The sequence below is a fragment of the Microcaecilia unicolor genome, chromosome 3, assembly GCF_901765095.1.
Source record: "Microcaecilia unicolor chromosome 3, aMicUni1.1, whole genome shotgun sequence".
Lineage (NCBI taxonomy): Eukaryota > Metazoa > Chordata > Amphibia > Gymnophiona > Siphonopidae > Microcaecilia > Microcaecilia unicolor.
In genome coordinates, this window is record NC_044033.1 from 409019511 (window position 1) to 409307868 (window position 288358).

At 43.9% G+C, this 288358-nt stretch overlaps 1 protein-coding gene across 2 annotated transcripts; it reads right to left on the minus strand.

Moving 5' to 3' along the window:
• Positions 1-10527: 10527 nt before the first annotated feature.
• On the minus strand, positions 10528-209888 carry TNFRSF21 (TNF receptor superfamily member 21). 2 transcript variants are annotated; one of them, XM_030198788.1, is made up of 7 exons: positions 209563-209888; positions 144665-145301; positions 119368-119877; positions 108962-109459; positions 70678-70940; positions 15316-15538; positions 10528-11870 (listed from the first exon to the last, which is right to left on the minus strand). In XM_030198788.1, exons 1-7 carry the CDS (start codon positions 209659-209661, stop codon positions 11641-11643), a joined length of 2460 nt encoding a protein of 819 aa, XP_030054648.1. In that variant the 5' UTR covers positions 209662-209888; the 3' UTR covers positions 10528-11640. The 2 variants fall into 2 exon arrangements, with proteins under 2 accessions (XP_030054648.1, XP_030054647.1); XM_030198787.1 differs by having other exon boundaries at positions 119368-119880.
• Positions 209889-288358: the final 78470 nt, after the last annotated feature.

Below are 288358 nucleotides of genomic sequence, written 5' to 3' on the forward strand. Positions count from 1 at the left end.
GACCTCAAACCAGTACTGAGGACAATGGCACCCCTGCTTCCAACAATACTGGAGCATGTGCACTAAAAACTGTTTGTGACAGTTACACCCCTGAAGACACATCGGGTGAAACACTAGCTGTCAGGTTTGACGCCAGACTTGAAATATATAAGACTAAGAACAGAAGCTGAAAAGGGAAAGTGATTGAGAAATCATTACAGTAATGGACATGAGTTTATCACTCTGACTGAAGGAATTGATGATTGCTGAATTACTATATGGATAAGCAAGTTGATATGAATAATTAACTAAAAGCCAGTTGAAAAACTCAATGCTGGTTGAGATCGGTTAAGGGAAATGGATTAAGCATGTAGTGCAGCAAATATGCTAAAAAAAAAATATAAGCCCTAGAGGTAAAGTTTGATCTTCCAGTTAATTTCAAAAGGTAAGATAACTAGAAGTTAAAAATGCAGCACTGTTAAAGATGGCAGCTGTACCGGTGTGTTGAGCTGTTTCCTTCCTTAAAAGTTTTGTTCCCTTGATATGGGTAAGAGGAAGGGGCAATCGTGTATTTCGGCAGAGCAAACTCCTACCTCCTCCATTTTGAGGCCCATAGATGATTTGTGTGTCAAGGATCAAAGCTGGCCTGAGCCCCTGCAGTGCAGCTGTCAGGAGGAACACTGAACAGAGGAGCCTCAGCGTCTCTCCACATTGCAAAGTCATGTTAAGTCCTGACTAGAGAATGACACAGGGACAAAGTTTGCCCCCGTCCCCCTGGGTTCTGTCTCCATCCCCCACCCCATCCCTCTAGGTTCTGTCTCCATTCCCGCAGGCCCTGTCTCCGTCCCGTCCCCATGGGCTCTGTCCTTATCTGCAGAAGCCTCAAACAATTCTGATTTTATATTTAAATCTTTTTATTGAAGTATAAAAAGGAACAATATGCTGTGCCACTATTGTGAATACATTACAATTAGAAAACAATAAAAACAGTGAGCACCTATAATAATAACCCTCCTCACCACCACCCTCTACCTTTTCAACCCTACTACCCCAAGGAATCCTAATCTACCCTGTTAAAATGTCCATGGGTACAAAATACAACCTGTTCTGTATGCCCTAAAGGGGAGAAATATGTGCTATGAAGCACTGTTATGATTGCTGATGACTTCTTATTCATCCACAGATTTAAAAAAAATCTCAGGATTCAGTCTAGCTCTCCTGTCTTCCACACTCCTTCCTGCAATAGAAGATGTCTTCTTAGAAGATGTGCTGGTAGCAGGATGTACAGGATCCCTCAAGCAAATTTTGCTAGTTGTGGCCAGCATGTTTGCTTGTTTTTCCAAAAAAAATCAAAATATCCTTGTCTGCATCACTCAAACACAAATAAACAGTTCATTAATAGGCTTCAAAGTAGAAAATGACACAGGGACGAAGTTTGTCCCCATCCTCTAGTCCTGACAAGCACAGGAGTAGAAAAGTGGATTACAGCTTGGAGGTGGCATGAGCACCCCAGAATGGATTAAAGATTTTATGGATACAACACCGTTTCAAGTGATGGAATATCACCTGAGCCTATGGTTGTGGGTCCAGCTGAACAATAAAGTGAATTTATGCCCAGTTCCCCAGGCTTGCAGCAATATCTTCTGATAAAACCACAAGTAAAATAACTCTTGAATGGATCTGGCATGTTAATGATAATCTGAGCAAGATGCTATTGGATTAATTTAAGTTTTTTGGCTCTCACATATCCAAGCTTTCTGTGGTAACTTCAGAGCATGTAAAAATGATCGCAAAAAATTAGGAAAATAAAGTTATTAAAATTAAGAATTGTTTGATTCTCATTTAAAGACAGCTTGGTGATTCAAAGAGAAATAAAAGAATGTAAAATTTTATAAACATTCCAAAATAAATGTCACCTAAGAAAACTGTTGGGAAAAAGAAAATTACAGATTTTGGGTTTTTCATTGAAGCCTGCTTATAATGACTCGTGGATACTATGTGCCTCCCCTTCAAATGAGAGGATAGTTAAAGAGCAATCTAAAGATTAACTGATATCATCTGTTAGTCTAAATGTGTCTGGGTGTTCTGAGATTAATGGAAAAAAGGATCAAGCAGCCACCATGAGTGTGCCATTTACTTTGGAATCAGACCAGATATTTTGTAATGTTAAACTTTGGATATTTCCTAATGTGGCTAAGGCCACTAAGGAGACAGATTTTAATTCAACCAATAGATTGAGGCATAGTTTCTTTTGAAATTTCCATATAAATGTGTGGTTAATTATGAGAATGTGAATTTTTTTTTATGGTCCTCCACCATTTTTTTTGAGTGATAAAAGTCCCTTGTCATAACCCATTAGGGAGGCCCAGACCTTCATAGCTTGAGATCCATTCTCTTGCTTATCTGCAATTGTAGTTGGATAGGTAACATCAGTGCAACCCTATTTTCCTTCATCTTGAGTTATATTACCTTGATTTTCTAATCAGAAAACATACATAAGGGGTAGCACACTTTCTAAATATCCCCCTTAACAGTTTGCTAACAAGATAGCTAACCCAGACTGTGGGAGGCTATATATATATATCAAAATCTAAATAAATGAGGCCTCAAAGCTCAAATAGCATTGGTGTGCTCATATGTGTCAGTCTTTCCCAAAGGGATTCCCAGGTATTATCATTGGCCTCATTAACCAGCTTATTTTCGAAAGAGAAGGCCGGCCATCTTCCGACACAAATCGGGAGATGGCCGGCCATCTCTCAAGGCCGGCGAAATCAGCATAATCGAAAGCCGATTTTGGCCAGCTTCAACTGCAGTCCGTTGCGGAGCTGGCCAAACTTCAAGGGGGCGTGTCGGCAGGGTACAGAAGGCAGGACGGGGCGGGTGGGGGCGTGGTACGAGATGGCTGGCTTTGCCCTGATAATGGAAAAAAGAAAGCTGGCCCTGATGAGCATTTGGCCGACTTCACTTGGTCCCTCAGGTCCAAGTCCCAAAAAAGTGCCCAAACTGACCAGATGACCACCGGAGGGAATCGGGAATCACCTCCCCTGACTCCCCCAGTGGTCACTAACCCCCTCCCACCCTCAAAAAAACAACTTTAAAAACTTTTTTTTGCCAGCCTCAAATGTCATACCCAGCTCCCTGACAGCAGTATGCAGGTCCCTGGAGCAGTTTTTAGTGGGTGCAGTGCACTTCAGGGCAGGTGGACCCAGGCCCATCCCTCCCCTATCTTTTACACTTGTGGTGGTAAATGGGAGCCCAACAACCCCCCCCCCAAACCCACTGTACCCATATGTAGGTGCCCCCCTTCACCCATAAGGGCTATGGTAATGGTGTAGAGTTGTGGGGAGTTGGATTTGGGGGGCTCAGCACCCAAGGTAAGGGAGCTATGCACCTGGGAGCTATTTTAATGTTTTTTTAATTTTTAGAAGTGCTCCCTAGGGTGCCTGGTTGGTGTCCTGGCATGTCAGGGGGACCAGTGCACTACAAATGCTGGCTCCTCCCACAACCAAATGCCTTGGATTTGGCCGGGTTTGAGATGGCCGGCCTCAGTTTCCATTATCAGCAAAAACCAAGGCCAGCCATCTCAAACCCGGCCATCTCTGACATTTGGCTGGCCCCAACCGTATTATCGAAACGAAAGATGGCCGGCCATCTCGTTCGAAAATACGGTTGGCCCCACCCCTTCATGGAGCCGTCCTCGCAGATGGGCGCCCTTAGAGATAACCGGCCCCATTCGAAAATGCTCCTCTAAATTATCTATCTACAGAAAAAAAAAGAGCAACCCCCCCCCCCTAAAAAAAAAACAAACCCTCCAAAAACAGAGAAAAAAAGTTGCTCATCAAAAAGCCAGAGAAAAATAGCCAAAACCCACCCAGTTTTAGTCTTTAAAAAAAAAAAAAAAAAAAAAACAACCACACACGCACAAAAATATCCATGTCAAATCCCCAAAGTTCCAACAAACACTGCTGGCAGTTCATGATTTATATCAAAATAAAGTCTCACAAGTACTTAACTGGAGAGGCATCCTTTCTTAATAGCAGATCATCAATTTGCTACTGTTCCAGTGCTGCAGTGCATGAACAAATTCCAGCTGTCCAAAATCCCAACAAGGGCCACTTGTTTCGCAAACCTGCTGCTTCAGGAGGTGGACCTAGAACTTGATTTATTTTGTCCATTGATGTCTTCACATTTATTTTTTGGACTTAAGTATGAGAAATAAGGTTCTGATTTGTTTTTACTTGGTATATACATTTTTCTTATTTTGTTTTGTTTATTCACCTGGGTAACTTTTCAAGTTTTTATGCTTGTATATTTGTTAAAATTCCATAAATAAATAAATTCAACACCAAAGACAACAGATCCTCCAAGTTCGGAACCTCTCAAAGATAGGATTCCCAATTTAGGAACCCACTGACTCAAGGCCTCTGTGTCCTCCCATAAATTACACCCACTCTATCAACTATTTCATCCACTAATTCACTTTTTGGCCTACCAAACTCCTACACATCTAGAATCCCACTCCCTCATCTTTCTACCTTAAGGGTGTTGGTGGATGGATTAGGGATTATTTTAGAATAGAATGTGAGAAACATTAAGTTAATAATGGTAAAGAAGTCATCCATCTAGTAAGGTGATTAATGTTGCAACTGCCATTCTAGGCAGATTATCCCATCTTCTTAGAAGCTCAGATTAATCGCTCTGCTGTTGATCTGAAGAACTGCTCCAGGCAGGTTAGATCAATGCTTCATTTCCATCCTCTTGGTATTTGTTTCATTTAATTATATGCCTAGTCAATACAGTATATAAAAAGTGTTAGACATTCAAAACAAAAATCATTTCTAACACACACTAAGTACCCCTAATCTAAATCCCTTCTGACCTAAACCACCCAGCATTCTTTAACACTGAAAGAAAACTTCCACAGAACAAAGCCCAACTGGATCCATCTCAATCTCTGTAACATGAAAGCCTTAACAAATAGCCATGCTTTAAACATTTTATGAAATTTGGCCCTACTAATGCAAACATGTGCTAATGTGTACATTGCAAGTGTTTACATGGTACATAAGTACATAAGTAATGCCATACTGGGAAAAGACCAGGGGCCATCGAGCCCAGCATCCTGTCCACGACAGCGGCCAATCCAGGCCAAGGGCACCTGGCAAGCTTCCCAACGTACAAACATTCTATACATGTTATTCCTGGAATTGTGGAATTTTCCCAAGTCCATTTAGTAGCGGTTTATGGACTTGTCCTTTAGGAAACTGTCCAACCCCTTTTTAAACTCTTCTAACCTAACCGCCTTCACCACTTTCTCCGGCAATGAATTCCAGAGTTTAATTATACGTTGGGTGAAGAAAGATTTTCTCCGATTTGTTTTAAATTTACTACACTGTAGTTTCATCGCATGCCCCCTAGTATTTTTGGAAAGCGTGAACAGATGCTTCACATCCACCTGTTCCACTCCACTCATTATTTTATATACCTCTATCATGTCTCCCCTCAGCCGTCTCTTCTCCAAGCTGAATAGCCCTAGCCTCCTTAATCTTTCTTCATAGGGAAGTCGTCCCATCCCCGCTATCATTTTAGTCGCCCTTCTCTGCACCTTTTCCAATTCTACTATATCTTTCTTGAGATGCGGCGACCAGAATTGAACACAATACTCAAGGTGCGGTCGCACCATAGAGCGATACAACGGCATTATAACATCCTCACACCTGTTTTCCATACCTTTCCTAATAATACCCAACATTCTATTCGCTTTCCTAGCCGCAGCAGCACACTGAGCAGAAGGTTTCAGTGTATTATCGACGACGACACCCAGATCCCTTTCTTGGTCCATAACTCCTAACGTGGAACCTTGCATGACGTAGCTATAATTCGGGTTCTTTTTTCCAACATGCATCACCTTGCACTTGCTCACATTAAACGTCATCTGCCCAGTCTCCCAGTCTCGTAAGGTCCTCTTGTAATTTTTCACAATCCTGTCGCGATTTAACAACAATTATTGTAATGAAGGCAAATGATGCATTAACATATGGCGCCAATGGCTCATCACAAAGAATTCTACATGACCAAACACAGTACTTGGAATGTGTTACTCTACAGAAGCCTGGAACAAGGGCATTACATGATTATACATCCCTTTCTGAAGGGGCAGGCATGCTGCAGTATTCTAAAGCAACTGTAAGCGCCTTAACTGTATCAGAAAACCCAAAGTAAACATTGTTACAACAATCAAATATGCAATTAACAAAAATATGTATCCCTTTGTTGCACAAAATACCATATAACCCTCAGGAAACAACCTAGCAAATGCAAACCATCACATCCACAATTTGGGCTTCAATACTGAATCCCCTCAACCAAAAGTCCTCCCAAGCTCTTCATACTGGTACTACTGACTGAATACCCTTAATTTGGGCCTGCAAACCCAATACCCTTCATAGTCTATTAATTCATAATAGTTCAGTCTCTGTAGGATTTAGTCTTATGTACCTGTATATAATATGTAAAACACTGATTGTAACCACAGAAAGGCGGTATTATCAGGTCCCATCCCCTTTTCTTTCTGAATCTATTGGCCTCAAAACCAGTCAGTCACTGAACCCAGACAAGCATTGACATTCTCAAAGGAATTAACCATATCAGCCTATACAAGCATCGCTATTTGGTCATCCAAAAAACAGTGGCATAATAATCCAAAATTCACTACCAGCACAAGCAGACTCAAATGCACTGTGCTGAGCCTTCAGGTAGCCTGCAACTCAGGGGGAGACCATAAGATTTAATTCCCTTCCATGCAACACATTGAATCTTCTCTGTCAGATAGACTTTATCTGCTCTACCACCCTCTACAGTCCCACCTGTTGCAAACATTCTAGAAATGAGCTATGATCTACACTCACTGTATCAAAGGCTGCAGAGAAGGAAACCCATTACCAACATGCCCAAACCTCCATCCAGAGTCATAGAAATGGCACTCAAACCCCACAGCAGTTTGTTCCATGACCCTTCCTAAATCAAATTGCAGGGGACATGGAAGAATTTCTTGCTCTCAAAGTATGTTGACAAATGATAGTATACTAACAAATGACAAGGGCTCGATAACTGCCTGTTTCTGAGCTGCTGGAACCATGCCTTGTCTCAAAGAACCTCAGTCCTACCTAATAGTACCAATACAAGACACTCGCAAGCCCTTTACCAAATGTAATGGAAGGATTCTGGATTCTGTGTTTATCCCATGCCTTTGTAAACATCATGGCCATTTTTGTCTCAACTACCTCCTTCAGGAGGGCATCCGAGGCATATTTCCTGGTGTTCCCGGATCTACCTTCTTGTTCTTTCATACGTTCCTTAGTTATATGTTTCCATTTCCTTGGGAAAGGGTATGTTTCTCATGTATTAAAGGGGTAGGCAGTCCACCTGAGTGGATGAACACCAAATCCCATGAAGTCAAAAGATAAAGATGCAGGAAGATATACTCAGCGCTTTACCGTGTTTTCAAATCGCAAAAGGTCTTTTTTAAGAACAGTTCATATCAGGACTGTATATCCGAAAAAAGCCCACCAAAGACTCCTGAGGCAGGCCTGTGGCCGAAACAAAGTACTGTGTCGAGTCTACATTAAAGTTTGTTCATTGTACACAACCACTGTCACAGTCTCCTGGAGTCATTGGTCCACTTCCCACTTCTCTGTTTATGTTATATCTCATGTATTAAAACCATTTAAATGGTTAAACATTGGTATCATATCTCTACTGCTCCTTTCCACTAGTGTAGATATATTTAAGTTCTCAAGTCTCATCTCCTATGTCTTGAGGTGCAGACCCCACACCATTTCAGTTTGTTTCTCAGGCCCATCTCTAGTATCTTTATATCCATATTGAGATACAGCCTCCAAAACATAGCAATACAGTAAACTGCAAGAGAAAGACCAGCATGGCCCAACCAATCTGTGACTCCATGTGGGTTACCCCCCTCCCCACCTTGTCTTTAGGGATTGCAACTGATGCCCAGTACAGTCTACCACCACGCCTTTTGTTTTTCTTTAAAAGGTGAAAGATATTTAAGTTTTACTGTAAGTGGAAATGCTCTATAATTTTATTCATCTTCATACCATATAGGGCACTTCGTGTTTTTCCCACACCTTTCTGAATTCCATTTTCAACCCCACCATTTCCCACGGAAGAGCATTTCATCGCATTGTTTTGTGCTATAAGATCAGACACTTAACCCCTCTGAGGCATCTTTCCCGGTATGTGCACATAAGTGTCTTCCCCATCCCTAGAACACACTGCACTTTGCATTAAAGTTTAACTCCCAAGAATTTGAGCAGTCTTCTACTGGTAGAATGTGTGAGGTTCTCTGGTGCCAAGACGGAGTCTTTGCATCTCAGGGGTCCCAGGTCATTTGGGACTGGATCAGAAGGCCTCCAGTTCAATGAGGTGTTAATTAAGTTTCATTTCTACCTCTCTCTCTCATCATGGTTAAAATGGAAGTTGACTTTACATGGATTTGGCATGTCAATTAAAGTATTGTGCTTTAAACTAAACTTTTAATGCAGATTTTTAAATGCATTTTTCCAGCACTCTTAATAGTATAAGTGCACCATTGTGCAGGTTACAATGCTACCTGGAATGCTATTGCACAAGGAAGAAACAAATAGAAAATAGTTGAAGCTACAGATGAGGACCACTTGATCCACATTCACTAAGTGTATTAACGCATGTCCTTTCCTTCAATAAAGGCATCAGCTTACATCATTAACAGGCAGGTTTACTAAGATGCGGTAAGTAGCTAGTGCCAGTTTTTAGCATGTGCTAACCGTAAGTGCTAGCCCACACAAACACCTAACTTGCATTAAAACAGAAGGCACAGTAAAAGTCTGCTGCTGTTTAGCATGGGATGAGGGCAGGGACTGGACAGGGATTACACATGGCTTGTATACTGCAGTTAGAGAATGGTAGGTAACTGCACATTTGGCAGGGTGCACTAACAGGGGTTCATCTAATGTCCATAGTGTTGGAATGTAAAGCATGCTAGATACCATGTCTGAACAGAAACCGCAGGGGAAATGCTGGACACATCCTCAACAGTTATTGCAGAGCCTTTGCATTTAAACTGTGTTATGTGCAAAATCCTAATGCTCTTTAGTAAAGATGCCCCTTACACAGAGGAAAAGCCCAAAGAATTGCTCTTATCACTTGCTATAATAGCGCATGTAATGGAAGAGATATTTTACACAAACATTGACAGACAGCTGGTGTGGCTTTATTTGCCAAATAACTTCTATACCAGTGCTGGTATTCTAAAAGTCAACTTACTGTTTATGTAGCACTTCATATTTACATAGAAATCAAAATACTTGTGATTTTAGTGAGCAGATTATTAGCTGCACTCAGCATGAGCTTTTTGGACAAACAGTGGTAAATGGAAACATAGCGAGTTGTGCTAGGTCATACGGGAGGTGGTATTGGATGGGGGTTTACACGCTGTGGTCCACGTGGAACAGCCTCCAGGTAGAGGCAGTAGAATCAAAGACTAACTGAATTCAAGAAAGCTTAGGACAGGTACACAGGATCGCTAAGAGGGAGGAAGGTATAGTAAATGTCATGAATGGGCAGACTGGCCAGGCCATATGTTCTTTATCTCTGTCCTAGTATTACCCATTTTTTTGGGAGGAATTGTGGATCCATCTGGTACAACTTTTGGGTCAATCCATTCTTAAGAGTGCAAAATTGTTTATTAGATTTGGAAGATGATTTAAAACTGGACTGGCTTAACAATAATTTTAAGGAAGGCCCATTTGATTGCCAAGCATTGTACTCTAATACAGTGGATACAGCCTGACCCCCATATACCATTATGGAGAAAAATCAGATGCGTTATTTGCTACATATGGACAAAATGTCAGTTCAGGGAAGTGGGGAGAAGCTTTAATAGATTTATAAAAGTTTGGTAGACAATTACCGCAAGGTTAACACACGAGGTCTTACCGCTAAGTCAATGGCTGGCGGTAAGGTCTCAGACCCAAAATGAACGCATACCAATTTTCATTTTGCCGCATGTCCATTTTCGGCAAAAATTTTAAAAAGGCATTTTTTTGCAGGCACGCTGAAAAATCAGCCTGTGCGCCCAAAACATGTGCCTACACTACTGCAGGCCATTTTTCAGCGCACCTTAGTAAAAGAACCCCTCAGGCTGTGAGCTCTCCATAGACAGAAAAATACCTACTGTACCTGAATGTATACCATTTTGATAGCTTTTGGGCGTGCAGGTCGTATATAAGAAATTAAAAAATGTAATTACCATAATACATGCACTAATAGCTAATAGCATGAGCTTTCAGGCTCCATTAAACCAGAGCAAACTGAGACTTCTCTTCTGCACTGTTGCAAATGCTAATCTTTTGCTACTGAATAGGTGAAGATGGTTAACGTTTAGTTTAAATTTTATTTGGGAAGAATGCTGAACTTCTATTCAAGCAGCAACATCACCGACACCTGAAAAACTGGAGCTTCCAAGGATGAACAAAAACAGCAGGCATATAGCGTAACAAACACAGTGTTTATTAATAAATTAGAAGACTGGAAGGCAATTCTGACAGTTTTTAGGCAGCTGAATGACGCCCCTTAAGCTCTTTCCACATGGCATGACAGGACCTGTAGGGGGAATGACAATTCCCACATTTTCTCTGAAGCGCAGCCTATTAATAAAAGGGAATTGTGGCCAAGAAAATTACTACGACAACATAAATATGTACCCACTGGCCACATCTGTATTCAGTAAGACATAAAAAAAATATGAGTTCTCCGAGCCTCATGCCCTGCAATGGTACCACTAGTGTTCCACTGTAACATTCAAGGTCCAGCACCTGATACAGTAGCACAATTAGTTTTGATCAAAAATGGCAAGGTCAAACTCAAAACACCTTTCCTATATCACTCCCTCCCCTCCCCCAACATCATGTGCACTTGGCAGCATTTGACAACACTTTTGCTTTAGCCGAAAACAGCACAAGTATGAAGCATTTCTATGCATTTCCCAGAGAGAAATCATACAATAAATTGTGCTAGTAATAAAAAAGGCTTTTTTTTAAATTTAATGTGAAATGATATATTAGTCTAAAGACAAGCTAATTGCATTAGATAGTAAGCTAGTAATACACGAGAACCAGATCTCACGGCTTCATTTCACTTGTCACAAAAAATAAAAAGTGGTGGTGAGAAAGAGATTATAGAGCAGCAAAGCAAAAAATAATTTCTTTTGAAACTGGATGAAATCAAAGCAATCCTGACTCGTGCTAAGAATTTTGCAATACCAAGGTCATTGAGCACCCTGGGATCCTGATCTTGGTTAATTAACAAGATTTAAAGTGCATAACTTGATTGGAATGGTAACAGTAACAGAAGTCAAGTGTAATATTAATAAAAATATGCATACAAAACCAAAAGTAGAACCATTTCCATTTTGCAAGAAAGGATAATGAAACTGGCTTGAAAAGTGCAAGAACTAACAACTGACCTTTCTTATTTGGAAAAAAAACAAAAAATTATACTGGCCATGTCTTTTACAAAAATCCTGCCTGCACGCTGTTGCCAATCTTTCAGCACCTGGCAAGCTGCAAATACAAGCAACATTCAGGGCATGCGGACCACTGTTTACAACAGATCAGGGAGATGACTGTAGACGGAATCCAAGAGTTTTTGGCTTGCGTCCTGGCTCTTTGCTCCAGCGATCTCGAAGAGCCGGTCCAGTTTGTCTTCAGCATGGGGAATCTCCTCGATCACATGGAGTTCGTCTGGGTTTAGAATATGTAGCATATCATCAAATATGGGCTGCAGGTCACAGGGGTCCAAGCGAACCTGACGCAGCACTGTGTCTTTCTTCTCTGTAAAGAGACAGAAGCATGCATCACTGCTCAGGTTTAACAGCGTGAAAGGCCGTTGAGGCATGGGATGAGGTTTGAGGTCTAAGTCACTGGCAAAGGAATATAACTACCTTTTTGGGTACAGAAAAACTCTGATTAGGACATGAAATATGTTGTGAGATTTCTGAAATTAGAAGTTTTTTCATTTTCTGACAAGCTTGTTCATACTACCTTCAACCAAGTTTGGGGATTTACAACCAAGAAAGGGATTTACAACCTCAGCAAGCCAACATTCCTGTGAATATCTACAACACCCCAAATGTCTCTCAATCCCATGGAGAAGCTACAGCCTTCACTACTACGAAATTGTGCATGCTGCACAACGTGATCTACAGCATGTGACAAAAGCAAGGTTCTTACTTAGCAAAATTACTCCAATAGTGGCTGCTCTAACATTCAGTCTTTCAATTTCTGAAAGAAGATAGAGCAGTATTTCCTTTCTGAACCAGCCCATTGTTTGGAATGTTACACGCCAAAACAGTGGTGAAACAGCAGACACGTGAATAAGTGCAATGAGATGCCAAGTTACAGAATAGTGCTTAAGTGTCTAGTGCATAACAAAGGGGGCATTTGCATGGGAGGGGCATGAGCAGGCCATGGGCATATCACCAAGAGATGCACGACACTTACAGAATACTGTCCAGTTGTGCGTGCAGGATGCCGCATTTTAGGCACGTGCATTTACACCTGCTATTGACATGGCATAGGAGTGTGCCTAAAAGTTGGTGCACAAATTTGCCATTATAGAATGCTTTCTTAGTGCTCAGATTTTTGGGCACTTAACTTTTAGTGCCCTTTACAAGAATGGCACTTTGGGCTCCTTTTACAAAGCGGAACGTTAAAATGTGAAGCAACCCATTCAATTCCCATAGGCTTCTTTTAATTCAACGCACACTAATTGGTAGTGCTGCTTTGTAAAAGGAGTCCTTTTGTTTGTACTTAAGGTACATTATAAATCTCAGAATCACGAAAAACTGCAGGGAAGATAAAACACATGGCATCCAACAGTCAAACCTGTTGGTCAAGCAAGGAGTAAAAACCACACTTGATTCCTGTGGTGGCCCAAAGTAGTTTTCTGTAAGAGCTCTTATATAGGGAACATGGTACCTATTTGATTCAGAAAACACTGAAAGGTTTTGCACCAAGACAATTCCAGTGAAATAGCATTTACTATGAAATAACTACAAGAAAATGTCCCTGCTACTGTGCTATGGTAGGCACATAAATTTTGCTCTTAGGATGTTATGTGTGAAGGTGGTAACATTGAGCAGTATTATGGATATACACTCTCAATACAGTTGAACCTTCGGGTCTTAACAAGGAATTACAGCGGATGACGTTAATCTAGCCTGGGCTGTGATTGGAGTGTTTAAAGTCAGGTGACTTGGCCCCAGTTCTTTTAAAAGAAATTAAAAGAGCCACGACCATTTTGATAGCTGAACAAGCAGGATGCACATGCACCGCATTACAAAATAAGGTACGTGATCACTGGAGGGTACAGATGGGAATATACAAAATTTGACACTACTACTACTACTTAGCATTTCTATAGCGCTGCTAGGGTTACGCAGCGCTGTACAATTTTAAACAAGGGGAAGGACAGTCCCTACTCAAGAGAGCTTACAATCTAAAGGTGCTGATGCCGACTGTGATTTTTTAGAGGGAAGCCTTGAAACAGCAAAGGCAAAACACGTATCGGTGCTTATCCCCAGTTACAGAGATATTCAAGATAAGTAATCTGAATTTTATGGATTATAAGAAGTTATTAAGATGATTATTGGAACCAGTTTCTATAAATTATGAGAAACTTATGATAAAGTTACAATAATTATATGAGCTATAAAAGTTGTAAAATTTAAGAAAGATATCGGACTGATGACAAAATAAGGTGTTCTACCTACTTTCACAATAGGGGTCACTCCCCAGTGGAAGATCACCTCTGACGGTCTGTTAAATTATAACATACAATTGCTACAATTTTATGCAGTGGAAATATATGGGTTGATTACATCAGAAATTCTGCATAATTTAAGATGAAGATAGTTGTGAGGCCTTGTGAGCACTTACGTTTATAAAGCTACCTCAAGGGCAGGCGCTCGACATTATCTTACCAATGACTCATGCTTACCACTATAAATGAACACAGTTAAGATAGTAATCTTGGGAAAGGAGATCTGTTTGAAAGCTATGGGGTAGATATTCAGTTGGTAGTACTCAGCATTTTGCTAACTGCTGCTGGATTTATCTCTGGAAATTCAATGCCATGTTACACCCAGCACTGAAATTCAAGATATATGGGGGCAGCAAAAACATAGTGTAACAAAGAGAGGGAACTAAGTACGAAAAAGGTCCAAGATTTTGTCTCACTGACACTCACACTGAAGGCGTGAGCTCTATATTGTTTGACATCGGGAGGAATATATTATAGACAACTTTGGAAATCACCAGTTGTTTGAATATTTGTCTGTATCAGCCTTCGCGTCATTGACCCATGATGCAGGTGCAGTAGCACCGAAACACGGCCCATGTCGGGTCTTTCTTCAATCAAGTTCACTATTGAAGGAATTTTTTAAATGAACAAACTGTGTCCCTTCTGTTTTTAAAGGCCCTTTGTGCTCTTTTTTTGCTTGGCAGCAAAAACACAACAAGTTTAAGTGAAATATTCAGCTGTGTCTATGGTGGACCACAAAAATAGGGCTGCATAAATCAATTACCTTAGCTGGTTAAGCGCTGAATATTGGGAACCAGCCAAGTGCCTACTCTACCGCTAAAATGCCCCCAAAATAGCCATCTTCAGCACTAACCAGACATTTCAAATGCCACTATTTCGTTAAGTGCTGTTGAATATGACCAGTTAGCCCCAAATAAGCCCCTCCTAGCCATTTAAATCATTTTAAATCTTGGGCCCCTAATTCTTAAATGAGATGTGGCAATATGCAAAAATGTGGCTTCTAATGTTGCTAACATTTACAGAGGATATGGCATCACTGTAATGCCATATACCAGAAGCCATTTCCAATGCTGCAGTATTATGTTAAATACGTTTGTTTAAACTCATTTTTGATTCAGGCATTTTCAAAATTTCAGAGGAGAGAGCAAGCTTTATATACAGAAGGCTGAATGAATGTCAGTACTATCCTAGTGGCTGCAACATTACATAAATGTTGGAACCGGAAATGCACAAAACTCCAAGGACCACCTGTAACAGATAAGTAAAAAGTTTACTAAAAATGGACACTGTTAGAATGGCTATTCTGAAAACCTTTATGAAACACAGTATTTAAAATCATTTCTTACATAGAAGTACTCCTTGTGCTCGACATAGCATCCTTGCTCTCCTGAAATACTTTACAACAACTATATTGTAGACAAAAAAGAAAAAGGTGTGGGGTCAATTCTCTCTCACCTTTGGTAATAAAGGAGCCTGTTCTGCTGAGAGCTGAGGAGCCACTGGAAGTAGAATCACAGCGGAGAAGAGGTTCTGACTCGTCCACAAAGAATCCTTTATTCTTCTCCAGGGGAGAACGTTCTACAGTCAGAAGACTTGAATCTGAAGGCTTAGGACTTGCAATACCATTGGAGTTGGGCTGCTTCCCATTCACAGGCAGGGACAACTTTTCCACTTCAAGCTAAAATGAGAACAAGATGAAAAGAAAATCTTAGATTTTGCTCAAATCCAACATTTTTAAAGTTTATCAAGCTGTTTTCAGGGCACTTTCTTGCAAGAAAAGCCCCAAATCAGAATTTGACTGAGGGTTACATACATGTAGGTAAACTGGCTTAGGAAGGGTATTTGCAATACATTCTCTTAGACTGCAAGGAAAAGTTCAGGATGATTTCCCTGGGCACCCTTCTTCCTGTAATTCAGGAAAACGATTGGCTATGCTCTCTGGACTTAAAGGACACGTCACAGGAAATATCTCAGATTTCATATGAGAAAACACCACTTCCAGTACCGTGGTCTGCCATTTGTCCTACCAACAAGAAGAGCGTCCTTAAGGATAGGGTGCAATGGCACAATGACCTCTTCCTTAGGAGGAGACTTATAGCCCAGGACAGATATTTCTGCCCTAGGCTCCTCCTCAGTCTCCCTCACAAACTGGTGAAGATTTCAGTCCCTTTTGAGAAGGAGAGGGATCAGATGATAAACCATACGACTCCTCCTACGAGAAATAATGTGGATTCTTATATGACTAGGACGATGACGAACCCATGCGCATTCTCAGTTTTGGGTCGGGTGGAGACCCCCTCAATGTCTGTGCACTCCTAGTGGATGCTGAAGTTTGAGCAGATTTCTGTGACATCGAAAAAAGAATTTCGCCCAAATTAAACTCCTCAATCTTGAACTCTCACAAAGGGGCATATTCAAACTGAGGTTGGGGCTGTGGCCTAAATTGGGCAGCCACACCCAAACATAGAGAAAACAAAGGGCTGAAAAACCCTTAAAAAAAATACAAGGGGTGGAGGAAAACAAAAAATATGAAAAATATTAAAAGAAACTCGCATAGGAAGGCACTTGGCAAAAAAGTAGCATGGAATGAGGTGAGAACATGTGAAGTTCTACTTCTTGCAAACAAGTCCAGAGAAATTACTATCTGAGTGATTTTCTGTCATTGCAAGGGAACCTACAAAACCCAGTTCTCCAGGCTGCAGCACCAACCATTAGGCTATACTCCTCTCTATCTAATTTCTCTAACTTATTTAATACTCGTAAATGTCAACCCTTTTAATATAAATTGCACAAAGTTTTTTTATGCCTACCTATCAAAGGTGACATTTTCTGAAGGGTCTCTCCTGAAGTACCAAAGCTGCAAAAGAACGCCCTCTATCTTGGAGACTGCTCTCCATATTATTTTAGGAAATGCAGTATATTAAACCAAACTGTACACCATATTTCTAAATAAGTCACCTTCCTAGGTAGCATCATGAGTAAAGAGCTCCCCAGCCCCATAGAGGCTGGGATGGCAAAAGTAGATCTTGAGGACAATATTAACTACTCCTCACCTTCTAAAGTCAAGAGTGATTTAGTTCTGGAGACAACTGATGATAAAGTCACAGAGGGAACCCACAAGGTGTTGGTTTCTAAGTTCCTTCTTCTCCTCAATGTTAAATAATGACCCTCCAAATCAGACAAACTGGTACTTTGGGGGGGTCTCATCTTTATTTATAGCTGGAAGTGGAGGTGATAAATGATAGACTGGACTGAACGATGGGACTTCAGGACTATATCAAGGCTTCCTGAAATCACAGTTTGGTCAGAAGTATCAGATATACAACAAAAGAGCCTGTTGGGCCTTTGACCTTTTCAACAGCTGTGGATTTAACATTAGGGCTTTTCACTTTCCTTTTGTCCACTCCAGCGTCCACAAAAAGCAACAACTGAATAGCATGCAGCATGGTATACAAAGGAATGTAATCTCTCCAATTACTTCTTTAATTTAGCATAAGAACAGCCATACTGGGTCAAGCCAATGGTCCATCTAGCCCAGTATCCTATTTGCAACAGTGGCCAAGCCAGGCCACAAGTACCTGGCAGAAATCCAAATAGTGGCAACATTCCATGCTACCAATCCCAGGGTAAGCAGTAGCTTCTCCATGTCTGTCTCAATAGCAGACTATGGACTGTTCCTTTAGGCACTTGTCCAAACCTTTTTAAATCCCGATACGCTAAGCACCATTACTACATTCCAGCAAACAGTTCCTGAGCTGAACTATTCATTGAGCGAAAAAAATATTTCCTCCTATTTGTTTTAAAAATATTTCCATGCAACTTCCTTGAGTGGTTCAAAAGGGGCAGCACATACCCCTGTGGTCACATCTTTTGGGCATGTGACTGCAGGCTGTGTACCATGGTACCAGCATCTTTGTTCAGTGCTATAAGTCACTTGAATACAATATGACAACTCCACCTCCACAGAAGCACATGTCAACAAGTAGCTCCTCCTCCAATTCCTCCTACTCAAATACAGGCTCCAATTTTCTCTGCTCCTCTAAATATACCATTTTTTTCTTAATTTATTAAATATTTAGAATTAAAAATTTAAGAGGGCTTTTTCATTTGTTACTCAAAATAAGCAACTGATCAATACACCTGAACCAACATATCTACAAGGAAAACCCCAGTAACAAACAACTTTTACAGCAAATTTCCTTACAAAGCAAACTTGCCTTCTAATGGCTTTTCATGGAACACTATTACAGTAAGAAAATCCTTGTCACAAACACTAAAGGCTGAGTCACTCAAGGTAATGTTCAACTAATTGAGCAGTTTTGGCAACCTAAGAGCCTGCATTGATTTTTATCGAAATCCGTAGCACATGTAGAAGGAACATTAAACAACCATAGCCAGTGCTGGTTTTCTTTAATGAAGGGATCAAGGACAGCAGTGGCCTCTATGTTTCACTCCAATTACAATGTGTCATTCAAGCAGGTTCCAGATCAACAACCTGGCATGACCAGCAGAAGACTAGCCAATTTACATTAAGCATATGTAAATGTGTTCTGTGTCCCTTGTGCTCCTGACAAAGCTCACCCTGATCAGCCTAGAATGGCTGTGTAGCTTAGTTTAATTGTTAGAGCCACTGATGATATAACAAGGGAGAAGAGGGAAAGAATCAAAGTTACAATTTGAAGGCAACTCAAGACAGAAGCAGCAGTGAGTAGTTAGGGAGGTAAAAGTGAAACTGCTATTGCAGGCCACAGTCCTACATAGAGGATCCAGGTGTTAAGCCATCCTGAAGGTCACACAGGTGCAAATTCACCTTTAATATAAAGGAATGGACTACAAAAAGAAGGGAACAAGATAATTGAATAGGTTTTTTTTTTCTCTCCAAGCCACTTCTCTGGAATTATCTTTCTTTGTTTAAGTAAAGATCCAAGATCCACACCTTGCAAATAAGGTTAATTCTGTATCATAAAGAGAAAGGGGAGGAAAAGACTTCAGATACCCGGTAAATCTCCACTTTTGTTTTCAATAGTGGATACCCCACCGCTCAGCCTTTACTTTCAAATTTAACGTTTTATCATTGTAAAATATCTGGCGGGTATCCTCATAAGTCAGAAAAACCTCGCCCTTGTGCCCCCCACCTTTTATATATTTTTGTAATTTTTTAGAATTTTTGTTCAAATAGAAGGGGACAAGCACTTATCTGTTAGTAAGCTTGCACTAGTGGGTTCGCTCGACAGCGAGCTCCTGTTTCACTCTTGCTTCATAAGGAGCAGGACCCATAGTTTCCTATGCACCCCACCTTTTTGAATCACAACCTAAGAATCGCATACACACAAAATCAAAATTTAAAAGAGATCCTACAAGACAAAACATTGGTGATCAATAACACTGTGTCTGATGGACATAAGAAGTGTGAGAAATGCAAATTTTGTACAATAATGATGACCGGAAAGGTCTTCTTCAATCCAATAGACAAAAGGAAATATCAATTAAAGTTCAATACGAACTGTGATACCACCCATGTGGTGTATATCTTAATGTGTACATGTCCAAAACTATATGTAGGAAAGGCCAAGCAACCTGTGAAACAAAGACTTAGCAATCATAAACACAATTTAAAGTGCCAACGCTGGGAAGCCCCCCTAGTTGTACATAGCATAGAAAAGTCACATAAATTTGAAGACTATAAATGTATAGTGATCAATCATGTCCCAGAATCACTACGGGGGTGGGGGGGAGAGATAGAGATAGAAAGTTAGTCCAGAGGGAACTACGCTGGATTTACAGACTAGGCTCTTTAACCCCAGTAGGTCTCAACAATATGGTCAAGTGAAAGGCTTTTCTATAGAGCTTTTAAAAGATTCAACATAGTTTGGATTAGGTTTAGTGCAAACTTACTAACAGATAAGTGCTTGTGGAATCTTGAAGAGAGTTTACCCCTTTAAATACTGAGCTGGAATCAGATTGGTGGTTGACCGTGGTGTCTATTTAAATCCTGAGCGCCATTTTAAAGCCAAGTAGGCAGACTACAACCAAGACAGAAGCTGACATGATAAGAGGTATAAGAGGTATGTGTTAAGATAAGCTAAATGCAAGTCCATGATGTTTTGTTATGTTTCTCTGTACTGTTTAAGTCTATATTTTTGTTATAGGTTTTACAAAACTATGGGTCCTGCTCCTTATGAATACATAATATTTTAATTGATAGTGAAGGGTAAAGTAAAGATGGAACATATAGATAGGTAAGAGAATAAGAAGAGTTAGAAAGTAAGTTGCACATGAAATGGTTAAATATTATCTCAGCTAGGGTAGGAGTGGATAAACAATTGAAGAACTTGAGAAGTTTTGACGTCCATTCACATATTATAAATTTATGATAAAATATTTTAATGCTGTCTAATTATGGTATAAGGTTAATTGAGCTAAAACTATAGTTGATAACAGATTTCTATTAGCACCAAGCAGACAGCTCACTAAGCACAAGCAGACCAGCACAGATATTCCTTATGATAAAAGATGGTAGCCCTCTTGAAGTATGTCTCTTTGAATACCAGGGTCCTCTCTTCATACCTTCAATACATATTGTTGTTTGGACCAAGCTTTCCTGCATGTAACATAGTAACATGTCGGTGCCTTTGGTCAGACGTTGCTGGCTAGTGTCCTTATGAACTAGAACCCTTGCACTTGACTGAATAGGCTGCTCAAAGATTTAGGGCTGATCAGTATTAGATGCCATCCACTTGTGTGCCCGACTCAATCCTGCTTGTCCAAGGGAAAAGCAATATTTCCCAGTTGTAACAGACATTTTCCATAGACAGCAGGATTGATGAGGCACACAATTCCTCCCAGCTCCCTTACAGTTATTTCAGTGTTTTGAGTTTCAAAACTGAGAAATTGAGAAGACTGCTGTACAAAAGAAGGGCAACACATGCTTAGAACTTTACAGTATGTTCTGAGCTCTGGCACTTGTATGCCTTTTCAATCCTGTCTATAGAAAATAACTCGTTACAAGCGAACCATATTGCTTAACTGGCTCATTACATAAAGAATTTCCATGTGTGTGTGTGTGTGTTTATTCAATATTGTTTCTTTCCAGAGTAATTGTTCCTTCATTAGGACAAAGCAAAAAAAAAAAAAAAACACAATATTTTCTACATTTAATAAGGACAGTATAGAACTAGAAAGTTAAGTCAATATATAAGTAACATCTATAACTGTTTGTTGACGTTTCCAAAGATTCCAAGAAACAGTGTTAAACATGCCATAAAGCAGCTGAGCATCATCAGCACTATAGAAACACAGAAAAAATGTAGGCAGTTAAAGACCATATGGCCTATCCAGTCTACCCATCCATCTACTGTCCCTGTCACTCCCTTAGAGATCCTATGTACTTTTCCCAAGCTTTCTTGAATTCAGGTACTGTTGTCATCTCCACCACTTCCACCAGGAGGCCATTCCATGAATTCATCACCCTTTCTGTGAAGTATTTCCTCAGGTTACTTCTGAGTCTATCCTCTTTCACCTTCATCCTATGCCCCCTTGCTCCAGACATTCCTTTCAACTGGAAGACTTGCCTCCTGTGAATTTATGCCACATAGGAATGTCTCTTATCATATCTCCCCTCTCCCGCCTTTCTTCCAAAGTATACACATTGAGATCTTTAAGTCTGTCCCCATACACTTTATGATGAAGACCACTGACCATTTTAGTAGACTCCCTCTGGACCAACTCCATCCTGTTTATATCTTTTTGAAGGTGCAGTCTCCAGAATTGTACACATTACTCTAAATGAGGTCTCACCAGAGTCTTTTACAGAGGCATCATCACCTTCTTTTTTCTACTGGTCATTCCTCTCCCTATGTACCCAAGCATCCTTCTAGCTTTCACTGTCGCCTTTTATCTGTTTGGCCATAAGACCATTACATACGATCACACCCAAGTCCCACTCCTCTTTCGTGCACAAAAGTTCTCCACCCCCTAAACTGTACTGTGCCCTCTGGTTTTTGCAGCCCAAATACATATCTGCATTTGAGAATCAAAATGGGTACTGTGTGGGATAAACGCAGCTGCCCCGTTTTCACACACACTGGAAAAAACAGATCACTTATCACACCCAGCTCAAGTACAGCAGCTGCAAGTCCCCTCTTGCTGAGTGCTTTACTTATTAGAAATAATGGTATCAAGTATTTGCTCACACTGATAGCTCTTGCAGACTCATATGCCATATCAGAATCCAAGATAAACAGCAATGATTTATGTCTGAATCAAAGAATTTACCACCCAGAAATTAAATGCACAATGAGCTGCCTATGCTATTATCCTTCGATAATTAGGACCTTCACCGCCTTGGTCACTAAATCGTCGTGATAAAGTGCAGTACTGCAAAACTAATTGCCAAAATGAATACACAGCAAGTGCAAAGCCTCTGCCTGTGTTTTTAGGGTATAGCCAGCATCTTCCCATACAGATAATGCAGACACAATACACTTAACATGGATGCAGTTACCACCACCTACTGGGGATGTTAACTGCTCCATACTATCTGTAGCATTAACGTGAGATAATCACCTCCACGTTAACTTTAAGATGAAGTATTTGCCCATTCTCTGCCCCACTCCACATTTGGCAGTTAACTTGGAAACTGGCATGCCTTGCCAAGCCACCATGCTAAGAATGCACTCTAATTCCCACTTTTATTGCTTAGTGTGCTTTAATAAAATATGCTGCTGAATTTATAAAGTTTGTTTACATCATAACAAGACTTTTTCCTAAAGGAGATGGCTAAACTTTGAATGGAAGGACTAAACTTTGGATAGAAGGGCTAAACACAGGAGGGGCATTACAGAAAAAGAAAATAGCGTGTCCAAAAACCTAACCGGAACGGAGGTGTGCCAGGGACATAATCTAGTCCCCATCATATTGATGCCATCCCCTCACCAACCCCACGGATTTCCGTTCCTGTGCTCACCTCAACATGGAACTAATGAAAAGACTGGATTTTTCTTTCTCGCTAAGCCATACTAAGCAAGGGGGCTCTTCATGTTTTTCTGAAACCAATGGAATGTTGGGAAGCTGTACAGCTTGTAAAAAGATTTAACTCTTGCACTTACAATCCGCTTAACCATCAAGTTCAAGGTGGCGAACAATCACACATTATAAGGAGGTACTTTCTATGTTCCTACAGCAGATGTTTTCACTCCGGCTGGCTGGGTGTGCCCTGAGGACTGTTGAAAACCTCTGCCCTAGAGGGTTTACAATCTTGGTTTTTGTACCTGAGGCAATTGAGGGTTAATCGACTTGCCCAGGGTCACAAGGAGCTGCAGCGGGAAACAAACCCAGGACGCCAGGATCAAAGCCTGCTGCACTAACCATTAGGCCACTCCTCCACTACAAGATATAGCTTCACAAGCTATATTTTTACTCTGAAAATATGGCGAAACGTGGTGTTTCTCAAAGACTAGGATGCTCAGAAAGCAAATGGAAGCTTCTGCGTAACAGTTTATTTTATGCAAGTATTGGCCAATATTTCACTTCTTACATCTTATATGTCCACTGTTAAGCTTGCTTAAAACCCCAGTGCCTGAAGAATCCCTGTACGAGCCTCACTGCTTTGTTATTAGTGGTGGAAGGGACGGGGAGATGCACCGGCACCATTGTCAGTTTCAGCCAAAACTGAGTGGCAACTCTTGGCTGCCGATTCAAATGTTGGTCATCCTCTAGCTCAAAGTAGCAAGCATGTAGCTCTGTAACAGACATATCAGATATCCAATAATCTACTTTCCAAAATGGATTTCAGCCCAAAAGCATAGTCAAAGTGCAAAAAAAAAAAAAAAAAAACCTCTGCATGCAGTGTCCTATTCCTGTCCTGATACATTGGGAGAGTAAGGGTTTGAGAAAGCAGCACACACAGATGACAGCATGTCTGTTGTGATTATTTTTTTTTAACATCTCTTCAATGCAGTTTTGTACCAGAAACAGCCTTCTATAGACACCTGCAAAAATGCATGTGTACTTAAGATGCACATCTATTTTTTTTTTTTGGGGGGGGGGGGGGGGGACTGTTTGTGCTGAACAGAAATGATTCTTGAAGGAAGCCCTGCCATCAGCAGAGCAGTCCCCCAAGGCCATGACCATTTTCAATACGGTGAGAGTGAAGCTAAGCAAAGGAAACAGTGGGCTTGACCAAAGAACCAGAATACAGCCAAATATGTCTTCAAAAGAGGGGCTCTTTAACACCAGCTCATATGGAATACATAAGAGCGTACATGACTGCTTGGAGGACTCAACACGGGCTGTGTTTTGGCTACACTGACTGTATCAGGATGTACATACGAGGTGTAAAGTTATACGCCTTTCTCAGCATAAAACCTATAGGGGAGTCAAACCATACCTTCCTCTAATGGTGAAAAACAAATCAACAATTGCTGTATTTAAGAATCCCTGTGTGGAGGAGAATTGCTGTTACCGCAACTATTGAATACAGTGATTGTTTGTGGAGGTTTGTCCCTCTTTTTTGTTTTTGTTTCCTTAGTTTTTAAGCTAAGACGACATGGACACCAATAAGTCTGGTTAAGGGTTGGCAAACTAAGTTAAACTTCCTAAAATGAATACATATCACATCCTTTCATGATTTCATATGGATATCCTGGGGAGGGGGAAAAACACACACACACACAAAATAGTTGGGTGTTCATGGTTCTAACAATCCACCAAAACTTAAACAGAATAAGGAAAGGTTTTATTGGTGACAGGAGGGCCCATTTTCAGACCAACCCATTTCATTTACCTTCTCATCAACAATTGCAAAAGGGGCAGAGGACTGTGGTAATCAACCCTGCCTACACATCTGGGAGCTGCAGTTTGTTGATTGAGTAGCCACAAGGTAGGCCGAGAGGTCTGTACATTTACCTCAAAATTTCATTTGCATTGTTAGTTAATGCAGACGGGGCACATAGTTATTTATCATGCCATTTATTCTCCTGCAGTGCAGTTTACAATATTATTGCAATGCATGTTTTATGAAATTGGGAGTGAGGGGATGAGAGAAAGAGGAAATACTGTAGATAATAGGAAAGGACCTTGAGCTAAAATAAGTAGACAGCTGGAAGGAGCCTCTCTCCTCCTCAATCCCCGATGTAATAAGGTGATGCACAGTGCATTTAAAGAGCATAAACAAATCAATGCAACTTGTTCTATAGATATTTATGGGAGATCAATAATAGAGTGCATCAAAATAGAATAACCCCCTGACCTGCAACTATTTTAAAATAACCCTGCATCATGCTTACTTCGTTGACAGATTTGTTATAATGGAAGGAATATTAGGGGCAGTATGTATTATATATTTATACAGAGAGTTTCAACCTTTTCAATCTCACGGCACACTTACACGGCGCCAAGATTGTCAAGGCACACCATTTTACCTTCTCTTCCTGCACCCCCTTGCCCCACAAATCATCCAGCATTTACCTTCTACTCTTCCCCCCCCCCCCCAGCCCCACAAATTGTCCAACATTTCTCCCTCCTGTCCCCTCTCCAGCCGGCGACCAGGCATCTCCCCTTGTCTCCCCTGACCCCTTCCCACCCCCCTGGTGTACTTTTTAAACGTTTTCTGGTCTCTAGTGGTCGGCAAGCAGACATTCATACAGCCTGCTTGTTCTAACCCCAGAGATTTCTCTCTAATGTAACTTTTTGCTTCTGCATAGGTGGGAAGCATCAGAGAGAAGGCTCCGGGGTTGGCACATGCAGGCTGTATGAATTGCTGCTTGCTGCCGCCAACCACTAGAGACAAGAAAACTTTAAAGGTTCAGTCCATTCCATATATTAAACTGACTCAAAGCTTGACTGGGCCATAATTCAGACGACATGGCCAGCAATGTTTTTTTTTTTAAGAAAGCCATGGCATTTAAATATAGTACATATATTTAACACTGCTATCTATATAGCAAGAGGTACTGAATATACATAGAGTCTGCTGACCAGCTTCAGGTCCACACACAGAGACTTAACGCTGCTATGCTTAGATTAGGACAGTTATTTGTAGAGACATAAAAAATGTCCACCCTGTCACTATCCAGATAGTACTAGAGCAGAATTTTCAGCAGCATTATATAGATAGTGCTACTGAAAACTCACAACTAGGGCACTTACCCTATAGTGGCAGCCACTATACAGATGCCTTATGAATATTGGCCATCGGGGGTAAATATTCAGCCGTGTGTAAGTGAGAGTGGGATGTTTGACCACGGAAATTCAAATCCTGGAGACAAGAATATTAAAAAGCTTGTTTATTGATGAAAAGACTCGACACAACTGTTGTGTTTCGGCCGTCAGGCCTGCATCAGGAGTCTATAAACACATACATATGCAAATAAAGAAAAATTAAGTAAAAATATAAACCACAGTAAAACATATGATAAAAAAATGTGTTCGCATATACAATGTTCTCATAAAGTGCTAAATATTGCAAGAACAATGCGTGCAATACAATACATATAAATAATGAATTTAAATAGGGACTAGACGTACAAAGCATATGAATAAAATATTATATTGGAAGGATATGCTATGATGTGTATAGTTACGGGCGGTAAGCTTATAATGAAAAGTAAGCTTATAATGAAAACTGAGAATTTTTTCATAATTACATATTCGCATGTACAATATTCCCATGGAATGCTAATGTTGCATAAAACATCTGTGCAGTAAAATCTATATAAACACATGAATAAATAAATAAAACTGATTGGAAAAAAGATGATCCAATCATGCACTTTATGAGAACATTGTATATGCAAACACATTTTTTGATGTTTAGCAAATGATGTTATTCCCATATTTTATCTTTTGATTTTGTTTTTTATCATATGTTATTGTTTTACTGTGGTTTATGTTTTTACTTAATTTTTCTTTATTTGCATAGGTATGTTTTTATAGACTCCTGATGCAGGCCTGACAGCCGAAACACAACAGTTGTGTCGAGTCTTTTCATCAATAAACAAGCTTTTTAAGATTCTTGTCTCCAGGATTTGAATTTCCGTGGTCAAACATCCCACTCTCACTTACACTTGTGTTTTCCCGTGGGGAGTTCGAGTTCTCCGCTTGGCTGCGGATTCTTCTGAACATATACCCCTGAACCCGACCAGGGGTAAATATTCAGCCGGCAGCAGTGAGCAGTTTGCTGATCACTGCCAGATCCTCCTCTTCAGCCTCTTTGCTGCTAAATGCTAAATTTTACATTCTGTACAAAGTTGCAGAAGAGGAGGATGTGGCCTGATGAGCAGCCGCTCTATTTCCCTTCTGCTTCTACTCTGTGCTTGCCAGGGACTAGCAGTGAAGGAAGGTTGCCAGCTTTTTGACAGAGAAAAACCCGACACCTACTCTGATTCATGTCCTTCCCGTCCCACCCCAAGTACCTTGCCACACCTTCCATCACCCTGTCCCTCTATAACCAACTGTCTGCACTAGGGTTACAATCTCAGAAGAAATACGTACAACCTTCATTAAACAGGGTTTGTGAAATAATGTTATGACAAACTAAAATTAAAATTTTGAAGTTGCCTCAGTAAGGCCAACATATACTCCCCTCCACTGCAAAATACTAAGAACAAACTCATGCAAAAACACACTCAGAAGTTTACTGTACCACAACAGCACTAACTCAAAGGACTCAAACAGCAACAACCTTACGTGTGAAAACGCAGCACTGAAAATATTACACCATGCCTAGAATACACCATCCAGTGAGAAAACTGAACAGGACTCCTAGAAATCTCTACACAAAAAGTGCAGAAAAGCTAGCAGAAAAGCACACTATGCTAACACATTGAAAACACAGGAAGACTAAACAAATATGAAACAAGGAATCACAAACCAATAATAGAGATATGAAGGCAAAAAAACTGAACTGGAATCTTCAAGGAGTCACTCTACATAAACAGCAATACTACAGAAAGAAATGGAACTGAAGATAAGAGATGCACATTTTCCCAAAGCAGACATGTTAAATTGATTAATTCAAAATAAAAAAAATGTTTTACTATCTTTGTAGTCTGAGCATTTTAGTTTTCCATTTGATTTGATCCAAGTCTTCTGCTTTTCTCCTTTCCAAGGTCTCCTATTTGGCATTTCTTCTTTCTCCATGTCTGTCATCCATCTTCCCTGTGTTCATGACCAGAACTTCTCTTCTGTTTTCCTGTTTACCCCCCCCCCCCCCCCCCATGTTCAGTATCTGCCCTTTCAGTGTCCCAGTCATCCTTAAGCTATGCAGCTGGGACAACTGTGCTTAAGGTTGAGCCCCCCTTGCTGCGTGGCAGGGAGTTCTTGTTTGCTGCTTGGTGAATAATCTGTCTGCTAATGGCGGTGGACTGGGATTGGCATGTTAAAGCTTGGGTATACTAATTTTAAATTCAGTTGGATTTAAATAAAGGTGTAGCCAAGTTGTTGCCATGTTTGCAAATACATGAGTCCTGTTATCATTCATGTGATTCAATGAGGTTTTAGGCAGGATTCAGAAGTCACAGCTGCCTATGTTATCAGAATTGCCTCTGTGTTTCTATCCCACCCCTTTTCCAACATTGCCCTGTGTCCTTGTCTATTTTTACTCCATGCCCAGCATCTCTTGTCTGTGCCCTGCCCCCCCCCCCACCAGGGTCCATCACATCTCCTTCCAGCCCCTCCCTCCCCCCAGGGTCCAGAACATTTCCTTCCAGCTCCTCCCTCCCCCAGGGTCCAAAACATCTCCTTCCAGCTCTCCCTCCCCCAGGATCCAGAACATCTCCCTCATCCACGCCCCTTTCTCTCAGGTCTAACCTCAACTTGATGGCCAGCAGCAGTGGCAGCAATTAAGGCACGCTGCTCTGACCGGCATCAGGGAATTCCCTCTGCCAGGTACCACCAGGTACTACCTTCACAGAAGCAGGAAATTACCTCACAGAAGGCAGACCCGGCACAGCAGCGTGTCTTAACTGCTTTCTACCATCGTGATAAGGTCAGAAGACCCGGGAAGGGGGGGGGGGGGTGTAGGTGAGGGAGAAGCACAGGATTCAAAAGCATGGAAGTGGGGAGAGGGATAGAGACGCTGGCTAAATCTGGAAAGGGTAGAGAGAAGCACTGCAGGCAGGGAACCTTCAAAGATGCAAATCCTATTGTAAGTGTCTTACAGGCGTATTTTCAAAGCACTTAGACTTACAAAGTTCCATAAGTTTCTGTGTAACTTTGTAAGTCTAACTGCTTTGAAAATGAGCCCCATGGTGACCTGGACCCTGGGGTTTGTCAAGCATTGCCATAAGCTAATTGCTTTTACCACATTCTCTGGCAATGAATTCCAGAGTTTAATTACACATTGAGTAAAAGAAATAATTTTCTCCAATTTATTCTAAATTTACTGTTTAGTAGCTTCATTGTGTGCTCCCTAGTCCTTGTATTTTTGGAAAGAGTAAACAAGTAATTCATGTCTACCTGTTCCACTCCACTTCACTCAGTATTTTATAGACCTCTAACATATCCCCCCCCCCCTCAGCCATCTCTTCTCCAAGCTAAAGGAGCCCCTAGCCTCTTTAGCCTTTCCTCATAGGGAAGTCATCCCATCTCCTTTATCATTTTTGACACCCTTCTCTGTATGTTTTCCAATTCAGCTATATATATATAGATGCGGTGACCAGAATTGCACACAGTATTTGAAGTGCGGCCGTACCACGGAGTGATACAAAGGTTTTACAACACACTGTTTTGTTCTCCATTCCTTTCCTAATAATTCCTAACATTCTATTTGCTTTCTTAGCCGCTGCTTTAGAGAGTTTCAGCGTGTCATCGCTGATGATACCTAGATTATTTCCTGTGTAGTGCTTCCTAACGTGGAACCTTGCATTACATAGCTATAGTTTGGGTTCCGCTTTCCTAAATGCATCACTTTGCACTTGCTCACATTAAATGCCATCTGCCATTTGGATGCCCAATCTCCCAGTCTCATAAGGTCCTCTTGCAATTTAACCACTTTGAATAACTGTCATCAGCAAATTTAGTTAGTTCCATCTCTAGATCATTTATAAGTAGTTAAAAAGCAGCACCCTCCATTGAGAATACTCTCATGAGTGCCAGGAGCAAGGACTGGCCAAAAGAATTCAGACTACAGCAGCAAGCAGTCTAGTGAACGATTTTCATCATTGCAAGAAGCAAGGCCTGATGACATCAGCACTGGATTATCTGCTTGTTTTTCATGCTCATGAAACATCCTCCAAGGGTCTCTGAAACGTTTGTAAAACCTGATCACAGGGCTTAAATGGATTATATGAGGATGTCCTGATGTATCTATTAACTTTTCCTTAACCTAAGCCGTTCAGAGACCAGTCTATTGCCAAAACAGCAGTGAACAAGTAAGGAGCCTGTGAACCAGATCTTGGTGTAATACAGAAACTAAAACCTTTTCAAAGAGAGACCAAAACAGCAAACACTTCAGAAGACGACAATCTTTACATTCTCATTTTAACCTAGGTATGCTGAATTTTTACAACAAAAAATAAATGGATCATAATTTAACTGCACATTTTTATATTAAAAGATGACAATCCTTCAAATGTTATTATTCGTATTTAACAGTCAAAATTAAAGTTTCCACTTGATGATGGTTTATTAGCACGCCACAACCAGGGCCAAAAGTACTATAATGGCAAATGAACCTGTTCATTTGTATCTTTGTCTAGACTAGAGGCAAAACAATGTCTAAAAATTCACTGACCTGAGAGGGACTAGGAGCTCCCCCTGTTTTAATAACAGTAAAGTCAGCTTCAATGGAGTCCAAGTTGAAAACTGCTTAAAACAAAATCATGTATATAAAAAAGGTTTTGCCTTCTCCCTTATTTTAATTTTAAGACTGGGTTTCTCCTCCCCCTCATGCAATGACAACTGCTTTTCACTGGGGGAGGGGGGGGGGGACTTCATATGTAGTGGCTCAAGTCAGCTCCAGCTTGACTCTAAATAACTCAACCCACTGTAATCCAAGTTTTTCTATACTAATAATATTAAACCGCTCTTTAAATACATTGTCAAGAAACCGTATTAAAGGCAGTTCCAGAGAACATAGTCACAAAAAAATAGGGCTGTACCTGAGGCTGGAAAAAAAAAATCAGCTAGGCTTCCAAGTACCACCTACCAGTAGGTAACCACTTAGAACATTCACTGTATGTCAGGAAACTGCCAAAGACCGTTACAGGAAGTCAGCTGTTTTAGCTACAGACAGTATGCAAACTGATCACTCTGCTTACAGAGGCCTTTAAGCACTATGATAAACATTGTCAAATCAACTTAGTCCAGTCCACAGCAAAAACAGCTCTGTGACGAACAAAGATTTATTCATGTCAAGTGAAATCGAATACTCAAACAAGCAAGTCACATCAACTTGACAACCCAAGAATGACAGTGAAATGCTTTCCTCCCTTCACCCTGAAAAAAAAATTGAACTCCCTTCTTAGGTTTTATGTTATGGCTGGCATTTGTTGTTAAAGGCTGTAGACCGTTTTATTACTCCACCATAGGAGAAACCAGAACCTTCAAATTTATATGTGGCTCTTGTGTGACAAACAGCAACTGATTGCCGAACTGGAAATAAGGGTCATGAAATTGTAGGCAATACCTTTTTATTTATTGGACCAAGTGCAGCTTTTTTTGAACATGGTGGTACAGATACACTGCATAAGATGAAGAAATTAGAACTAAAGCTTTTCTTGTCAGTAGTTTGAAGCAAAATCTGATCTCTTTCTTGGATGCTATAAATCTGCTACATTAGGACACCGCTTTCTCTATTTTATTTTATTTTTTAAAGGCACTAAAATTTTTGCTTGCGTAAACTGGCACACAACCTTTGTTAACTTGTATACATTAAACAATCTGCAGTCTTATCAAAAATGCAATGTTAGCATCCTCTGTTAGACTACGTAAGTACATAAGTATTGCCATACTGGGACAGACCGAAGGTCCATCGAGCCCAGAATCCTGTTTCCAACAGTGGCCAATCCAGGTCATAAGTACCTGGCAAGATCCCAAAATGGTACAATACATTTTATGCTGCTTATTCTAGAAATAAGCAGTGGATTTTACCCAAGTCCATTTTAATAACGGTCTATGGACTTTTCCTTTAGGAAGTCATCCAAACGTTTTTTTAAACCTCACTAAGTTGCTTTTACTACATTCTCTAGCAATGAATTCCAGAGCTTAATTACATGTTGAGTGAAGAAATATTTTCTCCGATTTGTTTTAAATTTACTACTTTGTAGCTTCATTGCGTGCCCCCTAGTCCTAGTACTTTTTAGAAAGAGTAAACAAGAGATTCACGTCTACCCGTTCCACTCATTATTTTATAGACCTCTATCATATCTCCCCTCAGCCGTCTTTTTGACAAGCTGAAGAGCCCTAAACATTTTAGCCTTTCCTCATTGGGAAGTTGTCCCAACCCCTTTATCATTTTCGTCACCCTTCTCTGTACCTTTTCTAACTCCACTATATCTTTCTTGAGATGCAGTGACCAGAATTGAACACAATATTCGAGGTGTGGTTGCACCATGGAGCGATACAAAGGCATTATTATACCCTCATTTTTGTTTTCCATTTCTTTCCTTATAATACCTACCATTCTATTTGTTTTCTTAGCCACTGCCACACACTGAGCAGAGGGTTTCAACGTGTCATCAATGATGATGCCTAGATCTCTTTCCCGGTCAGTGACTCCTAGTGTGGAACCTTAAATTATGTAGCTATAATTTGGGTTCCTCTTTTCTCACATGCATCACTTTGCAGTTGCTCACATTAAACATAATCTGCAATTTAGATGCCCAATCTCCCAGTCTCGTAAGGTCCTCTTGTAACTTTTCACAATCCTCTTTCAATTTAACAACTTTGAATAACTGTCATCAGCAAATTTAATTACCTTGTTAGTTACTCCCATCTCTAGATCATTTATAAATAAGTTAAAAAAACAGCGGTCCCAGCACAGACCCCTGGAGAACCCCACTATCCACCCTTCTCCATTGAGAATGCTGGCCATTTAACCCTACTTTCTGTTGTAAATATCCTGCTAGAGGAACTGTTCACTACTCATGTGGACTCGGGTAGCATGCCCTCCTCCACTGCTACTGTGGCCTGCATTCGGCTGCCCTCAGAAAGTAGCCTGGGACCTCCCAGCCACATGTACGCTGATGGCTCTGCAGTGTCCCACCCTGTAAGATGCAGACTTCCTGTTTTGGTGAGAACAGGACACTGCAGAGCCATCAGCACGCACATAGGTGGGAAGTCCTGCACTGCCTTCTGAGAATATCATCATTACTGCATCTTCGGGTGAACCAATGGCAAATCACTGGTAAGAGGTTAGTGGTGCTGCAGGGAAGGAAGTTGCCATAGGATTTGACGGAAAGGCAAGATAAAGGAGGTGCATGGGTGGAAAATAAGGACCCAGAGGAAAGATACTAGGGCAGACACGGAGGGACAAAACACAGGGCATGCTGAACATGAGGGAAGGAATGGGTGGAAAGTATAGACGCAGGGAAGGACTGGGCACAGAGGGGATGGACAGGAGGAGATTCTGGACACAGAGTAGATGCTGGGCATAAGGGAAGGAACTGGAGAGATTCTGGACACAGGAAAGAGGACACAAAGGTGAGATGCTGGATAGAGAGGATAAGAACAGAGACATAAAAGGGAGATGGATGGTAGGCATGGAGACAGAAGAAATTTCAAATGGACAGGAGATACTGGAAAAAAAAAGTTAAGAGAAGACAGAGACTGGGACAATGTGATTAGAAAAATAAATGACCATACAAAGGAAGACAGAAGGATTTTATTTTCTATTTAGTGATCGGAATATATCACTTGGGAATATACAATGCCGGTATTAGATAGGGCCCGGCTCAAGGCAGAAATATGGGACCCTAAAGCCTGTTAACAGGCTATGCCTCCTTCAGCTTCAGGCATGCTTGGGGCCCACAGCAACTGCCCTGATTCCAACTACCCTCCCCCCCACCTCTTAAGTGCTGGGCCTAATATCTACTATCTTTATAGCAGTACAAGGGGTATTTCTGGTATTGTCCTGCATGAAAGAGTGGTTGTTTGGGGGTTTCAGTTGAATTTTTGTTTCTTTCTATTAGTTTATGGTCACTTTGTATTTGGTGAGGGTCTCTGTGTTCTCTGTGAGTGATCAAGGCCAGATATCAGCATGGAGTTTCTATGCAAGGATCTCTAGTAATCTGGCTTATTCAGTTTTCACAATAGCCATACTCATACTCCAAGGCCATGGTGCATCATTTCCCTAGATATTATCCTTATTTATGTATTTAGATTTTGCTCACACCTTTTTCAGTAGTAGCTCAAGATGAGTTACATTCAAGTACTCTGGATATTTCTCTGTCCCAGGAGGGCTCGCAATCCAGGTTTGCACCTGAGGCAATGGAGGTTTAATTGACTTGCCCAAGATCACAAGGAGCAGCAATGGGATTTTAACCGGCTACCTCTGGATTGCAAGACCAGTGCTCTAACCACTAGGCCACTCCTCCAGATCCTTAAATGAATTTGGAAGTTATGCCAGAAGGGTAGATTTGCAATAGGTCCTGAGTGAATTTTTGTACATTTTTGAATTACTTCACAAAATGCTTACATGGTTTATGTTGCTGTTATTGAGATATTTGTTTCTATTACATTTTTTCTACAGCAGGTTTTACGAGTAAGTGTCCTAGCTGTTCTCTACAGCAATTTTTTGGGGAGAAGCCAGCCAAGTGCTTCTGTGAATGCAGAATATATGTTTGAATTTAGTACTGTATGCAGGAAATATATGTATGTTGAGAGACTGAGAAGGGAGCTGTAGCTTATTGGAGGGCTGAAGAGTATAAGCTGTTATTTTACCCTCTCCTAGCCCTCAATGTGACCTGCAGGTGCTGAATCCTCAGTACAGTTATTTGTTGGGGGGGGGGGGGGGAGAAGGATGGGATGCGACAAGGGACAGAAGAGTAGTGGAGCAGGGCAGGTGCCATTTTTATCTTTCAAAAGGTTGACAACCCTGGGCACACCATTCATGTAGCTGGCGGGGAGTTTCCAAGCCCTGCCAGCTGAAGATATCCACAGTCTGCCAAATCCTCACCCCAGAAAACCATAGCAATCGGTGGAGAGGGCAGACTGTGAGAACAGGAAGCGGCTTCCCGGCACCGGCCTGGGACCCCCATTGGAGGCAAACACAGAAGGGTAAGGGGTGGACGGACACGGCGGTGTGAGTTTGGGGGGGGGGGTGGCTTGTGGCAGTCCGGTTCTGTCCCAGGCCTGGCTATTTCTCTAAGCTGCCCTGTCCTGAAAACCAGGGCTGTGGAGTCCGAGTCATTGAGTCAGAAGCAATTTTGGGTGTTGGAGTCTGTGTCAGTAAGTGTACCAACTCCAACCAGCTTCAAAACTAATATTATAATATGGCAAATTTATCATTTTACACATATATTTTTTTGTTCATGTTCTTGGTTCAAACTTTAAATCTAAGAGAAATTTAATTATAGAAACATAGGATATTTCTTCATATACAAATTTAAGACTAATAGACCACAATATATATTTGGACGGGCACTTTCAATATGATGTCTAAATCCAATTTTGGACGTTTTGCTGAAAATGTCCCCCCCCCCCCCCCCCCCCCAAAAAAAAAAAAAAAAAAAAAAAAAAAAAAAAAAGAGGTGAACATAGTGATTTTTGAACCAAAAAAATGTATTTTTGTTTTGAAGATGGCCATTACTAGATGTTTTTGTGCTCAGTGCATCTATCATTTTGGACTATTTTTGAAAAAAAAAAAAAAAATACAAGGGAAGAATGTACAAAAACAAGACATTTGGATGTATGGAGGGGGGGGGGGTCAGCATTCTTAGTATTACTGGCCAGACATCCTGGCAGAGCAGTGGGACAACCTAGGGGGTACTGCAGTGGACTTCACATGAAAGCTCCCAGGTACATATCTCACCATTACCCCCTTATATTGTATGGAGAGCATCCAAAACCCACCAAAAACCTACTGTACACCACTACAACAGTCCTTGTAGCGCTCTAGAAATGTTAAATAGTAGTAGTAGTAGTAGTAGTAGAGTAGGATATGGACCTGGGTTCCCTTCTCTATAGGTAACTTCACCAACCGCTAGGCTACTCCAGGGACCTGCTTGCTGCTCTAATAGGACTGGCCATAACACCTGAAGCTGTCAGAGGCTGGTATGTACTGCTTCTTTCACATCTTTGGGGAGTGGGAGGGATCAGTGACAACTGGGGGAGTAAAGGGGATCATTTGGTCACTTAGGGCACTTTGTTACTTAGCCATGATTGAAACAGGTCTACACCAAAATATCTAACCTTTAGCCCAGGACTTTTTACTTTGTTCCATTATGGCAGAAAAAAGTCCAATTTTTGGGAACACCCAAATCCCACCCCCGACATGCCCCCTTGTGATTTTGATGCACTTCTTATAAACTGCATAGAAAAACATCAAAAATGGGTTTCGAAAATAGTGATTTGGACATTTTGGCAAAGAATCATCTGCCGCTTTTTGGACATCTTTCTATTTCGAAAAAGAGACCCTTACTATACATAGTCTGAGTCGGGGGTCAGACAGTAGAAAAATAAAGGAGTCAAAGATTTGGTGTACCGATTCCAAAGCCTTGCTGAAAACCTGTTGGCATCCCTAGAAGACTAGAGTAAATACTAAGCCTCTTCAGTACCTCTCATTTAGCTTTTATCTCAAAATGCATTTGAAATCTATCTGAAACTAGGGATGTGCAGCCAGACCACTGACACCACACAACATGTGTTTATCTGCTTGTTTTTGCCACTCACATTTCTTAAATCATTTCAAACAAATGCATATTCCTATTCAAAACTAGTTGAGACAACTAAAAACAACACCTTGTGCAGCTTCAAACTCATGTGGAAAAGGAACACGAAAGGGTTCAAATCCTACTGATTCCCCTTGGGCAAGTCACATCACCCTCCAGTGCCTTAAGTACAAACTTAAGACATGGTTAATACTCTGGGGAGAGTAAAATCTCATATACCTGAATGTAATTCACCTTGAACTATCAACAAAAGAGCATGAGCTAAAAGAAAAACAAATGGGTATACAGTCATCTTCCTAATAGCTTCACAGCTTTCCTGAAATCCAGGGCATGCTTAGAGAGGGAGTCTCCCTCTTTAATTTACACCAAGACCTTTTCATTTAAAGCTTCAATGTTTGTCACTGTGACTAAGTGCACAGACATCTGTCTGGTGTCTAGTTCCTTCTCATCAGGGGGGCTACAAGGCTGCACTGAGCTACAAACAACTTGCTTACAAAAAATGCAGGCACTTAAGGACACCATTGCTTTCCAGCTTTGCTTTCACAGTTTCCATTCAATGAAAAAAGAAAAACCAAGGCAAAATAAGTAAATAATTCATGTACTGGGAGCCTCATATGCGGCACAAATCCCTGGTAAAATAATACACCAGAAGACAGCTGCAAATGCTTTTTCATTCTGAGTTTTCCAGGCTACGAACATGCATTGTAACTAAGAAAGAAATACATTCCAGGAAGTGGATGTCCTCAGAAATTAGATAATTGCAAAAATGTTGTTTCTTGTAGCTATCAATCCTCTGAGGACTGTACAAGAGGCAATTAAAACTCCCAGACCTTAAAGTGACCAGACAGAAAGAGGCAAGACAGTCACCCAAGACTAATGTGCCTCACCTCCTGCACTTTACCAGGAGTCAAAACTAGTCAACCTTTGGGTAAAAAGTGCTGCAATCTTCATTTCCAAACACTGCACATTTCATAGGCTCAAGCCAAATACCTATTGTACCTGAATATACATCTGACAGCTTTTCAACTTGCAGGCAGTATATGCATGTTTAATTTTTTTACGTAAAAGGGCCACCATCATAGGTTTTCCAGGCAGTCCATGATTGAAGTCAGTGGTTCTCAACCGGGAGATAGTTTGCTATGGGTGGGTAGAAAGAAGAGGGCCCATCCCGGGAGCAGGGAAACGGAGCCAGGGAGAGCTCATCCCAGAACCAGGATGGACCAAAGGTGGAGTCACCGCTGGAAGAGGGTCAGATCGAGGGGGGGGGGGAGGTCTGAGCCTGCAAAAGCAAACCAAGGTAAAGAAGAGGAGTACTGCCTTTGGGGAAAATAACTCTCTGAGGGATAGGCACAGACAGGAGAAACTGTAAATACCTGTAAATATAACATTAAGTATCCTGTAAATATAATTTGGGGAAAAAGTGGAGAAGGGAGTTCCCCTTTGGGAATAACAAGGAATATGTTGGATTGACAATTTGCCAGTTTGAGTTCCAATAGTTTGCATTTGTTTGAGACTTTTTGAGTATTGCTTGGTTTCTAGAAGAGAGAACCAAGGGAACCGATCAGCTCTAGAGGACAGAGTATAGCCTCTTAAACCCCCGGATCGCTATTGCAGACCATAGACCCATTCCCAAACTCGACTAAATGTGTGCTGGAACCGATGAGTAAGGTGAGGAGTGGCTCTGAATGGAAAACTGATGATATTTTGCAGCCAGGAGCCAGAGCTAGCGCATGGGTGAGACCTGGGTTCCATGTGAATTAAGAACAAATTAATGTATATTAATGTGTTGTTAAGCACAGAGTTAGCCAACAGACCCACTGAGAATAGAGCTTACTTTATTTAATACTAGTAAAAATGGCCCGTTTCTGGCGGCGATGAAACGGGCGCTAGCGGGCAGGGGACTCCCTTCCCCTCCCCTTACGCGTGTCTCCCTGGTGGTCTAGAGGTACCTGTTCGGTGGGGGCAGGAAAGAAAGAGCCCCCTCTTTCCTGCCCGTAGCGGTGGTGGTAGCTTCCTTGCTGCATCGTGTGGGAGTCCGGCTCTTGGCGTTTCAAAATGGCCGCCGAGAGTTGAAGTCTCGCGATGCAGCTTGAACTCTCGGCGGCCATTTTGACATGCCGAGAGCCGAACTCCCACACGATGCAGCAAGGAAGCTACCACCACCGCTATGGGCAGGAAAGAGGGGGCTCTTTCTTTCCTGCCCCGACCGAACAGGTACCTCTAGACCACCAGGGAGACACGAGTAAGGGAAGGGAAGGGGAGCGGGGAGGTGACAGGGGGGGAGGGACGTTGCTGAGGGTGAGTGTGGTACCGTGGGCGGGGCGGGTAACTTCTAAGGGGCGGGGCTATGTGGCGAAAGGGGCCGGGTTGATGTGGACGTCGTGGGCGGCTGGGATTGTTTGGAAGGGGAGGAGTAGGGAAATACGCTCCGCGTGTTTCCCTACTGCTCCCCGTGCGTTAATTAGCCTTGTTTTCGTGTTCCGCCCTCGACGTCATCACGTGTGACGCGAGGGCGGGACATGAAGATGTTGTGGCTTCACCACCATGAAACCACGAACCGGTGTGTGAGTGACTTCAGTGACATCGTTTTATTATAGTAGATGTGTTAAATTGCACACAAACATGTTAATTTCTGAAATGAACCCCCCCCCCCCCCCCCCCCCAAAAGAAATCAGACAACTGGCCAGAAAACCCAAAACTGCTTAAAAAACAAAACAAAAAAACCCCTATTCACACCCCTCCAACTCATTTAACTCAGCAGCTGCAATGAAAGCCCCCAGCAGTGGGCCACACATCACCCTACATTAGTGGGCCCTAAATCCAGATACTACGTAAGTACATAAGAATAGCCATATTGGGTCAGACCAATGGTCCATGTAGCCCAGTATCCTGCTTCAAACAGTGATCAATCCAGGTCACAAGTACCTGGCAGAAACCCAATTAGTAGCAACATTCCACGTTACCAATCCCAGGGCAAGTAGTGGCTTCCCCCATGTCCATTTTAATAACAGACTATGGACTTTTCCTCCAGGAGCTTGTCCAAACCTTTTTTAAAACACTAACTGCCATTACTGCATATTCCGGCAATGAGTTCCAGAGCTTAACTATTGTTTGAGTGAAATAATATTTCCTCCTATTTTTTAAAAAGTATTTCCATGTAATTTCATTGTGTCCCCTAGTCTATGTACTCTCTCAAAGAGTTAAAAAAAAGAAAATTTGATTCATTTCTACCCATTATATAGCACTCAGGATTTTGTAGACCTCAATCATATCCCCCCCTCAGCCATCTCTTTTCAAAGCTGAAGAGGCCTAACCTCTTTAGCCTTTCCTCATATGGAAGCAGTTCCATCACCTTTATCATTTTGGTAGTTCTTCTTTAAACATTTTCTAATTCCACTACATTTATTTTGAAATACATCGACCAGAATTAAATACAATACTCAAAGTGAGGTTGCACCATGGAGTGATACAGAGGCATTATAATATTCTTGGGTCTTATTTTGTATCCCTTTCCTAATGATTCTTAGCATCCTTTTTGTTTTTTTGACCACCGCCGCACACTGGGCAGATTTCAGAGTATTGTCTATCATGACACCTAGATCTTCAATCCCCCCTCCCCCCCCAAAAAAAAAAAAACGTAGTTACAGATGGACATGTTGAGCATGACAACATCTAACTCAAAGCCATAATTGAACCAAAAATTTAGACATTTTTCTGGTTCCATTATGGTTGTAAGCTAGATGGGGTTTGTTTTTGTTTTGTTTTGTTTTTTTTTGGGGGGGGGGGGGGTGTTAGATGTTTTAGCAAACCTCAACTAGGTGTCGCTATTGTTGTTTATTTATGCTTACTATACCACCTTACCTAACTGGCGGTTCACAAACACAGCAAAAAAGAAAAAAATACAATACTGAAAGGAGAAATACAAACTGGCATACAACGCTAAGAAAGCAAAGGGGTAGAAGGAAGAGAGACAGAAGAAAACCTAAAATGGTTATTATACAGGGGCCCTTTTACTAAGGTGCGCTGAACATGGCCTGCGGTAGTGTAGACGCGTGTTTTGGGAGTGTGCAGAATCATTTTTCAACGCACCTGCAAAAAAAATGCCTTTTTAAAATTATTGCCGAAAATGGACATGCGGCAAAATGAAAATTGCCGCTTGTCCATTTTGGGTCTGAGACCTTACCACCAGCCATTGACCTAGCAGTAAAGTCTCATGCGGTAACTGGGCAGTAATGACCTACGCACACCAAATGCCACTTGGTACGTGTAGCTGACGCACACATAAGTACATAAGTAATGCCACACTGGGAAAAGACCAAAGGTCCATCGAGCCCAGCATCCTGTCCACGACAGCGGCCAATCCAGGTCAAGGGCACCTGGCGAGCTTCCAAAATGTACAAACATTCTATACATGTTATTCCTGGAATTGTGGATTTTTCCCAAGTCCATTTAGTAGTGGTTTATGGACTTGTTCTTTAGGAAACCGTCTAACCCCTTTTTAAACTCTGCTAAGCTAACCGCCTTCACCAGAAAATAAAAAATATTTTTCGGGCACGTGTAATGGATGCACAACAAAAATGAAACTACCACAATGGCCACGCGGTAGCTATGCGGCAACTCCATTTTGGTGTGCGTTGGACACGCATAGATGCTTACATGGCTTAGTAAAAGGGCCCAACAGTGACTTAACTCCTTTAAGACATGTAGCCCTTTTCCTTTGAACTTACTACTTCAATAGCTCTTTAATACATCAAATTCCATTTCCAGCCTTCTCTATCATTCTAACCCTGTGAATCACTTTTCTATTATATTAACCCAGTGGTTCTCAACCTTTCTTCTATTGTGATACACCTGACAATGTTCATGTATGTGACACACTGAACACAAATTCACAGCTGAACAAAAATAAAATCCTAAATGTATTTTTTACTATTAATAACGATGTAAAGGAAATATAAAATATTCTTAAACTTAATTTATTTTTTAATAAACTTAAAATGATCAATTTTTTGTTCTTCAAAAAATACAGGCTGTGTGCTAACTGGGACTAATGTGTTGCAATTACAGTAGCTTTCAATATGAGGCTGAATGGTAAACAAATCCATACTAACTTACTGTCAACATGAATAAACTTTTATCCATTCTAGAGTATAGAGCTAGAGAGGTTTCTCTTACAGCTTTGTCATACTTTCTGGTGTCACCTCAATAGCAGCAACATAAAATTTCTCCACTGCCAGATACTATAAAAACACAAAACCCTGCAAATATGCTACCTAGAACCTATGAACAGCAGACCTCAACATTTCTAGCTGGGGCCAGTGGCAGTAGTTATCATTGGAGGTTGTGGGGAAGTAGCAATAGGGACCAGTTAATGGGGATTTTAAGTACCTGACTCTCTGGGTCTCTGCTCTCCCCAGCTTACAAGGCAAGGGTAGTTAGGTAAAGCACAGACATGCTGTCTAATATGTGAAATTTTTGGTGACACACTGCATTAACCCAATATTATTAAGTCTCTTTCCTCGTCTCGCCTGAATTCCTCTTTTTGCCCTTCTAGATGAGTTTTTACACATCTTATGTCACACGGTCCTGTTTCTCATTTGTTGTTTTAGCAGTACCTGTTTGTAGCCAGTATGACTACAGTATACCCCTTTTGGAAAAAAAAACAACATTTCAAAGTAATCACTTAAAAATAATATACTCTGTTCCAGTATCAAATCTATACCCCTAGCAGCCATTCAGGAGGCATACAATAACGCTTTGTTGGCATTTTAACCATTCCAGTATATTCATTTCAGATGAACAGTAAGTTGTTGAATATTTTATGTCAAATAGTTAATGAAAATTTAATTTTCCTTCTCCTCACCACTCCAATCAAAAGAAACACAAGAGTTACTGTTCAAATAAAATGCCTTCAAAAGAAAAAATAATTAATATGCATGAACGCTAAATCTCGACTGGATATAATACAGCACTGTATTAGCACATGATGCATAATACAAGCCTCACATGGTGTCCCCTAGCAGGGAACAAAAAATTAAATCACTCCAGAGACCTCACTTGTAGTCCCAGCCAAGATGAAAACCAGCTTCACAGGGTGAATTAAAAAAAAATTATTAGTATTTATGGATTAAAAAAAATTTAACATACAGCAACAATGTCACAGAATGAAATACAGGAACTACCTGTTTGCCTGAACAAAATAGCCAAAGTAGTATCAAGATACACACTAATTGTTCATGGGAAGTTATTTCAACAGCAGCAAACACTTATGTATATAACAGTAGCAGGGACTACAGATTTCTCCAATAAGGTGCTGTCATAGATGGCTTAACTATTTAACAAAAGTAATTTGGTTCATTTTGAGCAGCCAGTAGCAACCCACACCAACCTCTTTGCAGTCTCTTAAACCTTTGGGGGGAAATGCACTTTTCGCTAGTATTTTGAAATCAAAAGTGATAGTGGGAGCCCTAATGCTAACCAGTGGGTATTTTTCCAGTGAAGAAGTACTCATCCTGGTTGTCTAGCAGCCCCCAGAACATCTAAGTTCCTTCCCCCAGCATATGACATGTCTATAGTTGTGGCAAAAGTTAAAACCATTCTGGGCTGGTACTGACTACACTGATGTGAAATACATCCTCCTCACCAACCACATGAGTTGATCACCATTTATACAAGGAGTAGTCAGCACTGCCCACTTATTTAAAAGTGAATGCTAACATCCCAACTGCAACGGGATTTCTTACAGACCCTTTGTTCTCCCCAGGCTTTTCATGATTGCAATAGGTGATTAAACCAACCATGTCGGCCTAGGCCAATAAGCCTGTGGCAAGCTTCTAAGCAGGGTCAGTGTTAGGGAAGTGCAAGCAGAGCAACTGCCGTGGAGCCCCAAGCTCCAGAGGGCCCCAAGCCTGCTCAAAACAGAGGAAGGGGCAGCCTACTCAGTAGGCCCTGAGCCCCAGCATTCTTGGGTGATGACTTACGAACCTAACATTTTGTAACTGTAGTTGAGATTTATTTCCTGTATGTGTTATATTGCACTAGATCATATTAAATGGATATCTGCCATTTAGACACACAGACTCCTTTCAAACATTAAAACAAGAGTATACTCCATGAAACTAATGGCCAGCGGATTAAGTGTTCTAACTCCAACACATCACATAATAAAAAGTAGAATTTGTTCCTGGAGAACATAGTTAAGGAGAGTAACATAGCAGGGTTATAAAGAGGTATGGACACGTTCCTGAAGGAAAAGTTGATTTACTGTTAGCCAGGAAGACCTGGGAAAGACATGACAACCCTAGGAATAAGCTATGAGAAAAGTGTATGTGTGCTGAAACGATTACTTTGCATCTTAAGAAAAAGACTTTTGGCCGTGAACCTAGCACTATTAGTCCAGTGACACATCTGGCTCAAACCAGAGGCAGGCAGTACCTTGGGCAACAACAACTGCTTAGTCAGCCAATACTGCTTAAAGACTAGAATTTAGGGAATACCCAGATGACATCGACATTCTTGTAGTTTACCATATCTAACACAATAGGGCACGGGCCAATCACTTATGAAGGTTTTGTATAACTGCAACAGACAGAGGAGCACTCATCTGGAACACCAAAAATATTAACACTACATTAAAAGGACCAAGATCATCAACAAAAACTTATCACCTGCCTATGTAAAGGTCACCCAATACCAACAGACAGTTTGTATACCTTTTATTCCAAAGTTTGTGAACAAACTGGCCCTTAGGTAATTTTTGCTGTAGGGTGTCTGTGTTGTATTCCATTTGACTTCTATACATTTTCATTCTACACATTTTTATCAGGAACTTTTACATTCAGTCTTACACTATGTATACTAGAGAATGATATAGGGAAGGGGACCTGCGGTAACCACGGGGATGGGGACGGGAACAGAGACAGAGCCCGTGGGGACAGATCCCACAGGGATGGGAACAAGCTTTGTCCTCATGTCATTTTCTGCCTGTTAATGAACTGGACTTATTTATGTTTGATTGATGCAGACAATGATATTTTGATTTTTTGGAAAAACAAGCAAACATGCTGGCCACAGCTAGCAAAATTTGCATGGAGGATCTTATACATCCTGCTACCAGCACATCTTCTAAGAAAACATCTTCTATTGCAGGAAAGATGATGACTTCTTATTCATCCACAGATTAAAAAATCATAATATTGCTTTGTAGGGCATATTTCTCCCCTCTAGGACACACAGAATGGGCTGTATTTTTTTACCCCTGGACATTTTAACAGGGTGGATTAGGATTTCTTGGGGTAGTAGAAGTCAGCTATTGTTGGGGTTGGAAGGGTAGAGGGTAGTAATGGGGAGGAGGGCTATTATAGTTGCTCGTTATTATTGTTTTCTATATGTTATTTATACACAACAGTTGCACAGCACATTGTTCATTTTTATACTTTAAAATGTTTAAATATAAAACCATAAGTATTTGAAGCTTTTGCAGATGAGGACAGAGCCCACAGGGATGGGGTGGGGACAGAACCTGTAGGGACGGGGTGGGGCGCGGAGACAGGGCCTGAAGGAATGCGGGCAAACTGTCCCTGTGTCATTCTCTAATGCAGTGTTTCCCAAGTCAAGTCTTGGAATACCCGCTTGCTAGTCAGGCTTTCTTGATATCCACAATGAATACGCATGAGGCAGCGTATGCAAATCTCTTTCATACATATTCATTGAGGATACCCTGAAAATCTGACTAGCAAGGGGGTACTCCAGGACCAACTTGGGGAAACTATTATATACTTTAACTTTGTAAATAAATCCTTTTCTATTTGTTGTGTGTGATCCTTGCGACATTTCTATAAATAAGAGGGATTTCTGCATTCTGGGACCTCACTACTAGATCAACCAGAATGTAAATTAACATCAGCGCTGTAACTCTCAACCAGAACGTAAATTGTAAGCCACTTTGAACCAAAACCTGTGTTTGGATAACAGTGGGATAAAAGAATGCATAAATAAATAAAATTAAATGTTCCACCTCTAGATTCAGTGCCATTATTTACATGGCAATGTTGTACACTGTCCACTAAGGGTCAGTGTCAACTGTGTTATCTTTACAAACAGATCTACTTTTTTGGTATCTGCCAGGTGCTTGCAACCTGGCCTGGCCACTGTCAGAATGTTGGGCTTAGAGGACCATGGCTTTTGTGTTCTTCTGAACAATTATGCTTACTATAGAGTCATTAGAGCAACCTGAAATAACAAGTTAAATAGATGCCTGAAAACAACTTACATGTTTATATTGGCAAGAAAAAGTTTTAGAACAAGATGTACTTGCTAGGTGAAAGGTCCTAAGGATGTAAAAAGACTAGAAGTGGTCCAGAGAAATGTGACAAAAAAAGATATAGGGTTTGCGCCAAAAGACATATTAAGAAGAGACAGGAAGATCTGAATATGTATAGACTAGAGCAGTGGTTCCCAAATTTTTTCGGTTCACAGCACTCTTCCTATGTTTGTGCAGCGCTGCGTACGCCTTGTAGCGCTATAGAAATGCTAAATAGTAGTAGTAGTACTGTCCAAGAAATTTTTCATGACATACCCCCCCTGCCACACAGGTCTCCCCCCACACCCCAGCCATACAGGTCTCCATCTTTTTTCTCTGCACAAATATAATAGTGCTAGGGTGTCCCTATAGCCAGCACCTCCAAATGACACACCAATTACGATTTATAGCAAATTACTACTCTACCAATGAAAAGTAATTCTGTTATTATACGTCCTCTGTGAAACAGCGGTTTTAAAGGTGTTTTTTTGTTCTAAGTTGTCTGTGCCCCCCCCCCCCCTCCTTCCACACACACACACACACACACACTTTTAAGGGAAAACACAGAACAAAAAAAAACCTTTCCCTTCCACAGCAAATTAACTAGCAGGTGACAGCATAATAAACAGCAGGGAATTGGTCTCCAAGTCTTGGCAGCCAGCTATGATAAAATGCTGAACTGAATCAGTACCATGGCTGCTGACATTACCGAGGAGAAAGAGCAACCGCTTGTCCATGATCCTCTCATTTGGAGCAGACAGGAATAGATGGAAAGAACTCAAAAAGTTGCATTACAGCATTTGTAGCCAAGAGAAAAAAAACCAAACACAGTTTTGGTGATTTTACAATTCATAAAATTAACAAGTCAGCCACAAGCAGCAGTTTTAGTGGATCTTTTCAAAACTCTCAGCTCAGAAAAGGTGCACAGTCCAACTCCACACACAAACTAAGGGGTCCTTGTACTAAGCTGCAGAAAAAAAGTGGCCTTAGTGTGCCCTTACAGGTATTTCCTGTGTGTTAAAGGCCATTTTTACTGCAGCCATAAAAATAATTTTTCTATTGCTTCTATTAATGGCCATGAGATAATGTTGCCCACTCTCCACCCCCGACGTGCTCCCTCAAAAAAAGTTTTTAGCGTGTAGTTAGAATGCATAAATGTGAAAGACACACAGGATGCCCGAGCGTGTCCCGACGGTAGTTCATTTTTTGTTGCGCAATTTTAGTAAAGGTGCCTTTAAGTTATATATACCAGTTAGTGTTACTAGGAAATTACTTTTCTTTTTTTCCTGCATGTAAAGATGCAACTTTTAATCCTTCAATGATCATTGTTTCAGGGTTTTTCTTTTCTCATGAAAAGCTAATTACTTGTATGGCTATATCTCAGTGACCCAGATAAACTATTGGACAATTCCAGTGTTTTTAATCAGTTGTCTTTCTGGAAACTATGCAACTCTGGTTTGGGAAGGGGGGGCACATCAATGTGTCCCCCCAAACCACAAGTGACTAGCTTGTGAGGCAGAGAACTTTTCCAGAGGCAAGCAGCAACTTAGCTGTCAAGTGGGGAGGTACCAGGTCAGAAGCACATGCCAGAATCTCAAGTAACCAGGGGCTTAACCTTCTTACAAGTGGTAGGGGTAGCATGAAAATACTGGCGTACAGGCCCTCATGATACACATACCATGACTAAGAGCCTGATTTATGAAGAGTTTTATCCTATGTTGTGCCAGGAGGGTGGGAGACCACACCTTCACAAAATTAGTCTCAGTAGATCTAAGTGTAAAAATACTTGACCTGAGACACACTGCTAGAATAAAACTTATAAGGTTAATTTTTTTTTTTTTTTTTTTACTTTGGAGCAAGCAGCTAAGACCTCCCCCTTCAACCCTCTACCCCTGCCCAGTGCACCTCCTCGTGGGAGGAAAGGCCATCCTTTCAAAGGTCTGCAGCAGCTTCTTTAGTGACCTGTTTACTAAAGGCTGTTTTCCCATTCTGTTTCTATGGGGAAAAGCAAGCTTAGTAAAATCAGACTGATATACCACTGCATAGTGTTGGTAGAAGCCGGTAGCTCCTCTTCCAAGCACATCAGCACCCCCTGTAGCAGTTGGGCAAGATGTACTTACCACATTGGCTCACTTACCAGCTGTCAGTATGATGTTTGGATAAGTGGTGATGTTATGCTGTTATTGTGAATGTTTTTATATTTTATCTGCCAAGAATTGTAGATTGTGCTGAATATACATTTTTTGAATAAATAAAAATTAATCTCTACCCTCTCTCTCATCACACCCTACTCTATCCTTCCATGTCCCTTCTCAGTGGTCCTGTTTCAAGTTCATACTTCCCTCTCATTCCCCATCCTCTCCAGAAGTTTCCTTCTCTCAGCCCCCCAGTCTACTTTGGTTCCCTCCCCCAAATGTGGGACCAATGAATGTACACCCTCCCCATCACCTTGTCTCCTCATGCTGCTGTTGAAGCTACAACAGCTGTTTTTCTCTCCGATTCTGCTCAAACTAGCCATATGGTGTGGAACTCCCAAGGTGGTCTTATAGTCTCGTATCTCAAAAATGCAGGAGAGCTCCTACACTGCCGAGTCAAAATGTGCAGACAAAAGGAGAACAGCAGTTTTAGTGAAGGCATATACTAACAACAAAACCACCCCAAAATGGCACAAAATCTCAGGCATCAGGGTGACACGATGCCTAGGTTCTGTCAAGACCTGTACTAAAATGAGTCTACAGACTGAACCCAACTGAAGGTTGTAACCCTTGGTTGTTAGGCTACTGAGCCATTTAAATTTTTCCCCCACTGGATTTTTATTTTTAAATTTGGTTCACAATGAGAAGCAAGATAGTGCTTAGAAAAGAGGATGTGGAAGACATTCTCCATGTTGGTATGAGGAAGCGAAAGGGGAAGTGTGGGATTCCCTTTCGAATCTCAGCTTCAAGCCCTCTTCCAGCAAGTAAAACACAGCTGAGCTGATCCTGCATTCTGCATCCATGAGCTTACCCAAAGCAGCCAGGGGGAGGGGTAGTTCACAAAGAGCAGCAGCCTACATGGAGAGGCACACTGACCTCACCTGCACTATCTATAGTGTTTTCAGAGGTGCAGACACTGTGTGCTTTGGAACTGAGCCTACCACCATCAGAGGGGAGCCCTCCTGTGTTGCTGAAGTCGCCAAAGATCATAAGAACATAATAGCCATATTGGGTCAGACCAATGGTCCATGTAGTCGAGTATCCTGTTTCTAACAGTGGCCAATCCATATCACAAGTACCTGGCAGAAACCTAAATAGTAGCAACATTCCATGCTACCAATCCGTGGCTTCACCATGCCTAGCAATAGCAGACTTTACACTTCTTCCAGGAACTTGTCCAAACCTTTTTGGACTGCTGTTACCACATCCTCCGGCAACAAGTTCCAGAGCTTAGCTATTCATTGAGTGAAAAATATTTCCTCCTATTTGTTTTAGAAGTATTTTCATGGGATATGAGTGTCCCCTAGTCTTTGTACTTTTTGTGAAAGAGCAAAATATATATATATATATATATATATATATATATATATTCACGCAATACTCAAGGTGAGGTTGCACTATGGAATGATACAGAGGCATTATAGTATTCTTGATCTTATTTGCCATCACTTTCCTAATAATTTCTAGCATCCTGTTTGCTTTTTTGACTGCAGCCGCACACTGGGCTGAAGATTTCAGTGTTTTCTACAATGACACCTAGATCTTTTTCTTGGTGCTGACTCCCAAAGTGAACCCTAGCATCAGGTAACTATGATTTGGATGATTCATCCCAATGTGCATCAGTTTGCATTTGCTCACATTAAATTTCATCTGCCATTTGGATGCAGACAGGGCCGCCGAGAGCCGGAGCCGGGCCCGGGACAAGGCCGCCCCGGGGCCCCCCCCACCCGAGATCGCCCCCCCCCCCCCGCCACCCACCCACCTGAGGTTGCCGGGCCCCCCTCCACCCGCTATTGGGCCGGGCCCTCGGAACTAACCTTAAGCCTCCTTTCACTTCGAAGCAAGCAGCGGCAGGGCAGACCTCTCCTCCTTCCTTCCGTGCCCCGCCCTCGCGGACGTTACGTCAGGCGAGGGCGGGACATGGAAGGAAGGAGTGGCTTGACCTGCTGCTGCTTGCTGCGAAGTGAAAGGAAAGGTTAGTTCTGGGAGTGACGGAGGGCGGGCCAGGCGGCGACAGAGGGCGGGCCAGGTGGCGGTGGCGCTGGGCCCCCCTGGAGGCCCGGGCCCCGGGACTTTTGTCCCCCCTGTCCCCCCCCCTCGGCAGCCCTGAGTGCAGATGACTGCACAGTCACTTATTCCTGATCCTAGTGAAGGTATTAGCATTAGTGAGCCTCCAAGTGGGGATAAAGGAGTCACTTGGAGACCAAGTCGTTATCTATTATTATGCAACTGTTTTGAGAGAGACTAATAATAATTCTCAACATTGTCCAAGAAGCTCTGACAGGATTGCAGAAGATAAGAGGTTAAGGTATGCTAGAACAGAACTGGAAAATTGGAGGAACACTGGTAAATTACACCAAGCCCAGCTTGCACTGTACTTTAAACAAGAACATGGTTTATCACAAATTGGAGAATGGAACATGATACCTAAATTTAAGGGTTGTACACTTATAAAATCTCCTTTATTTGCTCCTGGAAATTTGTTCAAGTAATATATGCTGGAAGTTCTTAAGATACCAGAATCTACTGTTCCCTCCCAAAAAAAAAATTGTATTATATTACTTCTAAGAGGAGAGGATTACAGAGGAATGCTGAAAATGAACATTCATCAGACAGTTTGGATTTGACTGCTATTCTAGAACATTCTGATATGAGGGAAACCAAGCAGAGAACTCTGCTTGTTACTTTCATCAATAGAGATTAGGCGTGTATTTCAGTCATAGAGCTTGAGTTTTTCATGGGGCTCAAACTGTGGATATTTCTTGATTTGTGCAGATTTCCAGAAGAGCAAAGTGTAAAATTCTATGGAGCAAGAAAGTTTTGTTTCTTCGAAGACAATTCCCACTGCATTTTCCTTGTACATTTATTATTTCTTCTACTAAGTATGTATATTTTTTGAGCCTAAAGTTGGAGCTTTGTTTCATTATCTTCTACTACATACGTTTTGCAGTGAGAAACTTTTCAGGGACCCATAACATTTTTAACTCCTCTTCTTGGTTTCCTTTTATTTTGTGCCCTGCTCCTGGGTTTTGCTTTTGGTTCTCTTTATACTGAGGCCTAATGGGTACTTAAAGTAGTTGTTGCAGAACAATTCTTTCCTTGTAAATGTATTATTTTATGCTACAGTACCTTGCCTTATCAATTTTTGGACTTGTTTGATTATAAATTGCATAAACAATCTTTTTTTAAAACACTTTCCACAATACACAGTGATTGAAAATAGACAGACATGAGCACACTTGCCTGCTGCTCCCCTGAAAACATGGAACATTGGTGTCAAAAAACTGGACATTAAACATGTTTGTGAACTGGTACCGGAAGATTGGAGGGTGGCCAATGTAACGCCCATTTTTAAAAAAGGCTCCAGGGGAGATCCGGGAAATTATAGACCGGTGAGTCTGACGTCGGTGCCGGGGAAAATGGTAGAGGCTATTAAAAACAAAATTACAGAGCACATCCGAGGACATGGATTACTGAGACCGAGTCAGCACGGCTTTTGTGTGGGGAAATCTTGCCTGACCAATTCTTTGAAGGAGTAAACAAACATGTGGACAAAGGGGAGCCGGTTGATATTGTGTATCTGGATTTTCAAAAGGCGTTTGACAAGGTACCTCATGAAAGGCTACAGAGGAAATGGGAGGGTCATGGGATAGGAGGAAATGTCCTATTGTGGATTAAAAACTGATTAAAGGATAGGAAACAGAGAGTGGGGTTAAATGGGCAGTATTCACAATGGAGAAGGGTAGTTAGTGGGGTTCCTCAGGGGTCTGTGCTAGGACCGCTGCTTTTTAATATATTTATAAATGATTTAGAGATGGGAGTAACTAGCGAGGTAATTAAATTTGCTGATGACACAAAGTTATTCAAAGTCGTTAACTCGCGACAGGATTGTGAAAAATTACAAGAGGACCTTACGAGACTGGGAGACTGGGCGGCTAAATGGCAGATGACGTTTAATGTGAGCAAGTGCAAGGTGATGCATGTGGGAAAAAAGAACCCGAATTATAGCTACGTCATGCAAGGTTCCACGTTAGGAGTTACGGACCAAGAAAGGGATCTGGGTGTCGTCGTCGATAACACACTGAAACCTTCTGCTCAGTGTGCTGCTGCGGCTAGGAAAGCGAATAGAATGTTGGGTATTATTAGGAAAGGTATGGAAAACAGGTGTGAGGATGTTATAATGCCTTTGTATCGCTCCATGGTGCGACCGCACCTTGAGTATTGTGTTCAATTCTGGTCGCCGCATTTCAAGACAGATATAGTAGAATTGGAAAAGGTGCAGCGAAGGGCGACTAAAATGATAGTGGGGATGGGACGACTTCCCTATGAAGAAAGACTAAGGAGGCTAGGGCTATTCAGCTTGGAGAAGAGACGGCTGAGGGGAGACATGATAGAGGTATATAAAATAATGAGTGGAGTGGAACAGGTGGATGTGAAGCGTCTGTTCACGCTTTCCAAAAATACTAGGACTAGGGGGCATGCGATGAAACTACAGTGTAGTAAATTTAAAACAAATCGGAGAAAATTTTTCTTCACCCAACGTGTAATTAAACTCTGGAATTCATTGCCGGAAAATGTGGTGAAGGAGGTTAGCTTAGCAGAGTTTAAAAAGGAGTTGGACGGTTTCCTAAAGGACAAGTCCATAAACCGCTACTAAAGGACTTGGAAAAATCCGAAATTCCAGGTATAACATGTATAGAATGTTTGTACGTTTGGGAAGCTTGCCAGGTGCCCTTGGCCTGGATTGGCCGCTGTCGTGGACAAGATGCTGGGCTCGATGGACCCTTGGTCTTTTCCCAGTATGGCATTACTTATGTACTTATGGATTATTCTGTACTCCATAATTTTTTCATTTTACTGTTTTTATCCTTGCTAAGTATTGTTATTTATATTCCGGCTTTACCAAAGCAGAGTACATAAAAACATTCACAACAGTTGTCAACACCCAGAGAAAATAGTTACAATAATCAAATCCTATATAATAATTCTCACCTCCAACAGGATGTGCTTGGGACCGTGCCTGCCGGAAGTGGTCTGCTAGGCAGGCACGTCAGTGACCTCAGTGACAGACAATTTGGCAAAGCAAAACAATCTGAGTGCTGGCCATTAGCACACAGGGTACATAGGAGAGTTTTAAAAGACTGAAGGAACCAAAAGTGTTCAGGGGGGGGGGGGGGGGGCAAGCTCTGAATGAATGAAAGAAATGAAAATTTACGAGAGGAACACAATCTGAATGCCGGACATTTGTACACAGGGTAGATAGGACACTTTTTTAAAAAAATGAAGGACGTGAAAGTATTACATCTTGGGGGAGGGGTGAGGAGGAAAGCGGTGGGGTATCCGGATATTGGGCGTTAGGGCCACAGAGGGGGGGGTACATAGACTTTTGAAAGCCTTAAGGAACCCAAAGTGTGGGAAGGAGGAGGAAAAGGAGGGGAGGGAACGGGGTGAGGGGCATTAGGAACAGGGGAGGCGGCCCTGTCACACACTCCCATTCTCACACACACACTGTCACACAGACAGTCTCACTCTGTCACACACCCGCACATTCACTCTGGCTCTCTCTCTCTCAAACATACACACTCCCAGGAAAACCTTGCTAGCGCCCGTTTCATTCATTCCAGAAACGGGCCTTTTTTACTAGTAAAATATAAAAATCACATAAAACATCCAATATATTTTTCATTTAACAGCAGTTCTCATCTTATTATTGGGGGGGGGGGGGGGGGCGTCAGCACTTGATATACAGCAAACGATCCTTGAGGCAACTATGCGGTTTACAATTTCTATTACAGGTACTTTGCACTGTCCCTAATGGGCTCACAATCTAACTTATATTGTACCAGGAGCAATGGAAGACTAAGTGACTTGCTCAACAAACTGCTGACCGTCAGGCTGACCTAACCATTAGGCCACTCCTCCACTTGTCTTTAAGTTTTCAAAAATAAAAATGCATTCAAATGTTTCTTAAAAGTACTAGTGTGTCAGCAATCTGAGATGAGTTGAAATTTGATTCCACTCTTTTGAGCCTGCAAAAGAAAAGGCACAAAGTCTAGTTGCTTCAAGTTACTCTGATTGATGAAATTGACAAATCTTGCACTCTTGGGGGGGAGGGGGACATCACCGACAAAGATGGCTGCTTCAGGCTAGAGCTCCGGTCCATCCAGTCTGCCCATTTTATAAAAATAAAATAAGATGAGTACTGCTGTTAAAAGAAAAATGTACTGGATGTTTTAAATGATTGTAGATTTTGATTATTGTAACATTTTTTTCTAGGTGTTGACAACTATTGTGAATGTTTCCCTTGTGTGGAGGACGTGAACCGCTGCTTTTTCATAATGTTTGGTAGCCTAAGTGATGGTCTCTAAGAAATAGTCCAATCCTCCTCCCTCTGCTGGTGGATCCCGCGAACCGCGACTGCGGAAAATTAGCCCTGAGGCACAGCTTAACAAAATGACAACTCGGGAGCCAGAAATGGAGGATGAGCCCAGCTCAGAGGAGGAGGTACGCAAAGGGTATTTAGTTAAGGCCTTCAATGGCTCTCCGATATTAAGAGTGAACGTCAATTAATCCAGCAGGATATAAGGGGAGAAGTGGATGATTTAAAAATGGGGATTAAAGCTTTGGGGGAGCAGCAGGCAGAATGTGAGACTCACGTGGCTCAATGTGAAGAGGATATTGCAAACCTCCATTCCTAGTCTCATAAATCAGATTCACAAACCTTATGGGATAAGACCTAGAAAATAGATCACACCGCCATAATTTAAGGCTCAGAGGGATTTCGGAGGCACTTCAGTATGAGGACTGTGCTAAAGTTGTAACAGAAATAGTGCTACAGAACCTCAAGCTGTCATCAGACTCTCCTGATCTGCCCCTTGAGATAAAGATTGACAGAGGTCATAGAGTGGTAGGTTCACTCAGAGATAACTTACCTAGAGACATTATAGTGTGTCTTGCAGACTTCAATCTAAAAGAGCAAATTCTTGCAACTGCGAGGAAGCAAGGAACTATCACTTGGAAAGATTTAAGGGTTGAAATTTATCAGGATACATCAGCCTTGACTCCCCAGAAATGCAGAGAATTCAGTGGGGTCACCACTTTTCTCCATGCAGAGAATAATAAAGTACAGGTGGGCTTATCCTTTTGCCTTAATCTTCACTGTGAATGGAGTCACGAGACACGCAGCAGATGAGGCATGGCGTCTACTCCAGCTGAATGTTCCAAATCTCCCTGAAGATGTATAACAATAACGGGGAAAACCATCACCACCGCCATCTCACTCACGTTGGCACGAGAAAGAGGGAGACTCCCATTTGGCTAGGCTATCTGATCGCAAAACTCAAACACTGGATTCAAACCTGATCTCTCAGAAATGAGCTGGCTGAATATGTCTAATTTTTTGCCTTGGTAAGATGCCTTCTGCTTGGACCTTAATATCTGCATTTGGTTTATTGGGCATTTTACAAATATACTTAGGGCCCATGGACCTACTATTTGGGTCTGTTATAACTGTAAGCTTAACTATATGTTTATAGTATTTGATTTATCGAAGCATTGTGTTTTGTTATTAATATGGGAGGAATGCCCCATATCCTGCTCATAGGTAATGCCTACAACAGGGCAAATATATTAATGGTTGTTTGGAGCTTTGTCAAGAAAGTAAGCCTATAGATCAGGTAGTCGTTCCTTTCTCTAGTGTATAATTTTCTCAATTCTGAGGGTGGGGGGTAAGGCACGAGGTAATTGCTTCGAAGTATATAATTTCTATCAATAGCTGTTTCCATTGTTAGCATTTTATTTATTGGTTCTGGACTGTGAACTTCTTGCTGAAAAATACTTTAACATTCACATGGAAAAAAAACCACAACTCACACTGACTACAATGATCTTACTGGCATGTAAAATTTCAAAACAGTGGACAAATAAAGTGTTAGAATGTAAAGTCCTTTGTATCGGTGATAAATTTTGTTGTTTAAAGTTATCTGTTGCTCTATGGGAAGAGAATGTAATTCCTTCAATACTGGAATTGTGTGTCAACAACCAAGTGTTCCCATCATAAGCTGGGCACAGCATTTTGAACAATTTGAAGTGGTTTTATACTGAATTGTGAAAGTGCTAACAATAAGGAATTACAGTAGTCTAATTTAGTAAAACAGTACATTTAACAACTGATCAAAAGTCTTCCACAGGTGTCATGGGTTTCAATTTACTTAAAACTAATTTAAACGACGCAGATTTTACCACTGCACAAATTTGTGGTTTAGAGGTCAATTATATATCAACAACAGTTCCCAACTCCTAATTAAATTGTCAACTTGCATATCCTGATTATGAAAGTTAATCTATTCTGGTACAAATCAGTAGTGGTGAGCCACACATTACCAAAAATTATTTTCTTCTCAATATTAATTGCCAATTTATTCCAATGTAACCATGTGGTCTTAGGCAAGTCACTTAACCCTCTTTTGCCTCGGGTACAAACTTGACACACGCTAAACTTTAATTAAAGGGCCCCTAATGGACATTAGTGTGCAATAAATCCATAGGTATAAAATAGGATATTCATTTCTGTTAGCATGTACTAAGCTTTAGTAAAAGGGCACTTACTGTAAGCCCTCTGGGGATAGGGAAATAACCTACTACACCTCAATATAACGCACCTTGAACTACCACTGAAAAGGCATGAGTTGAATACTAAAAGAAAATAAAAAGTTATTTTAACACATGTGAAAATGCATCCCGCCAACAAGTTTCCTGAATCTGGAACGCTGTATTTGGGATCACGAACCGGATCCAGCCAGAGCAATGCAGTACCCTTATACAAGGTTCTCATTTTTCCAAGATCGACATACCACTATCTTTATCCACTTAAGTCCCTAAGTTGTATAACTAGCCTTCAAATGATAGTGGCATAATTGATATTTCTCAAGAACTGGCAGTGGAAATTTATACTAGCTGCCTGGGGGAGGGAAAGGAGAAGAATCAGATTTTTGTTTAGAGTAAGAACATTAGACTGGATGCAGAACAGAATGCATGAGGGGGAAAAAAATCAGTCATTCACAACACAAAAGAAACTGAGAAAGCTGCTCCATATCCATATATGAGGAAAGTAAGCTTCCTCACAAAGGCCCGCAAGGAAAACAATGAGCCTCTTGTATCCACTTTAAGTAGAAGGGAAATACCATATGAAATAATTTTTAAGGGTTTGCTTCTATGAAAAAGTATTCGTTAAAATGTAAAATTTACTATACCTTTAGGAATGTATGATAGAGAAAATTACTATTGCAATTATTGATTGCAATTATTGACTGCACCTGGTAGTCTTTAATAACCGCTATAAATTACTTTAGAACTTCACTTGTGAACGGTCTTACTAGTTTACATACACTTTTAGGCAGGCTTCGCTCATTATGACAACACCCTTGTGCTGCACTTTTCTTTCATGCATATGCACCGGTTTTGGTAAGATCAGCTATTCACTAACCATTCACGTTCAGAGAAACTATCTGAAATGATTTACCCATTTAGACTTTACACAAATGCAGAGCAATTCTATAAAGTATGTGCTCACAGTTACACACCAATTACGCATGCAAGTCATTAGAATAAAGGTATATACACATGTGCACATACATAGGTGAATTTTGGTGTTTACAGAAGTGCTATTCTGTAAACAGGACCATCTTACATAAAAGTGTTCCGACTACACTGTGTGCAAGGGCGTGAACATACGGGTCAGAAAGAGCGCACAACATTTTTTTTGCTGGCTTTCTTTATTGTGAACATAGGCTATACCACATAAGTCGAGTATGAAAACTTGTGCACAAAGTGTTTTTCATGTGCATATGGGCCATCAAAAATTAAAACATTGCTTACATAGAACATATTTTACCAGTAAGTGTTCATATAGGCAGTGTCTGGGCAAGCACAAAGTTAAACATTGTCGTGTTCTCGAGGACCTTGGCATTCTGTCAGGCTTCTTCCCCGGGAACCCTGGGTACGTGAGTCCTTGGACCACGGCCGAGAAGCGGCAGTGGCAGGCAAGATCACCTTCGGAGCAGAGAAGAGACAAGGCTGGACTGGAACCCCGGACTGGAGACCTGCACTGGAACACTCGGGACTGGAACGCACCGGACCGGAACACACTAGAGTAGACTTCACCTACGCTTAGCTGCCTTTCCCCGAGGGTTGAGCCCTCAGGTTCGAGCAGCCGGTAGGGCATACAGGAAAACCAGACTGGAACCAGCAACAGGAACAGCCGGAGTCAGGATCCAGCCGTGCTCCCAGGTACCTAGGCTAACGTGAGACAGGCAGGCAGGGAATGTCCGGGTTCAGGCAATAGTCCGAGACAGGTGGCTGGCAGAGAAGATCTGAGTACAGGCAATAGGCAGAGAAAGGCGTGGTCAAGTTCAAAGCAGGAGTCTCTGGGCAGGCGGCTAGCAGAGCAGTAGATAGGTACAGGCAAGGGTCAGAACCAATAGCAAGACTAGGGCTGGAGCTCCGGTAACAAGGAGAACTGGCAAAGGATAAGACTAGGGCTGAAGCTCCAGAAACCAAGGAAACCCCACCGGGGAAAACCAGAGGCTAAACTCAGAAGACCTAGAAGCTGTACACAAGCTAACAAGCAGAGCAGTGCCCAAGCTAACTAGGCAAACACTAGGAACTCACACAGAGCAAACACAGAAGAACTAGTAAGCTGTACACAGGCTACCAAGCAAGGCTGTGCCCAAGCTAACTAGTCAAACACTAGGCAATCACACAGAACTGGACAATGTAGCAGTGCACAGAGCACTCTAGCATACCAGGGACCTTATACAATGCAAAGGCTGTAGTCTCTAAGTGCTTAATAAATCTCTAAGTAACTACGGAGGCTGTTCAGGCACAAACCACAGAGCAGACAGAAAGCACAGTGAAACACAGAGAGGCTTCCCACACCCAGGTGTAGTGGAGCAATTAGAGTCATGCTGGAAGCGGCCAGCACACACAGAGAGAGAAAGAGCTAACCCAGGCAACACCCACAGGTGCGGTATAGTGAAGCAATTAGTGTCATGCTGCTGGATGCAGCCAGCACAGAGAGCCAGAGCTAGCTCAAAGGACAGGCAGAAGAAACAGGAGCCAGCTAGGAAGCTGACCCCCAGGAACAAGGTAAGTCTGAGGGTGGTCACGGCCACAGACGTGACAAACATACACCTCTGGTACTTAAGCACACATATATGCCGGCTCTACAGCTGGCATAAGTGCTTGTATTTAAGTTATAGATGTGTATTTTCACTGTTACGCTAGTATTCTATAAAGGGAAACAGGTGCCTATGTTCCTTAATAGGACAGGCTCCTAGCCTGCACTGTTACAGAACTGTCAGCACAGAGCAGCAGATTTACTGATCATTGTAATTTTCACCATTACTCAAGGCTGCATGCACACTCAATCAGTGATCCCACCTGCACCAAATACATCTCTATTTGAAATTACTGGAGGATCAATTAAAACTATTTTTCAGTGGTGGTTCTAACACTTTGGAATGATTCGCAATGATGTTTACACTTGGAGATGTCATTCCACAAGTTTAAAAGGCAGGATTGAAATTTTTTTTAAACAAAGGCATATGGAGTGGTATCTGAGGCTTCTGACTGATTACTGTTTCAGGGTGTGGAGCCTGAGACAGAGCAAGAAAGTGTTTATTATGTTTATTTCTGTATTTTATTATATATTTTATAGTTTTTTTGAATCTATGTTATTGTATTTTGATATGTGATACTGCTTGTATTTCATTGTAATCTGTTTAGGTTTTAGATGGTTTTATCAAATTTTATTAAAACAAAAACATACATACTGTGCGTTCTACGCAGGATGCACTGACTTCAACTTGATTTCAGAGATCAGAGTTTAGTATAGCATGGTTATTTACATTTTTCTAAAATGCAGCAGAAATATCTGAAGCATGCAAATGAGAGATGTTTATATTTTTCAGCGTCGAACTTGTGCCAGGCCAGGTGAACGCAAATATTTGGATTTCATCAAATCTGTTGGTGAAATTAGTGATAAATCTAAAATAATATTCCACTTTCGTACAGAAGTAACAAGGAAGTAATGGTTTTAAGTACACCATTAACACATGGAAAAACCTCAGTACCATAATTTCAAACAAGCGTCATGCCATGTTGCAGATGTCACAAGACCATTTCAAATGGCTGGCATCAAGGAAAAATTTTCTGCAGTTCCATTTGGGTGTGTGTGTGTGTTAATTCTTGCAAAAAAAAAAATGCATGCAGAACTTGACAGTGTGAGCTGTTCCTAAAATTAATGATCAGTGCTGTTTATTTTCCCTCCCACCCCTTTCATATATTTTGATACATAGACATCCCAGTTAAGAGGTTATCAGGGAAACTTTTCAGAACAAGTCAATTCAGGATTTACACCACCAAGTGATCAACCTTGAGCTGAATACCAAGGCTGGTGAAGGGGTATTGACCAGGGACAGGCAACAACAGTCCTCGAGTGCCATAACCTAGGTGGCTATCAAGATTTCCACATTGAATATAGATGAGATATATTTGCAGACAATGGAAGCGGTATACGCAAATCAATCTGAATATTCATTGTGGAAATCTAGAAAACCCAACCACATTGTGGCCTTTGAGGACTGTGGTTGCCACCACTGCCCTAGACAAATCTCCAGCCTTATGCCCTCTCTCAATTAACTTTCAGACAATAAGCTCAGTACCCCCTCCTCCCCCCACCCAAAAAAAACATACTTTCAAATCTACATATAATAATTTGTCCATCTGCATCCCTGGATGGCCGGCTGTCTAGGTTCGTAATCGTATGTAAATGAGCTTACGTCAGCACGCCTCCAGCGTTCCCTTCCCTCTCAGTATCCCGCCCTCGCGGAAAGACGAAATGACATCAGAGTTGGGCGGGACACTGAGATGGAAGGCAAGAGAAAGCTGGAGGCGACTTGAGCCAAGCCTGCCACCGCTGCAACCTCAGGTATGGAAGGGAGGGGAGAATCGCTGAACATGGATGAGATGGGATGGGAGGGCAGAGGAGGGGAGGGGAGAATCGCCGGACATGGAGGGAAGGGGAGGAGAGAGCGATGAGAACACGCTTAGACGATACCCTTGCTAGCGCCCGTTTCATTTGTTCACAAAATAGGCTTTTTTCCTTGTATTAAATGTTTGTGGATATAGAGAGAGACCAAAAAAGTTCTGTCTGTCTGTTGGGTAGTACTGGAACCTTTAGCTCTAGAGCAAGCTTGTCCAAAGTTCAGGCCTCAAGGGCCATATTTGCAGGATGTCCTTAAATGAATATGAATGAGAGATATTTGCATGCCCACTACCTCCATGGTAGGCAAATCTCTCTCATGCATATTCAGTAGGCATATCCTGAAAATCTGTCCTTTGCACAGCCCTTGATAACTGAACCTTGGCAAGTCTGTTCTAGAGCAGTGTTTCCCTTATGAACCTCAACATGTGTACACTGGAAGAGAGGAGATATGATAGAGACGTTTTAAATATCTCAAGGGAATTAATGTACAGGAAGTGAGCCTTTTTCAACTTAAGAAAAACTCTGGAATGAGGGGGCATACGATGAAGTTAAGAGGGAATAGGCTTAGGAGTAATCTAAGAAAGTATTATTTCACAGAAAGGGTGGTGGAAGCGTGGAATGGCCTCCCGGTGGAGGTTGTGGAGTCAAGGACTGTGTCAGAATTTTAAAAGGCATGGGATAAGCACATGGGATCGCTTAGGAAAAGGAAGAGTTAGGGGTTACAGAAGATGGGCAGACTGGATAGGCCATTTGGCCTTTATCTGCCGTTATGTTTCTATGTTTCTAAGTCCAGTCCTGGAGTACCCCTTGCCAGTCAGGTTTTTAAATACCCATAATGAACATGCATGAAAAGAGATTTGCATATAATGGAGGCAGTATATGCAAATCAAGCTCATACATATTCATTGTGGATATCCTGAAAACATGACTGGCAAGGGGTACTCCAGGACTGGACTTGAGAAAAACACTTCTAGAGTAAACAAATCTGGACCTCTCTCACCCCACAATTTCCAGAACAGGGGCTTTGTCTTCCATTTCTGACTTCACAGGGTGGTACAATACATCCCTTGGAACGAAAAACTGGGATAATATCGAGCCTATGGGGGGCAGGGGAGGGGGCCCTGTCTTTGGTTCAGTCCCTGGCCAATGCACCTTCAAGAGAACCAGGGTTTTTCTAAGTCCCTGGGCAATTCTTTACTATCAATAGAAGGGAACATAATCTAACTTTTAACCTTCAGACTGTAATATCTACTTTGTTCTACTAAAAGAATAAGTCTTTTACTAGCACACTCTCTGACCCTAAAGTACCAGGAGTGGGAACCAGCCTCAGAGCAAGGAAAGCTACTAGACTGTTTTAAGCAAACACAAGTACAGGAAACCTGTCTACCACCAACACCTGCTGTGCAGCAGAAAGAGGAAATACTATATACATCCAGCCTGCAAAACAGAAAGCAGATATCGTGATCTCAGAAGTTCAACCAAGGTAAAAGCCTCAAATACCAGATACCCACTCTGGGGAGAACCAGTCTTACCTCTAAGCTTAGTAACTAAGAATAGAAAATTAGAGACTCTAGAGGACTATCTATTGCTATTTAACTTGCTTATACCTACTAATCTATTATGTTCCCTGTTACTCTGAGGCATTTGTCCCAGTTATCTAATATCAGAATTGAGTTAACTCCCTCATGGTTTGGAACTGAAATCCAGATGTGGACTGCTTTGACTGCAAGGGTGGATTAAAGTTCTGGCCGGGCCTCCTAGCTTTGCTATTGCCGGTTCTGTTCCCAAACCAGTGCAAAAACCTCAGATGGTAAATAAGGGTTACATGCGTATCACATACACACACACACAAATGAAACTATTATCCAAGTCATTTACCTCCAAGAAGTGTGAGCAGTACTCATATAGCCCAACTGGGTTAAAGTACACTTGATGAATCTTTTTGAGTTAGTATGGCTGGCAGAATCTATTGTTTTGCTTTGACTGCCGCTACTCTTTGGTGCTACCCAGAAGCTGCTGTCCAAGGAAACCGCCTAGTCTTGCCTAATGGTTGGGCCAACCTTGCTCAATACATTAACCGTAGTCCTTCTGCAGGTCTCCAACTATCAAAAAATGTATATGGGACTCAAAATAGTATTAAAGTATCTCTATTTTTTGAACAACAAAAAAAAAATAAAAAACAATAAAATGTGGTTATCAAGTCTTTGTAACAAAGTGCCACATGGATGATTGTCTTTCTGTTGGTGAGAGGCTGCATGCATCCACCCGGTGCAAAGAACTTCCAGCTCTCAGAGAGGGTCTTCTTTGGAAACTACAATGGCAAAGCTGGATGAGCTATGCAGTCAGGAGGGGGGAGGGGGAACATAAAGATGACCTTCCCGTGACAAAGTTCAACAATACCACTTTCATGCTTGCAAATCCTGTGCTGCTCTGGAAGATTAAGGTCACCTGAAAGAGGACTGCCTTGGTGTTGCAGGAAGTAATCCTATAGCTAGTGTAACTCACCTTAATAAGAGACCCAAAGATTATGCAGGATATGCTGCAAACCTGAGTGTGGCCTCTTTAAGAGTTTTAACATTGTAGGCTGAGCGTTCAGCATGTATAGGCGGCAGCAACTGAAACTGCTAGTCCAAGCCAGGAAATTTGTTCTGCACAATGCCTAAAGCTATCAACATCTGTTTGTAATGAAGATAAGAAAACCAGCCATATTTCCTGTTACTACAAAGACTGAGTTGGGAGTTAACTTTTCTTAAAGAAAACACACTTGAGTTATCAATATTTTGTTTGTGCATAAATGCATGCTAGAATATGTAGCTTGTAAGCTGTATGTTAATATATTAAAAAAATAATAATGCAAATTAATGCAGTTAACCTCAACTGTTCTTCTGCTTCAATGTGACCGTCCGACAGCTGAATATTAACACAAACTGAACTCTGTTGTCAATGTGGACATTCAGATGTATAAAATGATGCAGATATGAATCAAAAGCTACAGGCAACCAATTTTGAAAAGAAGTTTCCATAACAGAACACTGATCAACTCTTATTTAGCAATGTTTACACACTTACCACCACTTTACATTAAATGCAATCTTTGGAAAGAGATTCTTCTCCTGAAAGCAATTCTGAGGAATAATCAAGCAGAAACCGATATTGATTGCCCACTTTTTTTGAAAGGACTGAAAGAAAATCATCCGAGTGACAATAATCTGCTAGAACAGCTCTATATTTAAACCACATTTATTCAGGCCTTGTTTGCTGATTAACAAGAGAGGATATCTGGCTATCCTATGTCAAAACCATCTAAATTTCTAATCTAAACAAAAATTTGCCTTCAGAAATTGTGAAAAAAATTGTATTAGTGCTTTGTAAAAAAAAAAAAAGAAGAAGCAAAGATACTTACCAGTAGCAGGTATTCTCCGAGGACAGTAGGCTTCATATTTTCACAAGCAGGTGACTCTGATCCGCATTTTGCCAAAGTTAAAAACAGAGCTTTGTGGAGCATGAGCTGCACTTCATCTCGCATGCGCGAGGGCCTTCCCGCCTGCCGCGCAAACGTGTTCTCCTCAGTTTAGTACTAAAGAAAAAAGTAAAGTAAAAATAACAAAGGAGACAACTCCAAGGGAAGGTGGGAGGGATTATGAGAATATGAAACCCGCAGTCCTCGGAGAATATCTGCTACAGGTATTTTCGCTTTCTCCGGGGACAAGCAGGCTTCAATCTTCTCACAAGTGGGGAATCCCTAGCATCCAGGCTCACCCAAATAAAAAAAAACATAGGTCAATTGGGCCTTGCAATGGCGAGGACATAACACAGACTAACCTGAAACTATATTCAATCTTAATGAGCGTGCAGAATGGAAAGAGAATAAAACAGCCTAGGAGGGTGGAGTTGGATTCTAGACCCCAAACAAATTCTGCAACACTGACTGCCCAAACCAACTGTCGCGTCGGGTATCCTGCTCTAGGCAGTAGTGTGATGTGAATGTGTGGACTGAAGAACACGTTGCAGCCTTGCAAATCTCTTCAATGGAAGCTGACCTCAAGTGGGCTAATGACGCAGCAATGGCTCTGACATTATGAGCCGTGGCTTGACCCTCCAAGGCAAGCCCAGCCTGGGCATAAGTGAAGGAAATGCAATCTGCCAGACAAATTGAAATGGTGCATTTCCCGATGGCGACCCCCATTCTGTTGGGATCAAAAGAAACAAAAAGCTGGGTGGACTGTCTGTGGGGCCTTGTCCTCTCCATGTAGTAGGCCAATGTTCTCTTACAATCCAAGGTGTGCAAGCTGCTTTCGTCAGGATAGGCATGAGGTCAGGGAAAGTGTTGGCAAGATAATCGACTGGTTCAGATGGAACTCCAACACCACCTTCGGTACGAACCTGGGGTGCATACGGAGGACTAATCTGTTGAGATGAAATTTAGTATAAGGCACGTACACTACTAAGGCCTTAAGCTCACTGACCCTATGAGCTGAAGTAACAGCCACCAAGAAAATGACCTTCCAGGTCCAGAAGGCAGGAATTCAGTGGCCCAAAAGAAGCTTTTACCAGCTGGGTAAGAATGATGTTGAGATCCCATGACACTGGTGGAGGTTTGCCAGGCATAAAACAGTAGAGAAACAAAGAACCACCACTCTCAAATGGTACATAAGTATTGCCACACTGGGACAGACCAAAGGTCCATCAAGCCCAGCATCCAGTTTCCAACAGTGGCCAATCCAGGTCACAAATACCTGGCAAGATCCCAAAGAAAGCTCAATACATTTTATGCTGCTTATCCCAGAAATAAGCAGTGAATTTTCCCCAAGTCAATTATGAGCCTGCCATGAGTGGGAAAGCGCGGGGTACAAATGTAACAACAACAACAACAACAACAACAATAATGGTCTATGGAATTTTCCTTTAGGAAGCCGTCCACACCCCTTTTAAACTCCGCTAAGCTAACCGCCTTTACCAAATTCTCTGGAAACGAATTCCGGAGTTTAATTACACATTGAGTGAAGAAACATTTTCTCCAATTCGTATTAAATATACTACTTTGTAGCTTCATCGCATGCCCCCTAGTCCCAGTATTTTTGGAAAAAGTAAACCAATGATTCATGTCTACCCATTCTACTCCACTCATTTTATATACCGCTTATCTTACCTCCCCTCAGCCACCTCTTCTCCAAGCTGAAGAGCCCTAGACGCTTTAGCCTTTCCTCATAGGGAATTCGTCCCATCCCCTTTATCATTTTCGTCGCCCTTCTTTGTACCTTTTCTAATTCCACTACATCTTTTTTGAGATGAGGCGACCAGAAATGAATACATTATTCGAGGAGCGGTCGCACCATGGACCGATACAAAGCCATTATAACATCCTCACTTTTGTTTTCCATTAGTTTCCTAACAATACCTAACATTCTATTTCCTTTCTTAGTAGCACACTGAGCAGAGGATTTCAACGTATCATCAACGACGCCGAGATCTCTTTCTTGGTCGGTGACTCCTAACATGGAATCTTGCATTACGTAGCTATACTTCGGGTTCCTCTTTCCCACATGCCTCACTTTGCACTTGCTCACATTAAACATCATCTGCCATTTAGATACCCAGTCTCCCAGTCTAGTAAGGTCCTCTTGTAATTTTTCACAATCATCTCATGATTTAACAACTTTGAATAACTTTGTGTCATCAGCAAATTTAATTACCTCACTAGTTACTCCCATCTCTAGGTCATTTATAAATATGTTAAAAAGCAGCGGTCCCAGCAAAGACCCCTGAGGAACCCCACTATCTACCCTTCTCCATTGAGAATACTGACCATTTAACCCTACTCTCTGCTTTCTATCCTTTAATCAGTTTTTAATCCACAATAGGACACTACCTCCTATTCCCATGATGTCCAACATCTTATTTATTACAATAACCTTCAGAAACAATAAAGGAGAGGTTTGACAGAGGGATCTGACAAAAGCAAACCTCTCATGAAACTAAAGGCTGTCCAGTGATGGGTTTACCTTCTACATGTTGATGATAAGCACTAATTGCACTAAAGTGAACCCTTATGGAGTTGGTCTTGAGACCAAACTCTGATGTGTAGAAGGTATTCAAGCAGGGTCTGTGTAGGGCAAGTAAAGGTATCTAGGGCCTTGCTTTCACACCAGACAGCAAACCTCCACCATTTATAAGAGTAACACCTCTTAGTGGAATCTTTCCTGGAAGCCAGCAAGACTCGGGGGACACCCTCCGAAAGACCCACTAGTTTCAGCAAAGTCTTTCCCACTAGAGGTATCGAGGATACCCATACAGAAGACCTGTCCCCCCAATCGAGGAGGAAGGCATCCAATGCTAGTCTGCCATGGGCCTGAAGCCTGGAACAGAACTGAGGGACCTTGTGGTTGATCCGAGTGGCACAAAGATCTACCGAGGGGGTCCCCCGCACTCGGAAGATCTTGTGGGCTATGCCCATATTTAAAGACCACGCGTGCGTTTGCATTATCCTGCTCAGTCTGTGGTCAGGGTATTGTTTGTGCACGCCAGATTAGTGGCTGAAAGGTACACGCCATGATGGCAAGCCCAACGCCACCTCTGGATGGCCTCCTGATTCAGAGGGCATCATCCGGTGGCCCCCCTGCTTGTTGGTGTAATACATTGCAACCTGATTGTCTTTTTGGATGAGAACAATTTGGAGATACAGCCAATCTCAGAATACCTTTAGAGCATGCCAGATCGCCTGAAGCTCCCGGAGGTTGATCTGAATATTTGTTTCCTAGGAGAACCAAACTCCTTGAGTGTGAAGCACATCTACATGAGCTCCCCAGCCCAGTATCCATCATCAGCACTTTTTGTGGCTGAGGAATTTGTAATGAAAGTCCCAGAGTCAGATTGGATCGAACTGTCCACCACTGAAGACAGCATACAAGCTCTGGGGACATGTGATTGACATCTTCTGGACTCCCGTGGCTTGATACCACTGAGAAGCAAGGGTCCATTGAGCTGATCTCATGTGAAGACGTTTCATGGGTGTAGCATACACTGTGGAAGCCATGTGGCCAAGCAATCTCAACATCTGCAGAGCTGTGACCTGCTGAGAGACATGAACCTTGGATGCCAGCAAGACACGATTGCCTGCTCTGATCTCCACGAAGTAGGCTTGAACCCTCTGTGTGTCCAGCAGGGCTCCTATGAACTCCAATCGCTGGACTGGGTGCACATGGGACTTGGGGTAGTTTAAAACAAACCCTAGTAGCTCTAGCACCCGAATAGTCATCTGCATGGACTCCCAAGCACCATCCTCTGAGGTGCTCTTCACCAGCCAATCATCAAGATACGGGAAACACTTGGACTCCCAGTCTGCGTAGCATTCTGCAACTACCGCTAGACATTTTATGAAGACCCTGGGAGCTGATGCAAGGCCAAAAGGCAACATACAGCACCAATAATAATGTGTTCCCAGCCGAAATCAAAGATACTTCTGGTGGGCTGGATACGAGTATATGCGTCCTTTAAGTGCAGAGAGCATAGCCAATCATTTTTCTGTATCATTGAGAGAAGGGTGCCCAGGAAAACCATCCTGAACTTTTCTTGGACTAGAAATTTGTTCAGTGCCCTTAGGTCTAGGATGAGACGCATTCCCCCCCCCCCCCCCCCCCCACACACACACAAGGAAGTACCTGGAATAGAATCCCTGCCCTTCTTCCCCTGGTGAAATGGGTTCACCCCCAAGAGTCTTCAGAAGGGCAGAGAGTTTTTCTGCAAGTACCTGCCTGTGCTGAGAGCTCAATCAATGAGCTCTCGTGGGCAATTTGGAGGTTTGAGATGCCAACTGAGGGCATATCCAAGATGGACTACTTGAAGAACCTACCGGTTGGAGGTTATAAAAGGTCACCTTCGGTGAAAACATTTTGCCTCCCCCCCAATCGGCAAGTCGTCCGGGATGGACACTTTTACTGTGGCTATGCTCTGCTGGAGCCAGTTAAAAGCTCATCCCTTGCTTTGGCTGGGGAGCAGTAGGGGCCTTAGAAGCATGCTGTTGTCGTGAACCAGCAAGCTGGGGCTGAGCTTGAGTAGGCTGATGAACCAAAGGAATGTACTTATACCTAGAATAGTAGTAGGGACTGCTCCTTGGCTTGCCAAAAATCTTCCTAGATGAGGCAGCAGATACAGAAGGTGCTCGGTGGGAGAGAGAAGAGTTTGTATCAGTATGCTTCTTGATTTAGTCAGCAACCTCCTCAACCTTCTCTCCAAAAAGGCCATCCCCCCCCCCCCCCCCCCCCCGGCAAGGGGTATTCGCCAATCTCTGCTGAACAGAGTGTTCCAAGTCAGAAACACAGCCATGAGAGTCTGCACATTGCTACATTTTGAGCAGAGATCCTGGATGCTACATCGACAGTGCCCCTGGCCAAGAACTTTCAACACACCTTCTGCTGCTTGACCAACTGGTGAAAAAGGCTTGGCCTGCTCCGGAGGGAGCGTATCCACCAAGTCCCAACAGCTGGAAGCTACTAACAAGGGTTGGCCTAATCATGAGTGTCAACTTTACAACAATGGACTTGACAGTGTACCAAGAGATATTCAAACATATCAGAAATTTCTTATAGCCTTGCCCCAATCTGTACCGTTGACCAACTACCCTGGAATTCTTTTGGCAGCTCCATGTTTTTAAACCACTGAATCAAATTAAGGTCAAATAGGTTGACTTTATTCAAAAAAGTATTTGAGTCAGTTCATCTACTGGACCCAGATGGGCTCTATTTAATTTATTAAGGGCACTGTTAAGGCAATCTTTGGAAATGGAGTTACTTTGCATTTGCTGCAACAAAGTGTGTAGACTTGTGCAATGAATAAAAACTCTGGCTCCTTAAGTACTTTTGGTACTTCTAAAATTGTTCTCTCTCATTGAAAGAAGAGAGTAAGTTGTGTAACTCTGTGAAAAACGCCTACTTAATGCATTGTGAATTGTATTTTTAAGACAGTATGATGTGAAAAATATACAAAGATGTGAAGACTTCTAATACACTCTGGGAGCAAGTCTATAAATGGGCCCCTTTTAGGCACCCTGATGTTGCCTGAAGGCCTTTTCTACAAGAAAATCTGGGCATCCATTTATGTGCTACAGTTACACCAGCTATAGAGCCAACATAACTATGAGTGCCTACATGCAGCAGGTATAGAATAAGTTAATGGGGGGAAGTTGCACTTGTAAGTAGGAGAATATTTGTGTCCCGTCTATACATATACTCCCTTCACATTTATACTCTATACCATATACGCATGCCCTTATAGTGTATAGACATCTTGCTAGCACCTATATGCTTAAATATACACTTAACCAGAAACATACTAGTATTCTGTACATATATGCACGCAAGGGGGCACAAAGACTGGTGCACAGTTCTAGAGTTGCCCTTTATATACTCTTTCCACTTTAAAAGGTAAAGGAAGAGACAAAAGTTACAATACCTGGGGTGTATCCTCCATCAGACCTCTGATCTTCTCCACCACATCAATGCGTCGGTGCTGGCGTAGAGCACTAATAAGTTTAGCAAGACTGGCTTCAGGGCCGACGGTCCACTGCTGGAGAGCTGCATAGGCCCGTTCATGGTCTGCCGAGTACCCATTGGAGAATTCTGCAACCTCATGCTCATTTGCATTACACAACTGGAGATAGATATCCTGCCACTGGCTTCCAACTTGGGCAGCAACGAGTTTCAAAATGTCAATGCCTATTGAAAACAAGATGAGTCACAGACTAAATATCAGAGAGATAATCTGCCACAAGTAGTCATTTGAGATACTTAGAAATAATTTCTTCAAAACTTTTCCCTCATTCAATAACTGATGAAGCTGCGCTTGCACATCTGCAAATACATTTTCACAAGCATACGTCATATCGTGATTCTACATATTGGCACAGAAATCTTAACCGCTATAGAAAACTATGGGCTGCCTAAGCTAGAGAATGCTGAAACAAGTTTTTGACATTCTGTGGTAATTTTACAATGCATTTGTATGAAAAATGTACATTTAATATACAAATGTTTAAAAAAAAAAGTTGTACATTTTCTAATGTGTGAATAATTTGGGTTTTTTTTCTAAGAATGCTTGGGTGGGGGAAAGAAGAACTGGTTTAAGGAAGGTGATATTCAGCCTCCATAAGGGGTTCAGCACGGCCCAGAAGATGATTAAGTGTCTGGTATGAGAGTGAAGGGGATCACCATTCTTGCCTACTCAGCAGATATATGATGGGAACAAGATGTGTAGTACAGTCAGTTGGGATAATTTGAAGGTTAGCTAAAATCAAGACAAGTTCTTTGTATAGTTAAGCAAGAGATAAGGAACTGATCTAAGTTACAGCATTTGTAATAAGCTAGTCCAGGTGCAGAATGGATGTATAGCCAGTCTACTACTACTACTATTTAGCATTTCTATAGCGCTACAAGGCATACGCAGCGCAGCACAAACATAGAAGAAAAACAGTCCCTGCTCAAAGAGCTTACAATCTAATAGACAAAAAATAAATAAAGTAAGCAAATCAAATCAATTAATGTGAACAGGAAAGAAGAGAGGAGGGTAGGTGGAGGCGAGTGGTTACGAGTCAAAAGCAATGTTAAAGAGGTGGGCTTTCAGTCTAGATTTAAAGGTGGCCAAGGATGGGGCAAGACGTAGGGGCTCAGGAAGTTTATTCCAGGCGTAGGGTGCAGCGAGACAGAAGGCGCGAAGTCTGGAGTTGGCAGTAGTGGAGAAGGGAACAGATAAGAAGGATTTATCCATGGAGCGGAGTGCACGGGAAGGGGTGTAGTGAAGGACGAGTGTGGAGAGATACTGGGGAGCAGCAGAGTGAATACATTTATAGGTTAGTAGAAGAAGTTTGAACAGGATGCGAAAATGGATAGGGAGCCAGTGAAGGGTCTTGAGGAGAGAGGTAGTATGAGTAAAGCGACCCTGGCGGAAGATGAGACGGGCAGCAGAGTTTTGAACCGACTGGAGAGGGGAGAGGTGACTAAGTGGGAGGCCAGCAAGAAGCGGATTGCAGTAGTCTAAACGAGAGGTGACAAGGGTGTGGATGAGGGTTTTGGTAGAGTGCTCGGAAAGAAAGGGGCGGATTTTACGGATGTTGTAAAGAAAGAAACGACAGGTCTTGGCGGTCTGCTGGATATGAGCAGAGAAGGAGAGAGAAGAGTCAAAGATGACCCCAAGGTTTCGAGCTGAGGAGACAGGGAGAATGAGAGAGCCATCAACAGAAATAGAAAACGGGGGGAGCGGGGAGGTGGGTTTGGGGGGGAAAGTCACCCTACATATTAAAGGCTTGGAAGAAGAGCTAAGCTTTCACCTGCTTCCTGAAGTATATGTAGTCTCGAGTTACACGTAGCCCCTCTGGGAGTAAATTCCAGAGCGTGGGAGCTACTCCTGATAAGGCTTGCTGGCGGGTATTAAATCGTACAATTTCTTTTGTTAAGGGTACAGATAGTGATGATCCTTGAGTGGACCTTAGAGGTCTGAAAGGCATGTAAAGGTTTAAAATATTCTTTAAGTACTCTGGCCCATTCTATCTGAGGGCTTTGAAAATCAAATAGTTTTAAATTTAGCCCTGTAAGGTACTGGTAGCCAGTGTAGCTTTTGCAAGAAGGACGTGATGTGGTCACGACACTCACAGACTTCTATCAGTTGTGCTGCAACATTCTGAATTAGTTGGAGCGGATACAAACTCTTTTTGATTTGGCCAGTGTATAGGGCATTACATTAGTCTAGTCATGATGTCATCACAGCATGGGCCACTGTGGTCAGACTCATTTTTTCAATATATGGAGAGAAATTTCATAGCTGCCATAGGTGACAGACAGTTTTTGAAGGTTCTTTGAATTTGTGGGGTCAGAGTGATGAGTCTAGCAGTATCCCAAGATTTCTGACCTGTGATTTTAGAGGGAGTTTACTTCCCAAAAGATATTTTAAAGTTGGGTATGTGTCCACTTGTATTTTGTACCCAAGGAATCTTTGTTTTATTTGGGTTCAGGCAAAGTTTGTTGTTTGCCCATTTCTGAGTTGCAGTTAGGCAGGCAGTCAGTTTACTCAGAGCTGTGGGTAGATTTGATTCAGTGGGTATGAGTAGTTACACATCATCAGCATAGAAGTAGAATTTTGTTCATTGACCGAAGCAGCTCAGCCAGAGGCTTGATGTAGATATTAAATAAAATGTGAGAGAATATGGATCCCTGTGGCACCCCACAGTCCAGCGCCCAAGGTAATGATGTGCTGTTGCTGAACAGAACTGATTGTTGTCCGACAGAAAGAATTTGAACCAATACTGTGCCATTGATACCTATTTCTGTCAGTCTTGTAAGCATATTATGATCCACTGTGTCAAAAGCTGCCAAGAAATCGAGCAATACTAGTATCGAGGCAGATCTCCTGTCATAGTTTCTGTGCAGATCATCAAGAAGGGACACAAAGACTGTCTTTGTTCCGTATCCAGGTCTGACTGGTTAATTGAAAGTTAATTACTTTCAATTAACCAGTCATTGCGTTGACTGCAGACTGTCCTTTCTATAAGTTTTGCCAGGAAAGGATGTTAGGGACTGATTGGTAGTTTCAGCTTGTCCTGGTCCAGTGAGCTCTTTCAGTAGGGGGCGCACTACAGCTCTTTAGTGTTGTTGGCAGCTGACCTTCCATAAGAGGCGTTAATTTTAGTGCCCCTTCAATGAGGCCTGTGGTTGCTCGTTGTACAGTCTTTGCTAGGCAGAGATCAAGAGGGCAGGTTGTAGGCCGTAGACCTTTCAGGATATTTTCAAGAGCTTCCTCTGTGACCTGGTTGAATGAGTCCCAGATGGCTGTGCATAGTGGGGAAGAGGGTGTGTTCTCTTCATTAGCTGGTAGGAGCTCTGATGGGACTATCTGTAGGTCCTGATGGAGACCTTTAATTTTGTTGGCAAAGTACGTGGCAAAAGCATTGCTGGTTAGTTGTGACTGGGAAGACTAGTTCTGTTATGGGGTTCGTAGTAGGGTGTTTATTATTTTAACTAGCTCCTTGTTTCTTGTGTTGAGAAAAATATTGTTTTTTTGGTGTTACAGCCTGGCGGTACATTGTCATGTGTTTCTTACAGTTGAGCCCTTCTTCATCTAGATGAGATTTTCTCCATTTTCTTTCAAGTTGATGTCCTTGACACTTAAGGACCCGTAGTTCTGGGGAAAACCACGGGAACATTTGTTTGTGGAGCATAGGGACCTTCAGAGTAGCCTAATGGTTAATGCAGTGGACTTTGATCCTGGGGAACTGAGTTCTATTCCCACTGCAGCTCCTTGTGACCATTGCCCCTGGTACAAAATAAGTACCTGAATATATGTAAACTGCTTTGAATGTAGTTGCAAAAACCTCAGAAAGGCAGTATATCAAGTCCCATTTCCCCTTTCATTAGAGGGGCTGTTTTTTCTAATGCCATTGCTAAGAATGCATTCCAGATATCAACCTGTTCTGACACGGTCATCGTCTTTTCATCCACATGGGGATAGGAGAAGGCCTCTAGGAAGTTTTCAGCAGTCAGATTTCTCATGTCTCAGATTGCCTTCCAAACTTTGATTGGACCCATCTATTTTATGTAGTCCTTAATAGAAAATTTGATTAGGAAATGATCAGTCCATGATACAGGTGTCATCTCTATGCCACCAGCCTTGTGTTCCAAAATGTTAACCCCTTTACAGAACACCAAGTCTAGCATATGGCCCTTCTCATGGGTTGGAGAATTGATCACCTGAATGAATCCTACAACTACCATCATATCGAGGAAGGTAGCAGTACTGGTGTCTGGAGTTTTGATGTGCAGGTTAAAGTCTCTCACAATCAGTAACCTCGGGTACCTCAGTCACCAGATAAAGCAATTCTTACACATATGTGGTGTTGCGAGGTGCTCTGTAGACCACGAGCAGCCACACTGGTTCCTTGTCTCCCAGCTGGATTAGCAGGCATTCTGACTCAGACAGGTAGGGGAAGGAGATTCTGCATAGTTTGAATGTTTCTCGGATCAGGACTGCTACCCCTCCACCTCGCTTCCCTTGTCTTGGTTGTGCAGGATAGTGAATCCTATGGGGAATAGTTCAGCCAATGGTACTCCTCCGCTTTCATCCAGCCAGATCTCAGTTATTCCCAAGATGTCTAAGTGGTATTCATTGATGACATCATAGACCATATGAATTTTTTTATTGGCTGATCTGGCATTTACTAGGCCCAAGTTTCCCAAGTACTGGTCTGTCTGTGGTTGTAGTTGTAGGGGTCACTTGATGGTGGTAGGCAGGTATTAGTGTGGGTATAGCTAGATAAGAGATTTGCCTCTTGAGTTTGTCTCTTCTAGGGAGATGGGGGAGTCTATTGTTTCTTCTTCCCCAGATTACTGGGATGTTTGAATATTTTTGGTTTACTAGATCAAAGCACATTCTTGCTTAAAGAAAGATTAGAGAGCTCTCCAGCTATTCAAAATAACAAAAAGCGATTGGCTCAGAGACTTCCAGGTCTCTCAGCTGAGTGAAGCACTGCCAAAAAAGACGTTTTTATTATTAAGGGGGCCAAAATGGACGGTTTTTTAGATGGGTGCCCATTTTGGCCACCTTCCCCCCTTGCAATAATAAAAACGTCTTTTTTGGCAGTGCTTCACTCAGCTGAGAGACCTGGAAGTCTCTAAGCCAATTACAGTGCGTTTAGCTCAGCTAAACATGTTGTGATTGGCTCAGGGACTTCCAGGTCTCTCAGCTGAGTGAAGCACTGCTAAAAAAGACGTTTTTATTATTGCAGGGGGGGAATGACGGCCAAAATAGACGTTTTTATTATTGCACTCACGAGCACTTGACTTTTTTTCCCCGATTTTTTTTTTTACTTTTGTAGCAGTTTTTCAATCCCGCGCAGCCTCAATGAGAGGTACAGACCATTCATTAGATTTTCCAGCGTTAAGGCAATCGGAAAAAGTTAGTGCATCTCATTAAAATACGGTTTCCACACAATTTGCTCATCCGCATTCCGTTTTCATTAGCTGCTACCGTCGTCGGAAAAAAGTCTTTACTGCATGCCTGGGTTTACTACTTGCTCGTTAAGTTTAGTGCATCTGGCCCTGAGTACCTTTGAAATATCAGCTTCCTAGGAAGAAGAGCACTGTTTGCAAGGGAACAATATCAGAAGCAGTACAACATTGCTGCTGATAATGTAAGTTGGTGTTATCTGTTTCTCTTAAATTCTTGATTGTCAGCTTTTTATAGATGGTTGTTCACCGTGTTTCTGCCACTTTTGGGGTTTTGTGAGAACTATATGGTTTTCTCCTAGACCTGCTCCTCTATATTCTCATAGAAATTATTTTTTTAACTTCTGGTTCACCATTATAAAACAGGCACGTCCTTGGGCAATGCACAGAAATGCCCTATTAATAAAGTAACCCACTGAATCCTGCTGTGCATAAAAAGGCAACAGTAAAACATGCACCATGGAACATTAGATTTCAGTGAAATGGTTTAGGGGGTCGTTTACTAAGGTGCACTAGCATTTTTAGCTCACACTACAAATCAGCTGGTGCTAAATGCCAAGATACCCTTTATATTCCTATGGGTGTCTCAGCGTTTAGCACCAGCTGATTTCTAGCAGAAGCTAAAAACACTAGTGCACTTAGTAACATATAGTAAATGACGGCAGATAAAGACCTGAACGGTCTCCAGTCTGCCCAACAAGATAAACTCATTTTACAAGGTCTGTGATATTTTATATGTATACCCGAGTACAGACCTGCACAGGATCAGGGTTCACGGGATTCCCGCGGGGACGGAAGCAGTTCTATGGGGATCCTGTGGGGACGGAAGCAGTTCCTGTGGGGTTTTCATGGAAGTGTATGCTGCACCTGCGCCAGCCTCTTACCTACCGAGTACCAAGTTCTTTGACTGCAATCTCGTCCTCCTTGCTTTAAAAGCACAGATGTGGAAAGTCTCCATTAAGGAGGTGGTAGAGATAGAAATGGTGATGAAATTCAAAAAGGCATGGGATGAACACAAAGCATCTCTAATTAGAAAATGGACGTTATAAAAAACCTAAACTTAAATGGCTGCATGTGTGTGGATGTGTCACGTGACACTTAGATGGTGACTCTGGCTGTGATGAACTAGGGCCGATAGCGGGAGACCTTTACAGTCTGTCTCATATATGGCAATCTGGTTTAGGATGGGCTGCAAAGGGTTTAGACAGCAATTTTAGTGGCTGGAACATGAGGACAGAGCTGGACAGACTTTTACGGTCTGTGTCTCACAAATGAGACAGTTGGAACATAGGGCCACGCGGACTTCTATGGTCTATGTCCCAGAAATGCCACAGAAAGACCATAATCAAGTATATAATATCACATTCATTGTTGATTTAATCATGAATTTATAATGATTGTGACCAGGGGCGTAGCTATGTGGGGCCACGGGGGCATGGGCCCATGTAGATTTGGCCCTGACCCCCCTCCTGCCGTCGGGTACCTTTGCTGACGGGGGAGGGATGGCGGCGGGGCCAGGGCCAAATCTACAGGGGCCCATGCCCCCACATAGCTACGCCCCTGGTCACAATCATTATAAATTCATGATTAAATCAACAAGTTTATGGAAAAGGTGGGGAGTTGGGGGGGGGCAGAGAGTGACTGTGTACTGGGGAAAGAGTCAATGAAGGTCACCACTGGCCCCAGGCTTTGGCAATGAAGAACACTACTATAAGCAGACATTTGGTAATATTCCCATATGAAAATACAATAAAGACTCTTAGCATAATAAAGTTAGAAATTGGCCTAGTGTTTGTAAATGCTATATTGTACTTTTTCTTTCTGTGCCCTACCATTCCCAAAAGTCTCCAAGACTGCAACTTAGGAGCCCTATTAAAAGTACAATGAACAGTTACTTTTCTTATTTTTGCATGCTGTTAGCCCACAGGCTCAATAAATTACCATGCTGGTTTGAGCTATTCTGTGAAGAATAGCAAAAACTGTGCTCTCCTGCTGTGCAAAGTTGGTAAACACTGATCTTAAATGACTTTTTGCTGCATACCATGAAATGGGTATGGGCTGCATTTTGCCGTTAATGCACAAACTTATCACACACTGTTGCCACTGCAGATACCTTGAATTAAGTGGCCTCTGTCTGTAGTTCATGGGTTTTGTTTTATTTTTTTGTCTTTATCACCCCTCTTTCCCCTTTCCTTCAAGGTATACATGTTGAGGTCGGCAAGTCTCTCTTCGTACAAAAGACCCCTTTACTAAGTTGGCAGCTCTGTTTGCCTGACCACTTAATACTTTTTCATTTATGATGGCATGGGTGGATCTAACAGCCTGCAATTCTAAATCGCTTTAGAACCCTAACAGTGTTCAGCAGTATATTAAGTCAATAAATCAAAATCAAACTCATGTTAAGCCGTAGTTTTCTCCTTTGAACCATTTTTATAGCCCTATTGGACATATACAGCGCCATACAGATACATATAAGAGTCTCTTGTCTGCAAATCTTACAACCTAGCCAAGACAAAACCATGGGAAAAAAAATTGGCGCATTTCATTGGTTAAGAACCAGCCAGGCTGTGATCAGGAGAATCAGGGGTTAAGATCTGGAAATGGCCTCCAAAAAAGGCAGGATTTTAGATCCAAGTTACTTAAGACCAGAAAAGGAATGCAACACACTTGCTCATTAATGGTTTCACAACAAGAGCAAGATTTTTGGCACATGCATTGCCCTCTTTCCTATCCCTGTTAACAGAAAGCAAAATGCTCAGCTTTTTAGATTCTTTGCGTTCACCTATTTTAGTTGAAAAACCACCAATATGTACCCCCCCTCTGGTGATAAGCCAATAACCATTTGGAAATTAAAGAAAGGGCCAAAGGTCTCTTAAACTGTGGCAAAGTTTATAATCACTGTGCAGTAAGTACTCTAAATTACCGAATGGTAACTACAACAGAACTGCTGGGTCATTTCCTGCATCTTCCTATACAGTTATTGCACAGACAAAAAACAAAAACAAAAAAAAACCCCATCACTGAACTACAGACAGAGGCCACTGCATTCAAGGTATTTGCAGTGGCAACATTGTGTGATAAGTTTGTGCATTAACTGCAAAGTGCAGCCCATACCCATTTCATGGTATGCAGCAAAAAGTCATTTAAGATCAGTGTTTACCAACTTTGCACAGCAGGAGAGCACAGTTTTTGCTATTCTTCACAGAATAGCTCAAACCAGCATGGTAATTTATTGAGCCTGTGGGCTAACAGCATGCAAAAATAAGAAAAGTAACTGCTCATTGTACTTTTAATAGGGCTCCTAAGTTGCAGTCTTGGAGACTTTTGGGAATGGTAGGGCACAGAAAGAAAAAGTACAATGTAGCATTTACAAGCACTAGGCCAATTTCTAACTTCATTATGCTTAGAGTCTTTATTGTATTTTCATATGGGAATATTACCAAATGTCTGCTTATAGTAGTGTTCTTCATTGCCAAAGCCTGGGGCCAGTGGTGACCTTCAATGACTCTTTCCCCAGTACACAGTCACTCTCTGCCCCCCCCCCAACTCCCCACTTTTTCCACAAACTTGCTTCTAGCATACTTCCATAAAAGTTGCTCTGTTTACTATTTGTACCACACAGCTCTCAGCAAGTTTTGAGCTATGTGTTGCCCAAAATCCCACTATATTCTCACAAGACAGAACACCACGCAGTTCAAAATCACTATGAGCTACAGTGAAGTTTTACTGACAAACTGGCCCCACTATATATTTATATAAATCCAGATTCCTAGATCTAACTACAAATAAGTCAGATCTGCCTTTGGCTTTCCATGGCTGCTAAAATGAGCACCATATGCTGGTTTTCCTCTGCAATCTTTCACAAGGCGAAGTACAGTAGACCTGAATTGCATGTTTCAATCTGGAAGCAATAAATCAAATGCAATGCACTTCAGAACTGATGTTGCATGAAGACAAGCATATGTTCTATTTAGCAACTGCTAAGTGGTGTGAACTGTGCTCTCTAAACCAAAGCTTTAACATAATTTATGTTTACAGTAACACACACATACAATTTGAAGGCAAATACTGCATCAATATAAAGTTAATTCTGACCATTAAACAGCAACTAATGGTTGAGATTTTTGATTTATGTAGTTCCTTTACCTCTCCTGTTGAGGGCATTCATAGTCTAGTAATACAACAGGTCAGTTTTTATACTACATTAACACAGAAATGTTTACAAGCGGTAATGATGGTGTACAAGGAGACTATATGATTTATTTCATACTACATGGCAGGACAATAATCAATAACTTTTTAAATCTGTACTTTATAGACTGGATTTGTATCTGGTAGAATCTAGAATGTTCCATAAAAGTACAATAGGCCTGATTTTCAAAGCAAAATGCACTACTGGCTTATCTGCATATTTCAAATAGGAATTGAATAATAACGGCCAGATTTGGGGAGGGGCAGAGGCTGAACCATCAGCTGTTTAGCAGTGATATTCATACAGTCATTGATGCAGACACCACCTTTTCATACATTCAGTGGTGCTCCTTAAAAAAGTTTATTTATTGGGATTTATTAATCACCTTTATGAACAGATTAACCAAAGCCAGTATACAGCAGGTCCAGTTTAACATTTAAAAAAAATTATAATTTTTTAACAGAATAGTAAAATAGCCAAATATAAACGTAGTACAATAAATAAAGTAAACTTGGAAATATATCAGTACAGTACACAAAATCCCACAATAGAAAGCATGGAAGAATATTCAAATAGCAGACATAATACGATGTCAGCATAACACCAATGAAACACCTAATAGGAGTGGAGGAGTGGCCTAGTGGTTAGGGTGGTGGACTTTGGTCCTGGGGAACTGAGGAACTGAGTTCGATTCCCACCTCAGGCACAGGCAGCTCCTTGTGACTCTGGGCAAGTCACTTAACCCTCCATTGCCCCATGTAAGCCGCATTGAGCCTGCCATGAGTGGGAAAGCGCGGGGTACAAATGTAACAAAAAAAAAAAAAAGCAATAGAACATTCAAAGAACAGATATGATAATGCTTCTCTATTTATCTGAGTGGACAAGTGCATATATATAGATGGGGACAACATGGACAGTACAGGAGTCAACTGAGATAAAACAGGTGGGTGGTTAAACTCAATTCTTGTACAGTTAAACAAGATATAAGGAACTGGTGTAAGTTACAGGGTGTGCAGCAAGCTAATCCAGGTGCGGACTGGGCATATAGTCAGTCATCATGTGTATTAGAGGCTTGTGAGAAGAGCCAGGCTGTCACGTGCTTCCTGAAGTAGAGGTAGTCTCAAGTTAAATGTAATCCCTCCTGCGAAGGTTTGCTAGCAGGTATCGCATAGTACAATTTCTTTTGGTAAGGGTACAGAGAGTGATGCTCCTTGAGAGAACCTTAGAGGTCTAAGGTGTGTAAAGGGCTAACTTATTCTTTAAGTACTCTGGCCTATTTTGTCTGAGAGCCTTGAAAATCAAAACAGTTAAAATTTAGCCCTGTAAGATACTGGTAGCCAGTATAGCTTTTGCAGGAAGGGTGTGATGTGGTCACACCGCTTGCAGCCTTCTATCAGTCAGGCTGCAGCATTCTGAATTAGTTGGAGATACTCCTTTTGGTTTGGCCAGTGTACAAGGCATTACACTAGTCTAGTCATGACATTATCATAGCATGGACCACTGTGGTCGGACTTGTCTTTTCAATATACAGAGATAGAGAGATGTCTTAATAGCTGCAGGTAATAGACACAATGTTTAAAGGTTGTCTGAATATGTGGGATCAGAGTCAGTGATGAATCCAGCAGTATCCCAAGATTCCTGACTTATGATTTTAGGGGGTGTTTATATATCCCAAAAGGCAATTTGAAGTCGGGTATTTGTCCACTTGTATTTGGTATCCAAAGAATTTCTTTTGCTTGGGTTCAGGCAGTGTGTTGTTTTTTCACCCATTCCTGAGTTGCCGTTAGACAGGCAGTTAGTTTATTCAAAGCTGTGCGTGTTTCTGGTTCATCATCAGCATAGATACAGAATTTTGTGACAATTGACCGAAGCAGCTCATCCAAAAGCTCAAGTTATTAAATAAAATGCGAGACAGTATGGATCCCTGTGGCACCCCATAGTTCAGTGCCCAAGGTAATGATGTGCTGTCTGTCTGACAAACAGAATTTGAACCACGTACATACCGTGCCACGGATACCTGCTTCTTCCAGCCTCGTAAGCATATACAATATGATCCACAGTGCCGAAGGCTGCTGAGAAATCCAGCAACACTAGTTATCAAGGAATATTCCCTGTTGTGGTTTCTGTGCAGATCATCAAGAGACGAAACCCAAGAACAGTCTCCGTTCCATACCCAGGTCTGAAGACAGACTGACATGGATCTAGTCAATTACTTTCATTTAGCCAAACACTGAGTTGAACGTAGACTAACTGTTCTATAAGTTTTGCCATGAAAGGGATGTTAGAGATTGGTCAGTAGCTTTCAAGTTTGTACTAAATCAAGGGAGCACACCACAGATCTTTTTAGTATTGTTGGCAGCTGCCCTTCCACAAGAGGAGTTAATTTTTGTGGCCCCTTCAATAAGGCCTCTGTTTGCTCACTGTGATATCTTGGCCAGACAGGAGTCCAGAGGGCAGGTTGTTGGACATATTTTCAAAATGTTTTCAAAAGTTTCCTCTGTGACCTTGTTGAATGAGTCCCAGATGGCTGTGCATAGTGGGGAAGAAGGTGTGTTCTCTTCATTAGCTGGTAGGAGCTCTGATGGGACTGTCTGTAGGTCCTGATGGAGACCTTTAATTTTGTTGGCAAAGTATGTGGCAAAACTCATTGCTGGTTATTTGTGACTGGGAAGGCTGTTTCTGTTGAGGGGTTTGCAGTAGGCTGTTTACTATTTTAAATAGTTGCTTGGTTGAATGAACTAGCTGCAAAATGTGTTGGGGGAAACATTGTTTTTTTTGGCTGTCGAGGCCTGGTGGTACATTGCCATGTGTTTCTTACAGTTGAGCCCATCTTCATCTAGGTGAGATTTGCACCATTTTCTTTCAAGTTGGTGTCCTTGATGCTTAAGGACCCGTAGTTCTGGGGGGAACCAGAGAGAACATTTGAGTGCAGAGCATAGAACTTTCTTTAGAGGGGCCGTTTTTTCCAAAGCCATTGCTAAATGTGCATTCCAGATATTATCCTGTTCTGACACTGCTCACCAGCACTATCTGCTTATAGAAATTGAGCACTGGGGTTAGAATATAACTTTAAAAGGATGGCTGCTTCCCCAGCTGAAAAATCAGACCAATATATAAACACAACTAAGAACCGAAGCTGAAAACTTGCTACCTCTGAAAACATAACCACACATTGATAGATAACACAAGACACCTGTAAAACCTCTATTAATTGTTGGGAATGTTCCCAGTAGTTTTCACATTCACTTAATACAGAAGAATATTGCACATTAACTGCATTGCAAACATGATGTAGTTAGCTACAACTATTGAGGCGCTGTTAATTGTGCAGCATTACCTGCTGCATTAAACAGGTGACTGTACAGTAACATGTACTGAACAAACTAATATACATCTTCACCCATTCTCCACATCATTCTGCAACACAGCTTATTACATAGGCCCCTAAAGGGGGAGGAATTCTTTTTTTTTTTTTTTAATAATTTTAGTATTGGGATTGTATTAAGATATTGATTACACAACGACTAACAGGTCTGGCTAATGTGTATTCTCTGCTGAGCGCCCCTAGTGACTAAGCAGATTACAAAGTGCAATCCCTCAATGATCCTAGTTTAGCTAACCTACTGAAGAGGGCTTTAGTCTGCTGGCCAAGTCACACCACCTGAAACATTTTACACTGAGCAAGTAGGAGGTAGTGATCCTCTCAGCTACCTAGGCCTTCTTCCCAACATGTCTTACCACCAAGCTTTCAACTGATGAGCAAGGCTATTGCCCTAACATCTGGTTACCTATGTCCCTGTTGATGGTACCTGACCACCATCAATTTACAAGCAGACACTATGTAATCAAGTTAAGTATAGCTGGGTTTAAACAGTTTATATAGATTTGGAAGACCCAGATTAAAACATAATTGCCCTCCAGGAACTAAAGTTCTGGCAGCTGTTAAAATTACAAAGTTTGGTTTTAGAACATGGGGGAAAAGGTCCACGTTGTGGGACTAAGTCCAGTAACTTGTAATCTCATTGACCCAGAATAGTAAAGATCCAAAGACAATGAAGCCTAATTTCAGTAAGGTGTACTACACGTGGTCAAGCTTGTAGCCAGGATATATCCTCAACCACGAAGACTGAAATGTTTTATTAACAGTCCTACCACAGCACCAGTATTCACAGTACTACTATAATGCCCTGTATATTGTCAAAGCAATAAGAATTTGCATCGACTTCAGTTAATTCAGAATACTGCAGCACAACATCACACGACACCCTTCTTGCATAAAACTGAATTGACTACTAGTACCCTACAGGACCAAATTTAAAATTCTGGCTTATTGTGTACAAGAGCCTCAAAACTCAAAGTACCTAAACAATAAGTTGACCCTCTAGGGAGCATCTGCATCCTTGTTAGAGGAAATAGCAAAGTGTGGCACCCACCAGTAAGCCTTCCGAAGAATAGCTCCCACACAAGAGCTCACTCCCAGAGGGACTACCTCTACTTCAGGAAGCAGATGAAAGCCTGGGATCTACTTGCTACGCATTTGGACAAGTTTGCCACGTGCTTTGTGACTAATACCAGTTCCACATACCATATTCAACTATACATATAATTTGCCTTTAATTTACCCACCCATTTAAATTCATCCCAATACTTTTCCCACCCACCTTGTGTCTGTATTTCAAAAGCACTCACCCCATCTTGGATGCCTTTAAGATAGTTTCATTGTCTTGTAGTGAAATTGTGATCATCTTTGTCTTGTAGTGAAATTGTGATCATCTTATCAATGTTACTTGAATGTTCTAATGCATGATGTTTCATTTGTATTCTGCTGATATTCATCATACATATGATTGTTCTATTGTGCTGCTTGAGTATGTTCACATTTGATATACTGCCTATGTAGATTGTCTATATTACACCCCTTTTCCTTCATTCTAGAAGTACAAAATCTAAGTGGTTTACAAACACAAAGTATGGTGCAACATTAAGAGGAAAGGTGGGCCAGGAGGAACCACCTTCTTGGCTTCACTGGAAACAGACAATCCAGAAGACAGCCCAAAGTTCCTGTTAGACTGTGCTGAAGACAAAAGTTTCAGTACAAAAATCGGACAACCACAAGTGGTCTTGTTTTATGCCAACCATCATCTTTGCCAAGCATGTCTTTCTCTAATGCTCTCTTTGCATGATATGTCCAAGGTATGAAAGTCAAAGTCCTATCATTTGAGCTTCCAATGAATGCTTAGATTTGATCTTCTCCAGTACCAATTAAATTGTTCTCCAAGCAGTCCTCTGTATACACAGTATTCTTCTCCACCATAATTCAAAGGCATCAATTTTCTTATCTATGCTTCTTGGTTGTTCAAATTTCAGATCCATATAACATTGTTGAAAATATCATGGCTTGGGCAAGCTAGGCAAAAATCTTGCTCTGCACTTGAAAATTTTGTCTAGGTGCTTCATAGCCATTCTGCCAACAAGATTTCAAGAAGTCATCATTTCATTGATTATTGCTCTGAGCAGGTTGAAGTGGTCTACCATCTCTATTACATTTCAGTCAAAGATGAAATTAATCTTACCAGCTGACCGGATCTTTGACTTTTACATGTTAACATTTGGGCCCATTTTAAGATTGTTCCATATCTTGATAAATCGGATGTTTCAGATCATTTTCACTTTCAGCCAGCAATGTGGTATTAGCATAGCAAAAGTTCTGAGTCTTCCAACAATTTCCACACCTTGCGTTTCTTCATACAGTCCTGCTTCTGTTCTGTGAGGGTGTACATGCATCAGTGAGGCTGAAAGCTATGCCACTGGTAGGTTAACTATTGGCAATGTCTCCTCAAGGTGGACAGATCTCACCTGAGATGCCAAAATAAAGGTGGGGTGCTAAAGGGGGGAGAACTTAGTTCTGAGGTGTAAGACTCGCAGCTAACCTCAAAGCACTTTGTGGCAGCCAGAGAAATTATATACCTGGGATATATTGCAGAGAATGGCTGTGAAATTCAGAAAGCAGCCTATAATGACTACCATGAAAATACAAGTCATCCAAGTCATACTTGGACTGGCAGGTTAATTTAGGTTCACTCTTTCCTTTTTCCATGATGCAGCTCTTTCACTGGTGTAGTCAAATGAGATTCCCCAACGAAGTAATATAGACCCAAGTGCAAACTGAGCACTTTTTTAAAAGAGCCCTCTACCAAAATCCCATGCTTTACACCATGGACTTTGTAAAGGACTTCTGGCTACAACGAGATGCCATAAAAAAATAATAAATAAATTTTTAAAAAAAAACACCCTCAAAGCATCAACAGCCATCCTAAATCTCATAAATAAACAACCACTACCCAAATGTATAATAGAGCAGAAAACCATTCCACTAAAAGAAAAACCTTGCAGATTATAATCCCTGTTTAATACTCAAGCAGCATTAAAAAGCTAGTCTACTGCTTACCAGGACAAAATAATACCAATGTGGACTGTCTTGCTAGAGACTGAGAAAAGAATGCCACCTGGAATAGTGGCATTCCAGGGAAGAGAGAGGAGAGTATATCAGAGCCACCATTACTGACACATTAGCCTATCAAAACATGATTATATTGAAGTCATGTATAATATACATTTCATTTATTTTCACACAGCAAAAAGAACTCTGAAACCGGTCTAGTTCTAGCATCTGACCTACTTCTCAGAAATCACAAAAAGCTGACTGCTTTATTTTTTAATAAGGGTAGCATTATTGCATAAGGTTCAGCTCCTTATATGGAGATGAACGCTAGACTCTGTTACTCAATAAAGTGAGTAATTGTATACTGACTTACCACAACTTTCTTGTGGGCAGACCAGGTCAAACAAGGTCCTTTTATACAAAAGGACAAAAAAAAGCCTAGACAGCCCAACTACAGAGACAAATTCAGCACAATAAAACTGGAGTCAAACACTAAAATTAACAAAAAAAAACAAAACCCCCGAGACATTGTTTTTTTGTTTTCCCCCTTTAGTGCTTTACCCTGGAGAAAGTGGCATTAGGAGCTATAGCCATGGCTCCACCCACTTATTCCAACAGTAAAGTGCACTTTGGCACTGATGTTCAGATGTGATTAGCGCCAGAATAGCGCCAGAATAGCGCTGGTGTTAAGCCATGTACAATGCTCAGAGGGCTCTAGCACCAGAAACAACCTGCCTGTCAAAAACATCAGTGCTAATGATATTTAAATGCATACAAAGGGATGTTTAAGAAGGTCATCAAGTATTCTCTCTCATTGTCAGAACAGCACAGGAATAAATGCTGCCCCCAATGCTGGAAACCTAGGTGCTTGAATGGACTCAAAATGTCTGGAGGTTAATAAGTGTTTTCAATAGCAAGGACTTTCCTGTACTTTAAAAACAAAAGAAAAAAACTCTGAAGTTCAGCCTCCCAAAAAGAAGTGTTTTTTTTTTTTAAATGCCGAGTCAAAGCACTCTGGGGGAGGAGTTCCTGCACCGGCTCCCTAGTTTGAATAGGCATGTGCACAACTCTTATGTGCATGACCCAGGCACATTCCTCCCCTTAATTTCCCCAATGCTCAATGCTAAGAGCGCACATAAAATTTGCATACTATTAGCGTTGAGCATTGGGATTTTTTTTTTTTTGGCGCTGTACTTTTAAGCAACTCAGCCTTAGTAATGCATGCACTTAAGGAGCATGCAACCAGAAGTCTCCTGTGACTAGTCCTATGTTGTCATCCTCAAAGGCTGGTGTAAAAGCATGGGAAGCTTAGAGCAGAACATCTGTACACAAAAACCACACTATTGCAGCTACTCTGTTAAAAGGAGTTTAAGGTACGAGATGCACAAAGGATTATGGGGACATCAGCACACTGTTCATTGCTTTTAAGCCTTGATGCAAAGAAATATATATACCACTAGAAGGCTTAACACCTAGTCGTCCAACGCTGGGGATTTAGGTGGCAATACTATGAAAGCTACGTACTATTCACAGAGAAAAATCAACATCAGGCTGCCCAAAAGGCAGGAACACCAAGTGGTATTCTATAACACAAGCACAGGTGAGTACTATGTGCAGCATGTCACATATATACACACACATCCTAAAAGGGGCATGTTTGGAGCAGAGTGGGTATGTATCAGGTGGGACCAGGAACCAAGTGTGCAGGACTTGTTCTATCAAACCAGGCATCAGCATGGTATAAGACTCAACCAAAATGTACACCTCCTATAAATAGCAGAGATGTCTCTGTGCATGTCAAGCCTCACTCTTCCTCTAACCACCACTCTGCCCTCACCTAACTCTATAGGCCCATTAACTCCCCCTCTGCTCCATATTGTCCCTTTCTAATAAAGTACCCTCTCCAACTCGGTTTTCTTTTGTACTATTCTTTCTACTACTCTATTATCTTAATCATATTTCTTTCAATTTGTCTGGGAACATTTTAAATATGTTTAAAATGTGCAATTTATTTTTTTCATTTCAATTTAATATACTGCTTATAGTTAAACACCTTTACGATGTAAACTCCATTTAAGGTTCACTTCTGGGAGTGCAATGACAAAACTACATGCCCAGACGACTTATGGCACAACTTGGTTCTATCATGGGAGATAGTAAATTTATTTTGCTGTCAAAAAAAAGGGGGAGACTCTTTGTAGCCCATTACAGACCTCAAAGGGGTCAGTTCTATGCTTTGAGTCTCCCACTTTTGCATGGAGCTAAAGTCTGATCACAGCAGCCAAGAGCAGTCTCTCTCCTTCTTAGATTTGTCCAAGGCTTACTTCAACATATTTACCAGGAATCATCAGTAGTACTTTAGTTTCTGTGTACTTGGCAGACTGTCCATTCAAGGCCCTTTCCTTCATTTTTGTCAGGCTCCAAAGACCTTCTCAAACGATCATTCAGCACCTTCTATTCAGACAGAATCCTTGTGCCAATAGTTGATGAAAGCCTATGTTTACTTTTCAAGTTTTCTTAAGACATCAAGCTATTGTGTTCTTAATCCAGTAGATGTTAGATTGAAGTGTTTTTAGAAGATACAAGATGTTTTTAACGTATAAGTTGATTGTATTTTTAATGCAGTTATTGTGCTTTACTTTACATGTACACATTTATTGTGTTTTAGATATTGTACCATAGATACTGTTGGAAATTGCATGCAAATTCAAAATTACTAATACGGAAAAAAAATCACACATACTCTTAGGCTAAGAGCAATTTTAGAAGTCTAAATACAATCTGTTAACACAGCTATACAGCTTTGAAAATTACCCTCTTAGTGCTCCAAAGCACAACTAAACTGTTGGCTGCCAGCATTAACGTACAAAACCACCACTTGTGCTATTCTACTTTACTAATGACTAATAAGACTAAATATAACCATCAGATCAAATGGTATCACATCATTACAGAAGGACTGCTACATATGCAGAAATGTATAGGTAATAGATTCTAAGTACAGTTATTTTTCAACAGTGAAGTTCTCAAAGGCTTCACATTGAACATGTGGAATGATGCTGTGAACAGCTCCTTCAGCACCTTGGCCAGCACAAATATTCATTCTGTTTGACAATGGTAGTGTAGCAGCAGGTGCTACAGATACCAGTCAGAAGGAAAAAAAAAGAAAAAGTAGATTCTTCTTTGTTTTCCTGAGCAAGACAATGCAGTGCCTCTGTCCATCACATCCACATATTCTTCAGCTCAGATCATAAACATGTAGGATGACTACAATGTGCCACCTCAAAGAAACAGTGTAGACCTGGATTTTTATTCTTAGAGGAAGACAAACCACCCCCCCTCCCCCTCCCCCCCCCCAAAAAAACATTACAGCCCGATTCATCCTGGCAGGAAGAATTAAGAGTTGTGTGCAAGCTTCCTTGATTAAACATATTTTTTAACATCCTTAGCAAGATACCCAAAGTAAGAGACTAGAAACGGTCCAGAGGAAGGCGACAAAAATGGAATGGGGTTTGCGCCAAAAGACATATGAGAAGAGACTGGAAGACTTGAATACATATAGTCTAGAGGAAAGAAAGGACAGGGAAGATATGATATAGATATTTAAATACTTGAAAGGTATTAAGTAATATCAAGAAATTATTTTTCATAGAGGGATTGGTCAAAGCTTGGAATGCCCTCCCTAGGGAGATGGTAAAGAAAAACAGTGACAGAAATCAAAATGGCATGAAATGGACACAGAGTATGGCCAATTAGAAAACAGATGGTATAAAAAAAAAAGATCTAAAAAAAAAGTGGTTGTATGTATGTGGATGTGTCAAGTGATGCTTAGATGGCGACTCCAGCTGTGATGAACTAGGGCAGATGCCAGACTTGTACAGTCTGTGTTCCGTATATGGCAATCTGGTTTAAGATGGGCTGGCGCGGGCTTCAACAGCAACGTCAGTGGCTGAAACCCAAGGACAGTGCTGGGCAGACTTTCACGGTTTGTGTCCCGCAAATGACAAGACAAGATAGGCTGGAGTGGGCTTCGACAACAACTCCAGTAGTTGGAACATAAGGGCAGGGCTGGGTAGACTTCTATGGTCTATGTCCCAGAATGCCAAAGAAAAGACCATGATCAAGTATTTTACACCACATTCATTGTTGATTAAATCATGAATTGATAATGAGTGTAGCTGTGAAGATTGGATGGAATGTTCAAGTCTTATCTGCCCTCACTTACTATGTTAGGCCATGAACCATCTTTTTAGAGCAAGACTGTCATGGCTGCCTGAAAGTTCCTGTATATCTGCCAGTTAAAGGACACTGGCATTCCAGAGCATATCTACACTTCATCTTTGGGGGTAAAGCTGGTAACAAGACATATTTATATGGACCAAACATGTGATAAGGCTTGTAGGCCTCTTGGTCAATGCCAGCACTCGTAGGGAGTGTCTCTGAATAAACTATGGATATCGGTTATCCAGGCCTGCAATCTGCTGGACAGGAGGAATTCATGATCTGATTTGGACAAAACAGGCACCCGAGGACAATGGACAGAGGTTTGGTACTGGACTCTTGGAAGGCAAAAGGAGAAGAGTTTTGGTACTGAATGACAACAGAAGTACCTAGGATCACTCTGGAGAAAAACTGTCTTTGTGCCTAAGATCTGAGCCTCCCTGTACAATCACACTTAAAAAGAAGAACAAATATTATGGCTGCTAACCCTGTACTTCCATGAAAAATAAACAGTAACTGTATTAGTGTGCAGTGTGCTGTAGATATGCATTAACTGTTACTGCTACTAACAGCACGACAATTCACACAGTAACTGTTTAGCACATTTTAAAAAGGGTCCCTAAGTTTTGTAGCTTCAATCTTTAATTGGTTCACTTAGGACACCTTCAGGCTCATTTTCGAAAGAGAAGGATGCCCATCTTTCGACACAAATCGGAAGATAGGCACCCTTCTCACAGGGTCGCCCAAATCGGTATAATCAAAAGCAGATTTTGGACGTCCCCAACTGCTTTCCGTCACAGGGACGGCCAAAGTTCACAGGGGCGTGTCGGAGACATAGCAAAGGTGGGACTTGGGCGTGCCTAACACATGGACGTCCTCAACCCATAATGGAAAAAAAAAAGGGCGTCCCTGACGAGCACTTGGATGACTTTATCTGGTCCTGTTTTTCTTACGACCATGGCACAAAAAGGTGCACAAACTGACCAGATGACTACCGAAGAGAATCAGGGATGACCTCCCCTTACTCCCCCAGTGGTGACTAACCCCCTCCCACCCTCAAAAAAAATCTTTTAAAATACTTTGTGCCAGCCTCAAATGTCATACTCAGGTCCATCACAGCAGTATGCAGGTCCCTAGAGCAGTTTTAGTGGGTGCAGTGCACTTAAGGCAAGTGGACCCATTCCCCCCCCCCCAACCTGTTACACTTGTGGTGGTAAATGTGAGCCCTCCAAAACCCACCACAAACCCACGGTACCCACATCTAGGTGCCCCCCTTCACCCGTAAGGGCTATGGTAGTGGTGTACAGTTGTGGGTAGTGGGTTTTGGGGGGGGGCTGGGGGGCTCAGCACACAAGAGAGCTATGTACCTGGGAGCAATTTATTTAGTCCACTGCATGCAGTGCCCCCTAGGGTGCCCGGCTGGTGTCCTAGCATGTCAGGGGGACCAGTGAACTACGAATGCTGGCTCCTCCCATAACCAAAGGGCTTGTATTTGGTCGTTTCTGAGATGGGCGTCCTTGGTTTCCATTATCGCTGAAAATCAGAAACGACCAGGTCTAAGGACGACCTAAAATTTCAAGATTTGGGCGTCCCCGACCGTATTATCAAAACGAAAGATGGACGTCCATCTTGTTTCGATAATACAGGTTTCCCCACCCCCTCCATCAGGACATTTTGCAAGGACATCCTCAGCAAAACTTGGGCATTCCTTTCGATTATGCCCCTACTACTTTTCTAAAATCCAGTATAAGCAGTACTTACATGCATAGGTCACCAAAAAAAAGCCATTTACATATTCAAATGCCCATGTGATGCTGCTTTTTTTTTTTTAATATTAAACCCTATCCTATTTTTGAATAGCTGTCTTATGCTCTTCAGCCTCCCCAGCCTCAGATCATATACAACAGTGGAGTGCTCCCTTCAAGTCTACTCTAATCATATAGACCAACTACTGACTTTAGATTGTGCTACCCTAGCATATATATCAGGCCAAGGAGTGATTCAGGAGTACACGGGAGTCAGAAGTTGCTTAACCATCTGCCCTGTTGGGTACCCTGAGGAAACAACAAACCCTCTACATCCCTTCTAAGAGACTAAGGATAGACTAAGCTACATGCGCGTTTTTGAACAGGGCAATCTAGGCATTTCCAATCTACTGATCTGAAATAAGTTTAACACCTAAATCTAAAGGGTTCCTGAGGATCTAAGTACAGCCCAGCTGATCCTGAATTCAATCACTTACGTCAGAGTCTTAGAAATCCTGAGTCGTATTGCAGACAACAGAGCTATAAACAAAACTGGAAGACCTCTATATACTTCCTGGTAGAAAAACAGAGAAACAGAGTAGTTTGGACTCTATCTAGGATTTGGATTTGGACACGAGACACAATCCAGTCAATATTCAAAGTGAGTTAACCAGCTGAGAATGGCTGCTGATCAGTTAACGTGCTTGTAGGCAGCTATCTAGTCATTTTCAGCGGCACTTAATCAGTTAGTACCGTTGAAAATAACCAGTTAGCACCGAAGAGGAAGTCTGGTATGTTGGGGGCATCTCAGGGGTAGAGTCTGGTTAGCTCCCAATATTCAGAGATAACTGTCCATGTTTAGTGCATAAACAGGACTGCATAAATAGCTGTCCAATCTGTATGCACTAATTCATAGAAGATCAAGTCTGAATATTAACTTAACTGGGCATGTGCTAGACAGCTTTAAAAATAAATAAATAAATAAATAAATGCTAAAGCCCACACAGGAACTAGCACTGAATTTCCAGTTTTAAAAAAACAAAGAGCTGTCCTCCACTGGCTGATATCAAGGGGGAATGTAAATAATTCAATTGCTATTTGCTGCCTTTTGCCATGCATCTTCCTCTGTCACATTGTATTTTGTCACCCAAAGGCTTGATTGCAGTATACATTTGGTTCAGAATGTCAGTTTTGGAGTGGACTGGGTTAGAGTGAGACATGTGGAGAGAGTGTGGAAGCCAACATATGGCCTCCCGGAAGGGTCTGGTCCTGGACTCGACCAAATACAGTTCTGTAGGAGATTTAAACAGACAGACGGTATAACATGAGTAGAAGCCTAACACATCCCCAGTTCAGAAGACTGTATATGATGGCATCGTAAACACAAGACAATAGAGACAGACTGACTAAAGAAAAATGGATAATTTCCTTTCTGCAAATTTTTTTTTAAATCTGTAAACCAAACTGTCTTTTCTTTTTGTGTGTAAACACTGCTAGGCATGGATCCAGATCAGCGAATCCATGACTAAAAACTCAGCTACAGCAAGCAAAAAGGAGGTTTTAACCATTTGCTCATATGACGGGACAATCTCATCATGTGCCAGCATTTTTACATTTTTTTTTTAATTGGCACTTTATTTTAATATACTGGTCAGAACTAGCATGGATTCTGATGTAGGCTTTGTAACTGAAACACAGTGCCCATATCGGGTCCTTTCCAATAAAAGCTGAACTTTGCTTGCACATCTTTTAGTTTGGTGTTTTTATTCCAGTTTGTCTTTAAAAACTTAGCTACTAATTTTTGATTTCCAATTCAGAAACCACTCATAAGAACATAACAGTAGCCATACTGGGTCAGACCAAAGGTCCATCTAACCCAGTGTCCTATTTTCCAATCAGTGGCTGAGCCGTCACAAGTACCTGGCAGAAACCCAAATCGTGGCAACACTCCATACTACAAATCCAAGGGCAAGCGGTTGCCTCAATAGCATACTATGGACTTTTCCTGCAGGAATTTGGCCATACCTTTTTTAAACCCAGATACGCTAACCACTGTTACCAACTTGATCATCCATATCTAATTTCTCAGCTTACTATTGTATGGGGTTGATGGGTTGTAAAATCATTGATCCTGGCAGAACAATTCAGTTATTCCTGTAACAAACCAGTTCTAGTTTTAAAGCTTTCAGAACAAAAAAAAATGTTGAGCCTCAACTATAGCTCTTATGAATATTCACCTCATTTGCACCGAACCCTAAGCTCATCTCAATAGATGTTCCATAACATTTTTTTTAAATTTATGAATGAACAGTTACAGATAATGCCCAACAGAGAAATCCAACAAGTAGTTAATAAACTCCCTGCCTGTCTACCATCCCACCTCCCTCCCTAATGAGCAGGCAAACTTCTAGAAGAGAAGATCACAGATCTGATAAACACATATGCAAATCAAGGCAACACCACAAACTAAGAAGCTTGATTGGGATCTATCCCCATTTGGAAGCACTAGGCATAATAATAGTCTCACTGGTGATGAAATTGAACTAGCTGGCCAGTTCTAATAGCTGACAATTTTCACATCCGATATATGTAAGTCCATCATATAGAGAACTGTCGCAACCAGAGATGGCAGGGACTGCTTCCGAGCCACCACAAGTGCATTTGCTGGATACAAAGAAGCTGATAAGCCAGAACTCTATAGACTGACTAAGGCCCAAGGGCTTAAAACGGAGCAAGCATTATTTGGCCTGGGCTGAGTAATCTACACCACTCACTTGTTGAACAAGGTCAAAGATCTCTGTCCACAACATTTTTTGATACAGAGGGTTCCTATCAACTATTGAGAAATGCAAGCAAGCCCAGCTCGCAATACCCAACCTCTGTACTCTTGACATCCCATCCCCCCAAGAGATGAGCTGTGGATTTTAGTCAGTAGAACTCTGGAGTATGTGGGATTGTCAAATCACCCTCAGTCCCAGTAACTGACCTCCTAGGAGTTTCCTTTAAGTAGAATACCTAAGAGTTATTTCCACAACAGGAGATTTCCTCAGGCTGTAATCAGTGAGGCCCAGGACTTCAGTCATTTGACACGTGTCAGCACTATTTTGAGGAGCAAGTCTGGTACTTAATTTGTATTAACAGAAAAGGTGCTCATTCTCTGTAATTTTAGTTTCAATTGCTCTCTACTGGAGACCGCAGTAACAAGGAAGACATTTCTTTCAAGTCAAAATGCAGATAAGTTAGGGAAATGCTAAAGGGGGTTCAGCACAGGTGTACTGATTGTGAATCACTTACATATATTTCTTCCCAAACCAAATACAAAAATATTAAAATTCACACTCTTAAAAAAAAGAGTAATACACCAGTTATACTTGGCGTTTCTCTATAGATAAAATGGGAGGGGGGGGGGGGCTTAGTTCAAACCTAGGTAGACATTCCAAGCTACAAGCTAACACTCTCTCGCTAAGTCAGATAATTCTATTTTACATTTGACCAATTCAGACTTTATTATGAACACTTAATAAATGCCAGAGTTGAAGCTGGTCAAAATGTGCCCATTTTAGGCATTCACAAAAGCTATTAGGGTGAAAGAACTGAAATCACTGAACTGAAACGCAAATTTTAGTTTAATATAACTATCCCCAGGCACTTCTTTATGGAGGTCAACGCAGATGTTGTGCCTTTTCACATTCATAAATTATGGAAACAACTTGACAAATGCTGCAAGGCTCAATCAAGCCACTAAAGATATGCAGTGTAACAAGATTTTGCTCCCTCAGAGTTTAATTTTCAAACTAATGAGCCATTAGCATGTAAATTAGAGGCTGACTTTAAAGCACAAACAAATGATTAGGAGACCAGATTTCTGGCATTTGCTCACTACAAAGGAGTTTAAGCCAGTAAAAGCCAGACTATGAAAAACATGCCCAGTAGTCCAAGACTATGGTAAACATGTTGGCACCAGCTTAGTACCACAATTTCAAACAGATTTTCACTAGCAATCATCAGCCCAGTTTCGGGCTGTTGTTTCAAGGTGACTACCAAGAACCAGCAACATGCTCTAAACCAACTGCCAATAGGTGCAAAAGAGAAAACTGCATATCAAGTAGCACATCTATAAAACTTACATTTTAGATACAGTCTCAACTCATTTTTCAAGTAAAAAGTTGTTGAAATAATCTCCCATTGTCACGCAATACATTACTTGAATTGAAAATAATTTTGTATACCTCTTTCTATGGAGAAGTAGTCTAATGGTTAGTGCAGTGTTCTGCCCCCATTACATGGGGCAGTTGGTGTGTGCAACAGTTTACATGTCTGTATATTTATTATTAAGTTGTGTATGATGGACCAGGTCCCTGCATTTCTTTGGTACTCTGTGATTTAGCTTTTATGAACACCTGTGTTTTGCTCAGTGCCTTTTGGAGCTTTGTTGTTACTGCCTGCCTCTGGGCATGCAGGGAGGAACAGGATTCCCCCCCTCTCCGATTGCTCTTGTGAGGTAAAAAGAGAGATGGTAGCTGTATCTAGGACACGGATCCAGCATGTACAGGGCTTGAACTCTCCATGCTGAGGCAGTAAACTGCTTCTTGTCTTTTCCTCTCAGGGTAGTAATCCTTAGTGATTTTTCACCTGTTGCAGCTGCTGCTGCACTGTAGTGGCTGAAGAGGTTATTTTATATTTTCAAGCCACTGACAGTTCCTCCTTTCTGGGAAAGGGGCTAATCACAGATATGGACTCACTCTGTACTTACAAAATCCCTAATCCATCTCAGCACAACTAAGTGATTGATTTGTTTTATCCATCATCAACTGGATTAAATAATTGGATTTAAGGATTGGAGTCTATTCTTGGTAGCAAGCAGACACAGGCCCAGATACGCAAAACTTACCAGGGCAGCAATGTGCGATTTTGACCAGTTTAAGCCAGTTTAGCAAGCACAGTATTCAGAAATGAATGCACAAAAGGGGTTGTGTGTGGGGTTTTTTACCATTTGCGGCAACAGACAATGCAAATTGTATGCTAATGTATGTAAATGAGCTGATTACTATTTAAATGTGCATTCCGAGTGATGCACAGCCATTCCTGAATGATGCACACAAAGAAAACGCCTACCTTTTATGAGGGAATTTTAACAAGTTGTCAGGAGCCATCATAGCATGACGGTGGCTTCTAGATCTCACCTCTGCCTGCACCTGTTAACCCCTCCAGCCCCCTTTCATCATTTTCTCCTTTGTATGATTTTATTCTCTGGGAGCTTTGCAGCTATGTACGCTTCTGCTTGCAGTCCAGGGGGGTGCCTAGACTTCCTGTCCATGTTATAGTTCTGTTAGTGCTGATGCCTCCTCAAATAAACTTCCACCCCAGCACAGTAGAAAATAGAGTGCCCCCTCCCTCCTTGAGCTGAAGACCGGGGAAGTCTAGCCTGCTATGACCCTCATGAAAGAGCACCAGAGACCCCTTTCCCCCTCTGGGTTGAAACACTCCACCATGTCTGGCAGAATCAGCAATTGTGAGTGTGGGAATGTAATCTGGAGTGAAACCACTGAAGAAAATGTTGAAGCAATGGTTCTTCGTGAAGTTCCCATGGTGGTGACCCTTAGATGCATCTGGGATATGCTTCAATAGTAAGGAATCTACTATTGGAATCACATTTGATTGCAATTGCTCTTTCCCTTCTCCTTGGGATACCTACTTTGCCCTCAATCTTGCCGCCGACCGTGTCCCATAGTTTAAAAAAAAAAGCTTTCATACATGCACAATAAACCTATAAAAGCCATAGCAGTGACTTTGCTGTCGTGCTCTGGTGGATTGTGAATAGAACTTTCTTATCGTCCCAATGTGCGTATATCAACCCCCTGCATACCTTTAGGCTTTCTGATGATGTAACCACTTCTGTTCTGGGCACGCGCATAGCAGCCACACTTAGCAATTGGCTGCCCTGCACATGCGTTGGCTTTTTCCCTACAGAGCTGCTCGCTGTTTTTTGTGAGCAGCTCATTTGCATGCTATTTCCTTTGGGAATCGCTCACTGTTTCCACCTTAGTAACTTTTACAGAGGTGGAAATAGCAAGCAGTTGTTTCCAGGGACTTTTGTGCATCGGTGACTCAGTACATAACACTGGGTTAAGGTCAAACATTAAGAGTGCTAAGAACCTAGGAACTGGGTTCAATTCCCATTATAGCTCCTTGTGACCCTGGGCATGTCACTTGACTCTCCATAGTCCCAGTTACAAAACTCAGATTGTGAGCCCATTAGGGACAAAGTACCTGTATTTAAAATATATATAAACTGCTTTGGTTGTACCACAGAAAGCCAATATATCAAAACATATTACCCCTTACCCCTCCCCCCCCCCCCCCCCCCCCCACACACACACTTTACCCTTGCTCTGCTTTTATCCTATTTCGTTGTTCTTGTTTCTTCTGACTTACTTGCATCCTTCTCCCTCTCTCTCTCTGGTATCTAGTTCCTCTGTCATCTCTCCTCGCCATCATTCTCTCTCCATTCATGCCCCCCCCCCCCCCCCCCACACACACACACACTAAATGAACATCGGAGCAGGTTAAAAAATGGAGTAGTGTCAGCTCCTATGGTTAGCTACTGCATGGAATTTAGTCATGATTTTGCGGCCATGCAGTGGCTGGTAATTGAACAAGTGCCCCATTTTATTTTCAAGGTGATCAGGATGCCTATCTTGCTCTACGTGAGCAATACTGGATCTTCGAATTAGATTCAATAGTCCCTCAAGGACTTAATGACTACATTGAATGGAACACTACTATTTGATTGGATGGTACTGGTGATGTCAACACATAACAAACATTAGCTTCATTTCCCTTTAAGAAATGCTTGTTACCATGCTGTACTTTTTAACATGGAGGGCCTTTTGTGATACCAGCACTGGCGTCCCTGAGGAAGAAATCTTGAAACAGGAACTCCTGAAGGATGTTGGAAACTCTCAGTATATTAGCGACTAAGCTTAAAATACAGATAAGTCTGCTCCTGTTAGCTTTATATCTTCCAGTGCCTCAAATTCACAACAATTATTATTAATTTTCTGTATTCATTTTGGGCTATTTTTTCCATGGGACAAAAATTCTACCCTTGGATAAGAGGGTCCTTATATTAGTGAAATATTTATTGAAAAGATACACATTTTTGTGTAATTGGGTTTATTTCAAGTCACTGTAATGTAGTGTTTTTTTACACATATTTAGAGCCTAGTCATAGAAAGTATTACATGATGTATAGAGCATTGTAATGAGCCACATCTGCGGCAAGTCTCACTGATTTCAAATGCTCGGCTGTGGATACAGTCTATACTAAACTCTTTAGTTCTTCATAATAAGGTACTTTATCAATTTACATTGCATGCTTATATATGTGTGCCTTTCAGTAAATATTGGTCTTCATTAAAAAGGATTGACTTTTTGGCCCCCCCCCCCCCCAATGCTCCTCCATCTCCACCCCCCCCCTTTATGTAGCTTCCTAATCCCTTTGCCTTCCAACTCCTGTCCACTTCATTCTTCCTGTCTCACCCTTTCTGCAGCCCCTTTCTGCATACCTGCGTCACCCTCCCTTCTTCCAAAGGAACACAACAGAAGCAGCAATAAATAGCAGTAGTGTGTCAGCAATGCCCCCCTTCCTTTCATTCCCACCCCCGATTATTTTTATTCTCATACCCTTCCTTTCTGATGAACTCTGTGTCATTAACCTAGGATGGAGTTACTTTTCCTTAATATGAAGGAAATTGAACACCACCTTGGTTTATTTTTCCCTTGAAAGGCAGTATATCAAATTCAATACACATAGGGAAAGAAAATCTACCTCTAGGTGCCTTTGACTGCCTACATTCCCTGATGTGCTTCCTCTCCACAAGCAAAACACAAAAGCTGCAAGGAGGTGGAGGTAGCAGGGGTGCCTATTACAATAGTAGATCTCCACGATATCAACTTTGCACTGAAAGCTAAAAAGAGAATGTTCTGTGGGGATGGTGAGGGGACAGTAGCAATATGAGGATGGGGTGGGAATGGAAAAGAATTGACTGGGGACCTGTGAAAATGAAGATCAGATTTTAAAGGTGTGCCCAGTGATTTTTTTCTAGCGAAAAAGGTGCCGGTACTCAAATGCCAGGCCACCTTCAGGGGTGGGGTGATCACTGAGGGATCCACCCCACAATAGAGAGACCCCCTGTAACCAGTCACAGAATCTATGACAATGTAGAATTGATGTGTAGAGCCTGAGCTCTTTCATTAAAACCTGGGGACCATGGGTCAATTTTAGCAGACAATGGAAAAGGTGCCGGTACTCAGTACCCCCTCAAAAACAGCCCTGGGTGTGCCACAGGGATAAAACACAGCAGGATTAAGGTCTAGGGAAAAGTAGGCATACACCTAGGACCCAAATGTTTGGGAGCTGCCCTCTCAGCTGTATTGTCAACATGCTCCCAAGATAAAAAGTTTTGCCTTAGTTAAGTCATTGGCCACCAAGAAGGAGGAGGAGGAGGAGGGAGCGAGTCAGAAGTATGTTTATTCTCACCACCCCTGTTGTATTGTCCTCCAATCAGCAGGAGGAATCAGTGAGCATGCTTCTTGCCTGCGCATCATCCTCTGCAATGAGAACCATGCCAGGCTCTTATTAGTGAGAGTTTTAAAATTGTATTTATATTACAATGGGAGGGCCCCCATGTGCTTTTTTCGCCTAGGGCCTATCCAAAAGTATAATACTGCCCTGTTCAAACAGTTTATAATAAAGCAGCTGATTGCAGTCCCTAACACTGCTCATGCTTGCACAGAGGGCACCAGAAAAAAAAAAAGGCGGGTTCCCCCAAAACTATCACTCCTTGTCATCACTTAAGTCATTTAACCCTCCAGTGTTTTGAGTATAGAATGTATGTCTGCTGGGAACAGAAAACACCTACTGTGCCTTTGAATAACTCACCTTGACCTATTATTGAGAATGCTTTTCATGTTTCACTTATTTATTCATCTTTTGTTCATTCATGACCTGAATAAGGGGTTTCTGCCTTTGAAAGTTTGCTAAAACAAATGCATTAAATTAACGCAATATGAAAGACTGCATCTTATTTTTCTTTTTTGCTTTGTTTTTATGTGTATTTATTAGTGCAAAAAAAAGTGTGAATTAAAACCAAAATCTCAGAGAAATCTCTCAAAGATATTAGCATATGACAGAATAGATATTTTTCTTTTTGTGCAGAACTAAGGAAATACTAAGGAAATAGCCATTTTTGGCATTAAAATGGAATATCCTTCTAAATGCAAGATGTGTGGCCAAAGTGAACCAGATTGTGTCTATTTCCAATATCAACTCAAAGTGCTTGTAGGGATTCATCTCTTATCTCTATGAGGTTTTTTCACTACTAGCTAACCCTGACTATTACTTCATCATTTCGTTCCTACCTGAGGGTTTTCCAAAGGTGCCACTGCTTTTTGAAAAAGGGCAACTTTATTGGCACAAAGTATTGATTGGATTGTTCTCTCCAGATGCACCTTCATTGGCCCAGACCAGATGCAGTCCACGTATTTACAAAGGTGGAAAGAAGAGAAAAGGACAGCCAGAATGGTTAAAAGGTGAAGTGAAAGAGGTTATTACAGCCAAAAGAATGCCCTTCAAAGAACGGAAAAAGGACCCAAATGAAGGAAATAAGAAGCAACATAAGCACTGGCGAGATAGACGCAAAGCATTGATAAAGGGAGCTATAAGAGAATATAAAGAGAAACTTGCTGCAGAGGCAAAAAAAAAAAAAAAAAAAAACTCATAACAACAACTTTTCAGGTACATCAGAAACAGAAAGCCTGCAACGGAACCTGTGGGATCATTAGATCATGAAGTAGCAAAAGGGGCACTCAGGGAGGACAAGGTCATAGCAGAGAGACTGAACAAATTCTATACCTTGGTCTTTACAGAAGATGTAAGACATTTACCTGTACCAGAAATGGTTTTCAAGGGTGATGCAGAACAAAGAAATCTTGGTGAACCTGGAAGATGTACTGAGCCAAATCGATAAGTTAGAGTGATAAATCAACTGGACCGGATGGTATACACATTGGGGTACTGAAAGAAAATCATGAGATTGCTGATCTGTAGCTATCGTTAATACCTGAGGACTGGAGGTTGGTCAATGCCAATTTTTAAAAAGGGTTCCAGGGGTGATCTAGGAAATTACAGATCGGTAAGCCTAACATTAGTGCCGGAGTAAATAGTGGAAATTATTATAAAGAATAATATTATGGAACACATAACACATGGTTTAATGGGACAGAGTCAGCATGGATTCCGCCAAGGGAAGTCTTGCCTCACTAATTTGCTTCATTTCTTTGAAGGTGTGAATAAACATTTTGATAAAAGTGAGCTGGTTAATGTAGTGTATGTAGGTTTTCAGAAGCTTTTAACAAGTTCCTCATGAGAGACTCCTGAGAAAATTAAAAAGTCATGGGATAGGAGGCAATGTCCTTCTGTGGATTAGGAATTGGTTATTGGACAGAAAACAGAGGGTAGGGTTATTTATAAATGTTAAATAGCACCGGTCCCAGTACAGATCCCTGTGACACTCCACTATTCACAGTGGAGGAGGGTGAATAGTGGAGTGTCACAGGGATCTGTATTGGGACCGGTGCTATTTAATATTTATAAATAAATCTTGAAATTGGAACGATTAGTAAGGCGATTAAATTTGCACATGACACAAAACTTCATAACTGTCTAAACACATGTGGACTGTGAAAAACTGCAGGAAGACCAGGGGGCACTCGATGAAATTATATGGAAACACTTTTAAAACAAATAGGAAGACATATTTTTCCCTCAATGAACAGTTAAGCTATTGAACTCACTGCCAGATATGGCAACAGTGGTTAGCATATCCGAGTTTAACATCTTCAACATCTGGATCCTTAGTACAACTCGTACTACTGTAAATTTTGGCATTCCAGTAATCTCTGCCAGCTGGTGTTAACTGGTGTTTGGTGGGGGGGTTTTTTCCCAATTGTTCAAGCAATCCAATTTTGTCTCCAAGTGTTCTTTCCTACGCATTTTAAATGCGAATACCAAAGGCGGAACTCAACACACCCTGCAGTGGCACGTGTATGCAAATGCAGATGTCCATTAATACTTAATGGGAAAGTGATGCATCAATGATGTTGTGGACACTATTGGCACAAATAAACGGTGCACTGTCCCAATTAAATGAAACTTTTGCCCCTTATAATTGTGCTTTGTTTTTACGTTTGGGGAGCGTGCCAGGTGCCCTTGACCTGGATTGGCCACTGTCGGTGACAGGATGCTGGGCTAGATGGACCTTTGGTCTTTCCCAGTATGGCACTACTTATGTACTTATGTACTTATGTTCTCCTGGGTTTGGACCAAATAAAAGGCTGCCCCAATTAACCAGTGTCTGATTATCTGGAACCTACTGTATATCCATCTCAAATCAGCAACACCAATCTGGATGGCTTCCAGTTCTGAATTCTGCCTGGCAATAAGCTCTTTGTCAATATGAAGAGAAAAAAAGCTTCTTAGTTACACAACGTACAGTCTCTAGACTTGCTAATAAGCTCTGCCAGTAAAGCGAGTCTGCTGTCTGAGCTCATGTTTACTCCAAATCAGGTCTTCCCGTCACAAGGGATTTCAAAACATTTTTAGCTTCAGTCAAGCACATTTCTGTTTACTCATGTCAAGTATTCAACCTTACCATTAAGAGGAATAGTGAAGGTACATACCTGTAGCAGGTATTCACCGAGGACAGGTGGCTGAGTGTTCTCACATATGGGTCAGGAACCGGCATTTTGCAAGCAAAATATTTAAAAAAAAAGTCTTGCCAGAGTCTTCTGGCGCACGTGCAGCGCACACCGCACATGCACGGACCGATTTCCCGCCCATCGCATGAATGCGTTCCTCAGTTAAATCAAAGGCATAAAAACAAACAATAACTCCAAAGGGGAGGTGGGTGGGTTTGTGAGAACAATCAGCCTGCTGTCCTCAGAGAATACCTGCTACAGATATGTATCTTTGCTTTCTCCAAGGACAAGCAGGCTGCTTGTTCTCACATGTGGGGTATCCCTAGCAACCAGACTCACTCCAAACTATGAACATTGGTCAATTGGGCCTCGCAATGGCAAGGACATAACAGAGATTGACATGAAACCATAAACAACTAACTGAGAGTGCAGCCTGGAACAGAACAAAAATGGGTCTGGGGGGGTGGAGTTGGATTCTAAACCCCGAACAGATTCTGCATCACCGACTGACCAAACAGACTGTCGCGTCAGGTATCCTGCTGAAGGCAGTAGTGAGATGTGAATGTGTGGACTGATGACCACATTGCAGCCTTGCAAATCTCCTCAATGGAGGCTGACTTTAAGTGAGCCACTGACGCAGCCATGGCTCTAACATTATGAGCCTTGACATGGCCCTCTAAAAGACAGCCCAGCTTGGGCATAAGTGAAGGAAATGCAATCTGCTAGCTAATTAGAGATTGTGCGTTTTCTGATGGCGACGCACCTCCTGTTGGGATCAAAAGAAAGTCGACCTGGGTGGCAACTGACACTGATGACGCAGGTGTCACCGAGGTCGGAGACCTCACCACAGGCGAAGGGCCAGATACCGCTGCAGCAGACGGTACGGAAGGCGCAAGCACTCCCGACACAGAAGCAGACTGGCGCAGCAACCCTTCCAGAAGCAGAACCCTGATGTGCTCGTCGAGAGCCACCGTCGGACAAGGCAGCAGGGTCAGTAAAGGAGCCGGTGGCAGAATCTGACGAGGCTCGGGAGCAGGTACCAGGCTGCTAGACCAACGCATCGGCACCTCCTGAATAGAGGGAGAGCGATCCTCTTGGCGCTTCTCGGGTGTCGAATCCCTCGACGCCTCAGAGTTCCCGACACCGTGTGTCGAAGGAGAACGATGATGGTGCATCTTCACCTTTTTCTCAATGTCTGTCATCGAGACTCCTCAGTACCGATGAGGAAGACGTGGAATCCTCACGTCTCCTCGGGACCAGGTCCGACAAAGGTTGGTCCCGGAGGGCCAGCATAACAGGAGGCCTCGAGACAGGTGGAGACCCAGTGGATGCCTCACTGCTCCAAGCACGAGTTGGTTGTTCCGCAGCCATTACCTTCGCTCCCAACGTCGATGCATCCCTCGATGTCTATGCCAACGACCTCGGTACCTATGTCAATGTTGACGTCGAAGGACCGGACCAAGCCCCAAAAAGCTTCTCTCGCTGGGCTTCTCGAGATGCTCGAGTCCGTTTCTTCATGCGAAGACACAGACTACAAGCGGCTGGGCTATGGTCAGGCCCAAAGCACTGGATACACCAGGCGTGGGTATCGGTACCTGAGATGGTCTGGTTGCACCGAGTACAACGTTTGAAGCAGCTGAGTGTCTTCGATGACATGGAAGGAAAAACGGCTTTGGGGAAATTAAAAGAAATTTTAAAAAAAAGGGCATGAAAAGAAGGGAACAACCCGACCGCGTCGAAAAACAAAGGAAACTTTAAAAGGGCAAAAAATAAAGAAAACAACGGGAAGTTTGTTTTTGTTTTTTTAAGTGTAAATTTCTATTAAAAAAAGAAAAGAAAGAAGGCAAAAGCCACAAAACAGATGAGACTCTTTCCCGGGCCTGAGAGGAGCAGAGAAAAAAACTGGACCGCACCCTCAACCCAGAGAAAAAATAACTGAGGAACGCGTTCACGCAACGTGCGGGAAATCGGTCCATGCATGCTGCACGGGCGGCAGAAGACTCTGGCAAGACTTTTTTATATTTTGCTTGCAAAATGCTGGTTCCCGGACCGAAGCGAACATCGACCCACATTTGAGAACTAGCAGCCTGCTTGTCCTCAGAGAAAAGAAGTTTCCACAATTCATTTTTGTCTTTATAAGAGGCTCAAGAATACCAATGCAAAATGTGCAAATGGAGTAGTATTCTTGAACTGCAAGAGCAGCCATGATTGCCCTATCTCCCACTGTGCTTCCCAGCTAATCAGCATCTGGCAAACCTGTGGGACACTGCTCTCCTGAAAATAATTTCAGGGGGATACATCAAGTGCAGGACTAAGCCAGTGCAAAGCGCTCAAAACAGCCTCATTCCATACACCTGCAGGTTAAGTTCAAAAAGGATCAACTTGGTGAGAACAGAGTAGCTGAGACAGCAGGGGAGGGACAGAGAATTGAAGTGCAGTATGTAAGTCACTTTTCTTCTTAAGGACTGATTATAAGTATACAAATCCTATGCTATAGTAAAGGATAAATACTATGGAATCCATATTAAAAAAATATATAAGTCTGTAGAAATAAAATATGCAGATGTGTATTTTGGACTGAAATGCTGAGGTTCAAAGAGAAGAATGATGATCAACATGGAAGTTGAAATTACAGACAATGACCAGGTTTTCAAAACGAATGCCAATTTCAGCAAAAGCAAGCAGGAAAACATCCCATTCAGAACTAGTAATAGAAGGGGGCAGTAACAGACAACAATGTGTAAAGGAGGAAACAAAGCAATTCTCAGAATCAGAATCCAGAGTTCTGAGGTGGGGCGAGAAGCAGGAAGACAGATTGCTAGACCCTCACCCCTTTTACACTTCCAAGTGACATGAAACGCAGTAAAATCAGGAGGAAGACAGTGGTAAAGATAAGCTTCTTCACTGTCCCTTAACCAGGTTTCAGTGAGACAAAGAATATCTAGATGATTCAGTGAAAATAAGTCAAGAACAAGTGCTGTTTTTGACTTCAAAGAATGACTATTTAGGAAACAAAAGTTAAAAGAATCCCAACAGGTAACAGACACCTGCAAGAGCCAAGGAAGGAAGGAAGGAAGGAAGGGGGAGAGGGGGACAAAAAGAAGATAATGAAGGCTGCACAAGCCGGCAGAAATTAAGGCAAGGAGGAGGAGGAAATGACCGCAATGGACGGCAACCCCAATGTACCAGAATAAGCTGAGGAGAATAAACAGTAGAAGAGAAAGACATCGTATCAACATAAGGGGACAAAGATAAAAAGAAAGCCAATAGAGAAAAGAGAATAGGATAAACACACCAAAGACTGTGAAAGTCAGTAAAGATGCCAGAAAAATAGAAGCCGACATTATTCGAGTCCACCCCAAGGAGCAGAACCTGGCACGACACACCGCAAACAGACTACAGGATGATGGAGAGAGGCGTGAGAGAAAGGGGTGATGCTGGATGGCAGGGGAAGAGAAGGACAGATGTGGAAACGGGGGATGGAAGAAAAAAAGAAAGGAGAGAGATGGTGGACATGAAAAGAGGGTAGGAGAAGGGAAGAGGGGAAATGCACATAGATGGCAGGGAACGGAAGAGAAGAGAGAAAGGAGGAGATGCAGCCCATGGATGGAGGGAAAGGGAAGAGTGGAAAACTAGACAGATTTGAGAAGGAGGCAGAAAAATGGACGAATGTTGGAAGTGAAAGGACTAGAGCAGGGAGTGAAGGAGGAGAGAAAAGAAACAGTGAATGGACAGGAGGCCCTGGAAACAGAGTTCAGAGCACAGAGAGAGGGAAGCAGAATCAGAGACAGGGAAGAAGATGATTAGAAAAATACAAATCACCAGACAACAAAAATGAGAAAAATTATTGTATTTTCAGTTTAGTAACTGAAATATGTTACTAAACTGAATTTACTTCAGCTATATATTTTGCACTGAACAGGAGGATATGTGAATGGAGGAGGGACGCTTTATGCGATTAATCGTGAGGAGGAAATGTGAGGGGAGGAGGACGCTTTATGTGATTAATCGTGAGATTACAATCTTTAACCAATGTGCAGACCTAATAAAAACAATAAATAGAAACATTTGCTGAACTTTCCTAGTTGCTACTGTAGAGATTTCAATATTTATTCAAACCAGTAGTCCATAGCATGGTTCTCAACTCAGTCCTGAGGACATACCTAGCCAGTCAGGTTTGCTGGATCCCCACAATGAATATGCACAAAACAGATTTGCATACAATGAAGGTAGTGCATGCAAATTTCTCACACAAATTAATCATGGATATCCTGATAATATGACTGGCTGGGTGTGTCCCAGGGACAGAGTTGAGAATCCCTGCCTATAGTGAGGATACAAATTCTACCACATGCTACCCTTCTTGTGTGATACATGTTTCACTTACCATGCCCATTGCAGTAGTAAATCCATTTCTCCCTGTTCTGTGTTGGGGCAGTGGATTTCGTCATTGCAGCCTTTTCCACAATGGTATTAGGGTCCTGCCTTGGCCCTTTCTTTAAGACACGTGAGCTTCTTCTAATGCTGCACACCACGATCACCACAAGAACCAGCAGCAGAAATAATACAATCATCCAGGGTAAGTGCTCATTGATGTCGAAATGTTTATGGGTGTTCGGCCGTGGGGGGCCCCTTCTGGAGGCCTTGAAAGCTGCATTCTTTTCACCTTCAGCTCCTGTGACCCCGATGGCTGGTTGCATCTTTGCTACCGATACCTGGGGGGGCATTTTGTGATGGTGGTTTTCCTGGTGTTTCGTAGCCCTGGGACTTGAAGCTGTTATGTTTATTTTGCGAGTCTCATTCTGTGAGGTTTCACTTAAATGTCGGGTTGGGTTTGTTACACTTATCCTTGTAGAGGCAGCAAAGCGAAGCCCTGAAGAAACAGCTGCAAGGACAAAAAGACAATAGTTTCAGGGGTTATGAGCAAAAAATGAAATTAAAATATAACTTACGATCAACAGAGCTCACAAACAACAGTAAGAGACCAGGTCTTCCTGAAGACCCCGACAGAACCCTTCTAATCAACGCTAACTCTAAAGCCAAAATTTCACTTGGCGGTGCAAAAGTTAGGAAGCCCGGGGATGGGGGTGGGAAGGAAATATCTAAATATACTCATTCTTAAATTAAGAGAGTTATTAAGGTAGGCTACTGTTAAGACGGGAAAATTAGGTTCTTACCTTGGTAATTTTCTTTCCTTTAGTCATAGCAGATGAAGCCATTACGTATGGGTTGTGTCCAACAACCAGCAGGGGGAGATAGAGAGCACTCAAATTTCACAGTGCCACATGGTCAGCTAGCTCCACTGTCTCTTCAGTATTTGAAGCTTCCAAAGCAGTATAACAAACCGCAATGGGAATAACATGAACTTTCCTCACAGCGAACGATGGCCCCATAACAAGGGCATGAACTCAAAAGGAGGGCATGAACACATCCTCCTGGAGGGAATAAACTCGTCCTCCTCTTTGTATTTATGGAGGGAACACACAAATTCTCCTGGAGGGAATGAGCTCAACCTCCTACACATGAACTGGAGGGAATGAACTCATCCTCCTATAAGTGAACAAGAATCCTGAAGACTGTTTTCCAACTTTCTCCCAAGGAAGGATTAGAACTTCAGGAAACAAGAACAGAACCTGAAACAGATTCACATCATACAGACAATCATACAGGGAGGGCTCATGGTTTCATCTGCTATAACTAAAGGAAAGAAAATTACCAAGGTAAGAACCTAATTTTCCCTTCCTTGTCATCAAGCAGATGAAGCCATTATGTATGGGATGTATCAAAGCAATCCCTATATAGGGTGGGAACAAGTCACACCACGCGCTAGCACTTGTGCTCCAAAACGCGCATCCCTCCTAGCAGCCACATCCAGCCTGTAATGTCGGGCAAATGAGAGCTTCGAAGCCCATGTTGCTGCACTGCAAATCTCATGAACAGAGAGTGCTCCAGTTTCAGCCCAAGAGGAAGAAATCTCTCTTGTAGAATGTGCCTTAAAGGCTACAGGCGGAGGCCGGCCGGCAAGCAGATAAGCTGAAAAGATAGCTTCTTTGAGCCAGCGGGCAATAGTGGCTTTAGACGCTGGAGACCCTCTGCGAGAACCTGATAGTAAAACAAACAAATGATCAGAAGTCCTGAAAGAATTAGTAACTCGCAGATACTGCAACAGAATCCTGCGCACATCCAACAGGTGCAACTGCCCAAAGGATTCTGGAAACTCCTCCTTAACAAAAGAGGGTAGAAAAACAGGCTGGGTAAGGTGAAACGCTGAAACCACCTTAGGCATGAAGGAAGGCACAGTACGAACCGTGACCCCGGACTCTAAAAATTGCAGAAATGGGTCTCGACAAGACAGCGCCTGGAGTTCTGACACCCGTCTTGCTGAAGTAATGGCCACCAGAAAAACGGCCTTCAGTGTCAAATCTTTCTCTGAAGCTCGCCGTAGCGGCTCAAAAGGAGAACCCTGCAGAGCCTTCAAAACTAGCCCCAGGTTCCAAGCTGGACAAGGTGCCCGCACGGGAGGACGGAGCCAAAGCACCCCTCTAAGAAACCGTGCCACATCTGGATGAGCAGCCAAAGACACGCCTGCAACCTTACCATAAAGGGAGGCCAATGCTGCCACTTGCACCCGCAGGGAATTATAGGCCAAGCCTTTTTGTACACCATCCTGAAAAAAGTCCAGAATCAGCGAGACAGGAGCCCGCATGGGTGTGATCGCTTTTGAAACACACCAAGCCTCAAACTGGCGCCAGATCCTGGCATAAGCCATGGAAGTGGACCGCTTGCGGGCCTGCAGGAGAGTGGAAATAACATTATTGGAATAGCCTTTGCCTCTCAATTGCGCCCTCTCAATAGCCATGCCGTAAGACCAAAACGGTAGGCGTCCTCCATGGCCACCGGTCCCTGCGACAACAGGTTTGGTACCAGAGGTAAAGGAAGGGGAGCCTCCACTAGCATCTGTCGGAGGTCCGCATGCCAAGGCCCCCTGGGCCAATCCAGGGCGATGAGAACCACTTCTCCTGGGTGAAGCTGAATCCGCAGGAGTACAAGCCCTATCAAGGGCCACGGAAGGAACACATACCAGAGGCCAGGGTTGAGCCAAGGCATCCAACCCGGCTGAGCGAGGATCTCTCCGTCTGCTGAAAAGCACGGGACTTTGGCAGTTGAGCTTGTCGCCATAAGATCCATTACGGGCTTGCCCCATTTGGCACATATCTGCAGGAATACTTCGTCTGCCAGTTCCCATTCCGCTGGATCGATTTGATGCCTGCTTAGATAATCGGCTTGCACGTTGCTCTGACCTGCAATGTGAGCTGCCGACAGAAACTGTAGATGCAGCTCGGCCCAGTGGCAAATCTGTTCGGTCTGCGTGACCAGCACTCAGCACTGAGTGCCGCCTTGTCGGTTTATGTAGGCCACTGTTGTCGTGTTGACCAACATCACTCTGACAGCCAATCCTTCCAGGGTCACTTGAAAGGCCAGAAGCGCCTGAAACACCGCTTTCAACTCTAGGTGATTGATGGACCACTCCGACTCGTCGGGTGTTCAAAGACCCTGGGCATGCTTCCCCTTGCAATGTGCGCCCCAGCCCTTCAGGCTGGCTTCTGTCACCACTAGGCACCAATCAGGGAGTGCCAGCGGCATTCCTCGCCGCAGCATGCTGTCTGAGAGCCACCACTCCATGCTGAGTCGGGCCGCAGGGAGCCAAGAGAGTCTGCATTGATAATCCTGAGATACTGGAGACCATCGCTGAAGCAGGGAATGCTGCAGAGGTCTCAGGTGCGCTCTCGCCCAGGGCACCAAATCCAAGGTGGCCGTCATCGATCCCAACAGCTGGACAATGTCCCAAGCTCGCGGGCGGGGCATCCTCAGGAGCAGACGGACCTGATTCTGAAGCTTGCACCGCCTTTGCTCGGGTAGGAATACATATCCCGAGTCTGTGTCGAACCGTGCCCCCAAATATTCTAGAGATTGCGAGGGGGTCAGGTGACTTTTGGCTACATTGACGACCCAGCCCAGAGATTGAAGTACTGAGACCACTCTGGCTGTAGCTTGATGGCTCTCTGTTGAGGAGTCCGCTCTGATGAGCCAGTCGTCTAGGTACGGGTGAACCCGGATACCTTCTCGCCTGAGAAAAGCAGCTACTACCACCATTACCTTGGAAAAGGTTCAGGGAGCTGTGGCGAGGCCAAAAGGCAAGGCCCGAAACTGGAAATGTTTTCCTATCACCGCAAACCGCAGTAACTTCTGGTGCGGGGGCCAAATTGGAATGTGCAAGTAAGCTTCTTTCAGGTCCAGAGACGTGAGAAACTCTCCTGGCTGTACCGCCGCACTGACAGAGCGCAGGGTTTCCATGTGAAAATGCCGCACTCTTAGGGACTTGTTTATTTCTTTTAAGTCCAGAATAGGGCGAAAAGACCCACCTTTTCGCGGCAGCACAAAGTAAATGGAGTAGCGGCTGCAGCCAAAATCGGCGGGAGGCACCGGGGAAAACCGCCCCAATGTGAATCAAACCTTGTAAGGTCTCCTCTACCGCTGCCCGTTTGGTGGCAGAACCGCACCAGGACTCCACAAACACGTCTCTTATCGGGGCATCGAATTTTATTCGGTATCCTTCTCTGATCAGGTCCAAGACCCACTGATCTGAGGTAATCTTGGCCCACTCCTCGAGAAAGAGGGAAAGACGTCCTCCTATAACAGGAATCGAGGAGGGGGCCGGCGCACCCTCATTGAGAGGGTTGCCCTTGAACTCCAGGTCTTGAGCCTGCTGCTGCGGAACGTTTGTCCGAGTGAAAGAAGTTCCTCTGCTGAAAACCGGCCACGAGAAGTGGACCCAGCAGAATGCCCCAGGTGGTACCTTCTAGCTTCAAGGAAGAGAGGTCCATAAGAGGAGTGAACCGCCTGACCCTTGGAGAGAGGCCGCGGCCTATCCTCGGGTAAGCGCTGGGGTTTAGCATCTCCCAGGCCTTTCACAATTTTCTCCAACTCCTCACCCAACAGGAGAAGGCCTTGAAAGGGCAACTTCACCAACCTTTGCTTAGAGGCCATGTCCACCGCCCAATGCCGTAGCCACAGAAGACGGCGAGCCGCCACTGCTACAGCCATCTGTTTAGCCGAAGCTCTGACAATATCATAAAGGGCGTCAGCCAAAAAGGACAAGCCGACTCCATTCGCGGAGCCACTTCAGACAAGGGCTCCGCTCCATCACCGGTCTGTTCCACTGCCTGTTGCAACCATGCCAGGAAGGCTCCAGCAGCATAACAACTGCATGCAGACACCCGAATAGTAAGACCAGCAATTTCAAAGGACCGTTTAAGTGCTGATTCCAGTCTACGGTCTTGCATGTCCTTCAGCTGTGACTAGGGCATCCACCTTAGGCATTGCAAAGCGAGCCAAATGCTCCTCACTCAGAGGGAATAATTGCCCCATAGCCCTGGAAACTTTCAAAGGTCCTTCGGGGTTCAGCCCATTGAGCTGAAATAAGCTCTTGGATGGAGTCATGCAAAGGAAAGGCTCGAGCAGGCTTTTTGGTACTTGCCATCCTCTGATTTCCAGAGGAGGCCACGCCACTCCCTGGATCTTCAATAGACAGGACCTGTAAGACAATCTGAAATAAGCGCTGGCAGCTCCTCACGGTGGAAAATCCTCACTGCGGATGGATCATCTGGATCCAGTGGCCCTTCTGCACCTTCCTCTGTTTCCTCTGGCCACGAGGGCCTGCCAGACCCCTCAGAGTCACCACATCCCGACCACGGGGGGGGGAAAAGGGGGGTGCGCCACTCTCTGAAGGGGAATTTACCCTTCTGCGCTTCTCTTGCGGCCAGCTATCAGGGAAAAACGCCTCAGAGGGCAATCCCAGGCCTGCATCCACCAGAGGAGAAGTAAGGGGGGCCGCAGAAAACCCCTGTGGCTGAGCTATTTTAAGCATATATGCATTATGAAGCAATAATACAAAGTCAGGGGAGAAAAACTCGCCCTGGGCACCCGGTTCCAGTCTGGGGCTAGTAGCTCTTTGGCCAGCCTCAATTTGAGGGCCCCCTCCGGTCTCCAGACCCTCTGCCTCAGCGGGGGTCACGCCATGTGGTGCTTTGAAAATGGCGCCCGCTGCCAGCTCCACCGAGCGGGAAGAATCATCGCTCGCCATGCTCGGGCTGGCTCTTACGCCTGAACAGCACGTTTTACAGAGCCCTGCTGCTGATCTGCGCTTGCCACACTTGGAACAGTGCTTAACACTCTCTGCAGCCATCGCCGAAAAACGGCGGAAAATTCAAAATGGCAGCTTCGCGCCAAAAACATCTCGATCGCGGGCCCTCCCCGGAGGAGTCAGAAAACACTCTTACCTCAGTGGACCGAGTATACAAGCTCCGGTCACGCTGTAGAAACTGAAGAAAACCTGTTTTGTTTTGTTTTTTTAAACACTGTGAGGAAAGTAGAGAAAACAGCAAAAGAGGCAATCAAATCAACTCCGGAGGTACAGAACAGTGGGAAAGGCAGGGAAAGGCGAACCAATGTGCCTGCATCCACCAAGTATAGAGTGGGAAAGAGCAGGGAAAAGTGAAACTAATGTGCTCACATCCACTGGGGGGATGGGTAAGGCAGGAAAAGGGCAAACCTATGTGCCTTTAAAGTGAAGCTGCTATAGCCTCTAACACCCCGGCTAACAACTGGCAAGCCAGGAGCCACCCCCAGGCAGATATTTTAAGGAGCTTGATCAAGCTGCAACCACCCTGCTTGGGGAGATAGAGACTACTGAAGAGGCAGTGGAGCTAGCTGACCATGTGGCACTGTGAAATTTGAGTGCTCTCTAGCTCCCCCTGCTGGTTGATGGACACAACCCATATGCAATGGCTTCATCTGCTTGATGACAAGGAAATGTTATTTTAATGTTAACACCAGTTAATACTAATTAGGTAGGACTCACTGCTTTAAATGGGACCTGTTGTAAAACATCTCTTAACAGAAGGCCACATTGATAACTATGCCCCTAAATGACACAGTCTCTGGTCACTGCATCATGATTTATTTCACCTCGTATTAAATTACTTAATTATACCACCACCTTTTTTTCAATTTCTTTTTTTTTTATTTAAATCTACAAGCTCTTTTATTGATAAAAGCAGAGAGATACATACAGTTACAGCAGCACTTTAACTGGCTTGGCTAAAAAGAAGGGTGCAAAGGGCCTATGAAGTGTATAGCACATACAACCCAAGAATGAGAAAGTTCCAGCACATGAAGTCCTCTAGATAAACTGGACAGCTCGATTTAAGGTTTTCACCATGCTGTTCTATAACCTTCTCCCACCACTGTCTGAAATACACAGCCAGGACATGGAACACAATGTTCCCATTGTCTGCCAAGCCCTGAAATTCAGGAAACTATATAGCTTTTTATTTATAAAGTTTTTCTCCTTAGGGTTTATGATAACCTGCCAAAGCACTTACACAAAGAGCATTTCAACTTAATCTAAACCTTGATGCTCTCAAGGCTTAATTTCTGGTGCCGGTCAGGCGTTTCCTGGATAATTATGTCCACATATGAAAGGTGTATTGACAAAAACAATACCCAGGAAACAAATATGCTCATTTAATTGTAATTCACCATATTAAAACCACATCAAGTCCATAACCACTTTACAGGCCCACCCACAGCCTTGGTATTTAACAGGGGTAACAAATGGAACATTTGTATATTAAAATGATTGGTAAGATAAATTGTTTATGAAACATGCTTCTAGCTGGTTCTGTGCATTAAAAGAAATGCAATTGATATGTTTAATCACACAATTGATATGTTTAATCACACAATTGATATGTTTAATCACACTTGTTAAAATAGCACAATATAATTAACACTTGTATTACCTCATGCATTTTCTACTCTGATCCACTAGAAAAAGACTATCAAACATTCATCATACATTTTTGGTTGTTTAAAACTGCCCCTTCACATCAAAAAGCAGAGGAAAAATTAAAAACATATGACAAAGGAAGCAATGTTCTTGAGATCTGGAAATCTCATACAAAAGAAAAGTCCTTAAAATGTGTCCACAATCTTTTAACTTTATAGTAATGTAAAATTGGGTAATATACATTCAGGTATGTGAGTAGATTAAAAAATAAAAATAAATTAAAGGGTTTTAGCCATGGATTGTGCCATATTTCATTTTAACATTTAATTGTTATTACCCCGATTTCAAAGGATCTGTTATCATAGCAACATAACGGTATCCTGAACACTCTTCCAATATGGGGTATTAGAAATAGTAGTTTTCCACATTTTATGGTTACCAGATCAATGGGAGGATGTTTCTGGAAGCAGCTAGTATTATCTTGCTTATAATTCATCTCTTGTTGCAGGTATATCATAACATAATGTTGTATTCATTTTGGTTTTAACTCATGCCTTTTCAGTATGGTCGATTTAACATTTGTTTACTGTAGCTCAATGAATGTACGCAAGTACATCTAAATTGTGTATATTATACATATATTAAACATACAAATCAATTACTGAATAAAAATTATTAGGGGACCAGCACATGTAAAATGCTCAGAGAGAAACCACAGACTAAATAAGCCACATTTACATACTATAAAAATAATCCATTATCCCTGCTCAGCTGCTAGCTCTTCAAAATGCGCATGTGCTAGTCAGCATGCCCTGCTACTCAGCAGAAGCACGAAGACTTGCCCGACTGCCTTGGCCTCTGGCCACTCCACCTTCTCTGGCTCTCTTTGGCGCACCTAGAGAGAAATTCCTTACTTAGTTCTTTGCAAAAGCATTAGTCCCTGACAAAGGGCATAAAGCAAGTCAAGCCAATTCAATTTTGGGAACTGCAGGGGGAGCCGCACCCCTCTGGGCAAGGCCCCACAGGACCAAGCTAAAGCCTCACACTCGGTGGCACTAAGAAGTGTGACGGGGGGCTGTGGAGCCAAACTCCAAGCTCAACCAGGTACAGTCCCGAGACTGACCTGGAAGCAGCCATGGGCTCGGCTATGCTGTGTAGGGAGTTAGGCCAGGGACAGGAGCCCCGTCAGCACAACCTACCACCTGCTGAGAGTAGAGAAAAAATACTAGATTTCTGCCAGTGACAACACCAGCACCAGAGGTGCTTCCTGGAACATTCAGTTCTCTACCTCCAACTGCTGGTAGGAAGGGATGACACCCATTTGTGCAGAATGGTGGAGCCAACACTAAGAAAAAAAAAAAAAAAAAAAGATTAGGTATTTCTAATCCCATTTGTTCATTCAGAATCCATAGACTACCAGAGGTCATAATTCACATAAAAAAAATTGTAAGAAAACATCCTGGTTTAAGCTCCTCCCCCCCTCCCCTCAAGTGTAAATTAAAGTTTTCCCACAATTCCAGTGGAATTAAATTCTAGTCTTATTGTACATACTTACACACGTCTATACTGCCATGCAATCTTATAAAAGGCTTTTTCCACATGTAAAACAGAGGTTACACTGAAAACCTTTTATAAAAATACCTTCAACAATGGACAGTTTCTGCTCATTGAAGCCTACAATATGATCAAGCAGATATGATACAAAGCAGAAACAAATGAAAGGCTCAGAGCTAAAAATGTATCTTCACAAATTGCCAAAGAACAGTTACATATCAAGTTCAGCTTGTTCTTGAAAGCCATGTACACAAAGTAAATAGTGAAATGCATAAACTATGGATTAGACTTGAGAATCCATGGTCAATTCTTAGGGTAAGAAGAGAATAGGACCATTTTTCATAAATGTATAACTCTCCAAATTCACATAGAGGACACCATTACTTAGTCCACAGGTACATTTACCTGAAGGCTTTGTACCAATTTTCAGAGGTAAGAGCATACATTTGCCTTTGAAAATTACCCTGGGGAAATGCCACACACAGATGTTTGCAAGAAAATAAGCCACGTAGATCTGAAGAACCTAAAATGTACATGTTATTTCCTCCCCTACCTACCCATGACCCTGGGGAAATGCCACACACAGATATTTGCAAGAATATAAACCATGTAGATCTGAAGAACATAACATGTACATGTTATTTCCTCCCCAACCTAACTATGGCCCTGGGAAAGGCTGTCTTTCTAACCTGCCAGAAGAGCAAGTGTTAATCCTCACCCCTATTTTCAGGCAGATATGGGATGAACAATTTTCAGACAGCAAATTGCTTCTGAAAATTGCCTATCCATGTAAAAATCCAAAGCAGCAAGGCCAATGAAAATCAAAGAATTCACAAAAGAAGTTACTATAGGCCAATGTTTAACAACCCAGTCAGGTTTCAGTATATCCACAATGAATATGCATGAGATGGTATACAGATTTCATGTATACCATCGTAGATATCCTGAAACCCAACTGTCTGGGTGTACCCCAAGGACTGGGTTGAGAAGCACTGCTGTAGGCACAAAGGTTTCCAAGAACAAATGAACCTAATCCAAGCCCACAAGCATTGAGTGCCTGTAGCTTCCACAGCAATGAATAGCTGGATTAGCCAACACCAAGGAGGTTTCATTGATAGGAGATGGCATCACATAACAAAGCTGAAGCCATAGCCATTATCTTGATACACTCAAAACAAAGCAAACTATTGGTCCATGACAAGCAACATAGGCAGCCCTTATTTATAATAAATATTTGCTATTGTTCAGGACAACTCAATATGGTGGCAAGTTCTACGTACTGGCTTCAGACCAGATAATGGGCCAAGCACTCTCCCTCTGTGTCAATTAAACCTCCTTGGTCAACACTTTGTAAGCCATGCAGACTCCTGGAGAATGCTATGTATTACCTTTGGGAGAAGTGGTTAAAGCAGCACTGGCGCCAAGTGCTTCAGATGGTTCTGTTGAAACCGTGTCCGTACCAGAAAAAGATTGTGTGGCACCACATACATTGTCACTCTTTTTTGTTCCCGGCTTGATGATTACCAGGCCTTGTCCCAAGCAGTCCGTGTGACTCTTGCACCTCATCACACTAGAAGGCACATCAGAGAAAGTACCACGTGAGCATGGTTTACACCTGGTGTCCTCAGTCTCATTGCCTTTTTTCTTCACCCCCCATCCAGCTTGGCAGACAGAATGAGGGGTGCAGGTGTCATTGGATAGGAAAGTACCAGGCGGACAGATACACTCACGATCAGACAAGGTAGTACAAGGTGTTCTTTCAATCATCAGCTCTTGGCAGGGCTCCCTGCAGGCATGACAACTTTCTATCCCATTCTCATGTTTTGTGAAGGTCCCAGATGGACAAGGGCTGCATTCCCGTAGGGCACTCTCCATACAGTGCTTGGACACATGGGTTCCTGCTGGGTACGAAGAGAATAGGACCATTTTTCATACATTTATAACTCTCCAAATTCACAAAGAGGACACCATTACTTAGTCCACAGGTACACTTACCTGAAGGCTTTGCACCAATTTTCAGAGGTAAGAGCATGCGTTTGCCTTTGAAAATTACCCTGGGGAAATGCCACACACAGATGCTTGCAAGAAAATAAGCCACGTAGATCTGAAGAACCCAAAACGTACATGTTATTTCCTCCCCTACCTACCCATGACTCTGGGGAAATGCCACACACAGATATTTGCAAGAATATAAACCATGTAGATCTGAAGAACATAACATGTACATGTTATTTCCTCCCCTACCTAACTATGGCCCTGGGAAAGGCTGTCTTTCTAACCTGCCAGAAGAGCAAGTGTTAATCCTCAGCCCTATTTTCAGGCAGATATGGGATGAACAATTTTCAGACAGCAAATTGTATTTTTACATGGTTAGGCAATTTTTTTTTTTTTGTTACATTTGTACCCCGCACTTTCCCACTCATGGCAGGCTCAATGCGGCTTACATGGGGCAATGGAGGGTTAAGTGACTTGCCCAGAGTCACAAGGAGCTGCCTGTGCCGGGAATCGAACTCAGTTCCTCAGGACCAAAGTCCACCACCCTAACCACTAGGCCACTCCTCCAATTTTCAGAAGCAAAGCAAGGCCAATGAAATCAAAGAATCGGAGGAAGTGACGTCTCAGGCTCGAATGGCAGCGTGAAAACGGAGCTCCTGAGCCATTGCCAAAAAATAGCCTAAAAACTAGCAATTCCCCACGAAAAATTAAGTGAGATATGTTCTCAACTGGAGGGCAGGTGCGCTGCATTGACTATGCCTGCATCGGGGGCAAAAACGGTTAAATTATGTATCATACCTGATAATTTTCTTTCCCTTAATCATAGCCGATCAATCCATAGACTGGTGGGTTGTGTCCATCTACCAGCAGGTGGAGATAGAGAGCAATCTTTTGCCTCCCTATATGTGGTCATGTGCTGCCGGAAATTCCCCAGTATGTCGATATCAAAGCTCCATCCGCAGGACTCAGCACTTAGAAAATTACACCCACAAAGGAACACTCTGCCCAGCTCACCACCACCGAAGCGGGGGAGAGAAAATATTCCAGCGCACCACCGCCGGGGCGGTGGACGGGAAACCACACCCGCCAATGCAGGGGGAACTGGCTTATCCTGATACCGCAACCACGGGAGGAGCTGGCTTACCCTAATACCGCCGAAGCGGGAGGGATACAAAGCTACCCTACAGCCGCCCAAAGCGGGAGGGAGCGCAGGCATAATTTAGTTATCAATCCAGCCACCGCCGAAACGGAGGGGAGAGGAAGCAGCAGCTCACTGTAACACAAAATCGTCTCAACTCGAAGAGACTTCAATTGGAAGAACTTGAACACGAAGTCCTCATGAACAGGAAATGAAGACTGAACTTGAACCTGAAATATAACCAGAACACAAACAATACAGATATCTGGGAGGGGCTATGGATTGATCGGCTATGATTAAGGGAAAGAAAATTATCAGGTATGATACATAATTTTACCTTCCCTATCATCAAGCCGATCAATCCATAGACTGGTGGGATGTACCGAAGCAGTACTCACCCAGGGCGGGACATGGAAATCCCTGAACGTAACACTGAAGCCCCAAACTGAGCCTCGGCCTGAGCAGCCACATCCAAGCGGTAATGTCGTGAGAAGGTATGAACCGACGACCAAGTAGCCGCTCTGCAAATCTCTTCCAAGGAGACAGATCTGGACTCCGTCATCGAGGCTGCTTGTGCTCTAGTAGAGTGTGCCTTCAGCTGAATAGGTGGAATCTTCCCTGCCGCCACATAAGCTGCCGCGATCATCTCCTTGACCCAATGTGCCCCCGTAGGCTTAGATGCCTGCAGACCCTTACAAGGGCCTGCGAACAGCAAGAACAGGTGATCCGACTTCCGGAAATCATTGGTCACTTCCAAGTATCTGATGATGACTCGTCTAACATCCAGGTATTTGAGCGCAGGGTACTCCTCTGGGTAATCCTCCCTACGAAAGGAGGGTAGGTAAAGCTGCTGATTCACATGGAATCGAGAAACAATCTTGGGCAGGAAGGAAGGCACTGGGTGAATCGATACTCCTGCTTCAGTGAATCGCAGGAACGGCTCTCTACACGAGAGCGCCTGGAGCTCGGAAACTCTTCTGGCTGATGTGATAGCCACCAGGAAGACCACTTTCAATGTCAGATCCTTCAGCGATGCCCTTGGCAAGGGCTCGAAGGGCGGCTTCAGCAAGGTCCGTAGCACCAGATTGAGATTCCACGTAGGCACTATCGAGTGCAGAGGGGGGCGGTGAAGCAAGGGAAGCCCCCTTCAGGCGACTCCTGAAGCAAGCTAGAGCCGCCACCTGGACTTTCAGCGAACTGAGCAACAGGCCTTTCTCCAGCCCCTCTTGCAGGAACGCCAACACTGAAGATATTGGAGCAGTGAAGGGCGATACAGAGCCCGCCTCGTACCACGACGCAAAGGTATGCCAAACCCTGGTGTAAGTGGTAGAAGTAGAGCGCTTCCTCGCTCTCAGCATAGTGGCGATGACCTTGTCTGAGAAGCCCTTCTTCCTCAGCCGCTTCCGCTCAAGAGCCAGACCGTACGACCAAAGGGGGAATGGATCCTCCATCACCACAGGACCCTGATGTAAGAGGCCCTGCTCCGCTGGCAGCCGCAGAGGTCCATCCACTGAGAGCCTGATCAAGTCCGCATACCAGGGACGTCTGGGCCAATCCGGACCCACCAGGATCACCCGGCCCGGATGCTTTGCCACCCGGCCTAGCACCCTGCCCATCATGGGCCAGGGCGGGAACACGTAGAGAAGCTCCTGTGCCAGCAACTGCTGGAGAAGAGCATCGACTCCCAGAGATCGAGGGTCCCGTCCTCTGCTGAAAAAACGCAGCACTTGGCAATTGGCCGAGGACGCCATCAGATCCAGGCTCGGCCGGCCCCAGCGTTTCGGGATGTCCAAGAACGCCTGAGCAGACAGTTGCCACTCTCCAGGATCCAAGATATGGCGACTGAGAGTCTGCCTTGACGTTCATGACTCCCGCAATGTGGGCCGCCGACAGCTGTTCCAGATTCGCTTCCGCCCACAGGCATAGCTTCATGGCCTCCTTGGCTAGAAGGGCGCTCTTGGTACCTCCCTGGCGATTGACATAGGCCACAGCCGTGGCATTGTCCGACAGGACCCGTACAGGCCTCAGCACCAGTGCCGGGAGAAACTCTAGAAGCGCCAACCGAATGGCTCGGAGTTCCAGGAGGTTGATGGACCATTTTGTCTCTGCAGGGGACCAGAGCCCCTGCGCTGCCCGTCCCAGCCCATCAAGCAGGCGTCCGTCGTGACGACAACCCACTCCGGGGTCGTAAGAGGCATTCCTGCGGACAGCTTGCCTGGCCTCAGCCACCAGCTCAGCGCCTTTCGCACCGCTGGATGCAAAGGAAGGCGTACTGCGTAGTCCTCCGAGACTGGAGTCCACCGCCGCAGAACAGAGTGCTGTAGTGGTCTCATATGAGCCCTGGCCCAGGGCACTACCTCCATCGTGGCCGACATGGAGCCCAACAGCTGCACATAGTCCCAAGCCCGAAGAGTAGAGGAGGCTAGGAACTGGTCCACCTGGGCCCGAAGCTTGACGCTCCGGTTGTCCGGCAGGAACACTCTGCCTACTTGGGTGTCAAATCGAACTCCCAGATACTCCAGGGACTGAGTCAGGCGCAGCTGGCTTTTCTCCCAGTTGATGACCCATCCCAGGGAGCTCAGAAGAGCAATGACCCTGTCTGTAGCTCTCCCGCACTCCGCATAGGAAGGGGCTCGAATCAGCCAGTCGTCCAGATAGGGATGGACTTGCACTCCCTCCTTGCGGAGGTAGGCCGCGATGACCACCATTACTTTGGAGAAGGTCCGCGGAGCCATAGCCAACCCGAACAGGAGGACTCTGAACTGGAAGTGTCGGCCCAGCACTGCAAAGCGCAGAAAGCGATGATGAGGCGGCCAGATGGGAATATGTAGGTAAGCTTCCTTGATGTCCAGGGAGGCCAGGAAGTCTCCCTTTTTCACCGCAGCTATTACGGAGTGGAGGGTCTCCATCCGGAAGTGCCGAACTTTCAAGGCCCGATTGACTTCTTCTCCTGCTTCTCTCAATCTGTCTGTTCCGGCTTGCTCTGGTCCTGCTGCTCCGCTGTCTTCTGCTCCAACTCGTCCAGCTTATCTGTTCCAGCTTGTTCCAGTCCATCTGTCCAGCCAGTCCCAGTCTGTTCCAGCTCGTTTCGGCTTGTCCCAGCTTGTTCCAGTCCATCTGTTCCAGCTTGTTCCAGTCCATCTGTTCCAGCATGTCCCAACCCTACTGCTCCGCTGTCTTCTGCTTGTTCCAGCTTGTTCCAGTCCGCCCGCTCCAGCCTCCTTGCTTTCTGATCCAGCCTGATCCAGCTTCTCCCTGCTCGTTCCAGCTTCTCCAGCTGTTCCAGCCCGCCTAATCCAGCTTACTCCAGCCCACCTGTTCCAGCTCCCCCTGCTCGTCCCAGTCCATCTGCTCCAGCCTCCGTCAGATCCAGCTCTTCCTGCTCATCCCAGTTCATCTCCTCCAGCCTCCGTCGGATCCAGCTCTTCCTGCTCCTGCCGTTCCAGCTCACCTAATCCAGCTTCCTCCAGTCATCTGCTCCTGCTGTTCCAGCCATCTGCTCCTGCTGTTCCAGCCCGCCTAATCCTGCTCGCTCCAGTCAGCCTGATCCAGCTTCTCCAGCTTCCCCTTGCTCGTTCCAGTCCATCGGCACCAGCTTGCTCCAGCCCGCCTGATCCAGCTTCCAGTCCATCTGCACCAGCTTGCTCCACCCCACCTGATCCAGCTTATCTTGCTCGTTCCAGTCCATCTACAACCAGCTTGTTCCAGCCCACCTGATCAGCTTCTCCCTGCCTGCTGCCTGCCCCAGCTGTTCCTGCCCGTTTGATCGAACTTATCCCAGCCCACTTGATCCAGCTTGTCCAACTTGCCTGCTCACTCACTCCCTACCTCTCTCACTACCTATGGCCCCCATTCACATTCTATTCCTCGCCCTATCCCTCCCTAATCTCTTCCCCCTTCCTCCGCTGTATTACACACAAACCCACTACCCATCCCCCCCGTCCTGCTCACTACTTCAATACCCTACCTACCCCCATCTCCCACCACCTCACCATCCCTTCTGTCCTCCTCCTCCTTCTTAGCTCTCAACCTCCAACACCTCCTTCCTGCCATGAACCCTTCCCCATTCCTCCTCAGCGCATCCCGCCTTCGGCGCCCTACCTCCCCTACACCCTTCTCCGCTCACTCTTGCTCCTTCTCCTGCTTTCTGCGGGAGACATCAATCCCAACCCAGGTCCACCACACATGTCCTCGTCCTCGTCTCATCTATGCAAACGTTCCCGCGATATCTCCAATCTCATCTCCATTCCCCTCCTCCCTCCCCTTCTCGTGTGCCCTGTGGAATGCCCACTCAATCTGCAACAAACTTACCTTCACCCATGATCTCTTCATCTCCCATTCCCTCCATCTGCTCGCCCTAACCAAAACCTGGCTCACCCCCAACGACTCTGCCTCAGTCGCAGCCCTCTGCCACGGAGGCTACCTTTTCTCCCATTCGCCCCGCACAGCCAGCCGCGGTGGCGGCGTTGGCCTACTACTTTCGCCCTCCTGTAGTTTTCAACCCCTCATCTTACCACAGTCTCACTGCTTCTCATCCTTTGACGTCCATTCCATCCGTCTATTCTACCCGCTGCCACTCCGAGTTGCAGTCATCTACCGCCCCCCTGATAAGTCCCTCCCTTCCTTCTGACTGACTTCGATGCCTGGCTCTCCATTTTTCTTGAGCCCTCTTCCCCATCCCTCATTCTTGGTGACTTCAACATACACACTGATAACCCATCCGACTCATACACTTCTCAATTCCTCACCCTAACCTCCTCCTTCAACCTCCAACTGAGCTCCACCACCCCTACTCACAAATCTGGTCACTGTCTTGATCTCGTCCTCTCTTCTACCTGCTCGCCCTCTAATCACTGCGTCTCTGCTCTTCCCATCTCTGACCATCACCTGATCACATTCACACTTCATCACCCTCCTCCTAAGTCCCACCCATCACTAACTACTACCTCCAGGAATCTCCAGGCTGTTAACCGCCCCCCCCCACCTTATCCGCTACTATCTCTGCTCTCCTCCCATCCATCACGTCTTCTGAGTCTGTTGACAAGGCTGTTTCCAATTACAATGCCACTCTCTCCTCCGCCCTAGACACCCTTGCACCATCTGTTTCCCGTCCCACAAGGCGCACTAATCCCCAGCCCTGGCTTAACCCCTGCACCCGTTACCTTCGCTCCTGCTCCCGATCAGCTGAACGCCTATGGAGGAAGTCTCGCACCCATACTGACTTCATTCACTACAAATTCATGCTATCCTCCTTCCAGTCCTCCCTATTCCTCGCCAAACAGGATTACTACACTCATTTGACTAATTCCCTCAGCTCTAACCCTCGTCGTCTCTTCGCCACCCTCAACTCCCTCCTCAAAGTGCCCTCCGCTCCCACCCCCCCCCCCACTCTCTCCTCAATCACTGGCTGACTACTTCCACGACAAGGTCCAGAAGATCAACCTCTAATTCACCACTAAACCTTCTCCTCCTCCTATCACCCACTCCCTCAACCAATCAACCCAGGCCTCCTTCTCCTCTTTTCCTGATATCACCGAAGAGGAAACCGCCCATCTTCTCTCGTCCTCGAAATCTACCACCTGTTCCTCAGACCCCATCCCCACCAACCTACTTATCACCATCTCTCCTACTATCACCCCCCCCCCCCCATCTGTCATATCCTCAACCTCTCTCTCTCCACCGCAACTGTCCCTGACACTTTCAAGCATGCTGTTGTCACACCTCTCCTCAAAAAACCCTCACTTGACCCTACCAGTCCCTCCAACTACCGCCCCATCTCCCTCCTACCCTTCCTCTCCAAAATACTTGAACGCGCCGCACCGTTCACAGCCATTGCATTGATTTTCTCGCCTCTCATACCATCCTCGATCCGCTTCAATCTGGCTTTCACCCACTTCACTCGACAGAAACGGCACTATCCAAAGTCTGTAATGACCTGTTCCTCGCCAAATCCAAAGGTCATTACTTCCATCCTCATTCTCCTTGACCTATCCGCCGCTTTTGACACCGTCAATCACAACTTACTTCTTGACACACTGTCCTCTATTGGGTTCCAGGGCTCTGTCCTCTCCTGGTTCTCCTCTTCTCTCTCCCATCGTACCTTCAGAGTACACTCTCATGGTTCTTCCTCCACCCCTATCCCGCTCTCTGTTGGAGTCCCTCAGGGTTCCGTCCTTGGACCCCTTCTTTTCTCTATTTACACCTCTTCCCTGGGCTCCTTGATCTCGTCTCATGGCTTCCAGTATCATCTTTATGCTGACGACACCCAGCTCTATCTCTCCACACCCGACACCACTGCGGAAACCCAGGCCAAAGTATCGGCCTGCTTATCCGACATTGCTGCCTGGATGTCCAACCGCCACCTGAAACTGAACATGGCCAAGACCGAACTTCTTGTCTTCCCACCCACACCCACTTCTCCTCTATCTCCACTCTCTATTTCGGATGATAACACCCTCATCGTCCCCGTCTCATCTGCCCGCAACCTCGGTGTCATCTTCGACTCCTCCCTCTCCTTCTCTGCGCATATCCAGCAGATAGCCAAGACCTGTCGCTTCCTCCTCTATAACATTAGCAAAATCCGCCCTTTCCTCTCTGAGCACACCACCCATACTCTCATCTGTTGGATTATTTGTAGTAAATAATTAGCAGATTTTAGTACACACAGCTTCAGCTTTAGAAATGTTAATTTCTTTCTTCATCTCTCTCTCATTCACCCCTGAATAATTCTGGCTTAGAAGATAAGAACCATCATTTTGTTTCTCAATTTCTATACCAAGATAGTATGACACATTACCAAGTTCTTTTATCTCAACATTGAGGTTTAAACACTTTACAATGTCCTTGTACTCTTGCTCACTTTTGCTTGCAATGAGCAGATCATCAACAAAAGCTAAAATGTATGCATATTGTCCATTTCTGCACCTAGTGTACAAGCATTTATCTGCTTCACCTTGCTTAAATCCTAAATTTGTCAATATTTCATGCAATTTTCATTCCAACATTTTGCACTTTGCTTTAATCCATAAAGACCTTTGTTTAATCTACACACTAGCTGTCTTTGTTTTGTATTTATGAAACCTGTTGGTTGTTCCATGTACAAGTCTTCAGTTATTTCTCCGTGAAGAAACGCTGTTTTCACATCAATGTGTTTGACTTGCATGCCTTTTGAGACTGCAATGCTCAGAAGTGTTCTTATTGTCGTGTGTTTCACTACAGGTGCAAACACTTCATCAAAATCTTCTCCATATTTTTGAAGATATCCCTTTGCCACTAATCTGGCTTTATACCTTTCCACTTTTCCTTGTGCATTCCTTTTTAACTTGAATACCCATTTGCATCCTATAGCTTTCTTGCCAGGAGGTAATTTTGTAAGAATCCAAGTATTATTTTTATCCAATGCATCAATTTCTTCTTGTGCAGCTTTATGCCATTCAGCAGCTTCTTCTGCTGGCATTTTCTCAATCTCATCCCATGTTAAGGGCTCTTGAGCTTCTGCTGACTTTGTTAGGTAAGACAGTCTTGGGGGTGGAACACCTTTGTTTTCCCTGGATGAGCGTCTGACAACAGGTTGGTCTGACCTTTCCGCATCCTCTAAATCTGAGAGTCCTTCTCCAATTGATTCCCCTTCTCCAACTGTACTGTCTTCTTCAATGATCCTTTCTGTGTCTGCTTCCTCTGCCTGTTCCTCGTTAGATACAGGTGAGTTGCTTTCAGACATCTGCCTTGGTATGGCATTTATATACACTGGCATGTCTATTATGGTTCTAGTTTCATATTCTGGATGATAAGGCTCATCTGGGATAATCCAGCCTTTATCAACCCTTTTGTTTTCATCAAAATATGTAACATGTTTTATGCCAACAATGCCAGTTTTCAGATTCAAAATTCTATATCCTTTGTGTCCTGGAGCATAGCCAACTAAAATGCCCCTTTCTGTTGTGGAATCCAGCTTATGCCTTCTTTGCTTTGGTACATGAGCATATGCTGTACTTCCAAATGTTCTTATGTGTGACAGGTTTGGCTTCCTACCATGCCATGTCTCATGTGGTGTGCGCTCAGCGCCTTTAGTTGGCATTCTGTTTTGTAGGTACACTGCTGTGAGAATGGCTTCCCCCCATAGTCTTTTAGGGAGATTGCTATCTGACAGCATACATCTGGTCATTTCCACAAGTGACCTAAATTTTCTCTCTGCAACAGAATTTTGCTCTGGTGTATAAGCTACTGTTGTGATATGCTGAATGCCTTCTTGTTCTAGAAATGTGCACATGCTTTGTGAAATGAACTCACCACCATTGTCGGTCTGAAGAACCTTTGGTTTTCTTTCAAATTTATTGCTCACCATGGCTACGTATTTCTTCAGCATGTCTGTGACTTGACTTTTTTCTTTCAGCAAATAGGCCACACAATATCTAGAGAAATCATCCAAGAATATTAGCACAAATCTGTTATTTCCCAATGATGGGATATTAAACGGTCCACATAAGTCACTGTGTATTAAGTCCAGCACTTTATTACTCCTATTTCCTGTGTATGCAGGAAATGAGGGTCTCACACCTTTTTGAGTAACACAGTCTATGCATTTCTCCATTTTACCAGCATCTGCACTTATCTGAATGCCGGTGGCCAGTTGCTTACTGTAAAGATCCTGGATCACCTTAGAATCACGATGTCCCAGGCGGCGGTGCCAGATTTCCGGACTACATTTACCATCATTCTTCCTTACTTGCGCCATATGTGAGGCTTCACCTGAAATGTTCAGCTTATAAACATCATTATGCATAAAAGCTTCAGCATACACTTCATCATTTTTAGAGATTGTGCACTTACTGTTTTCAAAATGAATCACAAATCCCTTCTTATCTAATGTAGATACACTAAGCATATTGCAAACTGCTTGGGGAATATACAAGACATCACTTACAGGAATTTCTTTAACTTCATTAGACACTTTGCATTTTAAGAATCCAATACCTTTTGCTTGGATCTTAGCAGTCCCTGCGTTTGCAGTTTTAAGAATACCTTCTTCTGGACACATTTCCTGAAAGAAATCCTTACAATTGGTTAAATGGCATGTGCTCCCTGAATCCAAAATCCAAGTACTTTCATTTGAATTATTATTTACCATAGTCAAAGATTTTTCTGCCATTAGAAAGCCCTTGTGTTTATCTTTGTCCTTCATACATTTCCTGGTTTGAAAATTCTTTAGTTCCATTGGCTTAGGTGAGCTAGAGGGAGTGTTTTGTGTTTCCTTACACCATTTAGATACATGTCCCTCCTTTCCACATGAGTAGCAAATCAGCTTGCCCTTGGGTGGAGTTTTCCCATAGCTCCGCCTTCCTCTGTTCTTTGCCAAGAAATTTGTTTCATTTCTCTCTGACTGACTTTGAGAACACATCTCCTCAGAATCATTTATTATGCATTCCTGCCTTAGTTTTGATGTTGCCTGTTCAAAAGATTGCCCTTCAATGGCCTCATTTACAGACCTAAAAACATCAAACTTCTTTGATAGTGAGGTAAAAAGAAATGCTCTTTTCAATGCATCACACATGGGAATTCCAGAAAGTTCTAACTTTTGAAATGAAGACATAAGATGCATAATGTGATCATTACATTTACTTTTATCCCTTAATTTGGTTTCATTCAACTCTGCTAACCAAATTGGTTGCTGCTTTGCATATGTAGTTGCATACATAGTTCTCAGTTTATATAAAATGTCCTTTGGTGTATCTTTTCCCTCCACTAATATGGCTTGTTTCTCTGAGAGAGCTTCCAAAAGCATGCACTTCACATAATAGTTTGCATTGTCCCATTCAGCCATATTTTCAGCTGTTCTGTCTTGGTCTAAGCATATATTTAATCCTTTTGCTCGAAGGAGACATATAAATCTTAGTTCCCACTGCTGATAATTAAACTCAGTTAATCTAGGCACCTTGAGAGAATAGAACAATGGTGAATTTCCTCCCTCAGCCATTTTCTTAGCCTTCTGTCTGCTGTGTGGGGGGAGAGAGAGACAGACTGAATCTTTCCTTTAAAACTTAAGAGAAAAATGTGGCCTTTTTTTCTGCCTGGTAATATTTCTCTTCTTTTTCAATTCCTGAGCCCTGGGCCCATAACCCTTTTGTTGGATTATTTGTAGTAAATAATTAGCAGATTTTAGTACACACAGCTTCAGCTTTAGAAATGTTAATTTCTTTCTTCATCTCTCTCTCATTCACCCCTGAATAATTCACTGCTGAGTCACTTTAAAGTTGAAGTAACAAAACATCTGTTTACTCACAGTTTGTAGTTAGATTATAATCAGACAGGCTTATATATACATATTACTATACATTTGTATTATCAGCTCCTTCCATGTGCTTAGATGGTAATGGATGCTCACACCACCATAGATCCTCTCAGGTTAGGAGAGATCATGAGCTCCATGTGCTCCATGTGCTGCATGTGCTGCATCTATCCCCCACAGGAAGTTGCATAGCTGTGTGACCTCTCTAAGTAATTCACATCAGAGGTCACAGAGTAATCACAGAGAAATAATAGGTGACAGGCAATGCATGTAAAATACAATTACATTCCAATATCATCCACTCTCTCGTTACCTCTCGCCTTGACTACTGCAACCTACTCCTCACTGGTCTCCCACTTAGCCACCTATCCCCCCTTCAATCCGTTCAGAACTCTGCTGCACGTCTTATCTTCCGCCTGAACCGATACACTCATGTCACCCCTCTCCTCAGGTCGCTTCACTGGCTTCCGATCAGATTCCGCATTCAATTCAAGCTTCTGCTACTCACCTACAAATGTACTCGATCTGCAGCCCCTCCTTACCTCTCAACCCTCATCTCCCCTTACGTTCCTACCCGTAACCTCCGCTCTCAAGACAAATCCCTCCTTTCAGTACCCTTCTTCACCACCGCCAACTCCAGGCTCTGCCCTTTCTGCCTTACCTCACCCCACGCGTGGAACAAACTCCCCGTGCACATACGCCAAGCCCCCTCCCTGCCCATCTTCAAATCTCTGCTTAAAGCCCACCTCTTCAATGTCGCCTTGAACGGCACCTAACCTCTACACCTCTACCCAGGAAATCTAGACTGCCCCAGCTTGACATTTGTTCTTTAGATTGTAAGCTCCTTTGAGCAGGGACCGTTCTTCGTCGTTATTATGTACAGTGCTGCGTAACACTAGTAGCGCTCTATAAATGTCAAGTAGTAGTAGTAGTAGTAGACTCCCTTGAGGTCGAGAATAGGCCGAGTAGAACCTTCTTTCTTTGGCACCACAAAGTAAATGGAGTAGCGCCCCTTGCCAAGCTGATCTACTGGCACCGGGACCACCGCGCCCAGGCGGATCAGGTTGTTCAAGGTCTGCTGCACGGCAGTGCTTTGACCTGAGACTTGCAAGGAGAGTTTACAAACCCGTCTCTTAGGGGTCGGCAGAACTCTAGCTTGTAGCCGTCTCTGATGACTTCCAGAACCCAAGCATCTGAAGTTACCCTGGTCCACTTGCCCAGAAACGAGGACAACCTTCCTCCTATCTGCACTGGGCCATGGACCAGGTCCCCGTCATTGGGTACGCGACCCTGTGGGCGGGCCGGAGGATGAACCTCCTGGACGGCGGTCCCTATGAAAGGAATGCTGCTTGGGGGAGAAGTTCCGTTTGAAGGAAGCGGAGGCAGAGGAGGCCGACTTGCCCAGGTGATACAGACGGGCTTCCTGGAATTGGCCCTTAGAGGAACCAGGACGAGCACTGCCGGCCCGAGTCCTGACCTCCGGCAACCTCTTGCCCTTGGATATGCCCAGCTCCATCACGATCTTGTCCAGCTCGTCCCCAAAGAGCAGCTTGCCTTTAAAAGGCAGCTTGGCTAGGTGAGATTTAGAGGCATGGTCAGCAGACCAATGCTTAAGCCAGAGCCACTGCCGCACAGAGACTGTCTGAGCCATACCCTTGGCCGAGGCTCTCAAAACATCATACAGCAAAGTCTGCCAAGTGGCCAAACCCAACTCCAGGGTGGCCATTCCGCCCTCCAGGAAGGGTCCGAGGGGGAAGCCCGCTTCAAAACAGTCAGACACGCCCTAGCCACGTAGGAGCCGCAAACCGAGGCTTGCAAACTCAGAGCGGCCGCCTCAACGGACGACTTTAAGGCCGCCTCCATTCTCCTGTCCTGAGCGTCCTTCAGGGCAGTGCCACCTTCCACCGGCAGCGCCGTTTCCTTAGTCACGGCAGTGATTAAGGAGTCTACCGTGGGCCAGACAAAGGCTTCCCGTTCCCCCTCAGGTAAGGGGTACAGACGGGACATAGCCCTGGCTACTTTCAGGCTCGCCTCAGGGGCATCCCATTGCACTGAAATTAAAGGTCTGCATGGCTTCATAAACGTGAAAGGTTCTAGGCAGGCGCTTCGTTCCCAGCATAATGGCGGAGCCAGTAGAGGCTGAGAGAGAGAGCCTTCCTCCGGAGAGGCAATCTTCAAAATGCTCATGGCCTTCACAAGCAGGTTGGGCAAATCCTCTGAGCGAAAAAGCCGTGCTGCAGAGGGGTCGTCCGCTCCATCCGAGCGAGGATCAGTCTCCTCCACAGATTCCACTAAGGATCTCTGGGAGAACTCAGACACGCTGCCGTCATCCACATCAGAGGAGACCCCCGAGGGTGGAAGATCCACCCTAGGGCGCTTAAGCATAGAGGCCTCATCACCCCGATCAGAGACGTGAGCAGGGGCAGTGTTCTGCATAAGAAAGGCCTGATGCAGCAGCAAAATGAACTCAGAGGAGAAACCCCCCAGTCTGTGCATTTCTGCAGCCTGTGCCGCGGCCCTAGAGGCGCCCTCCATCTGCGCTCCCAGCAGCGGGGGAGAGGTGTGTTGCGCGTCCAAAATGGCCTCCGGCGCGAAACTCCGAGAAGGAGCCGTGCGGGAAGAAGGGCGTTTTAATTTCGCCGACTTCTTACTGTTGCCCGATTCAAGGGCAACCAAGCTGTTAACGTCTCCCATCTCGAGGACGGCCCAAGAAGAAGCCGACCGAGCCGCGTGGCCGGTCACGACCGGGAGGGCGGCCAGCCGCGCCGGAGGAAAAACCGGTGAACTCTCCCAGCTCCGAAAGGCCGCCCAAAAAGGGCAACTCTAACTTCGAGCCCCCCGCTTCCCCGCTAGGCGCGCGAACGCGTTCCAGGGAGCGTCTTTTCGCGCCCTTGCCATCCAAGGCCATAGCCACGTGGAGACCATTCGGGGAACCCCCTGCCCGCTAGTAAAAGGTAAAAATTACCTGTTTCTTGCTCCGAGCAGCGACGACTTGTTCCAGTGAGCAGCTGCACATGGACGTCCTTTTTGAACGTTTTAAAAACTTTTTTTTTTTTTCAACGGAGCCAGTGGGAGGGGGGAGAAAAGGAGGGACCTGGCACCACCAGGTTTGCACTTGCTCACGAAGAGCCCTCAACCCCAAGTACTCAACAAAACCTAAACAATTAGGCTTGGAGACCTAACCAGAGCTGCTGCTGTGTGACCACACACCTGCTGAGATAGAGAACATGCTGGGGAATTTCCGGCAGCACATGACCACATATAGGGAGGCAAAAGATTGCTCTCTATCTCCACCTGCTGGTAGATGGACACAACCCACCAGTCTATGGATTGATCGGCTTGATGATAGGGAAACTCGATTTACAAGCATATGCATTTCAACGGAAGGCAATGTCTCCTGTAACGCATCCTGAGGAACATGGCACCGAGAGGGGGAACACCTACAGCTCATGCAGGAGCTGGCGGGCCCTAATGTGAATGGAGAGACAATGGAATCACAACATGAAGCGTGGCCCACACTATGCAGTTGGCGCGAAGAAATAAGGTCAGATTTAAAGGCAATGCGCCACGAGTTGGTGACGCTAGGAACTGACCTTAGAGGAGAAATAGCTGAGCTGGGTAACCGTGTGGCTGAAACGGAAGTGGGCCTAGAAGATCATGCTGAGTCTCCAACTATGCTGGAATGGAAATTACAGGACCAAAAAAAAAATGAAACTAGATATCTTCTAGATAAAGTGGAAGACCTAGAAAATCGGAGCCATCGCTCCAACATACGGGTCCGTGGGCTGCCGGAGATACCCGAATATTCTGACTGTGAAGAAGTAATCCACAGCCTTGCGGCTCACTTGCTCTCCAATCCACCCAAGCCTTGTGCACCGGCCTCAGTTCAGATTGAGCGTGCCCATCGAGCCTTAGGTGCGAGGAAATCAAATGTGCCAAAAGATATTGTGGCCTGCTTTGCCGAACTTAAAATGAAAGAAGCAGTGATGCATAAAGCAAGGGCAGCTAGTCCTATCCAGTGGGATAGCTATCCTATTGTCGCGTCCCTCGCCTGGACAGCGCTGCTCCCACAGAGGCCCCGCTTCAGAGTTGGCCGCCTTTCCTCGCGCCATTGGCCGGCCTGTTCAGTTACCTCACCAGATCGCCGGCCATCCTGACCTCGCAGTTTCTGATCGCCGGCCATTAGGGCCGTGTCAAATAGCCCAAGAACATGGCGCCGCCGTTCGGGAGCCGGCGTCTCTTCCGGATGCGGAGCCCGGGAAACGAGGCAGCGCCTGGGGAGTTCCTGATTGGTAGGTTGGAGCGAGGGGCTCCGCCCCCAAGCTGACGCTGCGCCTATCAGGGGGAATCCTCTGAGGACATCGCCGGGGGTCCTGCACTTCCCAGCTGACTCTCGGCGCCCTGATGGGAAGGGCTATTTAAGGAGCAGCATTTTACATGACCCTTGCTTTGGTTTCTCGTCACAGAGGATTGAAGCTTCCGTGTGCTGTCGCCAGACGTCGTTTCTGCTTAGCCTGATTCATCTGACCACTGCTTGTTCCTGACTATCCTCATTTGCTGCCAGCCCTGACCACTGCTTGTTCCTGACTATCCTCGCTTGCTGCCAGTCCTGACCACTGCTTGTTCCTGACTACCCTCGCTTACTGGCCAGTCCGCCAACCCCTGCGGTTCCAGAAGTCCCATTGGCCGCCTGCAGCTGGGGGCTCAACTCCCGGTGAACTACACTCAAGCAATGGAGCGAATTGCGCCCTTTAACTGGCCGCTTAAGAGAGGAGGGGATCCAGTATAAATGGCAGCATCCTTTTGCTCTAGTGTTTTAGAAAGAGGGCAAACAACACAGAGTGGTCTCGCTGGATGAAGCACAAGATTTTTTATCAACTGGTGATCGGAATGACCCACCAGGGAAGCAATAGCAACCTGGTAGTAAGAAGCAAGATAGGCTGAAATGGCACCGAGTGTCCCAGGGGAAAGGCCGTCTTAGGAGGCAGATTTCGGGAAGACAAGCCATATTGCCACCGGGGCCCAGCTGAGGTTCATAGCACTTGAGAAAATGCCCTGCTACATGAATGGGCAGGATCCTCACAGGAGTGGAATGCTGGCAAGTGTGGAGGACTATTGATAATGGACTGGAAGATTGCTCGAGGACATACTTCCTTCTCGAGTAGCCATGTCACGATTGGGTAAAATGGCATGCTACGGTTGGTATTGGGGAAGGATTGGGGAGGGGAATGGAAGGGGGTGGGGGAAACAAAATGGCATCTGGTGGTGGCTGAATAGGATAGCTGAAAATGGGGGTCCAGTGAATATGCTTAAGTGTCCTTGGTCTCAAATCACCCATGAAACGTAAGCTAATGTTTAAAGAAATGTTGCGTTTAAAGGCAGAGGTGATGTTTATTCAGGAGACCCATTTGAAGCCACAGCATGAAAAATTAGTCAAATTAGTCAAATTAGCGTTATCCTATAGTATTTGCCTCTAATACAACTAATTGAAAAACAAAGGGTTGCTCATAGCTTTTTCGAGTAGCCACCTGTGGCACATACATAATACAGTGTCTGATAAAGAAGGCAGATAACTTGTAATTACGGCCTCCCTGTATAATGCACAATATACTATGATGTCAATCTATGCACCTAATGAAGGACAGGGGTCCTTTATAGCAGAAGTAGAGAGGGTGTTGCAATGTCACTCGCAGGGACAACTGATTATAGAGGGGGGGGGGGGGACTTCAATCTCGCAATAGATCCGTCATTAGACAACTCAAAGAGGCAGGTAGATTATGCCAAGCGAGAGTTTTATTTGAAAACTTTTTGGCGCGCTGGGGGTTGGTTGACCTATGGCGAGGGAGTCATGGGCAGGAAAGGGATTATACTTATTTCTCTCCTAAGTATAATACATACTCCAGGTTAAACCTATGGCTGGGAGATGGGGCTATAGTGCATAACCTGCATGCGACAACTATCGAGTCCTGGTCGTGGTTGGATCACTCCCCGGTGGTATTGATGTTGGGAGTAACAAGTATCCCCAAGGGCCCTAGATACTGGTGGCTCAATGAATCTATACTACAAGATCCCCAGAATGTGTCCACTGTGGAAAAATATATTATGGAAAGATTTTAATGATGTGGATGAGATACAGCCTACTATACTATGGGAGGGTCTGAAAGCAGTCCTTCGGGGAAATCTATAGCATTACAGGCACACCTTACTAAAACACAGGAGGCTCAAGAACAAGACATTAGAAGCAATATAGCTCAGTTGGAACCACTGCACAAAGCAGACCCCTCTGATCTCCAGAGAGCGGAAATATTGCATCAGCTTAGATTAAAGCTTAATGAGATTCAAATGGCGGAGATATCTTCTCAGCTGCAAAGGGTACAGCAAGAACACTTTGAATTTGGAGATAAAGCTAGTAGGTTGTTAGCGTGTAAATTAAAGAAGCAAGCCCAGCAAAATCATATTTTTACTATCAAAAATAACTCAGGGATACAGTGCACTCAGACAGAGCAAATATAGCAGGCTTTCTACTACACAGAGCTTTATACACCTGAGGTAGTACCATCGGTATCTGACAAAGAATCCTATCTTTATGAGGCTAGCCTCCCGCAGCTATCTGCTTCTTGCTGGCCTCCCACTTAGTCACCTCTCCCCTCTCCAATCGGTTCAAAACTCTGCTGCCCATCTCGTCTTCCGCCAGGGTCGCTTTACTCATACTACCCCTCTCCTCAAGTCGCTTCACTGGCTCCCTATCTGTTTTCGCATCCTGTTCAAACTTCTTCTACTAACCTATAAATGTACTCACTCTGCTGCTCCCCAGTATCTCTCCACACCCCTTCCCGTGCACTCCGCTCCATGGATAAATCCTTCTTATCTGTTCCCTTCTCCACTACTGCCAACTCCAGACTTTGCGCCTTCTGTCTCGCTGCACCCTACGCCTGGAATAAACTTCCTGAGCCCCATCCTTGGCCACCTTTAAATTTAGACTGAAAGCCCACCTCTTTAACATTGCTTTTGACTCGTAACCACTCGCCTCCACCTACCCTCCTCTCCTCCTTTCTGTACACATTAATTGATTTGATTTGCTTACTTTATTTTTTGTCTATTAGAATGTAAGCTCTTTGAGCAGGGGCTGTCTTTCTTCTATGTTTGTGCAGTGCTGCGTACGCCTTGTAGCGCTATAGAAATGCTAAATAGTAGTAGTAGTAGTAGTAGTAGTAGAAGAAACGGCTATGTTATCAACACCCATCACACTAGATGATGAGATGGGAAGGCGGTAGAACGAGAGGGCATGAAATGAGATTGAAGGGGGGCACACTCAAGAAGAATGTCAGGAAGTATTTTTTCACGGAGAGAGTGGTGGTTGCTTGGAATGCCCTCCCGCGGGAGGTGGTGGAGATGAAAACGGTAACAGAATTCAAACATGCGTAGGATAAACATAAAGGAATCCTGTGCAGAAGGAAGGGATCCTCAGGAGCTTAGCCTAGAATGGGTGGCAGAGCTGGTGGTTGGGAGGTGGGGCTAGTGCTGGGCAGACTTATACGCTCTGTGCCAGAGCTGGTGGTGGGAGGCGGGACTGGTAGTTGGGAGGCGAGGATAGTGCTGGGCAGACTTATACAGTCTGTGCCAGAGCTGGTGGTGGGAGGCGGGGTTGGTGGTTGGGAGGCGGGGATAGGGCTGGCCAGACTTATACAGTCTGTGCCCTGAAGAGGACAGTACAAATAAAAAAGTAGCACATATGAATGTATCTTCTTGGGCAGACTGGATGGACCGTGCAGGTCTTTTTCTGCCGTCATCTACTATGTTACTATGTTAGACGATGTTGAATGGGCAATTTCAGACCTCCCTCAGAATAAGGCTCCAGGTCCAGATGGTTTTCCCACTAGGTTTTACAAACTGTTTGCTAAGCGGGTGGCCCCTATACTGCTGAGTGTCACGTTTTCACAGCAGGAACCTGGGTTTGTGAGCCCTTGGGCCACTGCTGAGGAGCAGCAGTGGCAGGCAAAACCACCCCACACCAGAAGCAAGGCAGAACAGACATACCGGTAAATCCAAGCTAGGTCTCTGGCAGTCAGCCAGCAAGCAGAAGACAGGTCCAGGCAAAGGTTCAAAAGCAGGCGGCAAGCAAAACGAAGTCCAGGTCCAGGCAAAGGTTCAAAAGGCAGGCGGCAAGCAAAACAAAGTCCAGGTCCAGGCAAAGGTTCAAAAGGCAGGCGGCAAGCAAAAGAATAGTCCAGTAACACTCCGGGTCTAGGCAGGCGGCAAGCAGAAGAATAGTCCAGTAACACTCCGGGTCTAGGCAGGCGGCAAGCAGAAGAATAGTCCAGTAACAGGCAGGGTTCAAAAGGCAAGAAACCAGCAAACACAGAATCAGGAATCAGACAAAGTCTCTCAGGCAGAAGTGCACCAGCACCCACATACCAGGGCCTAAGATGCAATGCAAAAGCAACTGACTGCAGTCTCTAGGTGATTAATAAAGCCCATCCACACCTGAGGTGCAGCAACAATGGAGGCTGTTCCCACAGGAGATCTCTAAGGACCAAATAAGGGCTTCCTTCCTGTCCTCGTTACTCCAAGATGGCTTCCTATGATATGATCTATCCAAGATGGCTGTACCCCTTGAGCTATCCAAGATGGCTATGACTATTGAGCCATCCAAGATGGCTGCCGCCATTGATCCAACCCAGATGACGGCGGCCAGAAATAGGAAACCGAAACAGATCTTCCCAGAAAGGATAGGCAGAAGCCAGCTCAGAAGCTGATCCCCAGAAATCAGGTAGAGACTGTGGGGGGGTCACGACCACAGACGTGACACAGAGTGTTTACATCTTTTGACAATATACAGGAATTGCCACACTCTTGGAGACTGGCAGCAGTCACTTTGTTGTTGAAGCTGGGGAAGGATCTTCAGCAGTGTTTTTCCTACAGACCAATCTCCCTATTAAATACAGATTATAAAATCTTCGCAAAGATTTTAGCACGCAGACTCCAGATGGTGCTGCCTAGGCTGATACATGAGGACCAGACAGGCTTCATAGCAGGTTGGCAGACTCATGATAACATTAGAAGCCTGCTGCATATAATTCAACAAACCGAGATGATAAGGTTCCAGCGCTATTACTCTCGATCGACGCTGAAAAAGCTTTCGATAGGGTGAATTGGACTTTCTTATTTTCAGTCCTGAAACACGTAGGTATAGAGGGAAGATATATGGGCTGGCTTAGACTGCTGTATACAAATCCATTAGCAACTTTAAAGCTAAATGGTACATATACTAAATCCTTGATGCTCCATAGGGGAACCAGACAGGGGTGTGCGGTTTCACCTTTACTGTTTGCTCTGTCTATCGAACCGCTTGCTAATAGGATTAGGGGGAATCCTGGAATTAGGGGCTTGGTCAGGGAAAGAAAGGAACATAAAATAATGTTATTTGCCGATGATGTGCTCCTGACTTTGGCTCGTCCGAAGTCCTCTGTACAACAGGCCATAGAAACCATCACTCAATATGGTCAGCTATCAGGTTTCAAGATCAACATTACTAAATCGGAAATTCATAATCTGACGGTTCCCTCACGGGAAGTACCTCAGCTAAAAGCTGCCTTGCCATTTGTATGGGCTGCTAAATCTATTAAATATTTGGGGATACACAACACCTACAGTGGAGGGCCTATTCTTAGTCAATAATCCCCAGAAGGTAACAGAACTTTTTGCGGAATTAGATAGGTGGGAGGGATTGACCATATCATGGACAGGGCGTATTCATGCAATCAAAATGATGTTGCTCCCTAAATTAGTATATCTATCCTGGCGCTCCTGATACCAATTCCACACAGTTTCTTCTCTCAGCTCAACCGTAAGGTGTTTGCTTACATCTGGAAGAAGCGACCTCCTAGGGTACAGAGAGCCATGATGTATCAGACATATGACAGAGGAGGTATGGGAGTTCCTAATTTCTATCTGTACTATCAAGCAGCGCAGTTGAAAGTATTAGCAGATTGGACTCCCTTCACCACTAAGAAATGGCTACATTGGGAGTGAGCTTGGGCGGGAACCAGATCTTTGGGAGATATTATGTGGCTAACGGGGAGTGATTTGCTGGCCATAATTAGGAAAGTTTCGTTGGGGGTGGGCCACCTGCTCTCAACATGGTACCGTATACGAAAAAAAAATTTTCTGGAGATAAAATATTATTTACAGACAGCCATCCAGAGGGCCCCGGGTTTCCAGCTGGGATCCTCAGAACTGATATATGAGAGGTGGGCCAAAGCTGGTTTATATAATCTTGGGCAGGTGAAGGTCAATGGGAGATTTCTTAATTTTGAAGATCTTCAAGAGGAATATTGGTTGCAGGAAAGTGATCTCCTCTATTATAGCTGTTTAAGAAATTACATTTATAGATGGGCACGGGAGGAAATGGACCTAACAGAAACAACATTAGAGAAGGCATTAAGGATGGGGGAGGGAGCAAAGGAAGCGTATCTCGGCTATATTTAGCACTACTGCTCTATAATAATCCCCAATCATACTATGTTGAACGATGGGAGGTAGCATTACAATGTACATATTTAAGGGAAACCTGGTCAAGGGGATATAGGTTCTTGCTTAAGCCATCACTAGCTCAAAATATGGTCAAAAATGGTTTCAAGATGCTATATTGGTGGTATTACACCCCTGATAGACTGCAACAAATGTTTTCTGGGGTATCAGCAGACTGCTGGCGTAACTGTGGATCTCGTGGTACCTTCATACACATATAATGGGAGTGCCCGCTGGCCCAGACTTATTGGAAACAAGTGATCAGGCTGGTTCAGCAAACTTTGCAACAAAATTACCCATGTAAAGCAGAGAATTGTCTATTGCATTTTAAGCCTCCAGAGATTAGCATCTCTCACCATAGATTTGCAACCCAAAATTTTTTACTGCCGCAAAGCTGTCATTGGCAAGGGCGTGCAAACAGCGGATTCTACCTCCAATGCAACTTATATTGCACAAGGTGGACTATCTCTACCAAGTGACGAAACTTACTGCATTGAGAAGAGGCCATTTGGGGACTTTTAACAAGATTTGGCAACCATATGAACAGTCGAAAGCGCAGCTTTCAGCACCACCATGATGCCTAAGGGCGGGGAGGGGGGGATTTAGGTTATTCAGTGTATTAGCTCCAATATGATTGCATAAGTGTCTTTAGAGTTAAGTTGTATGGCATTATAAAAATTCCAATAAAAATAAAATAAATCAAAGAATCCACAAAAAAGTTTCTATAGGCCAATGTTTATCAGCCTAGTCAGGTTTTCAAAATATCCACAATGAATATGCATGAGATGCTATACAGATTTCATGTATATCATCGTAGATATCCTGAAACCCAACTGTCTGGGTGTACCCCAAGGACTGGGTTGAGAAGCACTGCTGTAGGCACAAAGGTTTCCAAGAACAAATGAACCTAATCCAAGCCCACAAGCATTGAGTGCCTGTAGCTTCCACAGCAATGAATAGCTGGATTAGCCAACACCAAGGAGGTTTCATTGATAGGAGATGGCATCACATAACAAGGCTGAAGCCATAGCCATTATCTTGATACACTCAAAACAAAGCAAACTATTGGTCCATGACAAGCAACTTAGGCAGCCCTGATCTCTCTATATAAAATGCACCTCCAACGTTCTAATGAAGCCTCACTTTCCCAACGTTCTAAAAGTGAGGCGGCTGAGATCAATTTTCCTCCATGAGTGTCTGCCCCGCCCACACGTCAAACGTGATGACCGAGGGCGGAGCAATGACACTCACCGACCGTGTCGCGCTGCTGATTGGCTGTGCCTCGGATGAAGCATCGGATGACATCGCCAGCACAGACGAACCAAACAAAACTCCTCCCCCTGCCTAGCAATCAGCTGTCAGTGCACTCCCCCCCCTCGGCGACAAAGCGCAAAAAACAAGCAGTCACTGAAGCTGTGAAAAGCCTCCCTGTCTACGAAACACCTCACAGAGCCACCCCCCCCCCCCCCCCCGGCGCAACACCCAAGCTCCTCCGCGTTGGAGCATCACACAATCCCCTACCCCCCCCCCCCCTCGGCGCAGCAACCAAACCCCTCCCCCTGGTGCATCACCCAAGCCCCTACCCCCGCCTCCGGCACATCAACCCCCTCGCCACCCGCAGACGCAGCGGCCGGTACAAAAACAAAAAAGCAAAAAACAAATTTTAAAACTGAAACACGGCTCCGGACAGCCATATGGCATTGGCTGTCGTCTCTGCAGCCGCTCCTCCTCTCCCCTGCACGTCACTGCCCCTGAAGGAAACACCGGAGGAGCACAGCAACGTCAGAGGGGAGAGGAGGAGCGGCTGCAGAGACAACAGCAAATGCCAGCTGCCTGACGGAGCCGTGTTACAGGTTTAATGCAATGTGTTGCTACTCTCCTCCCCCCCCCTTTCCTTGGCACTGGAGCTCGGATGACAGACAATAACCCTGGATCTCTCAACTCTCTCTCAACATTATTACCATAACTCCCAGTGAGGGCGCCTCCTACCCTCCCGCACCGATCAGCAGCCATACCCAACAAAGCAGCCCACGGGCGAAAACGAGGGTCTGCTTCCGCTGAATATGTGTCTAAGCGGCTGCCACGATTTCCATTAACTCTTTCTCAGCACAGCAGGGATGACTGCAGCACTGCAAAGCACAGGAGAGCCCAACATGGCAGGAAATGAGCAAGCTAGGAGGGAAAAATCATTTAGCTGCAAAATCTAATGAAGCCCTTCTGAAGTACAAGGATTAACTCTTCTTGCAACCTTTTTTTAAGTGATACACTGAAGTGCTCATTTACATCTACTCCCCTCTTTTTCGCTACAGCTTGCATTTTGGCACACACACACTCTCTCTCACACACAGTGTATCTGTGTGCAACACACTCTCACAGTCACTGTGTCTCACATACACAATCGCACACATTCTGTGCCTCACACACACACACACTCTGTCTCTCAGACACACTCTCTCTCTCTCTCTCTCACACACACACTCGCACACACACTCTCTCAAGCAAACACACTCCCAGGAAAACCTTGCTAGTGCCCGTTTCATTTGTCTCTGAAACGGGCCTTATTTACTAGTTTATAATAAATATTTGCTATTGTTCAAGTCAACTCAATATGGTGGCAAGCTCTACGTACTGGCTTCAGACCAGATAATGGGCCAAGCACTCTCCCTCTGTGTCAATTAAACCTCCTTGGTCAACACTTTGTAAGCCATGCAGACTCCTGGAGAATGCTATGTATTACCTTTGGGAGAAGTGGTTAAAGCAGCACTGGCGCCAAGTGCTTCAGATGGTTCTGTTGAAACCGTGTCTGTACCAGAAAAAGATTGTGTGGCACCACATACATTGTCACTCTTTTTTGTTCCCGGCTTGATGATTTCCAGTCCTTGTCCCAAGCAGTCCGTGTGACTCTTGCACCCAACCATACTAGAAGGCACATCAGAGAAAGTACCACGTGAGCATGGTTTACACCTGGTGTCCTCAGTCTCACTGCCTTTTTTCTTCACCCCCCATCCAGCTTGGCAGACAGAATGAGGGGTGCAGGTGTCATTGGATAGGAAAGTACCAGGCGGACACGTACACTCACGATCAGACAAGGCAGTACAAGGTGTTCTTTCAATCATCGGCTCTTGGCAGGGTTCCAAGCAGGTATGGCACCTTTCTATCCCATTCTCATGTTTTGTGAAGGTCCCAGATGGACAAGGGCTGCATTCCCGTAGGGCACTCTCCATACAGTGCTTGGACACATGGGTTCCTGCTGGGCATTTGTCACACAGCAGCTCTTTATTGGTGGCACGGTCAGTGTGATGATATTTGCCAGAGGGCAGATTTTGGGAAGCCTTCTCAGACTGAGCCCCAGCAGCAACAAGTAACAGAAGAAGCTACAACAAGAGGGAGACAAAATTAAATTTGTTAACATATATACACACAAAATTAATACATACATAGTCCTATTTTGAACAAAATTTCTGTATCTTGAAACAGACAGACATACATGGTATTTGCAAATGCTACAAAAAAAATAAATAAATAAAAATTTAAAAATGTTGCACTCTTCGCCCCCAATGTAAATCTAGTTTTTATTGGTGGTGGGCAATGCCTAAGTGAAAATAACACCACCAGCCACTGAAGTTATGTACACAGATATTTTCACCATGCTGTTTTTATGTCTAAAACTAGAAATTGCTTACTGATTTTACAAGAGGGTAAACTATAGAACAGAATAGAAGGAGAAATTAGGTCTTACCTGATAATTTTCTTTCCATTAGTTCTTCACACCATTCCAGGACAAGTGGGTAGTTATGTCCATTGACCAGCAAGTGGAGACAGAGAATACAAAACCGAGCACCACTACATAGCTCCCTGCTAGCAGCTCAGCTCCTCAGTATCCATCCTCAAGCAAGGAAGAAAACACACCCAATCAGGAGCATGGTCAGCAATCAACATATCCAGCCCCAAGAACCATTCAAAGATAAGGCCCCTGGAAAACAGGATACAAAGACAGTTCATAGAGCCACCAACAAAGGCATCGCACCAAGGGAGGGCTCCTGGTATAGTGTAAAGAACTAATGGAAAGAAAATTATCAGGTAAGACCTAATTTCTCCTTCCATTACGTTCATTCCCACTATTCCAGGACAAGTGGGATGTTCAAAAGCACAACCGACACCCCAAATGTAGCTGCTGCCTAAGCGGCACCAGCCATTCTACCATACTTAGTGAAGGCATGCAGCAAAACGTACGCCGCTGACCTACAGATAGCCATCAGAGAAGACAACGAAGCCTCCATCCAAGACGGAGCCACACGTCCAGGAGAGCCTTCAACCTGAAGCACCTTCCAGGATACAGGCTAAGACCACAGCCACCTTCACCCACTGGGCAAAGAAAGCCTTGGGCAACATGAGACCCCCCCTGCTGTTTACCAAATAGCCCAATAGGACCAAACGAATGATGAAAAACATCAGGAACCGTGAAATGCAAGAACGCCCTGCTAAGACCAAAAGTTTCCAAAAAACAGACCGCTGACTACGGAAAAAGAAAGACCAACAAACACTAAGGCAAGAAGCATGGTACTGCCCCAAGTGAGACCCCTGCCTCTGAAAAACGGATAAAGGGACCGTCCAAGAGAGAAAGAGACTGAAGTTGCGAGAAGCAACAGGCTGACAGAAACACCTCAAAGAACACCGTGGACAGAGAGAACTAGACAGTGCTTTAGCCAATTAAGCCATGGTGCCACAGAACGAGGGCCACCTAGCAACAGGCTCAAATGGGGAGTGCTGAAGCACCCGAATGACCAGAAAAAGAACTCAGTCCAGAAGGAGCAGCTAAGACTCCTGCAAGAAGCCCTAAAAGCAAGCCAGGACCCCCACTGGACCTTGCAGCACTAGCCCCATGAATTTCCCTCCTGCCAAAAAGCCAGAAAGTGGCCCAGAGAGGACACAACGGCGACCCAAAACCTCACAGCACGCCAGACTTAGAAACACACTCTGGCAGACTCCGATGAGGAAGAGTACTTCCTGGCCCGAAGCAGGGAAGCCACCACTGAAGGTGAATAACCTTTCTTCCTCAGCCGAGCCCTCTCCAGGGCCAGGCCGCAGGACCAAAGGAAAGGGGGGAGGGAACCTCCATGGCCACTAGGCCCCAACAGAAAGACCTCAACACTGAGGAAAATCACAATGGCTCCCTAACCAGGAGCCTCACGAGATCTGCATACCATGGAAACCATGGCCAGGCTGGAGACCAGGATCACCCTGCCCCAAAGGTTTGCCACTCTCCCCCACAGCCGGCCTAAAATTGGCACGGGTGAAGGCATACGGAGGTCTCTCACTCAGACACAACAGTCGCAGGGCGAATAGATCCCTAGAGTCCTATGCCCTGTGGTGGCTGAAGCACTGAGGAACCTAGACATAGGACTAGGCCACCAGCTGAAAACAGCTCGACCAACCGCTCCCTTTGCTGGAAACCAGAGCGTACTGACTGAGCAAGTCTGTCTCCATATTGAGGGACCCCGCAAACCAGCTAAAGGAACAACTGAAGTCTCACTGCCCCATCCATTAACAAGCTGGACTCCCCTGCCAGCAGACTGCTAGGAGTCCCCCCCCCCCCCCGCAAGGCGAAAAAAGGCAACCGCCGCAGGCAAGACCGAAAGGCCAAAACGGCGGCATTCCCAACAGTTGGGCAAAGGCCTCCAGAGCTCAGCTCACTGCACGCAGCTCCAGAGGATAGAAGGCCAATGCCCTCCTTGAAGACCAAGAGCCCTGCACCAAGGAACCCCAGCAAAGGGCACTCCCTAGCCCAAGAAGCTGGTATCCATAGACACCACCTCCCAAAGCAGGCTTGAGGAGGACCTTCCCAGGGTCAACGACTGGGGAAGCAGCAACCCCCTCATGCCCTGACTGACAGCCAGAGAGCAAAAGAGCCAGATGCCGCCGCCCTCTGAAACTTGAGACCAGCAGCTGAGCAGGACCCCCTAAAGCGGCCGCATGAGAGAAGGAACCCCTTCCATGGCCACTGCCATAGATCCAAAGACCTGCATGAAATGCCAGGCCTGTGGCTGGTGACAAAGCAGGAGCGAGAAACTTGGAAGCTAACATAAAGCGTTGTCCCTCTGAAGAAATACTCAAGCTCATCGGGAATAAAAGTTGGCGTGCTGGTGCCAGCCTGCTCCTGTTGAAATTAAACACCCGAACCAGACAAAAAACTGGGAGTGAACCAGCGCTGAAGGGGTCTCTACCCAGGCTAACCAAGAAGAGACCCGCAGTCATCCAGGTACAGGAGAACACAAAAACCTGTGTCTCTGCAGAAAGACCGCCACTATGAGCATGACCTCAAAAAGGGTCCTCCGGTCCAACGGAACCAACCGGCAGGATCCAGAACAGGAATGAACTGCCAAGACAGCCCGTAGCAGGAAAGAGAAGTATGCCTCCCTGAGATCGAGAGCGGAGAGAAACTTTCTCTCCCAAACAGAGGCGATCAGAGACCTCAGGGCCGCCATCTGAAAACAGATACCTGTGGGATCCCTTGAGATCCAGAATGGGTTGCACTGTTCCCGTCTTCCTGGGAATCCCAAAAAGGATGGAGTACCGACCCAAACAGCGCTCTGAACAGACAGAGGTCCCCTCTGACAAGGAGACTGCAAGAAGAGAGGGGCTACCAGAGGGGAGAACGCCAGCACCCCGAAAATCCAGCACCTAAGCCAAGAAGGTAGTCCACACATCCCGGAAATGCCCAAAAGCGGCTCCATCTCGGCGCAGACAGGCCAGCCAGCCAGGCCACCCAAGGATGGCCGGGAGACAGCAGTCATTCACCCCGAGTGCCCTGCTGGTTCCCCGTCCCCCGGAAGGGAGAATGCCAGGCTTTAAACCGAGCCCTCTGGCCAAAATTCCGAGGACCAGGCCTACCCTTAGTGCTGACACGAAACCGGCCACTTGCCGAGCCCACAGGGAAGTCCAAGAACGAGGAACGTCCCATGGCAAACGTAGGAGCCCAACTCACCGAGTTCCTGAACCAAAATCGCTAAGGGTGTACCCAAAGAGAAAGGTGCCCCAAAGTGGAAACCTGACCACGCAAGCCTTGGAGGTGGCAACCACCGCCTACGGCCGCAGGCAGAACTGACAGCTTGTGATGAATGCCAAACACATACCCTAGGCCGAAGCCCGAAGAATGTCATACACAGCGTCCACCAGACAGCCAAAACAATGTGCCTCCAACCAGGCAGCCCAGGGACTGCCCCGGGAAACAGACTGCTGCTGCCAGTGCAAACAGGTTCATGCCACAGCCCTCGACCCAAGACAGCCCACAGCAGGAAAGACAAAGGGCTACCAACAGAAGCCTGCAGCTCCTAATGCAAACACCTCCAAGAGGGGCTACAAGGTCTGATTCTGCTTCCCATCTAGCAGATTCTGCGAGGCAATGCCGCCAGCAACCAGGAAGGGAAGAGTCAAGGTGACTGCAGACACTGAATCCAATGTAGGGAACGGAGCTTCTCCTTCTCCCCGCACTAGAGAAAAGAAGTGGACCATGGTTCTCCCAACCTGCAGGCCTGAGTCAAGTGCACTGTACATTGTGGAAAACAGGACCCGAATGACCATTACATGGGGAACACCTTGGACAAGCCCCTGAGGCCCTACGCAAGGCTAGCCGCCAGACTCTCCTCCAGAGAACACCAAGGGTTTTGCTATGGAAAGCGCTGCTAGCGCCAACGCAAACAAGAAGCCGAACTCCCCCCGCTTTAACAGACTGAGCACCCGAGGGTCATCCCCTTCCCCCAAAGGGAGCTCACCCTCCACCAAGGGCTCTGACAGAGGAGACCCCATAGAGCAGCCCAACTGCAGCAAAACAACACGAAGACTCAAGTGTTTTCCACTGTGAACTCCTGGGAGCCGGCGGGGGAAAACCCCATCCCCTGTCCCCCAGGAGATGCTAGGGCCACTGGAAAAGGGACTACTTGCACCAACCCAAAGTCTGGCAGAGCAAGAGAACAAGCCCAGAAGGGCAGGCTCTGACTCAGGGCCCCCCCCCTCGAAGAGATCCCCACTGCTACAGCTGTCTGCACGGGCTCTCACCCCAGCAGAGAACAAAATGGCTGCCATTCACCAAGACGCTGCACTGGGGACCAGAGCTGCAAGAAACACATTGCTGCGACTGAGGGCGCTCTGTGTGCGTGAGCCCCGACTCAACCCCTCTACTCGGGAACCGGACTGCACACCTTGCAGCAGCCCGAGGAGGAACCCCGCCCACTGCGAGACAGGCAGCCCCTCGCACTCCCAGCAGGGGCTGCCAGGAACGAAGATTGTCGCAGCGTGGGAAAGCATGTGGCGCACCGTGCTACATATTCGCTTGTCTTTCGTGCACTTTTTTTTTTTTTAAGTGGAGCGCAGCACAACCATAAAGCTCTTTTTTTTTTTTTTGTGAGCACAGACACAAATCGCTCCCAAGGACGTCCTGAGGCCCAAAGCACAGCAGAGTACCCCGGGTCCATGTTCCCAGAGGACACAGCCACCACCCTGTCACAGCAGGGCACTGCACCACCGGCCCGCCAAACTCACTGCGCTGCCTGCACTGTTCCTTATCTTCTGAAGCAGACTGGTTGCTGAGCAGGCTCCCATAAGAACGCAGAACACTCCAGGGGAGAAAGCACGACAGGGACCAGGCACCACCAGGTATGTCTGCCCACTATGCTCAACCGAGAACCAGTTGACTAACTGGACCAGGAGCAAGACCTCAGAACCAGAGTCAGAAGAAGTCTGTCCATCCACCTCCTGGAAATAGAAGATACTGAGGAGCTCAGCTGCTAGCAGGGAGCTATGTAGTGGTGCTCAGTTCTGTATTCTCTATCTCCACCTGCTGGTCAATGGACATAACTACCCACTTGTCCCAGAGTAGTGGGAATGAACGTAATGGAATGACATTTTAAAAACTTCCAATCAATTTCACACACACTTTTCATACAGAAGCAGCCCTATTCTAATCTGACATACCCTCATAAGGAGTATTGTGAAAGTTTTTTCCAGTTTAAAATTAACTAGTTACAGGGACTGTTCTTAACAACTCATTAAGTGCAGCAGTTTTTAGTAAAAACAAGTCAGCTGCCCTCACTTGGTATGTTTTATATCAAAGAGACCAAACAAAAATACTACTGGCATTCATAAGAAAAGGAATAAATGGATAGAGAAACCAGTTCAGCTTCAGAATGATTTTTATCAACAACCCTGAGAATCCCACTCCCAGGCTCCCTAAACACATCTGTGAAAGTGAGAAGGAAGTTTGCATTGCTGCCAGGCCACAGTAAAAAGGGCCAATATAGCCCAACATTCCCCACTTTCTTCATATGGGATTGCAATAGTAACTGCCAACATCAATAGGGAGCAAAAGAAACACTCAATGGAAAGGGCAAGGGCAGAGATAGGAGAGGCCAAGAGAAGAAGGAAAGATGGGGAGTAAAAAACCTAAAGGGTCATGAATGGAAGACTCGAAGAACAAACAGAACAATAAAACAAGATGTGGAAGCATTGTGTGTTCTGCAGGGCTCAGAGGCAGTTTCAGGAGGAAGAGGGTAGGGTAAGGCATAACAGAATGTGTTACACTGTAGCCAGTGGTTTGCTGAAGCCGGCTTGCAAGAGCAGGTTGTTAAATTTTTTGGCATCTTGCCAGCCAGTTGTTTACCGAGCGCGAGCCAGCTTGCCTCTCCTCCCCCCACCCCGCAAGCTGCAGGCTCCCCAGCTCCCCAGGTCGTCCATCATCTCCTACCTGCCCTCAGCTCCCCGATAGCCCTCATTTCTTTCCTGCCGCCACCCTGTCTTTAAATATTGTATTTTTCCTCGAGTCACGACGCTGGCATTTAAAGCAGCAACCTCGGCTCACCTCCAGCCTTCCCTTCCTTCGCAGTATTCCGCCCTCGCGGAAACAGGAAATACATCAGAAGAGGGCGGAACCATGCGAGGGAAGGGAAGGCCGGAGGCGAGCCAAGCCTGCTGCTTTCAATACTGGCGCTGCGACTCGAGGAAAAATACAATATTTAAAGACAGGGCAGTGGCAGGAAGGAAACGAGGGCTATCGGGGAGCTGAGGGCAGGCAGGAAATGATGGACGACCTGGGGAGTGGGGGAGCGGGGGGGGGGGGGGGCTGGAAGAAGGCAGGAAATGTAGGCTACTGGGGTTGAGTGGGGGGAGGTGCTAGAAGTGAGATGGTTGACATGGGCTGCTGGGGGGGGGGAGGCTGGAAGGAGATGGTTAACAATGGGATGTTGAGGAGTGGGGTGAAAACGTAATAAATGTAGTTTGGTTAACGTGGGCTGCAGAGGGAAGGAGAGTGTTGACAGGCTGCTGGGGGGGGGGGGGAGATAGTTGATATGTGTTGGAGGGGAGAGGGGGTAGAAGAAAGTAGGAAATGTGGGAAGCTGGGGACGGGGTGGGGGAAGAAGGTGGGTAATGTGGGATGCTGGGGATGGGGGGGTGGAAGAAGGTGGCAAAGTGGAGGAGTGCCTGAATGGTTACTGCAGTGTGCTTTGATCCTGGCAACCTGGGTTCGATTCCCACTGCAGCTCCTTGTGACCTCGGGCAAGTCACTTAACCCTCCATTGCCCCAGGTACAAAAAAAAAAACCAAAAAAAAACTTAAGATTGTGAGCCCTCTAGGGACAGAGAAAGTACCTGTATATAATATGTACAGCACTGCGTACATCTAGTAGCGCTATATAAATTTAGTAGTAGTAGGTGAGCCGGCACTGGGAGGTTGGAACTGGAACTCAGGGGCTGAAAAAGGGGCAGGTAGAAGCTGGGACAAATCACTGCACATGGATGGGAAGGGAGGATAGGGGGCAGAGGAGAGAGGAGAGTTGCTGGACATGGATGGGAGAAGAGGGCAGAGGAGAGTTGCTGGACATGGATGGATGGATCATGGAGGGGATGGCAGGAGAAATGCTGAACCTGGATGGAGGAGAGAGAAGACAGGAAGGAGATGCACATGGATGGAAGGGAGGGGAGAGAGGAGAAATGCTGGACATGGATGGAGGGAAGGGGAGAGAGGAGAAATATTGGAGGGGAGAAAAGAGAGAGGAAGGAGATGCACACGAATGGAGGGGAAGGCAGAGAGGAGAAATGCTGGACATGGATGGAGGGGAGGGAGGGAAGACAGAGGAAGTAGAAAGGATGAACATGGAGGGGAGGGGAGGAGATGCACATGGATTTAGGGGAGAGAAGAGAAATTCTGGACATGGATGGAGGGGAGGGCAGACAGAGGAAGGAGATGCACATGGATGGAGGGGAGGGAAGAGAGAGGAAGTGAGATGAACATGGATGGAGGGGAGGAGAGAGGAGAAATGCTGGACATGGATGATGGAGGGGGAGAGGTAAAAAGCTGGACATGGATGGATGAGAGGGAAGAGAGAGGAAGGAGATGCATATGGATGGAGGGGAGGGAAGAAAGAGGAAGGAGTTGTCTTGCGAGGCCACCCTTGTAAGTCTCAGCAGCCATTTTAAAGAAGATGCAACAGGAGGAGGGTCAGCACCAGCAGCACGAGTGGGACCTTTCGGCTCTGGGGATCAGGGAGGAGGTCTGAAATAGGTAGGTGAGGTGAAGATACTATTAAAAAAAAATTTAAATTCTTAAAAATATGGCCTTCTTCTGCACAGGGATGTACACAGAGGAAGTATAATAAGGGAATAACTTTTCATAGGTAGAATAGTAATTTGTTATAAATCGTAATCAGTGTGTCATTTGGAGGGGCTGGTTACAGGGGCACCTAACCCTGTTATTGGTGCAGAGATTCTTTCTAAAACACACATCATGTTATGGGAATCAAGTGCTCAACGTTCAGACTTTCTATCTATTTATGGCATTTTATCCCACATGAATTAGATTGGAGCCTTGGAGCATTTAACAAAAAAAATTCCCGTAGAGAACAATGCATTACACCCCCCCTCCCCCAGGCTCTCTCCCCGGGTTTAGCCAGCTCTGAAATTTGGGAGGGGGGCCCCAGAGGTGGACAAGGGAGAGAGCCTGTTCAAAATTTACCAGCACACCACTGACTGTAGCCCTCATGCCTCATGTTTGTAAAAGCTCAAGTAAACTCTGGCAGGGCTCAAGTGGAATTCTTGAGTGTTCTTTATTTGACATACAGGGTAGATTTTTATCTGCTCATCACTCTTTCATAGGCCACTGTATGTTCACATTTTTCCTCCTTGCTTTCTGTCCTATTGTATCTTCTTTGTTTTATTTGGAATAAAAAGAGAGCAAGTTTTTCATCAGGATCCTGATTCTTATTTTTAAGAAGACAACTTCATGCTTGGAGTTATTAGCAAAAATCACCAGCTTGGAAGAATTATTTGTAAATACTTCTTTAGAAATTAAAAATGTAGAATAGGTCGATATAGACATCCAGATGAAATGCAAACAGAATCATTTTAAAGTGTTCCTAGCATTGTAAAAAACTACTTTTTACTGCACATTATAGAAAGGGAAGCATCTCATGGGCACTGTTACTGGACTTAGCGGCGAACTTTGGCTTAGACCATTGAAGACCTGTGGAGATTGCTTGAAGGAAGGAGAGGGAGGTCGGGCACCTATTTATTTGAATTTTGCTCACACCTTTTTTAGTAGTAACTCAAGGTGAGTTACATTTAGGTACACTGGATATTTCTCTGTCCCAGGAGGGCTCACAATCTAAGTTTGTACCTGAGGCAATGGAGGGTTAAGTGACTTGCCCAGGGAGCTCTGGGTAGAAAGTTGTAACGGATGGTTGAATTCAATGCTGTCCAGACTATGAAGACATATTCTGCCCTTTGTTACTGTATCATGTTTAATAAAGGAAAACGTAAATAAGGCAAACAATGAAAATTATTTTTTTAAGAAAAAAAAAAACAGTAACACTTCAGAATTTTCAATTTTCCAAAATACATGGTGGCTTTCCTGAAATTTGGGGAGCAACAGATACCCAAGAAAGGAAAATAGTTACTGGTTTGTTTGTTTGGTTGGTTGGTTGGTTTTTTATAGAAATGTGGCAATTATTTAACTACAATCAAGCCAGAAAACTGAATGCAGCAATCAATAGGCCAAAAAACAAATGACATGGGAAACACTTTCAAGATGAAATGGTAACAGTCATGTAGAAATGCCAAAAATACAGGAAAACACACACATACACTACACTGGAAAGCAGAAGGGTGGACTTCACTTGAACTGGAGTCAGTCAGTTGGCCCAAAAACTGTACAAAACATGATGCTAATATTAGCCTAGCCACCTGCCTGAGGTTATCCCGTGGCCACTCAAAGGGTTTATCCCCAGCACAGCTCAGGTTCACCTACATCTGCCGCTTGTGATCTACACTAGCACCCTTCTCCCACTGACTAGGTCAAAACCGCCTCTGGGCGAGTCTCCCGATCTCAACTTATCCTCACAGTTCCCAAAAAGCACTCACAAACCCAAAACACAAACCACCATGATTCTTTATCAGTCAGGCAGAATCAACAAACTAAATATTGTTTATTGTCCGAACTTGAACAGTGAAACTGAAAAAAGTGCAATCAACAAAACAATGACAGGTAACTGAAATATGGTTGAATTATAACACTAACTAAACATTTGTTTACTTCCTAAAAAGTACCTGGGGAGATCAGGAAATATGCTACTCAAAGATTATCAAATATATGTGATCACAGGGCCTCAGCAAGATATCTCTCTCTCTCTCTCTCTCTCGGAGAAAAGCCAGTAAAATACAAACAAAAATGAGCTCCTGGGCCAATCACAGGTCAGAGCAACAAGTTTTAAAAGTATACGACTCATAGTACTGTAGATCACTTCCTCACTGAGTGAAACTAAAGATGAAGCATTGGCTTTTCTATAACAGCTTTAAGCATAAACATGCACCACCTGCTGGCCAAACTACATAAATACACTTAAAGAATGAAGGCAGTTTTATAGGCTTTAAAACCCCACTGTTCTATCACACCGACCAATGTCCAGATGAAATCTTAAATATGTGTACTGCACATTCAAACTGTCAAAGGAAATATCAGATCTGAAAGCAAGTTTTGAGTTGCATCAGCAAGCCTGCTTTTAAGAACCACCACCAAATCCAACCTGCCAAATGGAAAGAAAATACCAGCTTAACTTCAGAAGATGCCACAGACTGTCAGGTCTCAGAGAGCAATCCAACATCTGGCAAAAAGGAAATCTGTGGACCAATACAATGCATAGAATTCAAATCTTCAGGGCATGGGCAGCGGAATGGGGTGAGCTGCTAGGGCAATGGACCCAACCAATATATTGCCCAAAACAGAACTAGCAAATACAGAGCTGGGGCCAGAACCAGAGATTTGTTTGGCTCCTCCAATCAAAATCGCATTCTGCTGTCCCTGCTTCAGAGATAGTGGCCATGGCGAGTCTCATGGGGGCAATTTATCCAAATGGGTTAGCTTTGCATATCAAAAAACAATTGGGAGAAACTAATCCATGGTATCGAACAAACTTGTTATTGTATATGTGTTGGAAGGGCATCAGAAAATCAGTCAAATAATTTTTTAGAATCTCATAGGAGACAACTTTTCAAAATTATTGGGGGTGCTAAACCCAACGGAAATGACTTCTCCCTGGACACAGTCAAGGAATTAATTTAATATTGAAAGTGCTGAAGAACCCACAGAGCTGGCTCCTATGATAGGACCTAGTCCTTTAAGAGGTCCTAATTCAGGTCCAGATGTTAGTTCACGTCTTAATCATCTGTTCTCCATTAAATTTTCTACCCAATATAGTATACCAGTTAGTTTCTCCCATTTCTTTTTGTTGCAGGATTTTGTGCTGTGTGTATACTATATCAGTGTTTATCCGTTTTGTTTTACAATTATTTTTCTGCACACCATGACAGGAATGAGCCTCACTCCTAAACCAGGGTATATGGAGTATGATCTCATTCTCTCAAATTTACTGGAGCATGCTCGCTGCAGTGGCCATGATGATCTGTTGAAGAGACTATGGGGCTCATTTTCAAAGCATATGGATGCCTCAAAATTGACAAAAAGAACAAAAACAAACAAAAAAACACTCAAATATTCATCACCAAAACATCCAAACTGTGGTTTTTGAAACACAAAATTTGGACAGTTCAATCAAATAGCAAGGGGTGCGTTTAGCTTGGGACTAGGGAGAGCCCAAATTTTGGACACCCAACAGCGTTAAATCAAACACCAAGAAACATCCAAGTCAAAAAAGAAGAGCATCGTAAGTTAGACCTGTTTCAATCGCGTCCTGTCAGTCACAACTATAAACCTAGGTCCCCTGGTTTACAATCCACTGCACAATAACCAATCCCCAGTGGTTACAGTCCCTCCCTCCTTAATCCCCCCAGTAGATACTGTCCCCCTCCCTCAAAGTAACACCGAAAAGGGAAACTAGGCTGCCTAACATCAGGTATTATAGGCATTCTGAACACAGCAGCAAGCAGGTCTGAAGGGTAGTCTATTGGTCAGTGCAGTGGACTGTAAACCAGAGGACCTAGGTTCAAATCCTACTTCAACTCCTTTTTACCTTTAAATTGTGAGCCCTCCATAAACAGATATATATCTACTGTACCTAAATATTAAAAAGACATCTGCAAGCCTGGGGGCTGAGGTGGTGCACATTCAGGTACAGTAAGTATTTCCATATCTCTGGAGGGCTCACCATTTAAAATAAGAGTTTGCAGTGAACCTGGATGCCCTGGATTAAAATTCACTGCACTGACTACTAGGCTGCCCCTCTGCTCTGCAGGAACATCTATGGATGGGAGGGGAGACATGAGGCATGCAGATCTGAAACATGCTAGTTAGTTTTATTGATAAATAATGCCCTTGACTGCACCTGACATAGTCTGCAGCAGTTATATCTGATGAGTGACAACTTCACATTTAAAAAAATTCAATTATTTAAAACTAGTGTGAAAGGCCCATTTCAGAGAGCAATGAAACGGGCACTAGCACCGCTTCCCCCCCCCCCCCCCCGATGTCAGCCGCTGCCCCCCCCCCCGGATGTCTGCGCAGCCACTGTCCCCCTCCCCAAGTCGCCGCCGCTGCTCCCCCCTCTCCGTGCGGCCAGCAACTCTCTCCATCCACAGAGGCGGCAGCAGGTCTGATGTGTGGCCGAAGCAGCAGTAGCAGCGGTACAAAAACAGCATCAGCTGTTTGTACGAAGCAGACAAGGCACCACAGGAGGCCATCAGGACTGGCAGTTGGCTGTGCAGCCGGTCCTCGCGCCTCGACGTAACTGCCCCTGGAGAAGGACCTGTAGGAGCGACGTGAGGCAAGAGGAGCGGCTGCAGAGCCAACAGGCAATCCTGATGGGCTGCCAGCGATGCCGTGCCTGCTTCGTGTAAACAGCTGATGTTTTTTTTGTTGGTCCGGTACTGCTGCTTCGGGCAGAGATTGGAGCGGCACGGCAGGTCTGTTGGGTGGGTGTGTGGGCAGGACTGGTGGGAAAGTTGCTGGGCGGAGGGAGAGGGGGGGAGCGGCGGCGACTTGGGAGAGGGAGTGTAGGGGGGACTGTCGTCTCTGGAGCCGCTCCTAGGGGGTTTGTTGATGTGGCAGAGGGAGGGGCTTCTGTGATGCTGCAAGGTGGGGTAGGGGCTTGGCTTCAGGGTGTTTTGTTTGGGGGAGGCAGTGAGGGTTGCTTTATAGGGTGGGGGAGGAGTAGGGAAACACGTTCCGCGTATTTCCCTACTCCTGCCCCTGTAGTGTGAATGTGGTTGTCATTCGTTGTTTTCCCCATGATGTCAGTGCTCCACCCTAGGGCGGGCCAGACACTCATGGGAAAACTGGATATCTACACCACCATGCAAACCAGAAGTGAGGCTTCATTAGAACGCTGGTGGTGCCTTTTATATATATAGATACCTACTGACGCTAATTTTTGTTGTCCTGTCCTATCCTGTCCAGTGGATTCCAATAGAGCCCTTCACAAACTTCTATTTTCTCTCAACAATTTAATGAGTCTGAACATCCTTTATACATGAAGAGGGGATGGAACGGGGTTTTCAGGATATTCACCACTGCTGTTTTAAAGAGAACATGTTGTACAAGTTTCATTTTTTTTTTTTTTTTTTGCTGTCACATGGTTTCCTTGAGAGAAAACTGCACTTGTGCTCTTTGCTGAGCTCATATTCAGATGAGGAGCTCGTTTGTTTTTCATTTTACTACTTATATTTTTAGAGGGAATTTCCCAGTTGACAAGGTTTAAATTTTATTTGTGACCACTGAGGCAGGCACTTCTCATGCTGAAACACAGACCGTGTCAGGTCCTTTGTGCAAGTTGATTTATTAAAACGTCTTCAACATCATCTCCTGAGTTGGTCTGTTCATCAGTCAGCCTCTACTCCTTGGTGATTTGTTTTGTTTCTGTAGAGGCTTCTCCTGCTTTTTTGGTGTTGTACAAGTTTTACCAACTAGAGACTTTCCAACTTTCTACTTAGCAGTGTGGCACAAAGCCTTGCCCCCTTTGACATCAGCATACTCAATGTGCTCTCATGGAAGAACCATATCAGGGTGCCTAGTCAGAGGACCTTCTACCATCCATACTGTCACCTCTGCTGTAAAGAGAACGTGTTGCTGTACAAGTTTTATCAACTAGAGACTTGTTCCAGTTCTCTTAGTGGTATGGCATGAAGCCCCAGCCCCTGTGACATCAACATCCTCAACACACTCTTAGAGGAACCATATCAGGGTGCCTAGTCTGGGGAGTGCCAATGAAGGGGCACGCTTAAGAGGCGTGTCACATACCTTAGTGTGCACTTTTATGGGCAACTTTGGAGGCGATTTTGGGGTTATTGAGGGTAAAGGTATTGTTTAAGGGGTTTTACTTTAGACACAGAGGCATAATGTCTTGGTTGCTTTTATTATTGTTGTATTATTTGAGGTAGAGACGGGTGGAAAATTGGAAGTCAGAAAACGTGGGGGATTTAGTAGGGTTACCAATACCAGTAACTCAATTAGGCTGCACGTGAATTTGCCATAATATAGGAAATAGAAATTTGGAGATGTTCGTAGATTCCAGAAATGGTATGGGATGTTAGAGAAAGAGAGAGAAGTAGGTGTATAACATATCCTCCCATTGTTTCTAAGATTTTTCGAGAATAGGATTATGGGTCCATTGAATGTTTGTATTTAAATGTGCAATCAGTCTATAATAAGACAATTTTGATCCATGATCTCATTAAACAAGTAGGCTTGATTTTAAATGTGCGATCCATCTGTAATAAGACAATTTTGATCCATGATCTGATTAAATAGGCTTGATTTTTATTACTGAAACCTGGCTGCCAAATTCCCTTTGTGTGTTAGCCTACAAGGCAAAGTTCTATCGGATTTTACATAACCCTAGACTAGATAGGAAGGGAGGGGGGTTGGCCTTTATTTATAAAGTTTTTTACCATTACAAAGGTAGATATCATTGAGATGGGCCTGGAAGTGTAGTTTGTCAACTTACTGATTTTATGAAGAGGAAGAAACTGGGGATAATCTTAATTTATAGGCCACTGGAATAGCATTAGCGAGCAGCTATTTGAAATTATATGCTTGTTTTTAAGGAATTAATTATTTTGGGAGATATGAATATCCATTTGGAAAATCATTGTGATGTCTCAGTAAAACAGTTATAGATTTCTTGTTACAATTAGCCTTTAGGATTGGCATGATCAAGCAACTCAAAGAAGGTCACACACAATTTTTTAGCTTTTACTACAAGGGAGGAATTAGAGGCACTTATAGGGCATCAGAAGTCGGAGGCAGTACCTTGCATTGAGCATTTTCTTTTGAATATCTTTTAAGGCCATTTTAGTTTTCAAAGTTTAAGATTAATACATGTCTTAGTTGGGGAAAAAATTGATGCAGAATCCTATTGGCAGAGAGTGGGGGGAAGAGTGGGGGGAGAATTAAAGCTAGAGTTACAACAACCAAACCAAGTGTTACAGATATGGAATGATGTAGTGATTTCATCTTTAGATAATTTAACACCTATGAAGAAAAGGAATAGTTGTTTAAAACAAAATCAACGGTATACATCAGAGTTGGCGATCTTAAAAGGAGTTGTAGGAGGTTAGAGAGGTCTTTGAGTAAAACATGGTAGGGAACCTGAGAATTTATAGACAATGGTAAGATATAAAAAGCTCTATTGCCGTGACAAAAAGGGAATATTATGGAAAATTGATAGCCAACTCGGAAAATTCATCAGCTTTTTCACATTTTTAATTCATTGACAACTGATGGGGTACAGATGATTTTACATGACACACAACCTACCGCAGATGAGTAGTTGAATTATTTTCATACTAAAATAAATATTAGGCAAAGTCTCATTGAGACTGAATGGGACTATCTGTGGTGAGGACAACTGGAGGAGAGGAGGGATAATTCTGCGAAGGAAGAAATGCTATGGAATGAGTTTCTGGAAGTCAATGAAAATACTAGAAATACTTAATCTAGCTACTCAGACATTTGTCCTTAAGACATCTGACAGTGGTCTGGCTGACAATGCTTGTTAATTCCATTCTAAGTACTGGGAGTTAACATAATGCATGCCAAATCAAATGGGGGCAAGATCTGTCTAAGGCAAGCACACCATGGCTTGAAAAATTTACTGAATTTGTTGTGAATAATCAACTCTGATTACTTGAGTAGATTTTATATTCACACCTCATAACATAGCTTTACACTGTTACCATTTCTAGGAGCAATCTTTCTGTACTGTGTAACAGAAATTAGGCTAGCCCTCAGAAAGGGAAAGCAAACGATTCTATAGCAATTTGATTTTTCAGATATTTTTGACGTGGAGAATCATGATCAGTTGTTGAGCAGGCTTAGCCAGATCGGAGTGAATGGGACTGTGTTAAAATGGTTTAAATAATTTTTACAGAGGATAATTTATAATGTAAGAAAGAATTCTAAGGAATCCTCAGAGTAGAATGCAGATTGTGGAGTTCCCCAAGGATCACCATCATCGCACTCTTTGTTTGTTCAATATCTATTTAAGAACAATGGGAATTATATAGTCTACTTTGGGAGTACTGGTCTATTTATATGCTGATATTTTTCATTTATGTTAAGCCCAGGAAAAGTTTGAAGATATACAGTGCACTCCATTTAAGTGCACGTCGGATAAGCACATGCTCTGTTTAATTGCATGCAGTACGTCGGTCCCGTTTTTGGCGCTATCAATTTCTATGGGGACAAACTTCGGTTTAGCGCACCACTGATAAAATGCAAGATTCGCTTATATGTATGGTTTAAAGACCGCTCATCTGCAGGAAAGACTCCGCATAAGCGCACGCATGGAATATGGAAGCAGATTGGCACATGACAAAGGGGTGATAAATTTGAAATCTCATTGGTTTACTGCCACAGGCAGAATAATCAAAAGAAAGTTGTTAGAGTGTACACTGGAGTCGGAGTCGTCATTGCACAACTGTAAGATTTTAAACACTGGCTGAACAAATAGAAGTTCTTAAAAAATTAGAAAACAAACAAAGTCAAGCATCTATTGCTAAAGAATATGGTGTCAATCCCAGTCAAATTTCACATATCATGAAGCAGAAAGATCAGCTTCTGGAAGGCTGGCAAAACAATACAAATCCACACAGGAAACGTAAACGGGCGGGAAAAGCTGAGGATGTAGAAGATGCTCTTCTTCAGTGGTTTTCTCAAGTCAGGAGGAGACAGTTTCCTGTCAGTGGTCCACTGGAGAAAGCTAATCAGCTAGCTGAAAGTCTTGGACTAACTGAATTCAAAGCCACTGTTGGATGGTTGGAAAGATGGAAGGAGAGGAACAACATAAAATTCAAGAAACAGAATGGTGAAAAACAAGACGCTGATGACTTTGGTGCTGAAAGTTGGGTTGTTTCAGCTCTTCCTACCATCTTGAATGAGTTTGCACCTTGTGACATTTTCAGTGCTGATGAAAACAGTCTCTACTGGCGAGCGATTCCTGATGGAACATTTGCATTCAAACAAGCCGAAACTACAGGAAGTAAAACGTTGAAGGACCAACTGACGATCCTCCTTTGCTGCAATATGGATGGGAGTGAGAAGTTGGAACCACTCATCACTGGAAAGAGCAAACAGGCTCATTGTTTCAAGAAAGTTAAGCAACTTCCTGTGTCATACGAGGCTAATGCAAATTCATGGATGACTGGGGAAATTTGGAAACACTGGCTAAAGAAGTTAGACACTAGAATGCGGGCACAAAAGCGTCAGATTTTGTTGCTTTGTGATAATTGTGCTGCACGCAGTGATGATGTCAGGCTGTCTAATGTCAAGGTGGTCTTCCTGCCACCAAACACTACCTCTCTGATCCAACCTATGGATCAGGGCATAATAGCCAATTTCAAACAACATTATCGGGCTATTGTGCTACGTTGTCTGATGAGCGGATGACCAGACTGGCAAGGATAAACGTGCTGTTGAACTGACTCGTAATCAATCACTGTTGGATTCCCTACATATGCAGAAAGCCTGGAATTATGTTACACAGGCAACCACTGTGAACTGCTACAAGCGGGCAAGCTTTGTTAGGGATGTGGAGAGGGACGAAACAGATGCAGCTGTTGCAAACGTGTCAGATGAACAGGCTATTGACATCCCAGCCAGTGTTACTGAAGAGGAGTTTCATCACTACGTAGCTGCTGATTACGATCTACAAACAGCTGACGACAGCACTGATGTCCAGATATGTGCCTACATGCAGGCAATGGCTGATGATGAAATGAGCAGCGAGGCACATGCTGACAAAATTCAACAACCTCCTGTCACTTTTGCAAGAGTGCTGGAGAATCTCAACACCGTGCGGGTCTATCTGGAGGCCACTGGATGTCAGTGCTATGACAGTTTTTACCGTCTGGCAGACGCAGTCTATGGAACTCATAGACAATAGTGTACAGAGGACTATGACCGATTACTTCAAGTAAGCCTAACATCAGTTAACAGAGACTGTATAACGTCAGTTAACGGAGACGGTATACTGTACATATAATAAACAGTACTGTACATATGTTATCAGATGTCAAGCTTCTTGGGGTCACAACAGTTAAGTGCACGCTCCGGTTAGCTGCATGTATTTCTTTGGTCCCAGACCCCTGCACTTAAGCGGATTGCAATGTAGTATTATTCTTGAAGGAGACTGTCATTAAAATTGATAATTGGCCTATGGTTAATTTTTTAAAAAACTGAATAGATTAAAGACTAAGACCATTTAGTTTGAAGCTTATGAAATGTTGCCAGTTAAATGAACAGGTGAGATATTAGTGATTGAAAGTCATTCAAAAGTATTAGGAGTTAATTGATTCAGGTCTAACTTAGATGTGAAGTTGTCTAAAACAAATTTTCTCCGGTTACAGCAACTAAGAGCAATTTGCTCTAAGCTCCATTCTGATAGTTTTAGAACAGTGACACAGGCAGTTTTACTTCCATATTTGGATTATTGCAACTCGCTATTTTTGGGGGGGGGGGGGGTCTTACTAAAAAGTTGCTACAAAAGGTTGCAGTTACTACAGAACACAGCTGCAAGATTGATTTATTGTTTGGGAAAATATGAAAAAGCATGCCCCTAAAAGGAATTACATTGGTTTCCTGTGTACCCAAGACTACAATATAAACTAGCTTGTATGATGTACAAATTGTTACATGGTGATGGCCCTGGTAATTTAATTATTTGGATTTTCCATCTTTTTCCTCAGCTAGATCAGAATGTAATTTGAAATTAAATTATCCATCTTTTAAGGGCAATCAAGAGAAATCCACTTTAGAGCTGTCCTTTTTATATCAGGAAGTGAAGCTCTAGAACGGATTACCTCTGAAAATTCTGAGAATACCACTATACCATGCTTTTCGAAGAGTGCTAAAGTAATTTTTGTTTGTTGAAAAACATGTCTTATAGTGATGAGAGATGTATTTCAGATTTAAGTTTTTAGTTGTTTCTACTGTAATACTCCTGAATAAAGGAACTCTTGTTTGTAATCCACATAGAATCTGCTCCGAACTTAGTAGAATGTAAGATTTAAATTTATTATTTATAACCCACCCTTATTCAGGGTGAGGTACAAAATATTACAAACTCAAACCTACTTCATAATAGAATCATGTACTATAGAATAGAAATAATTTGCATACAATGGAGGCAATGCATGCAAAATGTATCTCATGCACATCTCATTGTGGATACCCTGAAAACCTGGCTGGCTAGATGTGTCCTGAGGACTGGGTTGAGAGACACTGGGTTAGAGTAGAGTAAGGCTACCAGATTTTTATATGACTTCCCTCCGATGCCAACTGCTAGATACATTATGAAATACAAAATCTAGAGCAACCTACCACAGCATTGTCAGGACTCACATAGTCTCAACACTACCTGTGAAAAGGCAGCACCACACATATTATATTGGGCCCCAAGAACAGTAATATATCCCCTACTGTAAAAAACATAATAAGCAGGACTGCTACAGATCCCTACACTGCAACCAACACTAGAAGAATCCTATACTCCAGTCCACAGGCAAAAAATACACAGCCCCTCCCAAAACACAGAGCAAGGGACCACAAATTAGAAAGAGGAATACACAAAACCTAACTGAAAACCCCAAGTCAAGAGTGAAATTGGAGAGATAAAACCAAATGTATTTTCTTTGTATTTTGTACAGTATGAGTGGAAATGTCAGCTTTGGAAAAGGTGCATTTCTTAAGCAGCTGTACTGATATGTATGCATGAAAATGCATCCACACATGGAAATTCATGTGTGAGGGAGGGGGGTTGTGGATGAGGAATGAGTGGAGGCTGTGTATTGCAGTTAACATGGGGTTATTACCATACATTTATAATTTTTAAATCAAAATTAAAACACTTTCTGCTTTCGTTGTCTGGCTATTTCAACTTGTAATCCCACTCACATTTAGTCATTGACTTTTCTGCTTTCCTCATTCATTCAAGGTCTGCTGTCCATTTGCCATTTGTCTCCTCTCCTCCCTTACAACTCTTTCCTCTACTTCTTTCCCCCTCACCAAGTCCCTTCTCCATAGCGTCTCCACCAAAAGCACAGCCATTTTCCTGCTCCAATGTGGCAGAAGGCCTAGCTGCTCTAGACCTGACATTTTTCTCTCATTTGATTTGAGCTGCACTCCTTCACCAGATCACAGCAGCAAGTGTCGTTTCTGGTTTCCCTTCCACTACTATGGCTCAGTAAAGGAGCGCAGCTTGGATCAAATCAGACAAAAATGCCATGGCTAGTGCGGCTACCCCTCCTGATGCTGCTATCACCTCCTCAGGGATGCCACCAGTGGGTTGCACCAGCATTGGGCACTGAAGAGCCTTTGTCCCTCCCTCCCCCGCTTTCCTGGCTACAACCCTGCTGTGTGGGGAGTTAATACGCCACTAGTGGAAAAGCTACTTTGAGGCTTTTCCTTCCTTTTTTTCCATCGTAAGTTTGTTATATTTGAGTTTCATACTTTGACACTGTGTGGATTATTTTGGTGTTGTTGCTAATTGCATTTGTAATTCCGCATCATTTTTGTTACTAGTGGAGAAGTAGCCTAACAGTTAGTGCAGTGGCCTGAGAACCTGGGAAAACTGCCCCAGGAACATAAGCACCTGTATATAATATCTCAATCCTGATTGTAACCACAGAAAAGATGTATATCAAATCTCCTTTCCATTCCTTGAGGAATTCAAAGCAAGTCTTCAATGATAATATAACATAAGAACATAAAAGCAGCCATACTGGGTCATACCAATGGTCCATCTAGCCCAGTATCCTGTTTCCAACAGTGGCCAATCCAAGTCACAAGTACCTGGCAGAAACCCAAATCATGGCAACATTCCATGATGCAAATACCAGGGCAAGCAGTTGCTTCCCCATCTTTGTTTCAATAGTAGACTATGGACTTTTCCTCTAGGAACTTTTCCAAACCCAGATACACTAACTGCTGTTACCACATCCTCCGGCAAAAAGTTCCAGAGCTTAACTATTCTTTGAGTGAAAAAAAAAAATATTTCTTCCTAAGTGAAGAGATTCAAAATCTATGTAGAATAAAGAAAATATATATTTTTTAGAAGTCTTTACTGAAATTTAGGAAACCAAAGCAACAACAGAAATCGGAACAAAACAGAGCTCTTGTTGCAACAAAAAGAGCAAAAGGGGAGGTCCCCAAGAGCGATGAGTGGGATACAATTATTAACACTTCTTCACATTTTTAGGGTTTAAGAACAAAGTAAAAAGCTATAGCATTTCTTGACAAAATACCCAAGTAGAGTGGGAAGTGCAGGATTAGGATGTCCAAATTAGAATTAGTTTTTAACTGCATAAATACTATATCCAATAAACCCCAGCTCAGACTCTGGTAGCTAAAAAATAGATCTCCAATCTGATATATTAAATTACTGGTGTCTAACATTAAATCCCAACAGTAGGGGCCAATCACATGCAGCAGCCAACAAACTTCGAATGGAAGTACTAAAAGCTAGTCCCTGCTTTCTGTCTATGGTGGGCAGGCCTCGACATATCACTAGCTTTCAGTCACTAGCTAATGCTGGTCTAAAAACAGCATCATGCACTCTAAATGCAAAGATCAATGCTTAGGGATCCACGGTTAAAAAAGACATAAATAAAGCACTACGAACCAATTATAAAAATTCTTTTGCTAGGCACAAAAGGGTTAGCACAAGCAGCAGCAGTAATAATAACAAGAATAGTAACAGAACATCAGAAGCATCAGTTTTACTACCTACACTCTAAACATGATTCAAGCAGTCACAAAGTTTCAAAACTCTATGGAAATTGAGAAGGATTAGAGACTATTTTCTCAAACAATCATTTTGAATTATAGTACAATCATTGACACTGTCCCAACTAGACTATTGTAATGCAGCATTATGTAGGGTGCAAAGAAAAACATTACTAAAATGCTACAGACCGTTCAAAACACTGGCAGCAATAGTCAAAACGTCCAAAATATGAAAGAGTAACCCCATTACTGGTAATGCTACACTGGCTCCCAATCAAGGCCAGACTATTTTCAAACTAGCACTCATTTTCAAAATATTGTTGGCAGTCTCCCGATTACATGCTAGACCTGATTGAACTGTCACCTAGAAATGCAAGTCCCGGATCAGAGGTTTACTTAGTACTTCACCTACCCAATATAATTTACAAATTCACAACGTGGCTGGATTAGCTATCTGGGGTCAAACAGTGGAATCAATTCCCAGAGTCACACAAAGCATTACAAACTATGGCCCCTGTTTACTAAGCCACTACACAGTTAGTGCACGCTAATTTTGTGCATGTGCTCAAAATGATAGTGCAGCTTAATAAACAGGGCCCTATAGTCAGTTCAGAAAAGAACTAAAAAACCTACTTTTTCAAGAAATTTTATAGCTAATCCTACGTCTCTGGTGTTCCACATCACTATAATGAAATGCTTTGCTTGGAATTTCTCTAACTAACTGAAAGCCACATTGAACTGAAACTTGTTTTTGGATAATTGTGGGATATAAGAAAGAATAAATGAACAAATTCCTGCTGGGCTCCACCAGGCAGCAGCAGCACACGTTCTCCCCAGAAAATTATAGATGCAAGAGTGTCTCTAGAAATCTCTGCCTAGTTCATGTACTGAAAAGCAGCGTGCACAGATTGAACACCTGAGGCGAAACATGGCGAGGCAAACCTTCAGTTTTCCATGTCGCAGTGCTCATGATGGTAAAAATTCCCACCTTTATTTATTTCATCGATTACCAAAGATAAATTATGGGCTCTAAAGACACAGCATATTTCTGAAGCTATCTATCCACAGCATCTCTCTGAAGTTTATCCCTTTCTTCTACATATGTTTTAAACTCTATGATGCATCAGAGGTATATAACGTACCTGTTATGACTCGTGCTCCTCACTGTTTCTCTGCTCTGATGTATCTATATCCGATACAGTTCTGGGTACACTAAAAAACCGATACATTCTTTACAAATGAAATTGTTTCTGTAGTGTCTACGAGGGAAAATAAGGTCACTGTCTTGAACAAGGCAGCATTAAATGTTGACGTTTGTTCAATGTGTTCTTATCTTAGCCAGGGCTTAGATCTCCATTCTGGGAGATGTGCCAAACAAAAATGGGCCATATGAAGTGCTGCACAGCCCAAGAAGACACATGCATCATTTTCCTCCTACTTTCTGGAAAATGCTTTAGCCTTAAGAGAAACCATTAGTTCAACTGTTAACCAGGTTCAATATGCATTTCATGCTTAGGGAGCATATAAATCTAGATCACACATTAAACCAGCCAATTCTGCAACAAGAGATATTACCAGCAGGAGCTCTTGTGTTTAATTTAGTTTGTCCTAGTAGTTCAGCCCTTCAAATATCTGGGGATGCAGATTCCAAGGAACTTGGTCCTTATTACTGTCAGGACAGACTTGCAGGAGGGGAGGGAATTCAGTGGTGTCTCAACTGGGTTGCATTTTTCTCTGTATTTTATCCAAGCTGCGCCCCTTCACAGAGTCACAGTAGTGGAAGGGAAACCAGAAGCGACACTTACTGCTGTGACCTGGTGAAGGAGTACAGCTTAGATCAAATGAGAGTAAAATACCAGAGCTAGAGCAGCTAGGCCATCTGCCACATTGGAGCAGGAAGATGGCTGTACTTTTGGAGACACCAAGGGAAGGGGCCTTGGCAAGGGGGATGGAAAAAGCAAAAAAAGAAGAAGTCGAGGAAAGAGCTGTAAGGGAGGAATAGATTAACACAAGAAGAGAGGAGACAAATGGATTCAGTGGTGTCTTTAGGTCTTGCATCATTAAAATACTCTTCTCCAGCTCTTTTTTTTTTTTTTTGTTTGTTTGTTTCACACAACTCCTTATTCATATACTCTATTTAAGATGGTCAACTTCTCGCAGTTTATTTGGCAGAGCAAGCAATATAAGTACATAAGTATTGCCATACTCGGACAGACCAAAGGACCATCAAGCCCAGCATCCTGTTTCCAACAGTGGCCAATCCAGGTCACAAATACCTGGCAAGATCCCAAAAAAGTACAAAACATTTTATACTGTTTATCCCAGAAATAGTGGATTTTCCACAAGTCCAATTTAATAATGGTCTATGGACTTTTCCTTTAGGAAGCCATCCAAACCTTTTTTAAACTCTAAGCTAACCGCTTTTACCACATTCTCTGGCAACAAATTCCAACAATATAGGATTACTTATGTGTTACAGAACAGCCCAAGAAGCACGGTGGGGTAGGACTCCTGAATCATGAGACTACTGGTGTGTGAGCATTAGGGAGTGTTCTTCTGGACGACTGAGGAGTACACGCCAGCTTGATCAACTGAACAGCAGCGGATCCAGCCGCTCCTTCTTACCTGCACTTCTATTCTCACGAGGGGCAGAGAGGAAGCCTCCCCAGAAGACCACATTCAAGTTTGACTTCTCTAGAGTCAAAATCTGGCAAATGATTTATTAGAAGGAGGAGGCACTACTACATCTGTCACTGTACACACTGTCTGCTTGTCATTTTATTCAAGATATGGGGAAGTGGAAGTGTGAAGCAGAAAAGCTAGGCTTCCTTAGATTGTCCTCCTTTCCAGATAACCAATGTTTTGTGACCGTAAGCAAAGGAGCTTTGTGGGACTAGCTTTCTTCAGTACTTTTAAGTCTTGCCACTATGGGATAGACCAAAAGTGTAAGGCACATTTGGCACACAGTCTATGGCAATAGGAGCAAGTGTTATTCCACAAGGGTACAGGTCACAACCTGACCATGAGAGTACACAAAGCTCTGGCTGATAAAGAGTTGAAAAGTTTGAATGTACAAAAGTGGGAAGAAATCTTTGGGGGAAGAGGAGCCTGATTTTTGGAGTATACTTTTAAGCTGTCTCCTATACTGTCTAATTTCCACGCAGGTAAAAATCCTACTGAATATGTATACCACCCCCAGCTTCCTTCATGGTTGGGGTAAACAGACAAGTCCCTACTGTTGAGAGGTTATACTGAAAACAAGGAGATTTTATTCACATGTGGTGAACTTGCCTTCTGGTCTAGAATAAATTTTATTTTTGTTACATCTGTACCCTGCGCTTTCCCACTCATGGCAGGCTCAATGCGGCTTACATATTATATACAAGTACTTATTTGTACCTGGGGCAATGGAGGGTTAAGTGACTTGCCCCAAAGTCACAAGGAGCTGCCTGTGCCTGAAGTGGGAATCAAACTCAGTTCCTCAGGACCAAAGTCCACCACCCTAACCACTAGTCCACTCCTACATTTCTTTGAAGGAGTCAACAAATGTGGATAAAGGTGAGCCAGTCGATATTGTGTATCCGGATTTTCAAAAGGCATTTGTGACAAAGTACCTAATGAAAGACTCCAGAGGACATTGGAGAGTCATGGGATAAGAGGTAGTGTTCTATTGTGGATTAAAAACTGGTTAAAAGATGGGTGGGAGAGGGAGAGAGAGAGAGAGAGAGGAGAAGGGTTAAATGGTCAGTATTCTCAATGGAGAAGGGTAGAGAGTGGGGGTTCCTCAGGGGTCTGTGCTGGGACTGCTGCTTTTAACATATTATAAATTATCTATAGAAAGGGGTAAATAGTGAGGTAATTAAATTTGCTGATGTCATAAAGTTATTCAAAGTTGTAAAATCGCAAGAGTATTGTGAAAAATTACAAGAAGACCTTACGAGACTGGGAATCCAAATGGCGATGAGCTGCCAGGGAAGAACCAGATACATACCCCCTATAACAGGCCAGAGTCACAACTTGCACCCGGAGTTATAAGCCAGACCCTTCTGCAAACTGTCCTGCAGTAAGGCCAATAGCTGAGATTCAGACGCCAGCAACGGTGACCATGCGTGAACCGCACACCATACCTTAAAGGTGCACTACACCTGGGCATACGTCGTCAAAGTAGAAATAGTAGACCGTTTTATAGCCCGAAGCAAAGTGGCTATTACCGTGTCCAAATAGCCCTTTATCCTCAATCTCAACCTCTCAAGCGCCAAACTGTAAGACCAAAGAAGGACAAATCCTCCTTCTGAACCAGATTTTTTTTATTTTTGTTACATTTGTACCCCACGCTTTCCCACTCATGGCAGGCTCAATGCGGCTTACATGGGGCATTGGAGGGTTAAGTGACTTGCCCAGAGTCACAAGGAGCTGCCTGTGCCTGAAGTGGGAATCAAACTCAGTTCCTCAGTTCCCCAGGACCAAAGTCCACCACCCTAACCACTAGGCCACTCCTCCACTCCAGCTGCATGATGCAAAACGTCAGGCAGTACAGGAAGTCTAAATGGTGCTTCCACCAGAAGGTGGACCAAGTCCTCATACCAAGGTCGGAGCAGCCAAGCCGGAGCCACTGATCAACTGGCCCCCGGAGGTGGCCTGACCCTGTGGCAAACCCACCCAATTAAGGGCCACAGAGGGAAGACTTAGCGAGCCGACTCCTGCCAAGGCTGCAGCAGTGCATCCAATCCTGCAAACCAGAGTTCTTTTCTTCTGCTGAAGAACCCATTCACCTTGGAATTAGCCCTGATCAGGTCGACCTCCAGCTGGCAGATCTGACAAAACACCTCTGCAAAAAACTGTGCCCACCTGTACATATCACTGGCCCACAATGTGCGCCACCGGCAAGCACAGGACATATCTCTCTGCCCACTCCCAGGAGGTCACCCGCCTCTGTGGCCAACATCACATTTTGCGTACCGCCCTGCCGATTTGATGTATGCCAACACAGTCATGTTGTCCGAGACTGCCTGGCCCTGCAGCAAGTCCTGAAAGGAGTTTACCACTGCCCATAGCTCCAGCCTATTGGTGGACCATGCCACTTCCAACACAGTCCACTGTCCCTGTGCATAACAGTGGAGACGAGCCCCTACCCTGAAAGGCTAGTATCAGTCACTACCACGATCCACTGCAGAGAAGCCAACGGCATCCCTGATGCAGGTTGGAGTCGAAGCTACCAGCTCATGCTGATCCGATCGGGGCAACCATGAAAGCCGTCGCCAGAACTCCTTGGACACTGGCGACCAGCTGCTCAGTAGTGAGCACTGCAGAGGACGCACAGAAGCTCTGGCCCACTGCACCACCTCTAAAGTGGCCGCAATTGAACCCAACTCCTGACCATAGTCCCAGGCTTGGGAATTCGGCAACCTCAACAAACTACGCACCTAAGAAAGCAGCGTGACCATCCTGTCCTCTGGCAAGAATACATGGCCCAGCGCCATGTCAAATCAAACACCCAGATAGTCCAAAGTACCAAAGTACCAGGTGACCTTTTGGAAAGTTGATCATCCAGCCTAGAGATTGCAAGAGTACCAAGACAGTGTCTGTGGCCAGGCGACTTTCCTGCTCCAACGCTGCATGAATCAACCAGTTGTCAAGATATGGATGCACCAGACATCTTCCTTCAGCATCACCACCACAACCTTGGAGAAAGTGCGAGGAGCAGTAGTAAGGCCAAAAGAAAGGGCCCAAAACTGAAAATGTGGCCCCAGGACCACAAAACGAAGATACCGCTGATGTGGAGGCCAAATAGGGATATGCAAATAATCCTCCATGTCTAGCACAGTAAGAAAGTCTTCTGGCTGTATTACCACTACCATGGACCGAAAGGTTTCCATGCGGAAATGCCAAACCCTCTGGAACTGGTTCACCTTCCTGAGATCAAGAATGGGATGGAAGGCGCCCCCTTTTCAGGGCACCAGAAAATAAATGGAATGCCGACCCATGCAAACCTTGAGTGGGGAAACTGGCACCACCACTTCCGTTGCCAACAGAGACTGCAACATGGTGATCACCACCCGTTTGGACGCCATGATGCACTGAAACTCTAAAAACGAATCTTCAACAGGAGAGAAGAATTCTAGTCTGTAACCATCTCTGACAGGCTCTAGAACCCACTGGTCCAAAGTGATCTTGGTCTACTCTTCATAAATGAGTCAGCCGACCCTCAATCTGACACCAAAGAGCGGACTGGCGCCCCCATCTTTGGGTGAAGTGCCCTGCAGTTCCTTGTCTGGTGGGAGCATCCAAAGTCCTTTTCTCACTGCAAAAGGTAGAGCGCTGCTGGAATCTGGGACATTGAAACACCGAAGATGCTCGACCCGGATGGTACCTCCAAGCATCCTGAAGCAGAGGCCTCAATGTCCCAGACCTAGAAGCACACTTGGGCTTATCCTACAGAAGGCATATGGTTTTGGAGTCCCCCAAATCTTTCATAATCTTCTCCAGGTCCTCCCCGAACAGCAGTTTACCCCAAAGAAAAATGCTTAGATGCCACATCTGTTGCCCAATGGCGAAGCCACAATAAATAGCAGGACATGGCCGCCAGCACCATCTGCTTGGCTGAGGTACACACCAAATCATAAAGAGCATCTGCTAAATAAGCAAGGCCCAACTTCATGCGTGGCACCGCAGTCGCCAACAAGGAGGTTGAATCCTGGTCCTGCTCCAACGCTAGCTGAAGCCAGCTAAGGCACGCTCTGGCTGTGTTAAGAACTACAAATAGAGGACTGCAGAGCAAGAGCAGAAACCTCAAATGAATGCTTCAAAAAAGCCTCCAGTCCTGCATGTCCTTCAATGCCTCCCCTCCCTGCACCAGGAGTGTGGTCTTCTTGATGACCGCCATCACCAGAGCATCCACCTTAGGCAGCAAACAGTAAGCGTGATCAGCACCCACCAGATAAAGGCAAGACCCTGCCTTCACCACTCTTTTTGAGTTCCCCATCTGAATCAGACTACTGAGCTGTAATAAGCTCCTGGATGGCCTCATGTACTGAGAACACCTTAGACAGCTTCCTCATGCTTGAAAATCTTCAAATTCACTATAGAGAATGCTTGCGCCTCAGGATCCAAAATATTCAATGCCTCCAAAGCACTAGAAATGATGGCTGACAATTTGTCCCTATGAAAAATGCGGACGGCCATGGGGGTCACCCGGTTCCTCCTAGAGCAGCTCACCCTCCGCTAGTCAAAGACTGTAAGGACTCCTCCGAAAAAGCAGAAAGCGAGGGAAGAGGGGGAATGGGGGCCCAACGGCCCCACCTCAGACATGTAGGCCACCTGCCGCTGCTTCTGTGCAGGATCCTCTGCATAAGGATGTGAGAGCTGCCTAAAATTCCCAAAGGAAGCTCCCAGAGTCCCCAGTACTGTGACTGCAGCAGGGCCCACTTCAACAAATAGGCCTGATGTAACAGTAGGGCAAAGTCTGGGGAGAAAAATTCTCCAGAAAGCCCTGCCCCCGCAACCACAGTCAAAGCGACCTCTGAAGATGCAAGGGACATCCCCACCTAAGATACTGCCAGAATCTACCTTGGAGGTATATGCTGCATGCAAATATTAAAGAGAGGCAGGGATCGCTTCAGGGGGAATAGTAAAAATGACAAGCGCAGGGAAACCGCCATGTCAGGAGAGAGCGAGGCGCCATCCCAAACTAAAGTCTCCACGCATCCTGCGCTACACAGCCCCACTGCTGAACACCTCTTCCGGCAGTGGGAACAGCGTTTCACCATCTCTGCCGCCATACTCAAACCCCACTAAGCCCCGACTGAGCAGACAAATGACTGGAAAACGGTTGATACACTGCATGTGTGGTGTGTGTGTGTGTGAGGAAACCCCAAGGCAGAAAACACTGGGAGAAGAGGAACTGCAGGGTAAGACAGGGACCTGGACCACTAAGTATGCCCTCAAAGATTACTCCGTTGGCCACACACCCCCAGGCTCAACTGGCTAGGCCTAGCCCAGGAGCACCCCAAAGTACAGAATTCAGGACCTGGAGGGAATCAGTTTACCACCTGCTAGAGATAGAGATATACTGAATGACTGAGGGGGTTGCCACCCGGTATCACTGCCTTCACTTCAGTGTTCTCTATTTCCACCTGCTGGTAGACAGATGCAACCCACCAGTTTCTGGATTCATCTGCTGCAGAGGCTAAGGAAGGGACTAGGGTGCAAGAGGTTCACAATTCTTCACACAGGGTGAAATTAAATCTGCTGCATATCAAAAAGGTCCTCAAAAAGAACGTTTCATGAATGGTTTATTTCAAGGTTTCTTAACTCAGTCCTCAGAACTCCAACCCAGTCTGGTTTTCAAGATCGGATATCCATCTTGAAAACCAGACTGGTTTGGGGTTACCCGAGGACTGGGTTGAGAAACCCTAGTCTATTCTGATATTGTGACACATGATTGTCAGATGTTGGAAACGACTACTTTTGTGAAAGTGTGTGTTTGACCTCATATCTATATGTCGATTAGTATGAAAAGTGGTATTACTTTTGTATTGCAGTGAATCCCAATAAAGACAAACTAGTTTGTCCCATGTTTATGGCAAAGAGGGAGAATCGCAAATATTGTGAGAAAACAGAAACACTATTTGCCCTCTTGATAATGCAGGTTAATTTTTAACCTGTCCTTCATATTCTATATTATACATTAATTCCAAGAACAAACTTGCAAATGTAGTTGATGCAAAAAGAAGTTAATCAGGAATTTTAGATTTGTGCTCCGTAGTACTTCAGGAGACCTTTAACCCAAAGAGCTTACAACACACAGAAAGACAGAAAGTTACATTTATAGGCTAGCACACCACAACACAGGACACAGTTAAGTTCAGGGATTAAAGGCTATTGAAGGATCACCAAGTTACTTCACAGAGTTATAATAGCGTTTTCAAAAAGCAGAAATCCACAGAAATTTTACCTAAGCATTCAACAAACAGTTTAATGTGAGAACCAAGAAACAGAAAGCAATGAAATAAGAGGTTTCATGTACCAGTAGCCTTGGGCAAGGCACTTAACCCTCCATTGCCTCAGGTAGAAAACTTATTGTGAGCCCTCTAGGGACAAAGAAAGTACCTGCATATAATGTGTACAGCGCTGCATACATCTAGTAGCGCTATAGAAATGATTATTAGTAGTAGTACTTTCCAGGATGTGTGTATGTCCACAAGACATGGTCTTTCTGTTCTAAGAGGGCAACCAATCTTAAAATGCGAGGTCTTGAGTGCATAGTTTGGACGCAACAGGGGAGAGGCGCTTGATCTAGTATAGTGGCATTTATTATTCCAAGCAAGGAGCCAGTTCTGTGTGTGTCAGTAAGTGCTGAGCACTTCCAATATTCAGCAAGCTCCTTCATTGTAACTTTGTATTGAGCATCCCTAATCATTTTGAAAAACGTACGTGTGTCTACTGATATGCAAACCCATGGATAAAACACCACCATCACAGCAATTTCACAAGCCACCTTTCCCTTTGTAAAGGAGCCTAAGAATAAGGAAAGAAGTAAAAGCAAGAAGAAACATGTAGCGCTTGCCTCATTCTACTAAATGTGGGTTTTGACCTTGTTCTGAATGAAGGCTCACTGGACCAGACGAGTATTCCATATGGATTCAAGCAAAAGCTGCTTGGAAGACCTGCACCACAGCACTGGGAGTGACAAAACACAAGAAACAATGCACCAAGATACCGTGCAAGTCCCTGAGGAGCACACAAGGAAACCACGACATGACACAGCAAAGGAAAGGGTTACACATATCCCAGCAGAAACCACCAAAAAATTAGCAGGCTCCACACCATAGATTTAATTCTCAAAGTGTTAGTACTAAAAATGACAAGAATGAAAAACAAAAACCCATGGAGGAAAGGAGGCAATAGAAGAAACCGTTAAAAATAATCCTTATGAAGAGTGCTGGCCAAAACAAATCGCAAAGCTTTGAAGTTAGCTAGAAAAACCCTTAGGTCCATCATGTTCCTTGGTTTCTCTAATAATGTGAAGAAACAATTTTCAGATTCCTACAGTTAAACAACATGGATAAGAGAATCTGGCATGATCCTTTGGCAAAAAATAAAATAAAGAAAAAAAAGGTGGGAGTGTGTTCATGTTCCTAACACCACAACACGATAAGAACATAAGAGTAGTCATTCTGAGTCAGACCAATGGTCCATCTAGCCCAGTATCCTGTTTTCCAAACAGTGGCCAAGCCAGGTCACAAGTACATGGCAGAAACCCAAATCATGGCAACACTCCATACTACAAATCCCAGGTCAAGCAGTTGCTTCCCATGTCTGTCTCAATAGCAGACTATGGACTTTTCCTCCTGTAATTTGTCCAAACCTTTTTTAAATCCAGATATGCTAACTGCTGTTACCACCTCCTCTGGCAAAGATTTCCAGAGCTTAACTATTCGTTGAGTGAAAAAATATTTCCTCCTATTTGTTTTAAAAGTATTTCCATGATACATCCACTATTTTTTTTCAAGTTTGGAGACAATCCTGAAGAATTCACAACATGAAAGAAGGGAGGAAATGTTTAAATACTGCTCTGATATTAACAAAAAGAGGAATCTCAGCAACAGATTCAGGATTTGTAATATCCCAAGCCTGTAGACGCTATAAAATGAGGAGTTTCCCCTTTTTTCCTAAAACCTCTCCCCTTCACAACTGCAGGTTTCTTTGCATAAGAACCAACAAAGTTGCAATCAAAAATGTTAATTTATTCCTTAGAAGGCCCTCTTCACCCTTGGCATCCAAAAACTGTGCTCAATCCCCACATTTTAAGTGATTACTCTCACACAGCAGAAAAGAATACTCAGGATCATCCCCTCCAATCATTTGTAGGATGGAAACCTGAAGCTGCTACACAGGACAAATACCAGAAAAAGAACCTCTGCCCAAGCCCATCACCACTGCAGTCCCCTTTTTCCCATTTTATCAGGGGGAGGGGCAGGTCTTACTCAAGGCAGGGCTTCTAGATGTTGCATGTGTGCAAATTCTACAGGAGCTAGGAGGCCACACAAAAAGTTACATTTTCATTTTGAAATTCGCAACTTACAGACTCTTCTATTGAAGATGGTCTTTTTACTTTGTACTGCCTAAGGGACAGGGAAAGGCATATTTCCACATTAAAGGAGATAATTTAGTAACATTTCTCATGTATTATCTCTGCCTTTGGGCTACTGCATGGAGGGGATGTTACAGCAGATAATGTGGGGTTGCCATGCATTAACCACTAAACCTATAAAAGTTTCAGGTTTTCTTCATAAAGGACTTTTTTCAAGGTTAGGAAAGGAAAGAAGGAGATCCTTCATTTAAAAAAAAAAAAAAAAATTGACACTTCAACTTTACAAAACAAAGATTGCTGGTTCAGCCTTATTTTGGGAAATTTTCTTCCTGTTACATCAGTTTCAATAATCCAGCAATAAATATCCAACAGTAAATATAGAGCTGCTTCTACAACGAGTGCTGTGTTCATGAAAATATGATGCAACACAGCGCATGCAGAGACCAAGATACTGAAACTAAGTAAGCGTATGCTGGGTATGATTCAACAATATCCTTTTCAGTAAAAGCATGTTCACACTTCAATCAAACAAGGTAAGATAATTAGCTTCCCAGCTATGACTACCTCAGATCCTGTTGATCTGTCAACAATCCAGAAGCTACTTGGCAACGAAACTGGACTTTAGACAAAGAGAGATCTTTGAAGGCAGAATATTTTTCTATTCCAGGATTAGGATATCACTTTTTGTGGTTTTCTCAGGAAGAAGCAGCTTCACAGTTGCTGTGCTTGGTAATAGGTTTAAACATGAGAACTGAAAGTACATTGTTGTAACGAACTGCTCCAAAACAAACTCAGACAGAAAAATTAAAAAGGGCTTGGGTACTGTGCAGTGGGGGGATCCACAGAAGAGAAGCACCTCTTATTTGAGCTCAATCAAAGTGGGGGGGGGGGGGGGTTCTCTGGTGTACACAATTAACCAAGTTCTAAGTCACCATTATAAGCAAACGTCAGTAAAGAACCCCACAATTTTATAAATTATAATTTGTATAGTGCTACCAGGTGTACAAGTTGTATTACAGACATATAGGTAAATTAAGAAAACAATAGAAACATACACAAGACACAGCTTAAGCACACAATAGAGTCAACAGCACAAAGTGAGGCCTCAGAGGTCCTCCGGTGTAGCAGCAATAGAAGGAGGCCATGTGTAGAAGTGTCTCTTCAGATTAGATATGAACTTACAATGCGTTTAGAGAGGCTATTCCAGGCCACTGTTGGAGTAAGCCAGAAGGCATGGATTATCTGGCACTGGAGAAGGGTATGGATAAACAGCAGCTTTTCCAAATAGCCACTTGTCCCAAAAGGGCAATATAACTAGATGTGATTGCTGATGCCACTTCTGGAATACTCTTAGAGTGGAGGTGAAGCCTAGTTGTTAGTGCAGCTGACTTTGATCCTGGGGAACTGGGTTCAATTCCCACTGGCGCTCCTTGTGACTCTGGGCAAATCATTTAACCCTCCATTGCCCCAGGTACAAAATAAGCACCTGTATATAATATGTAAACCTAGGGTTACCATATGGCTCCAGAAAAAGGACACATTGATCCAGTCCGGGTTTTGCTTCCATTGAAAGCAATGGAAGTAAAACCCAGACTGGCTCAATCTGTCCTCCTTTTTCTGGAGCCATATGGTAACCCTATGTAAGCCGCTTTGAATGTAGTTGAAAAACCATAGAAAGGCAGTATATCAAGTTCCATTCCCCTTTACCCCTCTTGCCACAAACGAGATGCACACTGTCACCTGAAGGCCTAATAATGGCCTAAAGAGGCCATTTTAAGGCTTATTTCTGTGAACCTTCTAGCTTCCTATCCTGTAGGTCTTTTAGGGCAATGCCACCTTCCACCAGCAAGGTAGTATTCTTAGTCACCGTGGTAACCAGGGAATCCACCCTGGGAAGCTGCCATTTATCTATCTCCCCCCATCGGAACTAACGGGTGGAGGCGAGCCATGACTCTTCCCACTCTCAGCCCGCATCTGGCAAGACCCATACTGCTGTAATCAGGTCCTAAATGTCTGGATCTATCAGGAAGGCCTTAGAAGCACCTCTAAGTCCCCTCACGATCGGCAAAGATGGAACTCATGATGCCGAAGCAGAAGGCTCCTCAATGGAACGCACTGTTAGTGCCTCTGAAATAAGAGCTCCTCTTTATGAAACAACCTCAGTACTTTTGGATCATCATCTTCCTCTAACGGCTCCTTCAATGATGGCTCCTCTGAATAGACGGAGGACACATCAGATAAGGAGGGAAAACCACTACTGCCCACTACTGAAGGTGTGAACGAGATGGAATGGCAACAGGGTGAGAAACTGAAGCCCTTGCAGCAACTGACTGTCCCTGCTTCAGAAAAATGGCCTAGCATAAGAACAACATAAACTCCACAGAAAACAAAGATCCGGATGCAGCTGAAAGCTCTGTCAGGCCCCAAGGCTGTAAAATGACTGCTCTTCACTACCAGCTGGCCCCGAGAAATGGCACCTGCTCCTGCACTCTCCTGCATCAAACTGCACAACAGCCCTGCTAGAGAGCCCAACACGTTTATATGCTGCAACAAATTAAGAAATGTACTGCCGTCAACAGTTTCCTCTACATCTTGCGGGATTTCCAACTTGCACCCACTGCAATATGCTAACACAGCCAGCAGGTCCCACAGCAGGAACACTGCTTAACTGCCTCTGCAGGAGTCACCATTCACCTTAATTGTCACAAGGACAGCACCATGTGTCCCAAGCGGTGAATCAGGATCCCACCATGTGTCCCAAGTGGTGAATCAGGATCCCTCCCCAGCACCAAGCAGTACTTACAGCCCTCCAAGCAGTTCCGAGTCAAATTTCAGTCAGACTTACCACTACCAACTGCTCAACCAAGCTCAGTCTCCACAAGTCTTACCACAGATGAGAAAGGCTCAAGGCAGACACTGTGTCCCACGCTCTCCAGCAAAACTCTCCCTTTTTTTTAAGGTTGTTGTGCTGGAAAAGGAGAGTGCCACATGAAATAGGAGAGAGGTGAAGGAGGGAAGAAGTTCATTTATGGGGCACCAAAGCGGGATATGAAGACCTCCAGTTATGACTCTACAGACTCAAGCCACCCGCAGAACTCAACTGGAGACCAGTTGACCAATTGAACCTGGAGCAAAGCACTCTGAACCAGAGGCTGAAAAGAGTGTGTCCATCCACCTGCTGGAGATAGAAAACACTGAAGAGCTAACAAGAAAGAGATGTCTCAGCTCAGTTTTCTATCTCCACCTGATGGTTGATGGATAACTATTCCACAGGTTCTGGAATAGTGAGAAGCTACATAATGGAGCATTGGTTTAGTGTGATAGAAGGTGGGGGGAGTGGAAATGTTCTGTTCAGGCAATGATGGAACATCTAGGCAGCAACAATGCACAGGCAAGTAAAGATTTGAAGTTTTACAGAATTCCGGTACAGAAACGATGAATCAGAGTAATCAGCACCGAGATGGTGCTGGAAGCTATAAGAGAACACAGGCTACCAAGGAAGAGGGCCTAGAATAGAACCCTATGGCATGCCAACTGATAAAGGGATAGTAGTAAGTGAGGAGCTTTCTGAAGACACACTGACTGTGTTGGGACAGGAGGGAAAACAATCAAGAGAGAACTAAGTCTTGGAGGCTGCTATGGGGGAAATACTGGTCAACTGTCAAAAGTGGCAACTAGGCCAAGAAGAATAAGTATAGAATAAAATCCCTCAGCCATGAAGGTGCTCAAGACCATGGGAAGGACCGACTGTGGAACTAAGGAACAAAATCTAGGTTACCTAGAAACAAGTCGGCATTAGAGGCAGAATCATTGACAAAGTTCCTGAAATCCTGCATATTTTAGGTAAAAGCCTCTTCTCTGACCTTTGCATATCTAGGTAATTCGGAGTTCCTCCAGTCACTAGCTCACAGAGCAGAGAAACAAATGTCCAAACAAGATTAATAAATAAATACAACAACAATTCAAAAATTCCAATCTAAAACCAAATAAATCCTGATCTGGCCATGTTTTGGCTGCTGTCTGCATCAGTGGTATGTGTACCCATTCTGTCTTTGCTGGCATCAAACAGATTCAAACAGCAAGGTCCTATTCTGGAGACCTCCCCCTTTCTAGTATGGGCAATTCTAAGCAACTTGGGAATGGGTAAAGAGAATCTAGGATGGGGGCAGGGAGATAAAGAAAGAAGAAGGCAGATATTGAGAAACAGGGGGTGGAGTGGTTAGAGGATGGAGTTGGGATATAAGGAGGCTCCCTTCGTCTTGCTGCTGTCTTCTGTCCTTCCCCCATTCCCAACTCTATTCCCAATATTCTATGCAGATCCCTCTTCCTGCCCCAAAATCAAGAACTTCTTCACCACCACCACAAAAAAATTAAAAAAAAAAAATACAAACTTCCTGGCTCTTGTCACAGAATGAGATACCCGGGGTCCTGCCTATAAAATGCTTCCAATATATACAGGATTGCACAAGAACACAAAATGCACAATAACCTAAGACTTAAGGAAGAAGCTTTGTCTACATAAATTGTAAATATTCTGCTCTTCACCAGAAACTACAAACAAAAAGGGATTTTCCCCACTGGGCAGGGCTGTTTCTCAGGCTTCTCTCAGATTCACACCCATCTTTCTTCCTTCCCTGTACTGGTACACAGGCTTCTCTCAGATTCACACCCATTTTCCTTCCTTCCCTCTACTGGTACAAAGGTTTATCCACTACTTCTCTAGCTCCTATCCTCAACCCCACCTACCCCGTTACTACTTCTCTAGCACCTAGCCTCATCCCCCACCTACCCTATTACTACTTCTCTAGTGCCTATCCTCACCCCCCACCTACCCCGTTACTACTTCTCTAGCTCCAATCCTCATCCCCCACTCACCCCGCTACTACTTCTCTAGCTCCTATCATCACACATGTATCTAATCAGAACTGCATCCATTTCTCTACCCTCGTCAGATCAACTGAACACAAGAGTTCTTCGTGGAGTAGTAGTAGCAGCTGTTATTTCTACAGCGCTACTAGATGTATGCAGCACTATACACATTATATGCAAGTATTTTCTCTGCCTCTAGTAGGCTCACAATCTAAGAGGTTTTTTTTTGGGGGGGGGGGGGTTGTACTTGGGGCAATGGTTAGGTGACAGGGTCACAAGGAGCTGCAGTGGGAATCAAACCCAGTTCCACCAGTATCTCAGTCCATTGTACTAACCATTAGGCTACTCCTGCTCCTCTCCTAGCTCCCTTACCCTATGTCAGAGCTTCTCCATCCTCTCCTGGAAACATAACTATCCAGATGGGTTTTCAGGATCACCGTAATTTTATTATTTTTATTTATTGCATTTGTACCCCACATTATCCCACCTTTTTGCAGGCTCAATGTGGCTTACAGAGTGTTGTTATGATGTAGTCATTACATGATCTTAAATACAATCGATAATAGGCTGGAGGTAGGTGAGGATTTAGATGGAAAGGTGTTAGGTAAGGTAGTGTGAGAGGTGTTTTTTGATGCACCTGAGTGATTTGAGGAGTGATTTGATTCATTAAGGATGTCTTTTGTAGGCTTTGTTGAAGAGATGTGTTTTCAAGGATTTGCGAAAGCTGGTTAGATTGTTCATAGTTTTCAGGGTCATGGGTAATGCGTTCCATAGCTGTGTACTTTTATACGCAAAAGTAGTAGCATATGACTATTTGTATTTAATTCCTTTAAAGCTGGGGAAGTTCAGATTGAGGAATTTGCGGGCCGATCTTTTGGCGTTTCTGGGCGGTAGGTCCACTAGGTTTAACATATAGAGTGGGGCATCTGCGTGGATGATTTTGTGAACAGTTGTGCAGATCTTGAACTCAATTCATTCCTTGAGCGGGAGCCAGTGCAGTTTCTCTCTTAGAGGTTTCGCCCTTTCATATTTAGTTTTGAATATGCATGGAAAGATTTGCATACAATAGGTTTCCAATATTATTAAAAACAAAATTACAGAGCACATCCGAGGACATGGATTACTGAGACCGAGTCAGCACGGCTTTTGTGTGGGGAAATCTTCCCTGACCAATTTACTTCAATTCTTTGAAGGAGTAAACAAACATGTGGACAAAGGGGAGCCGATTGATATTGTGTATCCGGATTTTCAAAAGGCGTTTGACAAGGTACCTCATGAAAGGCTACAGAGGAAATTGGAGGGTCATGGGATAGGAGGAAAAGTCCTATTGTGGATTAAAAACTGGTTGAAGGATAGGAAACAGAGAGTGGGGTTAAATGGGCAGTATTCACAGTGGAGAAGGGTAGTTAGTGGGGTTCCTCAGGGGTCTGTGCTAGGACCGCTGCTTTTTAATATATTTATAAATGATTTAGAGATGGAAGTAACTAGCGAGGTAATTAAATTTGCTGACGACACAAAGTTATTCAAAGTCGTTAACTCACAACAGGATTGTGAAAAATTACAGAAGGACCTTACGAGACTGGGAATCTGGGCGGCTAAATGGCAGATGACGTTTAATGTCAGCAAGTGCAAGGTGATGCATGTGGGGAAAAAGAACCTGAATTATAGCTACGTCATGCAAGGTTCCACGTTAGGAGATACGGACCAAGAAAGGGATCTGGGTGTCGTCGTCGATAATACACTGAAACCTGCTGCGGCTCGGAAAGCGAATAGAATGTTGGGTATTATTAGGAAAGGTATGGAAAACAGGTGTGAGAATGTTATATCGCTCCATGGTGCGACCGCACCTTGAGTATTGTGTTCAAGTCTGGTCACCGCATCTCAAGAAAGATATAGTGGAATTGGAAAAGGTGCAGCGAAGGGCGACTAAAAAGATAGCGGGGATGGGACGAATTCCCTATGAAGAAAGACTAAGGAGGCTAGGGCTTTTCAGCTTGGAGAAGAGACGGCTGAGGGGAGACATGATAGAGGTATATAAATAATGAGTGGAGTGGAACAGGTGGGTGTGAAGCGTCTGTTCACGCTTTCCAAAAATACTAGGACTAGGGGGCATGCGATGAAACTACAGTGTAGTAAATTTAAATCGGAGAAAATTTTTCTTCACCCAACGCGTAATTAAACTCGAATTCGTTGCTGGAGAGCGTGGTGAAGGCGGTTAGCTTGGCAGAGTTTAAAAGGGGGTTAGACGGTTTCCTAAAGGACAAGTAAATGGACTTGGGAAAAATCCACAATTCCGGGAATAACATGTATAGAATGTTTGTACGTTTGGGAAGCTTGCCACGTGCCCTTGGCCTGGATTGGCCGCTGTCGTGGACAGGATGCTGGGCTCGATGGATCCTTGGTCTTTTCCCAGTGTGGCATTACTTATGTAATATACACAAATTTATCTTGGGCATATTCATTGTGGTAATCCTGAAAATCCAACTGGCTAGGAGAGCCTCCAGGAGAGGGTTAAAAAGCACTGAATGTCATCATGATCATTCCTCAGATTCTCTACCCCATCCATTACCAATGAAGCCATTTTTGCTACCTCATCTCACCTTTCAACAGCTCAGTAAAACAGACCTAATACCCTTGGTCATTTTAGCAGCTAAACACCTCCTTTACTAGACCCTGATGCTTCCCACCTGCCTACTCCAGGTCCCAAAACTAAACCAAGATGAGTTCCGCTGCCCACGTCAGGAGACAAGCTTCTGTTCCTGGCAGTGGTATACAGTTGGAAGCAGAGGCCCTCTTCCTGCTGATACCAGCCTCCTTGCTTTTTAGGTGGTTTCCCACAGAACGAAAAAAAATAAATCAGAAGGTGCAGGAAGTGCAGTTCCCCCAGAAATCACTGATGTGGTATTTGGGGGAAGGGGAGGGTGGAACATGTCTACCATTTTAGATTTAGCTCACATCTTTTTCAATAGTAGCTTGAGATGAGTTACATGCAGGTATACTAGGGATTTCATTCCCAGTGGTCTTGCAATCTTGAGGCGATGGAAGTTTACATGACTTACTCACGATCACAAGGAGAAGGAACAGCAGGATTATAGTTGAGTTTCCCTTGTTATCACCCTGTAGTTGTAGCCACTAAGCCACTCCTCCACTAGCACAGAAAAGGCTTCCCCACAAATGTGTGCCCACCCTTACACTCATGTGTCCCCAGAGATCTCTTACTCCTGGAGGCACGAAAAACCAAACAGGAACCAGCTGCAAAATGCCCTGCACTGAACCTTTTATTCAGCATGTATTCTCAGGCTCCAAGACTTGCACAGATGTTCATAACAGGAACCTCATGCAGAGGAAGTAGCAGGGAACTGCAAAGCCTGAGACTCCACAACTACACAGCAAGAGAACAGAAGACAGCATGTGTAAAATACTACAGAAAGACACCAAAAACCCCTTTCCTGGGTTGGCTGGGTTGGCTGACGCAGAGGCAAAAAGCATTGTGCATCTTCAAAGTATGCCAGCTCTCACACTCTCTGAAACAAAGAAAGTTTTAAGGAATGAGAACTAGCAGACCTTGAACATGCACAGATGCTCAAGGCCCCACATAGGTTGACTGATGCTTTTTGTGTCTTCAGCCCACCCAGGAAAGGGAGGTAAGGGGAGAAATATGGGATACTAGTAAAAAAAGGCCCGTTTCTGAGAAATGAAATGGGCGCTAGCAAGGTTTTCCTCGGAGTGTGTATGTTTGAGAGAGTGTGTGTGAGATTGACTGTGTGAGAGTGTGTGTGTGACAGAGAGAGGGTGACTGGGTGCGAGTGTGTCTGTGACAGTGATAGTGTATGTATGAGAATCAGAGTGTGTGCCAGGGGCCCATCACTCCCTCCTCCCTTCCAGTTCCAGGGTCTCCCTCCCCCCTCCCTGTGCACCCCAGCTGACCTTGTTAATCACCCAGGGCAAGACTCTGGGAGGAGTTAATTGCTTTACTCCAGCTGACCTTGTTAATCAGCCAGGGCAACCACACCAGGTGCCTGAGAAAACAACTGTGGCAGGAGTTAATTGCTTTACTTGCAACTCTCTTTTCCTTTGTGTACTTGCTAAACCGGATATCTGTGCCACCTCAAGTTTCCGGTTGGAGGCTTCAATTAGAACGCTGGAGGTGCCTTTTATATATAGAGATAATTGGGGGGGGGGGGGGGGGGGGGGGGGAAGAGAAGGATCAAATATAAGACACAATTTTTTTTAATGCCTCCATTTATGATCAAGTATATATGGTATTGAATTAAAACACCGGATGCACCAGCTGAAAGAAAGGATATACTGTAAACTCTTGAGCATACAGTTTTTGGTATGGGATTTTTTTACATGCCGGGTTCTGTGCTCTTGCTGTGTAGTTGTGCACAGCGAAACAAGTAGACTACAGGAAGCCATACATGGTTTCACAAAGGGAAGACCATCAGACAAACGTGACCGAGTTCTTTAAAAGGAGGTAACACAGGTAGAGGACCAGAGAGATGCATTAGATGCTGTCTTTTGAAACTTCTATACAGAAAGCCAAGGTGAAATGAGAAGAGTGAAGAATCCAGTTGAGATAAAAAAAAAAAAAAAAAAAAGTAAACAAATACGTTTGGACATCTTTTGGTCTTGTCCTGGCCCTTCCCTCTTCTGATGCACCGGGTGACCTGCACAGGTGATGCTCTATTTCATAAGAACATAGGAATAGCCATACTGGGTCAGACCAATGGTCTATGTAGCCCAGAATCCTGTTTCCAACAGTGGCCAATCCAGGTCACAAGTACCTGGCAGAAACCCAATTAGTAGTACTATTCCGTGCTACCAATCCCAGGGTAAGCAGTGGCTTCCCCCATGTCCATCTCTATAATAAAACTATGGTCTTTTTCTCCAGGACCTTGTCCAAACCATTTTTAAACCCAGATACGCTAACCGCTGTTACTGCATCCTCTGGCAACAAGTTCCAGAGCTTAACTATTCTTTGAGTGAAAAAATATTTCCTCCTATTTGTTTCAATGAAATTACATGGAAATATTTTTGAATGTCCCCTTGTCTTTGTACTTTTTGACAGAGTGAAAAATCAATTCACTTTTACCCGTTTTACACCACTTAGGATTTTGTGGACTTTAATCATATTCCCCCTCATAGTCTCTTTTCGAAGCTGAAGAGCACTAACCTCTTTAGCCTTTCCCTCATTCAAGAGCAATTCCATCCCCTTTATCATTTTGATTGCTTTTCTTTGAGCCTTTTCTAATTCCGCTATATCTTTTTTTGAGATATGGTGACCAGAACTGAACACAATACTCAAGGCAAGGTCACACCATGGTGCAATATAGAGGTATTATAATCAGGGGCATAGCCAGACGTCAAGGTGGGAGGGGCCAGAGCCGAGGTAGGGGGGGCACATTTTGGTCTGCCACCACCCCCCTTCTCACCACCCCCCCACCCCTGCCGCAGCAAATACCTTGGTCACTGGAGGTCCCCAACCCCCACCAGCTGAAGTGTTGTCCAGTACCGGTCTCCATCACCGCTGCGTTTCACTAAAAGAAGTGTGCAGGATATGAGGGGAACACAGAGCAGGGCAGACAACGAGGCGGTGTCGGAGACCAGCACTGGACAACACTTCAGCTGACGGGGCTTGGGGACCCCCACCAGCAAAACCAGGGGCCCAGGCCCCTGTGGGCCCACATAACTACGCCACTGATTATAATATTCTTGGTCTTATTTTGCATCTGTTTCCTAATGATTCCTAGGCAGAAGATTTCAATGTATTGTCTACAGTGACAACTAGATCTTTTTTTTTTTTTTTTTTTGAGTGCCGACTCCTAAGGTGGACCCCAGCATCAGGTAACTGATTTGTATTATCCTTCCCAATGTGTATCGCTTTGCATCTGACCACATTAAAGTTCATCTGCCATTTGGATGCCCAGTCTTCCAGTTTCCTAAGGTCTTCCTGCAATTTTTCATACTCCACATGTTTTGACAACTTTAAAATTTGAAGATGCAAAACTATTCAATCACCTCACTCATCATTCCGATTTCCAGATCTTTATAAATTATGTTAAATACCACTGGTCTCAGTAGAGATCCCTGCAGCACTCCACTATTCACCCTCCTCCTTTGAGAAAAATTACCATTTAATCCTATCCTCTGTTTTCTGTCCAATAACTACTACTACTATAAATCATTTCTATAGCGCTACTAGTCGTACGCAGCGCTTCACAATTGAACATGAAAAAAAGACAGTCCCTGCTCAAAAGAGCTTATAATCTAAATCTATTCCTAATCCATAGAAGGACATTGCCTCCTATCTCATGACTAATTTTCTTACGAGTCTCTGATGAGGAACTTCAAAAGCTTTCTAAAAATCTAGATACACTAAAATCAACCAGCTCATCTTTATCCACATAAAAGACTGTCATACAAACTGAAACATCTGGGGTATGACAGTAAATTTAAACTATGAGAAGCTAATTGATCAACTGGAAAAAAAAGCCAGCAATACATAGCATCCACTTTAGTAAATGGAGAAAAGTGACCTATGGTATTCTAGCACTCTTCTTTAGAATCTGTGGCGAGGATTTTGAAGAAAAAGCATATTACATATTTGTAAATGGAACAAAAACCTGTAACAGAACAGGCAGACTGACAATAAATGAGAAAAAATGTGGAAAAGAATGGTTTAGAAGGATTTGCAAGTAAGCTTCAATGCTAAAAAAAAAAAGTTAAATCATATATTTTAGGTACAAAAGGGGCTTGATATATTTAGAGCAGGGCTACTCAAGCAGCATGCCAACAAAACTGATCAGGTAAGCCACAGAAGTTTCCACTGCATGACGCTCAGGTCTAGGCAAAGCACCTTTCAACAAGAGACCCATGGTAAAGGACAGTTATTCAATGTTGTTAAAAATCACAAGGAGGAAGGGGGGGGTATTGTATTGGGAAACAAAAATTAACAATTTGTACAAGATTATGGTTGTATTATTTTATTGATGTTTAATAAAAATTGTTTAAACATAAAATGCAAAAAAAAAAAATCACAAGGAGGATTGTGAAAAATTGCAAGAGGACCTTAGAGACAGGGACTGGACATCCAAATGGCAGATGACATTTAATGTAAGCAAACGCAATGTGATGTATGTGGGAAACAGGAACCGAACTATAGCTACATGAAGCAAGGTTCCACATCAGGAGCCACTGCCCAAGAAAAGGATGTCATCATTGATGATACGTTGAAACCCTCTGCTCAGTGAGCAGCAGCGGCTAAGAAAGCAAATAAAATGTTAGGAATTATTAGGAAAGGAATAGAAAACAAAAATGAGAATGTTACAATGCCTTTGTATCACTCCATAGTGTGACCATGCCTCAAATACTGTGTGCAGTTCTGGTCACTGCCTGCTTCACAGTTCACAAGAGAACATTCTGAAAACTACAGCACTGTATCCAGTATCTGGTGCACTGCTCTCACTTGTGCAGAGTGTAGAACAAAGCCACTATGGTATTCTTGGCGTTCGCTTTGATCTACACTGCACAAGTGAGAGCACTGCTCAGTTGATACTGAGTGAAACTTCCAGCTGTTGCTTCAAACATGGGGTAAAAGGAACTTGGACCTTTTACCCCATGTTTGGAAGTCATTTTGTCACCCTCTCTCTTTGGTACTCATTGGATTCTCAGAGGCTGTTTCCCATTTTTGTTTTGGATTCTTAATACAGCTAGCCCACCCAGTTGTGATCCAACTACTTTGGGTATTTGAATACACCAGGACAAGGGTACACTCCATAAAATGAACTGGAGAAAGTCTTTTCAGTCAGTCAAGCTGTGTAACTTCTTGCCAAGGGATATGATGAAAAATGTCTAAACACAGCTCAGTTTAATAGGGGTTTGGATAAAATTCCTAGAGGAAAGACCCATAACAATTATTAGCCAGAAGAGACCTTGGAAGGCTACCTCTTATCCATGGGAGGGAGCTTCAAGACAGCTATTAAGGGCCCTGACATGCCTCTATGCTGCTGTTATACAGACAGTAGAAATTCCTTTCAGGCCTAACATATCTGCTAGTGTATGACTGTATTATGAGTTGAAGGGAGAAGTCCTCCTACACAAACAGGTTGTAGAGATTTCAAACAGGAATCCTCAGTACCCAACAAACTTGGGGATATTTAACCCAAACCACATCTTGATTCAAGGTCATAACTGACCCCAGATGGATAGCAATGTTCTCCCAAACTAACTACAGTATTGAGAGGGGCATTTTATTCTTTCCAATCCAATGGAAGTTGAAATAATTATACAAAAAAAAAAAAACAACACATACACACAAAGCACAAGGTCCACCCCTCTGTCCAGTGGCAAGTAACTCTGAAAATTTAACAGAATGGACAAAAACTTTTCATGTGGGAAAATCCAGTTTTAAAGAGGTATGCAGTCTGAAAATGGACCAAAGCCGCCACCAAAAGCACACTGGGAGTTCCAGAGAAAAAGGTCTCCAACCCCACAAAAAAGGGCACAATGGACTTCTATGGGACAAGGCATTCCAACTTCTGTAGCATAGAAACTTGCATATGGTAAAGCATACCAGTTAAGTAATTCCCCCTTTCAAAACTACCTTTTCCCATTTTCTACTATCCCAACACCACCCCCCCCCCCCACACACACACACACACACCCATCATCTCTCCCTCCTGCAATTTCCCCATCCCCCACCCCCAGCTACCTCCACAGACAGCATACGCAGAGCACACAAGGAGATGGACACACATGAATTATAAACAATTCCCTGATGTATTGCCTTTATGTTATTCAGGTATATATTTCATTTTCTCTCATTTGTTCTACTGTAAAACTTATCTGAATTATATAGATTTCTTATTGGCTGCTATCTGTTCTGCAAACTAATTTTGCTCACCACGGTGGCTAGTTTAAGGCATTGGCAAATTAAGAACATACCTGCCATCCAAAATTCAGGGGAGCACTGTCAGATGGTTAAATGTCAATGTGGTTCTTCTTAACCACTGTTTCCCCTAGGTACAGATCAACAAAGTGTACAAAATTAAATAGGCTGACATAAATTCAACAATAAAAAAAACAAAGAAAGTATCCAGAGCCCAAAGCACATAAATACAAAATAAAGTTAACATCTGTTCTCACTGGAGCAAAGACATAAGATTATAATCAATCAAAAAAGTAAGCCTTTAATTTTTTTCCAGAATTTCAGATAGTGTGGTTCAGTCCTAATGTTAAGAGGAAGAACATTCCATAAAGAAACTACAACTGCAAAAAAATAAACCACCTTCAAAAAAAATGAAATTTTCCAAAAGGAGGACTGAGAATTAGGTGATCGTGCACACAAGATGAAAACCAAACAGTATCTTAGAATCGGTATTTATCAAAAGCTCAGAAGTGAGACCATGTATAATCTGAAATAGTAAACAATGCGTTGAACAATATGCGTTCATCAACAGGTAGTAAATGTAATTTGATTGTGTAGCTAGAGATACTGGCGAATCTATTAAGTCTAAAAATTAATCTAACTATGGCATTTTGAATTAGTTGGAGCTTTCTTAAATATCTAGAACATAGGCTTAAGTACAAAACATTATAACAGTCCAAATGCGGAAGTATCAACATTTGGACCAGAAGTGAAAATGAATCCTTCACTAGTCACAGAAAGGGAAGGGATGATCTAGGAGAAGTTCCTGTGCTGTAGAAATAAAGTTTCTGCATTTGGTGAGAAATGAAGCCACCCTCAAATGGGAAAGCAATTCTAACTACTACAGCGTACAAACACCAATTCATAACAATTACAAAACTGCGCCTTACAAACAGTTCTCCCCTCCCAGGCACATAGAACACAAATATAAATGCACAGACAGAAACATTCACTAATGCAAACACACATAAAAACATATGCAAGATAAGCACATATCCATGCACTGATAAAAAAAAACTTGCCAGCCCACAAAGACACACAGACAGGGTCTGGAAAGAATTCCATAAGCTGTTCTGCATGCTTTCCCGACTTAGCAAAAATCTTTTTTGGTTTTACCTGCAGAGGAACACCGTCTATATATACTGTAACTTTTGCTTCTGTTCCAAACTCTGTCCAGCCCATATCCTTGAGGTTCACAATTCAAGCTTGGGCTAAGAACCACCCACCCCTCAAATCTCCCCAGAGCCTGGCCTCCCTGAGCTGTTTCTCCCTATACCCTGGCAGGAGAGGCACTTACCTCCTTATCTATCCCATCACTGATGCCTGACAAAGCAGGATGTGGTACAGAGATGACATGCTTATGACAACAAGGAGCAAGACAGCAGGTGGTAAAAAACCTCTCCTGCCTACAGAGGAGAGTACAAGTGGCTCAGGTAGACTTCCAGGAGCTCTGGGCAGCAGAAGGATGCTCAAGTCTGTACATCTTGAAGATGGTAATGGCCTCTTTTGTACTGGAATGGCTGCCAAAAAGACATTAACATGGTGGCCCTGTGATGCAGGGTTGGTATGCTAATCTTTTCTCTATCACTTCCCCACCTCAATCAGTATTAAATTTTCTCACAACCACATGGCTATGAGAACGTTAATGCAGTTCAGTGCATTGGGTTATGAGCTTATAAGCTTATTATCCCTCTTATCTAAGCTATTAGTGTGTGATTAATTTATTCTCAAATCACACAGCAGCAGCCAATTTTCTGGTGTACCATCAACTTAAGCAGTCAGTCTATACCTTTGGGCACCGAAAGGAGAAAACAGGAGACTGTGCAAGTCAGAGTCCTTTGGTTCAGTCTCCCCAAACCAGTTACCAGCTGCCTGTAAAATGCTTCACACTCAAAATGTGGGAAGCCTTTCCTCTCACTAGAAGAAAAAAAAAATTGGAATATTTGAAAAAAGTTTCAGTTGCCCACCCACTCTCAGCAGCCACAGCCTTAAGGCACTTTCAATCACCTACCCAGACACCACAACAGCAGTCTGGGTATCACATCCTGCCCCTAGCATTAACCTCTCAATTTCTCCTCTCCCCTTAGAATTAACCTCACGCAATCCCTCTTCCTTTCTACCCAGAGTAGCTTCTCTATTCCACCTTCCCACAAAAAGGTAAAATTATGTATCATACCTGATAATTTTCTTTCCATTAATCATAGCTGATCAATCCATAGACTGGTGGGTTGTGTCCATCTACCAGCAGGTGGAGATAGAGAGCAAACTTTTGCCTCCCTATATGTGGTCATGTGCTGCCGGAAACTCCTCAGTATGTCGATATCAAAGCTCCATCCGCAGGACTCAGCACTTAGAGAATTACACCCACGAAGGGACACTCTGCCCAGCTCACCACCGCCGAAACGGGGGAGGGGAATTAACCCAGCTCATCCCCACACAAGTGGGGGAGGGGAATCCGTCCAGCTCATCCCCGCGGAGCGGGGGAGGGACACCACACCCGCCGATGCGGGGGGATCTGGCTTATCCTGCAACCGCAACCGCGGGAGGAGCTGACTGACCCTAACACCGCCGAAGCGGGAGGGGTACAAAGCTGCCCTACAACCGCACGAAGCGGGAGGGAGTGCCGGCAGAATTTAAATCTCAATCCAGCCCCGTAAAACGGAGGGGAGAGGAATGCAGCAGCTCACTGTAACACAAACTCGTCTCAACTCTTGAAGAATCCAAGTGAAAGAAGAACTTGAACACGAAGTCCTCCTGAAGTAACTGAAGGCTAAACTTGAACCTAAAATTCAACCAGAATATAAACAGTACAGATATCTGGGAGGGGCTATGGATTGATCAGCTATGATTAATGGAAAGAAAATTATCAGGTATGATACATAATTTTACCTTCCATATCATCAAGCTGATCAATCCATAGACTGGTGGGATGTACCGAAGCAGTACTCACCCAGGGCGGGACATAGAAATCCCTGACCGCAACACTGAAGCTCCAAACCGGGCCTCCGCCCGAGCAGCCACAGTCAAGCGGTAATGCCTGGCAAAGGTATGGGCCGAAGCCCAAGTTGCCGCCTTGCAAATCTCTTCCAAGGAGACGGACCCTAAGCCTCTGCAATGGCTTCCTTGCCCATCTTGCCACTGTAGGCTTAGAAGCCTGCAGACCCTTACGAGAACCTGTAAACAGGACAAACAGATGATCCAATATCCGGAAATCATTGGTCACTTCCAAGTATCTGATGATGACTCGTCTCACATCCAGAAATTGAGAGCAGAGTATTCCTCTGGGTAGACCTCCCTACGAAAGGAAGGGAGACAGAGCTGCTGAATCACATGGAAGCGAAAAACAATCTTGGGCAGGAAGGAAGGCACTGTGCGAATAGTCACTCCTGCCTCAGTGAACTGCAGAAAAAGCTCTCGACATGAGAGCGCCTGGAGCTCGGAAACTCTTCTGGCTGAAGTGATAGCCACCAAAAAGACTGCTTTCAACGTCAGGTCTTTCAGAGATGCCCTCGACAAGGGTTCAAAAGGCGGCTTCTGCAATGCTCTTAGCACCAGGTTGAGATTCCACGCAGGCACCACTGAGTGCAGAGGAGGGCGCAGGTGATTAACTCCCTTGAGAAAGCGCACCACATCTGGCTGCGAAGCCAGGGAAGCACCCTTCAGGCGGCCCCTGAAGCAAGCCAGAGCCGCTACCTGAACTTTCAGGGAACTGAGCGACAGGCCTTTGTCCAGACCTTCTTGCAGGAACGCCAACACTGAAGAAATTGGAGCAGTGAAGGGAGAAAGTGAGCCTGCTTCACACCACGCTGCAAAGATATGCCAAACCCTGGCGTAAGCAGTAGAAGTAGAGCGCTTCCTCGCTCTCAGCATAGTGGCGATGACCTTGTCTGAGAAGCCCTTCTTTCTCAGACGCTCTGCCGCTCAATAGCCAGGCCGTAAGACCAAAGGGGGGGGGATCCTCCATCACCACGGGACCCTGATGTAACGGGCCCTGCTCCACTGGCAGCCGCAGAGGATCGCCGACTGAGAGCCTGATCAAGTCCGCATACCAGGGACGTCTGGGCCAATCCGGACCCACCAGGATTACCCTGCCGGGATGCTTTGCCACCCGGTCTAGCACCCTGCCCAACATGGGCCAGGGCGGGAACACATAGAGAAGCTCTTGTGTCGGCCACTGTTGGAGGAGAGCATCTACTCCCAGGGATCGAGGGTCCCGTCCTCTGCTGAAAAAGCGCGGCACTTGGCAATTGGCCGATGACGCCATCAGATCTAGGCTCGGCTGGCCCCAGCGCTTCGTGATGTCCAAGAACGCCTGAGCAGATAGCTGCCACTCTCTGGGCTCCAAGGTATGGCGACTGAGAAAGTCCGCCTTGACATTCATGACTCCGGCAATGTGGGCCGCTGACAGCTGTTCCAGGTTCGCTTCCGCCCACTGGCATAGATTCATGGCCTCCTTGGCTAGAGGGGCGCTCTTGGTACCTCCCTGGCGGTTGACATAGGCCACAGCCATGGCATTGTCCGACAGGACCCGTACAGGCTTCAACACCAGTACCGGGATGAACTCCAACAACACCAACCGAATGGCTCTGAGTTCCAGGAGGTTGATAGACCACTTGCCTCTGCAGGAGACCAGAGCCCCTGCGCTGTCCTTCCCAAGCAGTGGGCTCCCCAGCCCATCAAAGAGGCGTCTGTCGTGACGACAATCCACTCCGGGGTCACCAGAGGCATTCCTGCAGACAACTTGTCTGTCTGCGTCCACCAGCTCAGCGCCTTGAGCACTGCTGGGTCCAAGGGAAGGCGCACAGCATAATCCTCCGACATCGGAGTCCAGCGCAGCAGCAGAGATTGTTGTAGTGGTCTCATATGAGCCCTGGCCCAGGGCACTACTTCCATCGTGGCCGTCATAGAGCCCAACAGCTGCACGTAGTCCCAAGCCCGAATAGGGGAGGCTACTAGGAACTAGTCCACCTGAGCCTGAAGCTTGACAATCCGATTGTCTGGCAGGAACACTCTGCCCACTTGGGTGTCGAATCGAACTCCCAGATACTCCAGGGACTGAGTCGGGCGCAGCTGGCTTTACTCCCAGTTGATGATCCACCCCAGGGAGCTCAAAAGAGCAACCACCCGGTTCACAGCTTTGCCGCACTCTGCATAAGAGGGGGCTTGGATCAACCAGTCGTCCAGATAAGGATGGACTTGAACTCCTTCCTTCCTCAGGAAGGCCGCGATGACCACCATTACTTTGGAGAAGGTCCGCGGAGCAGTAGCCAACCCGAACGGGAGGGCTCTGAACTGGAAGTGTCGGCCCAGTACTGCAAAACGCAGAAAGCGTTGATGAGGAGGCCAGATGGGAATATGCAAGTACGCTTCCTTGATGTCCAAGGATGCCAGGAACTCTCCTGCCTTCACTGCCGCTATAACAGAGCGGAGGGTCTCCATGCGAAAGTACCGAACTTTCAAGGCCCAATTGACCCCTTTGAGGTCGAGGATAGGCCGTACAGAACCTCCTTTCTTTGGTATCACAAAGAAAAAGGAGTAACATCCCTTGCCAAGCTGATTTTCTGGCACCGGAACGACCGCCCCCAGGCGGATCAGATTGTTCAAGGTCTGCTGCACTACCACAGCTTGACCGGAGACTTGCAGGGAGAGAGTACAAACCCGTCTTTTAAGGGTCGGCAGAACTCTAGCTTGTAGCCGTCTCTGATGACTTCCAGCACCCAAGCGTCTGAAGTTATTGTGGTCCACTCGCCCATAAACGAGGACAGCCGTCCTCCAATCTGTACTGGGGCATGGACCAAGGCCCCGTCATTGGGTACGAGACCCTGGGGGAGGACCAGAGGGGACACCTCCGGGACGGCGGTCTCTGCGAAAGGAATGCTGCTTGGGGGAGAAGTTCCTCTTGAAGGAAGAGTAGGCAGAGGAGCCCGACCTGCCCGGGCGGTACCGACGGGCTTCCTGAAACCGTCCTCTGGAGGTACCAGGGCGAGTACTAGCCCGAGCCCTGACCTCTGGTAACTTCTTGCCCTTAGACGTGCTGAGATCGGTCACGATTTTGTCCAGCTCAACCCCAAAGAGCAGCTTGCCTTTAAAAGGCAATCTAGCCAGGCGGGATTTAGAGGCGTGGTCAGCAGACCAATGTTTCAGCCAAAGCCACCGCCGCGCAGAGATTGTCTGAGCCATGCCTTTCGCTGAGGCCCTCAAGACATCATACAGCAAGTCTGCCAAATAGGCTAAGCCCGATTCCAGGGCCGGCCAATCAGCCCTCAAGGAAAGATCCGAGGGGAAAGCCCGCTGCACCATAGTCAGGCACGCCCTGGCCACATAGGAGCCGCAAATTGAGGCCTGCAAACTTAAAGCAGCTGCCTCAAAGGACGACCTTAAGGCCGCCTCCAATCTTCTGTCTTGGGCGTCCTTTAGGGCCGTGCCACCTTCCACCGGCAACGCCGTTTTCTTAGTCACCGCAGTGATTAAAGAATCCACGGTAGGCCACAGAGAGGCCTCACGTTCACTTTCAGCCAAAGGATAGAGGCGGGACATAGCCCTAGCCACTTTAAGGCTCGCTTCCGGGACATCCCATTGAGCCGCAATTAAGGTGTGCATGGCATCATGCACGTGGAAGGTTCTAGGCGGGCGCTTCGTCCCCAGCATAATGGCAGAGCCAACAGGGGCTGAGGGAGAGACGTCCTCCGGAGAGGAAATCTTCAAAGTGTCCATGGCCTGCACCAACAGGTTGGACAAATCCTCTGAGCTAAAAAGCCGCGCTGCAGAGGGGTCATCCGCTCCATCCGAGCGGGGATCCGTCTCCTCCAAGGAATCCGCAAAGGACCGTTGGGAGACCTCAGATACGCTGCCCTCATCTACATCGGAGGAGACAAAGTCCTCCAAGGCCTGGGAATCAACCTGAAGGCGTTTACCTCTGGGAACCTCAACCTCTTTACCAGACGAGGGAGCAGGGGCAGCGTTTTGCATAAGGAAGGCCTGATGCAGCAGCAAAACAAACTCGGGGGAGAAACCCCCCAGACTGTGTACTTCCGCAGCCTGGGCAACCGCCCTAGATGCACCCTCAACCGGCGCTCGCAAGAGCGGGGGAGAGACATGCTGCGCATCCAAAATGGCGTCCGGCGCGACACTCCGCGAAGGAGCCGCGCGGGAAGAACGGCGCTTAACTTTAGCCGCTTTTGTGCCGTCGCCCAAATTAAGGGCGTTCATGGCATTAATGTCTCCAACCTCAAGGGCGGCCCAAGAAGAAGCCATCCGAGCCGCGTGGCCGGCCAAGATGGCGGAGGCGAGGAGCGGGGGATGGGCGTTTATGGCAGGAAAAACCGCCACGCCGGAGGAAGGACCGGGACATTCATCGGTCACGAAAGTGTCACCCAACAAGAGCGAATCAGGCTTTAAGACCCCCGCATCCCCTCTAGAAGCGCTCAAGCGATCCGGGGAGCGACTCTTTGCGCCCTCGCCCTCCGACGCCATATGCCACGAGGAGAAGAATCGGGGAACCCCCTGCCCGCTATAAAAGGTAAAAATTACCTGCTTGCCGCTCCGAGCTGTAACGACCTGGTGTCCCAGTGAGTAGCTGCAATAAACGTTTAAATAAACGTCGAAATAAACGCCTTTAAGGACGTTCAAAATTTTTATTTTTTTTTTTAACGGAGCCAGCGGGAGGGGGGAGAAAAGGAGGGACCTGGCACCACCAGGTTTGCACTTGCTCAAAAGAGCCCTCAACCCCAGGCACTCAACAAAACCTAAGAATTAGGCTTGGAGGCCTAGCCAGAGCTGCTGCTGTGTGTGACCACCACCTGCTGAGATAGAGCACATACTGAGGAGTTTCCGGCAGCACATGACCACATATAGGGAGGCAAAAGTTTGCTCTCTATCTCCACCTGCTGGTAGATGGACACAACCCACCAGTCTATGGATTGATCAGCTTGATGATATGGAACAGATTTTACAATTTTAGATTGATCCTATGAAAAGAGCTGCAGGAGAACCTCCTCCTCAGTAACGATGCTCCTTATAGGCTACTTATGCTGCTCTAAACCTCCTCCTGATTAAGAAGGCTCCATGTGGGCTGCCTTTCCAGGCTAGACACCTTCCAAGTCTCTCACAGCAAGCCTCTTCCCCTGCACACATACACCCTCCAACCTCCCCACACTATTTGAGCTGCATAGTTGCATATACCCCCTCCTGTGTCAAACACCCCCCTCCCCCTCCAGCTGTCTCTCCATAAATCTCTCCAGCTCTCTCTCTCTTTCACCTGCAGATACCCCCTCCTGCACAAAGACACTTGGCTCTCCTCCTCCTTGTGGGGGACTCACATTCAGCCCTCTCCCCGGCACACACCACCCAGCACGCTCACTTTCCCCTCCATCCTGGAACTCCAGCCCAATGAGGACTGCAAGTGGAAGAAGAGTGACTGCATCCTCCTCCTCCAATGCTTTGGAATGGAATGCAAAATTTGAACTATGCAGCTCAAATTTTGAATTTAGCACCAGGTGGCAGAAATGATGGCTGTGGCCAGACGTGCAGCCACTCTTTCCTTCCACTTGTAATCAGTGGCAAAGTGAATGGTGGAGAGCATGCTGCTGATGCTCCCTGCAGCTTCAACCAAGCTGCCCCCTGTCATTTGTTCTGCGGACAAAACCTATGCACCAGGTCCATTTTATTTTAGTCACCATGGCAACCTGGGGTTTGTTAAGACCTGACTGAACAAACAAGCTTTTTCCAATTGGAACGTGGATACAAAGCCACAGGTGGGTAGAATCAAAAACATCAGGAAACATTTTTCCAAGGAAAGGAAGTGTAGTGGATACCTGGAATGCCCTCCCGAAAGAGGTGGTGGAAGCAAAAACACTGCTGGAATTCAAAAGGAATGGGTATATATATTGTGGATCCCTAAAAGGCAAGAGGATGTAAACCAAGCATGAAGTATAATGATTTTTGCACTTCTAAGACATCATTGGGAAAGTACATGTACTGCACGGCAGACACAACCCCAACAACCTGCCTGGGCAGACTCAATGGGTCATGTTGATCTTCCTCTACAGTCTATTACTGTAGTGTAAACTCATAGGGACTATTTATTTCCAAGAAGATATTGGTTTACTGTTTTCTTTTAAAAATATAGCATGGTCCAAGAAAAGAGCACAGAAATTTTGTTTCTAAAAGAGCAAGACACTCTTCTCCGTGCAAACAGTATGTCACCCAATCCCAGTAAAGGCACTGAACAGAGACCTACAAATTAATTTTTGAACCACCTAAATAAATATTAAAATTGAAAGGTTAAACTTTTTATGAAAATACACTTCTGTGAAGGATATGTCATTTCTATTTGAGATCTGAAGTTTACAGTATTTTGTGCTACATTCAAGCACTGACTCACAATTTTTGTTTATGAGGAAAATTCTGGATGAGGAGAGCACTGTATGCTTGGTTTGTTTTAAGTGAAAACTGAATTCACATCTGGTTTCTGTTTACACATTTTCAGAAGCTTTTCAAGGCCAGGATGTATGATGCATTTCTGCATTGAATAAGGTGAATTTTAAGCACCTAATTTCAAAAGTACACATGTACATGTTTCAGCCTTAGAAAACAGCTGATTTTTAAATATAAAGTACTAAAGTGCAATGTGTTTGAAGATCAACTAATTATAAGTACACTTTACACTGTCAAACAGAATAATGTTTTTAATGTTTCTTTGACAAATGACACCCCCCCCCCCCCAAAAAAAAAAAAAAGAAACCTGCATTAGAAGCACACCTGCCATACATGGACATTTTAGAAACAAACATGCAGGTAGCTTCCAACTCCCCTCCCCTCTTATGCCCTTTTTTAGCTCTATTTTAACAAACAAAAACATAGTACAACATACTTTGAAAATTCAGTTTTGCAGACTCAGTTTCCTCACACTACAAAGCGTCAAATATCAAAAACAAAGTGCCCAATAAAGTCATCGTCTGTTTTGGATATGCTGTTTAAAAAAAAAAAAGGCCTCTGCAAGATACAGTTGGGCTGAGTGAAAGGGCTTTTCATCTCTTCTGGTTCCATCTCTTCCACAGGCATTTATTGTCAAGGTTTTATTAAAAATTTGATATTTTCCGTTGGGGATTTACTTTTGAATCTTATTATTTCCCCCTCAGAAAGCATTCTGAAATCGCTTCCTTCAGCGATTTTCCACATTCAACTGTTTATAACAAACACCTCTCTTCATTCCTCCTGTCCTGTACTTAGGAGCCAACTTTTCAAAATGATTGGGGTGGGGGGATGCTAAACCCAATGAAAATGTACCCCTCCCTGGTCACACACAAGGATTTTGCTCAATATTGGGGGCACCCACACACAACCCACAGAGCTGGCTCCTATGGCTTAAGTAAGCATTGTCTTTTTCTTACAAGTGCAAAAAAAAAAGCCATAAGGGGCCCCTTAATTAGCTTTCCACCAAGGTCTCCAATAACATTTTTCATATTTGTCTGCTAAACGTATAGCCACTGCAAGCACCAGCATAAAGCAGACAGCCTGACTTTCTATGTTTCTCTGTTTACTTCACTTTCCAGCCTAACACATAACAGCAGGAAGGTGTTAGAAGCAGCATTCCTGTTACTAGTTTTGCTAATGGCTCTGTTTTCAAGAAACATCATCAGCAGTGATTAATCCACCTTCATTAGCAAAGCAATTTAAGCAGCTATCCTTCTCACCTTGCACAGACACCTCAACCTGATACTAAAGATCTAACAACCCCCAAGGCTGACATCTTACCTCTCTCCTCAATTACATTAGCACCAGATGAATTAAAGGAGAAAACTGCTTAGCAAATCTGATCTCTGACCATACTGCATGCTATAGAAAAGACCAACTTCCATTAGCGGGGGAGGGGGGGTTATAAGAAGGGCATTCTTACAGAGCTGGTTAGCTATTTTAAGGGAAAACTGATCTGACATTGGATAGATAAATTTAACAGTACCACTTACTGGCTACCAGAAAAACACACCTGTATCATACATACTCCTAAAGAAACCAAGGTCTGTGATTCTCAACCAGAGGAATGCCACTGTAAAGCAGAATAAAATGAGGAAAAATCTTGAGTAGCTAAGAAAAAAAGATTCTTGGGACCCCTAGGAGAGGGAAGCTGCTGGCACAAAAGAAAAAAAAATCCATGCATAATTTTAACACTTATGTACTCTTTGAAGCTGTACATATTCATTAAGTTTATTTACTGCCTTTTTTTGAAGAAATTCGCCCATGGTGGTTTATAATAAGAATAAGCTTAACATAGGCAATAGACACAACTATAAAAAAAAATATTCAAACGGTACACATTTCACCAGATTCTGTATAAATCGCCCAAAGTCAGGTGTGGATGTCAGATCTGCACAAATTGTCTAATTAGATGTTAATTACTAATTGGCAGTCAGTAGTTACACATGGATCTGCATAACTTATTTCACAAAACTTCGAAGGGGGGGGGGGGGTTCCTAGGATTTCAGCACATGTTTATAGAGACAATCTGCACACCTGACAGTAGTTGGGCACAAGTATTTACACCAGCCTTTGGCTGACATAAGTGCTCACAACCACAGTTAGGCAGGAAATTGAGTGCTAAACTAGTGTTCTATAAAGAGTTCCATGCAAAACTGCTTTTATACAATTTGTGATTACTGCACATCATCCCAGAATCTAACTTACAATGTCAACAAAACTCACATTAAAACATCTTAATAGACAGCACAGAGGTGACGTGGAGGTGAACACAGACAGATAGGAGGGTGACTAACAATTCTTATCTAAGGAAAAATTACATGGAGTCAGAAAAAAAATGCATGAAAATAATCTCAGCGAGAGCAGAAGTGGATAAAGTTTTGCTACAGTATACAAATCACCAAAGCAAGCCTATGAATCAAGAAACATCCTCTTTGCTCCGCCTGCAAACACCCTTTTTTTTTATATATGTACAAATTGCTTTAAATCAGTTATTTTAACAAACTTGAACTTTTATGCTTTCTTATAAACCACCTCAAAAACACACAGTCTAATGAAGGCTTTTACCTAAGTAACCAATATGCTAACATTGTCCCTACAGCTAAACAACATCAGTCATATGAAAAGAATACAGTAATAAGAGTGTCTGGATTATAATAAGCTTCATAAATAGGATATTTTTTATTATTATTTTTTTTTAATATGACAACCTCAGGACTCAACTTGGTGCCAACAAATTGTTAGCAAATTGTTCCAAGAATGGAGTCTTTTTTTTTTTTTTTTTAATTTCATGAAGCACAATTTTTTTTAGAGCCATTTTATAAACCTACAAATGCTACATCAAAAAAGAAAAATACATTTTGTATTAAAAAGGTGCACATTATTTGCAGAACATTATGATACATTTTACACAATTAACCAACATCTTTGCACACTGTACTTGGAAGCAGCAATTTTACTTGCAAAATGGTTTTCCATCATGACACTCAAGTAATAATCAAAGGAGCCTTGACAACTTAGGGGGTAATCCTATAAAGATCACTAAGCACAAATGTTACAGCAACAATTCCTTGTGGAAGAGTGGCCAAGTGGTTAATGCACCGGGTTTGGATCCTGACATCCTGAGTTCAATTACCGCTGCGGCTCCTTGTGACCTTGGGCAAGTCACTTAGGGGTCCTTTTACTAAGGTGCACCGAAAAATGACCTACGTTGGTTTAGATGCATGTATTGGAGGAGCGCAAGTCCATTTTTCAGCACACCTTCAAAAAAATAGGCCTTTTTTCTTTCTTTGGCCGAAAATGGACACGCGGCAAAATAAAAACTAGCACGTGTGCATTTTGGACCTGAGACCTTTCCACCACCCACTGACCTAGTGGTAAAGTCTCACGCATTAACCAGGCGGTAATGGTCTACGCGTGTACAATGCCAATTACCACCCAGTTAGCGCTGTGCATGGATGCAGGTAAAAAATGAAATTACCGCCCGGGCCACGCAATAGCCAGGCAGTTCAAAATTGGCACGTGTAGGATGCGCGTACGCGGCTTAGTAAAAGGGCCCCTTAACCGTCCATTGCCTCAGGTACAAAACTTAGACTGTGAGCCCTCTAGAGAGAAATAGAAGTACTTGCACATGTGTGATTGTTCTCTGCCTTAAACACTTATGTGTTGCTCTCAGTATTGTATAACCTTAGCACGTAAGTGATGGGCATGCCTGTGAGCCGCCTACGTTCCTCCCACATCCACACCCCCTAGCAGTTACACTCTAAAAGAATAGAATTACGGCATGTATCTGCAAATTAGTGGCATTAGCACCTAACTTATAAAGTTACATGTGTGACTCTATTTTATAACCTGCACATGCAATTTTGCACACCAAGCAAAAAATTGTGAGCACATTATAGAATGAGTTTAGTGGATTAGCCCAGGGACACAATGCCTTCCACCACTAGGCCACCAGTTCCAATTAAACGTGTCAGTAGTGAATAAAATTGCTATACATTTAAAAAGGTTTGCTTTTAGTAGCCTACGACTATGTGGAAGGATTAACAGGCCTCAGCCCAGTTCCCAATTGTAGGCACATCAAAGGTTGCTATCTTTATAGGTATCCTATTAGGCAATGGCAGTCTCAGCTGAAAGAAATCTACTCTTTACAAGCTATTTCCAAAATCTGGTCCTCCAGCACCCATACAGAATACATCTGTAAATCTAATCGTCCATGTCCTAAAAGCAAGACTTGTTAGGTGCACACAAAGCTCACAATTGTGAAGCCCCTGCTTTAAAGAAAAAAAGAAAACATGGAAGTAGCAGCAGCCATTCCAGAATTCTTTTATGGATAAACAAAGGAAGTCAGCTTTCATTTACTGCTTGTATTTCACCATTCACGCACACTAAATCCATTAGAAAGGGAAAATAATGTAGGCGTACAAAAAGCTATTTAATAAAATGGAGCCGTGGATATTCATGCCAGAAGTATCTACTGAAATGCTGGTTCCTGTAAAACAGTCAATCAGTGGTGTACAAGAAATCTCATTCTTTCATCAGAATATCACACCTTCTCTAAACCCCTTCTCAATGACAGTGAACACTACTCCTTATCCCGATCGATGAAAGTATGTGATACTTTACTAAATCTCAGATGTAGGTGAAAACATATTTACTGATAAGTGCCATGAAACTGGGGCAGACTGACAGTACTCTAGGCCCCCAGGCAGTAAGGGTCATTGGGGCCCCAGGCACTGCCCACACCACCACCCCGCTCCCACACTAGTATGCCCTCCCTGATCCTACCTTGAAGGGCCCTGGTGGTCTAATGGCCTCTCACTGCCACTGCTCTGCCCAGCATCATCACTGTGTTTTCAAAACAGCTGCTAAGATTTCCTGTGGTAGTCTTGCGGGTCTCGGCAGAGAAGTCTCAATAGCCATTTTGAAAATGCAATGGCACTGGGCTGAGTAGCAGCAGCAGGCAGGAAAGAGTGGTGTTCTTTCCTGTCCCCAAAGAGGCCACTGGACCACCAGGGCCCTGCAAGGTGTTTTTGACAGGATGTCAACACAGAAAATGTTCTCCTTAATATGTTTGCTTTTTGGCCACCGTTGCTGTTTGACTTTTTATATTTTTAATTCTTTAGGTTCTCTTCTGATTTTTTTTTCCCTTTATGTTTTGTTCTTTTTAACATCAGGTACCGTTGTACTGGTTCCTGGGATTTTTCCACTCTGTTTTATTCCATGTTGAGATATCCACAGATCTATCAGGCCTTAGTGTTGCAAAAAGCGGACTAAAGATGTCAACTGATAGGGCTGTTTTGTCCAGATCAGAGTCAAGATCTCCCTCCAGATGTTGCATGAGGATCCCAGTAAGAGATGGAATGTTGCTGCTAATTGGGTTTCTGCCAGGTACTACAGACCTGGCTTGGCTACTGTTTGGAAAACAGGATACTGGGCTAGATGGACCATTGGTCTGACCGGGCATGGCTACTCTTAAGTTTTGCATAAAAAAAAGTTATAAGACCATTTCCTCACTGTACTTTTCTGTTACTGTAGTTCTATTATATAAAACTATATAGAGATAAATCACTTAAATCAATCAATTCTATGGTCTTTATGGCCCCAGTCCTTTACAATAAATCACATATATAATTTAAAAATATGCATGCTTTAAGCACCTCCATGCACTGGCTTTAAATAGAAGAGATCTGGATTTTTTTTTCCAAGTTAATATCAAATTTAAAATAATAAAATGGAAGAGATGAAGGACCAAAATTAAACTATAATAGAAGCAACTGCACTTGCACAACTACAAAATTTTTGCAGATCACTACCTTTTCTTTGGACCAGTGAATTCTTACTGAATGTTACAAAAACCTAAATTCAAGTCAGGAATTTATTAATAGATCTGCCGTGCTAGAACTGGTCTTACAAACTGCTGACTCAATCAGGATGAGGAAGGAGATAAAAAGGAACTCCCTTTATAAGAGGACCAAGGTCTCAACACAACAGCTACTAATAAGTACAAAACCAGCATCCTACACAGATAGGCAACTGGCACTGAATAAGAGCAGATGTCTTAACCTAGGTGCCCACATTTACATGCATTATATGCGTTATTATTATTTAGAACACTTACATAGTGCATACCTTCAAGGGGGCATACACAGGAGTGGAGCATGGACAGAGCATAACTTACAATATACTTTGTTATGTGCATCCCTGCCACAATTAGGCACCCACATTTACACTAGCTCTGTAGCTACTACAGTAGCGTAGCCAGAGATCTCAATTTCTGTGTGGGCCTAGAGGTGGACTGGGCAAGCACAGCCCTCACATTTTCTCTCCACCCACTACACTAACCCCCCCCCCCCCCCCCCCCAAGTGGTTTAAAAACAAATACTGTGGCTGGCGGAGATCCCAAAGCCCCGCCAGTTGAAAGCCCCTCCCCCCCAGAACTGTCTCACACCTGGGGCAATCAGCAGCACATCTCCAGCCGATGACCATCTGCACAAGCTCAGTTCATGGGTTTCAAGTAGTTGGGGGGCCCTCCAGAGGCGTGAAACTTGTATGCGCTGCCACTGGGTGAACCTGAACAGAAACTAGCTCACCCATGCCTACACCACTGGACTGATGTAACTGCAGGCACCTACATGTTAGGTACCCCAATACAAAGTTATGCTAATATTCGGTAACAGAACAGACGTGCCTAGCTTCCATTTTAAACAGGCACCTACCATGTGGCTTATGGGACTAAACAGCGGCACCCTGTTATAGAATTGCCCTGTAAGAGTGCAGCAAACTAGCAGAAACTAGTTTCTACAAATATTTTATTTACTGTTATCATACACCTATCAGTTCCAGGTCTATAAAAATAGAAACCGAGTCCCCTATAGAAAAGAACTGATATACTAGTATTAGTATATCTACAGACATAAATCCAATGTTGAGCTGGTGGAATAGCTAAACTTGTTTACTCTCTAGCACACTCAAATCTACTAAAGATAATACAGGAAATCTTCTCCCCTCAACCTTCCAAATTAGAATCTGACTGACTTTCATATTGGAATCTGGCAGGTTTTCAGAAACAAGATGTACCACGAGGTTGGCCCCAAGTGTACTACATGCCTGGAGAGAGATAGGTCAGCTAGATCTAGCCCCATGTGTGGCACAACAATTTCCATACATAAATCGTGACAGATTAGTTTTGCTCACCACGCCTAAACTTGACACGGTTTTATTTTACCCCAAACAAACCACGTTACCCTTGCCTGTCAGTTCAACCGGCCTGGGTTCCGAACAGCTGATGTCAGGTTTCCTGCACGCGCCTGGCATCAGTGCGGCATCGCAGCAGCCCAGGACTCTGAAAACACCAATGTTCTGATCGGAACCATCAAAAACCATTACAAAGATTAGGGGAAAAGGCTGTGGGCTCAGCAGGGTGAACACCAGAGAATATATACCGAGCAGATGCTGCTGGGCAGCGTCATTTGGAAGCTGGCAGCACGTTGTAAACATGTCGATCTGAATGCCAGGTTCACTCACCCCGCCGGGCTGCCCGGCGATTACTTACGGTCAAAAGGAGTCCAAGCATCGCTGCTTTCTTTCCGCCAGCGTTTGAAGTCAGCAGGGCTGAGCGGCGGTAGCCGGCACCGACGCCAGAGGAACCCATGTCCGAGTCAAAAGCTGCTAAAAAGCGGGAGCCGCCGCACACGGGGATGGAGACCGGGCGAGCCCGCTGCCATGGAACAAAAGCCCATGGAAAGAAACAAGAGGGGCGCTCAGAGGCAACCCCGTTCAGAGCGGGTCGGCGGCAGCGTCTCCGGGTGTAGGATTGAGGACAAGGACTCTGCCCGGGGCCATGCTGAAAGTGAGGCGCAGGAGGACAGATGCGCGTCCCCGCCGATTCCGCGCCTATAAAACAGAAACCGGGCGGAGCAGGTAAGAAAAGAGCACCGGAGGCGGAGAGGAGGAAATAAGGGCGGGGCTTGTGCGTAACGTCACAAAGGAGGAGGAACGAACTCCCCCCACCCCGCGTTCGGACTGTCTGGGGGAGTGCAGCAGCCTGCTGGTAACCGACCTCGTATGACCCGGCATCTTGCTTCAATACAGTTATGCCACAGAGTAGGCGGGTGGCTTCTAACGGCAAAGGATGAGAGTATGGTATTGGTACAGAGCGACTGTATAAATCTGTCAAAGTGGGGCTTGCTAGCCTGTATGTGTGTACATAAAGTAATATGAAGTTTATTAACCGCCTCTAGGTAGGGATTCATCTCTAAAGCATTTACAACTGGTGAAATAAATTAATTGTACTTGGAAATGTTATCTCTCTTCTTTACAAAGTAGAAGAGCCAGCTCTGTGGGTGATGAACACCCCCAGTATTCAGCAAGATTCTTCAATTTGTGTCTAGGAAGGGGTAGTTGATATTTGGCGCCTAAGTGCTTGACAATATGGGTTTTTTTTTTTGTGTTTTTTTTTTTTTTGGGGGGGGGGGGGGGTTATTTTATTTATCAAAGGTCACTTTATTGAGCCAGCAAGAACAAACATATACACAGCGTCTAACCACAATATAGTGCTCGGTTCCAGAACAGCAAACAAAATACAAACCTTTGAGTGATAAATACAGAGTAGACACTGAAAAGGTCTGAAGAAAGCATCCCCTGCTCCAAACTCAAATATTTACTAGCCTTGTCCAGATGATTTCTAACCAATTACTTGCTTTTTGACTGCTTCTACAACTAGAGAAAAGAGAGGACAAAATTATGCTAGGAGAGCAGACTGCAGAGCATTGCAGAGTCTGTCCTGAGCAGGAGCAGTGCCTTCAGGGAGTAAACAGGGACACTTTTTTTCATACCAAGCAACCTGCATTACAATTTAAAGCGCAAGGGTATTCAGCCAATCAGATTGTTCCAGTGCTGGCATGTTTCCAGCCTGGAATTCTCATGCTATCTAGAGTGAACACTGAGTGAAAGATTTATTATAAAGCACTTACAACACTAAAAATAAAAAAAATGCTATACAACAATAGGTGAAATAGCAGGTGTGTCTAAGATTGTTGTTGAGCTCGCCAGTGCTGATGGACAAGCTTGTATGAGACACACTACGTTTTGCTGCAGCAGAGTTTTACTAACTTTAAAGAAGTCCCAGAGGTGATAATGTGCCACCTTTCACTCATGAAAAAAACTAGCATAGGAGACACAAAATAATAAGTGTAAAAATACTTTATTGGATTTATACCCCACAATCATCTGAGTCAAGAGTAGCTTGCATAACATTAAACGGATATATAAATACAGGTCAAGGGTACATGATAAGGCAGTGAGCAGGTAGACTTGTGGATACAAGATTAGGGAAGGAGACCTAGTAGAGGTCTCCTTGGTATTAGTTAACAGAACTAGGGTAGGAGAAAGGAGGACAGATCATGTTGTGATTATCAGAGATGCCTTGCAGCTCAGATCTAAGTCACATCTATCAACAGGAATTTCGTGTATAAAAATGTTTGCAGGACTATAGTTTCAATTTTTTACAAAAGCTTTCATAGGTGATATTGTGTCATATGTCTTTAAGCAATCCATTCCACCATTTGGCAGCATTATATGGAAAGCTGGTGGTATGGGCTGATTTGAAGACCACCCCTTTGCAGCTGGGGAAGTGATCAATTAGGTGGTCTTTCAGCTTCTCCTTGAGATGTGGTAGCAATAGCTCTACTAATGACATCATATAGCTTGGTGTAGAGCCATGTACAAATTTTGAAAACTGCTCTCGTTCTTCTTGGTAGGCAGTGCAGGGACTGCAGCAGTGGTGTAGCATGGTTGTATCTGGATATGCCGCAGTAGTTTGTACTGTTTGTAGCTTTACATAAGAACATAAGTATTGCCATACTGGGACAGAACAAAGGTCCATCAAGCCCAGTATCCTGTTTCCAACAGTAGCCAATTCAGGTTACAAGTACCTGGCAAGATCCCAAAACAGTACAAAACATCTTATGTTGCTTATCCTAGAAATAAGCAGTGGATTTTCCCCAAATCCATTTTAATAATAGCTTATAGACTTTTCTTTTAGAAAGCTATCCAAACCTTCTTTTAATCCTTGCTAAGCTAACTGCTTTTACTACATTCTCTGGCAACAAATTCCAGAGTTTAATTACACATCGAATGAAGAAATATTTTCTCTGATTCGTTTTAAATTTACTACTTTGTAGCGTCATTGGGTGCCCCCTAGTCCTAGTATTTTTGAAAAGAGTAAGCAAGCGATTCATGTCTTGTTGGGCAGACTGGATGGACCGTACAGGTCTTTATCTGCCGTCATGTACTATGTTACCATGTTACTATGTTACCAGTTCCACTCTACTCATTATTTTATAGATCTCTATTATATCTCCCCTCAGCTGTCTTTTCTCCAAGCTGAAGAGCCCTAGCTGCTTTAGCCTTTCTTCATAGGGAAGTCATCCCATCTCCTTTATTATTTTTGTCACTCTTCTCAGTACCTTTTTTAATTCCACTATATCTTTCTTGAGATGCAATGACCAGAATTGCACACAATATTCGAGGTGGGGTTGCACCATGGAGAGATACAAAGGCATCATAACAGCCTCATTTTTACTTTCCATTCCTTCCCAATAATACTTAACATTCTATTTGCTTTTTTAGCTGCCACCACACATTGAGCAGAGGGTTTCAAAGTACCATCAATGATGACACCTAGATTCTTTTCTTGGTCAGTGACTCCTAACGTGGAGCCTTGCATGGCGTAGCTATAGTTCGGGTTCCTCTTTCCCACATGCATCACTTTGCACTTGCTCACATTGAATGTCATCTGCCATTTGGACACCCAGGGCCAGATGCATCAACCAAATGTAAAAAATTCAAAAACGTTAAACTCCCTAACGAATTTGAAAAAACGAAGCATGCACCAAAAAAACAAGTCGCACCTATTCGGTGCGGTATTGAAAAGTACAATGTATCAAAAATTCGTAATCCCCGTCGGTAATCATCCCCTAAATCATGCGCAGAGCAGCCAAGCGTTATGCTGGCTGCTCTGCACATGCCACAAACGTCAGAACAACAACAAAAAAAAACCACAAACACGTGGCTCCCCGCTCCTCCCTGCATCACTACAAAACTAAACATACCTCAAAAAAGGATTGGGAGGGGGCAAAGGCGCTCGTCAGAAGCGTCCTGTATGGATGGCCTTGACCCCCCCCCCTGAGATCGCCGCTGTTCCCTGCTTCCGCCCTTTACTAAATTAAAAACTGAAAATAAAAATCTAAACTTTTGCAGCGCCGGGCCCCCCCCCCTCCCTCGAGCTTCTTCTTTCCCAACACTGCCCCGCCCCATGAGTTCATCGCCGCCGTTCCCCCCCTCCAACGGACCCCCCCCCTCCGCTTTACTGGCCGTGCAGCGCCTCTTACCTGTGTGTGAAGGCGCTGCACGGGATGAAACAACGGATCGTCGATCACTTCTGCCTTCACTGACGTCTCTCTCCTTCTTCCTGTGCCCGCCCTCCTCTGACATTTAGGTGGTAACCACTCATTTTCAGCAGTGATAACTGGTTAAGTGCTGCTGAAAATTTGAGCCTGCCATGAGTGGGAAAGCGCGGGGTACAAATGTAACAAAAAAACCCGATTTAATTGGTCAGTGGATATCTCTGGCCAGTTAAATCGTTTTGAATATTGATCAGTTGGTGAAACTGAGTCTAAGGTACTGAGCCCTAGTCAATTTTCAAAGAGGCTAATTTTAAAAGCATAACTCTCAGAGGGGTCCTTTTACCAGTGGCGTAGCTATGGGTGGGCATGGGCTCACCCATTCTTGAATTCTTGATTCAGGTCCACCCTGTCTGCCCCACAAAAAAAAATTAATCTGCAGCCACCTCGCTTTCCTGTTTCCCACCCCTGGATCCGGCATTTGCCCCCACCTTCCTCCCCCCCCCCCCCCCCGATCTACCTCAGCGTCTTCACTGGTGGCAGCAGTAACACACCTCTGCTGATGCTTGTGGCCAGCCCCACAGGCTTCCCTCTGTTGCAGCCTGCCCTCACTGACGTCTCTTCCTGTTTCCTCTCTGGTGTAAGTAACAGATGTATATCGCTGCTGGTGAAGGGGCAAATGCCAGATCTGGGGGCAGAGGGGAGAGAGGAAATTTTGGAAGGCTCATTCATTTTAACTGTGGGTCCACTAAAATGAGAGGTCTGGCTACATCACTGCCTTTTACTAAGCTGCAGTAAACAGTGGCTCTTACGTGGGTTTTTCCTGAGTGCTAAGACCATTTTTTACCACAGATGGAAAATGGCCGATTTTATATTTTTTCCCATTATTTATTTATTTATTGCATTTGTATCCCACATTATCCACCTCTTTGCAGGCTCAATGTGGCTTACAATTCATCATGGGTACTGGAAATAGAAGAGAATATACATGTGCTTTTACAGCGGGTTATGTGTTACATGGTGGTGAAATACATGACAGTGTTAAAGCAAAAGACATAAGACAATTCTGGAAGTTTTAGAGATTGTACAGTTACACATGTTGATTTTTGTGATATGTCTTGTCGAAGAGAGAGGTTTTCAGTAGTTTGCGGAAATTGGTCAGTTCATAGACCGTTTTCAGGTTACGTGGCAACGCGTTCCATAGCTGCGTGCTCGTATAGGAAAAGGTAGATGCGTGCATTAATGTCATTAGCATGCGGCCATTAAAAAGGAATTATCTTACCAATACCTAGTTTGTAGGCATTAATAGCTCACATGGTAAGCCTGCACTATCCAGTTAGTACATGGTAATGTGGACGGCCTAACTGATTAGCACAGTAATACCTACTCTCTGCCCCCCCACCCCCAGACATGTCCCCTCCAACAAAAAAAAAATATACATTTTGTAGCGCACACAGATTTGGAACTTACCATAGAACGCCTGAGTGTGTCCTGTGGTAAACCACTTTAAGCTATGGTGAGCACACGCTAGCACTTTCTAAAAAGAATTCAGATTTAGAGACATAAATTCTTTAAATATTGGGCCCAGCAATTCTATAATTTAGGTGCTATCATTTGCCTGCCCCTTAGTAAATTTGGTATAAAAGTGAAGGGTATAATGTATATCATACTAGTGTACATTTACACTATGAGGAAAAGCTAAAAGACAGCTGAGGAGAGATATGATAAAGGTCTATAAAATACTGAGTGGAGTGGAATGGATAGATATGAATTGCTTGTTTACTGTTTCCAGAAATACAAGGAATAGGGGACACACAATGAAGTTACTAAGTAACAAATTTAAAATAAACCATAGAAAACATTTCTCCACTCAACATGTAATTAAACTCTGGATTTAGTTGCTTGAGAATGTGGTAAAAGCAGTTAGCAGGATTTAAAAAGGTTTGGATAATTTCCTAAAAGTCCATAAGCCATTATTAAGATGGACTTGGGAAAATCCACTCTTATTTCTAGGCAGGGGCGTAGCCAGACACCCAATTTTTGGTGGACCTGGGCCCAAGATGGGTGGACAGAACTCCACCTTGTCCCACAAGTGATTTGGTCTCTCCCTCTCTCACCTGCATGCCATATGGTTCTCAAACATACCCCCTCCCCTGCATACTTTTTAAATAGCAGATTTTCACAATAATCTGGCTGTGAATATGCACTGCTCATGTTGGCCCCACAGCCTTCCATCTGATGCAACTTCCTGTTTCCACATAGGAAGGAATACATCAGAGGAAAGGCTGTGGGGCTAGTGCGAGCACTACGTATCGGTTGCTGCTCGCTGCAGGTGAAGATCTGCTATTTAAAAAGTATGCAGGAGGGACAGTTGTTGGGAGTTTTGGCTGGTGGGGCTTGGGGATCCCTGCCAGCCACATCATAGGTGTGCTGCTACTAGGTGGGCCTGAGCCCAAAGTGGGTGGGCCTGGGCCCACCCTTTGCTACGCCACTGTTTCTAGGATAAGCAACATATAATCTGTTTTAGTGTTCTGGGATCTTGCCAGGTACTTGTGACCCAGAGTGGCCACTGTTGGATACAGGATACTGGGCTTGATGGACCTTCAGTCTGTCCCAGTATGGCAAAACTTATGTTCTTACCCATGAAAGTACCAGCAAGGCGCTTAAGCACTGTTTTGCAATGGTGTGCATAAGTAATATAGGGCCCTGTTTACTAAGGTACACTAGCATTTTTAGCTTGTGCTAATGCTAGAGATACCCATAGGAATATACAGGCGTCTCTAGCACTAGTGTGCACTAAAAATGCTAATGTGCCTACAGCATGGCTTAGTAAACAGGGCCCATAGCATGTAAATGCAAGGGGCGTATGCATGGGAAGACTTAGGCAGGGCTTCCACTTAAACACACACATGCATCCCCAGGCAAACTTTTGTCTACAGCCCCCCACCCCATAGTCTAGCACTCCTATCCCAGTCCAGCAGCTCTGCTTACCATCCTTCCTAGAGATAAAAATCAGCATGAATGGTAGAGCTGCAATCAGTCTATGCTGTTGTTGGCTCTTTCGGTCCCACCCGCTCAGAAAAAGGAAGTGGCATTAAAACGAGGTGGCACTGGGAGAACCATCAGCATTTCAGCGGTACGGACTGATGGCAGCTTCCTGCCTTTATGTTGCTTTCTTATCCCTGGGAAGCAGCTGCACCAGGGGAAAGAAGGGAAGGAAAATGCTGAGCTGGAGCAGGCCCTGTGCTTATGCCCTTTTGCTTATGGGCCTCATGTTAAGCTGAGTTTGCCAATAGGTAAAAGCAGCCCTACTGATGTGTATAACTTAAAGGATCGTGAAAGTTATGTGTATCCCTACTGCATTTTTGCATCCACTCTATGGCTGGTATAACTGTGAATGCCTAAATATGAGGCAAGTCAATACCAGGTTATGCTAGTATTCTGTAATGGAATCTAGGCACCCAGGTGCCATGATAGAATAGATTTTCACTTGCATCCCTAGGGCACCTAAATGGAGGCACCCAGTTGTAGAATTACCTGCTTAACAGCTGCTGCTATTGGAGAATTGCCCTATCTGTGAATTTTCAGTGAGATTATACTAAAATCTTACAGGCTGTCTCAAAACTATCCAGATAAATCACTATGAATAAAAGGTCCTAATTTTTAAAATGGCCCTTGGAATAGACCTTAAATTGACTGAGTAGAGGTAAATGGAGTTCACACTGGGGAGTTCACTGTAAGGTTTGTGCGTTAACTTGATATTAAGAATGGGCCTTCGGAAGGATGTGTCTCTTTTTGTTTTTAATAGATAATTCTAATATCTACAACAGTATAAAATCCTGGAATGTGCCTAAGGAAACTTAAGTAGGGAGTTTAATACTGGTTGGCTGTTTTGGCCCTATTCTACCCCCCCCCCCCCACCCCCACACACACACACACACACTTTTTTAAAATGTATTTTTATTGCCAATGATGAAAGGTATAAGGCAATAGAATATATGTTGACAATTTAATTAGTAATAGCATGATCCAGTAACATAATAATAATAACCAGATTGAATATACAAATCAACTAGATTACAGTGGTCCTAAGAAATAAAGGTCCTTCCCCAGTGGTACAGGTGTTCGCTGAGTAGGAGTATTGAAACTCAGTACCTCCTCATATGTGATGTTTTAAAATGTTGTTTCTATTAAAATTACTGGCTTTCCCCGATTACTTCTTCAAACAATTGCATGTATCTTTGGAGTTTTTAATCATCTTTGACTTTCTGATTATTGTAATCAGTTGTATGTACACTTTAGGAAAGGAGAATAAATTGTCTTGCAGGTAAAGGAAGAAAGACTCTTGTCTGTTTCCACAATTTTTTCTTTGGAAGTTAAATGGATTGATTATTTTTTTTTGAACATCAGTGAAGTAATAAAACCCCAAAAATGTAGGTGTCTTGTTTGTGAATCTGTAATATTTTTATTATGACTTTTTGTTTATTTTTTTATGAACAAAGTTGATTGTGTCAGTATGAAGTATTAAGGGGTCTTTTATTAAAGATTAGTGCATGTTATCTGCAGCAGAGCCCAGAGTAATAAAATGGGCCCTGTGGTAGATAACATTAGCTAATCTTTAGTAAAAGAGCCCCTTGATTTTGTTTTTCTGCTCAATATTAAATTAAAAGAAATCAATTTCATATAATGCAAAATTTTCATCATTTATCCTGCATACTGAGGTGAGAGTCAGATCAAACTGAAGAAGATATTCTACCATAAAACAATTGGGATTCCCAGTCTCATTATTACATCTGGTAAATTTACTCTACTCCTATAAATACCAACCCACCACAAATAGAAAAAGAAACAAGTGGAGTGGACAAAGAAGGCAATTAAACACTATTAACACTACTATAGATTTGAACTTTGTTTTGTTTCTTTACTGATAGGGCTTCTTTTTGTTATAAACTGAATAAAGATGATTTTTCAAAAAATAAACACTAGTAACACTTTTTTTTTTTTCCTGAAGAAGCCTTTTACATGGAAAGCATCACAAAATACATACTGATTCTCTGAAAAACTAATTTATTTATTTAAAACAACTTATGCCCTGCTTAACCCTAAGGGCCCCTTTTACCAAGCGGCAGCAAAAGGGGCCCTGTGGTGGTGTCGGTGTGCAGGTTTGCTGTGTGCCAAGGCCCCCTTTTACCGCCGCCTGTAAAAGATATTATGGGCCGGGAACAGAAATGGTCATGCTGTAAGTGCAACACTTGCCCACACCCCGCCATTTCCTGGGGGAGCCCTTACCACCTCCTATTTATGAGGCGGTAAGGGCTCCTGCAGTAGCCCGGCTGTAACCATGCAGCACACGGCGCTGCCCGCGTACCACCAGGTAAGCCCCCTACACTACAAAAATTTTAAAAATGACGTGCTGGAAATGGCACATGCTGGGGGCAGGGGTTATCGTCAGGTTCCTGCGGTAGTCCCAAATTGGCGCATGGCAAGCCTGCATGGAGCTTAGCGCGCCTTTGTAAAAGGGCCCCTAAGTGGCTTACAATAAAGCTACGACATACATAATTTAATAAGACATACAAACACATAACATACCCAAAAATAACACACTATGTATCAAAAATACAAAAGTGAATACCCCTACTAACTGCTGCAAAGTTGTACAAAATCTAAGACATCTTTCACTTTCCAATCATAAGTTGCATAAAGGATCATACCACTGTAATGCCTGACTCAAATATCAAAGACACTTACAAAGAACAAGTAAATAAAAGGAAGTCCCCATAGCACCACCTGTGTTTTGTTCAGAATGAAGGACTTTACACAATAACATCTGGAAATATATTCTACTGTATATAATGATCCATAGCAAGCACCTGTGTTTTCTTTAGAATAAAGGACTTTCTACATGTTGGAATATATATTACCATTATGTGGTTTATAAAGTAGAAACCATCAACAAAGAAACCATGCTTAGTTTATCTTAGTGTGATAGGAGTGGAAGAGTGGCCTAGTGGTTAGGGTGGTGGACTTTGGTCTTGGGGATCTGAGGAACTGTGTTCAATTCCCACTTCAGGCACAGGCAGCTCCTTGTGACTCTGGGCAAGTTACTTAACCCTCCATTGCCCCATGTAAGCCACATTGAACCTGCCATGAGTGGGAAAGCACGGGGTACAAATGTAACAAAAAAAAAAATGTTAGTTTCAAGTATTGTGAACCATGGGCGTAGACGGGGGGGGGCGAGGGGGGGCAATGCCCCCCAAACGCAGGGCCGGCAACAGGCAGCTCTCCCTTCACCCCACCCTCTCCCCATTCCTTCTCCTCCCCCCCTGGCCCCCCCGTGAGCCGGCTCTCCTCCCTCCCTCCGTATCCGTCCCTCACCGACCTGATCTTCGAATCCTTTGCCTGCCCGCTAGGCGCTAGCGCTCTCTCCCCTGCTGGTTCGCGCTTTAAAAATGGCCACCGAGACTTTTCAGAGGCGGCCTCGCGAGAAGTCTCGGCGGCCATTTTGAAGCTGTGAACGGCAGTGGAGAGTCAGCGCTGCTAGCGGGCCGGGCAGGTGAAAAATTCGAAGATCGTTGGTGAGGGACGGATCCGGAGGGAGGGAGGAGAACTGGCTCGCTGGGGGAGGGGGGGGGAGAAGGAATGGGGAGAGGGCGGAATGAAGGGAGGGGAGAGGAGGGTCACTGCTGGACTAAGTGGATGGAGGGCAGGGGAAAGGAGGGCCACTGGGTATGGGGGCAGGGGAGAGGAGGGTCACTGCTGGACTGGGTGGATGGAGGGCAGGGGAAAGGAGGGCCACTAGGTATGGGGGCAGGGGAGAGGAGGGTCACTGCTGGACTGGGTGGATGGAGGGCAGGGGAAAGGAGGGCCACTGGGCATGGGGGCAGGGGAGAGGAGGGTCACTACGGGACTAAGTGGATGGAGGGCCACTGGGTATGGGGGCAGGGGTCACTGCTGGACTGAGTGGATGGAGGGCAGGGGAAAGGAGGGCCACTGGGTATGGGGGCAGGGGAGAGGAGGGGTCACTGCTGGACTGGGTGGATGGAGGGCAGGGGAAGGAGGGCCACTGGGCATGGGGGCAGGGGAGAGGAGGGTCACTACTGGACTAAGTGGATGGAGGGCAGGGGAAAGGAGGGCCAACTGGGTATGGGGGCAGGGGAGAGGAGGGTCACTGCTGGACTGGGTGGATGGAGGGCAGGGGAAAGGAGGGCCACTGGGCATGGGGGCAGGGGAGAGGAGGGTCACTACTGGACTAAGTGGATGGAGGGCCACTGGGTATGGGGGCAGGGGAGAGGAGGGTCACTGCTGGACTGAGTGGATGGAGGGCAGGGGAAAACAGGGCCACTGGGCATGGGGGCAGGGGAGAGGAGGGTCACTGCTGGACTGGGTGGATGGAGGGCAGGGGAAAGGAGGGCCACTGGGTATGGGGATCAGGGGAGAGGAGGGTCACTGTTGGACTGGGTGGATGGAGGGCAGGGGAGAGAAAAGAAATACTGGACATGGATGGAGGGGAGGAAAGAGTGAGGAAGGAGATGAGATGAGGGAAAGGAAGAGGGAGGAAAAACTGCACATGGATGAAGAAAATAGGCAGAAGCTGAGGACCAGAAATGAAGAAGAAAGGAAGAAAGACAAATAAATGGAAAGGGAAGCCCTGGAAACCGGAGTGAAGAGGACAGATAGCAGCAGAATCAGATACTCGCACCAGCATGATCAGAAAAACAGTCACCAGGACAACAAAGGTAGAAAAAAAATCATTTTATTTTCATTATAGTGTTTGCAATATGTTCACTTTGAGAATCAGGTGCTCAACATTAAAAGTTTATATTTACTTATTTATACCCCCCCCCCCAGGCTCTCTCCCCGGCTATAGCCAGCTCTGCAATTTGGGGGGGGGGGGGGGGGGCGCAGAGGGGGGCGGGGGGGAGAGCCTGTTGTTAAACATTTGCCAGCACACCACTGCCTGTTGCCAAACCCGCTGCCTCTCTGATTCAGTGGCTATCCATTGGCAAATGAACACTGGTTATTCCCAAAAAAGCCAGCTCTTGCTCCCTTCCTCCATATTAGCATAATTTGCATATACATATATGCAAATGAATATGCTAATATGCCCCGCCCCTTCCTTTGCCCCCCCCCCCCCCAATGAAACAGTCAAACTACGCCTATGTGTGAACGCTAAGTAGTTAAAAAAAAAACTACAACCAATGGTATATATGTCCCTAGCATGGGAAGAACTCTTTAGTTAGGGTGTGCTTGAATAGTGTTCAAATTAAAGAGAAGAGCTGTGATTGGCTCAGAGACTTCCAGGTCTCTCAGCTGAGTTGAACGCACTGCCAAAAAAGATGGTTTTATTATTGCAGGGGGGGAATGACAGCCGAAAATGGACGGGTTTTTTTTTGGATGGGTGTCCTCAACTGCACTGTCCTCTGTCGAGCCGCATTGGAGGGGTGAGCCGCGCGGCATCTTTGGGCGGCACCAGGGGCGTCAGCCCAGACAACAGACTTTTGGGTGGGCCCTAGGCAAGAATTGGGTGGGCACCAAGGGTCTCTCCCCCCCACCCAAACAAAAAAAAAAACAAATTCTCTCAGCTGGTGGGGAAAACGCTTCTTTCACCCTTGGCAGCAGGCATGCACTGAAAACTGAGCATGCACAGTTGCCAGTGTTGTGGAGAGTAGCATTTTTCGTTACCATCAGGGGGAAATCTTCAGCATGGTGGTGCTTGGGATTCCCACCAGTTACCACTAAACAATGTGCTTACTGTTTGGGTGGCCTGAGCCATAAATGGGGGTGCCCTGGCCCACCCAAGCCACCTGTGGCTACGCCACTGTGCGGCACAGGGAGGAGTATTTGGCATGCGCAGAGCAGCCAGCATAACGCTGGTTGCTCTGCGCCATGCTCCACCGGCTGAGTGGCTGACTGTTTAACGATGGAATAGAGAATGCAAGTGAGCTACAATCAGCTCCGATTCGCTAAGGAGGCTGTTCTCAACTTCCGGTGCCTGAGGCTCAACTCTCATGGTGAAACCAGTCATAGCAGGGAAGTAAATCCTATCTGAGGACTTCACCCCGGAGCTTCTGCGGGCCACTAATGGCAGGAAAGCAAGTCTCATTCAAGTGGGGGAACAAGACAGGGTGGAAGGCGGTTTGTCTGAGATTGTTTTCTCCCCATTTTTGAGTGTAGCAAAAAAAATAAATATAACTATAGAAATGTAGAAATTAAAGACAGAAATGATAAGAATGTTTGGTTCATAACACGGAGTCGTCTTTAATAAGTTGGCACCCAGATCACAAGATGTTATGAAATGATTATATCCATATTTAGATATCTTCATAAGAACAAGTTGTTGACCAGAAAAGGAAATTACACAATAACTTGCAATAGCTAAAACGGAAAGATGGGCACCTGACCCGGGTAGATTCAGAGAGATTGAGCAAGATTAGAGAAAACGTCCTCTCAATAGACTGTACTGGGGACCAGATGGTATATAAGGACTGGTCACCCAAGCATATTTCGGAGGATACTCCCCAACGCATCTAGCGACGCAGAGCTCCGGTCAGCTGAATCCAGAATTTGTCCTGATGAATGTATCTGATTAAAGGTCTGATTTGGTAAAGATAAAAAGACTATTTCTTTAACTACACTGTTTCTGTCCTTGCTTCAATTATTCTCTATCTTCTATCCTGTTTTGCAAACTAACACACACACACACACAAGTAAGATTTCTCACTGAACATAAATAGTCCAAAGATTCATTTAGATCCAAAGAGACAGAAAGCTGTGGTCATGGAATAAGATTTGAACTGAGCCTTCTGATGCTCCTCCCCAGCACCAATACCCATGGGAAGGGATGTGCATTGGAATTCAGGGAGGCGCGTTTAGAAAGATATTCGAAGACCAGACCCTCTGTACACCTCCGTGTGGAAGGATCCCACGGGGGTCTATAGAGGGGTAGGTTAAACAATATATATATATATATATATATATACTGGCTCTGCTTACTGGAACCAATGGGAGTCACATGGGATTAAGAGTGGGATAGGGAGGAGAGTTAGTGGGGTATTGGGGGAAGGAATTATAAATGGCAAGAGACGGAATGTTATGTATTGTATTTATTTCCTGAATACTGTTGCATCATTTTGATTTTTTTTGGCACTTAATTCATGGAGAGTATTCAGTGAAGGCTGGAGGGAGGTAACAGGAGAGAGAGAATGGGTGAAGGCAGGGGCCCCCAATAATAAAAAAAAGTTAGACAAGCCTGCTGTACACCTGAAGGCCAAGAATTCTTTCTGCCTTTTATCTTAGAACATAAAAACATTGCATCCATTTTCCAGAAGTAAGAACATAACACTAAATTCCTATCATGCTCTAGGAAACTATCAACCTTCTTTTCTCATTCACAACTTCAAGTGAACTCTCCAGAAAAGCTGTTAAATTCATAGCTCCATGAGACAGATCTTCCAAACTCCTCCTTCCTGATGTCCAAGATAGATAATATGCCTTGGTTATAGGTGGCAAATTGAAAATTCCAAGACTTCCATCATAGTAACATAGTAGATGACGGCAGAAAAAGACCTGCATGGTCCATCCAGTCTGCCCAACAAGATAAACTCATATGTGCCATTTTTTGTGTATACCTTACCTTGATTTGTACCTGTCTTTTTCAGGGCACAGACCATATAAGTCTGCCCAGCACTATCCCCGCCCCCCAACCACCAGCCCCGCCTCCCACCACCGGCTCTGGCACAGACCATATAAGTCTGCCCAGCACTATCCCCGCCTCCCACTACTGGCTCTGCCACCCAATCTTGGCTAAGCTCCTGAGGATCCATTCCTTCTGAACAGGATTTCTTTATGTTCTCAGGTATTTTTTGTAACATTGTCAGAGAATTTATCACCAGAGACTTAGGAAAATTCAAAAGCCAAAGATTTAAAGCTCTACTCCCATTTTACAGATATTCAATTTTCTTCATCAAGCCTAATTTAACAAAGGCTTGAGGCTTAACTGAAGACTGAAGTTCTTTAAAGTCCATCTCTACCTTATTCATACGTTGTGTCTTCTGGATTTGAGTCTTCATTTGCTCCTAAGCCAAGCACTAACTTTCCTCAAACCTTCAGTCACTTTAGCAGAAAGATTAGATAAAGAGAGTTCTAGACCTTGGATGGCTTCCTTTAATGCCTTAAGGATTCTGTGGCAATATCCCTCGGCTCAGATCTAGCTTCTAAGTGATCACTCTCCCTCCATGCGAAAACTGACAACCCGGCAGTACTCATGTTGGTCTGCAGACTTCATGGTGGGGTGACAATGCTTCCGGGTTCAGGTAGCACCACCCGCTCTTCAGAGCTCAACAAAACCCCTTCTGCACTCGTCTCTGATAACACGGGAGAAGCCAAAGATTGTACTCCCTTCAATGGAATGACTCTAAAAGCTTCAAGGGTAGGCTGAACTGAGAGAGGTATTGAGACAGTGGAAGAGGCAATCCCTCCGAATATGCCCTGTCTCTTCTTCCCAATATTGAGTGGAAAAATCAAAAACCACTCCACAAGGCAAGAGACGCTCAGTAGCAGCTGTTCATGGCACCATCTTGGATCTCATATAACAATAAGAGATTCCAATTCCATCTATATTAGATAGACCTAGAACCTCCACAAAATATTTCCTAAACAATATATCTGGCTAAAGCATAACAGGAAAGCTTAAAAACAGATTGCTCAGTATTCAGCTGGCGGTGGACAGTGCTTTTTTTTTAATGCTGACCACTGCCAGCTGAATTAGGCTTCAATAGTCAGTGTACCAGTATTGAATATCTAGGCTCTGCCCACCTTCTGGGCATTAATGACTGAATGTGTTATTCACCCCACTACCCAGTTAGCTGACGTGGTAGTGGGCTGAATATTGATTCCCCCCCCCCCCCCCCCCCCCACAAGAGCATCGCCCTCCTGCCCCCAAAGCATTTCTCCCTTCTGATGACCCCCTCCCATCCCCTTATAGGCACCCTGGTGGTTTAGGGTAGTCCAGGAATGAGTGATACCCACTCAGTCCTGCCCATGCCGGCTTCGAGTTCAAAATGGCTGCTACAACCTCTAGCGATAATCTCGTGGTTGAGGTCATGACAGCCATTTTGAACACAGAGCTGGCAAGAGTAGGAGCAAGTAGGGATCACTACCCTACACCACCAGGGATGCTTTCAGGTAGGCACAGGGAATCTAAGGGGAGAGGATTATCAAGGAGGTGGGGGCTTAGAGAGGGTGGCTCAGCAAAACTAACCTGCCTGATATTCAGCCCACTACCCAGTTAGCTATCTCGGTAAAGTTAGGATACCTTTTTTTCTGTCCTAAGTTTAGCTGGTTAGCTAACCAGGTAACAGGCTGAATACTCACCAGCCGTTCAGTTAACTGCCAGCTCCTGCCTGAACTCCACACTTGGACTACTTGGGCACTACCCAGATAAAGCCAAGTAGTGCAACTGAATATGCCCCAGATGGCTCGCTGACCGTAAGTTAAGCCAGGTAGAAATATTGTTTGTATATTTCCATTACTTATTATAAGCATTTACTTATTTGTACCAGGGATATCACTAAGATCCTGAATAAACACTGGACCTGCCCTTTAGCATTTGGACCATTTCAATAACAGATGTTTCGTCATTGCTCGTAAGAGAAGTCAGAACCTGTGGGATTTCGTTCCATCAGCCTTACCTAAGATGAAGAAGGAGGCTGTTAGATTGCCAAAAGGACACTTCAAATGTTGTACCTGCTCTGTGTGCCAGGAATGGATAGTAATTCAGGAACAAGGTATGCATTGAAGACAGTTGACTAGCTGGTAAAAATAAAGGTGTGGTTCATGCAGGTATTTGCCCTTCCAATTTCTATTTATCAGCAAGACAAAGATAGAATTAAATAAGAGAATTATTGAGCACAGAAATGTGATCATCAGAAGAGTTGTTGATAAACCCTTGGTCTCACACTGTACTGAGAAAGGCACCTTTTTGAGGTCTATAAGTTTTTGGTGTTATCCAAACCCGAGTTATCTTGGAGAGTGGTGACCTGATTCCCTGTTGTTAAACTGGAGAAAAAGCTGATTTTTTAAATTCAACATAATAAGTCCTAAGTGTTTGAACCAGGAATTGGATTTCTGTGTTTTATTGGGTGCCCTTTTACTCACTCTCTACAATAAAGGCTTTTACTGCACACTTTCATCGTGTCTGTTTCTACATCTTCCATTCTACTGGGAATAGCGGACCACTTGAACCATCTGCTTTTTAGGGAGTAATTTTATAAACCATTTCTGTGTGTAAAACAGTGATTATACATATAAATGTGTTCTTACAAATCAGGAAGGTAAGCCTTTGTGCCGCAGCCGGACCCCGACTGGGCAGAAAAGTCCCCCTGCCAGGCGCAAGGTTGGAACTGAGGCACAGCTGGAACCTTGGCAAGAACTGAAGCAAGGCAGGAATGTAGGCTGTAGCAAGGCAGGCTTGACTGAAACAAGGCGAGGCAGGCTTGGCTAGAGGTGGAGACAGGCAGGGATGGAGCTAGAGGCAACTAAAAAGCAGAGCTGGAACCAAAACCAAAGGCACTGCAAGGCAACCTCATTACAAAGGCAGTGGAAAGGACCGTACCACTGCCTTACATAGTGTTCCAGGGCTGACATCTGCATGCAAGGAGACCCTGCTCCTGGTGGGGCCAACTCAGCATGGCCTGCATCCTAGAACGCCACTGAGAGCAAGCAGCGAGTAATGCTGCAACCCCCCCCCCCCCGTCCCGGTGTCCTGAGGTGAGTGTGCTGCCCAGCCTCAAGGCACAGCCAGGGCCGTTACAGTACCTCCTTCTCAAAGGACTACCTCTCCTTGATCTGGGTTGCTGCTGAGGGGCTGCCAGCGATGGAACCTTTTCAGGAGCAATAGAACAAGGACTAGAAAATTTCCAAGAGTGTGTCTCAGAAACCGTAGACTCTCCTGTAATCAGTGATGTCCTGGACCATGAACACATCTGGTTCTTTGGGCACAGTACATGTAATAGGAGACTGTGGGAGTTCCTTCGGTAGGTGTACCACCATGACCTGGGTCTTGGATACTGAGAGCAAACAGGTTTTTCTCTGAAGAAGCCTTCCTCACAGAGGGAGATCTACGGCATCCTTATTCTCCCGATGCGGAGGGCTTATCTCTGCTTGCTGCTCAGGGCAGATCCTGGCCAGAACCCTACTAGTCTGGGGCGGTTCATCGAAATGCTGGCCATAAGCTAGGGCAAACCGCAAATGTCCTCGTACTCCAAGCACTGTTGGTAACAGGGAATCACTCCAGGAGGCCAATATTGCCCTCTCCTCCCAATCTAAGGCCGTGTTGTGTTTCTCAAACCATGGTAAACCAAAATGATGGGCTTCACAGAAACTGGGAGGACGTAAAGCATGTCCTCCCGGTGGTCTCCTAGTAGTTCAGGCGTACTGGAACCAGTCCTGAATGTTCCCATAGACTGAAGAGACTGGGATGGTGGTGGGCAACTCCTGGGTGGGGATGTTGAAATGTCAGACTAGGGCTTTGTCTATGAAGTTCCCGCCTGCTCCAGTATCCAAGAGAACCTTGGTATGCTTCTCTCCTCAATCTAAGTTGAGTAGTGCTAGAACTAGAAATTGGGTACGAGGAGCCCTGGTGAGGCAGATCCAGCTTAGCACCCCCGGCCAGAACTTGGCTCGAGGATCCAGACTTGTTAGGGCATTGAAGAGCATAGTGTCCCTTCTTGCCACAATAGACACATAAATTCAGGGTCCACCCCTCTGCTTCTCTTGCATAGAGATGGGAGAGTGATCCACTTGCATGGGTTCTTTCACGATTGGGAGGTGGGTCCTCTTGTCTGACTAGAAAATTTGTAGAATGTACTAAGCAAACACAGAGAGAACTAGTAAAGCCTGTACACAGGCTAACAAGCAAAGCTGTGCCCAAGCTAACTAGTATACGTTAGGAACTCACATGAGCAAACACAGGAGACCTAGTAAAGCTGTACACAGGCTAACAAGCAAAGCTGTTGCCAAGCTAACTAGCTCATACGTTATGAACTCACACTGAACTGGACAAGTAGCAGTGCACAGAGCACTCTAACACACCAGGCCTTAGACGATGCAAAGGCAAAGGCTGCAGTCTCTAAGTGCTTAATAAAGCCCTTCAACACCAGAGGCGCAGCTGCAGCAATCTCTAAGTAACTACGGAGGCTGTTCAGGCACAAACCACCAGAGCAGGCAAGAAGCCCACAATGAAATACAGAGAGGGCTTCCACACCCAGGTGTAGTGTAGTGAAGCAATTAGAGTCTTGCTGGAAGCAAGCCATCACACAGAGAGAGAGAGAGAGAGCTACCCAGGCAACACCACAGTGCGTATAGTGAAGCAATTAGTGTGTCATGCTGCTGGATGCAGCCAGCACACGGAGCCAGAGCTAGCTCAGAAAAGGACAGACAGAAGAAACAGGAGCCAGCTAGGAAGCTGACCCCCAGGAACAAGGTAAGTCTGAGGGTGGTCACGGCCACAGACATGACAATAGGCATCCTTAAAGTCTTCTCCAAGGAACGCCATTCTCAGGAACGCCTTCTGAAACCAGATATCTGTCATATTATAGAGACCGCTAAGGTCATCCAGTCTGGTTGGGAGGTCTTGCCCAGCCAGCTGGTCTTTGATTTGGGCGATGCCAACCCCTGCCAGAAGGCAATGGCAAGCTCTCATTATTCCAAATCAGCTCGAAGCCAAGGTGTTGAACTGAATAGCATAATCGCCTAGGGTCCACACCCCCTGCTTCAAACGAAGAAACTCAGAGGCTGCTGTGACTTTCCCAGGCTCTTCAAAGACCCTCTTGAAATGTTCCAAGAAACTGTGGAGGTAATTGAACACTGGGTCTTTCTGTTCCCAGCATGGAGAAGCCTATGCCAGGGCTTGGTCAGATAACAAGGAGATGATGTAGGCCACCCGGGCCCTATCAGAGAAGAGCTGGAAATGGAGGCAACTGGAAAGCAGAGCTAGAGCCAAAACCAAAGGCACTGCAAGGTGACCTCATTGTGAAGGCACCGAAAAGGACTGTACCGCTACCTTACATATGGTCCCTCCTCAGCAGTCCAGAAGGGCATGTTCCCAGTGTGTGCCCAAGGAGATCCCACCCCAGTGAGGCTGACCTAGCATGGCCTGCGCTGCGAAGCACCCCAGAGTGCTGCTGAAAGCAAACAGCAAAGGACGCTGCAAACTCCCCACCCCAGGTCCTGAGGACAGTACGCCACCTGGGGCTTGAGGCATGGCCAGACCTGTGACACAAAATTAGGCCCAAAAGTAGGCATGGTGCAAGCTGGCACATACTTGTACAGTACACATGCTCAGGGGCAGAGCTTGAGCAGTGTTATGATTATGGGGGGGGGGGGATTCAACAAAGGTTGCCCAAATTTGGGGGTGCAGGTTTGGGCACAGATCGTAAATCCACGTGCTAAGTAATTGGGTAAATTGGTGCTAGCAATAAGTGGTGTTAACAAGCACTTAAATTGGCAGGCATTAGAAGTTAAGTGTGGATCTGCCCTATGCCCTTGTGTCAGTGTGGCTCCGTGGCCAGGGTTGGAACTCTGAGGAATATAGCCACACACAAGGGTTGTAAATAAAACAATAGCTTTATTTAGTTCAGAGTAAGGATTTTCCAAGTCTGTTCTCTCCACAAGCTAGATACTCTAAATAGCAATCACTTGGAGCTTTGTTGTAGTTCCTTCAGAGCCTGTCCAGTTCAGCACACTCCAAGTTCATTACAAAGTTAATTATGTTCAGTGGAAATAAATCTGTTGGCTCAGGTTGCCTGCTATGTGAATATTCCATCACTGTTTCATTATTGTTACCACCATAGCCAGTTATTCAAAGATTAACACATGCACACACCAGGACAGGCATACATCACATTGCAAAAGTAAACAACAACTTCTACAGAGTACATCCAAAATGTGTATTTCCTTATTTCCATCTTCCAAAATACCAGACAGCAGATGTACAGATCATCAGGACCCAAAGCACTCCAAAACAAGTAAAGTCAGCAACAACACAGTTTATACCTAATTGTTCAACCACCCTTAGGATTCACCTTTGGGTTTAAAAAGCAAACCATGTGTATGTAAGGTCTGGATAAACAAATTAAAACAGAATTTAAAGCAAATGCTTTAAATTCTGTTTTAATTTGTTTATCCAGACCTTACATACACATGGTTTGCTTTTATTCTGTCTCACTGTATTTTCAAATGTAAGCCACAATGAACCCGACTTTCCTTGGGATAATGTGTGATATAAATGTAAACAAATAAATAAATAAAAATCTTATCCTCCACCTTTTAAAACACTGCCTACCTGCTGGATAGTGATAGCACAAGGAAACAGGGGCGTAGCCAGACAACAGATTTTGGGTGGGCCTAGGTCAAGAAGTGGGTGGGCAACAAGGGCATCTTTTACTAAGGTGCGCTCACATTTTAGCGCACGCTAAAATTGTGCGCGCTAAACGTTAGAGACGTCTATGGGAATGTATTGGCGTCTGTAACATTTAGAGCGCCCACAATTTTAGCGTGCGCTAAAAATGTGAGCGCACCTTAGTAAAAGATCCTACAAGTGTTCTCCCCTCACCACCACCAAAAAAAAATCTCAGCTAGTGGAAAAACACTTCTTTCCACCTTGGCAGTCTGCAGCAGGCGTGTGCTGAAAACTGAGCATGCGGAGGTGCCGGTATCGTGGAGAGTAGCGTTTTCGTTACCATCAGGGGGAAGTCTTCAGCTGGCAGAGCTTGGGATCCCCACCAGCTACCGCTAAACGTGTGCTACTGTTGGGTGGGCCTGAGCCCTAAGTGGGTGGGACCCGGCCAACCCAGGCCCACCTGTGGCTACGCCACTGCAAGGAAAGCAAGTTTGGTCCAGTGAAGTGTAAAATAACCTGTTCCTTAGCTGAGCCATAGTATTACCATATTGAAAATGCAACCATACCATGCCTTTGTGGTTATGTTCCACTAATTAACTGGATTTCCTGAAAGGATTATATAAACTTAGGATGCATGACTAGGGACACAAACATACACTTATTTATTCAATATCACAATCCCTCATGTACAGCCACAAAACAACCTTTTAGGGTGAATAGTGTTCACAATGAGCTCATTTTATTATTGACCAGATAGTTTTCAGTTTTGGCACAGTATAAGTCATCACAAGAACAAAATATACAAAAACCAATGGGCTGCATTAGGGGCTTATAGCCCATTTATGTTTAAACAAAAGAGATCTGCATGAAACAAAATATGTATTTTTATTTTGACTTATAAAACCACTTGCCCCTGAAATACGTTCAAAACAGAATAATTCATTTGTGTATGTAAACGGTAAACTTCTACAAAACAGATGAAGATGTGATTCCATGTGCCCCAATGAAAGGAGAGTTTAATTCTACTTCCATTTAATTTCAATATATTCCATCATCTTTATAACAGCAGGCTTCCCAAGGCAGATTGCAACAACAGTTAAGTTGAACCCATCAGGAAACAGGATATCCTCACTGAAATCTGGCCATCTGTATTGTATAGAAGAACAGTGAAGAAAAATGAGCACAAACTACAAAGTTTATAATTGCTGTTTCTATCAGCTACAATAATTTTTAAAGCTGTTTTAGTGATACTAATTGTTATTTCTTTTCTCCTCCACCTTTTAAGGCACTGTCTATCCAACTGAAACAGTTTTAAGACTTGTTGCAGATGGACCAATAATAAGAAGGACAATGTGGATGCAGCAGCTCATAGGTTTGCTTGCTTTGTTATGAGTGTATAGCAGTAACGGCTGAGCGGGGGAGTGGAAACAGAGATTAACCAAATTGGCTTCCTTGCTTACAGTGGACTACACAAGGTAATCAATAGAAACAGAATAACATAAAACATAGAAAAGAAAAGAAGCCTATATGGTTCTCCAAACAAGTAGCTGAAAAAATAAGAGCAAAAGAGGCTTTGTTCAAGAAATACAAAGAACGCAACGAGAGTATCACGGAAAGATTAACGGATTAAACTGAAAGAAGTGAGAGGGAAATACAGCTAGCGAAAGCGCGAGCAGAAGAAAAAATGGCTAAAGATGTAAAGAGAGGTGACAAGTCTTTTTTCAGATATATTGGAGAAAGGAGAAGAGATAGGAATGGAATTGCGAGACTGAAAGATAATGAGAATGGCTATGTGGAGAGTGATGAACATAAAGCGAAGGTGCTATACAATTATTTCTCTTTGGTGTTCACGGAGGAAAATTCTGGAGAAGGACCGCGGTTGGCTGCCAAGGGAACGTCTGGGAATGGAGTGGATACTGCGCCGTTTACGGAAGAAAGAGTTTATAAGCAGCTGGAGAATCTGAAGGTGGACAAAGCAATGGGGCCGGATGGGATACATCCCAGGATACTGAAGGAGCTCAGAGAGGTCCTGGCGGGACCTCTTAAAGATTTATTTAATAGATCTTTAGAGACGGGAGAGGTTCCACGAGATTGGAGACGAGCGGATGTGGTCCTTCTTCACAAAAGTGGAGACAGGAAGGAGTGGGAAACTACAGACCAGTAAGTCTCATGTTGGTGGTACGAAAAATAATGGAGTCGCTGCTGAAAAAAAGGATGGTTAACTTTCTAGAAACCAACAGGTTACATCACCCGAGGCAACATGGCTTTACCAAAGGAAAATCCTGCCAAATGAATCTTATTGACTTTTTTGACTGGGTAACCAAAGAACTGGATGAGGGACGTGCGCTAGATGTAATCTACTTGGACTTCAGCAAAGCCTTTGATACGGTCACCCACAGAAGACTCGTGAATAAGCTGAAAGGGTTGAACTTAGGACCGAAAGTGGTGAACTGGATAAGAAACTGGTTGACCGACAGGTGGCAGAGAGTGGTGGTAAATGGAATCTGCTCGGAGGAAAGGAAGGTGAGCAGTGGAGTTCCTCAGGGGTCGCTGCTGGGGCCTATTCTGTTTAATATATTTGTGGGAGATATTGCTGAAGGGTTGGAAGGAAAGGTATGCCTTTTTGCGGATGACACGAAAATAGTCAATAGAGTGGATACCCTGGAGGGAGTAGAAACGATGAGAAGGGATCTCCGAATAGTTATTAAGTGCTGGGGTACAGTTCTCCATTAGGTTTTGTATGTATCATCAAATATTACATGAAAAAAACCTGTATATTCTAAAAAGTCTCCTTGTGTTAAGTGTGCACTTAGTTTTCTTTTTTTATATTGCTATTATGCTCAGTGATAAGGGAAACCGGCTGAACCTTCTCACAGTAATGAGCTGTGATTATTCCTGTTGTGACATCATCGCACCCCTACATTCTCCTTATCTAAATCATTAGCTATTAGTTAAATCTCTGTTGTCTGGCTTATATTTCGAGTTGTTAATGTTGACCAGATATGACATGTGACACTTATCTTGATTAGGGGTGAGCGCTGTATCAATGAGTTACTGGAGCGGTTCGTTCGGAGTCCCAACTCCAATTGTTACTGACTAGACTGCAGCTTGTAAAATCTGTGTCTCCGGCTTGCTTATCCTGGAACTGGAAGGATAAGCGATTTTGGAGGGGGGGGGGCGATGTGCACGTTGGGGAATGGGGGAGGGGGGACTGGCACACATAGGGAGGACAGAGCGAAGGAGAATGACAGAGGGAGGAAGCCATGGAAATCAGAAGGGAAGAAATGGGGCCGTGGGACTTGGAGGGGACAGAGGAGAGAGCGTGGGGGGGGGGGGGGGGGGGGGGGGGGGGGGGGGGGAGGAAAACCTTGCTAGCGCCCGTTTCCTTTCATACTGAAACGGGCCTTTTTTACTAGTTTATGATATTTCTTAATTTTTCCAGCTCTGATGTTGTATGTCACTATAAGGGGGATTCTGTCTGTGGCTTTCTTTTCCTTGTACTGTAGCAGATTTTCATTGGGTATTTTGAGGGGTGAGGCAATATTCTTGGAGATCATTTTGGGGTTGTAGCCTTTTTGTTCAAAGGATGCAGTCAGGATTTTGATGTGTCTAGCCCTGTCCCCTGGGTCAGAGCAGATACGGTGGTACCTTGTGGCCTGGATGTGAATAATGGATTTTTTTTGTATGTGAAGGGTGGGAGCTAGAGTTGTGGAGGTAGCTGCATTTGTCTGTGGGTTTCTTGTATATAGAAGTTTGTATATAGCCATTAATGATTATAGGATTGGACAGGCCCACTTCCACTCCTGTCTATTACCTTGACATAACCAGGATTTTACCTGAACCTTCTTCCCCTTCATTTGGGTGCCTAGCAACCTTTCATTATAAGACCTAGGGCACCCTCTGTTGGCTGCAAGTTTATTTGCAACTGGTTTTCTTAAAAAATCCTTATTCCAGAGATTAATGGGAGGGTGTTCAGCTGGAGGTGGCAGTGCCCTTACAAAACCTCTTTCTCACTCCTCACAGCACCTAGCTGCCATTAGTTGGGCACCTGCATTTACACCAGCCTTTGGCAGGCATAACTGCTCATACCCAAAGTTAGGCACAAAGGGCTAGATTCTATATATCACGCTTATAGGCGGTCGGTGGCCCAACTGTTTGGGGAGGCTAAAGGGGGCAGGGGTTAGGGGTGGGGCTTAATTGTCTGACAACACACAGAAAAAATAAAAAATAAAAGTAAAATAGTCACAATTAATACCTTTTAACAATTCAACATCAGATCCTCAAAAATATTATAAAACCATGTCTGATGTTATGAAAAAAAAACCTAAAATTAATTTAAAGTGTTGATTTCACCTTAGTACGGCCAACACACAATCTTTCTACTGCAAAACACTATACACAAACTAGTGCAAAAACACACCATAACAGCACTAATTCCAAGGACAGGACGAGCTACAACCTTATGCGTGGAAAGGCAGTACTATAATTACACCAGGCTCTAAAACAGCAATACAATACTTAGTGTAAAAACCAAACCAAAAGGGCTGCAAATAGTATACGCTAGCAGGAATACTGCACCTTGATCACACCATGAAAAAACAATGACAACAAATATGACACAAGGAACTAGAAATCAAAAGATATGAAGGCAAAATACTGAACGGAAAAGTTACCTCAAGAAGTCAGAATCGGCATTGCAGCAATACTAGAGAAATTAAACTTACGTGCAAAATATCACAGATGCACATTTCCAAAAGCTGACATATTCCAATTAATAAATTCTGAATAAAATACTTTTCTACCTTTGTTGTCTGAGCATTTAGTTTTTCTATTCGCTTTGGTCCCAGTGTCTTCTGTTTTATGGTGTCTTCTTTCCATTTGATATTTTTTCACTCACCATGTCCACCATCTTCCTGTGCCTTATGTGTTCTGTCTACAGCTGCCGCCCTGTCCCTATCCTTCCTCCAGTTGCAGCATCTGCCCTCAAAAGCGTTCCGATCCAGCCCTTAAATTCAGCAGTTTTCCCTTCCATCCATATTCAGCATTTCTCCTCACTCCTCTCACCTCCATTCATGTGCATTTACTTCCTCTGTCTTCCATCCCCTCTCCTCACTCCACTGTACCAGCATTTTGTCCTCTCTTCCCTGCCCCTCAATCCATCCATGTCCAGATTTCTCCTCTCTTCCCTCCCCTCCAGCCATGTTCCATGTGCATCTCCTTTCTGCCTTCCCTCCCCTCCTATTCCATCCATGCCCAGCAACTCTCCTCTCTCCCCTGCCCTCCCCTCCATTCATTCATCCATCCATGTCCAGTAATGCCCCTCTCTCCCCTGCCCTCCCCTCCATCCACCCATGTCCAGCAACTGTCCTCTCCTCTCCCCTGCTCTCCATCCATCTATATTAAGCAATTCTCCCCTGCCCCCCTCCATCCATCCATATCTAGCAATTCTCCTCTCTCGCCTGCCCTCCCCTCCATGTCCAGTGATTTCTCTTTTCTCCCCTGTCCTCTCCTCCCATCCATGTCCAACAATTCTCCTCTGCCCCTGTCCTCCCCTCCATGTCCAGTGATTTCTCCTCTCTCCCCTGTCCTCCCTTCCCATCCATGTCCAGCAATTCTCCTCTGACCTCCCCTCCCCTTCCCTCTCGTCCAAGTCCAACGATTCTTCTTTGCCCCTGCCCTGTCCTCCCCTCCATGTCCGGTGACTTGCCCCAGCCCCCCAGTTCGAGGTGTAACCCAGTTCCACTTGCCTGTCCTTAGCTCCTCGACAGCCCACCATTCCGTTCCTGCCGCAGCCGCCCTGTGTTTAAAACCTGCTATTTTAAGTCGCAGCAGCAGCTTGCCTCCAGCTTTTCCCTTCCTGCTCAATGTCCCGCCCTCGCGGAACAGGAAATACCTCATCAGAGGAAGGCGGGACACTGAGCGGGAAGGGAAAGACTAGACTCGAGCTGCTGCTGTGATTTAATATAACAGGTTTAAACGAGGGTGGCTGCGTCGGGAACGGAATGGAAGCTATGTTGGCGAGTTGAGGGTGGGCTCAGCCGGGGGGTGGGGGGCAGAGGCGGAAGATACAATTTGTTCATGTCCACATTGGAGAAGAAAGCAGGCGGCGAAACTTGCATGTCGGGCAGATGGTCCCCTGGGTCTGACAAGTACAATAATTTTGAAAAAGATAAGTTAAGTTAAAGTTTTTTGTAAATCATATGAGAATGCTTTATATATTTATATATTAAAAAAGAACCGGTGAAGATTTTGATGTTGTATATATCGCTTTAGCCTAAATTTGGCAGCGATTCACATCACTGAGGTTCGTGGGAAATTTCTACGAGATGATTTGAAATGTTTATGATACGATCTGAAGATAAAAGTTTTGAATACGCTATATTAAGTGTTTTGCAAAAGAAGTCTGATTAAGTTTTTATTTAATTTGGACTGGATACTACTAACTTCTTATTTCCCAAAGGTGGCATGTTCCAATTAATAAATACAAAATAAAATACTTTTTTCTACCTTTGTAGTCTGAGCATTTTATTTCCCATTTGTTATTTTCCTTGTCTTTCCAGGGTCTCCTGTCCACTTGACATTTCTTCTCTCTCCTGTCAACCATCAATCTTCTCTTTGTGATCTTATTTGTCCTGTCTAGCATCACTCCTCTGTATATCCTTGTTCCTATCCTTCCCACGTTTAGCATCTGTCCTCCTAGTGTATAGTCAGTTGTCCCCTCTGTGTCTTTATCTCTATGCTAATGTAACCTGGTCTTTCTCTCCCCCCTCTTCCGAGCAGGGTCAGCATATCTCCACCCACCCAACCCCACCCCAATCCCAGGTCCTGCATATCTCCATTCCTCCCAAACCTGGTCCAGTATATCTCCATCTCTCTCTCCTCAAAACTGGTTCCAGCATATCTCCACCCCCCCCCCCCATCCCAGGTCCAGCATATATCCATCCCCCCCCCCCATCCCAGGTTCAGCATATCTCCATTCCTCTCCCTATCCCAGGTCCAGCATATATCCATCTTCCCCCATCCCAGGTCTAGCATATCTCAATCCCCCCCCCCCCCCAATCCTAGGTCCAGCATATCTCTATCTCCTCTTCTCTCCCCTCTCCAAAACTGGGTCAAGCTCATCATATTCCAAGATCCAACCCCTTCCCCCTAGCATACCTGCCTCTCCCTCTCTCTCCCTGCCCCCACAAAAGTCAGCACATCTCCATCTCCCTTTTCCTTCCCCCCAATACGGATCCAGCATTTCTCCCGCTCTCCCCACCCGAGTAATCCGCACATGCCTATGCCCATTTCAGGAACCCCACAACTTCCAGCAGTCCATCAAACCATTCAAGAGATCAAGAATACCTGGAGGCAAGTTCAGACTCATCTTCGTCAAGCATCAGCTTGTCATAAAAGATTTGCTGACCAACACCGACGGCCAGCTCCCATCATCCAACCTGGACAAAAGGTTTGGTTGAATACCAAATACCTTCGCCTTCGGCTTCCCTCTTACAAATTCGCTGCTAAATATTTTGGACCTTTCACTGTCCATTCTCGGAACGGCACCCTTACTTATCGATTGCATCTGCCTCCCATATCCAGGATACATAATGCATTCCATGTACCGCTCTTAAAACCCTTTCTACCTTCTAGATGGCATCCTGAACCGGTAAGACCTGCTACCCTTGACTCTGCTCCTGACCCTGAATTTGAAGTAGCAGAGATCCTGGATTCCAAGCATCAGACTGGCAGATTGTATTATCTGATATCCTGGAAACATTATGGACCTGAGAACAATTCCTGTGAACCAGCTGTCAATGTAAATGCCCCTGATTTGCTCTGGGACTTCCATTCTCAGTACCCTGCTAAGCCTGGCCCATGCTGGAGAGGGGCCCATGAAAGGGGAGTACTGTCATGTACCTGGAACATCAGACATGGAGGCAGGAGATTCCCCTAAAATACACTTCTCTCTTCAGCTCCGGTTATACGCGCCCATATTTTTGACGTGGCTACACTTTGGGCACACCTACACTTTGGACACGCCTACTCTGACATCAGATGCCTTCAGTTTAAAACTAGGAGTTTCCCTCCTCTCTTTGCCTCAGCTACTTCTTCCTAGTATCTGGTGTGTTCCTGCTGTTATTGCTCCTGTTTTGCCTGGCTTTGACTCTCTGCCTAGACCTGACTTTTGCTGGATTGCTGCCTGCCCTGACTCTGTGCTTAGACCTGACTTTGCTGGATTGCTGCCTGCCCTGACTCTGTGCCTGGACCTAACCTCTGCTGATTAGTTGTCTGTCTCTGTCATCTCCTGAGTCCTGCTCCCATCCCACTTCCAAGTCCTGCTGGCCATCTGAACCTAGAGGCTCAACCGCTGGGGAACAGTGGTCGCTGCGGGTGGAGCGTGGGAATTTCTGACTGCTGATCTTCGGATCGGCACAAGGGCTCACTCCATTCCTAGACATTGTGACAGAAGGAAGGCATCTGATGCTAGTCTGTCGTGGACATGAATCCTGGAACAGAACTGAGGGACCTTGTGATTGAGTTTGAATGGCAAAAAGATCCACCGAGGGGGTGCCCCATGCTCGGAAGATCTTGCGGACAATGTCCATATTCAGAGACTATCCTGCTCAGTCTGTCAGCCAGGCCATTGTTTACACCTGCCAGATAAGTGGCCTGGAGAAACATGCCATGACGGCGTGCCCAGAGCCACATCTGGACAGCTTCCTGACACAGAGGGCGAGATCCGGTGCCCCCCCCCCCCCCCCCCCCCGCTTGTTGGTGTAATACATCGCAACCTGGTTGTCTGTTTGAATTAGGATAATTTGATTGGACAGCTGATTTCTGAAAGCCTTTAGAGTGCTCCAGATCGCTCAGAGCTCCAAGAGATTGATTTGAAATTTTGTTTCTTGGAGGGACCAAGCTCCATGGGAGTGAAGCCCATCTACATGAGCTCCCCAGCCCAGAAGAGATGCATCCATTGTCAGTACTTTTTGCGGCTGAGAAATTTGGAATGGTAGTCCCAAAGTCAGACTGGACTGAATTATCCACCATTGAAGAGAATGTGCTGGCTCCGGGGACACTCGGATGACATCCTACAGACCTCCCATGGCTTGATACCACTGAGAAGCCAGGGTTTATTGAACAGATCTCGATGTGCCATGAGTATAACGTATACTGTGGAAGCCATGTGGCCCAACAACCTCAACATCTGCCTAGCTGTGACCTGCTGCAATGCCCGAACCTTGGATGCAAGGGAGAGAAGGTTGTCCGTAAGCGCCTCTTGAAGGAAGGCTCAGACATTCTTCATATCGATCAGGGCTCCTATAAACTCTAATTGTTGAACTGGATGGAGATGGGACTTGGGGTAGTTTATTACGAACCCTAGTAGTTCCAGAACCTGAATAGTCATCTGCATGGACTCCTGAATACCGTCCTCTGAGGTGCTCTTCACCAGCCAATTGTTGAGATAAGGGAACACAAGCACTCCCAGCTAGCCTAGTGACGCTGCGACTATCGCTAGACATTTTGTAAAAACCCTGGGAGCTGATGCAAGGCCAAAGGGCAGTACACGGTACTGAAAGTGATGTTTTCGCAGTCAAAATTGAAGATACTTCCTGTGAGCTGGAAGTATCGGGATATGAGTATATGCATCTTTAAGTCCAGAGAGCATATGCATCCTTTAAGTCCAAAGAGCATAGCCAATCGTTTTCCTGAATCATGGGAAGAAGGGTGTCCAGGGAAACCATTTAGAAATTTTCTTGGACTAGGAATTTGTTCAGGGCCCTCAGGTCTAGGATGGGACGCATCCCCCCTGTCTTTTTCAGTATAAGGAAGTACCTGGAATAGAATCCCTGCCCTTCTTCCCCTGGTGGATCGACCGCTTGTGCCTTTAGGAGGGCGAAGAGTTCCTCTGCAAGTAATTGCTTGTGCTGAGAGCTGAATTAATAAGCTCTTGGTGGGCAATTTGGAGGTTTGGATAACAAATTGAGGGTGTACCCTAACCAGACTATTTGAAGAACCCACCAGTCAGAGCTTATAAGAGGCCACCTTTGGTGAAAATATTTAACCTTCTTCTAACTGGCAAGTTGTCCGGGACAGATACTTTGACTGCAGCTATGCTCTCTGCTGGAGCCAATCAAAGGTTTGTATCTTGCTTTTGCTGGGGAGCAGCAGGGGCCTTGGGTGCATGCTGTAGATGAGAATGAGCGTTCTGGGGCTGAGCCTGAACAGGCTGGTGAGCTGCAGGAGTGTACCTACGCCTAGAGTATGAAAAAGGAGCGCTCCTTGACCCACCAAAATACTTCTTGGATGAGGAGGTGGCTGCAGAAGAGGTCCAGTGGGAGAGAGAAGACATAGCCTCAGAGTGCTTTTTGATCTGGTCAGCAACCTCTTCGACCTTCTCTCTGAAAAGATTATCACCCCGGCAAGGGGTATCCGCCATTCTCTGCTGGACCGAATGGTCCAGGTCAGAAACACGCAGCCAGGAGAGTCTGTGCATTGCTATACCCTGAGCAGAGATTCTGAATGCCATGTCAAAAGTGTCATAAATGCCCTTGGCCAATAACTTGTGACACACCTTCTGCTGCTTGATCAACTGGCGAAAAGGCTCAGCCTGCTCTGGAGGGAGTGCATCAACCAAGTCAGACAGCTGCCTCACCAAGTTCCACAAGTAGACGTTCGTGAAGAGCTGGTAAGACTGAATACGGGCGAAGAGCATAGCGGCCTGATACATCTTTCTCCCAAAAGAGTCAAGGGTTCTAGCTTCTCTATCTAGGGGAGCCGAGGCATAGTCCCTAGAGAGTGGCATTCACCACCATGGAGTTGTAGGGTAACTGAGACCTCACCAACCCAGGTTCCCTGTGGATCTGATATTGGGTATCAGTCTTCTTGGGGACCACAGGGTCAGAGGGGATACCCAGTTCTGTACAAGGACTGCCTTGAGTACCTTGTGGAGAGGAGCTGTCACTGCCTCCTTAGGTGGAGAGGTGTAGTCCAGGACCTTGAGCATCTTAGCCCTGGGCTTATCCTCCACTTCTATGGGGAATGGAATGGCCTCTGCCATTTCCTGTATAAAGGAGGTGAAGGAGAGACTCTCAGCTGGAGGGGAAGGCTCAGAAGGGATTCCATAGGACTCATCGCAGGAAAAGTACCTGGGATTCTCTTGTGATTCCCATGAGCACTCCTCTTCAGGGTCAGACAGCACTTCCCTCAGGAATGTCTAAGACCGGGCCCGCCTCGACGTGGAGGACCCATGTCGAGAGCGGTGTTGAGGAGTCGGTTCCTGCCTTGACTCCTGCGAAACTTCCTCCACCAACGTGGAAGGAGAACCGGCTTGTGTGGCAATCGACACCAGAGCTGCAAGCAGCACCGGTGCCGGAGGCCACACCATAGGCTGAGGGCCAGGGGGGCCACAGCGGAAGGCATGGCAGGCTAAGGCACCCCCGATGCCGATGAACATTGCTGCATTAACCCCTCCAACAGCTCAGAGAGCAGGGCCCGAATACGCTCATCGAAAGTCACCATCGGTAAAGGCTGAGGGGCCGGTATGGGGTCAGGTTGCCAAACTGCCTGGGGTGTGGGCGCAGGATCTCAGCTGCTGTGAGACAGACACATCGGCACCTCTTGGATGGAGGGGGAGTGGGCCTCCTGGTGTCAACGTTTTTTGGGTGCCAAGTCTCTTGGCGTCCCAGAGCTCCTGGCACCATGCTTCGAAGGAGATTGGTGTTGGTGCTTCTTAGTCTTCGCCCGATGCACTTCATTCAAACTTCTCGGTGCCGATGAGGACAACGTGGAATCCTCACATCGCCTTGGTGTCGGGTCCGACAATGGCCGGTCCCAGGGGACCTGCATAGCAGGAGGCCTCGAGGCAGGTGGAGACCCACTCAACACCTCACTGCTCCCAGTGCCTCAGGGTCTCGCAGCAGCCATCCCTACCTGGACTCCCAACACCACCGACCTTGATATTGATGCCGACGCTGAAGAACCAGACCAAGTTCTAAAAAGTTTTTCTCGTTGAGCTTCTTTGGAAATGTGTGTCCTTTTCTTTTTTTTTCCACAAAATTTTCATATAACATACAATAAAATAAAATACAGTATATAAAGCAATCCTTTAAAACATTGTTTTAGAATATGCATAGTAAAGACGTGTTTTACAACATTATAGATAGTAATGTTAGAATATATTAGACATGTTTTCATATTGAGTCAATATAGTCCTTTAAAGGGGACCATGTCAGGGCTTTTTTGCTGATTGTTCCAGTGCGGAAAGCTGAGGCCATTTCAAATTTGTGGTTTAATAAAACAGATTGCCACCAAAAACGTTCATTAAGCATTGAGGCATTTTTCCAGTGTGCAAGAATCATATATTGTCCAATAGTAATCAAGATGTCTAACAATTTTCCATTATGTTCAGTTAAACAGATTTCAAGAGCACCAGATTTGAACACTATCAGTGCCGTACTGAGTTGGACATTAATTTTGAGTATACAACCGATGACTTTCCATATATTGTACCAAAATGATTTAATTTTATCACATTCAAACATCATGTGTATAAATGTTCCAATATGTATTTGACAGTGCCAGCATAAGTTGGAGGCCACCAGTTGCGCACTGTGCATTTTCCTTGGGGTCCATATTGTCCTATGGTAAAGAAAGTACATAGATTGCATGATATTAGCTGATGCTAATGGTCTAATTAGAGACTTCCAAATTCTGGAGTGATTTGTGTCTGATATAGTATGATTGGTATCTATCTCCCATATTTCTTTTAGGGAGGAATGATGTTTGTATTGAAAAGAGAGTAGCATTTTATAGATTGAGGAGGCCATATGTTTGTTTTTAATCAAGGATCTGACAGTTTCCTAAATACTGGGTTCGTGAGAACTAGTATGCTTTGTCCTTTTAACACAATGTGTAAGTTGCAACCATTGCAGGTATTGTGCATGAGGTATGTTTGATTTAGCTTGTATATCCTGGAATGTCAACAAGGTGTTTTGACCTTTTGTACAAATATCTTCAATAGTCCAGATTCCATATCTAGCCCAGTTTTTCCAGAAAAATGTTTTTTTTTTTTACCAATATGAAATTTGGGGTTATTCCATATTGGTATTTGGAGAGAGGAGAGTATAGTGTGTTCCAGTAAGTTATCAAACTATGACAGACACTTTCGAGTATTAAGCATAACTAAATTATCTCTTTTGATTTAGGCAAGAGTCATATAAATTGTTGTGCATAATGGAATTGGAGAGGTTATAAGTTGCTCTAATTGAAGCCAAATAGGTGTGTAGTCTGTTTTGTGAGAGAACCAGTAACAGCCTTGCTGTATAATAAATGCTTTGTGGTAAAGTAGGAAGTCTGGGAACAATAAACCAAATTTCTCTTTGGGAGCTTTGAGTTTTTTAAGTGATATTCTTGGTCTGTTAGATTTCCAGAGAAAAGAGATTAATAGTCTTTCTACCTGTTTATAGAATGAACTTTGGAATAGTATTGGGATCATACTTAATATGAAATTTATTTTAGGGGCAACCATCATTTTAATGGTCTCTATTCTACCCCACCAGGATATATGCAGGGATGCCATTTTAATAAAAGATCTTTAAGGAATTTAAGTATATTTTCACCATTATGTTTAATAGTATCTTGTGCTGTGTAGTGTAGATCTATACCTAGATATCTGAGTTTCTTAGAAGACCAAACTAAATTAAATGGTTATATAAGGTTGGGTACTGCATGTATGTTAAGTGGCAGAACTTATTTTTTAGTTTGATTAATTTTATAACCTGAAATTATAGAGAAGGATTGAATTAGAGAAAATAGTGGAGGGAGAGAGGTCTCCGGATTAGATATATATAACAATATATCATCTGCATATGCAGATATTTTAAATTGTGTATTTTTGTATAGTATTCCTGTAATGTTAACCTGTGCATTAATAGCTTGGATGAGTGGCTCTAATGCTAAATTAAATAAGTATGGTGATAAAGGGCACCCTTGTCTTGTACCTCTTTTTAAGTTTATTGTTTCTGATAGATGGTTATTAGCAATAATTTTGGCCATAGGCTTTGAATATAATGTCTTAATTTTAGATATAAGTCTGGTGGTGCTCCGAACCATTCAAGAACTGTAAATAAATAATGCTATTCTACCCTATCGAAGGCTTTCTCTGCATCTAGTGACATAGCTATAATAGGGCAGTCCTGAGATTTGGCAATATGCGATAGCTGAAAGAATAGCCTTTAATTATCTGATATTAGTCTATTTGGCATAAAACCTATTTGATTGGGAAAAATCACTTTACTAATTACAGAGTTTAGCCTATTAGCGATCATTTTTGCATAGATTTTATAGTCTGTGTTAAGGAGAGAGATGGATCTATAATTTTGTACCAGTTGAGGATCTTTATTAGAAGACCTAGCCAACAGGTCGAGATAAAATAGTATAAGAATTCTGGAACTAAAAGAGGGAATTGACGACTTCCCTATGAGGAAAGGCTAAAGCGGCTAGGGCTCTTCAGCTTGGAGAAAAGGCGGCTGAGGGGAGATATGATAGAGGTCTATAAAATAATGAGTGGAGTTGAATGGGTAGATGTGAAACGTCTGTTCACGCTTTCCAAAAATACTAGGACTAGGGGGCTTGCGATGAAGTTACAATGTAGTAAATTTAAAACAAATCGGAGAAAATGTTTCTTCACTCAACGTGTAATTAAACTCTGGAATTCGTTGCCAGAGAATGTGGTAAAGGCGGTTAGCTTAGCGGAGTTTTTAAAAGGTTTGGACAGCTTCCTAAAGGAAAAGTCCTTAGACCGTTATTAAATGGACTTGGGGAAAATCCACTATTTCTGGAATAAGCAGTATAAAATGTTTTGTACATTTTTGGGATCTTGCCGGGTATTTGTGACCTGGATTGGCCACTGTTGGAAACAGGATGCTGGGCTCAATGGACCTTTGGTCTTTTCCAGTATGGCAATACTTATGTACTTATATGTACTTATGATAAAGCTGATGCAGCAAAAAGACTGTCCTATCCTTATCCAGGTAGTTATAAAGGAACTGGGTAGAATATTGGCTGGTACCTGGATAATTTTGACCAGCAAATGCCAGTGCCCAGATTAGGCCTGAATATCCAAGTCAAATTCAGCCCATGACAGTCAGTGCCTTAAATATTGGTGACTGCCAAAGGCAAAATATTGGGAGCATATTGTTAGGGCCTTTGTAAATAGCCTCAAAAGGTTTTTTTTGTTTGTAGAGGTGGTTTGATATGTAGATCTAAACAAACAAGCAAATAAATAAATGCTAGAAACATTTCATTCTATAGCACTTTATTCCCATTTGTTAGATTATACTGCCCCTATGTGACCATTTGGTTTAATCATTCACTCAGCCAAACAAAAAAATAAATACATGGTGAAAAGCAGTTCTCAGTGTAGCCTTTTATCTGTACAATGACAGATGTAAAAATGAAGGGGCCCTTTAACTAAAATGCATTAAGCAGTTACTCCCTAATTCTAGAATCTTGTGCACACAATTTTACACTTAGCACAAGCAAGTTATAGAATACCTACAGTGATACATATAACTTAATTGACAAATTAGCTGCTAATTGGCACTAACAACCAAATATTGGTGTTAATTGTTGGCACTAATTTATCATTATGGTCATAATTGCACTTAGTATTCTATATCCCGCCATGCAAATTCAATAGCGCATAACAGCAAAAGGGGTGTGAATGTGGGAGAGATATGAGTGGGTCAGGGGCTGCCCAGAACCTATGTGCTAAGGTTATCAAATGTCATCAGTTATGCACACAACTGTAACACTTAGTCGTGGGCATTTACACCAACCATTGGCATGATGAAAACCTCTATGCCTATACGTTGGCACATAAATGCCAACTTATGCTAGAATGGCAATTATATGTGTAATGGCTGATTTAGAATTCACAGCATGCAGCATCCTAGCCCTAACTTTTGGCGACCTGTAGCTAATTAGCCCTTTAATGCAGGAATAATTGTGCACCATTACTGTCCAAGTGCAGTAATTATTACCATAGTGATATGACTCGAGTGTACCTACTGCTGTATTGAGACTCCCTTTCCACTGCCCTCCCCTGTGGCTCCAGGCAAGTCCTCTTCCTCAGCGCCTGTCCTTGGCAGGCAAACATTTCTGCTGCTAGCCATTACAGAGGGTCCAATGGTGTCACCAACAGCATTTCCACAATAGGTGTTGCTTCAGGTTCTGGATAATCTACAGTGCTATTTGAGGCTGTCATCACTGGGGTATCATTGTGTACTGAATTGGGTTTCAGCCAGGTAAGAGTGAGACTCACAAGCTGGCTGGCTGTGATGTCACCACTGACACTTTGCTTTCCATTGTGTGAACTGGGGCCATGGAAGAAGCTGTTTTTTGTCAGGTCCATTGACATGCTCTGCAGTGCTGGCACTAATGCATTCCCCTTCAGACATAATATGGCAATCAAAAAAACAAACAAACAAAAAAGAGATAATGTTGCTCCTATTATTTTACAGTTCCTTCTGACCTTCCCATGCAGTCACAAGGTAATGCTCAAAGATCTGCTTACCAGGTTCAGCAACAGTGTTAACGGACCTCTTTGGGGTGTCAAAACACTGTTGCATGCCACCAATTGTGTTCAGCTGAATTGTATCCCTAACCAGCTGTTTGAGTGGTATCAGCTCAATGGTACATGCTGAGCCTCCCCCTGTCTGCCTCTTAGAGCATTTGATTTGTGACACCTGTCCTTTTCAGGGCACAGACCGTATAACTCTGCCCAGCACTATCCCCGCAATAGGTGATCCACTTGCTTGGCAGTGCATGTCTTAACTACCATAGAGCTGACCTCTGCAGCTATTTACTCTCATATTTGTGCCACATACAGTTTATGGTATTTATCATACAAACAACTGATAAGCAGGTCCTTCTGCTCCTCAGTAAAGCAAGTCACAAGGTTGCGATTCCACTGGCTGCTCATCCCCACCTGCTCAATATCACTACCTGCCCCTCAGTGACAGTTGAGAGAAGATTATCCAATATTAGGATTACAAAGTTGGTTGAGTTATGGAATTGTCAACTTATTGGATACATTAGCTTCTAGGACACTGGACAAGATTACTACAGGACAATCATAGCCAGCATCGTTTCATTTTTTAAATTTTTATTTATTTGCAATAACTTTCTATTCCGCTTTAGCTGGCGAGTAGAACAGAGCGGTGTACAGGCTAAAAAATAGGAAACAAGAAAAGAACTCCATTAATGTATAGGAAAGCAGGGTGTTAAATTTAAAGAGATAAGCATTGCAAAAAGAAGGTAAAGCAAACATACAAAAGAAGGACAGCATTGAAGGGTAACACTAGTAATTTCAGCAAACTGTTTCACCAAAAGCTAAGCGGAAAAGCCAGGTTTTCAGCTCAGTTTTAAAATCCTTAAAAGACAAATTGCTATGGAGAGAAAAGGAGAGATTGCTCCAGGTATGAGGAGCTAGGAAGAAGAATGCACTGTGACAGGTTGATTGCAAGTGGGCACATTTTGGAGAAGGCTTAACTAAGCAGTGATCGTTTAATGAATGGAGGTTCTGGACAGGTAATAAGGAATAGTTAAACAAGAGAGACAGTTGGGGATACCAAATCTAAAGGCCTTGAAAGTGAGGGTGGCAATTTTATAAGTGATCCTTTGCTCAACGGGGAGCCAATGATATTATTTCAGCAGAGGTGAAGTATGATCATAGCGATGGGCATGACAAAGTAATCTGATGGCTGTGTCCTGGATTGACTGAAGTTTCTTTAGTGTGTGACGAGGTAGACCAGCATAAACAACATTACAATAATCAAGATGGGTGATAAAAAAAAAAGAGGATTAGTGCATGGAACTGTGAAGTATCAAAGAGGTAACGAATTGCACGTAGCTGACAGAAAACTAGAAAACTAGTTTTGGTCAGGTGAGATATCTGTGGCAAAAAAGAAAGGGCCCCTTTTACCAAGCTGCAGCAAAAGGGAGCCTGTGCTGGCATCGGCATATGTTTTTCACACGTGCTGAGGCCCCCTTTTACTGCAGTGGGTAAAAGAGAAGTCTCTCTTTCCTGCAGGAAATGGCTGTGTGGCAAGTAAAGCACTTGCTGAGCGGCCATTTGAGGAGGGAACACTTATCGCCACTCATTGAGATGACGGTAAGGGCTCCCACGCTAACCTGGTGGTAACGATTACTGCCAGGTACACTCTGGTGCTACATAATAAACATATTTTTGTAGCGCCGGATATGATGGCGCGATAGGGGTGGGAAGTACTGCTGGGCTGCTGCAGTAGCCCGCCGGTACTTCCTGTTTAGTGAGCGGTAAGCCCGCGTTGTGCTTAGTAAAAGGGGCCCTAAGTGAGGAATCAAGAATAATACCTAAATAAACGAAAAGTATGTACTGGTGTAAAAGATGTGCTAAATAGACTGATGGAGGAGGGAGAGTTGAACCAGAAAACCAACAGGCAACTGTTTTGTCCGGATTTAGCACTAACTGATGATCACTTAGCCAGCAAGCAACATAGTCAAGCCAGATCTGGAAAGGAGAGCAATAAGTGATAGGAAAGAGCAGCACAATGTCATCAGCATAAAGATAAGCAGGGATTCCAAAGGATTGTATGAGAGCAGTGAGTGGACTCAAGAAGAGATTAAAAATAAGAGGAGAGAGTATAGACCCTTGGGGTACACCCCAATGTAGTTCTCTCCACTCAGATGCTGTGTCAGAGACAATGACCTGAAATGTGTGATGAAATAGAAAGGAAGCAAACAAGAAACCCCAATTTAGTTCTTTCCACTCAGATACTGTGTCAGAGACAATGACCTGAAATGTGCGATGAAATAGAAAGGAAGTGAACCAAGAAAAAAACTGTACCAGTGATACCTAAGGAAGATAAATGTGAGAGTAAGAGGGAATGGTCAACCAGAACAAAAGCGGCAGAAGAGTCTAGTGAGACTGCCAGTACCTTTCTATGCTGGTCCAAGTAGAAATGAAGTTCACTGATAGGTGCTGCCATGATAGTTTCTGTACTGTGGTAAGATCTGAAGCCAGATTGACAGGTATGTATAGCAAAAGTTTTCTCAGAAAAGGATGTGAGCACTTTTGACATATGACAAAGATTTGAAACTGGGCGATAATGACTAGGAATAGAAGGATCAAGTGAGGTGTTTCTTAACATGGGATGGACTACTGCTTGCTTAGAGATAGGGACTTGGCCTGAAGAGAGGCTGAGATTAATCAAGGACAGTAGAATGGACAATAAATCTAACTCTGGTACCTTAAGCCAGGAAGCAGGAAAAGGATCACAAGGGCAGTAGGTAGATTTCATGGAAGAAATGATTTTTTTAGGGAAAAAAAGAGTTTGAATTTCAAAAGAGGACCAGGTAGAGAAGCCTGTACGTGAATCTGTTAAAAAAGGTTCAAGATAGGAGGGGAGGTCAGCAGGAGGCACAGAGAGTCCAGATAGAGATTTCACTAGGGTATCTATTTTATTAATAAAAAACCAAGGACAGGGTTTCTGCTGAGGGGGGCTTGAGCACAGTATTTGCAGATTTGGGTGTGACAGCCTGCCGACAGATGAAGAGGTCCTTAGAGGGATGAGAAGTTTTCAAGAGCTTCCCAGTGATTATATAAGCTTTATTTTTCTTTTTTAATTAGAAGTTGTAATTACGATGAAGGAGGCAGCATTTTACGAAGCTAGATAAGACTTGGACTTCTTCCAGGCCCTTTTGGCTTGGCAATATTGGCACTTCAGGAGCCTCAGATTTGAGGAATACTAAGGATTCCTATTAGCAAAACTATGCTGAGGGAAGGACCTAGGAGTCATCTTATGAAGGCCTTCAGACAGAATAGAGCTCCAGGATTTGGTTTGGTCATTCAGATATTTAGAGGAAAAATTGAGGGGGGGGGGATGTGGAAAAGTGATGGCGAGAGAGATGGGACGTCAACTTTAGAAAGGGACCTAGCCCAGTATCCACTGGATACTGGCTGTGTGAGAGACTGTGAGATAGGGAGGGTTTAAAAAGAATGAGATAATTATCAGTCTAGGGGAGGAAAGAGGAAGAAAACACTGTTAGACAATTATGATAGTCCTGCATGTAAGTACCAAATCTAAAGTGTGCCCAGCTACATGAGGCGGAAAAGAGATTCATTGACGCAAAGAGAGATCAGAGAAAAAAAAATCACAGAAGAATTTAGCGTGAGGATTATTGGGATCATCTACATGAATATTGAAATCTTCTAAAATAAGTAAATTAGAGAAATGGACAATAGCTTCAGATAGGGCTTGTCGGCAAGTTTCCCAACCTTCTGCAGAAAGAGAGAGAGGACAATAAAATAAAAGAATATATAGTGGTGTAGCTGTATCAACCTTAACAATCACGAGCTCTGGATATCTGAATGGTGAGGAAATTTCAGTAACTTTCAGATTAGTGGAATATATTATTGCTAAACCATCAGCCAGTTTTGAAGACCGTGAGACTGAATAAACATCATAATGTGGGGGAAGACATGCATAAAGATGCGATTCCTCACCTGACCTTATCCAGGTTTTCGTAAGATAGAGGAGGGAACCCTTATTCAGAGTAAACTGCTCATAAACAAGAAAAGATTTGGAGTATAAAGATCTGCAGTTAAGCAGGCCAATGTAAACATCAGTTGGCAAGGGTGAGGGGGCTTGAGATGGATGCAATGGTAACTGAATCACCTGAAATCTTTGCTTACCCCAAAAGGAAATAGGACAGTAACCCCAGAATACTGGAATGAGTAGACAGAGGTGGTTGGAGACTTGGGAAGGCGTGGTGTGGACATAAATGCACCAGGAAAGGAATAAAAAGCTTACCAGCAGTGAGTCTTGTGTGATCGACATTAGTAAAGCTGAAGTAAGAAGTAATCTGAAAAAGCAGTGCGAAGGAAAAAATTATTGGCGTGACACACAATGAAAAGAGAGCCCTTAATATAGTGCAGTGAGATCTGACCCAGGAAGAGGAAACCTTACAGAGTCAGGTGATCAGAATGAGGCACTCAGTAGACTACAGCGTCTTGAAAACACCAGCAAGGGAGGTAAATCAGGGTCAGGTGATCATAATGAGGCACTCAGGAGAAGAATACAGTGTCTTGAAAACACCAGTATGGGAGGTAAATCCTAGAAAATACAGCACAGCAGTGGCAACATTAACAAGCGTTCAGCAGCAAATAGGTTTATTAGTAGTAAAGAGACAGGTTAAGCAGTTAGAAAGGAAATTGAATTAAAAACAAACTATGAAGGTTTTGGGAAAATATAAAGAACATTCATTTATTCAGAGTTGACATTTGGAAGGCTAAGAGAAGCTATACATTGATCAAATCTATCAGAAGGGTGATAATCTAGACATTTGACATTTTAAAGACGTTTATGAACACATTGGGAGCCATTCTGTTAGGGGATTCTGGTCTTACAGTTGAATAATTGAGTTCCTCCTTTTTGAAGAAACCTTTACATATCAAGGATCAAATGGGCTAGAATAATCCTTTGCGTTTGAATAATGTAGTATGTTTTGTGAAATTGCACATTCTGATATTAGTTTAGGGTTAGTTCATGGAATGTGGAGGGTTGGGGAGAGGAAATTACTTACTTAACTTTATTGGATTTATATCCCACACATGTCCGAGTTGAGGATTCAGTTCTGTGTGGCTTACATTAAATTGATCAGATATATAAATACAGGTTGGGTTGGCTTGGATAACTTAAGCAGATATACATGTTCACATTTGGGATGCAAGAACATATTTAGGGTGGGATGTAGGGTAACATGATTTTGTTGTAGCATGTCGAGATGTCTGTCGCTTGTTGCTAGGTCACATCGATCAAGTGAAATTTCTTGTACAAAAATGTTTTCAATTTTTTGCGAAAGCTTTCAGAAGTGATGTCATGAAGTGTGTCCTTGGGCAGAGCATTCCATCATCTGGCCGCGTTGAAGTTTGCGATGTGGGCCGCTTTGTAGACTACCCCTTTACAGCTGGGAAGGTATACAATGAGGTAATCTCTCAGCTTCTCCTTGAGGATTGGCTACAGAGGTTCTCCTACTAGTGACATTATTATTATTATTATTATTACATTTGTATCCCACATTATCCCACCTTTTTGCAGGCCCAATGTGGCTTACAATTCATCGTGGATACTGGAAATAGAAAAGAATGTACATTTGGTTTTACAGCGAGTTTTGGGTACAAGATGGTAAAATACATGATAGTGTTAAAGCCATAGACATTAGGTGCATGATAGTGTGAAAGCAGAAGACATTAAAGAACATTCCTGGGTATCTTAAAGAAAGTAGAGTTACGCGTGTTGTTCTTTATGATATATTTTGTCGAAGAGATAGGTTTTCAGGAGTTTGCGGAAATTGGTCATTTCGTAGACCGATTTCAGGTTACATGGCAGTGAATTCCAGAGTTGTGTGCTTGTATAGGAAAAGGTTGATGAATGCACTGATTTGTATTTCAAGCCTTTACATTTAGGAGGATGAAGATTGAGGAATGTGCGGGAGGATTTTTTTGCATTTCTGGGTGGTAGTTCTATTAGGTCCGACATGTAGGCTGGGGCGTCGCCATGGATGATTTTATGGACCAAGGTACAGAGTTTGAACGTGATGCCTTCTTTGAGTGGGAGCCAGTGTAGTTTTTCGCGAAGGGGTGTTGTGCTTTCGTATTTTGGTTTGCTGAATATAAGTCTGGCTGCCGTGTTCTGGGCTGTTTGGAGTTTTTTGAGTATTTGCTCTTTGCAGCCGGCGTAGAGTGAATTACAATAGTCCAGATGACTAAGTACCAGCGATTGTATCAGGTATCGGAAGACGTTCCTTGGGAAAAATGGTCTGACTCGTTTTAGTTTCCACATTGCATGGAACATCTTTTTAGTTATGTTTTTTGCATGGTTCTCAAGTGTTAGGTGTCGGTCAATGGTTATCACCATGAACATCATGTAGCTTGGTGCGGTGCCGTAAACAATCTGGTGGATGAAAGTGCGAATTTTGAAAATTACTCTTGCTCTTATTGGTAGCCAGTGTAGATATTGTAGCAGTGGTGTTGTGTGGTTGTATTTGGATGCACCGCAGATTAGGCATGCAGAGATGATATGTGCTGTTTTAATTTTTTTGCATTGCAGTAGTCTAACTGAGACAGAACAAAGCTTTGGACTAGGATGTGAAGGTGGATTTTGAGAAATATGCTCTTAGTCATTGTAGTTTCCATAGGGATCTGAATACTTTTCAGGTTAAGGCTGATACTTGCTGTTCTAGTGTTAGATGTTGGTCAATCAGTATTCCTAGCACTTTGGTCTCTAGGGTGTATTCCGTTTGGTCAATATGGATTTTGTTGCTTTGTATTGGTTTGACGCTTTGTAGCGCTATAAAAATGCTAAATAGTAGTAATAGTAGGTTTGAAAGGGCAGGTTATCACCATGAACTTCATTTTTCTCTATTGTGTTTTAGCTTGAAAGTCATGGCCCAGGTTTCCATCAGGTTAAGTGCCCATTTAATTTCTCTTAGTGCAGTCATGATGTCATCAGCAAAGGAGATGCATATGGTTACATCATCCATATAGATGTATGTTTTAAAGCTGTTTGCTTCTAGTTTGTAACCCAAGGGGGCCATCAGAGTGTTGAATAGTGATAGAGAGATGGGAGAACGTTGAGGCACTCTGCAGTCTAAAATCCATTCCGTTGATAGGGATCCTGACATCTTCATTTTGTAGAATCTGCTACTCAGGAATCTCTCAAGACAGGATAGAACCTTGCCCCCTATTCCTATGTTGTCTAGCATGTTTAATAGCAGCCCATGCTCTAACAAGTCAAATGCTGATGACATGTCGAATTGGAGACATGACTGTCCAACCCATGCTGATCTCCTTTCTCAGTTCTGACACCAGAAACGTTTGACCGGTTTCTGTGTTGTGGCTTGAGGAGAAGCCCGATTGAGAGCTGTGCAGTATGGAAAAGTGTGTCATATATTCCATGAGTTGATTTGTGGCTATGCCTTCTATTACCTTAGTTAGTAGGGGGATGGAAGGCACAGGTCTGTAGTTGGAAACTACATGTCGTGTGATCTTGCTGTTTTTTGGAATGGGAGTTAGGATGATGCCTCCTTTCTCCTTGGGGAATTGTCCCTGGTGAAACATGGATGTCATGTCTATGAAAGCATCCTGGGCATTCTTTAGCAGGAAATTTGTGCAGGTATCTAGCAGGCACTGTGATTTGGCATATCTGTTCATGAGATTTCTAACCATGTTGGTTGAGGGAAGTGTGCCAGTTGTCCATGTTCTGTCTGCCAGCAGGGAGTCCTCTGTGTTTCTTCTCATGTCTAAGTACTCTTCTATGTCAATTGTGGTGCTGGATAGGCCTTTTTTTATGGTGGAGATTTTATGTTCAAAGTAGTTGGCCAGCTCTTGGGCTGAGGGGATGTTGTCTACTGTTCGATGTCAGATCCTGTGTGTCTAGCAGGCCATTTACCAGTCCGAGGAGTTTTTTTAAAGTTTAGTTAGTGACCCCCTACCTTGTCTTTATATTACTTAGTTTTGGCTTTCCTGATATCAGATTTGTATTTTTGGATCATTTTGCGCCATCGTGCTTTGCTTTCCTCTCCTCAGATTTGTGGCAAATCCATTTCCTCTCAAGTCTTCTGCAGGCTTTTTTCTCCTGCGCTAGTTCCTGGTTGAACCAGTGATGTATTGCTCTTCTGTGGTGGTTTTTCATCTTTTCCGGTGCTATTTTGTCCAGTGTTGTACGACTCTCCTTGTCCCATACAGTAAGTAAGGTAGTTATGTTGTGCTGGTCTAACACACAGCTTTGGTGTATGTTGAGCCACAATTGGTCTGCGTCTATTTTTCCTCTTGATTTCTCGGAGTTTGTCCTGGTATTATAGAATCTCTTTCTGTCCCGTTCTGGCCACTCCAGGATGAATGTTAGCTTATAATGGTCTGACCATGGGGTTGGTGACCATAGGACATCTCTGATTTTTATTACATGATGGTTCTTGAGTCTGTAGGCTAGTATATATAGCTGGTGCCCTTTGTTGTGGGTGATGTCAGTAGTTGGGTGTTGGAAGTTCCACTTTTCCAGGGACTCCATTAGGTTTTGAGTGTCCCTATTGTAAACCCCTCCCCCCACTCCTGGGTTAAGCTGGAATTACCAACTTGTTTAGGTTGCAAGGGTAATCTGGACCGGGTGGTATCACCCCAGAAGTGAGGAAGAGGTACAAATAAAACTAACAAGATGTGGAATTGACCAAAAGTTTCTTTATTTAACACAATAACTTTCAATCCAACAATTTAAATAATTAGAATAGATACTCTCCCCTTGATCCCTTAGAATACTATATTCCCAACCCACTCACACCCATAACTATTAATTTCTTTCCCATATAGCCATAAATGCTAATAACTTTTATTCCCTTAATTTTCTTGTACAGGATCCCTCTAACAGATACCCACCCTCCTCCTGAATACACCGATCAGATAAATATTGATTTGTCTTTTCAATTTATAATCAAAACATGCATGTAATAAAACTGTTTATAATTTGCTAACTTGCAAGAATTGATTCTTTGTTTTCTTTTCCCTTTCCCTAGGTACCTCTTCAAATCAACTTTAAGGTAAGTATTAGTTAATATGTTTGTTTTACTCCCTAAAACAACTCTCTGCTGAATCCTGGATCAATGAGCCCTCTGTGTAGGATTAAAGGATACTCTTTTTCCAGCTTTCTTGTTTTATCTTCTTTCTTCTCCTTTCTTTCGGTGGGTACCATGTAATTATGCGATGCTTCCAAGGATAGAACTGTCCGGGACCAAGAACTCCTCCATTCTTTATTGGGGCTCACACACCAGGTGATCAAGAAGAACATGGAAGAATTGCAGCGGCAAATAGAGTTATTGCAGTGAGGTCGGAATAAAGTGCTTGAGCATGCTTTGTCAGAAGATACAGAAGTACTAGTGACGGCGCTGTCTGAAATCACTGAATGGCTGAGACAAATGGGAAGAAAGCAAGATGAAAGAAAGGAGGAAACACTGAATAGAAGTTGGAATAAAAGTTGGGAAGAAAATAAGAGAACATGGAAGTTGGAGAACGGAAATTATAGAGAACCATCTTGGGATCAGTACAGAAAGAGAGAAATATTTTATGAGAAATATGAAAATGACCGGATGAGATCTTATCGTAGATCTCAGCAGAAAAAGAGAATTCCGATTTGCTACCGTTGTGGGCAGTATGGGCATATTAGCCGATATTGCGAAACTGAGCTGGAGATGCAGGAAGACTTATGTCCTGACAACACTGAGAGATCTTTGAGTCCAGCAAGGATCAGTCAAAGAAGCTTAATCCCTGGAAAAGAGAGAGATAAAAGCCCCAATTCTAGGAGGTTTTATTACGTTTGGTACTCAGTACATACCGTAGAAGAAAACAAAGAATGGTGCAAAGAACAAGAGCAAGTAGTGGAAGAGGGGCAACAACAATTAGCTGACTTGAATGAACCACTAGTGAGTTTGGAAAAGATGGAAGAAAGGGAAATAAGAATAACAGAAGAACAAGAGCAGGTAATAGAAAAGCGAAAGGAAGAAGACAGGATACAAGGCTCTTCGGTTGTATAGGACTCCAGCCCTGAAAAAGTGGAAGAAGATCTTATTGACGAGAAGACTGCAGAAAAGCAGGGTGCATTAGAATTCCCTGACATGGATTCTGAAAAAGAAGAATCTTTATTGGTTGAACAGATCGTTGATGACCTTTCCGGTGAACTCACTATACCAAAGGGAAGTGTGCAACTTTCAATAGCGATTCCACAAGTACAAGAAGACATTCTTTTGGTCTTGAGTGATGTTGAAGTGGAGAGAATTGCCACTGAAGATGTGGAGGAAATAAGGAAATGTTTTCCTGAAGAAACAAATAAAGTGAATGAAGAACCAAGTGCATTCAATGTGGAAGAAGTACAAAATATGGAGACTGACAAAATTAAGGTTTCCTTTAATTGTTAAAGAGAAGAGAAGGAAAAGGAAGAAACAGGGTAAACCACAGGAAAATTGTGTGGTGGAAGAAACCATGAAAGAAATGATTATAAAACAAAAGAAACCCATCAAATACCAAAACTCAGTAATTGAACAGTGGAGTGTTCCGAGAAGGCCGTTTAAGCTCATCTGGTCTAGTAGAAGGGTTGGGACTAGGAAAAAACATTCACATGTGTTCACAATTCTTCAACGACTAATAATGTTTATTTGAGTGCAGTTCTTCTTATCAAAATGGTCCGAAGAAGACACCTGATATATTTCTTCTTATATGAATTCTCTGGGAGTGGAGAGAGGGAGAAGAAGAAGGAAAAATTAAAGATGAAGAACTTTGGAATTTCAAAGAGACTAGGAGAAAATCGGACTTTACAGGATTATAGTCAAAGAATAAATTATGACTATAAGAAGAGGAAAAAAAGACTTGATGGGAAAACCCCCCATTATTTCTGCCAACAAGGACATGGACAGAAAAATATAGGAAAATTAAAAAATAGATAGAAGGGTATAAAAATCTCACAGGAAAAGAACAATTACCTAGTGAAATGAAAAATGTTTGAATATACTGAAATGTGGGGGGATATGAAGTGGTTGGAATGATTAAAAAAATGTTATTTCATACATTTTTTTCCTTGGCTAGCCCGAATGTAACCCTATGGGTTAAATTTTAAAAGATTACCTGGCTCCTTCTGGATCTGGTGTGGAGACAGTGAGCAGTGCAGAGGCTTGTGCTGGGCTTGAGCTGTGTATGACATAGACAGAGTTCCAAATGTTACTGTTAGGCAGTTGGGAGGTAAGGAAAGAGCTGAGCAGACTTACGTTAGGTGTCTGTCTCCAGCTTTAGAGAAAATCTGTTTAAAAACAGATTTGAGAGTGTTTGAAAGGTAATTTATGAGTGTGAAGTGAGTGCCTAATAGTAATTACTTAAATTAGAAAGCCAGACGCGGTTTAAGGGCTTTTAGAGAGAGACTGAGTTGTTTGAGAGTTTGGAGAAACAAAAAATGAATTGACAATAAATCCTGCCAGTGTATTAATGTTACTGATGAGCTGGTAAATCAGGATTTTTGTTTAATAAAGTGTCATTTTCACATATTCAAAACAAGTGCTGGCTGTACTTGTACACTAACATTCTATCAACTCTGATTGATTTGAGAAGAAGTTTTTAAAGGTGAGAAGCCTCATTGGAATTGTGGAAAACAATTCTTTAAAGGAGAATTGCTTTTGCACTGTATTAAGGTGACAGTGTGCATACAAAGAGGTTGGAAGGAATACTAATATTAGGGAATTTTATACTTCCAGCTGTTTGAGGTAGAACTTCACACTCCCTTTATTTTTAATTAACCATGGGAGGGAAAGTATAGGGAAACCTGATCATCCTTTTCTTTATATGGGATAGCTAGCTAGGGACAATCAATTATCTCTGATAGCTGTGAGTGACGGCCTTTGCCAGAGCCATCAACTAGGTAGGGAGTGGGGTTTTGTATTATTGAGTTCATTAAAGATTAGGATAGTAGGTACAGGGTCCCGGTACCAGTCATTCGAGATCAGCACATCTATAACGGTACCCACCGTTTGAATTGAGAGGAGAGAAGAAGCATTTGCACAACTGCTGGGAGAAAAAGAGAGCGGCGTTGGAGTGCTCTTACAACTACTGAGACACTGGGCCCCCACGCAAGAAAGAGAATTTCAACTGGAGACAAAAGACTGAGCTAAGTGAGTGGCCTAAACAAATAAATAACTACAAAAAACACTTACCTGAGATCCAGTGAAGAAGGAACATCCGTAGTTTTGCGTACTGCAATCTGCAAGATAAAAGTTGAACACAAAGAATAAAATTCTTTTGGAAAAAAAAACTGTTTAGTAAGAAAGGGGTTCAATTAATAAGTGTTATACCACAAGAATACGTATCTGATATTGGGGAGAAGTTTCTGTTGTCTAGAAATCTGGAAAGAAAAGCTATAAGAGTTTATTAATGGTAACTAAGTAATAACTGCAAAATAGAAACATAATTACTAATTTTGCATCATATTTAAATATGCGCATAAGAGTTGAATGGGAAATGTTATTGCTTGTCTTAAATAAAAACTTTATGCATTAGTTTTGTGTTTTTTTGTATCCTTCTCTTTCTCCCGAGTTCAACATTTATGGTACTCGGTCTTGACTACTTAATAAAAGAATCTGAGAACACTAGTGCAGTTTGGAATTTGCTCAGGAGAGGGGCAAGGTTACACTATCACTCTGACATTCTGTGCGTCTGTCCACTTTCCATGTGGGTGATAAACTAGGGTGGAGTAGATGTTTCCCTGGAGTCTGTGGTCGTTTAGTTTGCAAGTCATAATTTCCAGATAAAGGATTGTAAGGTCAGATGTGAGTTCAAAGTTAAGGAAGGATATGGAAAGATATGTAGAGGATGGTGATGCCACCTCCTCTTTTAGTGGCCTGGGTTTGGTGTGAGATTTTGTATCCTAGTGAGCATATGTCCCTAATCACCAGGTCATTGAGGGATCTTAGCCATGTTTCAGTTATAAAGAGTAACTCCAGTTGGTCCTCCTCTAGCCAGTCCCTCATGGTTTCCAATTTATTTACTATGGACCTCGTGTTGATATAACCAGCGGGTACTGGCAGTGTAGAGCTGGTATGCTATTTCTCGCAGTCTATTCGAACTAGCTGACATTTGATCCTGTTGCCCTTGTTTTTCAGTGCACCTTTTCGACTGGTAGTGTTCGTTTTGTGTCGGGTGTTTGCAAGGAGACCTATCGCGGTTGTTTGTCTTGGGTAGGCTCTGGGTGTTAGCAGAATTGGTATGTTTTGACCTCCACTGAGGGAATGTGTCTGATGGTAAATTAGCCAGGTTATAATCAGATAGTAGACCAGCCACTGTGTGTGACCCATTTCCTTGATTTGGTGAGTGGAGGGGTGTAGAAGTTTGTAAAAAGTGCTTCTCTGTGCAGGGGTGTCTTGGGGGGTAAATTTTATTCACAGTATTATTTTAGAGAGAAAGGAGGAAAACAAGTAGCCCAGCATGCACAGAAGAACAAGGCAAGCCGATAGGAAGAGTCACATAAGATACATGAATCTGGGATGTGTGCTCAGGAAGAGCATATTACAGAGAACTACAAGATTACAGGGATTTATCGTTCAAGGGCACAACCTTAAATTAAGGGTACAGGCAATATAATTCGTTACAGACAATGCTCATATATTTATAAACAACAAACAACCTGCCTCAATGCAAATGGGGCGGAACATAGCCCTATTTTAAAATTTAAATAGGAGAGCTCCATTTGGAGATCTGGGGAGGGACCATTCCATAGTACAAGCCCTGCAACATTAAAAATGGGGTTGCAAATAGAAATTACCTGAAAGCGCAGATCAGTCAGAGATCATAAGAAGCAGTAGTTAACATTTATTGTACTAGCAAATTAAGATGGAGGTCCACAGTGAATATAATAAAGGTCTCGGGAAATCTTCTAAAGTTGGGAAATCAGCAGTCCTATCTAGCCAAGGTGACTGAGGAAGTAAAATCTTGTGCCTTGTCATCAAACCTCACATCTGACCTCACTTCACTATTTGGTAAATCTTCATCGTCTCTAGGAAAAGAAGAAAAAGGCACGAATGGCCCCCTCTGGTAGCGTAGAAAGCAGGCGTTATGTCCGCTGGCGAACCCACCAACTAACGCAGTGGGAGTGTCACATGTCTGATGTTCCCTGATCAAATCACAAGCGGTAGAAGAGGCGACTCTGTGGTTTCAGACCTAGGCAAGACCACTCTCCTCTAGGGTTCTGTGATCAAGCATTTCTGGTTGTGGCAGAAAACAGAAGACCTGCTGCCGCTGCTCGCATCTGTGTCCGCTGCTGCCGCTCACCTTCTGTACCTGCTGCCTCCACTTGCAGCTGTGCTCGGGACAACTGTGCCTCACCAAGATGATTCGATGTCTGGATGATATGTGGAGGGCCCTGTAGCAGTCAAGGTTGGCAACACTTCGGCAAGGTGTGTTATCCACCCGTACACCCCCTGGGATCCCCCTAAAAATCCAATGTTGGCTACGCCCCTCAATGATATGAAGTGGGCAAAACCTGCATATCTGGCAGACATTTTCTAACATCTTAATGATTTGCATATAAAGATGCTGGGTAAAAATGAATTTCTGTGTCTGTTACAGACAAACTTCGTGACTTCCAGCTAAGTTAGCACTGTGGTAAGAAAAAGTTGCACAGGGTATGTTAGAAATGTTCCCGCTTACAGCAACTGATCAGGCAGGCAGGAATTTAATCATGAACACTGGCCAACATCTGGAGATTCTTCATGGAAGGTTTGCTTCTTACTTTCCTGACATTGATGTTGCAAAATATGATTGGGTGAGGAACCTGTTCAGCCAGTCCACTGAACTGGACCTAACAGCCCAAGAACAGTTAAGTACGGATCGCACATTCATGCTCAAATTCAACAAACTAGACTTGGACAAATTTTGGCTTACAAATTAGCAAAGAATATCCGGACATTTCTAGACATGCTGTTTCAATTCTGTTGCTATTTGCTACCACTTACTTATGAGAGGCAGGCTTTTCTAGCCTCGCTCAAATAAAGACCAAATTCAGATCTGAACTTCAGTCAGTGGAACATGATTTAAGAGTGTGTTTGTCCAATATTCATCCATGAATAAAGAAGACCTGTGCCTCCAAGCAGGGTCACATTTCACATCAAAAACAATGCACTTTGAAAACATTTTGAACTTCTCTAAAATATTTTTCATTTTCTATAAAAATATAATTATATTGAAATAGAATTTGACTAAACTCAATGTACGTAATGTAAATTGTAAAATGCTTTAATTATTTATGGTTAATTACACGAGAGTGAAGCATTAACAACACAGGTGTTCCACGACAGAAATTTGCATTTTCAAGTATGCCGCAGTCTTAAAAAGTTTGAGAACCACTGACTTAGATTATGAACCCACTCATGACAGAGAAAGTATCCATATAAAATATATAAACTGCATTGGTTGTACCACAGAAAGGGGGTATATCAAATCCATTACCCTTACCCTTTCTGTCATCTTCCTCCTCTCCTACGTTAGATTTTGTCTCCTAAAAAATATGGTACTTTCTGTTACCTCCATTCTCAATTCTTTCCCTCTCCCGCAACTCCCTTCTTTTCTCTTCCCCATCTCTCTTACTATGAGGTTCTTTTCCCTTTCCCTCCATGTCCTCTCATTCCTTTTTCTTCCACCCTAGACTCTGCATCCAATCCCTGATCTTCGGTTGCTTAATTTATAGTCCTTTCTGCCTCCACTGTCAGTCCTCTCTTCCTTGTCTTCATCACCTGTCCTCTGTTTTTTTTTGCCTCCATTACAGGCTCAATATTCTTTTCTTCGGTCCCCAGATTTCCCCCACGTCAGCCACCTCTGGAAAGATCTCCTTGTATCCCTCTCCCAGTGCAAGAAAATTATCTCTACATCCTCTCAATCCTGGAGGGCTTTCCTCTCACTCCTAGAAGGTTCTTCCTGCATTTTTCTGTCCACCCGAAAAGTTCTCCCTATATTCTCATCCCAGATCCCACCAGAAACTCTTAATATACCCTCACCCCAGCTGCTCCCCCCCTCCCCGACCTTCTCTGCTCATAATCCCTACTGCAGCTCAGGAGCGTAGCCAGACAACAGATTTTAGGTGGGCCTAGGCAAGAAGTGGGTGGGCCCCAGGTGTTCTCCCCTTCACCTACCACCCAAAAAAAATCTCAGCTGGTGGGAAAACGCTTCTTTCCACCCTGGCAGTCTACAGCAGGCATGCACTAAAAACTGAGCATGCGCAGGTACCGGTATCGTGGAGAATAGCGTTTTCATTACCATCGGGGGATGTCTTCAGCTGGCGGAGCTTGGGATCCCCACCAGCTACCGCTAAATGTGTGATACTATTGGGTGGGCCTGAGCCCTAATTGGGTGGGCCCCGGCCCACCCAGGCCCACCTGTGGCTACGCCACTGCTGCAGCTAACATCTTTCCCAGAAGAAGCAGCACTGTGTTAGCTTTAGGTATATGGGGTGAGTTTTGCAGTATAAGCTGCATGCATCCCATAGATTTTGCAGCTCTAATTTAGAGACTGGCCCTGCACAACACAGGCAGTTGACACTGTACTAAGAACTAAGCACTTCTCCCACAAGTTTGGAGGGGCAGGAACTGAAGAAAATAAAGCAACTGCTGTGTTGCTACTTAGCTTCCATTGGCTGGTCAGCTGTGTGACACTGCCACTGCACGCATCTGTAGTCTGCACTAGCCATGAGGAGCAGGTAATGCAAAACTACAAGGCACTGTCTGTTCAAACCACAGAATTAAGTTGCCCAACAGAGGAGGCAGAAGCAGCATAAAGGAGTATTTGAAATCCTACTGCTGCTTTTTGGGCAAGTCACTTAACCATATGTGAGCCCTCCAAGGCCAGGGAAATACTATGAAAAAGGTGTGTGAGCAAACTGCAAAATAAATATTTTACATTAAATAAACACCATCTTTCTGCTGGCAGCCAAAAGAGGGAGAATAAGAAGACATAATTGCAGGTCTGTGTGTGTGGGGAGTGGGAGGAGGAATTGCCAACTGGCTGGGTTTTGTCTGGCCAGACTGGCTGCCTGCACAAGTTCAAAACCAGCAATATAAAAGCTCGCTTTGAACTGCTTGTCTGCTCCTCAACTTAGTTAATACACAGTATGACCGCAACGGCTTGGATTGGAGTCAGAGGAAGCAAGAGCTGTTATGTTCTCTGCAGCTCCCCTCTCTGCTTGCTGCCATAGGGATAAAAGGAGGAAGGGATACAGCTCTTCTTTGCTCCTGAGACTCTGAATTTTTTGCTGCTGGCAGAGTGTGAAAAGAGAGAGCAGTAGCACCAGGGGAGTTCTGAATGTTATGGGTAGAAGGGGAGGGTTTAAATCAAGGTTTAATGACAAGAGATGGCAGGAGCCTGCTTGGCCCATTATGTCGACTAAAGTCAGTAGGCGGAGCTTGTTGCCCTATCAATTACATTGTTTTGAGTGTAGCAGCTGCATTGGGGAGAATGAAAACCTCCTTGGATGGACGGCTTCCGCCTTGTGATGTCATACCATCTCCTATCATTAAACCTCCTTGGTTTAAATACTAGAAGGGATGAGAAAGATGTGAATGCTAGGGGGCTGGAGGAGCAGAAGGTATGTGAGATGATGAAAATGGGTGAATGCTGAGAGTTGTGGGGCAACAAAGAGGTGAATGATAGCAAAAGGCAAGAAGCAGGCAAAAGCAGGGCTGCATTATGACATTGGTGGGCCCCTCCTTCAGTGGCATTTATAAGTACATAAGTACATAAGTAATGCCACACTGGGAAAAGACCAAGGGTCCATCGAGCCCAGCATCCTGTCCACGACAGCGGCCAATCCAGGCCAAGGGCACCTGGCGAGTTTCCCAAACGTACAAACATTCTATAATACATGACTAAGCTTTTAATTTAAATTTGTATTCTATTTATTGTGTATATTTTTAAGACCTAAAGGCAAGGCATGAAAATAAATAACTTCTGCTTCATTTTTATTCTTTCTGATTAAAATAAAAAAATTGTGGGCCCTAGAAATTGTGCCTGTTGTGCATAATGGATAATTCTGTCCTGGGCAAAGGTGGAAGAAGGTGATGCAAGAGAATTAGAAAGAGGGCAGATGCTTTGGGTGGGGTGACAAGTTATGAGGAGGGATGAGTGCTGAAATGAGGAAGGGGGGGGGGGGGTTGAAGACGCAAAGGAGGGAAATGATGAAAGAATGAATGCTGAAGTCTAAGTGGAGGACACAGGGTGAGAAATGTGCAAATAGGACAAAACTAGGGGAATACAGTAAGTGCTTCTGGCAGGATTTTATTTCAACAGAGTTGACAAGACAGGATGTTTGAAAGGTTGATGACTGAGGAGGGATGAGAGAAGAAACTGGTGGTGGGGGAAGAGAACAGAAAGAGGATTAAGGGAAAGGCTTGTGTGAAAGAGAGGTTAGTGCAGGGGGGGGGGGGGGTAAGAAGGAGGAACGTGTCAAGAGTAGGGAAGTAGAAAACTTCTCTATAAACTGTATGTCTCCTTTTGAAATCCAGCTGGCACTGGGCCTGCTCCTCTCCACTGGTCTCCTCTCATCTCACCTCACCTAACCACAAGGTGCAGCATATCAGAGGTTTAAAAAATAACAGATTACGTATTTATTTTAAAATGTAAAGTATAATTTTGTTTGTATTGTTGTTTAATATGTAAGCAATTAGAAGAGGATGTATTCGATTATGAGAATACACACAACTGCAGGAGGTGGCCTCAGGAATGGTGCCAAGAAGTATTTAAGCTACAAAGCAATCTATTTATAGAAATCAACATTACATCATAGATTCTTGCTTTCAGTCAGGTGTCTCCAAACATAGACATCATGTAAGCAGAAAAAAAAATTGGTAATTTTTACTAAGCCACCTAATGACCAAATATGTAGGTAATTTGAATCCATGTAACTTTAGCTAAAGGTGCATGGTCCTAAAGTTATTTCTATGGCTGGAGTTACATAAGAGAAACTGAGTGCATATATTTGAAAATTCAAATGAACCTGCACAGTTTACTTCCTGATCTAAACATGGTGTACTTTACAATTGGTTAAACATAGCTGTTCAGCCCTTTCGCTGGCTGTGATAGACTGCAGCTTAAACCAGAGTATAAAACATCATTGTGAGAGACTTTGGACTCTTGAACCAAAATCGTCTTTCATGCAAATTCAAACAAAAGAAAATGACTTACAGTTGGATGTGCTGGACCAGAGTCTCTGCCTTGCAGAACTGGGAGTCTGTTCTCTACCAGCTTCCTCAGCATGTAAAGAGGGGTCAGGAGCTTACAGCACTGACAATGATTTGTAAATACTTTTACACTGGTAAAAAAAAAAAAAAACTTGGTGAAATTATACTAGTTTGAAGGGAGAGCATGCAATAAGGCACAGCAAGTTAGCTTACAGTTCTTAGAGAGAGCATGCATGCAGATTCCCGCCACCCCATTGAAAAGAGAAATGGGTCAGCTATATCCCAGAATACAAAGGGACAAGGACCAGCCAGTAGGAAAAGTCCCATAAGGCATAGAGAACAGGGACATATGCTCAGGAAGAGCCTAAGATTAAAGAAGGTTACATAAAAGAGGAGACGGGGGTGAGGCTATCTAGTCCATTATATGCGCTGAAGCCAGTAGGTGGAACTTGCTGGCAGTAGGCAGAGACTGGCAACACAATGGTTCACCCAAAACAACAGTGCAGGTAAAAGTGGGATGTTAGACCACGGAAAAACAAATCCTGGAGACAGTGATCTTGAAAATGCTTATTTATTTGTTAAAAAGACTCGACACAACTGTTGTGTTTCGGCCATCAGGCCTGCATCAGGAGTCTATAAGAAACATGCATATACAAATGAAAGTTAAAAAATATGTATAAGATAAATGCATAAAAACATATAATAAAAGATATGAACAAACAACAAACATATATGGAAATCAAACCATTTTTTTAACATCCAAAATACAACATGTAAAAGTGTGCACTTGTTACAATGTTCTTATTAAAGTACTAATGTTTCAAAAAAAAAATACATACGCTAAAATACATATAAATAAACAATAATATATAAGTTAACTAATGTGCGTACAAAGATAGTACACATTATGAAAAAAAAAGACAACAATGAGAAAAATCTTATTAAAGTACTAATGTTGCAAAAAAATACATATGCTAAAATACATATAAATAAACAATATATAAGTAAAATAATGTACATACAAAAATAGTATGCATTATGAAAAAAACAACAATGAAAAAAACAATACGCATTATAAAAACAATATACGTTCTGGTGTGCATTTGTTCTCATAAGATGCTGAAATTCCATGAAATAACCTTATTGCTGAATTATGAATACATCAATAAGTGAATAAGTGCTAGCATGCAGAGCAGAGCATATGGATAGAGTAGTATCCAAGAGAGATATTTCCTTGTCTGTAACCATGCTGACCATATATTACTAAAGGAAAAACGAAACAAACATAGCTATATGAAAAGTGAGCTCACCAAATAAGATGGATATTTTAAAGAAGGAAAAACTGAAAAATGATAATAAAAATGAAAATAAAAATGAAAGAAAAAAGAAGAAAAGATACAGATGAAAATAAGAAAGGGGGGAAGGGGGGAACGAGAGGAAAGTGGCAGGTGAATGGAAGAGAAAAAAAGTGAACAACAAAGGGGGGGAACCAGCCAATCGTCGAGATATGGAAACACATGCACTCCCAGTCTGCGTAGCGATGCTGTGACCACAGCCAGACACTTTGTGAAGACTCTGGGCGCAGATGCGAGGGCAAAGGGCAGCACACAGTACTGAAAGTGCCGAGTTAACAACCAAAATCGAAGATACTTCCTGTGAGCTGGGAGTATCGAGATGTGAGTAGGCATTCTTTAAGTTCAGAGAGCATAGCCAATCATTTTCCTGAATCATGGGAAGAAGGGGTACCCAGGGAAACCATCCTGAACTTTTCTCGGACTAGGAATTTGTTCAGAGCCCTTAGGTCTAGGATGGGACGCATCCCCCCTGTTTTCTTTTGCACAAGGAAGTACCTGGAATAGAATCCCAGCCCTTCTTCCCCTGGTGGAACGGGTTCGACCGCATTGGCCTTTAGATGGGCGGAGAGTTCCTCTGCAAGTACCTGCTTGTGCTGGGAGCTGAAGACTGAGCTCCCGGTGGGCAATTTGGATACCAGATTGAGAATGTATCCTAACCGGACTATTTGAAGAACTCACCTGTCGGAGGTTATAAGAGGCCACCTTTGGTGAAAAAATATCAACCTCCCCCTGACCGGCAAGCCATCCGGCACGGACACTTTTTCTGAGGCTATGCTGCAGTGGAGCCAGTCAAAAGCCCGTCCCTTGCTTTTGCTGGGGAGCCCTAGGGGCCTTAGGTGCACGGCGTTGACGGGAACACGTGTGCTGGGGCTAAGCCTGAACCGACTGCTGAGAAGCAGGAGTGTACCTACACCTAATAAAGGAATAGGGAGCACTCCTCCTCCCTCCAAAAAACCTCCTGGATGTGGAGGTGGTAGCAGAAGACGCCTGGCAGGAGAGAGAATCCACAGCATCTTGGTGTTTTTTGATCTGGCCGACCATGTCCTCTACCTTCTCTCCAAAAAGAATATCCCCCCCGGCAAGGAACATCCGCCATTCGCTGCTGGGTCTTATGATCCAGGTCAGAGGCACACAGCCATGAGAGTCTGCACATCACTATCCCCTGGGCAGCTACTCAGGATGCAACATCAAAAGTGTCGTAAGTCCCCCTGGCCAGGAATTTGCGACACGCCTTCTGCTGCCTGACCACCTGGTGAAAAGGTTTGGCGAGCTCCGGACGAAGTGCTTCAACCAAACTAGACAGTTGCACAGAGTTCCGCAAGTGGATGCGCGTGTAGAGCTGGTAAGTTTGGATCTTGGTGGCTAGCATAGCGGCCTGATACGTTCTCCTCCCAAAAGAATCCAAGGTCCTAGACTCTCTGCCTGGTGGCGCCAAGGCATAGTCTCTAGTACTCTTGGCTCTTCTAAGAGCAGAGTCCACCACCATGGAATCGTGAGGAAGTTGGGCCTTCACCATTACAGGCTCTCTCTACTCTGTACTGGGACTCGGATTTTTGGGGGGCCACTGGGTTAGAAAGAGGGCACAACCAATTTCGCATAAGTACTTCCCTAAGAGTATTATGCAAGGGGCCATTGCAACCTCAGCAGAAGGAGAAGGATAATCCAAGACCTCAAGCATCTCGGCCTTGGGCTCATCCACAACCTCCATAGGGAATGGAATGTCCTTAGACATTTCCTGAACAAAAGATGAGAAAGACTCTCAGGTGGAGACATTCTACTTTCAATTGGCGGAGTAGGATCAGAGGGAACCCCACACGACTCTTCCTCCGAAAAGTATCTGGGGTCTTCCTCCTCTTCCCACGAGCGCTCATCGGTATCGGACAAAAGCTCCCTAAGAGCAGCCCGAACCCGAGCCTGTCTCGATGTTGAGGATCGCGACCTCTTGGGGGGTGTCGACCCCTGCCTGGATCCTGGCGAAGCTTCCTCCAAAGATGTCAAGGGGAAATCGAACCGGGTGGCAGCCGATGCCAGTAGAGGATGGGGACCTCACCACAGAGGATGGCCCAGATGCCACCTCTGCATTCGGTACAGAAGGCGCAAGCACCCCCGACACTGAGGCCAGGGCCGGTCTTAGCAAGTGCGGGGCCCTATGCAGACCAATTTGGTGGGGCCCCATCCTAGCCCCACCCCACCATAGCCCCGCCCCACCGTAGCCCTGCCTCCACCCTAGCTCCACCCCATTGATAAAATTATTCCATTTTTAGAACATTTTTTTATTTATGAAATTTCAAAGACAAATGAAGCTAAACTTGTACAAAAAACTGATTGAAATAATAAGCATAATGCTATCATGAAACCTCCCCTCCCCAGAAATTATTCAGTTCAAGTCCACTACAATTAGTAGTTCCAATTCTCATAACAAAGGAGAATAAAGGAAAAATATTAAGAAAAGATTCAGTACTTTCAAATTCCCCTATTACTCTGTAACCCATATATGCAATAAAATAAAAATGAAATGAAAAGATATACAATAAAATTAAGTGATATGTAAAATATAATGTACAATATAAAAACATATAGACCACCAAGGTATTAAAATTGTTTTAAAATATATACCACAACTCTCTGACTCAAGAAGACTCCGACTCTGTCATCCATAATTGTCTGACAACAAACAGAAAAAAAAAAGTAAAAAAAAAAAAAGTCACAATTAATACCTTATACACCAATATACCAGCCATACGGAAAATGCAGATTATCAACAATATGAAGCTAGCAAGGGATCATAATATCACAATTCTCATGTAGAGCCACAAAACACCCTTTTAGAGATAGTGTGTCATGATTTAGGCTCTACACCCTTTCCGATGTTTGGTGCCACCTTAGTAAGGCCAACACACAATCTCTCCACTGTAAAACACTATACACAAACGTGTGCAAAAACACACTCATAACCTTCACAAACCATAAACAGCACTAATTCCAAGGACAGGACGAGCTACAACCTTTTGCGTGGCGTGGAAAGGCAACTGTAATTACACCGGGCTCTAAAACACCAGTGCACAACCTAGTGAAAAAAAAACAAACAAAAAGGGCTGCAAACTATACGCTAGCAGAATACTGTACCTTCCTTGATCACACCTGAAAAACACATGAATGCAAAATACTGAACTGGAAAGTTACCTCAAGAAGTCAGACTCAGTATGTAGCAATACTACAAAAATTAAAACTTACATGAAAAATATCACAGATGCACATTTCCAAAAACTAACATATTCCAATTAATAAATCCGGAATAAAATAGTTTTTTCTACCTTTGTTGTCTGGTGACTTTGTTTTTCTGATCATGCTGGCTCAGTATCCGATTGTGCTGCTATCTGTCCTCTTAACTCCGTTTCCAGGGCTTCCTTTCCATTTATTTCTTTACTTTTCTGCCTTTCTTCTTCATTTCTTGCCTACATCCGTAAGTAAAAGCTGGGTCCTCCGCAGACTTGACTGTCCAGTGGATCCAGCTTCTGCCTATTTTCTATATCCATGTGCACTTTATCTCCTCTCTTCCTTTTCCCTCACCTCATCTCCTTCCTCACTCTTCCCTCGCCTCCATCCATGTCCAGCATTTCTTCTCTCTCCTCCATCCACCCATGTCCAGCGACCCTCCTGTCCCCCCTGCCATCCATCTATGTCCAGCAACCCCCTGCCCCCTCTGTCCTCCCCTGCCATCCACCTATGTCCAGAGACCCCCTCCCCTCCATCCACCCATGTCCAGCGACCCTCCTGTCCTCCCTGCCCGCCCCTGCCATCCACCTATGTCCAGAAATCCCCTCCCCTGCCATCCACCCATGTCCAGCGACCCTCCTGTCCTCCCTGCCCGCCCCTGCCATCCACCTATGTCCAGAAACCCCCTCCCCTGCCATCCACCCATGTCCAGCGACCCTCCTGGGGCCCCTGCCCTCCCCTGCCATCCACCTATGTCCAGAAATCCCCTCCCCTGCCATCCACCCATGTCCAGCGACCCTCCTGTCCTCCCTGCCCGCCCCTGCCATCCACCTATGTCCAGAAACCCCCTCCCCTGCCATCCACCCATGTCCAGCGACCCTCCTGGGGCCCCTGCCCTCCCCTGCCATCCACCTATGTCCAGAAATCCCCTCCCCTGCCATCCACCCATGTCCAGCGACCCTCCTGTGCCCCTGCCCTCCCCTGCCATCCACCTATGTCCAGAAACCCCCCTCCCCTGCCACCCACCCATGTCCAGTGCCCCTCCTGTCCTCCCTGCCCGCCCCTGCCATCCACCTATGTCCAGAAACCCCCTCCCCTGCCATCCACCCATGTCCAGCGACCCTCCTGTCCCTCCTGCCATCCATGTCCAGCAACCCCCCCGTCCCCTATGCTCTCCCCTGCCATCCACCCATGTCCAGCGACCCTCCTGTGCCCCCTGCCCTCCCCTGCCATCCACCTATGTCCAGAAACCCCTCCCCTGCCATCCACCCATGTCCAGTGACCCTCCTGTCCCCCCTGCCATCCATGTCCAGCAAACCCCCTGTCCCCTATGCCCTCCCCTGCCATCTACCCATGTCCAGCGACCCTCCTGTCCCTCCTGCCATCCATGTCCAGCAACCCCCCCGTCCCCTATGCTCTCCCCTGCCATCCACCCATGTCCAGCAACCCTCCTGTCCCTCCTGCCATCCATGTCCAGCAACCCCCCGTCCCCTATGCTCTCCCCTGCCATCCACCCATGTCCAGCGACCCTCCTGTGCCCCCTGCCCTCCCCTGCCATCCACCTATGTCCAGAAACCCCCTCCCCTGCCATCCACCCATGTCCAGCGACCCTCCTGTCCCCCCTGCCATCCATGTCCAGCAACCCCCCTGTCCCCTATGCCCTCCCCTGCCATCCACCCATGTCCAGTGACCCTCCTGTGCCCCCTGCCCTCCCCCTATGTCCAGAAGCCCTCCTCCCCTACATCCACCCCATGTCCAGCGACCCTCCTGCCCCCCTTGCCAACTGCCATCCACCTATGTCCAGTAACCCCCCCGTCCCATGACGCGAGTCTCCTCGTTCCCCTGCTGCTCTCCCTCCCTCCAGCCACCTGAGACATCTCCCGTCTGACCCCCCCCCCCCGACCCGCCAAACAACCCTCTTCTTTCGCCCGCACCTCAACTGACCCGACCCAGCATTTAAAAAAACCTTCAAGCGGCGGTGCCGGTGCCTCGCGTCTGAGGGCAGAAAACTCGCTTCGTCGTTGGCCGGCCTTCCCTCAAGTCCCGCCCTTGCGGAAGTTACATCAGAGGGCGGGACTTGATGGAAGGCCGGCCAACGACGAAGCGAGTTTTCTGCCCTCAGACGCGAGGCACCGGCACTGCCGCTTGAAGGTTTTTTTAAATGCTGGGTCGGGTCAGTTGAGGTGCGGGCGAAAGAAAGAAGAGGGTCGTTTGGCGGGTCGGGGAGGGGGGTCAGACGGGAGATGTCTCAGGTGGCTGGAGGGAGGGAGAGCAGAAGGGGAACGAGGAGACTCGCGACGTGGGTGGAGGGCAGACAAGCGTGGTCGTCGAGGCAGAGGCGAGGCACGCCACGCGGGGCCCCCCTTAGGCGCGGGGCCCTATGCGGCCGCCTCGGTCGCCTCTGCCTAAGACCGGCCCTGACTGAGGCAGACTGCTGAAGCAACCCTTCCAAAACCTCTAGAAGAAGGGCCCTGATGCGCTCGTCAAGAGCTTCCATCGGAAAAGGCTGGGGGGCCGGTGCAGGAGTCGGTTGTAGAATCTGAGGGGGCTTGAGAGCCAGTACCAGGCTGCCAGATGACCGACGCATCGGCACTTCCTGTATGGAGGGTGAGCGGTACCTGAGAAAAAAGAAAGGGAAAAACCCGGCTGAAGTCAAGGCCTAAATGTGGCCTTATGATGTGGAAAACAAAGGAAACTTAAATATGGGGGAAAAAAGAATTTAAAAATGTAAGAGAAGAGGGATTAAAAAAAAAAACCCAAACACAAGCACACTGAAAACAACAACAAAAACAACAACAAAAAAACCCAAAGCCAAAATAACCCCCACACACTGAAAGGCACCAAAAAGCTCTTTCCAGACTGGACTGTGAACAGCAGCCACTAAGAGCAGCTACTCCCTACTGTGGTAGAAAAATAACTGCGGTAACAGTGTTCTTGCGGCGGGCGGGAAAGCACTCACACTCTACAAACGCTGTATTAAAGCTTGTTAAAAGGTCCAGTCTAGGTAACACGGGAGCACATTACCCAACTGGCAGAATTGTGGCCTGCTTGTCATCATAGAATATTCTTTGTCTTATTTTCTATCCTTCCCTAATAATTCCTAGCATCCTGTTTGCTTTTTTGGCTGCCTCCACATACTGGGTAGAAGATTTCAGCATATTGTCTACCATGACAGATCTTTTTCTTTTGCTGACTCCTAAGGTGGATCTTAGCATCAAGTAACTTATGATTTGGATTATTCTTCCCAATGTACATCACTTTACATTTGTCCACATTTGGAATGCTCTAAAGGCTTTCAGAGTTCAGCTACAAAACCAAATTATTCTCACCCAAATCAAATGGGCAACCAGGTTGCAATGATTTATGTAAACAAGCAGGAGGGTACAGGACCCTAACTCCTTGTGTCAGGAAGCAGTGAGTATGTGGCAGTGGGCCCTCCTTCACAGGTTGGCTCTCCTCCCAGGAAAGGGCAACTACCTGGCACACAGCCTGAGCAGGGTTTTTCAACCGCATGAGTGGTCTCTCAATATGGGCATAGCCCACAAGATCTTCTGAGAGTGGGGCACCCCCAGTGGATCTTTTTGCCACACATCTCAACAACAAGGTCTCCCAGTTCTGCTCCAGGCTCAGATCACACAGCAGACTAGTATCAGATGCCTCATACATTGAGGAGAGGGTCTTCTGTATACATATCCTCCAATACCTCTTATAGAGAAGACTTTGCTGAAACTGAAACAAAACCAGGGAACTATGCCAACTTTGTATTGTTTGAATATTTTTACTGCTGTAATTGTCTATTGCTTTTGTTTGACTTATTCTTGCTGTACATCGCCTTGAGTGAATTCTTTCAAAAAGGAGGTAAATAAATCCTAATAAATAAAATAATTGCACCTTATTGGCTGAGGCAGATCTGAGATCTGATTTCCTCTTCTTCTGGAATTATCCTCCAAAGATCCGTGGAGATTGGACTATTTTCCAGCCCCCACCATGCAGAACGAGGGGTCACTTCTAAAATCCCAAACTCCAATCCCTGGCCCTGATAGCTTGGATGGTGAGAGCTTAGATTTGTAGGAGGGTGTCTCCTACCTCTTGCTGGCTTCCAGGAAAGACTCCACTAAGAGGTGTTACTCATTTAAGTAGAGGAGGTTTGCTGTCTGGCAAGGCCTTACATCCCCTCACTTGCCCTAAACAAAACTGCTTCAATACTTCCTGCACCTCTCTGAGTCTGGTCTGAAAACCAGCTCTGTAAGGGTTCATCTCAGTGCAATTATCGCTTACCATCACTGTGTAGGAGGTAAGCCTATCTCTTTACAGTCTCTAGTTTGCTTCATGCAAGGTTTGTTATTGACAAAGCCCCCATGAAACCTCCGTGTCAGGGGATCTCCTTTTTGAGCCACTTGTTTCCAGTCATCTGATGTATTTGACGTGGAAAGTTGTATTTCTGGTAGCAGTCACTTCAGCTCATAGGGTCAGAGAGCTTCAAGCCCTAGTAGCTGATCCACTTTACACTAAGTTTCACAACAATAAAGTAGTTCTTCGCAAACACCCTCCTTCCTAAGATAGTGTCAGAATTCCATCTTAATCAATCAATTGTTCTGCCAACATTTTTCTCCAAACCACATGCCCATCCTGGTGAGAGTGTACTCATACTTTGGAGTGCAAGCGAGCCTTAGCCTTCTATCTGGAGCAGACCAAAGCTCATAGACAGTCCACCCAGCTGTTTGTTTCTTTTGACCCAAACAGAATGGCAGCAGATTGTATCTCCTTTACTTATGGCTAGGCTGGGCTGCCTCTAGAGGGTCAGGTCAAGGCTCATAATGTCAGATCCATGGCTACTTCGGTAGCCCATGAGGTCAGCCTCCATAGAGATTTGCAAAGCTGCGACATGATCATCTGTCCACACATTCTGATTACTGCCTTGTACAGGATACCCAATATGACAGCCAGTTTGGGCAAGAATTTGTTCAGTGTCTAGAATCCAACTCCAGCCTCCTAGGCCCAGTTTTGTTCTGTTCCAGGCGGCACCATCAGAAATAAAATGTATATAGTTTTCAGGTTGATTGATTCAAGGCCTTGATGTTTTGAGTCCCTATTATCCTAGCATTGTTGTTTTTGGTGAGCCTGGTAGTTAGGGATTCCCAGCTGTAATAATATGAAAGCCTGCTTTTCCTCGGGAAAAAGCAAAGTTAGTCATGTGTAGCAGGTGTTCTCCAAGGACAGCAGGCCAAGAATTCTCACATACCCTCCCACCACCTGGAGTAGACTTTAGCTTTTTGAACTGACAGACCCACGCTCGTGCATTGGATGGGAAAGCACCAGTGCATGCGCGGTGGGACGCTGCTAGAAAGTTCTCTGTCCTCAGAGAACACCTGCTACGTGTGAGTAACTTTGCTTTACGTGCAGAAAAACTTTAGAAGATTGCCTCCATATTGGATTCTTAGGAATAAGGAATTTAATATAGTTAAGGATAAAATAGACAAAATGGAAAGTGAGGCCATTTTATGGCTGCGCTAAAAGTGGCCTCAGTGAGCAGGAAAGCCCCGTACTTGGAAAAGCGCTGGCCACCTTTTAGTAAAAGGGCCCCTATCAATTTGGGAAATGATCAGATGTCAGGATTTGAAAATAGATCAGAAGGAAAGTGTGCATAATGTACAGGTGTGATCCTTTTAAAGTCCTAAAAATCTAGGTAGCAGTTGAATTCCTTAATTGTTACTTTTTAATCTAGTTGGATTTCAATAAAGACCATACAGATATGAATGACTATCATCAGCAAAATTTAGTAAAATTCTAAAACATTCACTTTACAAGCTAAACTACTTGCATAAACCTAGCAACACAGTGTTAGATGGAGAAGCATGGCAGGGAAGCGGAGGACTTCCTCAGTCTCATAAATCACTAGAGTCAGCACTGTTGTGGGCAATAGTCACTAGTAAATGCCAGAATAGATTGTATTTCCCTATGTGTCCCATGTGAACTCCATGAGCACTGCTGGCTGCACACACTGCTCTTTCCAGTTTAGAGTGCCCCCCATTTTTTTTTTTTTGTAGAATCTGTGATTACTTTTCTTTTAAAGACGCATTTGCTTGCATTCCAATTTAATTACTGTCCATATGTTTCTAAAGTATTTTGAAGTTAACATTATTTAGTAAGGGAGTGCTAGTTTAGCACATCCAAAATAAAATTAGTTAAAAGAAAGCCAAGAAGTTCAGGATGTAATTTACCCAAGATCAAACCAGAAAAGAGGCTGTGGTGAATACCTGTTTAGGAAAGTTAGCAAAGTAAAAAGAAGTTGCTACTCAAAGCTGAAGCATAGATTGCATGGGAAGCCAACTAAGAGCAAATTGTGTGCTAGTGGGTATTGGTGAACCATTTGGAACTGGCATTCTCCACTACACAGAACACGCTAGTTGCCTCGTTACATTATGCCTGAGCCAAGTGTATATTTTTGGAAATGCAGCATTGAAGGCTGCCGTTAACCATTATTGAAAAAATCCAAGATACTACAGTGAGCTTGCACAGGGTTATTACAAAGTCATGAAACCCAAAATGTGTAGCCCAGTGGTTTCCAAACCTGGTCCTGGAGGCACACCAGTGAGTCAGGTTTTCAGGATATCAACAATGAATATACATGAGAGAGATTTGCATGCACTGCCTCCACTGCATACAGATGTCTCTCATGAATATTTATTGTGGATATCCTGAAAAACTGATTGGCTGGAAATGCCTCCAGAACCAGGTTTGGGAACCACTAGGCTGGCCACATTTCAGTCCCCAAACTGTTTTATTTGCACTCTGACACAGTAGGATTGGATGGTGAAAATCTGAGTGCACAAGCATCACATGTACACATTTCAATCAGAAAACAAAACATCAATGTCTTATAAAAATGCTGTGCATGAGGAACAGTTGGCATGCAAGGTCAGCATGTCTTTAAAAATTTCCTCTTTCTACACATTATTCTGCATATTTCACACTTAGATTCATGAAGGGACAGCATTCATAGGACATTAGGCACATACACCTTTACCTCACACAACTCATTTCAGCTCTTACATTGCAGCTATAACCCAATGGTTAATGCAGTGGGCTGAGAACTAAGGGAACTAGGTTTGATTCCCACTGCAGCTCCTTGTGACTCTGAGCAAGTCACTTAACCCTCCTTTACCCCAGGTACAAAAAAAAAGTACCTGTATATAATATATAAACTGCTTTGATTGTAACCACAGAAAGGCAGTATATCAAATCCCACTCCCTTTCTACACACCAACAAAGTTAGTGAAACCAAATACTTATCTTTCATATATAGAGCTCTATTAGCATATCCTCTGCTTTTTATTCTCAGGAGTTATTCCATAATAAAGTGTTCTGCCTTATATCCCATTATTGCAGGTGCCCTGCCATCTTCTACATGTCATGTTTTCAAGATATCCACAATGAATATGCATGAGAGATTTGCATATCAAGAAGGCAGTGCATGCAAATCTAGCTTATGCATATTAATTGTGGATATCCTGAAAAGCCAACTGGCATAATGCTGTTTTGGCTAGGATACTCTGTATACCTCTGTTACTGCTTTGAACAGGAAGTAACCTGTTCCGGGGCAGAGGGAGGGAGGAGAATTTAGCATAGCGATTCAAACTTGCAGCTGACAGGCGCACGCCACGGCACCCCCCAGCGGTGTGCACCCGGGTCAGAGCGCCCCCACCGCCCCCCCTTGGTACGCCACTGTTCTTATCAACCGTGCTTAAGCAGCCCAAAAATATGCTCTACTGGTGGCACTGCACACAGTTTAAGCATGCAGGCACTGTATGCTTATACTCATTGCCTGACAGACTCAAGAAAAGCTACAGCAGAGCCTACCACTTCTGTGATCCTCAGCCACTGCCCATTGATCTTCCTTCAGCTGGTCTTCTGATACTGCTATTGGGATGACGATGACTACTTGTCATGTTTCATGTCTTTCTGTATGAGAAAGATAGGTTCCACAAGCTTTGTTGATGCCATCAGAATGAGAGTGACTAATTTTTTTCTAGAATATGAGCTTTGCTTTCCAAACTTTGTATCCAGTTCACCAATGAGTGGAGTCTCAATTTTGACTATTTCTTCTTTACATGTTTGTCATACATCTTAGTGCCAGAGTTAATGTTTCCAAATGGGTTATTTTTGTGCATAAAAACAAACAAACAAAGCAGGGGTGGACCAAGGAACTCCCAGCACAACAGGTATGAAAACACTCTTTTATTGTCAAAGCACAAACAGTAAAAAGAACCGAGACAGGACCGCCTTTTGAGGGGTCACAAGTGCTCTGTCAAACGTGTTTTCGGGAGTGAAAATGTTATTGAATAAAGTTGAAATCCAGCATCAGTTATAAGGCATGGAAAGAAAGCAGTATCAGCATCAAAAGTTAAGTGGCTAAAGTACGGGAAACAATAAATGCTGCGCCTGCACAAAAAATATGTTTTAAAATGCATAGTTGAAACAGGTGATGTTTGACCCATTCAGGACTTCATACATACAGAGCCACATGGTTCAAAGACAGCAGGATTAAAATTGCGTGGCCTGGCCCGTGTAAGGAGGAGCTGCCATTACTAGCAGCAGTAGGTACTGGGCCAACTGGCCAAGGCCGGCCTTTGAAGACTGTAGGGGTGGAGGGAGGGAACAGAGCAGAAGCTGAATGGGACTCAGCAGGGAATGGTAACTAGTAGAAGATGGATGAGATTTAGGGGAGAACAGAACAGAAACTGGATGGGACTCAGGGGGAACAGAGAAAAAAAGACAGAAGGGACTTAGGAGAAGGAGGGACAGAGAAGATGAATGGCATCTGGTGAAGAGGGGAACAGAGCAGAACAAGCATTGGATTTGGAAGAACTGGGATTTGATTATTAAGTGTGAGAGTGTTGGGGGGGGGGCAGAGCAGGGAATTATGAATGGTAAAGACTGAGTGGGAATATGGAGGGGATAGTGAGTATATTAGGGAATGCTGTGTGATGGGAATTTGGAGGGAATAGGTATGACTGGGAGTGTGTTAGATGGGTTAGGAGTATGGGTGAGGATGTGAAATGGTAAGAGAAAGGGGATGAAGTTCTGGAAGAGGTTAAAATGTGTGAATGAGCTGGAGGACTGGAGAGATACATTGAAAAAGATGGGATACTCTGGAGGGGTATGGCAAAGGAATGGAATGGGTTCTCTGAAATGGTTGAAATGGGGTTAAAAGATGGGAAAAGAGAGACAATAGGATAAGAGATAGAAGAATGGCCTGGAGACATGGGAAAGAAGGAGAGACAGGGATGGAGCTTGGGCTGACAAGGGGAGGGCAGATGAGAATGAGAACAGAGGATGGAAATGGGGACTGTAGGTGTATTTCCTGCTATCTCACCTTTGCTGGTCTGGGGCCTATAAAACTCTGAACCATTCTTTTATAATCAATATGGATACTACAGCCTGTGGCCTGAACACATCTGAAACATCAGAAACCAGCTTTTCTACAAAGGGAAATTACTGCTTCCCATACCACGATGACGTCATCCAAAGACACGTTGTTTGCTGCAAACTAGCCCCCAGTTATCTCCTGGGAAGAGCGTATGAGTGTAACTCATAGAGACAGATGGCATCAAGAGTATGAGACCTGACAGAGAGGTTTGCTGCCGTTTGATAACAGTTGATTTGCTAATAACAAGGCCTCTTTTCACGACCATGAATTCTGCTGGACAGAATTACACAGTTTGTGATTGGTCCATAGGTATCATCTGACCCAGAAAGATGCCAATGTTGGACTGAAGAGGAAGACAGGAGAAGACCAGGCGGCTTGTTGGTGGATAGATGGCTCTGAGAGGAGCGAGAGACTGATTTTCTAAACACACCAGTGAACTGCATAGCTTGTAACAAACTGACAAGGTCAGCTAAGCTACAATACTAGGCCTCACTCGAAAGACTGCAAAATCAGTATCAGAATACAGACCTTGGATTTTATTCCTGGACTGACTCGCTGAGGCTTCAGCTTGAGTCTCAACGGAGGAATCCGATTCTTTACCACTGGAAGTCTGCAATACGGACTGCAAGGTGAGAACAGGATATACTACCTATGGTTCAGGGTTTAGTTTGTCCACGGTTTTATCTGTGACAGATTGCTTTTTCAGGACTGGTGGTCAGTGAATTATTAGCTGCTAAGTGTGTATTTTGCACAAGACATATTAGTTGTGTAAATTCTCATAATAAACTTTAGGATATTAGTGGTGTGATCAGTTGTATTATTACTTGTCTATTTCGTTTATTTGGGTAATCATATATTTATATATATATAACTTGGTGATAATCTATTTTTGGTAGTACAAGTTATTTTTGTAATTTGCTTTGCATTTGCTACATATTTTTATATTTTCTAATAAATCATAATGTATTCCATCTGTGGCAGTTTCTTTCATTGGTACAGCTAACTAGTGAGTGTCTAAGGGCCAATTAGATACTGTCATAGCCCTAAGCAAACAAGTCCAGAATACTTATTTTTGTGTGTGATTATCTGATATACAAGTACCTTACAGGACTAGGGGGTGGGTGAAAGAGAGAGGGGTGATAGACTGTTGAAAGGGAAAGATGGGAGCAGCAGGAGTACTGGAGAGGGGATGAGAAGGACACAAGAAAAACCAGTAGATGAGAGGTGAAAAGGAGGAGACTAAGGTCTTAGAGGGTGAGAGAAAGGGAGAATGATGGGTAACATCACATGTAGCTGCATATAGAAGCAAAGAAAACTAAAAAAAAAAAGCATAAAAAAGATCAACACTAGACAGATGTAGAGAAGGAAGAGGAGAAGACAAGTGATTTACAATCTGTATTGTGGTACATTAAAAAGGTAAATGTGGCTGTGCCACACGAACTCTATCTTACCATATCACTTTGTATTTGTTCACATTGGGGACTGCTAACCCTTCTCCGATACTATGTAAGCCACATTGAGCCTGCAAATAGGTGGGAAAATGTGGGATACAAATGTAAAAAATAAATAAATAAAATGAGAGAAGAAAAAAAATGAAAAGGCAAACCTGGAAAAGAATTTAAAAGACTGATATAAGAAAAGTGGATGGGACTTGACATACTGCCTTTCTGTGGTTACAATCAAAGAGGTTTACTTATTATATAAAAGGTACTTATTTTGTACCTGGGGCAATGGAGGGTTAAAGTGACTTGCCCAGAGTCACAAGGAGCTGCAGTGGAAATTAAATACAGTTCCCCAGGTTTGCAGGCTGCTGCATTAACCACTAGGCTACACTACCATTAGAACAGACTGGGACCAACACAATTAGAAAAATGAAGTGCCCAGACAACAAATGTAGAAATGGGAAAAGGAAAAGTTTATTTTCAATTTTTAAGGATTGGAATGTGTCCGCTTTGGGAAATGTGTTTCTCTGGACTTTATATATTTTGCAAAACATAGGAGGAAGCACATTTCTGTTTCACTTTTTCCAGTATTGCATTGCTCAAAGTATCTTGGGGGGGGGGGGGAGTTCTATTTCAGTTTTTGTTTGCATGCTTGTTTCTAATTTGTGGTTCCTTATTCTATACTAGTTGAGGGGTTTTCCATGTTTTGCATGTGTGATCAAGGTGAGGGATTCTGCTTGTGTGTAGTTTCTGTAGTAGTCTAATTTGTTGTTTACCCAGCAGAAGCAGCATGAATTGTTTTAGGACCTGGTATAATATTTACAGTATTGTCTTCATAGGTAGGGTCCTTCCACTAGGAGTCTGTGCTGTTTTGGTATGATGTTTGCTATACAGGTGTTGGGTATCTTTTTTGCAGAGTTATGTTACTTCACAATGGAGTTTTATTTTGAAGCATATGGTAAATAAACAAATAACAAAGGGGTGTATTGTGGGCGGGACTAGGGAGGGCCCAAAATCAGGACATCCAACAGCGATTACCGAGTGGGAAGAAACGTCCAAGCCTAAAAAGGATGTCCTACGTTAGATCTGTTTTCAATCATGTCCAGGGTTCAAAAGGTGCTCTGACTGAGCAGCTGAACACTGAAAAGAATAAGGCATGACACCTCCTTAATCCCTCAGTAGTTGCTATCCCCTTCCCTCTCCCATGAAAGAGGATACCAGGCTCTGTGACAACTTCAGGTATTATGGGCATTCTTAACAAAGTAGGAAGCAAGTCTGAGAAGTAGCCTAGTGGTTAGTGCAGTGGACTTTAAACTAAGGCACTCAGGCTCAAATTCCACTTTAACTCTTTTTTTATGTTATTATTGTGAGCCCTCTAGAAACAGAAAAATACTTACTGTACCTTAATATATACAAGGCTTAATTTGTACACAAAAAAGTGGAACTGTGGAGCTGGGGGAGGGGGCAGGGCAGCATTAACAGGAAAAGAGGGTCTCAATTAAGGAGTAAAGTGATTGCTCCAGGAAGATTCTTGCTTCCTACAGGCTTCTTAGAAGGGAGATACTGGAGCAAAACATCTGGAGTCTGAAAATATGTGGTGGTACTGTGTTCCAGGCCATTCCCTCAGAAAATTAAGCCCTGAATATATAAGCCACCTTCAAGCTTGAAGACTACTGAAGTTCTGTACATTCCATTACAATAGGTATTGTTCTGTTAGTTCACTAACATAAGTACATAAGAATAGCCATACTGGGTCAGACCAGTGGTCCATCTAGCCCAGTATCCTGTTCCAACAGAGGCCAATCAAGGTCACCAGTAATGCTGTCTGATTCATAGTAACATAGTAAATGATGGCAGATAAAGACCTGTACCAGTCTGCCCAATAAGATAACTCATTTTACATGGTATGTGATACTTTATACCCAAATTTGATTTGTCCTTGCCATTCTCAGGGCAACGACCGTAGAAATCTGCCCAGCACTGTTCTTGTACTAAGTTCTGACGCTAACATCGAAACCCCTTAAAATTTACACTCCAACCCACCCATATCTATTCAGTCATGATCAGGGCATAGAACGTAGAAGTCTGCCCAGTCTTCCCAATTACCGGCATTGTCACCTAATCTCCACTAAGATTCCGTGGATCCATTCCTTCTAAACAGGATTCTTTTGCGTTTATCCCATGTATGTTTGAATTTCATTACCGTTTTCATCTCCCCCCCCCCCCCCCCCCGTGGGCAGGCATTCCACATATCCACCACCCTCTCTGTGAAAAAAATACTTCCTGACATTACTCCTGAGTCTGCCCCCCTTCAACCTCAATTCATGTCCTCTAATTCTACCGCCTTCCTGTCTCTGAAAAAGGTTCGTTTGCAGATTAACACCTTTCAAATATTTGAACATCTGTATCATGTCACCCGTTTCTACTTTCCTCCAAGATTCAGTCAAAAATTTATCAATCCGATTTTACTAGATTGAAATAGTGAGGCTCACATGCTAATATTAAAACACAAAGGGTAAAAACAAACAAACCAGGCAGCAGCAATTGAACAAAGGCAAACTTTATTGTGACTTTGCCATGCTGTGTTACATCATGTGAAAAGTGAAGTTTGGTCAAGTCCTACATCTTCCAGTTTTTATTAAGAAAAATCATTTTGTCCACTTTGGCTGGCTTCAGACAACTGCATCTTGAAGCTATAATTTGTCCAGCAGCAGAAACATGTTCAAAAACAGAATAATCCATTTGTTTATCTAAAAGGTAAACTACAAAACAGATGAAGATGTGATTCCATGTGCCCCAATAAAAGGAGACTTTAATTTTACTTCCATTTAATTTCAATATATTTTGTCACCTTTATAACACCAGGCTTCCCAAGGCAGATTACAACAACAGTTAAGATGAACCCATCAGGAAACAGGATATCCTCACTGAAATCTGAACATATGTATTGTATAGAACAGTGAAGTAAAATGAGCCCAACCAACAGAGTTTATAATTTCGGTTTCTACCGGCTACAATAAAGTTTGAAACTGTTTTAGTGATATTTGTTATTTCTTTTCTCCTCCAGCTTTTAAGGCACTGTCTATCCAACTGAAACAGCTTTAGACTTCTTCCCCCCCCCCCCCCCCCCGAGTCTGACATCTTTCGCTCACTCTCTCCCGTCCGCATGGTCATTTTCACTGCCCTGAAGCGTTCTCCCTCCGGCACCAGCGATTCACATAGACTTCTGCCAGCGTCGGAGTCTCTTCTCCGGCGCATCCTGCCTACTCTAATGTAACTTCCTGTTTTCTGCAGAGGTGGGGCATGCCTGAGAAGAGGCCCTGACGTTGGCAGAAGGCTGACTATATGAATCGCCGGTGCTGGAGGGAGAACGCTTCAGGGCAGTGAAAATGACCACGTGGATGGAAGAGAGTGGCGAAAGATGAAAGAGACCTCGGGCACTGGTATGGTAGTTGACAGCAGGAGGGAGGGAAGCAGTGGCTTGGGCAACAATGGGTGGGAGGTAGGTAGGTGGGGAAATCCCGAATCGAGAATCTCGATTTTTTTACAAAAGGAATTGATTTGACCAAAACGAATTGATAAATTGATTCGAATTGTGAATTGGACAGCACTAGTCACAAGTACCTGGAAAACCCCCAAATAGAAGCAACATTTCCTGCTACCAATCCCAGGGCAAGCAGTAGCTTCCCTATGTCTGTCTCAATAGCAAACTATGGACTTTTCCTCCAGGAACTGGTCAAAACCTTCTTTAAACCCAGACACTTTAACCGCTATTACTACATCCTTTGGCAAAGAGTTCCAGAGCTTAACTATTCATTGAATGAAAAAATATTTCCTCCTATATTTGTTTTCAAAGTATTTCCATGTAACTTCATTGAGTGTCCCCTAGTCTTTGTACTTGTAGAAAGAGTAAAAAAAAATAAAAATATATATATATATCGATTCACTTCTACTTGTTATACACCACTCAGGATGCTGTAGACCTCAATCATACCTCCCCCTCAGCCGTCTTTTTATCAAGTTGAAGAGACTTAACTTCTTTAGTATTTCCTCATAGGAGTTCCCTCCTCTTTATCATTTTGGCCACTCTTCTTTGAAACTTTTCTAATTCCGCAATATCTTTTTTGAGATACGGTGATCAGAACTGAACATAATACTCAAGGTGAGGCTGTACCATGGAGCGATACAGAGACATTATAATATTCTTGGTTATATTAACAATTCCTTTCCAAATAATTCCTAGCATCTTGTTTGCTTTTTTTGACTGTCGCCACACACTGGGTAGAAGATTTCAGTATATTGTCTATAACGACACCTAGATCTTTTTCTTGGGTGCTGACCACCAAGGTCAACCCTAGCATCAAGTAACTATGGTTTGGATTGTTCTTCCCGATGTGCATCACTTTGCACTTGTCTGCATTAAATTTCATCCGACATTTGGATGCCAGTCTTCCAATTTCCTAAGGTCTTTCTGCAATTTTTCAGTCTGCATCTGTTTTAACAACCTTGAATAGTTTTGTGTCATCTGCAAATTTAATCACTACACTTGTCGTTCTGAGTTCCAGATCATTTATAAATACAGTTCAGTGGCATACCAAGGGGGTGCCGCGCGCCGGTCAGCGTCGTTGGTTTCCATGCTCCCTCTGCCCCGGAATAGGAAGTAACCTGTTCCAGGGCAGAGGGAGCATGGAAACGAATGATGCTGACCGGTGCGCGGCACCCTCTCAGCGGCGTGCACCCGGGGGGCGGGGTTCTTTTGCCGGGGGGGGGGGGGGGGGCTGCACCCGGGGGGGGGGGCAGGGAGCATCGGCGATCCGCCCCGGGTGTCAGCGCCCCTCGGAACGCCACTGCAGCAGTTCCAGTACAGATCACTGCAGCACTCCACTATTCATCCACCTCCATTGAGAGAAATGGCCATTTAACCCTACCCTCAGTTTTCTGTTCAATAACCAATTCCTAATGCACAACAGAACATTGCCTCCTATCCCAAGACTCTTTAATTTTCTCAGGAGTCTCTCATGAGGAACTTTGTCAAAAGCTTTCTAAAAATCTAGATATACTAAATCAACTGGCTCACCTTTACAAACATGTTTATTCATGACTTCAAAGAAATGAAGCAAACTGGTGAGGCAAGACTTCCCTTGGCTGAATTTATGCTGACTCAGTCCCATTAAACCATGCTTATCTATGTGTTCTGTAATTTTATTCTTTGTAATGGTTTCCACTATTTTACCTGTCATGGACATCGGGCTTACCGGTCTGTAATTTCTCATATCACCATGGAACCCTTTTAAAAAAATTGGTGCTACACTGGCCACCATCCAGTCTTCAGGTACTATGATCACTAACAACAGATCAGCAATTTCATGTTTGAGTGGCGGAGTACACTAATGGTTAAGGTAGCAGGTTGCAGACCTGAGGAATTGGGTTCAATTCCAGCTGCTGCTTGACATCAGCAGTGGGTCGAGATCCTGGGGAACCAGGTTCAGTTCCCTCTGCAGCTTCGTGAGACCCTAGGCAAGTCACTTAACCCTCCTTTGCCTCAATTAGACTGTGAGCCCACTAGGGACAGACCCAGTGCTTGTAAAATGAAAACTATAAACTGCTTAGGTCTAAGCAGTATATAAATACGTAAATGAATGTTTGAGTTCTTTCAGTACCCTGGGGTGATTGTCATCTGGTCCAGGCGATTTATCACTCTAACTCGTCAATTTAGCTCAGTACGTCTTCCAGATTCACCAAGATTTCTTTCAGTTCCTCCACATCGTCACCCTTGAAAACCATTTCCAGTAGAGGTAGATATCTTACATCTTCTTCTGTAAAGACCAAAGCAAAGAATTCAATCTCTCTGCTATGGTCTTGTCCTCCCTGAGTGCCCCTTTTGCTCCTTCATGATATAACAGTCCCACAGATTCCCTCACAGGCTTGAAAAAGGTGTTACTAAGAGTTTGTCTCCATGGCAAGTTTTTCTTCGTATTCGCTTTTAACCTTCTTTATCAATGCTTTGCATCTAACTTGACACTGCTTATATGTTGCTTCTTATTTTCTTCATTTGGATCTTTTTCATTCTTTGAAGGATGCTCTTTTGGCTCTAATAGCCTCTTTCACTTCACCTTTTAACCACGCTGACAGTCATTTGCTCTTCTTTCCGCCTTTGTTAATACATTAAATACATCTGGTCTGAGTTTCCATGATGATATTTTTAAACAATGTCCATGCCTGATTTAAAGTCCTAACCTTTGTGGCAGACTCTTTCAGCTTCTTTTTAAACATTTTTCTCATTTTGTTATAGTCACCCTTTCGAAAACTGAATGCTGCTACAGATATCAG

Coding starts and splice junctions, on each gene's coding strand:
- TNFRSF21 (XM_030198787.1), bottom strand. CDS start 209,661: ATGGGTTCCTCTGGCGTCGGTGCCGGCTACCGCCGCTCAGCCCTGCTG. Junction 70,941..108,961: donor TTACTACTGCAATGGGCATG/GTAAGTGAAACA, acceptor TGTTTTCAATAG/GCATTGACATTTTGAAACTC. Junction 15,539..70,677: donor TGATGGAGGATACACCCCAG/GTATTGTAACTT, acceptor TTCTCATTTTAG/CTTGAAGTGGAAAAGTTGTC.